We start from the raw sequence: 288358 nt of genomic DNA on the forward strand, positions 1-288358 counted from the left end.
AAATGAACACAGTAATCTAGTGTTTGATAAACCAAAGACTCCCAGCTATCTGAGCAAGCACTAGCTAAAAAATCCTGGAGAATCAGCCAAGATCCTAATTGAGACAACTAATAAATAGCTTTAGAAAAATAGGAGGCTATAAAATAAATTCTTAAAAATAAAATTAAAATAAAAAATAAATAAAATTATTTAAAAATTACTACATAATAACTAAACATAAGGAAGAATAACAGAAAGGGAAAGGCTATTCAAAAAATTATAAAGTGCCTAAAATATTTGGAGATCATTCTAACAAAACACACAAATAACTTGTATAGATTCAAATATGATGTATCCTTGAAAGAAAAGAACAACTTATATAGCTAGTATATTGTTCATTGCTCACAGCTGTGCCAATAGAATAAAAATTATACTTCCAAAGGGAATTTACATTTTTAATTCTATACTAATCAATTAATCAAAAGGATATTTTATGGAACTTGATAAAATAACAAAATTCTTTTAAAAAAAGCATGAGAATATTAAGGGAAATGATGAAAAGTAGAGACAAGGGTAGTGCTTCCAGACCTCAAACTAAATTATACAATAGCAGTAATCAAAACCAATTGGCATTGCCTAAAAAAGAGAGAGGTAGAACAATGGAAAAAAATTAAACAAGGAAGATTCAAAAAGAGTGGAAATAAGCACCTCAATGTCTGATAAACCACAAAATAAATTACTTAGGAAAGAAGTATTTGATAAAAAATGCTGGGAAAATTGGAAAGGAGAAATTAGGCTTAGACTAGCACCTAATAACACATTATACTGTATGTATCCAATGTAAATGATACATTAATATTAAAGACCATACTGTATAAAAATTAGAAGAGAAGCTGATCATATAATCTGTCCCAGCTATGAGTAGGACATGTATTCTTAACCAAACGAGAGAGAGAATTATAAAAGATAAAGCAGATAACTTGGATTACATGACATTGAAAAGCTTCTATTCAAATAAAATCAATATACCTTGCATAAGAAGGGAAAGCAGTAGATTGGGAAAAAATCATTGTTTTCAATTTTTTTAGTAAGGATTTGGTATACAAGATATATAAACAATTAACACACAAATATGTACATATGTATATATCCTATATGTGTGTACATACACATAAATCCTATAATTAATATAGGATTATAAGATATATAGTTATTCCCTACTGTCTAAGTTGTCATGGGATATGAACAAATAGTTCTCAAAGCAAAAACTGAAAATGGTTAACAATTACATGAAAGAATGCTCCGAATCACTAATAACAAAAGAATTACTAATCAAAACATTTCTAAAGTTTCATCTCACATCCTGACAATTGGTAAAGATGATGAAAGATGGGAATAGTTAGTGTTGGAGTGTTTATAGAAAGATAAGCACACTGGTGCATAATTGGTGGAACTGTGAATGAGCATAACTATTTTGGGAAGCAATTTGGAAATATGCAAAGTGACTAAAATGTGCATATCCTTTGAATAAAAGATTTATTATTAGGCTTCTAATCCAAGGAGGCCACTGATAAGTAGAAAGTCCTCATATACACCAAGATATTTATAGCAACACTTTTATAATGTATAGTTTGAAACAAAATAGATACCTATTGATTATGAAATGATTAAACAAGTTTTAGCATATTAATATAATAGAATTTTATTGTATGATGAATGTGACAGATATAGAGAAACATGGAAAGATCTAAATGAACCAAAGCAAAATGAGGTGACCAATGCTGAGAACAGTAAATATAAAGACTATAACAATGAACTAAAAATCCAATGCTACAAAATTATAATTAACAAATATTGTTGAAAGAAGAGATATGAGAAGATATTTCCACCCCACTCTATAGAGGTGGAAGTTACATAAATGTTGCATATTGCACATATTTTCAGACTTTTAAAATTATTTATGTTTATTCTTTTCCTTTTTTTTAAATTTAAAAATACTATTTGAGTATGAAGCAGGCTAGGAATTTAAGTCTTCCTGATTCTACCTAGGTTCTATATAGTTGCCTTTCACAAAAGGATCAGAATAGCTCAGCTCTATCCTAATATTATACAATTGAAGAAGCAAAACTACTATCCCAGATCTGATCTCATTAAGGAAGTAGTAAAGGATTTCACCTTGAAAGTCTCAATTACCTTTGCAGAAAGAAATCCCCCCAAGCAACTACAGGGAACCTGACAGACTTTGGAGCTATGGTAAAAAGATAAATTTTTGCAATGAAGGAAAAAAAGACACCTTAATATGAAGAAGAAAAAACAATAAACTTCAGATCAGACTGAGTGTTGATTGCCTCAACAAGAAGAAATCTCCTAAGTCAAAGTCAAAGTCAAACTGAAAGACTTGAAATGATAAGGAGGAAAAACAAACAAAATTTTAAAACCTAAGGGGAAAAAAAACACACCCTTCATTTTGAAGAAAAGAAGCCTCCTCTCAGGCTGACAATTTATGTTTTGAAAAAGTTTGTGGAAGAAAAGTTCTTGCATTAGACAGAGCATCAGACCTAGAATCAAGAAAACCCAAGTTCAAATTTGGCCTCCAACATTTATTAGCTATGTGAACCTGGTAAAAATAGGAGTAATAATAGCACCCATCTCCCAGAGTTGTTGTGAAGATCAAATGAGATAATAATAATTGTGCCTGGCACATAGTATGTTGTATATAAATGTTAGTTAAAGTTATCATTATTGATTCCTACTTCCTATCGATGAAAAGACCTCAACTAGGTCTCTCCTATCGCAGTAGTTATCTGCAGATTTTTAAATAAAGGACTTTCTTTTCTCATCCAAAGAGCTTTAACTAAAACTGATGACAAGAGAAGAGAATTTTGACCTGTATTGTAAAGGAAAAGATCTAAAGAAAAACTACTGACAAAAAGAAAGGTACTTAACTTGATTCAAACTCCAGAGTAGGTAAAACCACAGCAACAAAAATAAATAAACAAAAAATAAAGACTTTTATTATATCAAGGATAATAGCCAAGATACAGACCTAGGTTTTTAATTTTTTTTAATTTTAAATTAAATTCTATTCTATTTTCTTTTCCCCCAATTACATGTAACAACAGTTTCCAACATTTTTCAAAGAATATAGAGCCTTTAATTCTCTCCCTTCCTCTCTTCCCTCTTACCCCTCAATCCCTCAATGTTGAGCTGGTAAGCAATATTATATAGATTTTATATGTGCAACCATGTAAAACATTTCCCCACATTAACCCTTTTGTGGAAGGAAACTCAAATAGAAAAAAAAATTAAGAAAGTAAAAAAAATTGCTTTGGTCTAGATTTACTCTATCATTTCTTTATAGATTATTCCTATTACTGTGTTCAGTGTTCTCCTGGTTCTTCTTATTTCATTCTGCTTCAGTTCATATAAGACTTTCCAGGTTTTTTTTGAGCTCCACCTACTTGCCATTTTTTACAGTACAACATTCCATTACAATCATATACAATAACTTACTCAGTCATAACCCAATTGATGGGTATTCCCTCACTTCCCAATTCTTTGCCCCGTCCTCCTTCCTGCCAAAAGAGTTGCTTTAAATATTTTTGTACATTTAGGTCCTTCTATTTTTTGCTTTTTAAAAAAAATTTCTTTGGGTTACATACCTAGTAATGGTAATGAAGGATCAAAGGGTAGGTACTGTTTTAAAGCCCTTTGGGTATAGATCCAAATAGTTCTTCAGAACTGTGGAATCAGTTCACATCTCTCCCAATAGGGCACTAGTGTCTCAACTTTCCTGTATCGCCTCCAGTTTTTGCCATTTTCTTTTTCTGTCATAATAGTCAATCTGATTACTGTGGGGCTGTACCTCAGAGCTCTTTTAATTTGCATTTCTTTAATTAGTGGTGATTTAGAGCATTTTTTTGGATGAATATCAGGAGGTTTTTTTTACATTGTCTGAGAACTACCTGATCATATCCTTTAACCATTTATCAACTGGGGAATGACTTGTATTTTTATATGTTCAATTCATTTCTTCATGCATTTGCGAAATGAGGCCTTTATTAGATATTTGTAAATTTTTTTGCATCATTATGTGTATTACTTTCCATCCCATTTACCTCTGTTTAGTTTCTGACCTCCACCCCACGTCCCTGAGTTTATCCTCTTTTCTATAAGCTCCACACCCTTCTCCTATCCCCTTCTCATCCTACTTTCCTATGAGGTAAGAGAGCTTTCTCTATACCTAATTGATTGTGTATGTGCTTCCCTCATTAAACAACTTCTGATGAGAATAAGGTTCATGTGGTTCCCTCACTAAATCCTTCATCTCCCTTTCTCTGCTGTAAAAGCCTCTTTTTTGTGAGGTAATTCAGCCCATTTTATTTTTCTCTTCCAATTTCTCCCAATGCATCCCTTTTTCTCATGTCTTAATTTAATTTAATTTTATATCATATATAAATTTATATCATCTCATGCTTGACCTCTTAACCTATCTATGTATATACATATGTGTATATATATATATATACATATATATATATGTATATATTCTTTGGCATTACAAGAATCATTTTCCCATGTAAAGTTATACACAGTTTAACTTTACTGAATGACTGAATGTCTTTTGATTTCTCTTTCTACAAAAGGTAATTTCAGTCTTGTATTTAAGAATAAAATTTTCTATTCATCTGTGGTCTTTTCATCAGGAATATTTGAAACTCCTTTATTTCATTGAATACCCATTTTTTCCCCTGAAGGATTATACTCAGTTTTGTTGGGTAAGTGATTCTTGGTCAAATCCTTGCTCCTTTGCCCTCTGATATATCATATTCCAGGACTTCTTAGCCTTTAATGTTGAAGCTCCTAAATCTTACCCTTCCTAACTGTGGCTCCATGATATTTGAATTGTATCTTTTTGGCTGCTTACAATATTTTCTCTTTGACCTGGGAGTTCTGAAATTTGGCTATGATATTCCTGGGACATTTCCTTTTGGATTGTCTTTCAGGAGGTGATTGGTAGATTCTTTCAATTTCTATTTTGTTCTCTGGTTCTAGAATTAGGGTAGTTTCCTAGTTCTCTTGAAAGATGATGTCTAAGATTTTTTTTTTTAAATCATGGCTTTCAAGTAATCCAGTAATTCTTAGATTCTTTCTCCTGAACTTATTTTCCAGGTCATTTATTTTTCCAATGAGATAGTTTTTCATACTTTCTTCTATTTTTCCATTATTTTGATTTTGGTTGTTTCTTGATGCCTCATGGAGTCATTAGTTTCCATTTTCCCAATTCTGACTTTTCAGATATGATTTTCTTGAGTTAACTTTTAAACCATCTTATCCACTTTACTAATTCTGTTTTGTAAAGAGCTCTTCAGTGCATTTTTAAAATATCTTTTTCCATCTGGCCAATTCTATTTTATAAGGAGTTCTCTTCATTTCTCTTCATTCAATCTCTCTTGCAAATTGACCCATTTTGTTTTTTAAGGTATTAATTTCTTCAGTATTTTTTGGGCCATCTTTATGAAGCTGTTGATTCTTTTTTCATTCTTTTTCTATATCACTGTAATTTCCCCCCCTAATTTTTCTTCAATCTCTCTTATTTGCTTTTTAAAATTCTTTTTTGAGTTCCTCCTTTAATTCTTTTTAGGCTTAAGAACAATTCCTATTTTTCTTGGAAGCTTTGGATGCAGTAGTATTGGATTTATTATCTTCTGAGTTTGTGTTTTGGTCTTCCCTGTCACTAAAATAACTGTTTATGTTGAGTTTCTTTTTTTGTTGCTTTCTCATGTTCTTTCCTTTTCCTTTTAATTAAAAAACTGTTAAAGTTGGGTTCTTATATCTTTGGTGAACTGTTACAATTAAATTAATATATCTACCCAGTTATTAATTTTTATAAAGTTTATTAGAAAGGGTAGACAATCATAGTTTTAAATCTGTAGGACCTCTGACCACATGTAGCCTAGTGTCCATTAATCTCTTCCTCTCCCTCACCTGTCTCTCCAGCCCCATGTCTGTCCAAGAAGCCCCAATAAGACCTGCCCCCTCTCTTATATTGATGTATAGAATGTAAAGGATGCAAACTCTGGAATTTGGATGGACAGGTTGGCCCTCCAGGAGGGGGAGGGAATTAACTTCCCTGACACAGAACAGAGAACTATTACAAACTTCAGGTTCATTTGAAACTGGTACCTGGTTCTGCATATGGTCAATATGACAAGAGTCTTGCTCCCAGAACCATTAAAGGGACCCCTATATTCTTCTTCTGAGCAATTGTCCAACCTCTCCTTACTATCTGTGACTGGGAGTTCTTTGCTGCTGCTTCAGCCTTGTACAAGGACTCTTGTTTTTGTGGGACCTGCCCTGGCACTGCACTTCAACTCCACCTCAGTACAATAGATCCATTCCACTGGCGTTCTAAGTTGTTTTGTGCAGGAATATTGCATCACTTTTCCTTTTTGTGGGTTGTGCTGCTCCAGAATTCATTCTAAGTCATTATATCATAGTTTTCTGGAGGGTAATTTGGTAGAGATCAGTTAAGGATCTGGACCTTCTTTGCCATCTTGGCCCCACCCAAACAAATTCCCAATTGAACACCAAAATAGAAATTCTGAAACGCAAAGGAGAAATTAATGAAATTGAATTTTTTAAATTGACTTAATAATTCTAGTAAAGCTTTACATTTATCCCTATTGAACTTCATATTAATTTTAATCCAATATCAAGATCCTTTTGGATTCAGACTGCCAGTGTGCTAGCTGTATTTTTCCCGAAAATGCTACCATGTATATAGTTATCCAAATCTGAAAAAATGTTCAATAGCATAGTGCCCTGCCACACAAAGATCACTCCACTGGACATCTCTTCCCAATTTGAAATAGAACCATCAATGACAATTCAATGTGTCAGCAACTAGTTTTAAATCAATTTAACTTATTCAGGATACCATAGTAAATTTAATAGCCTAATGACAAAGCAAAAGGAGTATTGTAATACTAGCTCCCATTTCTAAACCATTTTAAGATTTACAGAGCACTTTTCACACAACTCTATTCCCATTTTACATAAAAAGAAATTGAAACTCAAAAAGGTCAAGTGATGTGCCCACGGTCACTTAGCCAGTATATCGGTATCAGGACTCCTAACCGATGGTCTTCCTACAATAATTTGTTACTTTTGAAATTTATCAGGTGTGGAGTACTCCCTTTACTTACTGAACCACCTGTCTCTGGCCTGGGTGCTCATTAAATTAAATATTAAGGAAATGTGTAACTCCTTCCTTCCCACTCCCTTTTGTAAGGATAATTTAGGGTTGTGACCTAATCTAAATTTGATTTTTGGTCGCCAGGGGATATCCCAAATAAAATACCCCAATCAGTTTGGAAATATATGATGGTTTAATCAATATATAGGGAAGAAATCAAGGAGAAGAGAGAGGGAAAAGGTAGAGGATTTTTCACACCCGGCCTGTGCCAGGCAAGCCATGAGGTCCTTGATGATTAGAGGCTTTCTCTAAGAGGATAGTGTTTGGAAGGTAAAGGAGAGAAAAACCAGCCTAAACTCTGAGAGATCTCAGAGAAGAGCCAAATTAGGTTACTAGGCTTCCTCCAGTATGGTATCAAGGAAAACTCACTGATAAATCTAGACAATAGCAGCTGCCACACCAAGATGCCGACATGCTCAGCAAGCTGCCGCCAGCCACCTTGCCACCAAAAGGCCGGAGAGAGGAAGTGACACGAAATATATAGACGGTTTTACATCACTTTCCTGTGTCTCAGATGTACCAATGATATCTTAGGCTTGACTTAGGACAGCCCAGGGGTCTGTCAGTTGTTTCTGATTTGTCATTTGCTAGCACATGTCTGTCATAGGCCATCCTCTTAAATACTTAATCCTTAAGTATGGGTGTAGACATTCCTGTTTTTGTTAGACTAAATAGGGTAGAATAATCTAAAGTTCACAATTTCCTGATTTTTGTTATACTAAGCAGGGTGGAGTAATCTAAAGTTCACACTTCCATGCTTGGCCTTTCAATGATCTACTGCTCGGTTCTATGCAGAGTTCAAAGAAGAAAGTTAGTGAAAACTTCTTGAAAGAGTTAGATCTTAGAAGATGAACAGGAGAAGGAGAAGAAGACCTAGAAATGTGCGAGGGACCAGGGTGACAGAATCTTAGGGCTGTCTTGTCACAAGGCACATGGAATATCACATGCCTAGTTGGGAGGATCTATAACCTTTGGGGAAATGGCTCAGATTCCTTTCAGTTAACAAGTTTCCTGTCCTCTAAGATCATTTAACCAACTCTGAGAAAGAGCTTGAGGGACTATAAGGTCAAACTGTTGGGAGCTATCTGACTTTTAATATATTTTTATTATATATGAATATATATGAATATGTAATTAATATATACAATTATACATATATATACATAATAATACAATATATACAATAATACAATAATATATGAAGACATAATCCTGTCTTCAAAGATATCAATTTAATATATTTTTAATAATATAAGGAAAAGAAAATTGTTTCAGTATTACTATGGTGATTGTGAATTTACTGGTAAGAAAAGAGATGGATCCCTTAGCTGACTTGATGGCAATCTTGAATTTTTTGAGAGAGAGGGAGAATACACATCTAGGTCCTCCATAAGAGGATAGCCTAGCCTATACCCAGAACCAAATTGGAGTCCAGGGGTGCCATCTCAGGGTAAGGAGGAGCATTAGCAGAAACTGGTGCTTGTGGCCATAAGGGAGCAGGGGATTCTGGTCACAGTTCCAAAGGGGTAAGAGATTGCTTGGAGTTATTCACAGACCAGCGTACAGACAAGGAGAGCATTAAACATACCTTTCCTTACATCCTACCACCTTGTAAGAACTGAAAGCAGATAGATCCCCAGAGCTAGTTCTGAAGGCAGCTGCACAAAGAGTCTGAAGGCTTCAGCATCATCTCAGATCCTAGAACAGGTTGCCTGGAAGAACTATTTAACTGCATATAGATCACCTCGACCAAAGATAAGAAGTGATGACTCTGCCAGAAGTGTCATCATCTGAGCTTGTTATTATCTGACCCTTGTATTCCTTGTGCTGCTCCTATTCAATTTCCACATATCATAAATACCCCACTTTGGACTGCAAAAGATTTGGCATTCACCACTACATAGACTAGATCCAGTCTTCTAAAGGTGATGGGAGGGGCAAGAGTGGAAACCTGTGATTTCTGGTCTTCTCTTCCACATTTTGTTACTCCTTCAGACAGTGTTTCTCCCCCCCCCCCCCTTTCTTTTTTTTTCTTCTCTTTCTTAGGGCTATTTTTCTTACATTAGCTTTTTTTTTTCCACCACGATTGCCAATGTAAAATTTTTCATAATCCTGTCTTCAAAGATATCAAATAAAGGCTCTAAAGCCATTTGATTTGTAAATTCTACATGTACAAATACAATTCTGTATGTATAGGCATAAAATTATATTTCATCGTAATTGGTTTTCTTTGTAATTCTATGGATTTTATGTATTTAAAAAACTATTCCATAGGTTTTTTACCAATGAGGTCTGTGACAGACAAAAAAGAATCTTTGCTCTATCATACTATTGGGATCCAGGGCCTTGCATCAAGAATCTAAATGGGAAGAAAGGGGAAGATGAGGGCAAGGATATTATTCACACACAAGAGATAGGCAAAGTTTCTATACTCTGGATGATTTGAATCCAGAGTGAAGGCTAGAGGCTGAGGTTTCAATAGATCAAAAAAGGGGTGGACCTTTGGGATATTGCCACCAGACATATGATATAATAGGGTCAATATCTACCAGGATATTTCATCAGAAAGGCTAAATTAATTTGTTCTCTAAAAGGTAAGAAAGCTGACTTGATAGACCCAGGAGGCTATGGTTCAAATTGTATCACTATCAATATGACTTCATCATCTCAAGCCTCATCACACTTAATAGGACTTCCCTGTTACCTAAAAGTATAAAAGAGGTCTTCCCTAGTGGAGTCAGACTTGGTGGATGTCTTGATGGATAGCCAGGGGAGTCATCACACTCTGCCCTGTTGACCAGAGGGATTTGGAGATCAAAAGGGTCATGTCTACCTAAGCTAAACTAACTTGCTCCTATGCAAACTTTTCTTTGTTAACTGTGAATGTTTTATTTTATTTTATTCTTTTTGGAATATTTTTGGGTTTAAATTTGGGGGGGGGGTTGGGGTATGTGGGGAATCTATCTGAGCTATCAAGCCCAGCCAGAGCTAGGCTGGTCTATTATAATTCTATCATTGAACTGCTCCAATTGTTAGGTATTTTCCCCCTTAATATAGAGCTCAAATCCAACTTTGCAACTTCCTACTATTGATCTTAGGTCAGTCCTCTGGAGCCAAGAAAAACAAGCCTAATCTCTCTTCCTCAACTTGGCTTAATTTAATTCAACACACCCTTCCTGAGTCCTCTTATGTGTCCATTCCTATGCTTGATTCTACTGGGAAATAGAAGTAGCCCAGGGCTCTCACATCAAGAATCCAAATGGGGAGAGAGGGGAAGATGAGGACAAAAATAGGATTTACGCACCACAGACAGGCAAAGCCTCTGTACTCTGGGTAAATGGAATCCAGAATGAAGACTGAAGGCTGAGATTGTTGATAGATCAAAGAAGGGGAAGCTCAGAATGGGCTGTGGAAATTTTGGGGGAAGGGTCTGTGAAACTGGTCTGGAATGAAAGAGATCCTGAAATCCAGAGCGGATTCCCCACAGGCAGTCTGAGAGTGGCTGATATTTCTTCCTTTAGCTGTGTGCTGACACACCACCCCTCCTAATTCATAGAGTCCAAACCTGGAAAACTAGGCACAGACCTATGGGGGAGTGAAGATGGGGGTTGGGGTAGAGGGGACAGCTGTAAATTTATCCTGGCTGTTGGATGACTTCATTTCATCAATTATAAAGCTGAGGCAGCTGCGGATTGAATATGGAAATCTGAGCTGGGCCCCAGCCACCAGAAAGCCTTATCTCCCTGATACTAAATTGTCAGCTGGCACAAAAGCCCTGGCTCCAGCTCAGGAACTGGCCCCATAGGTCTGTCTGAAGATGGTCCTGGAACCCTTGGCCCTCAGCCCTGGAAATGTTCATGCTTTTTTCTCAGTTCCAGGCTGGCAGTTATTAACATCTTATTTCTAAGTCTTGCTTTGGTGAAGGCGGAGTATGTGTAGGATGGTGTGTTGACATCTGGTGCCCAGAGATGAAAGGTTTACTCTCATAAGCAGAATGAATAGAATCCCAGAGTTTCAGAGATATGAGAGTTCAGAACAATCTCATCTCACTTCCGGATCCAGAAATATCAACCAATATTGTCCTTCATAGGGAACCTCTATTTCAATACCTTCATCAATGGGAAACTCACCAATTCACAAGACAACTCATACTTTTGGAAACAGCTCTGAGAGTTGAAACTATATCTTCCTTATATTAACTCAAGATCAGCTTCTCTCAGGACAACCAGAATAAATCTAATTTCTCTTCATTATGGCAGTCTTTCAAATGCTTCACAGAATCACAGAATATCAGAGATGAAAAAGATCTTAGAGGCTGTCACATCTAATCCAAACCTGATCAGGAAATGTCAACTCATTGCTTTTAAGTTATGTCCTATGGAACCAAATAGAATAAGTCTGTTCTTACTTCACATGAAAATTCCTAGTTTATTTAAAGCTTGTTAGGAGAATCAGATTTACATTCTACCTCTCCAATTCTTCCTTACTATCTGTGTGACTTTGTTTGGGCTATTTAATATAACCTTCCTTGACCTCAATTTCCTCACCTGTAATAAAGAGGGTCAAAATGGTTTCAGAGAACCTGCGAAACTATCAAGTCTCTCCCAAGTCTTCTCTTTTGGAGTTGGCATATTTCTATTATCTGGTCTCCAAATTCTCATGTTCTCAGTTTATGCAAGTAGAACTAAAATGTAGTGCCAAAAGGAAGAAGCAAGGTGGCAGAGAAAATTCAGGGACCCACCTGAGGCCTCCCAAATTCTACTCCAATAACTTTAAAATAATGCTTCAAAGTGAATTCTAGAGGATCAGAAACCACAAAAGGTTGGGTGAAACAATTTTCTACTCCAAGACAACTTAAAAGGTCAGTAGGAAGTTCTGTCCCATCAGGGTGAGAGTGGAGTTCAGTCTAATGCAGGTAGCATCCAGGCAACATGGCAGCAGGCTACACTTCAGAAAGCCAGTCCTGGAGGCAATTAAATTGACAGCAGAAGCTTTTGGAGCTTTCAGCCAACAGATGGCAAGAGGGTTGGCAACAGATTAAAAGATTTACACGGGTCCCATTGATAGTACTGGGTGCAAGATTTTGTTGCTTTGTGCATACATGGACCTAGACTGCAGTCCTGGATTATAGTCCCAGGGCAATGAGGAGCACTAAAACACCAGAACTTGTGGCCACAGGGGATCAGGAACCTTGGTCACAGTTCTAGGGTGGAAATGAATACTTGTGCTCCCTCACAGACCAGAACACAGGCCAGGAGAGTAATAAACACACATCTCCTTAGATCATACCACCTTGGAGGAATTGAAAACTTATAGACATCCAGAACTAGCTCTGAAAATAGATGCACAAAAGACCTAAAGCTTGGGACAGTGTCCCCTCCACCCTGGGAACAAAGCTAAAATTAAATATAAAGTTTTTCTTTTTTCTTTTTTAAACCATTATACTCTGTCTTAGGATCAGTTCTAAGACTGAAGAGCAGCAAGGGTTAGGCAATGGGAGTTAAGTGACTTACCCAGGATCACACAGTTAGGAAGTGTCTGAGACTAGAATTGAACCTAGGACCTCCCATCTTCAGATCTGCCTCTCTAATTACAGTGCTACCTTGCTACCCTGAACATGAAGTTAAAAGTCAAGAAATTGCTTGGAAATAAACAATTCATAACTGATACATCCAAAGCCTCAAAGAAAAATATCAACTGGTCTCAGGCTAATAAGAACTTTGAAAGAGCTAAAAAAGATTGTAAATAGCAAATAAGAGAGATAGAGGAAAAATTGGGGGAAAAAATGAGAGTGATACAAGAAAATGAAAAAAAAAGAGTCAACAGCTTGGTAGTCACAGAAAAATAAATAAAAATAATACCTTAAAAAACAGAATAGACCAAATATTAAAAGAGGAACAAAAGTCCACTGAAGATAATTCTTTAAAATCAGATAGGTTAAATGGAAAAGAGAAACCAAAGATCACCAAAGGAAATAATTCCTCAAAAAATTAGAACAGCGCAAGTGGAGATTACTAACCCCTTGAGACATCAAGAAACAATAAAAAGCAAAAGAATGAAAAAGTAGAAACACAACTGACATGGAAAATAAATTGAGGAGAATTGAGATGAATTATTGGACTACCTGAAAGCAATGATCAAATAAAAGAACTAGACATTACCCTTTCATGAAATTATCAGAGAAAATAACCCCAATATTTTAGAACCAGGGGGTAAAACAGAAAATAGAAAGAATCTACCAATTACCTCCTGAAATAGATCCCCAAATGAAAACTTCCCGGGAATATTATAATTAAATTCCAGTGTTTCTGGGGCAAAGAAAAATTACTTCAAGCAGCCAATCAGGATAAAACAAAATTTAGCAGCTTTTACATTAATGTACTGAACTTCTCAGAATATGATATTCCAGGGGGGAAAGTAGCTATGATTATAACCAAGAATTACAACCCAGCAAAACTAAATACAGGTATTCTTTATGCAACATGACTTTCCCCATCATAGTTTTGCTACACTATTGCCTGATCTGCCAATGGAGGGACAACTATTACATGACTGTGAGACTGTAGTTCAGTTAGCAGGGAGACCTAGACAAAATCTGTCAAACAAATCCCTGGACAATCCTGAATTGATTCTGTTCACTGATGGTTCATCTTACATGCACAATGGAATAAGATTCACAGGGGCTGTGGTAGTAAGTGAATTTGAAACTCTATGGTTTGCTTCATTACCCAGAAACGTGAGTTCTCAGGGGGAAGAATTAATCACGTTAAAACAAGAGAGGTAGAGGAAAAATTGGAAAAAGAAATGAGAATGATACAAGAATACTTGCAAATAGATTTCATCAACATGTCAAAAGCAGGGAAGTTTAAATTCTGTCTGGTAATAGTAGACCAACTTACTAGATGGCCAGAAGCTTTCCCATCTAGCAAGAATACTTCAAGCTTTGTAGTTAAGATCTTGTGGAGAGAAATCATTCAAAGATTTGGTTTGCCAATTAGAATTGATTTGGACAAAGGCTCGTATTTTACAGACTCCATTTTAAAGCAAGTGCATAAAAGTTTGGGAACATCGCCCAAATTTCATGTTCCATACCATCTGCAGAGCTCAGGACAGGTTGAATGTCTTAACAGAGAAATCAAAACAATGGTTGGAAAACTGTACAGAGACACACTTAAAATAGCCAGACATACTACCTCTAGCTTCTTTTTACATATGAACACATCCAAGAGCTGACTTACATATGTCTTCCTATGAAGTACTTTTTGGACATCCACCATTGCAGGTATTATAAGCAAGAGAATGTTAGAGCAAGTTGCAGAGGCATGAGACTGACAGGGAGAGAATTCTAGAATGGGATAGTAAGGGAAAGACAGTTAACTGAGGTTTAGGCACCTTTCTCTGGTTTTGACCTGGAGAGACAGGCTGCTTTTCCTTAGCAGCTGATACTGCCCCATACTACCCTGAATTCCCTATCTTGTCTTGCTATCCTGTTCTGCTTCTCTACTGCCCTGCTTGCTTTGCTGATCAGCTTTATTTACAACAGTTACTGGTGATCCTGAACCATCTGCAGTGATTTTGATACCAGGCCTGGGTCCTTTTGGATCTAGGACCTTCCTTGGGCCCTATCAATCTTAAATAAGACCCTTTCCTTAAAACCAGATAAGGGGAGTTTAGTTGTAGTTTAGTCAAGATCAGGGACTGGGGTTTTAGGCAGTTAGAATTAGAGAAGGGAAAAAATCACTCTGAAGAAATCTCTGCAAAGAGATATTTAGATCTGGGGGTGGTGGTATAGGTTGTTTAAGGTTATCCCAAATTCCCATTTCACCTTTCCTTGTTTAATACATCCAGCATTCTATCCTGCTATTAAGTGGTCTGTGTGTGTCATCTTAGAGTCAGGCTCTGCCTGCACTGGGCTCTATTGGCCTTCCCAAACCTGTTAATCTTCTGATACTGGTCCAAACCTATCCATCTGGTCCCATCCCCTAAATCACCCTCATAATACAGGCAAAACCTTTTAAAACTGTGTTTGTTTCTATGCTACAGGATATGGGTATTTTAATGCAAGGAGGTCCCTTAGACTATGCACTCCATAAGATAAAGCCAGGTGACTCAGTATACATCAAAAACTTTAGCAAAACATCTGCAACACAAAAAAATTGGGTAGGCCCTTTCTTAACTACACCTTCAGGAATTAGGGAATTAGAGAAAGAATCATGGTTCCATTGCTCGCACATGAAAAGGGTTCCAGAAGAAGAACAGATAGCTGAGAGAGTTTCAACAGACAAGATGTCTACAGGCAGAAAGATTGTGGAAAAGGAGAACATTCCAGAAGAAGAAAATTGAAAAGAAAAGACAGTATAGCAGTAACAGAGAGGAGGAAACTGCAGACTGGACAGTGACATGGTAACAGAGACATTTGCACAAGAATCTAACACAGAGGAGAAAGGTAGACTGAAAAATGGACATAAACTATAAGGATTTTTTGTCATTATAACACTGCACACTTTCACTATAGTTACAAACAACACTATATACTACAGCACCCTGGGAGCATGAAGATAGAAGACAGAAGCAGAAGATAGGAGCAGAAGAAGTGATTCTGAAGACCTGGTAAGTATTTTTTACATGCAACATGCACATTTAGGACATTGATCACAAACTGTTGTAAGATCTTACCAGATGATGGTATTCATAACAATAAATAGATACACAGAAATCACCTTGGAATGAAAACTATAATAAATGTACACATTAGCTCCATGAGTTGGAATTTTGTTCTATTATCTAAGTAGCCTTCACCTAGGTCAGTGATGGGCAGCCTTTTGAGTAACCTTGGTGTGTCAAAATTCGCCAAAAAACTGAGCATAATTTGGGTGATTTTGTCACTTCGAGAAACCCCCCCCCCCCAATAATTTTGTGATATTTATAGTTTAAATAATAAAAACATATAATTGTAATATATAACTGTATTTAATAAACCAACAACTAATTATTTACCTGCTTAGTGACTTCTTTGTTCATCTGATAGTTGGTTTCTTTTGTTGGTCTTAATATTATTTAATTTGTGTGGGGTGCCATGAACTAATAAGGTAAGTGAGGGGGAGGGGGAATTCTTTAACTAACCTGCTGTGGAAAGGAAACTAGGAAGGAAGGAAGTGCTAGTCACAAGACCCAATTGCCATTCCCAGTTGCCCCTTCCCCCACCAATTGTCAGTCTTGACAATTTCTTCTCTCTTGATATTCCCACTATTGCTTGTTCCAACACAGTGGCAGAAAGTTCAGAACTTATTTCTAGTTTCCTTTCCACACTGCCTGTTACTGACTTTTTTGTTGCTGAATTTCATTGGCTAATTGAAGGTTGCAAGCAAGCACTACTAACTTCATCTGTCAATCTGTTTCTTTTGTTGGTTTTGATATTAAACGCTGAGAATAAGGTCGCACAAAAGTATGTAGAGAGAAAAATTGTGAGTAAGCCATTTCTATATTTTTCAGGGTGCTAAAAGTGTCTGGTAATCAGTTCCAGGCACTCCTGTGTTGCATGTGGGCCTGAGCTCCACCCAGTCTTCCACAGGCCTGGCCCTGCTCCTCCCCTCCCCAGCCAGCTGGCCTGGGGCACTGAGAGAGCAGCAGCTGCCTGCCTGCGAACACTCCTTCTGTGGGGAGCCCCACACAAACCAGCTGCCTGGCCCCCCACCTGCCGCTTGCCCCTTGCCCTTGTGGCCAGCTAGTGGAGCAGTCCTTCCTCTGTTAGGGGCATGGCCATGGCCATGGCTACATATGCATGGCTCCCCAGGTGGCTCCTGGGCCTGGAGGCACAATGAGCCTGCATGTTGACACGAGTCATTGAAAATGGCTACCTGTGCCAGTGCTGACATGTGTGTCATAGGTTCACCATTATGGACCTAGGTAGATGGGAGTGGGTCAATGGGTGCAAGGGAGAAGAAGGAGTTGGTTAGGGGTCCTCTCCAGTAGGCAGAGGGTGCTGGTTGACAGTTGGGTCTGGATTCAGCCAGGCTTTCTAGATATAAGTAGTCTTGCTCCTCCTCCTCTGATGGGGTTAGGTGGGAAGAACAGGGTGGCTTTCACAGGGGTTATTAAATATCCTTTTGTGCTATAGCAAAGTAAATCTCCCTTTTATCAACTGCCTAATGACCTATTAAATGAAATATTAAGTACAAAAGTGAACCCAAGGTAATTTTGTTACTATCTTGTTAAGCTTTATATATATTATCTATCATTAAAAACTGTAGCAGAGATCACAGACTTCCGGGTAAACATGGCTGCAATCTAGATGCGACTTGCTTCCTCTCCCTAGCTCCGAACGAAATAGACTAGGCAAAAGAGCATAAAAATCACCTTTGGAAGAATGGAGGGACTCTCCAGTACCCCACAGAAATGAAGGTATGTGGGGTTTGAACATTTCCACACTATAAGGAGGAAAAGCTTGCACAAAAACGTGAACTAAACCGCCCATCCCCCCTACCCCCCACCAAACCAGAGTAAGCTATCAGAGCACTCACTGGGACAGCGAGTGAGTGAGGAGCATCTCTGTCTGGGGGGGGGGGGCACACCAGGGTCCTTGGGATCTAAAGACTGTAAGGAAATGACCTCTCAGGGCAGTTTCATGGGAGAATCCTGCGGTGAGCAAAGGGCAGGCCTTGCTGAACACAGGGATGGTTGTGTTGAGCAAAGGGGTGGCCGCGCTCAGCAAAGGGGCGGCCTCGCTGAGCACAGGGGACTGCGCTCTAAGAAACCTCAGATGCTGGGAAGAACCAGTCTGAGGCAACCTAAATTCACAGAAAACCCGCCCATATCACCCAGACCCCAGACCAAAAAGGAAAGGGGAATAAAACCACCAAAGGGATGGCTCACATGGCCCAAAATCAAGCCTCCAGGAAGAAAGGGGGGGGGGAGTGACTATTGAAAACTTTTATGGCGGGGGTACCCAAGGAAAAGAAGAGAATGAGGATGAAATCCAAACAAAATCAGAACATGCCTCCCAAAATGGAAACTATCCACAAGCTCTGGAAGATCTAAAACTGGAGCTTACCCAAAAGATGGAAAAATTTTGGGAAAAAAATGGGAGAAAGAGATCAGCAGTCTGATCACAATTGGAGAAAGAGCTGGAAGCATCTAATAGAAGGGCAGACAAAGCTGAAAATCAAAACCAGTCCCTAACGACCAGAATTAAGCAAATGGAAGACAGTGAGATTACAAAACAGGAAGAATCAATAAAGCAAAGCGAAAAAATTAATGAATTAGAAGAAAACATAAAATATCTCACTGAAAAGGTCACAGACTTGGAAAACAGAGGAAGAAGAGACAACCTCAGAATTATTGATCTCCCCGAAAAACCAGAGATAAACAAAAACCTCAATGCTAATTCTACAGGAGATTATAAAAGAAAATTGCCCACATGTTCTGGAGCAAGGGGGCAAAATAGAAATAGAAAGGGTTCATAGAACACCCTCTATACTAAATCCCCAAAAGACAACCCCCAGGAATGTAATCGCCAAATTCAAGAGCTTCCAAGCTAAGGAGAAAATCCTACAAGAAGCCAAGAAGAGGAGCTTCAGATATAGTGGGGCTCCCATAAGGATCACACAGGAGTTAGGGGCTAACACACTAAGAGACCGCAAAGCATGGAACACGATGTTTAGAAAGGCAAGAGAGCTGGTCTCCAACCAAGAATCAACTACCCAGCAAAACTGACTATATACTTCCAGGGGAAAGTATGGGCATTCAACAAAATAGAAGATTTCCAAGCATTTGCTAAGAAAAGACCAGAACTTAGTGGAAAATTTGGTATCCAATCACAGAAAGCAAGAGAAACATGAAAAGGTAAATATGAAAGAAAGGGAAAAGGAGAAAAATCTTATCTTTTTCTTTAAGTCAAACTCTCTTCTATAAGGACTACATTTACATCAAATTATATATATTAATATGTGGGGAAAATGTATTGTGTAACTCTCAAAAATTGTATGCATCATAAGAGTAGTTAGAAGAATCATGCATAGGGAAAGATTGGGGCATCAAGAACATTTGGTGAAAGGGGGGAAAAGAAAGAAAAGGGGAGGGGGGAATCGTCAATAATACTACGATTTCCTTCAAGAAATGGGGGGGGGGGAACTAAATAGAATAATCTTTCCCATACAAAGATACACATGGGAAGGGGAGGGGAAGAACTCTCATATGAGAAGGAGAGGAAGAGAGCGTGAAGTGGAATTACTTAAACCTTACTCTCAGTGAAATAAAATCTGAGAGGGAAGAACATCTAGATCCACTGGGATCCTGAATTCTATCTTATCCAACAGGGTAAGAAAGAAAGGAAAATCAAGGAGGGGGGGAGGGGAAGGAGTATAAAAAGGGAGGGAAGAAGAAGGGGAAGGGGAAGGGAGCATAAAAAGGGAGAGGCTAGAAAGGGAAGCATATAAAGGGAGGGGACTAGGGGGACTGACCTAAAGTAAATCACTGGTTCAAAGGAGAAGAAGAAAGGTCAGAACTAGGGGAAGATATCAAAATGCCAGGGAATCCACAAGTGACAATCATAACTTTGAATGTGAATGGGATGAACTCACCCATAAAATGTAGACAAATAGCAGATTGGATCAGAACCCCAAACCCTACCATTTGTTGTCTTCAAGAAACACATATGAGGTGGGTTGACACTCACAAGGTTAGAATTAAAGGTTGGAGTAAGACCTTTTGGACCTCAACTGATAGAAAGAAGGCAGGAGTTGCAATCATGATATCTGACAAAGCCAAAGCAAAAATAGACCTGATCAAAAGGGATAGGGAAGGTAAATATATTCTGTTAAAAGGGAGTATAGACAAGGAGGAAATATCACTAGTCAATATGTATGCACCAAATGGCATAGCATCCAAATTTTTAATGGAGAAACTAGGAGAATTGAAGGAGGAAATAGACAGTAAAACCATATTGGTGGCAGACTTGAACAAACCACTATCAAATTTAGATAAATCAAACCAAAAAATAAATAAGAAAGAGGTAAAAGAGGTGAATGAAATCTTAGAAAAATTAGAGTTAGTAGACATATGGAGAAAAATAAATAGGGACAAAAAGGAATATACCTTCTTCTCAGCACCACATGGCACATTCACAAAATAATAGATCATACACTAGGTCACAGAAACATGGCACTCAAATGCAGAAAAGCAGAAATAATAAATGCAACCTTTTCAGATCATAAAGCAATAAAAATATTGATCAGTAAGGGTACATGGAGAGCCAAATCAAAAATTAATTGGAAATTAAGTAATATGATACTCCAAAACCGGTTAGTTAGAGAACAAATCATAGAAACAATTAATAATTTCATTGAGGAAAATGACAATGGTGAGACATCCTTTCAAACCTTATGGGATGCAGCCAAAGCAGTACTTAGAGGAAAATTCATATCCCTGAGTACATATATTAACAAATTAGGGAGGGCAGAGATCAATGAATTGGAAATGCAAATCAAAAAATTTGAGAACAAACAAATTAAAAACCCCCAGAAGAAAACCAAACTAGAGATCCTAGAAATTAAGGGAGAAAGTAATAAAATCAAAAGTGATAGAACTATAGAGATAATAAACAAGACTAAAAGCTAGTACTTTGAAAAATCAGACAAAATAGACAAAGTACTGGTCAATCTAATTAAAAAAAGGAAAGAAGAAAGGCAAATTAACAGCATCAAGGATGAAAAGGGGACCTCACCTCCAACAAAGAGGAAATTAAGGCAATCATTAAATACTACTTTGCCCAACTATATGGCAATAAATATACCAACCTAGGTGATATGGATGAATATTTACAAAAATATAAATTGCCTAGACTAACAGAAGAAGAAATAGATTTCTTAAATAATCCCATATCAGAAAAAGAAATCCAACAGGCCATCAAAGATCTCCCTAAGAAAAAATCCCCAGTGCCTGAAGGATTCACCAGTGAATTCTATCAAACATTCAAAGAACAACTAACCCCAATACTATACAAACTATTTGACATAATAAGCAAAGAGGGAGTTCTACCAAATTCCTTTTATGACACAAACATGGTACTAATTCCAAAGCCAGGCAGGCCAAAAACAGAGAAAGAAAAGTATAGACCAATCTCCCTAATGAATATAGATGCAAAAATCTTAAATAGGATACTAGCAAAAAGACTCCAGCAAGTGATCAGAAGGGTCATCCACCATGATCAAGTAGGATTTATACCAGGGATGCAGGGCTGGTTCAATATTAGGAAAACCATCCACATAATTGACCACATCAACAAGCAAACCAACAAAAATCACATGATTATTTCAATAGATGCAGAAAAAGCCTTCGATAAAATACAACACCCATTCCTATTAAAAAACACTAGAAAGCATAGGAATAGAAGGGTCATTTCTAAAAATAATAAACAGTATATATCTAAAACCATCAGCTAATATCATCTGTAATGGGGATAAACTAAATCCATTCCCATTAAGATCAGGAGTGAAACAAGGATGCCCATTATCACCTCTATTATTTGACAGTGTACTAGAAACACTAGCAGTAGCAATTAGAGAAGAAAAAGAAATTGAAGGCATTAAAATAGGCAAGGAGGAGACCAAGTTATCACTCTTTGCAGATGACATGACGGTCTACTTAAAGAATCCTAGAGATTCAACCAAAAAGCTAATTGAAATAATCAACAACTTTAGCAAAGTTGCAGGATACAAAATAAACCCAAATAAGTCATCAGCATTTCTATATATTTCCAACACAGCTCAGCGGCAAGAACTAGAAAGAAAAATCCCATTCAAAATCACCTTAGACAAAATAAAATACTTAGGAATCTATCTCCCGAGACAAACACAGGAACTTTATGAACACAACTACAAAACACTCTCCACACAACTAAAACTAGACTTGAGCAATTGGAAAAACATTAACTGCTCATGGGTAGGATGAGCCAATAAAATAAATATGACCATCCTACCCAAACTCATCTATCTATTTAGTGCCATACCCATGGAACTTCCAAATATTTTTTTAACTGATCTAGAAAAAAACACAACAAAGTTCATTTGGAAGAATAAAGTATCAAGGATATCCAGGGAAATAATGAAAAAAATACAAAGGATGGGGGCCTTGCAGTCCCAGATCTCAGACTATATTATAAAGAAGCGGTCATCAAAACAATTTGGTACTGGCTAAGAGACAGAAAGGAGGATCAGTGGAATAGTCTCGGGGTAAGTGACCTCAGGAAGACAGTTTATGACAAATCCAAAGACCCCAGCTTTGGGGTCAAAAATCCCTTATTTGAGTAAAACTGCTGGGAAAATTGGAAGACAGGGTGGGAAAGATTAGGTTTAGATCAACACCTCACACCCTAAACCAAGATAAATTCAAAACGTGTGTATGACTTGAACATAAAGAAGGGTACTATAAGAAAATTGGGCGAACACAGAACAGTATACATGTCAGACCTTTGGGAAGGGAAAGGCTTTAAAACCAAGCAAGACTTAGAAATAGTCACAAAATGCAAAATAAATAATCTGGAATACATCAAATTAAAAAGCTTTTGTACAAACAAAACCAATGTAACTAAAATCAGAAGGAAAGCAACAAATTGGGAAACAATCTTCATAAAAACCTCTGACAAAGGTTTAATTACTCAAATTTATAAAGAGCTAAATCAATTGTTCAAAAAATCAAGCCATTCTCCATTTGATAAATGGGCAAGTGACATGAACAGGCAGTTCTCAGCCAAAGAAATCAAAACTATTAATAAGCACATGAAAAAGTGTTCTACATCTCTTATAATCACAGAGATGCAAATCAAAACAACCCTGAGGTATCACCTCACACCTAGCAGATTGGCTAACATGACAGCAAAGGAAAGTAATGAATGCTGGAGGGGATGTGGCAAAGTAGGGACATTAATTCATTGCTGGTGTAGTTGTGAATTGATCCAGCCATTCTGGAGGACAATTTGGAGCTATGCCCAAAGGGTGATAAAAGACTGTCTGCCCTTTGATCCAGCTATAGCACTGCTGGGTTTGTACCCCAAATAGACAATAAGGAAAAAGACTTTTACAAGAATATTCATAGCTGCACTCTTTGTGGTGGCCAAAAATTGGAAAACGGGGGGATGCCCTTCAATTGGGGAATGGCTGAACATATTGTGGTATATGTTGGGGATGGAATACTATTGTGCTCAAAGGAATAATAAAGTGGAGGAATTCCATGGAGACTGGAACAACCTCCAGGAAGTGATGCAGAGCGAAAGGAGCGGAACCAGGAAAACATTGTACACAGAGACTGATACACTGTGGTATAATCGAATATATGGACTTCTCCATTAGTGTCAATGCAATGTCCCTGAACAATCTGCAGGGTTCTAAAAAACACTATCCACAAGCAGAGGACAAATTGTGGGAGTAAAAACACCGAGGAAAAGCAACTGCTTGACTACAGGGGTTAAGGGGATACGACTGAGATTCTAAATGAACACTCTAATGCAAATACCAACAACATGGAAATGGGTTCGAGTCAAGAACACATGTGATACCCAGTGGAATCTTGCGTTGGCTATGGGAGAGGTGGTGGGAAGGGGGTGTGGGGGGGAAAAGAAAATGATCTTTATTTCCAATGAATAATGTTTGGAAATGACCAAATAAAATAATGTTTACAGTGAAAAAAAAAACTGTAGCAGAAGTTTTTTTTTTCTTTTATATAGTCTCCTTTCCTATATCTTTTTGTTTCTTGGAATGTCTGTTGATGACTAAGTTTATAATAAAAAAAAAGAAAATGAATATATCAGAGGAGATCAGAAATTTGTGTATATTTTGCTAAAATTCCTTTAGACCGAGCCATGGATTAAACCACAGGCCTTGGTATCCTTGCAGTGTTTTGATCTCATTCAACTTCCTGAGTGTATAGGCCTCTCAGAGGACTAATTAGCTATTCTGCCTGGCAGACAACAAAACAGAGAGCCAGTCCCCAGCAAGGAGTGCCCTGGGCTATAGGGTTTGAGCAGGTTCCCCTGGAATGGGGCAAGTCCTGACCACAGGCACCCCATGCCTCCTACCCTGGCTCCTTGCTTAGATTCTGAGTGCATAGTCTTGTTTTATTAGAGAAGCAAAGAATCATGGTCCCAGAACCACAAACCAGCAGCCAGAAATAAGACTCAAGAGTTGGAAGGGACTAGGATGCCTTTTGTTTGTTCAATTGATAGCTGAAAAGGAATCCTCTCTACAGAGACCCTAGCAAGTGGCCAACCAGCCACTACCTGAAGAACTCTAGAAGAAAGATAAACCCACTGCCCGCTATTGTTGGGAAGTCTTTGCTTTTATTAAATCAAAATCTGTTGGCAACTTCCACTCAATTGTTAGTTTTGCCTTTTGGAGCCAAGTAGAACCAACTACTTTGTTCTTATCCATGATGGCCTCCTCAGACCCTAAGTGTGTTTTTCAAGCTAAGAATCTGCACTTCCTTCAATCAATTCTCATATGTAGGTTTCTAGGCCTTCCTCTTCCTGGTTACTCTCCTCAAAATGTGGTCTGGCTTGTTAAGATGGCCTTAAGACATGGCAGCAGGAACTCAATACAATATTTCAGATAGTGTTTAATTAGGGAAAAGCACAGGGGTTGCTTATTGTATGCAAGTCCATAGATGAAGTGCTAGAAATAAATACAGCCCCCTTCCCCCATAATTTTTGCCTTCAAGGCCCTTACAATTCCATAGTCTATTCTCCCCCACCCCTTCCCACTTCCCCCTTCCCCTTTTTTTAAACCCTTACCTTCCGTCTTGGAGTCAATACTGTGTATTGGCTCCAAGACAGAAGAGGGGTAAGGGCTAGGCAATGGGGGTAAGTGACTTGCCCAGGGTCACACAGCTGGGAAGTGTCTGAGGCTAGATTTGAACCTAGGACCTCCCATCTCTAGGTCTGGCTCTCAATCCACTGAGCTACCCAGCTGCCCCCTATTTCCCCGCTTCTTTCTGGATACCGTGGCTCTATCAATGAAGTCAGGGTTGCATTGAAATTGAATTAACATTAGTTAACAAGATCTTTTTATATAAATTGTAGTCTAGCTTCAGCTCACCTATCCTTCTGGCTGCTTGCCATTCATTAATTTAACATGCACCATCTAGATCTTCATTCAACTCATTCATGAAAATGTGAAATAGCACAGGGACAAATTCCTTTCCTAATTCAGTGGCATTCTATGTATGTCCTATGACTTTAGGGAAAACTATCCAGAGTTCTTGGAGTGTTGGTCTTGCAGGGAAAACTCCCTAACACTAGGTCCACATATCTTCACATAGGACATATCCATGGGGGAGCATTCTAGATTCTATCCTCCAAATGGACATTGGGTCAATCACAACTATTCTTTACATCTTATAATTCTATGGTCCCAAGTCCACCTGTGAGGGCAGGGCAAATATAAGCTTAAGGTCACAGCGGTCATGATTTGAATCCAGTTTCTTCAATGCCAAATCCAGTGATTTTCATTATACTATACTGCCAACCGCTATCAAATAATACTAGTTAACATCTAGTCCATTTTAAAATTTACAAAGTAATTTCCTAACAACAACCCTGAGAGCTAAATAGTTCAAGTATTAATATTCCCATTTTATAAATATATAAAATGAGACTCAAAAAGTTTAAATTATTTGCCTAAAGTCACATCGTGAGAGGCAGAATTGGAATTAAAACTCAACTCTTCTGACTCAAACATCTAATACTACTCCCACTATAATACATCTCATTCTACTGAAAATTATTAATTTCTGCCTTCCTCTGACAGGGAAAGGCTGGTGTTTAAACTTACTTGTCAGTTCATATGTTGGATTAATCACTGGCAGGTGGTGGAGGCCCCTCAGTGGTTAATTATATGGTCCAACTTCTCCATTTTCCAGATGGGGTTCAGGAAGTGAAGTGACTTGTCTGAGATCATCAACGTGAGATTTGAACCCAGGTTCTGTTTCCAGTGTCAGTGCTATTTCTACTACATCACAAACAGTGCATGAAGCCCTACCAACTGGTTTCCTTTCACTTTAATCAACATTTATTAAGAACTTTCCTTAGAGTCACCCAGACATCTTGACAAGGAATGACTTTCAGGAAATCAAGTAAGATATCTGGCTTGCTCCTTTAAAGTCTTAAGGCAAATCAGTTTCTTGTCTTTCCTTCATCTCAAAATGCTTTGCCTCAGCTTTAATCTTTCCTTTATTCTAATCTCTGAAAAAGAGGAAACACTTCTTCTTGCTAAGGCTAATCCTTTTGTACCCTTGTTCCTAGTCTCTATTTTCTGTCCAGAAGATTGGTCCCATAATTGTCCCCTTTCTCTAATCTTTTTTTTTAAAACTCTTGTCTTCTGTCTTAGAATCAATACTAAGTATTGGTTCCAAGGCAGAAGTGAGGTAAAGACTAGGCAAATGGGGTTGTGGCTTGTCCAGGGGCCACATTTGAACCCAGGACCTCTTATCTCCAGGCCTGGCTTTCTATCCAAAGAGCCACCTAACTGCCCACATCCTCCACCCCTACTAATTTTGAAATCTCTTTCTTACCACTGGCTTTTCTGCTGTCTATTTCTTAACATTTGCAATCTGCCTTCTGACCTTGCCATCTACCTGAAATTACTCTCTTCAAAGTTATCAATGATCCCTATTAGCCAAATCTGATGTCTTTTCCCTGACTCATCTTTCTCTACCTCTCTGCGGCAACTGACCCCTAACCATCTTCTCCTGGATATTGTCTCCTTGTGGTTCTCATGACCCTTCTCTTGGTTCTTCTGTTTTTTGTTTTGTTTCCTTTGGTGGTCCATCTTTCATATCATGCCTCTTGTGGGGTGTAGAATCTTTCCTGAGCCCTCATTTCCTTCTAACAGCTTTCACTTGGTGACCTCCAAAGATCCCAGGGGTTTATCACCTCTATGTAGATGATTCCCAAATGTACATATTTAATTCCAAATGATTCTCCTAAACTTCAGCTGTGTAGCTATAATTGCCTATAGGCTATTTCCAACCGGCTGTCCCTTGGCATTAATATGTCCAAAACTGAACTCATGCCTTCCTAAAAGTTTCTAAAAGTTCTCTAACCTTCCATATTTCTGTCAAGGACACCACGTATATAGTAATCTAAGTTTACGAACTTGCATCAATCCTTAATTTTTCACTCTCTTTCACCCTCCACATTCAATAAATTGACACATCTTGTCATTTCTACCTTTATGATCTATTATTGTATATTCATCCCCTTCTTTCTGTTAACAAAGTCATCCTAGTTTAGTCATTTACCTGTACCTAATTGGTCTACTTCATCTCTCCCCTCACCAATTCATTTTCTACCCAGATGTCAAAGTGATTTTCCTGAAGGGCAAGTCTGTTCCTATTACTTACTCAATTCCAATGGCTCAAATTAATTTTCTTAAAGTACAAGTTTGATGATGTGTTACTCCCCTACTCTAGAAAATTCAGTTGTTCCCTATTGTCTTTAAGATCAAATATAAGTTTCTATTCTTATGATGACATTCTCCTTCTTGTACACTTCATGGTCCAGCCAAAGTGGGGGATATGTTGTCATTTCTCATTGATGCTTTTCTGACCTCAAACTGCATGCATTCTCATCTCACCTCTCCCCTGAGAATGCCTTTGTTCCTTCAAATCTATCCTCAAGTGGCATCTTCCACATGAAGTTAATACCCCTGGTACTAGCCTCCCTGTATTGCCATTTGCTTCTGGTGTATACTTATATGAAGTTGTATCTCTTGTTACAACTTTCCCTTGAAGGAAAGGGCTATTTCCATTCTTTTCTTGTATTCCTAGGCCTCAAAGAGTACCTTGTATATAGGTGTACTTAATGTATAAGGTAGGTCTACGAATTCTTGTTGATTGTGTGATTGAACTTGGTCCAAGGAGAAATAAAAGTATCCACATTCAAAGGAAGAACGGTGGGAATAGAGACAGAGAAGAAAAGCAACTGCTTGATCACATGGGTTGAAGGGGATATGATTGGGGATGTGGACTCTAAATGATCACCCTGGTGCAAATATCAATAATATGGAAATAGGTCTTGATCAATGACACATGTAAAACCCAGCGTAATTGTGGGTTGGCTACGGGAGGGGAAGGAAAAAACATGAATCTTGTAACCATGGAAAAACATTCTAAATTAATTAAATAAAAACTTTCAAAAGTAAAACAAAAAAAACAACAAAGAGAAACAAAAGCTCAGGTAATAGAAGTGAATTGTCCCAAGGCAGACGAGTAGTGCCAAAGCCAGGACTTGTACACAAATGTCCCATCTCCAAGTTCAGATCTCTTCTCATTATATTGTCTCCACTATAGGACTGGATATGACCATATATTTATGGGAATATTTTAAGCCAACAAACTCTAGAACAATACATCCCTGTGGAGGGCCCCGAGGATGTAACACGGCAGCAGTGATTGAAACCAGCACCAGAGTCCAGTCCCCAAAGCCACATATAGAGCTCTCTTTCCAAATGTTATGTTGGCAAAAAACACAAGACATTCAAGTACAAGAATCCCAGACATTGTTATAAAATGTTTTAATAAATAGTTTTTCTGAAAGTTAAGAACCAAACAAAAAGTACTGAACAGAGGATCCTGCACACCACTCCTGGATTTAATGTATACAGTAATTAGTTTCTGAACAATCGTGTTTACGCTGCTCATTGGCTGAGGTGCTCACCATTCAGATAGTTCTCTCCCCTACCCCAACTAATGGCAAGAGAGCACAATGTCTTCCTAGTAATGAAAAAGGAAGCTTTATAGAGTGTGCCCATCTAATAGCAATAAATGGAGGTGGAAACGGAGGTCTTAACCAAACCAAACCAAACCATGCAGGCTTTCTAATGGTGTTCCGGCGCTGTGGGAGCTCTGATTACCGCTGCTGCGTCATGGAACCACCATTAACTAAGCTGTGAACAGAGGAGAAAAGGTCATTGTTCCCTTCATCAGGCCTGTTTTTAAAATGCCAAAAAAGTCCAATAATACCATGTGTAATTAACATTCACAAAGGAACCCAAATCTTTCTCTTTTTCTCTTTCACACACAGACGCATACACACAAACAGAAACACACACACACACACAAACACACACACGTATACATACCATCTGCAGACAGGGTGTCTTGTATGTTTTGGGGAGCCTCAGGTCATTAAAAGTGGGGCAAACAATCATTGCTGGATCTATTTACACATCACTGCTGGGTCACCCTGACCCAATAAGGTCTAATATGAGGCAGGCCTGTCTTAGCCTTAACATCCTCTCCTGCTCATTCCACCCTCTCTGGCTTCCCTTATCCAGGGACCTGGAAAATTCCTGTAAACTGCATCTTCCTGCCTGCAGCATAAATTAAGAAGGAATGATGTGTCATTTTTTTTTAAAGGGAGACTGAAATATTTTAAGTTATTAAATCAAATATACAGAGCGATTCATTTAATATGTACATATGTACAGACGCACATGTTCACAGTCAGAGCAGAAAAGGAGCAGGTAGGGCTGGGCCTGGCCCGAGTTTGCCAGGTGGGTGGACGAAGAGATGGCAGTTTCTGACAGTTGCTATAGAAAAGTTTATCTCAAGGCACTTGTCCCATGCTTCAATACTGCGATCCTAAAGGACTTGAGAGCAAAAAAAGAGGAAGAGACAGAAAGGCCACGTTTTGAACCACAGTTGAAAGACCTCTATAGCTTTGTTCCAGCTATGAAGTGTAAGGCAGATCTGCAGGATTGGGGAAGCAGCCAGCACAGTTGCAAGTGCAGTCATTGAGCCGCCAGGAGCCTGGGGCTCGGGGCATTGGCAAACGGGTCCCACAGGGTCCTCAGTCAGGGGGCTTGGGAGCCACCATTCAATCAGAACAAGGAATAAAAAAGAAAGATTCTGTAAACAGTGTACAATCTCTTATAATAAACTTTACACAAAATAGCGAAAATACAGATACCGTTTTGTTTCTCCTCTGCCACACAGTGTTTTATAACTTTACAAAAATAGCAACTATTAAAGAATACTCAGTTGTTTTTCACCTGATGGTCATTGAATAATTTATACAAGACTAAAGAAACATAGAAAATAAACTTTTTTTACACAAAATAAAGAAACTATAAACATTACATTTGACTCCAGATATGTTGGTTCTTGATACAGAATGGAGAGTTCCCCTTTCACCCCTTGCCTTGCCCCTGCTGAGCCAGGAAGTGGAGGGGACTTTGGCTCCCCAGCTCTTCAGGGCTAATCTTTTCCATCTTCATAGTCATTCACATTCTTGAGAGATCTGTTATCTACTTTGTGGCTTGCTCCTCGATGTGCCCACTTTCCAAGGGGGCTCTCTTTGAGGTCCCCTGGTCCTTTGGTGAGTGGAGGCTTTTGAAGTTTTTGAGAAAGGAACTTTTCTACCTCGATGACCTCTCTCTCTCTCTCTTCCTCCTCCTCTTCCTCTTCTTCTTCCTCTTCCTCATACTCTACATACTCCTCCACCTCATCATGAGTTCTCTTAGGAGGAGAAATAAAGTTTTTGCATTCATAATAAATGTCTTTATTACTGTATGGTTTGTCTATAGGGTTCCTGATGGGGTTTAGGGTAGCCCATTGATTGTTCACACTCTCCTCTCTGGGAATTCGGCTTCTCTCCCTCTCTTTTCTTCTCTTTCGAGTCCACCACACACAGATGATGATACAAGTCAGCCACATGATGCTGAAGACCCCACAGAGGACGGGAACTAGATAATCTGGGCAATAAAGGGAAGAAAAAAACACTTAGAGCAAGATTTGTGGCAATAGGCTAGTACCTTGAAGACACACTAATACTTCTGTTAGGGCCAGAGAATTAGCCCTGAGTAAACCTTTCAATGTCCTTCCTACCACCTGGCCAAGCATCTCCCCCAAATTGGCTCAACACCCTTTTTTATCTAACACTATACTATCCCCACTAAATCTAAATATGTCAGCCTTCCTGGGAGATCACAAAAATATTGAAAGACCCATTTCCTTTATGGGACCCATAGCCTTAGATATATAATATACATATTAACATAACAATAAACATAGTAGTAGAATTAAAGGAGATGGCAACAGTCTTGTTGTAAACTACGATGTGTTGCTATTTGTTTTTTGCAGTAGCCAGGTAAGTGCTATCTTGTTCAAAATTCAAGAGAAGGTAACAGGATTGAAGAAAATCAACCACTTTACAGGATAAAATGGAGAATAAAGTGTTTCTTCAAAAAGTAGAAAAAGGGTCTTAAGCAATAATAATAATAGCTAGTATTTATGTAGAACTTTAATATTAGAAAAACATCTTACAGATGTTTTTTCATTTGATCCTCACAAAAACCCTAGGAGGTAGGTGATGTCATTATTTCCATATCATAGATGAGGAAACTGAAGCAGACAGAGGTCAAAGTGCTTGCCCAGGGTAACACAGTTACTACATGTCTGAGGCTGGATTTGAACTCTAGTCCTGACTCCAGGTCTAGCACTCCATCCTTTGTAACACCTAGCTGACTCTAAGTTTCTAAGATGAAAAAGAAGAAAGAAAATTAGTTGAAAAAGCAGAAAGATATGCTGCACACCATCAGAAAGTTTCATGTAGAAGAATATGGAATGGAGGAGAACATTTAGAGCTAAATAATAAATTGAGACTCAAAAAAAGGAAGCAAGGTCTCTTATGGATGAATCTTGTGCTCCAAAAAAAAAATGCTAATATGCAAGTTTAATCAGAAGAATAACCATGGATTAAGAATGGACTTAAAAATGGTAATTGAAGGCCCCCCCTGATCAGGGAGCTGTTTTTAGATAAGATACCAACTCAACTCTTATTTTGCTTTTTGTCTGTGATACCAGGGTGAATGCTCCTAGCAATGAGAAGAGTAAAAATGGCTAACAGAATTGAAATCCAAGATAAGTAGAGGTATAATGGGATCTAACAATTATTGATGAATTCATTTTATCATGCCACATTAACTCCATTTCCTCTTTTGACAGAGTTGCTAGAATAGAGGAATGCTATAGTCATAGTTTAATCTATATTCAGTTAAAACATTTGACAAAGTTACATAAGTCATAAAGTAGGCAAATTCTTACTAAATTGAATTAAATGCTATTTCTGGTGACAATATGGAAAGAAGTGAGCTAGGTGACAGGATGCCTAAGTAGAGTTCAACTTGCTTGAGTGAAGAGACTGAGTTATCATTAATAATTTGGAAGGAGGCCTATAGTAGAATGATGCCCTTAGGTCTAAGTTATTTAACATTTTTACAAATGACATGGCTAAAGTCACAGAAGGTGTACCTATCAGATTTCTAGATGACATAAAGCTGGGTGTGATAGCTAACATGCTAGATGACAGTTGGATCCAGAAATATATCAATAGTCTAAAAAACACTGGGTCAGCCAAATCCATAAGATGAAATATAATCAAGATAAGTGCAACTTTGAGAAGTGTGACTGGTAGTTCTCCCTAGCATTTTATCTGAAAAGGGTTTGAGGGTTTTATCGGACTATATACATATACTATGAGTCAACAGTATGACATGGAAGTTAAAAAAAATTAATGTTCTCGAATAGAATATGCATTACTAAAAGAGAATGATGACCAGAAGAAAGAAGGTGATAATCCTATTCTATCCATATCTGCACAGAGACAATATCAGGAATACTTTTTTCAGTTCTAGATGGCATATATTAGCCACCCTGAGAAGCTGGATAAACTCCAGAAAGGGATGATCAGAATGGTAATGGTCTCAAGATACCATATGAAAACTGTTTGAAAGATTCAAATGTTTTTATCATGGAGAAAGGGTGTAGGTTGGATGATAGCTATCTTCAAACATCTAAAGGGATTTCATGTAGAAAGGAAACTAGACTGGCTCCAAAAGCAATCAAATTAGAAGCAAGAGGTAGGAGCTGAAGAGAAGCCTATTTGGTGTGAAGAAAAACTTCCTAAAAGGTAAAGCTATCCAAAATTAAAATGGGTTAACTTGGGATGTAGTAGGTTCTCCTTCACATCAGGTCTTCAAAAAAGTAAAGACCTGTCAAACTGGAGGGGATTCTTGGTCATTTGCATGTTGAACTATATGATCTCTTGCATCCTAAATTCTGTTATTCTGTTCCCCCCTTTCAGTAGGTCCCAGAAAACCTCTCAAACCTGAAAGATATTCAAGGTGCGGGGGAAGGTGAGGTTGCTTTTTTTGCTCACCCATTCATGGCAAGCCTGATGTTCATCCTGGGTTCAGCCACAGATCATACCACCTCACCAGCACCCAGAGAATTACTGCCATGTAGGACAGCTACGGAATGTCTGAAAGAAGAGTTCCCAGAAGTACTCTTCCCACCCCCAAACAGACTCACCTGTGGAGGAGTTCCCCATGACCACAGTCTCCACTTTGACCTCAGTAACCGCAAGCAGCACTGTGCTGTTCTCTGGCTTAGTTAGAGCATTGACTATGGTATTTGCAGCATTCTGGATGAGGGTGTTATCTGGCTCATCCTGTGGTGGGCTGAAGGACTGTGAAACAGAGTGAGGATGGCATTTAACCTTCTGATACCAAGAACAGGAATCTGGTGGTGTTTTAAAAAACAAAGTCTCTAACAGCCCATTCAAGCCACATAAGATCTTTACTGTTGGCAGGCTTATTAAAATCTATGATCTTTATTGCCCCCAAATCGGGGCTTATGTTTTTTCTTTTCTTACCAATGATCAAAACAGGCCTGAGGTGAACATGGGAAGGACCTGTTGTCTAATCAATTCTTTTTATAACTAAAGTTTTATAACTGCATCAGAAAATTCTTTAGAAAGCTCTGCAAAATGGGTAGGTGCTTATGCTTGTATTAGCAATGTGACTTGCTATCCCTAATAGAGTTTTGGGTCATCTCTATAAGGACCCGAGGCAGTTGTTACAATTTTAAATCCCCTTGCCATCAAAATGTTTTCTTTGAGATCTGGTATCTTTTTTCCCTTCTTCCTATAAAAGGAGAACTTCCACAGGCCACCAGGCTGCCCCATCTCTTTTGGGAAGAGAAGGATAGCTCTATTGTTTCAGATCTCCAGATAAAAAATAACTTTTTAGGATACCTGAAAGTCTTCACTTCCAGGGCTGACTTAATCATGGTTAGATAGAGGGAGTAGTAGTCAAAGCTGGTGGAACTAGGTATTTATACCAATACCACTTCCATTGTTGTTCTGATGTTAATGCTGCTCTGTGGCACCACTACTTGTATGGTCTCCTGTTAAAAATCTTTATTTCTGATCATTCCTTCTCTCTCATCTCTGATCATCAGCTACTTGAATTCTACCTTTAAAAAATCTCTCTCAATCACAGCTGTATACAAGTTTCTAGCCTTATACGGGTCCCTGTTACCATCCACTTAACCTACTATAATAGCTTTCCTAACAGGTCCCCTTAACTCCACTCTCTCCAATTTCAAATTCACTACTACAGTCAGACCGATCTTCCTCATGCAAAGAACCGATCACATCAGTTTGCTCAAAAATCTTTGGCAGTTTTCAATAATCTATTGAATAAAGGCCATATTCCTTTAAAAAAGCAAAGTGCTCTACTAGCATCACCCTACATTTCAAGCCTGCTTTTGTTTTCTCTTAAACACACTCTTTGAGGAGTTGGCATAATGCAATAAAAAGTTCTGATTTAGAGTCAAAGGATCTGGCTTGAAATTTTAACTCTTCCACTTAACAATGTGTGACCTTGGATGAGTTACTTAATTTCTAAGGGCCACAGATTTCTCATCTGTAAAATGGTGTTATATCAGATAACCTCTACATGTATGATCTTATACTTAAGCCCAAACGGTTTATTCTTAGCTCTTTAAAAACAACCTCTATTTCCCCACCTCTGTGCTTAAGCTTTTTTTTTTTATATACTTGATTCAAGATTCCTCTGTTGAATTCCTATCTATCTGTTTAAACCATACTCAAATGCTGCCTTCTCCAGAAAGCCTTTCCTGACGTTCATTAGTCATGTCCTTTCTCAACCTCATATTGCACTTTAAATTTCTTTGACACAACAATTTAATATTGTATATGTGCTTTCTTCCTCTAGTGGACTATAAACTTCCTGGGAAGGAATATGTCTTATGTAAACTTTACACCTCTTACAGTATAAAGCACAGTAGATAGCAAATAATTCAATATTTATTAACTAAATGCAGAAGCTTCAATTTGATGAGAACATGGACCTCATCTCCTCACCCCACATTCTCTCCACCCTTCCTGACTCCCAGGCAGATAGACCCAGGACTGCTTCAGGAAGCTACTAAAAGCTCCAAAGTCAAGGCAATCGAGTCAGATTTGGGAGGGCCAGGTGTCCTCCATGTCAGCTCTAGTAGCTTCTGCATTATGCCCGCCCTCCAGGTCCCAGGGAACTCACGATGGCAACTTCCACAGCATTCTCTGTGGAGGCTGACAGGTCACACAGCAGAACCAGCAGGCCCTCCCGTGCCGCTGCCCGGGTGGCTGGCAGGTAGCGGATCCCTGAGCAGATGGCTCCCACAGTGGTACCCTGGGGGTCAGAAGAAAAGAGATTTCCATTCTACTAATAGACTTGATTATAAAACAGTCCCCAGGCATCCACAGTAACACATATGCCCTTCCCTCTCTCTGACCACCCAAAGCCTAGGACAAAAACAGATCTGCAGGTGATATTGGGAATCTAGTGTCTCTGAGGATTTGTTATGGATCATAAACTACTTGACAATGAGGCTGGGAGAAGCAGGAATGGAGACACAGTTAGGTTACATGCTGAGAGGTTATTTACTACCTGTGTTCCTTCAGGTAAATTGCTTTTCTTATCTAGGATGGCCAGTTTCCTCTTCTATAAAGGAAGAAGTGTACTGAATGACCTTTAACATTCTTTCTAGCTCCCAAATCCCTTATTCTACTGCTTACTGAACACACCTGGAATAAAGGGGCTCCCACAAGAGCATGCAAGTCTAGATAAATGACTCAATTTCCAAAAGGATATGTTCACATAGAATTTTTCAGAAGCACAAGCAGTTTTTGTAATCCACTTATGCTGGTACAGTCATCTACTTTAGGCTGGGAGCTACTTAAGGAGAGGGAATACGGGCCCTCTTCTCATGTAATAAACACTAATTACCCACTGAATGACCTGCTGCATGGCAGATGTTGGATAAAGCAGGTGCTCATTAAGGGTGAAAGGTGATGTGTCAGGCACAGGAGGGGAGAGAAGTGGAGGCCTGCCATAATACATGGCCTTCTACCCACGTGGAAAGAAAGGCAATGGCTCTACACGAGGCAGAGAAGTTACAGGAAAACAGATTTTGGTTCAATATGAAGAACAAGTTCCTAACAATGAAAAATCAAATTTATCTAGACCACCTAGTTCATTTTTGTTGTGGTTCAGTCGTTTTTCAGTTGTATTCAACTCTTATGACCCCTTTTGGGATTCTGATTTTCTTGGTAAAGATAGTGGAGTTATCTGCCATTTCTCTGGCTCATTTTCCAGATTATGAAACTAAGGTATTCAGGGTTAAGTGGCTTGTCCAGGGTCATACAGGTAATGTGGTTCATTTGAACTCTGGAAGAAGAGTCTTCCTGACTCCAGACCCAGCATTCTATTCACTGTATGACTTAGTTGTTCCTTCATTTTACAGTTGAGGAAGCTGAGACCCTGGGAAGTTAAATGATTTGCCAAGGTCATGTACGCAGTGGACAATCAGAAGCAGGATTTGAACCCAGGCCCTCTGCCAAAACCCTCTCTCTGGATTCCTTAAAGGAGAAGCTGAGGGGGCAGATGGGTGGCTCAGTGGATTGAGAGTCAGGCCTAGAGATGGGAGGTCTTGGGTTCAAATCTGGCCTCAGACACTTCCCAGCTGTGTGACCCTGGACAAATCACTTAACCCCCATTTCCTAGCCCATACCACTCTTCTGCCTTGGAGCCAATACACAGTATTGACTCCAAGATGGAAGGTAAGGGCTTAAAAAAAAAAAAAGGAGAAGCTGAATGAACGTTGACTAGGTATGGTAGTAGCTACCTAAGAAGCAGCCTGTGAAGGCCCTTCCAGTTCTGGGAATGGCAGTTCCATCAGTTGCTGTGGGAGTTTGATGTGCATAAGCAGAGCTAACATTCTGAACACATATTTGGCTGTTACCTGAATGTGTTTTTCCTTTTGAGGGCAAATCAGGATTTATATATGTATATATGATGTATTAGTGATATACATAGTAAGAGAAAGGAACAAGAAGAAAGCAAGTCAGACAATGGAAAGAAACCTAACTTTAGGGAAAGACCTGAATTCAAAAACTGGCTTCTCAGCCAGAGCATGAGCAAATTACTTTCCCATTCTGAGTCTCAATGTAGAATAAGGACAATAATCTTTGTATCCACACTTCCCAGTTATGATAAAAGGGCTCTGTGAACATTCAAGTATCATAGAAATGGGAGCCATTATTTTTCTCATATTGAAAAAGTAGCAAAGTGAAAAATGTTAAGTTGGTTATTTCATTCTTTCCCCAAGCCTTGGAAGAAATTCTCAAATGGAAAAAAAAGTTAGCAATAAAACCAAACTTTCCATTTGCCAACTAGAAGATGAACATAATGCCAGGCTTTTCTCTTGCTAACGATCTCACATATTCTGAGGGCTCAACTAATAAAAGCCATTTGAAATAGGAGGCCCCAAAAGCTAAAGAGTAAATACTAATTGACTATACATACAATACAATACAATTTGACTCTGAGAGAATATGAACACCTGAGGGGATTGGAAAAGTTTAACTCTGAAATAGGTTAGAAAATCCAACCTGGGTCCAAGGAAGGGAGTGGTTATGGTTTACTCAATTCATTTATTTAAATCTTAGAAAGCCTTCCAAAGAAAGAAAGATTACGTTTATTCTGTTTGAACTCAGAGTACAGGATTAGGGGCAATGGGTGGTAGAGAGGAGATTTCAACTTAAAGTAAGGAAAATCTTCTTAATAACCTATCTATCCAAAATGGAAAGTACTGTAATATAACTTAATGAACTCTGTCATTGGAAGCATCCTGGTGAAGAAGGTTGTGATTCTATGAGACTGAAAAAGACCTTAACTGTCTCTTCCCAAGGGCTGCTCAAAACTGGATCAGTTCTAGGTGGGTAGGGTGTCCTCACCTGGGGGACTTTGTCCCGGTTAAAGATGAGTGTGATCTTGGCACAGTTGTTTCCCAGGTGTCCAGAATTAGGCTGACATGGGGTGCTGGGGACAAGAGGTTCCACTGGACTGCACTCCCCCCAGGCCACACAAGGAGGCTGAAGGCATTTGGGATAGGCTCTCTCTAGGCAGTCTTGGCCTCGTGGACACTGATCCTCTGTGTAATCTGGGTGTCTGGGTAATAAACAGGGTTTTCTCCCACACCAAACCTGTAGGGAGGAAACACACACACACACACACACACACACACACACACACACACACACACACACACACACACATCTCTCTCAGTATTGGGGATTTCTTTGGAAGGAAATGCTTACAATAATTCCCAGGTCCTTCTTAGGAGATCTTCTCTTTCTTTCAGTGAGATCTAATGGAATGATGTTTAAATTAAGTGGCTATAGCTAAGAGATCATTATAATAGGACTTAGGTCAGGGATAGGTCTTAAAGACCACTAGTCTAATCTCATTTTACTAAGGTCTAGAGAGATTAAGTCTTGGAGGGTTTCTGAGAGATAGGAACAGGTTTAAATACAAGAACAACTTTGCAAACCTGCTGGACTCCATATGAAGTTGGATTATTTTTCCTTTTCGTTTTGTAGTTCCCTCAAAGGGTTATTGTGAGGGTTCAAATGAAGTAATACACAAAAAAGTAGTTTTCAAATTTTGAAGCTCTTTATGTAGATGGCTAGCTAGCAGGGGTGGTGGTTGGTGGTAGCAATAGTAGTAATAGTATCATATTCATAATAATTGTCCTTATTCAAACATTAGAGTGGACACTTTGCCCTAGACAAGGTTCTGGCCAAAGTATTCTGAGTCTACATTCACTTCAAGTCAATTCTTTAGAGTCCTGGATGGGGTGGGGAGTCTATGACCCTAGGTATTAGCTGAGCTGAAAACTTTATCTATCCAGCAACCTAAGAGACCTGCCCTGCCCTCCAGCCTTCTCTTCTCTTCATCCATCCCAGCACAGTACAGTAGACAGTGGACAGTGGACTGTCCAGGATCTTGAGCTGGGGCCCTTGGTTCAGTCTCAGTACTGTTACAAGTAACTTCTCTGGATATTTTGGAGGGCGGAATGTGATATTTTGTTTGTTAATCTGTGAAATTTTAAAAGGGGACAGTTGTTGGCTATGATATTTGCTAGTTTCATAGTAATGTTTTGCTAACCTGACTGCCTTTTCTTCCCCACAATGATTTTATGGTCCAGGTTGACTCTTCCTATTTTTTCTTACTTTGGGTGTCTCTGGGGTAGTGTCTTGCCTATTTGTATAAGTTGGCAGTATGTGTGCACAGGGTGTGTCCTTTTGTTACAGAAACACACTGGGTTGCAATTGGGTGTTTGGCTGGGAAATGGGATGCTGAAGTGTGAGGAGCGTTTTGTTTTTTTCCCCCAATTCATAATTTCCCATCTTTTGCCTGCAGGCAGGGAAAGTGTACATACTGTATTTATTTACTTTAAATTTGTAAGTTTTGAAGTAGCTTACATTGGTCATAGGGAAGGACAAGTGACTTATTTAAATTTGTATTTGGTATTCATACTTTACAATTTCTGTACTTTAAGATATTGAGATTAAAATTGGTATTACTTTTTGTTTTTAAAAAAAGTAACTTCTCTGCTTTGGGGTTCTTTCCCTCTAACTAAAAAGGGAGGACATTATCCTAGTTAGATCATTTCTAAGAAAGTCTCCATTTCTAGATGTAACCTGTCCCATATAGGTGGTTTCTAAGTCTACTTGCCTCAGAACCTAACAAGGTTTGGCAAAAAGAGCCCAGAATTAGAACTAAAGAGGCCTGGGCTTCAGGCCCAGCCTTATCACTAAACCTTGGACAAGTAACAATCTCTGGGTCATGGTTTTCTTAGCTATAAAAGAGAAGGGAGTGAACTAGGTGATCTCAGTTCCCTCCTCACATTTTCTAAGGCTACGGCCCTATAACAGAGGAATAGGTCTGAGAGCCGCTGCCTATCCAGGGCCCTCCTTACTGTGCTGCAGTCTGTGCGGCCATCCACGCAGTGGCATGTGTTACACTCCTCAGTCCACTTGCTGCCATGTGGGAACGGCATGCCCTGCGACCAGCAGGATTTCCCAAAGCCAATCACTGAGAAGGGAGGAAAACAAATATATACTTATGCTCAACTTAAATGTTTATTAAAAATGTCAGTGAAAAGCAAACTGAAGATCATGCCTTTCTTAATTAATTAAATTAAACCTTAATTCTAGTCAAAGGCCAGCAAAATCATAGTGTAAGAAAGCTGTCCCTTTCAACCTCATACCCACTGTCTCCTGAACCTAGTTCTCTCCAGGGTTATCCATCCCTGGCTTTGTAGTCTGAATAATTACCTTCCTGGCATCTCTGGCCAGCTCTCCCAGGGGGACAGATGCACTGGTACCCATTTATTTCATCCACACATGTGGCCCCATATGCACATGGGGAGGATTGGCATTCATCAATGTCTGCAAGACAAATAAAACAATTCTCATTTCTAGAGCAGTTTACAAATCACTTTTCTCAAAACAATCCTGGAAGGTAGAGGGTGGGAGTTGAGAGAGAGATGGTAAGCAGCGGAAGTATGATGCTCATTTCAGAGATGAACTGGGGTCAGAAAGATGGAATGACTTACCCAAAGGAACAACTGTCCAATCTGAGGCAGAGTCAGAGAGAGTGAATATTATCATCAAGGGAAGTCAGACCCCATGGGCAATCACACAAGACCTAGTCATTTCCCAAGAAAAGTGGGACGACTGATGGGAAGGGTCTGATTCTCATCCTAGAAGCAGTAGAGTTCTGAGGTCAGAAGTCATGGGCCTTCTGTTCTCATACTGCATCACAGTGGGATGTAGCAGAGCCCCGGCAAATAATTGAGAGCCCTGGGCTCTGCCATGGGACCAGAAGCAGTACAACAAGGGAGCAGGAATTAGATTACAATCTAAGGACCCTTCACCTCTCAGGTTTTCTGGACACAGTGAGAGAGAGGCTTTAAAATACATAGCTGACAGGTCTTGTCAGTAGTAACCTGGTCCCTTCTTTTAATAATGCAGGACCTGCCTATCTGAGTCTTTACTCTCTCCTTTTCCATCTAGCCTTGTACTTGCTATTCTCACCAAGGGAAGCAGGATCTCCAACTCCAAGGAGGCTGAGCCCAGCCCTTATCCAAGGTCAACCAGTCCTGAGATTTTGCATGGCTGACACACCAACCCAAGAAAGGAGGGGGAAGCTTGCTGCAAATGAGTGGGTCAGGTAGGGCCTTGTGTGCATATGGGAGCCAGACCATAGCTCCAAGGACATACAGCCTTCTCTAAGGGCCACAGAACATGGGCTGCCTGATACCTTTGTGCCTGAACAACCATTTGTAATCATATCCATCAAGCAGTTTATGGGGCAGTGAAAAGAAAACTGGGAATCGGGATCATAAGATGTAAGCCTAAAGGTACTTTGTTAATAAACATTAGTCAGTAAATATTTATTAAACTCTTGCTATAGGCCAGGAAAAGTATGAAAAGCAAGATACAAAGAAAGTCAAAATGACCTGTTCTTTAGGAGCTTACAGTCTAATTACTGTAATGAGACAAATGAAAGTAACTACAAACAAGAAAGATACAGATAGGATAAGTTGGAAAATATCAACAGAAGGCACTAAAATTAAGGGGGAGGATGAACAAAGACATCCCAGAGGTGGGGTTTTAGGTGGGATTGGAAGGAAGCCAGGGAAGTCAAGAAACAGAGATAAGGAGGAAGAGCATTCAAAGCATGGGGGACAGCCAGTGAAAATGCCCAGAGTTGAGCAAGTGGATGTGTAAGGAACAGGAGGCAGTGTCAGTTAGAAATCATCTACTGCAACTCTCATTTCAGAGAAAAGGAAATAGGCCCAGAGAGAGGAAATTAGTTGTCTTGGGTCACAAAGCAAGATTCTAACCAGATCTCTGGGCTCCAAATCCTATTATAGCACCAAAAGTGCCAGTCCTGGTCTTCTATTAATTTACTATATAACCTGGGACATGACCTTTCTCTCTGGGCCTCAGATTCCTCAGTAAAATGAAAGGACTGGATGAAGGCAGCTCTGGAGTTCCTTCTAATTCTAGCACGCTATAATATATTATATCCTGGACCTTAAGTGAGAATCCCATGACCACCATTTACAAGGTGGTTGTGACTTGTGATTGAGACATTTTTCCAAGTCTGTTTCCTCATCTTAAAAACAGAAATAATAATAATTATCACTAAACCTTAGACAAGTAATAATCTCTGTGTCATGCCTTGCCACTCCACAGAGGTCGGTGTGTAGATCTGGTGAAACTGTTTTGTCAACCATAAAACAAGGCACAAAAGCGAAGACTGATTATATAAATACTCCTTGATCCCTACTGTGAGCAGGTACCATTAAGGAAAGGTACCATATTGCTACATTATTTAGAGATCATTAAGTGCAATTTCATTCTTTTTCAGAGGAATAAAATGAAATCCAGAACAACGAGGTCTAGAGCTTAGTCTAGTCTGTCTTTTTTTTTTAAACCCTTACCTTCCATCTTAGAATCAATACTGTGCATTGGTTCTACGACATAAGAGTGGTAAGGGTTAGGCCATGGGGGTTAAGTGATCAGAGATTAGACTTGTCAAACACTATTATGGAGCAGATTTCAGAGTTGAAAAAGATCTTAAAAGCACCTGGAAAAAGAAATTAAAGCCCAGAAAGGGAAAAGAATAGCCCATTCAGGAAGGGAGTCTTTTTGTCTGTCATCCCTGACCCAGACATGCCATCCCTCTGACTCCCCACATACCCTATTTATGCCTTTGTACTTACTGATTCGGCAGTCAGGGCCAGCAAACCCTGGGGCACAATTACAACGAAACCAATTCACTCCATCAACACAAATGCCTCCATTGTAGCTGCAAAACACAACCCCCAACTCCATAAGCATCAATCCAGTCCTGAGGCAGTAGGACTCCAGGTCTTCCCTCCCAACAATACTTGCTTCTTATCCTGTCCCTCACTTGAAAATTTCTAGTCTCCATTCATTGTTCCTCCAATAGTATTCTTCCTTGGATACTTTTTATAATAAACCACCATGACAGCATTCTTTCTAATTAAGCCTGTGTTAATTAAGCCACATATATTCGTGGGCAGAAGACCCTAGATCTGCTCTGCTGGGGAAACCCTTCCTTGTTCAAGGACAGCTCTTGACTAATGACTCTGGGTTAATTCCCTACCTGTTGGAGGTAGGTATGCTTTCCCCAAAGATCCACCTCCCCAAAGGCCAACCCTAGGATACTCACCATGGGTGAGGGTTGCAGTCATTTGTATCTGAGAGAGAGAGAAAGAGAGAGAGAGAGAGAGAGAGAGAGAGAAAGAGAAAGAGAGAGAGAGAGAGAGAGAGAAAGAGAGAGAGAGAGAGAGAGAAAAGAAGAGAGAAGTGAGAGACTGTTTTGTTTTGTTTTTTAGCAGTGAGGATGCTCAAGCTATGGGACAGAGCAGTCACAAAATACTGACAGATCTTTCTACAAACAATGACTTATATTCAGCAATGGCACCCTGAAATGTAGGAAATTCCTTCCCTCAAGGACCTAAGGGTCTTTGTTAAGGGAAGCCCCTGGCACACTACTCTGGTATACTCAGTGAGAATAAGGAAAACCCCCTAATAAGCAGGACTATTTAAAAGTAGAATGAAATGCTTGTGGTGGAAATGAGCTTCTCCTTAGTTGAGATCTTCAGGTAGATGTTAAATGAACATCTGTTGAGTATGCTGCAGAAGGGATTCTTGTTCAAATACAGAAGACTAAACTATGTCCCCTCTGGGGTCCTTTCAACTAAATGGAGGTAATCTCTACCATGTGCCAGGGCCATAGGATGGATTCTTGCTGTTCCTGGCATTAGTAATTACATTCCAGGGATATTACATTAGTGTCTAGCACCTAAACTAAAGAACAACCCAAGAAAAGAAGTAAAATTCCACCAAAAGGACTGGGGTTTTTGGTTGTGAGAAAATAGGAAAGAGAGATTAGCATAAATCTAGAAGGAAGCGGCCTCTTCTTGATTTGTTTGCCACGAGTTAATGGAATGGTGAAGGAAATGGAAAGTAAAACTAAATCCAGATGGAGGAGTCAGACCTCATAACCTCCACCTCGACCCCCAGAGGCATCTGTCTTCAAATTGAAGAAAGGTATAGATCTTTTATAGAACTCCCCATAAAAGGTACTCATCATCTTTATTATCTGTACCTTGCTCTGTTCCCCTCTGCCCTTCTGAATATATATGCCTTTGCTGGACCACTATCTTTTTATTCTACCAATTCACTGCTTCCATCACCAAAGGGGGAGCAAAGGGCTAGAGATAGTCAAAAAGCCACAACTGGTTCTAGAATCTGGTAAGAGAGCTAGAGGGTACTTCACAGAGAATGATGTCAGATTCTGGGGATATTCATGGAAGTTAGTTAGGATTATGGTGTGTTTTGGGGGACAGAGATAAGGTTTTGAAGAGTCAAAGCCTCTCAATAAATGTGATCCAAATTCTAGGGGAAACAAGGATAATATCCAGACTATCCCTCCCTGGAAAAGAGATTAGGATAGCATCACAAGTCCCATCGGCTTTCCTTTGACTTCATGCAACCAGACTTCAAAGTGTATTGTGGTGAGGGTGGAAAAAAAATCAAAGTTCAATACAACTTAAGTTAGGGGGTTTCCTCCCTAGATGTGGTATGTGCTTTCCTCCTCTATTCAGTGTAGAGACCAAAGTGGTGAAGTGATATGGAGGGAGAAGATATAGGAAAGAGGAACATAAAACAATTTGGACTTACTTTGGGTACATGTGCGGCCTTCCCAACCATCTTTGCAGATGCAGGAAAAGGAATCACCACTACCCACACACGTGCCACCATTCATGCATGGGTTCAGGAGACAGCTGCTATTCTTGGCTATGAGGGAAGAAACATTTCAGTTTCCTGAAAAGGAGGCCACAGGGACCCTCACACCCATCTGATCTGCCCAGCCCTGTCACACTTTATTCCAGATCACAAATAGGGTCAAAGGATTTATAATTAAAAAGGACCTTAAAGATCATTGATCTATTTTACAACTAAGTCTCAGATAAGTCAAGAGATCTGTTCAAGGTCACACATATAATAGTAGAAATAGGATTTCAAACAGGTCCTGACTCCAAATCCATTGCTTTTTCTACCCTGCCACATTTAGAGCAGTAGAACTACTTTCCAGACTTATGCATCCTCTTGGGGTGGGGAATTGATAAGATATGGAGAGAAGACTGTGATTCTTTGGCATATTTACCTGAAAAAAGAGGTAGGGAGACAGTTACAGAGCCCACTCTAAAACCTTGGTTGCCATGGGTTTTCTTTCCATTTCCTCATCTTTAAAATTAAGGAGTTGGACTTTTCTAACTATACACTTTCCAGCTCTAAATATTCCAAGCCTAGGATCTTTGCTGCACCTTAAATCAACTCAGTTAACACAGGGTACATGGCCTCCTTGTGTGCCTGGACCATGGTCAGGTATGGTGGAGTGGGAAGACAAAGAAGGAATAACAAAACCACCATTTTATACATCAATTTTAGATTTGCCATGTAACTTCCTCACAACTACCCTATGAAGTGAGCAGTGCAAACATTATTTTTCCCACTTTGTGGAAGATAGGTCAAGTTGGTTAAGAGGGTTGATAAGTTAATTGCAGGCCCATTGGATCAAGTAAGTTGGGTAGTCAACCAACTAAAAAGCTTCTGAGATGGGATCTGAATCTCCTTATTTTAATTCTAGTGCTCTATCCACCATACTATACTGCTTTAAGAAACTATCTGGGTGTTGCCACACTATCTCCCCCATCTTTTTTTTTTTGGCCTTCATATTTTGGCTGAGGAAATACTGTCATGAGAACATTAAGGAGTTGGACTAGAAAAGTTTAGACTCAATCTAAGGACAGGAATTGGGAAACCCAGGCATAGGCTCCATTAATAGTATGACGTCTAGAAGAGAAGTGACAGTTCCAATGATAGGTTGCTTCAGTCCCTTTTAGCTCTGAGAGTTTGTGCTTCTAGGACCACCTCACAAAGAAACAAGGAAGGAAGGGAGGATATCATTAAAAATTGAATTATATGGTTCAGAATTACTCTCAGAAGGTTATAAGGGAGAGACCAATATAATCTAGAATGATCACGAATGGCTTCCTAAAGCAGGTGGGATTTGAGCAGGACTTTGAGAAAAGCACAGAAGGATTGACTGGATTTAATTTCCACTGAGGGGGTCAGATGAATAAAGTTCAGAGAAGGCAAAAGTCTTCTCAAAGATGTATATAAGATAGAGTGTGAGAAAGATGAGGGGAAAGAAATAGTATAGTACTGTTGAAGGAAAGAGACTTAATGTGATATAGAGCCACCTTGGCATCCAGAAGACCTGGCTCTAAGTCTCTGACACATTTTGGCATATCACTGGTCAGGTAACAACCTCTCAGAGTTTAAGATGATTCTCTGAGATTCTAAGGTGTGGAAGGTTTGCCAATATGCATCAACTGAAGATGTTCCTATATCATCAGTGAAATCAACAGGAAAGAAGGAAGTGAGGGATGGGGGAAGGGAGAAAGGGAGGGAGAAAGAAAGGAAGGAAGGAAGGAAGGAAGGAAGGAAGGAAGGAAGGAAGGAAGGAAGGAAGGAAGGAAGGAAGGAAGGAAGGAAGGAAGGAAGGAAGGAAGGAAGGAAGGAAGGAAGGAAGGAAGGAAGGAAGGAGAAAGAAAGAAAGAAAGAAAGAAAGAAAGAAAGAAAGAAAGAAAGAAAGAAAGAAAGATTTGGGGTGGAGAGATGTGGATTTCAGTTCTGGCTTTGGATAAATCCCTTCCCTTCTATGGGTCCTGGGCCTCAGTTTCCTACTCTACAAAATAAAAGAATTAGGCTTGATCTCTACAGTCTTTACTAACTCTAAATGCTAAAATCAAATAAATAAGAACCTTGAAGCCAAGCTTTCTACCTGCTTATATTGCTCCCCACCAAGGTTTGCCTACTCCATCCCACCCAGGTCCAAGTACCTGTGTTACAGGTGCTGCCCTTCCATTCTGGGGGACATTTGCATTGGAAAGTGTCTCCACTGTCATAGCACGTGCCACCATTGCTGCAGGTGTTAGCATCACACTGGTACTCACCTAGGAACAAACATTAGCTGCTTAGCACCACCATGCCACCAGAGGGCTGCAAACCTGGTCTATGACCTATGAGGCAAGCCCAGAATTTAGCATGGATTTTTCTCTGGATTAGAGGGAGAGATTCCTAATCCATACTTGATTGTTAAAATGGGACCTAGGCTGCATTGAGTCATCCACATCATCTCACACAGTCTCCTTACAAGTGAAGTGATTCTCTGAAGTTGCAGTAAAGACAAGGTGAAATGTCTAGTCTTGTAGTTACCACTAGGTTGGAGGCTCAGGTAAGAACAGGGCCTTATATGAAAACCACAGAGTTTGCGATATCCAGGGTAAAATGAATCTGTGTATGGAACCATGGAAAGCAGAAAGGCTTAAGAATAAAAAAAAGCCATTTGAACAAGCATGTATGTGACCTGTCTTACTTCTATACCCGTTAGTGAGGGCAGGCTACACAGTGACAGAGAATAATTCTAGAGTAGTCGAGGGTGATTTGTAGAAGAGAGAAATGTCTGCTCTAGGAAGATTTAGGATCATGCTATTTTAAGACTTAGTCAGGCATCAGAGGTGGAATTGGAAGGATGAATCTCTAATGTGAAAACAGAACTGTCAGCAAATTTAGAGATAGAGATAAGTGTTTTCTGAAAATGATATCTACATCATTTCTGTGAATTTTAAAGAGATAGTCTGGTCAAAGTACAGACAAATAAATAGTACAGACAGTAAATGGGCTTTCTTTTGGTCTTGGAAGTTAAGAAAGCCACATTTCAGTTATCTCCTGTCACTCAAAGGCAAAGGAAATCAGACACCATTGGTCTGCCTCTAGAATCCATGAAAGGGAACTTCCAAGAAAGGTAAAAGGAAAGCCAATCCTTACACATTTTGATCAAAGTTTATTTTCTAAACTTTGAGATTTAGAAGTTGACCAAGTAGGGAAAATAAGGAACAGGGAAGGAATAAGGTTAAGAAAACTAAACTTACGTGAGTGGCATGTCTTGCCTTTCCAACCATCTCTGCATTCACAGTAGAAATCATTCACTAAGTCAATGCAGTGGCCTCCATTGTGACATGGGTTTGGAAAGCAGTCGTTCAAATCTGGAGGGAGGAGGGTGACAAGTTATGATGCTGTTATTGTTAAAACTAAAGCTATTATTGTTAAAACTATTTTGTGGATTTGTGGCTGGAAGCAGTTTGGTACACCACTGAAACTGTTAATTCTCAGGAGAAGTAGGTATAGGAAATGGGAGGTAGGAAAATAGAAAACATAGATCTAAATTTATATCACTATGCCTAAAAGTAAGCCCTATACTAAAATATCTAATAAACCCTAAAATCTAACTGCTTTCTTTGTAGTTTCTTCTTGCCTGCAAAGCAGGCCTAAATCTGGCCTACTCTGTCTAGTCTTATATTAAACTCCCTAACTATCTTAACTAATTGATGAACATTAAACTGATCATGAACTCCTTAAAGTAATCTATGAAATCAAACTCAAATTCTCTTCACAGAGAAACTGATGCAGCTCTCCTCTTCTGAAGTCAGAGGAGGCAAGGCACTCTGACAGCTTCTGAGACCTCAAGAAACTGAGGAGAAAAGCTCTCTGTAAATAAGACTCTTTCTTAAATTTGTATCTCAAATGTAACTGTCTCAAAAGTCACTATCAGATCTTTTTTGTCTGAGAGAATGACCCAGCAACCCTGCTCCCAAGGAAGTCAGAGAAATTGAAGTGTTTTCTTAACTGCCTTTTCCTCTTTTATAGAGGGTCTCTTAAAGTGATGGAGGGCGAGAGCTATCTGCTCTGCTTCTTAAAGAGACAACAGGAGATTTTACAAAACTCCCAACCTGTCAGATACTGTCTCCTAAAGAAACAGTGGGAGATGAAGAAATTCCTATTAAAAATGCCCACCCTGTGGGCTCATTGCTTATGAGGTACCTGGGGACAGGTGCAGAGAAAGTAAAGGAAGAGATGGGGCTGACAAGCAGAGGAGAATTCTGGGAAGGGAATGAACCAGGAGTAGGCAGAGAGAGGGTGATCTGGTACTGGGTATAGTAGCTACTGATCTTTCCTTGGTGAAGGAGTAGAAATGCAAACATGTCTCATGACAAAATCTGCATGCATCAGGTGCTTAATAAATATGAAATCAGAATTTTAAAATACAATCTAATAATTCACTGCCCTTCTGGTTTGTATTTTTCTTCTGCTAGTTTAAAAAAAGTAAAATTCACTGATATTTTATTTCTATTCTTCCTTTTTTGTATTATTATTATTATGACTTTCACTATAATCCCCAATTCTTCCTATAAAATAAAAGCCCATCATTGTAGCAAAAAAAAAAAGTATATGCAAAATAATTTGGTACACTGGATATGTCTGAAAATGTTTATCTCATTCTATAATCTATCGCTTCTGGGAAGAGAGGTGGGGAAGTATAATTGACAATATTCTGGGATTATAATTGGTCATTTTACTGATCACAGTTCTTTGAAAGCTGTTTTTTCCTCCCAAAATTATAGTCTCTATAAATTGTGCTTCTGGTTCTGCACACCTCAGTTTATACAAATCTTCCCAGTTTCTCTGACTCCATCCTTTTTGTCATTTCTTATTCTATAATAATACTTCATTACATTCAAATGACATAATTTGTTTAGTCATTTCCCATTTGAAAGGCATGTAATTAGGTTCCAGCTCTTTGCTATAATATAAAGTATTACAATACAAACATTTTTGTATTCATCGGTCCCTTCAACTTCTTTTTTGGACCTCTTTAGGGTATAGTCAGGGAAGCTAGATGGTATAATAGTGGACAGAGCATCAGGCCTAGAGACAGGAAGACTTGACTTCAGATGTAACCTCAGATACTTACTAGCTGTGTGACATCGAACAAATTACTTAACCTCTTTGCTTTGGTTTTCTCAAAAATTAGCTGGAGAAGGAAATAGCAAACTACTCCAGTATCTTTGCCAGGAAAACACCAAAATGGGTAGTGGAGTTGGACACAACTGAAATGACTGAACAACAATAAAAAGGGTATATATAGTCTAGTAGTGGAATCACTGGATCAAAGACTATGCATAGTTTAGCAGCAGTTTATGTTAGTAAATAACTAGACTACACATAGTTTAGCAGCTTAATTGCTTTCCAGAAAAGTCGGAGAAGTTCACAATTGCACTAAAAGTGCCAATAATACACCCATCTGCCTTCAAGTGCTCAAAAAACTGCTTTTTCACATATTTGTTATATTTGCCAAAATAGTGGATATGAGATGGAACCTCAAGGTAGTTTTAATATGCATTTCTCTTATTCTCAGAAATTTGAAGCATTTTAATTTGGTTGTTTATAGTTTCTTTTTCTTAAGAAATATCTATTCCTCTCCCTTGACAACTTATTAGGGAATGGCTCTTATTCTTGGATATTTCTATCAATTCCCTATATATGTATATCTTGTATTTTAGATATTTATAGAAAAGATTGCTTCATATATTTTTCCCTAATCATTTTCATTCTGATTTTAACTTCATTGATTTTGTTTGTGCAAAACCTATAAAAAACTTTACATATTCAGAACTACATTTTTTGTCTTCTGTGATTCTTTTTATCCCATATTTGGTCAAGAATTCTTTCCCTAACCAAGGTTGTGTAAGATAGTTCTTTCCCTGACTTTACAGTTTGCTTATGATATGATCTTTTTTTATTTTTAAAATATTTTAAATGCATAAAATAAAATGCAAAAGATTAAAAAGGAATGTAATTATTCAATTGTATTGAAATATAATTTTGAATTTTTTAAAAACTCATGAACCCCTGTTATGAGCCCCTAGCCTAAAACCTAATTTCTGTCAAACTGCTTTCCAGCATTCTCAACTGCTTTTGTTGAAGATCATCTACCCAGTAGTTGATAACTTTGGATTTACTAAACATGCTAACTATGTTCCCTTGTTTCTGTTCTAGTTGATCAACTTTTCTAATATTTGATCAGTACAAAATAGTTTTGGTGATTATTGTTGAGTAATAGCTTGACATCTAACATTTGTCTCTTTCTTTCACCATTATTTCCCTTGAGATTTTTGGGCCTTTGTTCCTCCAATTGAACTTTGCAATTATATTTTCTATTTTAATAAAGAAACCTTTTGGCATTATGTCAATGAAACTGTGAGTTAATTTAGGTAGTACTACATTTTTACTATTTGGCATTTTGGTCTGTCTGTATTTTTGTAAAGAGTGTTTTGTAGTTTTATACCCATATAATTCTCAAGTATGTCTAAGTAGCTGAACTGCTGTTTATTTTATTCATTCTATAGTTGAATAGAACTTATTTTCTTTATTTTGCCGCTGGATTTTATAACTAATATGCAGAAAAGCCAATGATATTTGTGGGTTTATTTTCTATCCTGTTACTTTGCTGAAATTGTTAACTATTTCAAGTTAATTTTTTTCAACTAATTTTTCATTGATTAATCACTAAGGCTAAAAAAATGTCATTTGTTTTTTTAAAAAAGGAATATTTTTATTTCCTCTTGGATATTTGTTCCCTGAATTTCCTTTTCTTGTCTTACTGTCTTAACTTTGTTATATCAAATAATAGTTGTGGCAAAGAGTATCCTTAGTTTTACTACTCATCTTACTGGAAAGGTCTCTAGTATTTCTGCTCTAATGATGATGCTAGTCCTTGGTTTTAGATTAATACTACTTGCTATATTGCAGATAACTGGCCCTGTTCTCAGTCTAGTTCTCCCACATTCATCATCTAGAAGAGATGGGAGATCTCTTTTGATAAAGAGCACTTCATCCCAGCCACCACCATCTACAATTGATGACCAACTGCCACCAGTGAGGCAGGTAAGCTAGCCTATCTGAAATAGCAAGAAATACTTAAGAAGAGACGAGGTTTGTGCCATCAAATCACAAATCATTACCTCCCCTCAGACTCCAGTGGAGTCACATCATGTTCTTGCACCCACAAGTCCCAGTAATAGCATACTCTTTAGACTACTATCTTTGGCTCCAGTCCAGCCCCAACAGTCAGAAATGAGAGGGGGAATTTTTTGGGGGGAAGGGGCTTGCTGCCACCACCATCACAAGCAGAGAGTAATGACCATAAATAGAAAGATGGGACCAAGGGCCCTGGGGACAAGAGCAACCCATAGATTACTGGTTTTGCTTTCAGTCTGTCTCCTATAATCCATGCCTAAGGGAAAAAAATACTCATAGAGATAGAAACTGCAACTGACTACAGCTTCTGTAGCTCCTACCTCTTTAGAAATCATGGTTATAGAAAACCCAGAAAATAAAAGTTCTCAATGCCAAAGTCCTTATTGTTATCAAATGGTTCAAATCAGATAAATTTTTATCAATGGAAATGACACCAAAGAAGCTGTATTGTGATTTCTTTTGCTATAGCACCTAAAGATTGGATCATTCCAATTGCTCTGAAGCTGAAACCTACTACATGTCATCTCCCTCTATGAGAATGTAAGCTCTTTAAAAAGGCACTGTCTTCATTTTCTATTTGCACTTCTAGCACAAAGTAAATACTTATTGGGAGTGCTTGATTTGTTCCTGTTTATAATGTTATTAAAATGGAGTATCATAGGTTTTGTGTATGATATGGTCTGTAATGTTTATAATCTGCCTAATACTGAACTAATCCTAGATTCCTGGTGCCAAACCAACTTGGTCAGAGTATATAATCTCTTCACCAATATTGTATTCAATAATTCTGTACCAATGTCTATTAGGAACAGTGGTCTATAGTTTTTATTTTTCCAGGTTTTTTTTTTGTCTCCTTGGTTGAAATAAGAGGGCCAGATTTGTCTAAGAGAAGGAATTTGGTAGGATCCCTACTTTGCCTATTTTTTGCAAACATTTTATATAATATCGGATTCCATTCTTTCAAGGGTTGATAGAATTCACTCAAATTTAATGCATCATTTTCCCCCTTTCTTTTGCATTCCTGTGTTTTAGTTTCTTCATCTAAGGATGGGTTATTCAAATTCTCTCTTTTTCTATCAATGTGAGCATTTTAATATGTTTATGAATATTTACCACTTATTTTATTCACCAATTTTATTGGAATATCAAAAGAATTTCTAACAATTTCCTTTATTTTCTCATTTGTTGTGAATTCCTTTTGCAATTTGTTTTTTATTAGTTGTTTTTTAAAACTTTTAGTTTTATGTGAAATCTCTTTAAATAAAGTTTCAATATTTCTGACTTTTTGCATTTTTAGTGAGGTTTATGTGTCTTAAAACATGGGTAATACTCTCTTTTGGTCATCACCTGAGATCTCCGATTTTTCTAAAACCCTATTCAGGTATTTTGTCTTATTTATCTTTTTGTTAGATTTGTAGAACAGAAATCTGAAAGGGGGAAAAATGATGTCACAAATATTAGTTTTGTTGCCTATATTTCTGTGTGTATGTATATATGTACATATATATTGGATTGCAATATTTTTTATTGACTTGGAAGCTCTGCATTTTGTCTATGATATTCCTGCATGTTTTTAGTTTGGGGTTGTTGTTGTTGTTTTTGAAAGTGATCAATGGCATCTATTTTCACTTTTTTTTATGGTCCTAAAAGATCTGAGTAGTCTTCACTTATGATTTTGTGAACTCTGGAAGTCAGCGTTGTTTTTATGATCAGAGTTTTCAAAAAAGTCTTTTGATTCTTAAATTCTATCTTCTTAATTTTTTTCCCAATGTTTTCCTATGTTTTTCAGTATTTCCAATATTTTTATTCTTTATTGTTGCTTCATAGAGTTGAGTTCTACTTGATTCATTTTACTTTTCAAGGAATCCATTACTTGGGTACGGTGGTTATTCTGTTTATTCTTGTATGCAAGCCATCTTCTCTTTTAAGGACATTGTGGAATTATACTTTTATTTTGGAATTTCCTTGGGATTCTCAATTTCTACAGTTTATTTGATATCTTCTTCTGTTTACTCATATTTTAGCATCAGTTCTTACACAGCAATTTGGTGCAGTAGTTTATAGCACTCTTGGATGGGTTGAATAAACTTTGTTTGGTCCTCTCCTCTCTATTTTGGATGTCACTGTCACCATCAATTCAGACAAAGTGGCGGCATTAGGTCCCACTTGCTGCCTCAGTGCTGAAATTCTGTCACCATCTTCAGATCTTGGTGCTAACTGAACTCAAGTCTTTTTTCTATTTTCTGAGATGGCACTGAAAGGCCCGAGTGGCATACTGAATATATTACACTGGTTTGGGGCCTCTTGCACAGTTCCCCTGGTGCTGCTGCTTAGATGCTAAATTGGTAATGTATCCTAAGATGGCTCCCAGGGCTAAGGAATACATGGGCAGGCCCTGTGTCTCCCCATAATTATCCATCCACCAATATCCTATCCTTGATTCTGTTCTAACAGGCCAGGGTCAGAATCTGGCTTCAGATCCTTGACCTTCCTTCTACTCAGATAAATGGATAGATTTAGGCCCATTTGTAAAAATGTGTGCTGATGTATCCTGGCATAACTTGTCTCCTTACCTCCACCTGCTTGGCCCATTTACCTATGTTCACAATGGCTTCTCTTATATGGGTCCTGTGCCCAGCTTTGCTGGCTTCTAGCTGGATAATATAAGTTTAAGCTGGCTTTTCTGGCATTACTCTGAAACCTTCTTCACTGGCTCCCATTCTCACCTGAATATGTGCTCACTTCCCTGGTATAAGACATTTCAACCCACTCCTGCTTCTGGTGCATATCTTTTTGTATTTTTTGGCATTGTTCACTGAAGAAGACCTTCTGATTATTTTCAATTTTACTGCCAGTATTTCTGGGAATCTTATTTGTTGAGGTTTAAGTAGAAGAGCTGTATTTCTTTACTGTCTTATACATCACCTTCAAGATCCCTGTCACTGTCCTATTAAATACTATTTTTTTTTAAACCCTTACCTTTCATCTTAGAATCAACACTGTGTTGGTTCCAAGGTAGAAGACTGGTAAGGGCTGGGCAATAGGGTGTTAAGTGACTTGCCCAGGGTCACACATATAGGAAGTATCTGAGGCCAGATTTGAACCCAGGACCTCCCATCTCTGGGCCTAGCTCTCAATTCACTGAGCCACCCAGCTACCCCCTTAAATACTAATCCTTGACCCCAACTGGATTAAATTCACTAATATATTGTTTGGGGGACTGAGTTCTAGGCTTTGAGGCAGAACATCTAGGTTCTACTTGTGGTTCTGCCATTAACTTACTGTGTGACCCTAGGCATATATCTTTCCCTCTGGGGGTCTCAGTTTCCACATTTAAGATATTAGGAAGTTGAATGTTCTCCAGGCTCTATAAAAGAAGTATTCTAAATTTAAACTTTCCTTAGACTTTCTGTATTAGCTATTCTGTGTGAAAAGACAAGGAGATTTATTCACTGCTCCAAGGGAACTACTAATCTTGGGGATGGCCATGACTTGCACACATAGAACAATCAATAAATAAGACAGGTCATGATTCAATTATGTGGTACAAACAATAAGGAAAATAGCAGCTCAAGTAGGGACCAGTGTGGGCTGAGGACATTGAGGAAGCCTTTCTGGAAGAGATGTATGGGTCTTGAGTTGGGCTTTAAAGGAAAGAGAATTTTAATAGAGAAAGGACAGCATAAACAAAAGTATAGATATAGAAATGAGCATGATAGTGGGTATAGAGGAAGAACTTTTTTGAGAAACTAAATGCTTTGGAGCAAATAAATGTCCTAAAAATTAACTCCTAATCTAGTGTTTTCCCTTATACTATGCTGCTTTTAAATCCCTTCCATCTTTAATGTTGTCCTTTGTTTTAAAATCAACACAAAACTGGTGAGCTCAGGAATAGGGAATAGCTAGAAGGGACATTATTGATTAGATAGTCTAACCCCTTCTCATTTTACAGAGGCTGAAAGTGAAACCCAGAGATATTCTCCAATGGGCACACAGGTAAGTAAATAGCAGAGACAGAATATGTGCCTCGGTCCTCTACAGGGAAGGTCACTGATTCTGATAAATCTATCTGACTCCTGAAGTTAAGATGTAGATTATGCTTCTCATTCTTCTCTGTAGCTCTCCTTACTTCTAGGTCTAGGCCGCCAGAACCCCAAGCACAGAGTATGGCAGATAGTTTAGTAAATACTGACAGGTAAAATCACAGACAGGTACAGATTTCATAAACCCAAAGGGCTTTGAAGCTTTCTTCTTAATCAACAACTTATAAAGAGATGGATAGATTACCCCCCTAGTTGGGGGAAAAGGTCTTAGTAGCAATGCAAAAAGGTAATGAAGAAGACAGAGAGAGAAATAAAGGAGTTTAGCCTCCTCCTTCTCCTCTAACCCAAATGCAATCTATACCTAAAATAACACACTAAAGTCACTTAAGAGTTAAACAACCAGAGGTATGGAAAGTTCATTTTGATTATAAGATTAAAAATATACTCAAGAGTTCATGCTCAATGTAGATAACCTCTACTGACAGCCCAGTGCCTAAATTCTGAAATACTTTGATTTCTTCTGAGGACAGAAAGACTTCCACTTCAGATAATAGTAAATGAGGTATGGAAGCATTATTCTTTTATATTTGCTATTTGTATTGATGATATCTATTATTAATATCAAGGATGAAGAAACGACCTGGGGAAGTTACTCCGAGGACTGCATGCTCCCTGAAATCTCTCATTTTGATGAATAGGTCTCGAAAGGTTAAAAATACTTTTCTCACAACACGCTTCTGAGGTGATACAAGCTTATTCCAATTTTACAGATGTAGAAACTGAACCAAAGGAAAAAAGTGACTTACCCAAGGTTGTGCAGCTAGTAAAGGAAGGGACAATTTAATTAAGCCAATTGGCATCAAACTGGGAAGATTAGACTCTTCCTGAGAGCAGGTATGTGGAGAAGCAGGGGTAGAGGGGGTGAGGAAGGATCCCAAGGTCAACTTCTCATCTGGCCCAGGCTTTACTCACTGGTGTCACATAGCTCGCCTTCCCAGCCACTGGGGCAGAAGCATTGGAAGGAGTCAATCTCATCAATACAGGTGCCTCCATTCTGGCATGGCATCCCTAGGCAGTCATTAATATCTATAGAGAGGAAAGAAGCTAGAGCTGAATTACTAGAAGGGCATGGAGAAGGAGGGCTCTCCCCCTGATTTTTTCTTCATTCCCCTGCCCCAACCCACCCCAAGAAGACCTGCTAAGGAGAAAACACACATACACCCCCCCCAATACCGCCCCCACCCTGAGGGATGGCCTGACATACCAGCTTTCTTTCCCACTCAAGTAGAAATGAAGATGGGAATGATATGTGGGCAGTTCCAGTAGCCTTCCCAATACTAGCCAAGTCATCCCTTCAAAATACCCCCGATACAGATTCCAGTCACTGCTGGCAGACACAGAATCCAGACTTGAAGAAGCAGTTTTGGAGGCGGATAAGAGGAAGGGTAGGATACAGATGCTTAGCGTCTGCCATCAATTTCACTGATTCAGGTCGTAAATAAAGACATGAGAATTTCTGGTTTTTTTCTAGGGCCACTAAGGGAGGAAAAAAGGGACAGGGAACTCGGACTCACTCTCATGGCAGTAGGTGCCAGTGAAGCCGCTCTCACAGGTACACGTGAAATTACCCCCGGGCTGGCTGACGCAATGTCCATGGGGCCCACACACGTTGGAAGAGATGAATCGTGTAGTGTTGGTGAACACTTCGATTTCACAGCTGTCTATTACTGGATAGGAGAAAAGGAGTGAGAAAAGGAGGGGAGCAATGGATATGCAGTTCTTAGTTGTCCAGGTTCCTGTCTTTCTGTCTACTTTCCTCACCCCCAAACCAGAGGCAGGAAAAGAGTTAAGTTTAACTGCCATTTTTTTAAACCCTTACCTTCTGTCTTAAAACAATTAATTAATTAGGACAGCAATTAAGGGCTAGGCAATTGGAATTAAGTGATTTGCCCAGGGTCACATAATTATGAGTATTTGAAGTCAGATTTGAACCTCCTGTCTTCAGGCCTCTCCATCCACTGAGCCACCAAACTATCCCTTGACCTTGCCATTTGATGAAAGTAGAAGCCCTAGGGTATGAATATCTCATCTTCTTATTTAACTCTTGGTCAATTTGCTTCCCCAGAGCTAAAGTCAGCTTGTCAACTTACTTGCCAGACAGGGTAGTGGACAAAGTTCTGGCCTAGGAGTCAGGAGGCATGGCTTTGCCATTGACTCAAAGGGACTTTGATTGACTCACTGTACCCAGGCCTTGATTTCCCCACTTGTAAAATGGGGAGATAGCCCTCATTTACAAAGATGTATAAAAACCAAGAGAGGTAAACTAGCTTCATGGTGTATTGTGAAAAGCACTGGACTTGGGGTCACTGGGAGAATTAGTTTTAAGTTCTCATTCTGACCTTTATTGTGTAACCTTTATTATGCTACGTGGCAGTGGACAAATCACTCTGACCTCTCTGAGCCTCATCTGCTTCCTAATTTGTCAATAAGAGATAAACATCCTTACCCTATGTACTTCCCAGGGTTGTTGTGAAGAGTGTTGTTTATAAGCCTTAAAGAGCAAGAGACCTGGGTACCATTATTACTGGTTTAGAAGACAATGCATTTGAAAGCCCTTTAGAAAATGTGAAAACCTGTAGGGATTTGAGGGCCGTTGTAAAAATTCCACAGATTTGATAATGATAGACATAGCTAATACTAATATTACTTATATATAATATAGTATCTTTTTTTTTTTTACCAATTGTTTCTAACATGTTCATAGTATTTCATAGTAGGAGGTGAACCCCTGTTAAACAATGATCTTAAGCAGAATCCCATTTCATTTAAGTGGAACTAAAGTTTCCAAAGCCCATCTATGAGCAGACTAGGGTAGGATTTATAAACTATAGCTGAGAAGGATCCTGTTATAACATTGTTAACAAGCTGCCTTTCCCACCTTTTATTTAATTATTCCATTTATCTTTGTACCTGCTGGGAAGGAGGGAGACTATTGCCTTTAGACCACATGAGGTAACTGCCACTCAAAAAGGGACAGTGACTTTGCCAGAGCCCTTCAGTAAACAGGAGTCAGAGACAGAATTAGGTCACAGGCAACAATGGTTCACCAGTGCCCTGAGCAGACTCCATGTTAGAATGGGAAGAATCCTTGGCTCTTTAGGCTAATATTACTTTATAATAATATAAATAACAATGTAAAGTAAGAGCAGAGCTGGGACTAGAACAGAGTTCTCTTGAGTCAGAGCCTCTCAGAGCACTAGAAACCCTACTTTCCTGTTATTACTATTAAATTGTAATTCGCATCCATGAAAGGATGAGCTCTCAGGCCCATTGCAGTATCAAAGAAACAACTATTCCCATAACGCTTTATGGTTAATAAGGTATTTTCCTCCTAAAAATTCTGTAATGTTAGGTTGTACAAGGACTATCATTCTGACTTTATAGATAAGGAAATTGATGCCCAGGTAAAAGAAGTGATTTGCCCACAATCCTGTAGCAGCTTAAGAATAAGAATGGAGTCAAGTCCAGGTCTCCCAACTCCACATCTAGAGCTCCCCTTAACACTAGGCCTCACACACACCCTCTCCCCTTGTCAGTAACCCTGCCTGCCATGCCACGTCACTGTGGGGCTGGGGGAAATTGAACACCTTTGCAAGAGCCATTCCTACAGTGGTCTTTGGGGTAGGAGCAATTCTTCCCATCGTAGTCTTCGGGACAGGCACAGTAATAATCTCCCTCCAGGCTGTAGCATCGGGCTCCATTCTGGCAGGGGTAAGGCTCACAGAAGTCGATGTCCACCTAGCAGGACAGAGGCCAAGTATGAGCCATTGCTTCCCTGGGGAGATCAGGGGTTCCCAGGCCTACCACAGGAAACAGGGTCATGTCCTATGACCTGGAGATATTTTAACACAGTGATTATATCTTCAATGCCCAAACTTTTCTAAGTCCCCTCTTCTCCAGGTTAAAAGTCTCCACAGGAGGAGGGGCATTTGAAACAACTGAATTCACCCCCTTTCTAACTCAGGGAATCATAGGTGGGGATATAATCAGATGTGTGAAGTATCAGGACATGACTACATTTCTGAGTAAAAAAGGGATCAAGGGCCCATGGGACAAGTTCTACATCTTCCGAGACAAATCCAGAATTACTTTAAGGAAAATCTAAGCCTCAAAAATGTTCCCTTAATTTAAATGACTAACTATGCCCCCTTCACAATACCTGGTAGGAGAACTTGCTAGGGAAGCACAAGCTTTGGCAGAGCAGGAGAGCCTTTGAGGATGGGCTTGGTGATGGGTTGTTTATTTTCATTTAAGGACTAATTCAGATAGGTGTGGCAAAATTCATCACCAATATATTGGCCCATAGGTAATTTTTCTTAGTTACAACTGCTCACAAGAAGAGTCTGGTTAAGGCATGGATAGGTTCTATGCAAATCCCCACCAATAAAATGATAATGTATGGAATGCCAAGTCCAAGGTTCTGGGCAGAGGAGGTACTCGGGCACAGATGGAATCTGAATTAAGTTTTAAGATATTAATTTCCTGGGTCCCTCCTCCCTTACCCTCAACTATCATTCTCACAGGTCTTCATAGCATCCTTCCTTGTTAATATATGTACTGTGCTTGACTGAAGTCTCTGAAGGAGCAAAGTAGTTTTCACTTTCCTTTGACCCTTCCCTGCAATTGATGTTATTAATAGTTGGGCTTGGGAAATGTGTGGTGATGTACACTATAAGCTTGCTTTCCTTGACCTGACACCTGTAATATCTTCCATTTGAAAGAGAGACTCAGGGCCAATAAAAACAGGGTCCACTAAGTCATACATAAGCATCCTTGAGAACTACATACTGACTTAGAAAACTACATGTTAACATTATTTGTTTTATTGTATTTTTATTTTGTTAAATTTTTGCCAATTACATTTTAATCTGGTTCAATAGCACTCAGGAGTGTTGTGGGTCCCATGTTGGATATAACTAACTTAGGAGACTACTGCTTAGAGGGAAAGGATTTTTTGAAGGTAACTCTTTCTCATTCAATCACAAAATCTTAGAATATCAGAGTTGGAAGAGATGTCAGAGAACACCTACCCCAAACTATACTTGAATGAAAATCTCTTGTTCAACTACATTCCAGTCATCCAGTCCCTGACTGAACACTTCCAGTAAGAGAAGGCTTCAGCCTCACCCAAGGCAGCCTCTTCCTCTGCTGGATAGCTTTGCCATCTTGAAAATGTATCTTCATTTGGAGTGGAAGTCTATGTTCTGCTAATAAAGCCACAGGTCCTATTTCTGCCTTCTAAGGCCACTTAGACACAGTCAGTGCTCTCCTTCTATGTGATAGACTTTTGGATACTTTAACATAGTGATTATTCTCTCCATACCTACCCTCTTAGCTTCTATGTTTTCTCTTTTCCAGGTTAAAAATCTTCAGTTCCTTCCGCTAGTCCCAATTTGCCAGTCTCCATTCTTCTCACCATCCTGACTATCCTCCATCTTGTTAATAGACTTATTAAAAGTTGATACCCAAACATAAATACCCTTGATGTGGTCTGACCAGAGCGAAGGAAGTGAGACTAGGATCTCTCTCAGTTTAGATACTAGATCATCAGTGCAGCCTAGTGGAAGTCAGTGGCTTTCACACATCATGCCAGAATATCTTAGAAGGAAACAGCTGTGTTTCTCCAAACAAGTCTGTGGGAGGCCCAGCCCCAAAGCTTCCCAGCCAAATTGACTGAATCATGCAGAGGTGCACTCCCTGACCTTCACAGGGATGGTGTGGTGTTTCCTCTGCCTGCATACAGAGGACAGGGAGTGGGGAGGGGACCGGGAAGGCATCCAGACAACATGTGGACTTTTCATTCACGACAGGAAAGCCCTGCAGGCCACTAGGCTGTGCCGGCTTCAAAAGCTTGTCTGAAATGTCTCTTTCAAAATTGAAACTCATTTTTCTCCTAAGGAGCAGCCACCATTTCTGAAACCTAAATTTAAACAAAACTCAAACTCTAATGCCAAGGAGTCCTCCTAAAGAAGTCATTCATCTTCTCAGAAACAGGCTTTTCCTATTTCTATGCAGAATTTACCATCATGTTCCAGCAAGCAACACCAGAGGCCAAAGGTGATATACATCTGGGCCTTCCTCCAAGGAAGCCCCAGAGAAGTAAAAACATTCCCATTCCATCTGCCAGTATCTAAAGGGAAGAAAAATGACCAAGTATTCCTCTCTATAAGGATCTTTTCTGCTCCCCTCCATCTTTCCCCAGTGTACATAATCTCCAAAAAAGTGAAGTAACATTTAAAAGTTAGCAGTAGTAGATTCCAAGTATTATTCCCTGTTTGCAAACTAGACACCTTGATTTAATCATTAACATGGGATTTTAGAGCTGGAAGGAGTCTCAGAAGAGACCAAGCCTGGTCCCTTCATTTTGTAAGTGAGGAAATTGAGGCACAGTGAGATTAAGGAACTTGTTAGAGCTCTCAGAGATAAGTGGCAGAATTGGGATTCAAACCCAAGTCTTGAGCTCCAAAATCCAGTGTTCTTGCCACTTTTGCCATAATGCATTCTTAAGGAACAGTGCAGGAAACCACACAGTTTAGCAGGGTATTTCCCTGTGTATTTCTAGAGGGTAGTGCTGACCCTAAGGGAAGCATTTTGAGAATCAGGCAAGCTCTCAGATCTCTCCTATCAGACACCTCCACTCATTTCCTTCCAACAGTCGGAGTTTCCCTTTCCAATTTCCACTCGGCGCCGGGCACTGATGAAGGTGGGTGGGGGCAGATTTCCTGTTACAAGGAAAACAGCCAACTAGTTTAGCCCAATTCATTTCAGCCTAGTCTCAAACCTTTAGGTCCCCACACCCATGGTCAACAGTCTATACTAAGAGTCATGCAATGCCAGATCTGGAAAGAGCCTTCAAGGGCCCCTAGCTCAACAGCAATCTTTTTTATGCTATTCGTGACAAGGGGTCATTAAGACCATGCTGACAAAGGTTTAGTGAGAGGGAAGCTTACTAGCTTTCTGAGGTAGCCCAGTCCACTTCTGGAAAGCTTGAACTGTTCAGAAGTTAGTGCACTTAGTGAACTTGTAATTTAAGAACACAGAATCTCAAAGTTGGAATCTGAGCAGAGGCCACCTATCTAGCCCAATTCAATTCCTGAAAAAGAATCCCCTCTATAACACTTCCAATGAGTGCTTGGAAGATCTCCAGTGATGGAAACTTATTACCTTACCACAGCACCCAGTTTTATACTGTTCTGAGAGTTAGAAAGCTTTTTCCTTAAATTGAGCTGAAATGTGCCTCACTCTTCCCCCAAACATGCCTGAGGCAAAACAGCTAGCAGATTCTTAAAAAAAAAAATCAAAACAAACCCTGGGGGCATGATAAGAGAAAACAATATATTAAACAACCTAAGGAGACTTTTCATCACTCACTACCTCCCAAGAAGCCAGATGGCAGCTTTAGTACTCCCATTATGGGGTAACAAAGGCCCTGATGCCTCTTGAGGAAGTAGGGGAGGCTGGATCACAAGCAGGACTTTTGATTCAGAAACAAACATCTCATAATCTTCAGGCCAAGATGAATTAGATTAGAATTAGAAACATATTAGAAATTAAAATTCCATTTTGCTAAACACTCGGCCTCAGCAAAGTCACAAGATATGCTCATATAGAAGAGAGATCTGTACCCACAGATTCCTAAATGAAATAGGATTTACAACAACACACTTGGGTCAGACTTCCCAGGGACTTCTTCACAAAAAGAACCAAAGCTATTCTTTCCAGAGTACTCCAAGGTCCTAGGACTTCCATGATGGCTTGTTTTACTCTAGGCTCTCCCTCCATAGTCCCATAAGCCCACTTGGCAACCATCAGCATTTCTTGGGGAAAGAGAGAGCTATTCACTTACCTCACAGAAGACACCAGAGAAACCCCTGGTGCAGTGGCAGCGGAAGCCATCCACTAAGTCTTCACAGTGTCCCCAGTTCTGACAGGGATTGCTGGCACACTCATTCTTCTCCAGCTCACAGTGCTTGCCTATGAAGCCCCGGGAACAAAGGCACTGATAACCATTCACCTCATCCTGGTTAACACAGGACAGAGAGAATAGGACTCAAATCATCATCATCATCATCATCATCATCCCATTAGATTTATATAGTGCAACCCTTATATCTATCCTATGACAAGTAGGTGATACCACGTGATACTATTATTAATATTATTATTAATACTTTACATTTTACAAAAAAGAAAAAAAAAACTAGGCCTCAGAAAGATAGATGATTTACTATAAAATGCCAGAGTCAGGGCCAGAATGTAGGTCCTAGGATTTAGTGTTAGAAAGGTGAGAAAGAAAATCAAAACCAGCCCCATCATTTTACAGAGAAAGAATCTGAGACCCAGATATTCCAAGTAACTTGCTCAAGGTTACAGATGTAGCTGGCAGGGCCAGAATTCAGAGCCAATTTCTCTGAATAAATCCAATTCCTGGCTTATGAAGGAAAGCAAAGAATATATTTCATTCATCTCTGCACATTTCTGATCCCTAGAGTGCCAAGTGCAGGGCTAGTTTGGTAACTACCACTCAGTAAATCTGACTGTTTGGCTGCAGATCATGGGAAAAAAATTTTGTCAGCCATAAGGTTTCAAACCTTATGGTTTAGGTCAATGGCCCAGAAGGAGAAAAATGAATGAGTTGTAAGTTTAATAGACAATTTTGAGTATAAAACTGAAAAACTTTTGCACAAGCAAAGTAAGTACATTTAAACTCAGAAGAGAATCAGTTACATCATGGGAGATGAGGAGAAATCCTTGCAGCATGTTTCCCTGACAAAGGTGATTAGGGAACTACTTCCCTGTCTGTGAGAACAGGAGCCATTCCCCAATAGAAAAATGACTAAAGAATATGAATAGGTAGTTCTCATGGGAAGAAATATATGCTATTAACAACCACATGAAAAAATACTCCAAATAACTAATGAGAAAAATGAAAATAAAAACATCTTGAGGTTTCACCCTATAAATCTCATATTGGCAAATAAGATGAATAAGGAATGACAATTGTTGGAGGAATCATGGGAAAACAAATACATTAATGCACTGTTAGAGCTGTGAATTTGTCCAGACATTCTGGAAAGCAATTTGGAACTATGCCTGTAGAGTCATTAAAAAGTGCCCTTTGAACTAGAATGACCACTATTAGATATGCAACCCAAAGAATAAAAAACAGGAGGCAAAGAAACTACATGTACAAAAATATTTAGAGCACCACTTTTTGAGGTGTAAACTACAGGGGTACCCACTATTTGGGGATTGGCTGAAGAAATTATGGAATATGATGGTATAAATGGAATATTTTTGTGCCATAAGAATGATGAGGGGACTACATAATGCAATAATTAGTCACAACTCCAAAGGATTGATGATAAAAGCTTGCTACTCATGTCTTTTTTTTTTTAACCCTTTCCTTTCATCTTATTGGATCCAAGCAGAAGTATAGTAAGGGCTAGGCAATGGGGGTTAAATGATTTGCCCAGGGCCACATAGCTAGGAAGCATCCAAGGCCATATCTGAACCTGGGACCTCCTGTCACTAGGCCTGGCTCTCAATCCACTGAGCTTTCTAGCTGCCCCTGTCCTCTTGACTGATGTTATGAGCTAGAGGTCCAGAATTAGTCATGCATTTTCAGAAATGACAAATATAAGGATCTATTTTATGTGACTACAATTATTTGTTAAATAGGAAGGTGTTCTGGAGAGGGACAGGGAGTTTGGGGTGGAAGTTTAACTATAGTTTTGCCAAATAGTTTATTTTTTTATTTTTATTTATTTATTTATTTTTATTTATTTTTAAAGCCCTTACCTTCCATCTTGGAGTCAATACTGTGTATTGGCTCCAAGGCAGAAGAGTGGTAAGGGCTAGGCAATGGGGGTAAGTGACTTGCCCAGGGTCACACAGCTGGGAAGTGTCTGATGCCAGATTTGAACCTAGGACACCTCCCATCTCTAGGCCTGACACTCAATCCACTGAGCTACCCAGCTGCCCCCTAGTTGTTTTTTTTTTTAAAGAATAATATAGGCCCTGAATCCTGAATCACATTATCTTCTCTGCCTAATGTCGAAGACCTAAATTCTGAGATACTCTGATACATTCTAGAGAGAGAAAGGCCTTGGATAAATGTGCCTGGCACAGAGTAGGCACTTAATAAATGCTTATTGAATTGACCTGAAGAGATTGTTACCTTGCATGTGCCTCCATTCTGACACTGCCCCCGGCAATCATTGATATCTAGGAAACAGAAGACAGATTTCACTATCTCTCACAAAAAAGAAGACAGGAGGGGGAAAAAGAAGGGGGAGGGAAGGGGAAGAGGGAAAGGCAGACAGGCAGAAAAGGTTACTTTAGACTAAAGGACATATATTTGGGTCAACTCCTCCTCTATTGGCAATAAATTCAGGTTTCCATGAATACTAGCATCCAGGGAAGAGGCCCAGGTCTAATGTAAATAATAATGATGTATGAATATATTTTGGACTGGACCAGTGATTTGACTGGTAAAAAACAAAAACCAAAAAATAACTCCCTCTAACAATGCAATGGAGTCTTGAAGTGTTGCACCCTGGGGAGGAGAAGGCATTTAAGTACTCATAACTGGCATGTACCAACAGCAGGATTGGAAAGCATAGCCTCCAAGGCCAACTCTCCATACATTGGCCCTCTCATGAAAATAATAATTCATATGATTTTCATAATATTTTTTTAAACCCTTACCTTCCATCTTGGAGTCAATACTGTGTATTGGCTCCAAGGCAGAAGAGTGGTAAAGGCTAGGCAATGGGGGTCAAGTGACTTGCTCAGGGTCACACAGCTGGGAAGTGTCTGAGACCAGATTTGAACCTAGGACCTCCTGTCTCTAGGACTGGCTCTCAATCCACTGAGCTACCCAGCTGCCCCCGATTTTCATAACACTTTAAGCATTTACAAAACACTTTTTTCCTCATACTGATTATGTTGAGGTTAGGAAAGAAAATACCATTACTGATTGATCTCTATTTTGCAGATGGGAAGACAGCCCAGAATGATTAAGTGATTTCTAAATCAGTCACTTTACTATGAAAATCAACTCCACTGACTTTCAGCAGGCACTGGATCAGACTATTAACTCACCTGCCTCTTTGGCTTAAGCTTAGAGATAACTGTATGGAAGAGGAAAAATTCAAAGGATATTCAGTCTAGAAAGTTACCAAGAAGATGAAGGGATGGACATAAACACACCATAAATCCATAAAAGAGTTGGTTCTTTTCAAAGAGGAACCTGAAAAGGGGACTTTTAGGGCAAAGGAAAAAACATCATATTTTTAAACTTCAGGGGAACACCCAGGCTGATTCTATATAAGCAGGGTCAAAAAGGGTCTAGATGACTTTCTTGAGGTCAGAGACTAAAGGGCTTAAGGAAAATGAAGACCATACAGTTTATTCATCAGTCAGGACCCATTCCTGCAAATAAAGTGCTACGGCTTCCTTCCCAGGAGCCTCTAGATGGATAAGTAGAACCTGCAGGACTTCCTTTCCATTCATTTAGCTGAGAGCAGTTTAGAGGATCAAAGGATTTCATCTACTTGAATTCTCTCTTTTTAGAGATGGGAGACAAAGGTCAGGAGTGGGGGTTAGAGGAGAGAAGGGATAGGATGTGTTCAAGGTCATAAGGATACAAGCAGTAGAGCAGGGTCTCAGAGCATATTCTCTCATGTCTTGCAGTCCCGACATTTACCCACAGGACATTAGGGAGACATGTGCCTTCTGAAGAAAAGAGGTCATTCCTCCCCCAGACCCCTGAGGCAATACTAACTGATGTGACAATTCACTCCTTTCCATCCTGGGATGCAGTCACAGTAATATCCACCAATCAGATTTTTGCAAGAAAAAGCATTAAGACAGGGCTTCCCCTCACATTCATTAGCGTCTGTGAAAAAAGACAAAGAGAATAAAGCTCACACCACCAGACACAGGCTTTTACAATCTACCAAAGCAAGATATCTGCTCCTGCAAACCCACCAAAGCCCTCGTGCCCAGTAAGCAAGAGGAAAGAAGAAAAGAGGGATGGGAAACAGGAGACAGTGGCATTGGGGCATACAATGATTAGTCTGGGTTACCACATCCACCAAAGCCTAAGGGAATAATAAGGTGACAGAACAAGAGACAAATGGGGTGAGAGGAAGTGGATAGGGAACATGTGGATTAGTTAATCTTAAAACCCTGTGCTGCTTTCTATGTTTGCTACTTGATTTGCCAATCTGTTCACTACCCCTAAGATCCTTACCCTGAACAGAGGAAAATTAATACTACTCGCAACCCTGGTGAGAGTCAGAAGGCAAGCTGAGGCTCTCAAAGGATAGAACAGAGACACACATACATGTACACAGGGTATACCATATAGAGTCTCAAGCCTTGGCCTAATAAGACTCGGGCAGATAGTATTATGAATCAAATAATAAGTGAATCAGCCTGGAGGGTAAGGCAAGTGGAAGCAGCCAAGGGTCTGTGTCCCTGGGGCTGAGCATACTTCCCAAGGCCCCCAAAACATCTTACCCAGCTGGCACGTTGTGCCCACCCACTGCTGGGGGCAGATGCACTCAAAGGCATTCACCTGGTCAATGCAGGTGCCTCCACGGGCACAGGGATTTGATGCACACTCATCAATATCTGCAAAGAATATTGAGGCAAGAAGAAAAATTCAGAACCTGGGGAACATGCAAAAGTCCTGACCATCAGTCAGAGACGGTATTTGAGGACCCCATTTTAGGCAAAGACCAGTGCCAGTGGTAGGAGTTGAAGAGAAGAGACAAATTTCCCATCTCCCTCCAGCAGAACAGCATTGCTGAGAACAGGTAAAGCCAAAGACAAAGCTTCAAGAATCTACACATTCATACTTTGTCCATTCTTCTTTCTCTTTACAAAGCCAAACTCAGCAGAACTCTTGCCCTGGTCTTAGAATGCCAAGAAGGTTAAACAGCTACCTAAAGGTAAGGACTTTTCCTTTCTCCGGAGTAGCTAAGCACAGAACCATTCCAGGAGGAACAGTAAGACAGGGGTATCTTCCAAGGCTCTGTCCTTGGCCTATTCTATTCTTTCTTTACAATTACACCCATGGCAATCTAATTTACTCATTTAACTATGCAGAGGGCTTCCAGGTCTGAACATCCAGCCTTGACCTATATTCTGAGCTCCAGACCTGAGTTTCCAACTGCCTATCTTAATGTTCCAATGGCATCTAGAACATAACACACTTAAATCCTCCCCTTTAAGCCTGTTCTTCTAAGTTAACAATTTTAATCTATGGCACAACTTTGCTCTCCATGTTTGAAACTCACCTTTGACTCTTCTCTCTTCTTCACCTACATAGCCAGGTTTAACTAGTCCCTTGTAGTCTCCCCACTCCTCCTCTTGCCCTCTTCATTCACTCACACTTCCAGATTAGTCTTACTTATGAATATGTCCCCATTTGCTTAAAATCCTTTAGTGACTTCTTATTGCCTGTAGAGTTCAGTCTTTTTAGCCTGGCATTCAGTTAACAATCAGCCAGTAAACAAGTATTTATTTACTGAGCACTCAACTATGTGCCAGGCACTGTGTTAAGTGCTGGAGATATAAATAAAAGTAAAATTTGTCCCTGTCTTCAAAGAGCTCATATTCCAAAGAGGGAGAACAAATATAAACATAACTAGATACACTCAATAAAGATAAAGAACAGAGGGAAGTTAATCTCAGAAAGATGGCACTAACAGCTGGGAGGACCAAGAAAGATTTCCATCTTCTGGTATAAGTACATTTTTTTCTTTTTATCATCAAACTCTTATTACTACAAAAACAGGCATTTTTCATACATACATACACACACACACACATCCTTTATTGTCCATTAAATGATTTATATTCCCACATAAACTGTGAGTTTCCTAAGGATAGTGAGCCTATCTTAAGCATGTCTTTCCATGACACAAAGGTGTCTTGGTTTATTAATTGACTGCTGAACAAATACACAAACAAATGAACAAGAGCTGATTGCACATCCTTCTGTTGATACTAGCATTCAACCAAAACTTTGTACCTGTACTATCCATTCCTGGAGGAAAAAATAGGCCCTATATATAAGCTGTGAAGTACCTACCAATGGCACAGGTGGGCCCACTCCACCCTGAAGGACAGTGGCACTCGAAACTTGAGAAGACTTCATGGCAGGAACCACCATTGGCACAGGGGTTAGACACACATGCATGTTCCACTGGGGGGAAAAATACCCAAAATTCTTGTGAGCCATTGTCTGTGGCAACATGCCAAGCCAGCAGAGGAGAAAAGGACACCATTCTTAAATTGATGCCTCCCCTTACCCACCCCAACCACATTTCACTATGGTTGAGGTCAGGGCATATGTTTCCAAAGATCAGACTAATTATTTTCTCATTATATCTACCTAACTGCTTTGAGAAGGAGGCAAGAGAGAGGTTACTCTGCCATTTAATAGATGAAGAAATCAAAGCCTGAGGAAGTACAGTGTCTTTCACTATTATTTCACACACTACGATGGTGGCAAAATGGAGACTGGGTCCCAAGTTTCTTGAGTCTCTGCTCAGGGATCTTTTCTCCTGAGCCACACTGATAGCAGTTTCTTAGCAGGGGGGAAAAAGCAACCAAGAGTTCCTTGAGGTCCCACTGTGATGATGCTAGGAAGAAGCCAAGGTATATTAGCAAGAGCATTCATACCAATCTCACAGTTCTTTCCCGAGTAGCCATCAGGGCAGGCACATTGATACTGGTCTGGCTCTGTGTTCATACATGTTCCTCCATTGGTACATGGGTGGTGGCTTCCACAGTAGTTCAGATCTAGAAATACAGAGAGAGGGACTTCTATCACAGTCTCCAAAATTACAGCTCCTATATGAGACTCTGAAAAGAGACCCCAGTAGTTTGACAAAGAACTCTCTCTCTCTCTTCCCTAGACTCTTTCTCTGCAAACTGTCATCTAGCTTTTGCCTAAAGTCCTCTTTTTCCATCTTGATTTTGACTAGTCACTATGGCAAAGATCCATTGGAATGTGTTTGAATCTCATTGGCTTTTGTTCTTTTTCTCCAGACACAGCATAGAAAGGAGCTCCTCTCCTTCTTCCCTAGGGAGGCTGGAGTTGAACAGCAAGTACCTTTGTCACAAAGAAGACCTCCCCAGTTGGTCTCACAGTTACACTTCCAAGGCTCTGTACAGCTCCCATGCAGACAGCCAGGATAAGGGACACACTCATCACAGAACCTTCCCTGCCAGCCGTACTGACACCTAAAACAGAAAGAAAAAGCCTCAGTAAGCTACCATATGGGGAAGGCATTTACCCAATATCCTTCATTCAATACAAATACATGGTGTGTACCCTGGTCCTGGACTAGGTGTGGGACTCAGCTCACAGGCAGAACACCCATCCAGAATGACTGTAAGGGGTACTCATTTTCATGACTTGAGAGCAGTCAGGGGAATGAAGGGAGAACACAGGAGAAGAGAGAGGCTGCTGCCCATCAGGCTCCTTGCCAGGCTACTACTTTCCTTTACAAGGGTGCCTGGCGAGCTACATATCCTGCTATGTGCAAGTCTAGGCTAGGCACTGAGCAAAATAATGATGGAGCTCACTTTTGCTCAGCAAAATTTACAAGTCTCTCTGTGTGATGAAAGTAGAGGATGTATTCTGGACCATATTTTATGGAAGAAGCAATTGAATCTCAAAGAGAAGTGCTTTTGCTTGTGGGCCATATAGTAGCTAAGTAATGGGAAGCTCCTGAGTTCTTCAATTCGCTTTATGACACCATGCTAGCTCTGTTCTGTCTCTGCAAAGACACCTATGATGGAGGTCACACGCTGAAGGATTCCACATTCCAGAAGGGAGAAGGACATTTGAACACATAATGCTGATAGGAGGAAGAATGTGATGAGCAGAATTGTGAGGTGGAGACAAAGGGGAATGGGAAATAGGAAGAGAAGAGCACTTTCATTGTGTGAAAAGAGAGGGTGGAAATCAGAGATGGCTCACTGGTTGGATCCTGAGAAAAGGGAAGAATCTCACTAGATGGAGAGAGGGTTGAACAATCAATTCTCATTGTGGAGGAAGGTGTGAGTAAAGGCCAAGGGGTGAAGGAAGGCAGGAGAGAAATGAGACAAAATGGGTCTAGTATCAAACTGGAATAGAAACTAATCCCTGCATCTGTCAACTGACAGAGAAAACCAGAAATTGCCTTAAGTTGGATATGTCTGGTAAAGAAGCATAGTATATAATTGTTGATAAAGTCAAGAGCTTAAAAAATCAGGATGAGTCCCACCTGTGTGACCCTGAGCAAGTCACTTAACCCCCCACTGCCCAGCCCTTACTTACGCGGTATTGATTCTAAGAAAGAAGGTAAGAATTTTTTTAAAATGAGGACAAGAGTTTAACACTATTGTCTACAGGCAACAGGGCAATAGAATAACATGCTCAGACCTGTGTATCAGGGAGACACTGGCAGAGTGGAGGTGGGATGCATTGGAGGGAAAGAGGCTGAAGACTGGGAGAGTCAGGAGTCTATTATTATAGTCCAGGTGAGAATAGATGAGAGTCTGATCTAGAGTTGAGACTGTGGGAGTGGAATCTGAGAGGCTAGGCAGGAAACAGTGGTCACAGTTTGGCCCCCGCAGCTATGAGATAGCAAGACTGGTTATTTTGAGGTGGGGGGAAGGGCTGGATAGAGAGAGTCAGAAAGACAGCTGTCTTGTCAGTTTCCCCAGAGTTATTTTAGGAGTGAGTCTACTCTATCCACAAAATATCTGGAAGGACAGACACTGGCGTCCTTAGTAAAGTCAGGCACAGAAACACTTCAGAAAGGGGAAGATGAGAAATCAAGGGAAAAAAAAATCTGATTGCCTTCTATATTCCTAAATACATCCTCCAGGGGGGCAGTGGATGAGAGAGAGAGAGGGACTCTATGGCCTGAGCAGTGTGTTAGGATTCCTCTTAGAGCCACTTTTTGTTGAAATATGAGCAATAAAAAAGTCTCTTCCTGCTGCTCCTCAAAGTTGGTCTCCTTGTCCAAGGAAGAGGAACTTGAAATTCTGGTTTGTGCTGCTAGAAAGTAAGAGATTTAATTATTTAGGCAGCAGAATGAATAGAGTCAGGAAGGCTTGAGTTCAAGGTCTTACTGACATATATTAGCTATGCGTCCCTGGGCAAGTCAGTGGTACTGGCACATGCTAAGAATTTAAGTCACAGAATAGGTAGCAATTAGCATTTCGAGAGGAGTTTCTCCTCAAACCTCCAATAGGTTTGGACAAACCAAACCAAAGCAGTCTCATTATAGTGGGATCCTTAGGGGAAAAAACAAAAGATGGAGACACTATATGAGGTTCTACTAGTACTACTACCCTACCCCATACAATTCAGTTAACTAGAGGAAATTTACTTCTACTTTGATCTTTTTTTTTTTACTTCTACTTTGATCTTTTTTTTTTTAATAAATTTTTACCTTCCGTCTTGGAGTCAATACTGTGTATTGGCTCCAAGGCAGAAGAGTGGTAAGGGCTAGGCAATGGGGGTTAAGTGACTTTCCCAGGGTCACACAGCTGGGAAGTGTCTGAGGCCAGATTTGAACCTAGGACCTCCCGTCTCTAGGCCTGGCTCTCAATTCATTGAGCTACCCAACTGCCCCCTACTTTGATCTTTTGATAGGGCCCCTTCTTAACTTTATGGAGCACCAGTCATCCAAGTCGTCTTTTCTTGTGTAATGCTTGATCATAGTGACATCTAGTCAACATGCCTGTCTTCTGGGCCATTTCATATTAAACAGATATGGAAAGAGTTATCTTTTCCAACTATGCACAGAAGGAAAACACTTAATTATATAGAGGAGTTCATTAAAGATAAATGGTTAATTTTGAGTAGATAAAACTGAAAGTTTTCTTTTCCATTTTTTTCTCTGTGAAGATAGGATTAACATGTCTATTTTTAGCTAATCAAATCAAGAACTAACCCTAGTTCACAAGTCACTTCCTAGAGTAAGTGACAACTCCAAAGGCAACTTCCCCGCTTCCCCACCCCTACCCCCACCTTGGGCAGTGCTAGACAAATTGAAAGACTACCATTGGTTTTTGTGAAGAAGGGGGAGTGACAGGAAGTGACATGGAAGAAAGGAGGATAAAAGAGGAAACCAGCATGGTCTAGGGGGATTCCTTTCCTCGTTTCTGGAGAGACTGGTTGCAGAGATTCCTGCTTTGGCTTTGGAGGAATTTGCATTGGTGGAACCCTGGATGAAGACACCACAGGGACTTCTGGCTTGGAGAGATTCCTGCCTTGGTGGCTCTGTGAGGAGACCCTCTCTGCTCATTGGCGCTTTGGTGGGTTGGTTCTGTGGAGAGACTTTTTCTTGGATCCTTGGCTTGCTGGTGAGTGACTCGGACTTCTGTTTGGAGATTGAAACTTTGTTGGGGAGTGAGCTTAATTTCATTGGATCAGCACTAAGGGTAGGCTAGGCAATGCCTTACCTCTTTCCCTCCTACATTTCATACTTCAACTTGTTCTTGTCCTTGTTTATAAATAAAAGCTGCTAACAGTTTTTTCTGGCTTTGGGATAATATTTTGAATATGGCAACCACAACATGAATTTATAACTCTCATTTAGTGAAAATCCCAATTTAACCCTTACACCTCACAAACAAAATCAAGGTAGTTGGAATTAGAAATGAAACAATTAAACAAGGACAAAATTCTTGCAGAAAATTTCTCTGATAAAAGGTCTTTATCTAAGATGACTAGAAAATTGATAGAAATATATAAGAAAAAGAGAGCCAACCTCCAATAGCTGAAGATATGAATATATAACTTACAAAAGAAGGGAGGAAAGCTATCTACAATCATAAAGGAAAAATTCCCCAAATATTAGAGAACAACAAACTAAAACAATTTTATGGGTTTGTATCATACTCAGATTGTCAAAGACAATGAAAGAGAAAAATAACTATTGGAGGGGTTATGAGAGGCTAGGCACACTAATATAGTATTGATGGAATAATGAATTGGTCTAGACATTTTGGAAAACACAATTTGGACTTTATACAAAAAACAATTTGAACTATGTCTTCTGATTGGAAGGTGGAGCAATTAGTTCCAAAAACTCCACTTAAGGAAGGACCTAGGCCTGCCATCTCTTCATTTCCTACCTGACTGCACTCCTTAGATTTCAGGTATCTCCAGGTACTTCCCGTCTTGTCCACTTCAACTTCATTTAGGGCATGGTCTTCTCCCATTAGACCATAAACTCCTTGAGGGCAGGGATTGCCTTTCTTTTTCATATTTGTATTGTAGTACTTTTCAATGCCTGGCACATGGTAGGAAACTTAATAAAATATGCTAATTAAATTGTACCTACCCTTTAAACCAGTGATGCAACTACTATCTACCACAAGAGGCCAAAGATAGAAAGAAATATGTGTACATAAACATTTATTGCAGAATTTATTGTAGCAAACAACTGCAAAGTGGTTGCTCATCAACTGAGAAATGACAGTTTCTGAATATAATATTACACTGTAAGAAAAGATGAAAATGACAGGTTTAGAAAAGCCTGGAAAGATTTATATGAACTGATCATAATGAAAAGGGCATAATCAGAAAGCAATTTATATAATGATTACAATATTGAAAAAAAGAACAACTCTGAAAAGCTCTGATCAATGCATTGATCCATTATGACTCTAGAAGACTGATGAAATATGCTTTCTTCATCTAGGTAAAAAGGAGATAGACTAGATGTACAAAATGAAATATATATGTTCAAATAAATATGTGTATTTTTATGTGTATTTGCTTTAAATAAATTAATAATTACATTTATTTACTACAAAGGAGGGATGATAATGTAAAAAGAAAGTAAAAAGTATCAAATATACTTAATGGATACTAGCATAGCAGTGAGTTTATACAACTCTTAATCCTCATCAACATTATAGGACTGGCAGATATTTTCTAGATTTAAATGTACATGTCTCTAAAGTGGCAAATTGTCCATGTTTCCATAACTATCACACCATTGTAGTGAAAACATCACACTATAGCTTTTTACTTCATCTCATTGTTCTCAGGATAGTCTACTTAATAGTAAAGAAAAGAGTGAACCAAGGAAAAAGAGAGCTAGACAAGATGTCTTCCAGATCTTCTAAGACTTTTTATGAATCCAAAGCTCACACTTACGAGACTAGGTCAGTGGGCAGGGTTAATGTTAGGGTTCTTATTAGCAATAGGTCCATACCACTGACATTATTTTAGATGGATACAATCCCTTCCTAGATGAGGCAATTCCTAGGCTAAATGACAATATTCCAAGAGGCACAAAATGGCCATAGAGAAATCTTTCAGTCTTCCCTTCCCCTGACTGTACCACTTTGGTTCACCTGAATATTCTTCACAGGTCCTGGTTTTCTGATGTTCCAAAAGATATTTTTTCTGTCTTCTCCAGATGCAGAACAAGAAGAAACCTTTGAGGTCCAACTCATGTGTTATTCCCTCCAGGAAGTCAACCTACATTAATCCTCACTAATCTCTTTCCTTCCTCTTCACAGAAAGCACTATCTATGACCACAGATTTCTAGCACTTGATTTATTTTCTGTCCCTTGAATAAATGCTCTGCCTTTGTGAGTCCTTCATTCCAACCATATTATGGGCTCCTTAAATGCCAGGTCTATCGCTCCTTACTATCTAGACTATGAGATCCTAGAAGATAAAACCAGGATCTACTTCTCATTTATCTCCTGTAAATCATGAAGCTTCCTGAGGGCAGGAACAAATTCAGTTTTCTTTTGAGTCCTATAGACTGAGATCTTTAAGGACAGGTCCTGGTTTTATCCATTCTCTATTCAACCCTCCACCCCCCAATTTAGTACATGACTCGGCACAAAAAGTTGGATGGGAACATTTAGTTCAACCTAAACCTCAAAAGGAATTCTTATTAAAATATGCCTAATATAAGTGGTAATTCAGCCTTTTCTTGAATCCCAGTGATGTCTTTACTATCCCACAACCTTCTAAAACCATTCATTCTACTTTTTTATAATTAGGAAAATTTTAATTACATCAAACTTACATTTCTGTCATCATAACTCCAACTTATTCTTCTAGCATTGCCCACAGTCAATTCTAGCCAAATGAGAATACCTGACTTTCTCTATCCTCTTCACATTAGTCATCAACTCCATCTTCCCGCCTGTGTTCAATTCTGACCTTCAGAAATTTTTTTGCCATATTTATGTTTTAACCACTATTCAGTTCCCATTTTATATTTAAAGGAAAAAGTTTGGGGGCTCTTATATGAATGATCTTGCATTCCAACCTATGTTATCTTGGACTGTGTTTATTGTGCCACAGATCAGGGAGCAATCTATTTATCTATCTCCTTGCCCATCACTCTTTGCATTGAATTTTGTTAGTCCTTAGATAAGGTCTGGAGCTGGCAAAGTACTTAATTGAATTCAATGTCCTCATTATAAGCAGGGTTCAGTAAATGGAAGTGACTTAACTAAAGTCACACTAAGGAAAGAAGCAAATATTTGAACCTAACTCCTCTGATTCAAAATCCAGTGCTTTCTCCCACTATACCAGAAGACCCAGCTCTAGATGCCAAAATAGGAAAATGTCATGTTTCTTCATTTATATGTACATAAGAAAAAAGCTTCATTCTTACCCAGGAAAGAGAAGGGAGAAGTAGTGAAATTATAGACCAGTGAGATTCTTCTGGTCAAGGTCCTCTAAGGTCCCTTACAAATCTAAATTTATAATCTGAAAGAAACAAATCATGTCGTTGTACTCCATGAAGCAGGAAGGATGGTAAAAAATGATGAAGAGTAAAATTTGTGAAGCTGGCCACAATAACTAGACTTAAGGTATTAACTTAAAATAGCCAAGAAAGGTTGGATTAGTCTGGAACCTGGTTTTTCTTCACAAATAAAAAGGTACATTAAAGTGGAACAATTTAAAAAATCACTGAAGTGGCAATCATGTTTAGGGCCATGTGTAGGCCTGGAGAATCCATTGCTGAAATTCTGTTTTCAGAATACAATGTGGGCCCTGGAAGGTGTGAGGGGGCCAAAGGTCTCACCTGGGAAGTGTTTATTCCTAAGTCTTCACCATTCCCCCATTCCATAGTTTCCTTCACATACATGTCCATAAGGACACCTGGAGCCAATTCAGACACAATTTTTTCCAACCGGACTAGCACATAGACCCACAAGCTTAGGTCTTCTAGGGCAATCTCTTCATGGTAGAAGGTTTGGTTAGCTAAGGTAAGGGGCTTGTCCAAGATCACAGGGGGTATATAGAGCAGAGACAGGACTCAAACCCTGGGCCTTGGATTACAAAATTAGAACACTGTTATTTTTGTATTGCTCCTTAACACTCAATACAGACCTACACAAAAGTAATCTTTTTCTTGTAACAAACACCTAATTCAGTCTCAAACCAAATTTAACTCTAGTAATTGATGTACTCTCTTGATAAAACACTTTGCCCTTAAATGTTCTGACCATGGAATTGTAAAATGTCCTTGTAAAGGACCTTAGTAATTCCTATCACCTAGAATGTAGTAGTCACTTAATACATGTTTATTGAATGTATGAATGAAAAAGTCCCTTTCTCTAGAAGGAGTCAATCCCACAGGGTGAAGAAAGAAGCCTCTTACTCTGTCAGTAAGAGCAGCCTGGTAAGTAAGATGTGTCGGGGAGTACTATCACAAAACCATAGTACCAGAATTACCTGCCTCCATCAATCAACGCTAGCGTCAAAGAATATGGAAAGGCATGGCTGGGAAACAACGTACAGCTGGTTGTACTTTTTTGGAACCATGCTACCAGATACTCACCTTTGAAGTTGCAGAGAGGCAGATTTCAGCTTAATATAAAGAAATACTTCTTAACAATCAAGAAGGAGAGAAGGAGGGAGGCACAGGCGGCATCTGAAGATTAGCAGGACAAGAAGAAACAAACCTACTCTCTTAGCATGAACTCCCTCTATTCTCTCCCTATAGGAGCACTCAATTTGGCTCCTTTGTCCCACTTCCCCAAATGAAGGAATGCTGGCATACCCACTATAGGGGAAGAGCAAAGTCAAATTCATCAATTTTAAGATGATCTCATTTTAGGAACTTCCTGCTCATGTCTCTTTGCATGGCTTTGAGCACAATGCAGCCATATTCTAGCTTCTTGGGAGTTCAGTTTTCTCCATGGCTAAGCAGATCCTGAATATCCCATTACCTTTGAAATGGAGGTAGGGAGTGGTGATGGAGAGAGAAGCTTAGCTTGAGGTTTGGAGGGGCCAGGTCCTGTTATATGCAGATCAGCATGGCTGGTATGGCACTTTACAGAGCATCTATCTAAGAATCTACTTTATCACAAACCTAACAGATGGTCATCTCTAGCCTCCATGTAGAGACTTTGGAAAAGGGGAACCCAAACTTCTTGAGAAATTCAGTCTTCTTCTGAAATAGCTTTAAATTGTTAGGAAGCTGGTCCCACCCACCACCACCACACCCCCCCGGCCCCTTCTTAAATTGAGCTGAAATCTTCATCTTTCTCATCACTCTTACGACTGCCCTCTTTCCTAAAATCTGGTGCCCAGAACAAGTCACAAACTCTCTCAGTTCATGGTGCCCCTTGTTGTAAAAATAATTTTTTCATGGTGCCCATGGCCCAAAAGAAATACCTTATAAGTTCTGTTTATTAAGCAGTTTGGTCCATACAGTTTAATATGTATTTATGTCTTAACAACTTAGTAGCTATTTGAAAAAATAATAGGCCCTCATTGAAAGAAAATTTTTGTTTCATTACTAAGTAACAAATAAAAGGATGTGTCTTATCTGTTGGTAACACTGCACAACTTCTCAAACACTGAAATCTGGATATCGCTACCCTTCATTACGTTGATTTTCACATGGCACTTAAATAGCTTCACAGATATAAGATCACACAAATGAGAAAATCTGAGAAGTTACTCATATCGCCAAAAACACAAGTAAACAAAAAATGTATTTCAAACATTTGAGAATGTCACTTAGGGAAATAGAGTCTAATATAATGCTGATCAATTATCCTAAATTGAGTTGGATAGATGTTCCAGCATCTATGTTAGACCACATTAGCCTCAAAAAAATTTTAATGACTAATAATGTTCCTGTAAATTTACTGTCCTACCTTAGTGGGCCTTCATATATAACTGCAAGATTCTTTCAGATTGCAGCTCTGATATCTCACTTATGATCTAGCTGTCCTTTCTGGCTTTGTTATCTGAAAAATTGATTAGTTATCTATATCTTTATCCAAAGCAGTGATTAAAATGTTAAATCTCAAAGGTCCCTAGGGTAGTATTTTGGAGACCTCCTTCCATATCAATGTTGATATTGAACTCTTGGAGTCAGCCATCCTACTGGTTCTGAATCTGCCTAACTGTGCTATTGCCTAGCTTAGGCAGTCATCAAACATTTACTAAGTTATTTACAATGCGCCCATATCTTTTCATGAGAATAACATGAAGGGCATTTAAAAAATTTAAGTTAACCACATATATAGTATTCTCCTGAGCTGTTAGTAATGTTCCATTCCTCCAAAAGGAAATGAGATTAGTCTGGTATGAATGAGTCCATAGTGGCTCTTTGTGATCACTGATTCATATTTTTGATGTTGACTAACCATTCTTTTTTTAAATACATTCAAGAATTTTGCCAAGAACCAAAGTTAAGCTCTCTACCCTTTATTCTGAAGATTGAAAGTCAACATTTGCTTTTCTCCAATCGTTAAGTACCTCTCCCATTGTCCATAATCTTTCAAAGATCACTGTACTGTTTCAGTAATCAAACTTGCCAGTAAAATGAATTCATAAACATATTCCATTGCAGTCTTTGTCAATATCAAGCTTTCTTATTAGCTATTTTTGCTCTGGCCTTTTCTGTTCAGATATCATTCTTTTTGGCAAGAATGGAAAAGAGGAAGAGGAAGAAATATAATAAAAATTGAGTAGCTCTGTTTCTGTTCATTGTCAGTTACCATCACCCAAGCAGTGGACCTATTCCTTTCTTTGATTCTCTTTTCATCATGTAGCTTTTAAAAATCTTTGCCATTAGCTTTTAAAAAAAGACTTGCTATGTGTTTTAAAAATATGTTTTAACATCATTTATTCTCCCTCTAATCAATTATGAAAAATTTATTAAACATCCACTGTGCTAAATGCTGAAGGTATACTATGTTAGAATCTGGATTTTTTTGTCCTAATATAATTAATTGCACTTTTAATTTCTTGCTTCATTTATTCCAAGTACTTTGTAATACTTGTGGCAAAGCCATTACATCCTTGCAACTTTATTTGTACTTGTTATAGTTATTTTCTTCTTCTGGGTTTACTTTGGGCTTTTCTTGATCCATGATATTTCTTCATCGTTATCTGTTATCTTCTTAAGTTTCCTCATATCTACAGTCTCCATTCCTTATTTTGGACTGGGTAGTGGTTATTTGCTCCTGACCTGAAGCACTTGATAATGGCTTCTATCTTCCCTGGTCTGCTTCACACAGAGCACTGGAGTATTTTAGCATCTCTACTCAAGCCTATAGCAGCACATCAGGGCATTGCTGAAGAGTTATTTAGGTTGTTTCTTGAGCATAAGCTTGTTTCCTGGGCAGAATCCTTCTTCCAGTGCCCATGGCTTCTGGATATCTTTTTTGCATAGTTTTGTAATTTCTTTACCATTATTCAATGGTAAACCTTTGAGGACACTGATAGAGAATACAGAGGAGAGATGTGCTTCTCTACAATCTTTAATCAGAAACACTTCTTAGACTTTTTGAAGGATGAAGTTATTATTAAAAGTTAAGAAATTAACAGATGTTCACATAACTAAAGCCCACCATTATTGTTTTCCATTCTCATCTCTCTTTCTCCTCTTTTTTTATCTAGGTCATCTATCCAGTAATAATTTTGTCTCTGTTTACGAATGAAGTACTTGCCCTGCTCCTTTCTTTATGATTTCTGAATTGACTCACATAAGCATATCTTCTTAACATATTAACTATTCTGGTACTAACTCCCCAAACCTTTCCCCTGTAAACCTCAAAATTTCCTTAGACTTATAAATGTTGGAAATTTCACCATTGGGATATTTCATAATTGGAAAATTTCTTACTGATAGTCTATTGGAATGGGAACCCCATTGGCATGGGAGGTTCCTTCTCTTCCCTTCTTAAGATTACTTTAGGACAGAAACCCTTTGCTGAACAATGGAAAGGACTTTGACCTATGCTTAAGCATAGAACAGGAATTTCTTTGAGTCTTGATTGATTTTAGAATTGATACAATGGAGATACTTGGAATAAATCTCCACCCTATTCAGTCCTAATAGGATTGAGTAAGGGCTGCAGCCTAGATCAAAATTTAATTATTCCAATCTCTACCATACTCAAGTTAACAGGATTTAGAAAGGGCTGTAGCAAAGGAGTAAAGATTTAATCATTTGAAAATATGACCTTCAACAGACATGTGCAAAAGCCAGAAACCTCTGGGCGGTCCTGGGTTAAGCTAGAGCCTCCATTGGCACAGGGAAATTGATGAAGAGTGATTGGTAGATGGGAGAACGGAGGGGAGGAACTTGGATGGTTTGCTTAAAGATAGGGGGTCTGAAGACTCCAGGGGTTGTTGAGGTTTTGGTCGGTGTGGTTCCTGGGCTCTGTGAAGGCTTGCTCTGAAGGAAGCTGAAGGTGGGGGCCTCTGAGACTGTTTCTCCATTTTGGACACGTGAGTAATAGGGACTGATCTCCTTTTCTTGCCCCAGCTATCTAAGGGCTTGGGCCTTTTGGCCCAGCCTAAACAGAAGGGATATTTAAGCCCTATTCCCTTCTCTCCCTTTTTCTCTCTCTCTATCTCTAATTCCCTTCTTACTCCTATTGTAATTAAACTCCAAAAAAGGCTGACGACTGACTTGAGTTTTTCATTTAGGAATTACATAGCTGATTCCTTGGCGACCTTAAATTAATATATATCAGTCTTTTAAAGTGATTCCCTTGTTACACCCCTGAGCTGTCCCTTTCCTTTTCAATAAATTATACTCATCCAGACATATATTCTAGAATCAATTCCACCAAGACTTAGTGATACCTGTGTGGCCCTTTCCCTTTCTGCATTAGTGTTGTTCACTTCATTTACTTCATGGGCTTAGATGTCCATACATATATTTTAGTCCATTTTTTACTATTGGATCCTTTCTTGAATTTTGTCTCGTATGACTCTTGGAGTAGCTTCGTTATTTCTACAGTATTCACTTTGTTAAACGTAGACCATTTTCTCCTCCTTCACTTTTCAGTTTAAAGTTCTATCCATAAGAGAAGAACTGCAATTAGTTTCACTGGACAAAAGAACTAGAGCAATGAAATCATACATCTTTCAAGTATTAAATAATGGCTCTGGGATATCCATGCTATGACTAGACTGTAAAATCAATGAAGACCAAGATTATCTAAACATTATCTAAATACTGAATTCCTTCCTCTCCACCCTGCCATCACCTAGCACCTTCCCTATATACAGGAAGTAACTAATACTTTGTTTGTGGCACTATCTTGTACTTCTCTTTAGCTGTACTCATTCCTACATATATTAAATAAGTGGGTTAGGATAGATTATGGCTTCCAGAATATAATTCTATGATCCTATATGATTGTGAGATGCTAAAGGATTTATGCCATTAAACCAGAGAGAATGAGAAAGTCCAGAGACCTGGATTTCCCATTATTTGATAGCAAATTGGCTTCATCTTGCTATTAAGTCTCAAAGAACAGCCTCTACCCCAGCACTTAACTGCTGGAATCCAAGTGGAACTGCGCTTGATGTCCAAATTGAGAAGCAAAATGAAACGATGAGGCATTATAATCTAATCTATGCCCTAGCTCTGAGTAGAGGAAATGGGCCTTTAAACTCATTTGTTGACCAGAGTATGAAATTAATGTTCTCTGCTGTTCTTACAATGACCTGTATCCCAGAACTCCCAGATTATGAGCACCAGGAAAAGTTTCCCTCTCACATCCAGTCTTTCCTCCCATTTTTTACTTCTGTCATTGACTCAGAAAGTGGCTATTGTTTTTACCTATGAAGAGAAAAGTGGAGATATCCCAGTAACCTGGAATTGAGACTGGAATTGTTCCTTTAGATCCTCTAGAACATTTAACTCACATCTATCAACATAGCATAGTACAAGATGGGCTATGTTTTCCCCCCACCTCTCTCAATCACAGACAAAACTAGGTTTCATTTCATGACCTAATTCAGTTGCTTTTTAGGGCAAACCTACAGCACAAAAAGCAATGAATATGAAGTGAGACAACTTGTGTTTAAAACCTGGCTCATTTCCTTAACCATGTGTGGCCCTGGGGAAGTCAATGAGGTTTCCTCCTCTCTAAAATGACTGGATTAGACTAAATCAGGTTTTTAATCATTTTTGTGCCATGGACCTCTTTGGAAGGAAGATGAAATCTATGGATCTGCCTTCAGAATGATATTTTAAAATAGAGTTGCAAAAAACCCAATTATACTAAAATAGTTCATCAGTCAATAAGCATTTAAGTACCCACTATGTGCCAAGTATTGTACATATCAAAAAAGGCAAAAAGAACTCTGCTGTCGAGTTCACAGTCTAATGTGTAAAAGGGGAAAATTAAGAAACTGCTATAAATTAAATGATTTTATTTAATCAGAAAGGAATGGGGGGAAAGGATGGAAAATGGAGAGGTAGGTGACTTAGAAAAGTTTTACCCTAATTTATCTTCCCCATTTGGCTACTTGTTCTGTCATAGCTTCCACCAGCACCAACAAGGAAGAAGAAACAGGCCACACGCTTCTTGGTTCACCATTAATATACTCTCCTGGCTCTGCCCTCTGTACTGACGTCAGGGTGCTGGAGACATTTAGGATGATGCCATATGCCTAACCTATGCTGGCGACAGCTGTTTAGTCTGTAGTTAGGGAACGCCAGGCTGCAGTGGATACCAGGAAGCTATTTTTCCTCACACAATTGGAAGAGACAAGTTGCCAACAACTCAATGCAAACAACACGCACACACGCGCGCGCGCGCACACACACACGATAAATTAGGGTAAATTTCAGAGAAAAGATGCTAAGATTAAGGAAAACTAAGAAAAAGCTTCCTACAGAAGGTGGAATATTAGCTGAGACTTGAAGCTGGGGGACCAGGAGGTAGAAAGATAGGAGAGAAAGAACAGCAAGGAGGTTAGTGTCACTAGATCACACAGTATATGGAGGGATGGAAAATATTTTAAAAATTGGAAAGATAGGAAAAAGATAGGTTATGATGAGTTTTAAAAGCTAGGCAGATTTATATTTGATTCTGGAAGTTGACTTTGAATTTGATCTGAATAGGGTAGTGATATGTGTTTTAGGATTTAATTGCTAGCCAAGTGGAAGATGGGTTGGAGTAAGGAGAAACAAAGCAAGGTGAGTCAACCAGAAGTCTACTGGAATAGCCTCTGTGTTAGATAATAAGACCTGTACCAGGGTTGTTTTATTATCATTTTACCTATCAAAAGAAAATCATAGTTAGGAATCCCAGAGTAGATGATCTCGGAGGTCCCTTTCTATCTGAATTCCTACAATTCAAACAACAATTCAAACAACAATTCAAAAACAGCACTACCTAGTGTAGTGCTTGGCACATAGAAAGCACTTAATAAATGTTTACTGATTAGTTCCCTAAAGGAATTGACACCAACATTAATGAACATTGCTAAATCAAAGGATCAACAAGGGTTTATCCTGAAAGCTGGTAAGAAGCAGTAAGAAGTAATGTAACTTACTGACCTCATTAAAAGGGGCTTCAGTAAGTAATCTAATATCAATAACAAAAGGCAAATGTGGTACAGTGAGAAAAATGCTGGACTCCTTGTCTCTCCTTATTTCAATCCATCCTCTACTTGACTATTAAATAGATCTTCCAAAAATAATTATCACCTCCCTATACAGTGAACTCCAGTGGCTCTTTATTATCTCCAGAATCAAATATAAATAACTTCTTCCTATCTTTCCAATCTTTAATATATTGTACATTCCTCCATATACTCTGCAATCCAATAACACTGGCCTCCTTGCTGTTCCTGTTCTCCCATCTCCTGATTGGAGTCAGGAGATCGGTGTTTTAGACCTGGTTCTGACCATTTGCTAAGTAAATCATTTTTGTCAAGTCACCCCTTCTTGGAACTTCAAACCCTTTCTACACATAGGGATAATACTTGCATTGACCTCAAAGGGTTGTGAAGAGTTTTCTAAACATTAAAATACTGTTAAGTGAAAAATAGTATGCACAACCCCTTCACAGAAATGTTCACCAAACAGTGCTGCAGGATTTCAACCACTACTTTACAAGATTCTCAAGTTGGACATCTACTTGGCATGGACAAGCTGCTCCAGTTCAAAAGTTTTCTGTTCCAACACAGGACACATATGGTCATTTCTTTCCTCACAGCCTCTTTCATATATATTCCCTTGTCTCCACTCTCAACAGCTACTATCATAACTTAGCTAGCTTCTCATTACCTCTTACCTGAAGCCATTGCTTCCTGAGTATCCATTTCATCTCTCCCCATTCTAACCCTCCTCACTCTCCGCAGCTGCCTAAGTGAATTTCTAAAGGATGAGACTGACACATGACTTTTTCCATTAAATTCTAGGGGCTTTCTATTACTTCTAGGATCAAATATAAATTCTACTTGGCATTTAATTTATTTTTTTTTGCCATTCCAATTTTCTTACATATCACTTCTCTCCACATACTTGTTCCTTACAAAAATGCTCTGTCTCCCATCTTTCTGTTAAACTGGCTGTCTTTCATGCCAAGAATGTTTTTCCCTTGATTCCCCAACCCTTTGGAAACCAACTTAATTGGTTTCCTTCAAAATAAAGCTAAGATACCACATTTTCCAGAAGACTTTTCTTGGTCTCTGCTGTTGCAAGTATCTTCCACTGTAAGGTTTTCTTCTGTCTATTACATATGTAAATGTTATCTCTTCTGTTAGGATGTAGGCCACTCAATGACAAGGATTATTTTTGGCTTGGTTTTGTATCTTCAGCTCTTAGCTCAATTTCAAGCACAGAATAACTTAATAAATGCTTGCTGATTGATACATGTACATCTCTCAAGTCACCATCAAACACTGAAAGAAATATGTGTCTTAATTGAGAAGTGTCAGGATCTGAATAAGCAGTATTAACTACATTCTTAAAATAGTTTTAGTGCATTGCATTCTTAGAAAAGAAAAACATCGTTCCCCCCAAAAAAGTTTCCTACAACATTAACAGTTTATAGAACTAGTCTATTGTTACCTGTCTGCTACTAAACCTCGAATTTAGAAAACTGAAATCTCTCTGGTTGTAGGCTAAAATCATCCAAATAGTTGCCACTAAAGAGGAACCAGGTAAATGTAACACTTTGCTTTCCCGAAATTTGGTCCGCAAAGTACATTAGTCAGTGTCATGTAGCCATAAGGATATTCCACTCTCGCCTCCACCTCATATCCATGAAAAATTCTCTTCACCTGATGAGACTGGCTACACAATAACAGTCAGACTTTTCAATCTGGTAGTTTTGGTATTAAGATTAAATTAGACATTAATGTTTTCCTCTAAAAAAAGTATTGTCTAATCCACCTCTTATTTTAATGCATTAAAAACAATGAGGTAGGCAAAAAATAAACATAGGTTGTTTGGAATTTCTTTTTTTCTTCTTCTTATGGTAAAACTGTTGTTGCACTTCTAGGTTTAAACAAAAATTAAACCTTTAACTGAGGCAGTGCTAATACTATGACACAACCAAGTTATGGCCAAACACAGAATCATTATAGAAAATGAACAAATTTTTTAAAAAATTGTTTTTAAGTCATCTGCACGTTTTAGGCAAAACCTGGTACACAGAAAAATGACTAAGCTCTTGGCCAGGCCAAAAAAAAAAATCCCAAAGAAACAAAAACAGGACCCTTTTCCCTGTACCCCCACCCACCCACCCTCTGAAACATTCCCCCTCCCCACAAAAAAGTTATCCTAGCCACTGTGTCTTTCACATTTTATAAATATTAACTTCTTAAACCTGCACCTTCCTCTTTATCCACATATTGTCACATTACAAAAAAAAAAGAAATGTCAATCAAATACATTGTTAATGTTACTATATTAAATCTGCTCTCTGCTTCAGCAAGACTGACTGCCTCCACCCTCTTCTGTCCTACCCTCCAGTCAAACTAACAGCATGTTCAAAGTCTCTATCTTTAGACACTTAGAAAACAGAGTTGTTCAAAAACAAGGAATTCTGGAGCTGAAGGAGACACATGTTGCTTTCTAGTGTGATGCCAAATTCCCCACACTTATAGTACCTGATGGTTGTATCTGAACAGCACCAGCTGCACGGCAGCCTTGATTGGTTTTTGAAAGAGAGAGAAGAGAAAAAAAAGAAAAGAGGAAGAGAAAAAGAGAGAACAAAGGAAGAAGAGAAAAAAGAGAAGGAAGAAAAGGAAGAGAAAGAGAACACCCAAACACCAGCGATGCCTGCCCACATTTGCTGCATCATGTCACGTCAGTGCAGGTCTGTGCTCCAGTTGCAAGTAATTCCAAGTTCTGAAGATCTTGAAGACTCTGGGTGATAGTGATAAGTGATAAGAAAATCTGACTTGAAAAAATATACTCTTTTGCCCAAGCTGGCAAGGAAGGGTTTAGGAAAATCTTAGTAGTAAATATATACATACAAAAGGAAATACACATGAATATTTTAGGTGATGAGAAATAGTAGGTGTGAAGCCAGAATTTGGGGGTTTAAGTCCCAACAATATGACGCATACTATGTGTTAAATCTATTAACACATATGTTAAGACTATGGGTTAATTACTACACTTCTTTGGACTTTAGTTTTCTCATCCATGAAAAGAAATATTACTACTTATATGACTTGATTCACAGAGTTTTTATGAGGAAGAGCTTAAAGCACTAATAATTTTAGGTCCCATTTAAATTTTGCTATTGTAGTTCACTGTGTTCAAAATGAACAGCTATGCCATCACTGGCAGCAAAGCAACATTGGGTAAAAATCCTTCCTTTGTAAGTTCTCCAGGAGTAAGATCAAATGATTAGCACAAAGACCAAGTACAAAGAATACACAGCTAGGAATTGCACAAGATCATAGGCCTGGAAAGGACTTTGGAGATCATCTCATTCAATCCCTTGAGTCAGTCAATCACATTTATGAAACACTTTCTATGTGTCAAGCATGGTGCTAGACTCCAAGACTATAGGGTCATAGATTTAGACCAGAAAGGGTCTTAAAAGTCACTAGTCCAGCCATCTAATTTGCAGATGGGCAACTAGGGTTCAGAGACATAAAGGGCCATGCCAAGCACACACAGGTTCTTGTGGATCTCTGGTTCTCTGCCTCCAAATCTAGCACTTTCCATTGTATCACATGGTCCCTCTTATCCTAAAAGAGGATAAAACTAAGGTCTCAAAAGGGTAAGTAAGCAATATGCCATGCTCACCTAGAGACCAAGTAGCAAAGCTTAGATTTTAACCCAGGCCCTCTGACTCTAAGAAAGTGCTCCTTGCTCTAACTAATGTTTTTTTGTCAAAATTCTCACTGGAGGAAGGTTTGTGAATGACCATTTCTCCTTTACAGATAGCTGGAAAGGTAGAGCCTTCATCTGCAGAGGCAGTTAAACCTCTCAAAGGGATTTAACTTACATTTCACACCTAGGACATTCCAAAAAAAAAGACCTTAAAGATGACTAATTTCCTCATCATCTTCAAATTCTTGAACACTTGTGTCTGACCAGGCCTCATTGAGTTCAATTGTTGAATTAAGCAGAGGACATCATTAAGGATATGAACTTGCAGATCAATGAAGTCAATCCTCCCACCAAGAAAAAGAGGGAGGAAAAAGGCCCCAGCACACACTTACCGGCACTCCCCAGGCACAGTGCATCCCCCGTGGAGTAAATTACATCCTTGTTTACATACAGCTGTGAACACAGAGACACAGGGTTGAAGCAGCAGCTATCAGAGGACCTCAACAATGCTAGCCACAAGCCCATCAGAACCATCAGCTGGCAGTCTTGGGCTGCATTCCTAACTTCCAAACATAATCACATTTGAGCAAATCAGAGCTGGATGGAACAAAGTAAGATTCTGTAACCAAGCTATGGATCTATAATTTACCTACAGGTTGATAGTATGTCCCCAGTTTCATAGCATGCTAGAATGCCAGAGCTAAAACAAACCTTAGAGGACACTGAATCCAGTCCTCTCTTTTTACAAAATCAGGGAAACTAATTGTCATGGGGGTATCTGCCACAAATCAGTTGTTATTACCCCTAATACCCCCTAAACCCTTCCTCTTCCCTCCCCTTGTCTTTTCTGGGCTCTTTCCACTATATCACCTATTATACTTCAAGATCTACCACAGACAGAGCCAAGTCCAACATTTCACCTCAACTAGAGTAATGGGAAGAGACATGTGGAAATTTAACGGTGTTATAAAATAGCAGCCAGGATGGCAGATCTAGAACTAGAACTAGCAACTTCTGCCAAATGGACAACAGACAGCTCTCTGTTTCTGTATCTCTATTATCTGGTCAGACATGTGTGGCTACCTGAGAACTAAAATTGCTAAGATAAGAAACAAACTAGTGTTAACCAGAAAAGACAAGTAACTTAAACTGGTTTAAAATTTGACTGCAAAGATTTCTACTGCAGAGAAATATCACCAACAGACAACATTTTGGCATTTTAGTAAAAGCTGGCCTTTGCATATCACTTTAAATGTGCAAAGCAGTGTATATACATATTTCTTTTGAATCTAAAGGTTCTTGGTTGCATTAATGATCAGAATGAGAGTTGCAGCCAGACAATGTTTCTGCCTTCTGCCCTAGCCAAAGCCCATCTAGAGTACTCTGCTCAGGTCCAGACCACAATTTAGGCTAGTCTCAGGCCTCAGGGTGAACATGACAGGGCTATCACAAAGTAGGATTAACCCTTGATATCTGCTTATGTCAACAGGGCCTAGGGTCAATAGAAAGAAGTTTTTGGCCAAAGAAATTAAAAACTTCCAACAAGAAGTTATCTCTTCATCATCAAATTTTTCCCTAGTATGCTGTTTGGATATGTCCTTTCATTCCATCACATTCTATCTTGTAAACTATAAATTCCTTGATAAGAGAAATCACATATCAATAACAACAAATTTTATATAGCACTAACTTGGCCAAAGTACTTTATACATTAACTTACTTGTGCCTCATAAAAATCCTTTGAGGTATACGTCAGGCATTATTACACTCATTTTACTGTTGAAAAAGCTGAGTAACAGAGAGGTGAAGTGACTGCTCATGGTCATGTAGATGGTAAATAATGGAAGTGGGATTTGAATCCAGGTCTACTGGACTTGAAGTCAACCATTTTATGCACTGCATCAAACTGCTTCGGTACAGTTGTTCATCTTTTCATCCCTCAGCTACCCAACTTGCACACTGTATATCTTTGTTGAATTTAACTGCTAGAATTTTCCAAAAATGGAATGGACTGCTTCATAAAGCAGTGAATACCCCATTACTAGAGGTCTTTCAAGTAGACTCTGTATGTAGACTCACTGGAGATACTGTGGAAGAGATTCCTGGATCAGGTTTAGGTTTGAGGTCCCTTTATGGAAAATTCTGATGAGCTGCCCACATGATATGGGGCTCTAGAGCTGTTTAGTATGAGTTGGAAGAGCCTCCAATTTTCCCCAGAATTAGAAGAGCTCTCCATTTATCCCACTAAGCCAGAGTGACTCTTTTATATGGAAAAGGACACATGGATAGCCAATGGCTCCTACTCAATAAGAATCACTAAACCATGACTCTTAAACCAGTCAAAGACCTACAAGGATTCTAGCTTGATCACCTCCCTGACAGGTCACCCACTCAATTGAGCATGTCCAATGATAGGGAATTTGTTACCTTTCAAAATAGCTTAATATGGGAAAGTTGTAATTATTAGGAAATTCATCCTCAAATTAAGCCAAAATCTATACCTCTGTTGACTTGCACTATTTCCTTCAAGTAGCCTTGTAAGATCAAGTAAAACAAGTCTAATCCCTTTTTAATAGGACAGTCCTTAAAATACTTGAGCCAGCAAGCATGTTTGCCCTCACCTTATCTTCATATGATAGAGAACAGGGTACAGTGGAGAAAACACTAGATTTGGAATAAAAAAGACCAGTGAAATTTTGGATGAGATAATTCTAAGGTCTTTCCCTTAAAGCCCTAAAGCTTGAAAGCAGATGAGAAAAACAAAGGTGAAAGTACTTTATAGATGTAAAGCTCTAGGTATATATGCAGAGCTTTTAATGTAGTTTCCAATTCCCCATATATATCACATGTATATATGCATATATATAAGATTCATCTAAAATGTAAACAGATGTAAACACAACACTCCGGATGGGATTTGAGGCAGAAAACAATCTAAAATAGATATTGTTAATAGGGAGAAGGGTTGAATTCCAAGAACCCATGTTAACTCTGTTCCTTTGTCTCCCACCTGAATAGGCTGGTTGATGTTACCTTGCTTACACTCAGGGCCCATCCAACCTTCCATGCAGGCCTTATTGCCATACTGGTCACAGGTGTAGTGGCCTACAAAGTCATCCCTCGGCCTGCAGAACTTGTTACAGGTGCTGCTGTAGTAGTTCTCGTCACACTGCACACGAATCTTCACCTCCAGGTGGGCCACATGGCCACTGAAATGTAAGCTCTTCCAGCGATCCTCAGGATTGATCATTCCTGCATGGGACACCCTTTCAATGAGCAGCTCATCTGTCAGACAAAGAGAGTAGGTTTGAAAGAATCAGAGATGGAAGGAGAAAGGTAGAGCTGATTGTCCTGGGTGATCAAGGAATCCCTTTGCAGATCCAATCCTTCTCTCCTTTCCAATGTGGTTATATGATTAACTCAGCAGTTTATATGTTTCATGTCATCTCTCCCAATAAAACATTAAGGGGGGCAGCTGGGTGGCTCAGTGGATTGTGAGTTAAACCTAGAGATAGGAGGTGCTAGATTCAAATCTGACCTCAGACACTTCCCAGCTGTGTGACCCTGGGTAAATCAGTTAACCCCCAATGCCTAGCCCTTACCACTCTTCTGCCTTAGAACCAATACCCAGTATTGATTCTAAGATGGAAGGTAAGGGTTTAAAAAAACAAAACATTAAGTTCTTTGAGGGCAGAGGCAATTTTTTTTTGCATTTGTATCCCTAACATCTAGAATAATAGTAGTATTTATAGAAAGCTTTAAGGTTTACAAATATTTTATTCTCACAACAACCCTGGGAAAGAGTGCTATTATCCCTATTTTACAGATGAGGAAACTGAGGCAGATATTCAATGACTTACCCAAGGTCATATCACTAGTAAATAAGGCTAGAATTTAACTTGTCTTCCTAGAGATGGTTCAGAATGGTCTGCTGTACCATTTAGTTGCCTCAAGAATATTATATGTTGAGTAAATGCCTATTGACTGAACAAATCTCTATTAAATGCCTATATCTAAAGCCTTGTACCTGGTGATAGGAGAGTTACTCAGCTAGAGAGGACACAGTCCTTGCTCTCATGGAGTTCACAATCTAGAAGGGAGATGAAGGTATGGATGTAGCTAGCCACAATATTGAGTATCACATGACAAGTACTCTAGAGTATATAAAGAGAGAAATGCCAAAGGACAACATCAAGCTATAGAAAGGCCATTACTGAATAAAGATCAGAGTGGCCTTCCTGAAAGAGGTAGTATATGAGTTGGACTATAAAGAAAGAACAAAAATTAAATGGATAGAGCCTGGAGAAAGGCATTCCAAGCAGAGGAAACAGTTTGAGATGAGGCACACAAATGAACACATGCAGGATGTGTTTTAAGGACAGAGAAGCTGTCCAGAGTGACTGACTACAGAGTTCATGGAAATGAGCAAAATGAGAGAAGGTAGAAAGGTGGGGGTGATGTCAGCTTGTGGAGGATCCTAAATGCCAGACACAGAATCCTAAATTAATATGCTATCAAGGATCACCAAAGATTCATATTGGAATAATGATATAACAAAGACTATGCATAAAAATTATTCTGGTAGAAATAAAAAGGGCAGATTGGAATGGGAGAGAGGACATCAAGACCTTTTAGTTTGCCTCCTTTCAGACAGCTATAAAGCCTGGTGCCTAAGTGGAGGCTTCCTCCGGAGGTCCAGAGTTTACTGCTCCAGAGGAAGGCTTTGTTGTCTAGTGTTTGGCAACAGGTGGGGCAGGAAACCAGGCTGAGGGCAACCCAGAGGAAATATTATGGAGTCAGGAGGAAGTGGCTTCCCCTCTGCCAAAAGAGTGGAAAGCCACTATGCCCATACTGTCAAACTCATTTGCTTCTCTCCACTTTCTTCTTGTTAATTTTTTTCTGGTCTTATTTTCCCATCACTTTTACTTCTCAATTCTTCCTTTCTCCCTCTCCTACCCAGAAAGCTGTCCTTCATATAACAAAGAATTAAAAAAAAAAGGACAGAGGGGGACAAGGCAGTTCAGGAAAATGAACCATCACCTTCACTGAGTTTCACAGTATATGCAACTATCCCACATTAAGAGTCATCTACACCTCTGTAATAAGAAAGAGATGCTTGTTATCCGGTCCAAATTTGGTCAATGTAATTAGGTGGCATCTAGTTTTGTTTTTTTAATGATGTTCTTTCCATTTAGACTGTTGTGGTCATTGTGTATATTGATTTTCTCTTTCTGCTTTTACTTTGTAAAACTTTTGTATCAATTCATATAAATTTTCCCATGTCGTGAGTTCAGCATATTCCTTTTCTTAAGATTCTAGTACATTCTCATGCCACAATTTGTTTAGTCAATCCTAAGTCAATGGCTACATTGTTTCTATTTGTTATACTATTAAAAAGTGCTACTTTAAATATTTTACTCCATTATGGACATTTTAAGCCACTTTGTTAGAATAATTCCAAACTGCATTCCAAACTGGAATCTATTTCCAGATTCACTAACACTGTAATAGTGTACGTCTAGCCCCTTCAACATTTTCTCAGTCCCTTCAACATTAAGTTTTCCTATCTTTTGATGATTTTGTAAATGTACTAAGTGTAAAGTTTTACTTTTCAGAATTGTTTTGTTTGCCTTTCTCTTATTAGCAATTTGGAGCAACCCTTCCTATGATGGCTTATAGTTTGCATTCTTCTTTTGAGAACTGTGGGTATTCTTACCAACTGATAACTCGATGCCTTCTCCTTTCAAACCTAATTCATTCAGAGCCAATCTGAGACTGGAAACAAGAACATGAAGGAGAAAAAAGTTCTTTTAGGCTGAGCAATAGGTAATTGTGAATGCATAAGTGCATGTACAACACTGAAAAGTTGTCAGAATCAATTTCTGCAGTGTATTTCATCTTCAGTTAGGTATAGCACTTGAAAGGAGAAAATACATCATTTCTGTTTTAATCTCAGAGCTAAGCACAGGGCTCTGCTTATGGTTACTGTTCAATAAATGTTTGTTTAATCCAATCATAACCCAATCAGTGAATAAACAAATAATGCACCAGTTAATAATCTGAATGTTTTCTAAACAGATATAGCTAGTTGCTGGTTGACTTTTCATTTACTATGCTCTGTGTGTGTGTGTGTGTGTGTGTTTATATAGTTTCAAGCATTTCCTGACCTAGATAGGTTGAGTTTCCTTTTCCTTCCCACTGTCCCTGCACTGTGCAATTTTATTGTTGTTGAAAATGTTCAGTTATAGATCACAGATTTAGATCATTTGGAATTCTCATTTACTCAACCTGGTACATTAGGGCTATTTGTACTTGAGGAAAAATTCACTCTTAATGCAATGATCATGTAATAGAAAAGTAAGAATCACCACACTACCATTTCAGCACCTGGCATAACCTACATGTTCAGAGGACCTTAAGCTGGACAGAACTTTAGAGAATATTCAATCCCAATACCCTCATTTTTTTCAAGTGAGGAGGAGAAGGCCAAGATAAAGATAGACTTACCCAATGCCGCAAAAGAAACATCAGAGCTGTAAGTCCTCTAAGGAACACAAGGAAAGGCTTGACACTCTCAATACTCCCACCTTTAGTGATCCTTAAAGTGTAGACAAACTCTAGGGTTTTTCCTAAACTCTTTCTAAGCTTTTTCACATTCCCAGCCTACTACTTTTGCAGGATATGAGGAATACCCTGAATTTATTCTCTTTGAGTAGAGGAAAGAAAATCTTTAATTCATTCTAAATATATCTCTTTCTAGTTTTAAAAGGGAAACAAAGGTTTAAAAGGGGAAAAAAGGTGTTTCTAGACATGGGTTCTAGAAATGACTGTAGGGGCAACTAGATGGCTCAATGGATAGAGAGCCAGGCTGGAAGATAGGAGAACCTGAGCTCTGAGCTAGCCTCAGATACCTCCTAGTTGTGTGACCCTAGGCAAGTCACTTAACCCCAATTGCAACTTACTTCTCTTATGCCTTTGAATAAGAAGGTAAGAGTTTCCTTTTAAAGAAATACCTGTAAAAACAATTACTTCCCTTCTTTGAGCCTCAACTTCCCCATTTGCAATCCAGCAACATTCTGCACAAATATTTAGTTTAATTAATTAAATGATAATTTAAGCCTTGGAGGCAATAAGGTCTATTTGTTTCCGTCTCTTATTTTAGATGAAAAGTTTTCAATTCAGTCACAATCACTCTGAAAAACTCTTCTTAGGAAAATCTCTAACATTTAGGCAGATGTTGGGCTCTGACTAATTTTACATTTATAATGATCTCTAGCTAACTCCTTGTCTCTCTGTGGTTGAGACAAAATTCAGCTTACTAGAAATGTTTTGGGTAACAAAACAACAGATTACATTATAATTTCTGTGGATACAGGCATGGAGGGTGGAGGATGGGACAAAGAAGTTGAGTAAAGAGCCGACCTTGGATACCTGTAGAGCCAGACTCTCCTTAATATCTCCCTTCTCTGCCACCCCTTAGGACTTCCTTTTCTCCTCAAAAGTATGATGAAATGGCATGCTTGCTTCAATCTCTTCAAAATTAGGTCCTCATAATCTCCTCTTGTTGCTGAACTAAATTCTTCCTTTTATACAAATTGCTTGAGGCATGACCCAGAGTTTTACACAATGGCGTGGATTGATTCCAAGAGGTGTATTAGCCATGTTCATACTCAGCTCTGATTGTCTGGTTCAGTCAGAAAATGTTCTTACCTAAAGTTACTGCTTCTAGAGGGTGGAATAATTAATGGAACCTCATTCTTACAGCAATATGAGGAATTTGTACTATTAGCTACAACATGATAGGGGATCTCTGGGAAGTTACATTCCATTTCTTGACCTCAGTTTCTTCCTCTGTAAAATGAGGCCTACAGGTTCCTTTCTGTTCTACAATAGTGGAAAGAGTCTCAGGGTGGGAATCAGGAAACCTTGGTTCTAGTCCCAGCTCTGCCACCCTGAACATATAATCTCAGTTTAAACTAAAAGACTTTGGAAATTGCTTTCATTTCAAAGAATCTGCCAAGTCCTTGGGGTTTAAAAGACAAGACAAATTTGTTCCTTTCTCTGTCACAGCTTTGAAATTATAGGTTCTGATTAAGGTTCTTTCTAGATCAGAGTCTCATTGTCAGGTCGCTCTTAACACAGGAATTCAATACCAAAATGAGCCACTCAAATAGCAATAAAATCCAGACCCCTTCCCCCCTGACCCCCAAACCAAGAGAAGAGGTTTACAAAATGCAATCAATGAAGGCTTGTTGGAGCTAATGATTTATGTCCTTTCTCTTCTTGGCCTCAAACCTGAAAGGTCTTCACCTAACAAATTCAATCGAAAGATTTAATAAGTGCCTACTGTGTTCCATGAGTCAAGGAGTAGGAATCCCCTCTACAATATCTCTGTAAAATGGTCATCTGGTCTCCATTTAAGCCACCTTTCAGGGAGCAAGTTCCATTTTGGGGTAGCTCTATTAAGAAATTCTTATTTCATACAAAACTGTTTTTCTGTAACTTCCATTGATTGGTCTGCTCAAATACCTCTAATGACTAGGTTTACTCTCTATTAAGTATCATTCAACCTCTGCTTAAACATCAGGAGTCTAAAAAGCCCTAAATTATCAAAAGGCAAGTGTGTTTATATCTAACAGATACTTAAAAGGCAATAATATAACCTCCAGAACTCAGGGAGTACACTTTGATCTCCAGCAAGCCCCTATGAGAAATCATTGAATCTACCCTGCATGTGAAATTTTCCTTTCAAGTTCCTCTTTTTAGTTAACTCCAACTCTAGAAAATGTATACGTAGCCATCTCTCTGTGTTTATCTGCATTCTCCATGGGTTTTGAAGGTAAACACATAATTGGATTTCCTATTATAGATGTTGGAAGACTGATCATGGTCTTCAGAAGTGTGGACCTATTTTTGAAAATGCTTATCTTTGAAAAGGACGATTAGTTTTTTATATTTCTCTAAGAATGTACCATAATTTATGATTCCATGTAGCTTTTGCCTCTATACCTCTCATTTGTTGGTTTTTCTGAAATATAAAGATCTTATGAAGGGTTGAGGTTTTTGACATACTAAATAATAAATTCCTTATTTACACATTTCCATTTCTATGTCTGACTTGAGAAGGAAAGTAACCCTCTATTTGGTTTCTTATTTCAAATTCTCAAGTTGATGTGTGTGCATGTGATATAGCAAAAGATTTGTATCATTTGTTAACTTCCAGGGGAAACTTTTTAAATTTAAATTTTATTTAATTTAATGTCATTTAACATTTTCATCTTTAATTTAATTTTCTAGCCTATAAGGTAAATGTGTTGTGACTATTAACACTGTATAGATAACCTTCCAGCTATAGTGTTCTTTAACTTCCCAATTCTTGATCAAAAAGTGAACTGGTTTTAGTTATGATGGACTTGGTTCTCCCAGTAAGTAAACTGGTGTTCTGGCTATGCAATACTGGCTCTTTCAGGTCATCCATTTAGTGAATTATCTAAATTAGAGGTGTTCATACCTAGGATTCTGTAACACCTTACTTTGATGAGGCAATACAACATAACAGCCTATGGAAGAATATTGAATAAGTAAAGCCTTAGTTCAAATTCAGCCTCTGATGGGGATAATAATATGTCTACAATACCCATATCACAAGACTTAGGAGGCTGAAATTAAGATAATGCATATAAAATGCTTTGCAAACTTAAAAACATTGGGGTAGAATGGTAGGACAGAGCTATACTTCTATGAATTTATGGTGTTCCCAATGAGGACACTCCTTCTACTAAAACAGGTCAGCAACTGCGCTGCTTTCTATAGCTCTAGAAAGTTTCCTGAAGAATTGATAGGTAAAGTGACTTGCCCAAAATTACAAAAGAAGTATATACCAAAGCCCAAACTTGAACCCAAGTCTCTGTGACACTGAGGTCCACTCCTCTCCACATTCTTACTGATCTCTTAGTTACACTGGTCTTCTAGCTATTTCTGGAACAAGACACTCCACCTCTTAGCTCCAGACATTTTTCCAACTGCCCCATCCCCCATGTCTGGAATGCTCGTTCTCATCCACTCCACTTACTGACCTCTCTGATTTCCTTCAAGACTCAACTAAAATCTCATCTTCAATAGGAAGTCTTTCTCAACTCCACTAAATTCTAGCATCTTTCTGTTAATTTTTTTTAATTTATCTAGTATATAGCTTGTTTGTACATATTTGTTTGCACGTTGTCTCCTTTATTAGATTATAAATTCCCTGAAGGCAAGAATGGTCTCTTTTTGTATCCCAGCACTCAGCATAATGCCTGGCACACAGTAAGCCCTTAATATATGGGTAAATTGAGAAGGAACAACTTCTGAGATCAAACAGAACTAGAACTCAGAACTAATAAATGACTAGCTGCTCTAGGATTGAAGAAAAGATTTCCTAATTTCCATTATGATTACCAACATCCATCTCCTACAAGATCAGGACTAGGTATCTAGTGGAGCTCAATAAAGATATGTGAACTGGTTTTTAAACAAGATATTATATACACACATGAGCATATGTGCTACATATTTATATGTGTATACATGCATATATATATATATATACACCATTCTTTCTACTGTGGCATACTCTTTTTCAGTTTTAGCACGATTTTTATCACTAATGATCATTATAGATGCTTGTAGTTCCTATATTACTCTCAGCTGATGAGTATGGCATAGTGAAGTCTACCTTGAAAGCTCAGGACACCTAAGTTTGAGTCCCGCCCCAACACCTACTGGCTGCCTGAATTAGCAAGTCACTTGACCTCTCAATGCTCTAGGACAGTGATGGTGAACTTTTTAGAGACTGAATGCACAACCTGCAATCCTCATGCTGCATGTGAGCCCCCTCTCCCCCACCTTACCCCAGACAGGGAAGGAATGGTGAGCAGAGAAGCAGGTCATGTGCGAAATGTCCTTAGGAATGCATGGAGAGGGAGAAGGGAGCAGCTCCCTCCAGCATGCATGCCATAGGTTCGCCAACACTATTTAGGTAGACTAAATAGCAGATGTGTATTAGGGGGGGTTTCCTTGCCTGGAAGCCCTATATAGTCCTAGATCTGGTTCTTCTCTATCTCTTTTACCCATTATCTTTTGAAATCTATACTCCTCAGAGAAGAAGACAGAGCAAGGATTATTAATTACATTTTACAGGTGTGAGAACAGATTCAAGAAATGGTAATGTGTGGCTGGGGAAAGATTTAATATTGTTTTATTATTATTAATATAATTATTAATAGTTTTTGTATTGGTTTACATTTATATAACAATTTAAGGTTTACAGAGCATTTTCTGCTCAATAATCTGATGGGGTATGTAGTAAAAGTATTATTATCTCCATTTTACACATAATAAAACTGAATCACAGAGAGTTTATATGATTTCCCCACAGACAGCTAGTAAATGTTGGAGCTAAGATTCTTAACTCAAAACCCATTGCCCTTTCCATTTGTGGCATTCTCTCTAAAGCTACCCCAAACTCATGCTCACAAATTGGGTCTCTATGAGAGCCAACTGCCCTGGATTCAAGATCCTCTAGGAGTCTATATGTTTGAAACAACAATTCAGGAGCCCCTTTAATAGTCAATCAATAAACAATAAGTTCAAAGCAAAAACACTTTCTGATATGGTAAATAGGGAGAATAGCTATAAAATAATGCCCCCATAAAACTGCAATATATTCCTCCATCAGTACACATAAGCCAGTAGGAAAAATGGCCACACACACAGATAGGAAATACATGTGGCCAAGGCAGCCTAGAACTCCAGGACTACTGGACCCTGAAATACTTTCTCTTCCTGTAGTTTCATCACACTACTCTTCCCAGGGCTCAGCATTTCTATGGGCAGGTCACTCAGGTGGAATCCACTCTCCACAACTTAATTTCTAACTGCCAGAGTAAGTCTCTCTCCGTACTTGACTCTCTTCCCTACTGCAGAGGTCCTATTCCTCAGGGTTACCTCAACTTTCCTTAAACCTGCTCTCTGTTGGGTAGAGTATCTCCTCTGTAAAGCGCTGTGGTCAATGGGGGTAGGAGAAGTATGGGGAGAGGAGAAAACAGCTGAGGGCAATGAGTGATTTTTCTCCCCAAAGCTGGATTCTTCCTTTGTAGCTCTTTGATGCCAGGGTTATTTCCTCAAAGCTACTTCCTACTTCAACTTCCACTGCTTCCAGTGAAGATTTTGTTTAGATTTTTAAAGGGCCATTAGAGACCAGGTTGCCTTCTAATCCATTGAGTCTGCCTAAGGAACTTCTTAAAACCTTTAGGGGGCAGATGGTGGCTCAGTGGACTGAGAGCCAGTCCTAGAGATGGGAGATCCTGGGTTCAAATGTGACCTCGGATATTCCTAGCAGTGTGACCCTGGGCAAGTCACTTAACCTCCACTGCCTAGCCTTTACCACTCTTCTGCCTTAGAACTAATACATAGTATTGATTCTAAGACAGAGGTCAGGGTTAAATAAAATAAAACACCTCTAAAAGGGGAAATAAAAACTCTTCTAATTCCATCAGGTTTCAGTGAAGGACTTCTTCATGTTACATTTAAGATTTTAATAGTGCTGCAACCTGCTCCCTTTTATTGTGATTTTTACAAGACAGTACACTGGGAATTTAATTGATATGGAGTATCCTAAATAACCCTTTACTAAACTTTCCTCACCTCAGCTAAATATTTGCTAGGCCCAGCAAATCAAAGGAGGCACTTCTGTATATATGTTTATATTCCCAATTATGGACAGCTCTTAGTTAACTTGGATTAGTGTCCTTTCAAGTACCTCATATCTCATAACAGAATTTCTGTTACATTCATGTGGCACTTTCTTACGGAAATGAAAATTAAGTTTTCTCTGACTTCATAGTTGTCATAGTTGATGGGCCTGATGATTACACTTAACTCTTCCCCACTCCCCAAAGACATAGTTATACCAATAGTAATTATCACCTATATTGCTGGTTGCAAAGTGTTCCCTTAACTGAAAAAAAGCAAAAATAAGAAGAAACTTTAGCACCCTACCTAGAAAAGGCTGGTCCCAACAAAGCTTCTAGAAACAACAGAAGAACTGAAGTTGATGGGAAATCAGTTCCTAATGCTCTAGGCAACCTCAAGCTCACCCAAATTGTTTTGTAATTGACCGCATTGACATTTTGAATGCACCTCAGGTGATGATATTTCTTAGAATTAGTGAAAAATCAAACCATTTTCAGTGAAAATTCCTTTTGGTCTCTGTGCAACAAGAAGGGCACCTTAACTTTCTCCAATTACATACTGTGAATTCATCAGGTTGGCTGGTGGAAGTAAATGAATCATCAATAATTAATCCATATCAACTTATCTCACTGAGAACTGTGCTATCCAGGAAATGAATACAAACACTTCCTCCTGCTGCTCTCTAGAATAATGTGTGGGGTGGGGTGGGTTGGGTTGGGGGGGGCAGGGCACACAGGCAGCCTGAAGGTGCAATTTGGGCATGTGATCTCTAAAGTTTCACCAATGCTGCTCTATACCATACTTTCAAAGAATAACTTACTACAGGAACCTCTTGAGCCCTCATCATTGAACCACAACCTCAGTCTGCACAAGACAAAACCCTCAACAACTTTGTGCCTTTAGCTTTGACTCTGCTGAGTTGTGAAGATTGAGAGACAGGAAGCAATCCACTTCCAGCTATTACTTTATAAAGACTAAACTAAATTCATCCTTTCCCAAATCCTAATTTTAGGGTCCTGTCCTAGTCCTGCATCCCTCCTCATAACCCCTGCACTCCCACAAATCACCCTATTAAGAGACTCTCCTACTGGGCATATACTCACCATTTTGAGTGCCGTTATCCCAATCCCAGGCCTCCACTATCAGAGTGAATGAGCGCTGGAAACAAAGAGAGAGAACTAGTTAAATGTAGCTGGTTTGGCTTAGACCCCAGAGATTGATAACTCTAACTTCTACTTCATTCCATCCAATTAATTTCTGACTACATGCTGTGGGCAGAGATCTCATCTGGGGAACATAGAGGTTCCATATGACATAGTGAAAACAACCTTGGATTCAAGAGACTTGCAATGGAAACACCGATTTTTCTAGGGGATGCGACCTAACACAAACTCACTTTCTGTGGACCTTAGTTTCCTCCTTTGTAAAATGAGAATACGTGTACTAGGATTGCTGTGAAGAAACTAATTGTGAAGCCTTATGGATTACTTCTTTACATAATTATATTTTACATAATTACTATTATGAAAACCAGTTCTCATTACTCTGAGAGTTCATAATCTAGGAGGAGAAAAAGAAAATTATGACATAGTATGAGAAAGGACATGAAAGACAGAGTATGAGAAAGGACATGAAATAATTCTGTTGGGATTCAGTGATCACTTATAGCTATGAAAGGGAATAATCAAGGAAGTATTCATGGAAAAGATAACTTTTGCGATATACTTTGGAAGGCAGGACTTTGGCAGATGGGGAATGGAGCAACTTCAGGCAAAGGAAACAGTATGTACAAGAGTGTGGAACAAGAAGGAAGCAGGGTAGATGCAGGGGTGACAAGTGATCTAGTTTGGCTGAGCCAGAAAGTAATAGGAGATGCAGTCAGTGACGCAAGGCAAGACTGTGGAGGGCATGAAATATCATGATCCTGTAGAGAGAGGGGAGCTACTGAAGTTTTCTAAGTACAGATTTGACATGGTCAGAGCTGTATACAAAAGATACCACTTCTATAGCTCAAAGTCTTACAAAATGCTTTCCTCACAATAATTCTGGAATTATTACTCACATTTTATAGCTGAGGAAACAATCTGAGAGAGTAAAGGGCTGGATCATTGTCAGAGAGCTAGTAAGTGTAGAAACCTAGGAGAGAATTTAGGTCTCCTAACTTCAACTCCAAAGTTTGCCATCATATTGAACAAAGATTCACAACTCTCTCCTAGTTCTCGTCCCACCTATGAGACAACTCTTCAGTTTCTTTCCCTTCATCTGGATCATTACCAATAATAGTAGATATATCTTCCAGGACTCCATCTTCATGTATAATCTGTTGCCAAGTCTTTTCACTTTCAACTTCATGATCTCTCTCACATATCCCCCTTTTATCTTCTGACTGTGACCCTGGTGCAACTCATCATCCCTTCATATGGGGACTATTGCAATAGCTAACTGGTTGGTCTCATTCCCTTCTCTCCCCACTCTGATCTATCCTCTTCTCAGTTATCAGAAATCTAAGTAAACACAGATCTGATCATATCACTCCCCTATTCAACAAACTTCAGTGATCCCTTTTGTCTGCAAGATTAAATATAAAATCCTCCAATTGGCATTTAAAATCCCACCCCCTTTCTATTTTTCCAGTACCTAAATCCATAAAAATGAATTGACATTGCAACCAATGGAGGTCTACAAGGGATGACAGTAAGTTCCTATAGGAAATGGGTTTGATAGATTGGATCTATGAGGTCCTCACATGGCTTACCACAAACTATGACTAGATCTTGTTCTCTGGGTGGAACCCAATTTGAATGGTTTTAGATTTTAGCCTATAGACTTTCCTCTTCTCTATCTTCCTCCTCCCTGCCCCAATCTATAAAGGTGTGGACTAATAATTGGAGAATTTGAACAGCAGATAGGAATAGCTGAGGTCTGAGAAAATACAGTTTGGGGATAATGGGACAAGGCATAGAATCAGCCTGTAGGGAGTTGTGAGTATGACTCTTGAAACACAGGATTAATAAGAAAGAAATACATGGCCAGTCTATGGGATAGCTAGTAAACCTGATCCTTCAAGTCCAGCACCAGATCAGTAGGGATCTTCCAACTCCATATAATTATAAGATTACATCCCCTAAAGCTTTTGCCCTATTTGGATCATCCAAAATGTACCCTTTTGGAGAGAAGGAATATAATTTGTTAGGAGTCGTTTTCTGTCCTTTGATAACTTTTACATAGGTAATTTGGGGTGGGCCCAAATGGAAACCCTTAAGAGTTGCCTGAACCACTCCCTATAGTTGACACCAAACAACACAGGATCCCTAGACAGGTGAAAGCTATTTCTTCCCTAGTGATGGCGACTGAAGAAAGCTGAAGGATATCCTTATTCCAGTTTCTCTCACTACAAACCCATTTGACTTATCAGGAAGGCAGAAATATATTATCTGGCAGTTTATGGTAGGCTATAGGAGCAGTTTGGGAAGGAGTCTAATCTATTCTGCCACCTTTTTCCAGGGCTACCTGAACTCTCCCTCCTAATGCTACATTATAGTGGGCAGAAATCTAGAGATTTCCCTTCTCTGAGAACACAAATGTACATCACTACACTGATGACATAATGTTGATTAGAACTTGAGATCACTATAGCTAAAGTCCTAATCATATAGTTTCCCATAAAAGAAACAAGGAATAGGAAACCAATAAAGTTCTAAGGAAATCCAGATGAAAACTATTCAGTCAAATTCCAGGTAATCTAGTGGAGGAGAAATCAGAGGATTCCAGAAACCAGTATAGAACAAACTACTTTCATTCATTCATTCACCTTCCTATAGAGTAAGAAGGAATGCCAGAAACTTATTGGATTCTAAGTTTTGAAGAACTCACATTTGCTATCTGGCTTCTATTATTAAATATAAACAATACATTTAAAATCACACTTGTCCAAGTCCCTTAATGTTAGTTCTCTTCAAAGAAAGAGGTGAAAACTATGCCAGAGACTCAGAGATGCCTTACTTTTTAACAGCCTGGATAAGGCAAAATTGTTACTATATAGCTATTTTGGATGTGTATTAACTTGAAAAAAAAGGGATCTACTAGCAGGCAATAATGATTTTTAGTTCTAGATAAAAATGAGTGAGAGTCCTTCGTTAGCCCTTATGGAAGAAGGGGAGAGCTCCTTCACAGAGGCCTCAAAGGGACAAATATTTGGTTATCATTTCTCTGATGGGACTCCTGGAGTGATGGTGTCCAATGGTGTGATCTAGGGAATACTGAGATCCTAGGACAGGATGCAATTAAAAGCTTTATCTCCTTTTAGCCACAGATGACCTTGATATGTAAAGAATTATTGACTATGCCAGAGATATCAAACTATGCAATAGCTTTGGTGTTTCTAGTACTGTTTTTGCACATTTTCTTCTAATTTTTTTTGCTCAATCCATCAAAGAGTTATTAAAATTCTGTACTATGTATTTATTTTGCTTTTGTTATCTTAATTTAAATTTTCCGTTCTTTTTTTCTCCTAATACATCTTATATTAGATTCCTCCGATCCAGAAAATAGTATTATCTTGTAAGAACCCTGAAGATGTTTAAGTGGTGGAAGGTGTTCTGAATGAGCTTGAGGACTACCACCAAGGAATGGAATGTGGAGACAATATCCTAATCCTGCACCAAAGCTATCCCAGGGACTTGCTTGGCCTGGAGGTTAAGGCTCAAGCTATTCCTCCCTTGATAGCAGAGATACCTATGCATGTGTTGACATGATTTCCTTAATAACCAAATAGCATGAAAAGGCCCACACACATGGAATCTAGAACAGCAATGTTAGACAATGATTATCTGTGAAAACGTGGTTACTCTCAGCAATATAATGATCTAGGACAATCCTGAAAAACTTATGATGGGGAATGCTGTCCACCTTTAAAGCAAGAACTGTTGGAGTTTTCTTTCACATCAGTGTATCTTTGATTTTATTTTGGGGTTTGGGTTATAAATTGTCTCTCCACTTACAGTCTCTCTCCCTTCTCCAAATGATCTGCCATAGGGTTCTCAAATTAATATTTACAAAGCACAGTTCTAATTAGGTAATTCCCTATCTCTTCCAGTATGAAATACAAACCACTCTAAGTAACCTTTAAAGCACTTCAAAATCTGGCTCCAGTCTATTTTTTCTATAGCGTCTGGCCTGATTTCACTTCATTCTTCAATGATGCACTCTACTTTCAAGACAAACTTGTCCACCTGACGTCTCATATCCTGCCTCTTGGAGCTCAGCTCAGGAGTCACCTCCTAGATGAGCTAATATTTCAGATGCTAGTCATCTCCCTTATATCTCTGGGAAATTACCTGTTTAGTAATAAAGTTTGGATTTACTTATCTGTATATGTATTGGTCCTCACCTCTCTATATAAAACCAAGTGGATAAGTGATATGAATGGTTCTCAAAAAACAAATTACAAACAACCATACAAAATAATGCTCCAATAGAAAGAGAAATGGAAATCAAAACCACTCTAAGTAAACCTCAGACTTAGTAAACTGGCAAAGATAATAAGAGATGGGGATAGTTAAAGCTATAAAGTTTGTAAAAAGATAGGAATACCATTGGTGGAGGCAGTGAATTGGTCCAAAAGCTCTGGAAAAGAATTTGGAATTATATCTGAAAAATGACCAAAATGAATATCCTCTTTAAATTAGTAATAAGGTATCACTAGGCATGTATTAAACCCCACAGAAGTCTAAGCTACAGGATAACGAGTCCTAAAAAGAAAAAAAAATACACAAATCAGTAGCCTTTATTAAGAAAACAAAAACAAAAAAAACCTGAAACAAAATAAAGAATTGCTGAACAAAATGCTATCTTAACATAATAGAATACTATTACAAAATAAAAGTGGGATGGATTTGAAGTGATGCAAAGTAGCATGAGAACCAGAATAACAATTTAAGAAAACAAAATTTTGAAGGACTTCAAAATTTTGATTAATGAAGTGATCAATCATGATTCCAGAAAACTGATGATGAAACATGCTTCCACTTACTGGCAGGAAAGATATAAATATGTTTTTGCTTGACAATGTACAATGAATTCCTTTTGAGGGTGAGGGGAAGACATGGAGACTTACAGGGAAACAAATGGCTAGTAACAGTGATGCAAAAAAAAACATCAATGAAACATTTACAAAATACCCAATTGAAAACAGAATGAAGTTAAGAAGACAGAAGAAAAGCTGGGCTGTTTTGTTGCCAGCCTGTTCTATTTAATATCTTTTTTTAAATAGATATAATAGAAGTTCATAGTTTCATATACAATACCTTTTATGTTTTTTATTTTTGCTTATTGAAATACTTGTTTACTGATGCTAAAGATCATAAAAAAGAATTAAAAAAAAGTTTAAATGACTAAAATATTCATATCCATTGACCCAGACATCCAGCTAATTACATTCTCCAAAGGATAAAACTAGAAAGATTTTCACCAAAATAGTTAGTTGCAATTTTCTGTAATAGATATGAAAACAAAGTAGATTTCCATTCTAACTGAAGGATAGCTAAATAAATTGTCTATACATGAATGTAATAAAATTTTATCATAAGAAAATATGAATATCAGAAAATGTGGGAAGATTTATTTAAATTGCTTTTAAAAAGGAGAATAAAAACAGTACACAAAATGGCATAACTTGAAAAGGTAAAAAAGGGAAACAAATGTGTATGTTTGATTCCACAAAAGAGTTGAAAAAACATATTCTACCCTTATATTGTAACGGTGGTGAATTATGAGCAGATAATATTGTAGCAAGACTTGAATTATATATTGAGGAAGATAAGGGATATATTCAGAAATTACTGAGAAGTAAACATAAAAAAAACCACAAAGATAAAATTAGATACAAATGAGTTAAAAAATAAGATTAAATTTAAATAAATAGGCATGATTGATGACATCACAGAACTCAACTCAAGGAAGGAAGATATCATTGTCAAAGACAAATAGAGTGCTAGTGACTTCCATCTTAGGGAAGGGAGAGGAATTATCTGAGAAGGCTAAGCAGTGGATGCTTGCTCTCAGGGCTCTGTTTCTACATCTGATTCTCTTTCTATACTTCTTTCTTTGGGAATCTCATGGATTTAGTTATCATTTCTTTGAAAATATCTCCCAAATTTTATGTCTTTTTGTCCTCAGTCCTCTTCTCTTCTGATCTATTGGTTCCCATGGATTTAATTACCACAGATGATTCTCCAATCTATCCTCCTAATCTTTCTGCTAAACTCAACATGCCCAAAATAGAACTCATTATCCTTCCCTCTAAACCTCCCTCACCTCCTAATCCCCATTATTGTCAAGGTCACCACCATCCTCAACTCTTCATTATAGCTCTCACCCCCCTCCCATATTCAGTCTATTGCCAACATCTGTTGATTTTGCCTTTGCAAAAGTTACCTTTTTTCTTTCCTCTGATACAAACACCAGCCTGATATAAGCTGCTATCGTCTCATGCTTGATTTAGATTACAATATAAATCATTTATATTACAATAGCTGGGTGGAGGGTCTGTCTGCTCCAACTCTTCCCACATTTCAATACATTCTATTCTGCCACCAAAGTGATTTTCTTAAAGTGCAGGTCCAACCATATCAGCCCCTACTCAATAAACTTGACAAATACAACCTCCTTCATTTCACATTTAAGTCCTTTATTAGCTAGCTCCACATATCCACCAGTTTTCATGTAGCTTATTCCTCAATATGTTCTCTTGAATATAGTGAACCTGGACTCCTTGCTATTCCACATTCCATTTCTTAATTCTAGGGTGGTTTTTGTTGGGGGTTTTTCCTGGTTGTGTCCTCATGCTTGGAATTCTTTTCCTCCTCATATTTGCCTCCTCGACCCTGCCCTCCTTCAAGTCATACCTCATATTATACATGGCACCTTTCCTACAACTCTCTCAATTCAGCTGCCTTCTCTCTTTTAATTATTTCCTATTTATTATATATGTATATGTGTTTATGTATGTATCTCTCTTGTTCATATTTATCTTCCCCAGTAGATTATGGATTCCTTGAGAACTGGGACTGCCTTTTGCTTTTCTTGTGTCCTCAGCTCTTAGCACAGTGCCTGGCATATAGTAGATATCTAATAAATGCCCACTGACTGACTCCTAAAATGCAGGCTCCAAATGTCCCAACAACATCTATAATACAACTAATCTATTTCCATGGAAGGCATCATTGTCCTTCCAATTACTTGGGCCAAAATATCTGAACCACACTCGGCTTCTCCCTCTATTTTACCCCTATATCTAATAAGTTGTTACATCTTATGAGAGATATTTTAGGGTTAGAATCAACTTCTCTCTCCTTTCCATCTCCCTTGGGAACCCTTTGCTAATTCCCTTAGCCTTTCCCCAATCTCTGATTTTTAAGTGTCCCTCCTCAAATCATCTTACGTGTGCTTTTCTGTATATATGTTGTATTTTACAGTAGAATGTAAGTTTTCTGAGGACAAGAATAATCTCTCTCTCTCTCCCTCCCCTCCTCTCTCTCTGGCATAGCATTTAATATATACACATTTGCTGAACAGAATTGAGTTTTGAAGTATAGGATATAAGATGGGCAAAGGGCACTTCAAGTTTGAAAAAAGGTCCAGGTATATAAAAGTACCCAAGAGGCAAGAAAAGCTTCTGAGTAGGGAAATGACATGCAAATTAGGAGAGTGACTCCTTACCTAGAGAATGAAAATGAGAGGTAAAGCCTGGTGGCAAGGAGACCAATGATAACTGTCCATTACAGACTTCTGTTAAAGTAGCACATGATGGGACCTAGAGAGCTGGGTTTCCATAAATACTCTGGTGAAGTTCTAGAACTGTACCAGAAGGAACAATGATTAAAAACACACACACACACACACACCCAAAGAGGAAATTGCTAGAAGTAACTCCTCAAAGTCCAGGGCAGTGAAAGAATAGACCAGAAAAGTCTGGAGGCTTTGATTAGAGACAAAGGCAGGAGAGGCAGCCCATGCCTGAACTACACAGCAAGGAATAAGGCTGAATCCTGATTTGGGATCTTACAAAGAAAAAGACAGAGAAGGAAATAAGAGGTCAAAACATGAACGTGGCCAGCTGAGCTCAGAAATTCCAGCAGATGGGGCTGAGTCTTAGCTACCATATCTATGAGAGCAAAGATAGCGGTATCCAAGCTGCAAAAGATATTAGACCAAGCAGAAACTAAGACACCATCTCAGAGTACACAAAGAGCAGAGTGTGGCCCAAGTACTATATATATAAAGAGAGCAAGTCCACAACAAAAAAGTCTTGTGAAACAAAGTACTTGGTCACAGGTAATAGAAAAGTGCCTGAAAGAAATTAAGCCAAATATTAAAAAAGTAAAATAAGACATCTTGAGCAGAAAATAATTTAAGATTAAATGGCTTAGAACAGAAGGTAGAAAACCTTGCAAAAGTAGCAGATATACTGAAAACTCCATTATCCATCAGCAGTTCTCCAAGAATATTCTCCTGGGCACCTTCTGGTCTCTACTCTCCCCACACATTCCTCTTCCTCTGCTACTGCTTTTCAACTGTAAGTTCTGTGAGGGCAAGAACTGTCTCTTTTTCTTATTTATATCCCCAGTGCTTAGTATAATGCCTGATACCTAGTAGGCATTTAATAAATAATTAATGAATTAAATTGAAAAAAACAGAATAAAGTTATCAGAATTCAATAGACATCATGAAATCAGAAATATTTATAACAAAGTGAAGCGTTATTTTTTTTAAGTAGAAGAAAATATCAGAAACAAGTGCCTTGGAAAATGAGTCAAGGAGATATAATTTAAGAAATGTCAAAACTCCATAAAAAAGTGACTAAATATAAAACCTGGTCACTATATTTCAGGAAATCAAAATGAAAATAGAAAAATCCTACTGGTTACTTCCTGAAGAAATCCAAATTGAAGCACCTAAAATGTCAGTCTAGAACTTTGATCAAATCAAAGGAAAAATATTTCAAGTAACTTGAATAAAAGAGTTCAAGTAGCAAGCAGCCTCCAATAGGATTGCCAAGATCAGGCTCATTAATATAAAGGGGAGAAAACACTGGAATATGATAATGCAAAAAGCAAAAGATAAAGATATAAAACAAAAATAACTTACCCTACAAAATAGAGTATAATCTTACAAGGAGAAAAGTAAATTTTAACAGGAGAGACTTTTGAGTATTCCTCATAAAAAAGACTAGAATTGAGTAGAATCTTTGAAATGGCAAACACAAGAGAAACCCAGAAAGGTAAATATATTTGAGCAATAAGAAAGGAATTAATGATGAAAGAGTGTTTATATATTTAATTGGGAGATGTAAAAGAGGAGGGAAATTAAGAGAGAAAGAATGAAGGCTTTCTCTCCTCTCTTACTGATGGAGTGGGGTAAACAAGGTACTGTCTCAACTGGAAGAAATGTATCTTTTCAGAATCCCACTGGCTTCTAGGGACACAGAGTGAATAAAGGAAGACAAAGGAATTGGGGCTGGCTTGGTTCCACAATTTTTATTTTTATGAGAGGAAAGAAAGGAGGGAATAAACTAAAGATAAAGTGCGTGAGAGAAAGCTATTTCTCATAACTGAAACAATTTTCCTCCTGTTTCATCTTTATTTTATTCCTGCCCATTCTTCTCATAATTGAAAAACGCTCAAGAGGGAGACTATACAAATATATCAAGAAGGAATAAGTAGAGAGTATGTCATGAATCATACTCGTATATGAACTGAGCAAAGGAGAATTAAACATACAACCACAAATAATATGATGTAGAAATACATTAAGTTCAGCGGGGTAACTAACAAGCAAAGAAAGAGAAAGAAAGAAATTAAATAAACTTGGGGACGGAACAATCACAAGCAAATTAAACTTTAACTCCAGGGGTTAGATAAGAAAGGAGAGGATGTCAAAAGGATGAAACAGAAATTGTGAGAACCAGTGATAAGAGTCTAGACTAGGAGATGAGAAGAGGTATCAGAGTACTTCAATTATGAATTACTAGTGTTGATCACAATTCCATACATATCAACTTCTCCATCACTGCATGGAGTAGTGTGTGGAGGGAGCAGGGCTGGAAAAGGAGGAAAAATGATAAGAAGATAGGGTTACGGTGAAAATATAATTAAAAAATCAGAACTATGATTCTGAGTAGGATGGAGACAACAATGAAATCAAGGAAGGTAGCATGTAGATTAGAACACACACACACAACAATGTTGTATTTTATCTTTTTTAAATCTTTTTTTAAAAGAGCAATCAGAATATCAGATAAGGCAGTTACAAAAACAGGCATGGTTGATTCTGTTGACTGTTTAATAATATCAAAACTTAATATACATGCATGAAATATTATTGCACTTAAGTATTTAAGAAAAACAAATAGAATTAGACAATTGACAATAAATGTAAGAGTCAGGCACTTCAAAGTACTTCTTTCAGATCTAGAGAAATTAAGAACCTATAGAGAATTTTAGAAAAGTTGTAAGTCCATTAAATGAGAGAAGAAATGAATTTATATACTTCCTTTACAATTTTTTTTTCCATTTTGCATATACTGCTCTATCTGGTTTTAATTCCACAGAACAAGATGCCCCCAGATGGGTATCCCTGCAGTCCCCCACTCTTGATTTCCTGCCTCCTTTTGTGTGTTGTCTCCCCCACCCCCCCCCTTTAGACTATAAATTCCTTAGGAGAGAGATTGTTTTTAATTTATTGTATTCCTACTACTTAGCACAGTGCCTAGCATATAGTAGGTAGTTAATAAATGTGTATTGGTTTTATTGGACTGGAAACTGATCATACGAAAAAACATAACACAATTCATAAATAATGCAAAAAAAAGTAAATGCATTTAATCTCTTTTGCAGAAACATTTTCAACTTCCACACAATAAAAGTTATATTTAAAAGAGCCTTTGAAGAAAGTCTTCAAATTTAAAGAGATTTTTAATAATTAGTTCTAAAGAATTAGTAGAAAACAGAATACATCATAAAAACAATATATAATTTCACCAAAGAAAGTAAAATCAATGAGATAACATACTGAAACTTTGAGAAAGCAGCCAAAGCAATCTTGGGAATAATTTATATTTCTAAACATTTTCAATAATAAGAAAGAAAAAGATCTGATCAGTGAATTGGGCATAAAACTAAAAAAAAACAAACCTGAAAAAGCAACATCAAAAAACCCTAAATAACTCAAAAATAGAATCCCCTATGCAAATGAACTGAATTAATTGACAAATAAAACTAGTAATGGTTCTTTTAAAACTTCACTGAATAAACCAAAAAATAATTAATTTGCCCAAAGAGAGGAAACCCAAACTGCTAACTCAAAATAATAAACTAATAATTACAAAGTGCTTTAAGATTTGAAAAATATTTTCATTTTATTTTCACAACTCTGGGAAGTAGATACTATTATTTCCATTTGGAAGCAGGCAAAACTTAAGTTATTTGCCTAGAATCTCACAGCTAAAAAGTTCTGAGGTTGAATCTGAATTCGGATCTTCCTGACTCCAGTCTAGTACTTTATTCACTTTACTTTATGCACCATGTTGTGTTGTGGTCAATAAAAGATGTGTCAGAAAATAAGGAAAATTATTTAAAACTATTTTGTCCAAATATATGCCAAGAAAACTAATAAAATGATATGTATGCATATTTATAAAATATAAGTATATAACTATAAATTACCAGAAAAGAGAGTGTTAAACAACTTACTCTTAGAAAAAGAAGTTGGATAGACCATAAAGAAAATCCCAAGGAAAAAAATCTATACCCAGAAAAATTTACAGGTGATTTCTACCAAACATTTATAAAGCAAATAACTAATTTTATATAAATTGTCTACAGGAATAGGAAAAGATGGCATCCTATCAAACTCTTTCTACTAGGAAAAATATGGTTCAGATACCTGAATCAAGGAGAGATGTCAAAGAATGAAAATTACAGATCAATACTTCTGAGGAATATTGTGGAAGAAACACTGAAGAAAAAAATGTTAACAAAGAAGCTAAAACAACATATTAAAAATTACACATGATCAGCCCAGATTTTCACAACCAGGAATTCAGGGTTGATTTGCTATTAAGAAAACTATAAACATGGATCAAAGTAATAATAAAACCAATAGGAACCACAAAATTATATCAATAATTACAGAATACATTTTTTCTTAAAATGTCTCTTTAATATGTTAAAAGCATTAGAAAATCAAGTCGACAAGAATTTTTCAATTACTTACTTTGAGTCAGACATTGCTATAGGGATAAAAAGAAAGGTAAATATAGTCCCTGCCCTCAAAGAGTTCATAATCTAATGGAAACAACATGCAAACAACTACTTTCAAACAAGAAATATAAAAGATAACTGCAATATTGGGGAGGGGGGGGGAACCTTAAGGGAAATTGAGAAAAGTCTCTTATAGAAGGTTATAGTTGAGACTTCAAGGAATCCAGGGAAGTCAAGAAGGGGAGAAAAGGAAGGAGAACATTTTAAGGCATGAAGGACAGCCACAGAGCATAAGAATAAATGGATCTTTCCGTATTATAGTAGCATTACCAATTTTAAACTAAGAGTTTTTATTATCTATAATGGAGAAATGCTAAAGGCCATTCCAATAAGGGGAAAGGCAGAGATGTATATTGTTATTATTATTTAATTTTGTTCTAGAAATAACTATAAGACAAGAAAAAGGTTAAGGGAACACAAGTAAAGCAACAAAAATTATCATTTTTTGCAAGTAGTTTACTAAAGAATCCTATTGATTCAAATAAAGAATCAAGAGTAACAATTAACTTCAGCAAAGTAGCAAAATAGAAATTAAATCCACAGAACAGTTTTTCCATATTCGAGAAAGAAAAAGAAATGTCATTTAAAATAACTATAGAATATACAAAATACCTAGAAATCTAGTTATAAAGATAATATAAAGGGAACTATATCAAAACAAATATAGATAAGTATAAGTCACATTTTAAAATTGTCACATTTAAATTTAAAAAAAATTTAATTTCAAAAAAGTTCAAAAAAACTTAAAATAAGTCATAAATTTAACAATATGAGCATTAAAGAAATCTAAATAAGGGTTTGTAAAGGGGATGGTAAAGGGAGATTACACAAGAGTTCAAGAAAGGTTTCTGAAGCTGTGCTCTTGGGAGTACAGACAGGAGTTTGAACAGATAGTACAGATAGTCCATTGGGGCTGGAGACTAAAGCATGTGGAGGAGAATGAAAATGAATTAAAAGATCAGACCATAAAGGATCCTCAATGCCAGTCAAAGGAGACCACCCTGAATATATTGGTCAAATATTTTGTACAAAAGGAGACACATGGTCAGAAAAGTACTTAGAAGGGATGGAAAACATAATCAGGAAGAAGTAAGGAGATCAAAACAATTATCCAACTAGGAAAGAGGGTGATAGATCTGAGAAAAAGAAAATGGACCTGAGGAGGTATGTAAAAGATAACTCCACTTACAGAAAGTACAAAAGGAGACACATGGTCAGAAAAGTACTTAGAAGGGATGGAAAACATAATCAGGAAGAAGTAAGGAGATCAAAACAATTATCCAACTAGGAAAGAGGGTGATAGACCTGAGAAAAAGAAAATGGACCTGAGGAGGTATGTAAAAGATAACTCCACTTACAGAAATAGTGAAATGGGAAACAGGCGTGGGGGATAAAGATAAGCATCTCAGTTTTGAGAATGCTGAATTTGAGGTAAGGACTTGAAATTCAGGTGATAGTAGGCTGCAGCCTAGAAATGTGTTTAGAAGTCTAGTCAAAACTAGAATAGAAAGAAACTGGAAGGTCATCTGCATAAGACTGGTAGTTAAAGCAATGAGTAAATTAAAATGGTAAGGAACAATACAGAGAAGAGAAAGGGATCCAGGAAAGATATGCTCAGGTCACAGAGTTAGAAAGTCAATAAGGAGCCAGCAAGAGAGGCAAAGAAGGGAGTGTTAGAGAGGTTGGAGGAGAACCATGGGTATGGTGGCATTTGAATCCTAGTATGAGGGTATAATAATCACTGTCAAAGGGCAAAAAGGAGGAATGGATAAGTCATAGGAACTATAGTCATAAAGGATTAACCAGTTTCAAAAAAGTTCAGAAGAAATGGGGCGTGCTCAAGTGCCCTAAAGGCAGCAATTCCACCTCTCCACCCTATGGACTGTTGCCAGGTTCTCTGAGTTCATGCTTAAATACATGACTCCTTGATTCACTGATCAAGAGGATACACAGAGAGCTAGTTTCAGGATTAGCTCAAGATAGGTTTTCTGGAGAGGGTTGGCTCAAAAAACTTGGGGGATTCCTGTCTGTGGTTTCACTGTTTTCTTTCTGCACTCACCCCCGGAATAACAGAATTATCCCCATTCTACATATCAAAAAACTGAGATAGGGCAATTCACTAACTTTCGGGACAGTATGGTATTGAAGCAAGATAATACAGTGTAGTAACAATTCTTGCAATGGATTTAACAAGGAAGTCTAGGACTTTACTTCCCTTTCTGACATATATGTATACAAGTCACTTTTACTACCAAAGTAGCATTAAGAAGGTTGTATTAGATGACCTCTAAGGTCCCTTCCAGATGTACATTTGGGGACCTCTATCTCTATTTTCTCTTCTGTAAAATCAGGATAATTTTTACTGTTTACTTGACAGCAATGCGATGAGAAAAGTACTACAAAAAGGTGAGTTACTATTACTATTATTATGATTACTATAACTAATGAGCAAGGTCTAATAAAAACTATCAAGCAATAGGGTAGCCATTAAGTAAGGTCTGCTACACAGCCTAGAAGTTCTTCACAAGGCACAAAAACATGCCCATTTTTCCCCAAAGCCACTCTAAGTAGGGCCCAGGTCACATCTTACTTCCTCTTTTAGGACAGTAGGAGCAGGGAGATAACTTTAAAGTAAAGGTATAGAACCCAGAGCTTGTCCCTGGGAAGGGGAGTTGGTTTGGGGCAGCTAAAATTGAGGAATAACAGAATGTAATGAAACGAAGGCCAAAGTCTAGCATGGTTAAAATAATGGGTCGGTCACAAAGCAAACAGGAACTTCCATAGGTGGGGTCCTGGGTCTGAGATCAAAAGGCAGGAAAGAAATAACTTGAGGCAGCTACTAAGTGACCTCAATCAGAGATCAGAGCCAGCTCCAGTGGGAAAAACTGCAGAAATCTGCAGCTGGAATAAGCTGTCTCAATAGGACCTTAGCACAAGTAATTTTATATGGATATTAAAGAGACCACTCAACAATTAAGTATTCTAGGAACTTGCTATCAGCCAGGTCTGCTCCATGAATCAGGGCAAAGGACTTTGGCTAACAGAAGCTCCTCTTCTACATGAGGAATGACTTTCTGCTTCCTCAGGTTCTTCCTTCTGAACCTGCACACTTGGGTTCCTTACAGCAACCTCTAAGACCTCTCCCTCCTCAGTACTTGCCATTTCTTTTCCTTTCCAATTCTGACTCACAAGTTTGGTTCAACTCTACTCTCAAATCTCTTGCTACATTGTCTTATTGCTACTGGTTCCTTGGCCAACTCCAGTGCTGGATTACTCCCATGACAAAGCTCCTTCTGATCTTACTCCTATGCTGCTGAACAGAGTTGGAATTTAATGGAAAGAACACTGACTAAATCTAGGGGTCCTGGATTCAAATCCCACCTCTACTCAAACTTCAGTGCCTTCCTATATTACCTTTAGAATAATCACAACCTGGCCCTACACTCCCTTTCCAGCCTTATTATACTATTTATTTTCCCAAACTCTAAAGTGAAATCAAACTGACCTATTTGCTGTTCCTTTCACATGACACTTTACTTTTCCATCTCTGTGACTTTGACCTGTCCATTCCCTCTGCCCAGAAAGTACTGCCTCTTCACATGCTTCAAAACTCAGCTCAAGAACCACAGGAAGCCTTTCCTGATCCCACCAATATGTGCTTAGTCATTCACTGGCCAATTAAGCAGCTAACTTTGCAGTACAGAAGAAACACTTCCTACTTACAGTGAGGGTGAGCTCACTTCAAGAAAATTCAATATGCAAGAAACAGTAAGAATTAGATAAGATAATGTTGGAGAGGATGTGGCAAAATGGTGATACTAATGCATTGCTGGTAGATTTGTGAATTGATCCAACCAGTCTGGAAAACAATTTGGAAGTATGCCCAAAGGGCTTTAAAAGAATGCATACCCTTTGATCCAGCCATACCACTGCTGAATTTGTACCCCAAAGAGATAATAAGGTAAAAAACTTGTACAAAAATATTTATAGCTGCTCTCTTTGTGGTGGAAAAAAAATTGGAAAATATGGGGACGGTGTCCATCGATTGGGGAATGGCTGAACAAATTATGGTATATGTTGGTGATGGAATACTATTGTGCTCAAAGTAATAAATAATAAAGTGGAGGAATCTCCTGGGGACTAGAACAACCTCCAGGAAGTGGTGCAGAGAGCAAGGAGCAGAACCAGGAGAACATTGTACACAGAGACTGATACACTATGGCACAATCGAATGTAATGGACTTCTTCTCTGGCAGCAATGCAATGATCCAGGACACTTCTGAGGGACTTAGAAAGAACACTATCCACATCCAGAGAAAGAACTGTGAGAGTAGAAACACAGAAGAAAAACATTTGATTGATCACATGGTTCGATGGGGATATGGTTGGGGATGTAGACTTCAAATGATCATCCTAGTACAAATATTAATAATATGGAAATAGGTCTTAATCGATGATGCATGTGAAACCCAGTTGATAGCTCACTGGCTATGGTGTGGGGGAGGGAGGGAGGAGGGGAAGGAGTATGAATCATGTATCCACGGAAAAATTTTCTAAATTAAATATTTTTTTTTAAAGAATTGGATAAGATAGACTACAATCCCAAGGACAATAGAAAAAAACTATTCCCTCCATTGTTAAGGGGGTTGAGATACAAGCCCCATCACTGTTCATTAATGTTCTGGATATTATGTTTAAATATTAACTAGAAACCTTATTTTCTTGCAAATAAACTGACTTAAATATCCCAGAAATGTATCAAATCAAGATTTCCCCAGATTTATATACATGGGAATAAAACATAAACCCTAGGCTACACCTAGTCCATCTGCCCTAAAAAGGCACATGGGTCTCAAACAGAAATAGTTTACAAAATAAAAATAGGGTGATTATTACAGAAGGGGAACAATAAAAAAAGAGACACTGTAGGCAGGGTCTCCTTTAAAGGGAAGATAGGGTACTGGAAATAACTCTGGACTAGGAGACAGGAGTTCTATATTTTGGGATCAGATCAATTCAACTAACATATATTAAGTGCTTACTACACTCAGGAGCCTGTATTCTGCCCGGGAGATAGAAGAAGGCACAAGAGTCTTGTCCTTGAGCATCCAAACAAATGGTGGATTCAAAAGAGAATGAGATCAGGGTAAAGGAGAGTTCCAGACAAAAGAATAACAAGAAGTTTGAAGACTGGAGCTCACCCTTACCTAAGAAGGAAGCAGGGGCAGTCATACTGAGGAAATATCCCCTGAAAACAGAGATTTCAAAAGTCTGAGATAGAAATGGGGAAACTCTTAACTCAGGGGTCCCCAAATTTTTTACACAGGGGGGCCAGTTCACTGTTCTTCAGAACTCTGGAGGGCCGGACTATTAAAAAAACTATGAACAAATCTGTATACCTCTGTCTGGGATAGTGGAGGCTGCAGCGCTAGCTGTGATGGGCCTGTCACACCTTGCACAGGCCCATTACTGCCACCACTATACAGGGCAGCAGTATACACAGTGCGGAATCACCATCTTCCATTGTACAGCCACATAATCCTTTGCACAGGGCCTTGTTCTCATTCAGTTACTCTCAGAACAAGGTGCCATGCAAAGGATTATGTCATCATTATTGTGGGAGAGTACTCATATAAAATCAAAATCTGGTGTAAATATTGGTGAGAATTGATAGCTCAGAAAAGATCCTGGAAAGCCTTACCCAAGAACTGATTGACCTGAAAATTAAAATGGGCTGGTCAGAAAACAAAGACTCAATAATAACTATAAGAAATAGTAAACAAAATTAAAAGACCAAAAAAGGGAAGAAAATATAATAAATGTACTAAAAAAGAAGTCAAGGAAAAATAATCTAAGAATTATCAGTATCTGAAAATCATGAACAAAAAAGGTGTGGATACAATATTTCAAGAAATTGCAAATGGAAACAGCCCCCAAATTTCAGAACCAGAGGAAAAAGTGAAAATACAAAGAATCTACCATTCATCTACTAAAAGAAAATTCAAAATGAAAATTACAACGAATGTCATAGGCAAAATCCAGTGTTTCCAAGTCAAAGAAAAAATGTAGCAAATAGTCAAAAAAGAAAGAATTCAAGTACCAAGAAGCCACAATAAGGATTATACAAGACTTGGCAGTTGCCCCTGAAAAGGAAAGGTGAAAGACTATTCCTAAAGGCACAGAGAAAAGCTTCTAACCAAGAAACCTATCTGGCAAAATGAAGTATAATCCTGCTAAGGGAAAAAAATTGAATCTTTAACAGATTTCCAAGCATTCTTGGTAAGAAAGTCAAAACTGAAAGAAAAATATAAAAGATACACACACTTCTTTAACTGGAAGGGAATATATAGAGATGAATTGTTTACAAGATAAGAAAAAATGTCTTAGAATCCTGATGTCTTCAAGAAGAATAGTAAAAAATAATAGAGGGCTTGGGGGTAGTTTTGTACTGATGATCCAGGGAGAAGACAAAAAAATGGGAGGGGCATTATATTCGGGGGAAAAAAAAGAAGGAAGATGGAGATGGAAGATCACTACAATAAAATAAAAGTATATAAGATGAAGTGGATATAAAATATATACATTTAATCCACTTTAATTACTAACATGCTTAATTTTTCCTTTCCACATTTTAAAGGCCTTTATATTCTAATACATGCAACTATAAAAACATGAACAAATTTAAAAAACACACACCCAAATTAGCATCATAGTGATTAGACATTCTGAAAATTAATGAAGTAGTAAAAAAGTAACAAATCTTCAAATGACCATTTAATTGATAAATAAAACTAATAAATATTTTAAAAGCTAAAAAAATCAGATTACACAACTTCATTTTTTCAGCTTTTTAAAAAGTGACAAAAATCAAGTTCTTCATATAAAAATGAAATACGAAAACTTAATGACAAGAAAAGAAATAGAAAAAATAATCAGCTTCTAATTTTGGCCAATTACCTGTAAAAAGAACTCATAAATTAGAGAAAACAATTAAAATATACAAAAATATACTCAACCTAACCAAGAAACAAAATACTTAATCCAATATCAGAAAAGGAAATTGAACAAGAAGTGAATTGCCAAAGAATAGCCTCCAAAACGAAATGAATTTACAAGTAGATTCTATCAAATATTTAAAAAACAATTGTTTCCAAAACAGTTAAATATACTGCTTACAAAGGTAACCTCTTGATAACTCTCTATAATACAAATACTGATCTTGAAATCTAATCTAGAGAGACAAAAGCAGAGGAAAAAACCTATGAGAGACCAATGTCCCTAATAAACAATGATACAAAAATTATAAATAAAATATTAGCAAGTAGGCCGCAAAAATGCATTCTATTTAATAGATATATATATATAAAATATAAAATAAAATAAATAAAAAATTTTATCTATTTAAGATAAAATATATTAGATTATATACTATGATCATATGACACGCAAAAGATACCAGAAAGACTTTTGATAAAGTCCAACTGTCATTTCTATTAAAAACCATAGAAATCATAAAAATGGATCTTTCCATAAAGAATAATATCTAAATGCAAGAGCAAATATAAATGCAGTGGAGAAAAGATAGAGACTTTTCCAATGAGATCAAGTGTAAATCAATAATACCCATTATCACTACCACTATTTGGCATGTTCAAAATGCTAGCTAAGCGATAAGAAAAAGAAATCAAGGGAAAGAAGCATAAGGAGCAAGTTGGTAGCTCAGCAGAAGAGTGCCAGGACTAGAGTCAGGAGGACCTTGATTCACATTTGGTTTCAGAAACTTCCTAGCTGTATGGCTCTGGGGAAGTCACTTAACCCCAACTGCCTAGCCCTCACTGCTAGAAAGGAAGGGAAAGCAAAGAGTTGAAAGAAATTTTGCAAATGACATGATTACTTTCTTAGAAAACACTAAATAATCAAACCAAACTCTATTTAAACAATAAAATTAGCAAAGTTGCAGTATATGCAAATCATTACCAACAAAAGCTAATAGGAAGAATTAGAGAAATTAATTAAAAATAACTAAACAAGTATAAAATAATTTGGAGTATTTATACCTAAATATAACCAGGAAATATGTGAATCTACTGTAAAATAGTCTTTGCAAAAATAAAGACAGACCTAAGTAAATGGATAAATATTAAATACTAATAGGTTGTTTGAAGTGTTTTTAAAAACCAACCCAAAATCTGCTACCTAAAATTGATTTAGTCAGTAATATACCAAATTATCAGGAATATTTTGTATTTTATAGAATTAGGAAAAATAATCATGAAAGTGATATGGAAGGGCAAGAGGTTGAGAATATCAAGAGAAATAATGAAAAAAAAATGTATGAAGGAAGCAGGTCTAGTGACACCAAACCTCAAACTTTATTGCTGTTGTTCAATCATGTCCAACTCTTTATGACTCCTTGGACCATACTGTCCATGTGGGTTTTCTTGACAAAGATGCTGGAGTGGTTTGCCATTTCCTCCTCAGTGGATTAAGGCAAATAGAGAATAAATGACTTGCTCAGGGTCACACAGCTAATAAGTGTATGAGGCTGTATTTTGTTATGATAGGAATTTGGTGAGGAAAGAACAAGAGGGAACATATAAAAATTCAGATTTATTATCACAATTTGAACTCAGATATTCTTGATTTCAGGCCTAGCACTCTATGTACTGAGCTACCTAGTTGTCTCAAACTGCACTACAAAGCAGCAATCATTAAAATGATTTGATATTGGTTTAATAAGAGAGGTCAGAGTAAAAAATTAGACACAGAACGTATAGTAAAAGCAAATGAATATAGTAGCATAGTGCTTGATAAAATTAAAGATCCCAGTTCCTGAGGCAAGAACTCACTGTATAACACAATCTGCAATAAACACTTGAAAGCAATCTAGCAGAAACAAGGTAAAGCCCAACATCTCATATTGTATACCAAGATAAGCTCTGATTAAATACATGGCTTATCTATAAAGGGTGATTTCATAATCTAATTAGAAGAGCAAGGAAGAAATTATCTTTCAAATATATGGATAAGGGAAGAGGGGAGGGAGACAACATGAATCATGTAACCATGGAAAAATATTTTTATGAAATAAAATAAAAATTATATTAAAAAGCTCTTAGAAAAATAACTTCCCTTTTAATCTCAATGCTCTTAGATTACAAATCAAACTGTTAAAAGAATGTGATAAAAAAGTTGATATTTGAAAATTATATTTTTAAAAATCTATGGATAAGGGAAGAATTCACGACCAAACAGAAGACAGAAAAGATTCAAGAAGATAAAATGGACAATTCTGATCATATAGTCAACAAGTTCTTACACAAACATTATCAAAACAACTATAACTATCAGGTAAATATAATTAGGGGAAAAAAATCTTTCCAGGGCAGCTAGGTAGTACAGTAGATAGTGGGCCAGATCTGGAGAGATACTTCTGAGTTGTGTGACCCTGGGCAAGCCACAATTAACTTCAAAGCCCTTCTGTCTTAGAACTGATACTAACACAGAAGATAAGGATTTTAAAAAATATATTAATTCTAAGATACATGAGGAATGGATTCAAATTTATAAGAACAATTCAAAGCAGTTTTCGTAGGAAGAAATTTCAGCTGTCAATGAATGTGAAGAAAGTTCCAAAACACTAATAAGTAAAGAAATGAAAAAAATAAAACCCTTACCTTCTGTCTTACGGCAGAAGAGTGGTAAGGGCTAGGCAATGGGGGTCAAGTGACTTGTCTAGGGTCACACAGCTGAGAAGTATCTGAGGCCAGATTTGAACTTAGGATATCCTGTCTCTAGGCCTGGTTCTCAATCCACTGAGCTATCCAGCTGCTCCCAGAAATGAAAATTGAAGCAACTCACATCAATCATATTAGCAAAGATGACATAACACAAAGGAATTGTAGGAAAACAAACATATTTATGTATTGTTGCTGGAACTGTGAAGTGGTCTAGTCATTCTAGAAATCAATAAATAACATATTACAGTAATATTGTAAAGACAAAAAACTCAAGAACTCTGATCAACACACAGATGAACAAGGATTACAAATCACCCATAATTAAATATACTATCTACTCCTAACAGTCAGGATACCCAAGACTGAGAGACAGACACAGAGAAAGAAATAAAGACACAATATAGCCAATTCTTGATTTTTTTTCCCTTGACTGTGTATTTATCACTTTGGATGTTTGTTTGTTTTTTCCTCCTTCCTCTACCAATGGAGTTGGAGAAAATAAAATGTTCACTGAAAAAATTGAATTAAAATTTTTTAAAATTCACATCTTTTCTTCTTGTCTGGTTCTTGTAACGTCCTCAGAAAGTCTTTAAGGGATTTTAAATTCTGTTGGCAGTTGTGTTAGCATACAGGTTATCTATCAGTCCTCAACTGTACTACATGACCACTCCACCTACTTTTTCCAATTATACATTTACTAGGTGAAATTAATACAACTTTTTACTCATGGGTCAACACTGCTATTAGTTAAAACCACCATGCAATTCTTCAACTGTCCTTTACTTCATTTATAATTTCGGTCCTTCGGAAATTGTGTTGCTTCATATGTCACAGACACATCAGAATACTGATATTGGAAAAACAGCACGTGTATGTTAAAATGCTGCATTCTTTCCCAAATACAATCTACCCTGTTCTCTTCTTCCTATTTAAGTCTAGACCCATCTTAGTGCTTGTCCAAGATATATGTACTGGGACAAATGAGCTCCCCATTCAACTCCATGTAATAGTCTATACAACAAGCAATCTTTCTGTGTTTTCAATGCAGACTGTTAGATCAATATCTTTCAAGGGATTGTGGATTTCATTGAAGAGGTTCTACAGGTATGATGTAATCAGTATGTCATCCACAAAAAAGAGACATCTGAGAATCTGCCCATCTCTAAAGAATTTCTTTTCCATTTAAACTTTGTACGTAGCTTCTTCCATGACAATAACAAACACCTTTGGCAAGCAGCCATCTCCCTGTTTCATCCTTCGCTTGATTTTGATAATCAGAAGATGTTTGAACAAAGTTAACGCTATGTTTGCATCAAAGAATCTTATGCTATTTTTACATATATGGCAGTCTCTTTGTTGGAGGAGGTCATCTAATGTTACCTTTTGCTCTAACAGGCCAGCTAAAAAAAAAAAAAACCCAATAGGGGAATCTTGTATCCTCTATACATTTCTGCCAGTTCAAATGATTTGCCAGCAATTCACCATATAAAATCTCATGGAAACCTGCTTTCATTAGATAATATTTTCTTTAGAATATTTTCATTAGATAATATTGATATTGGTATAGATGGTTCTAATAAATATTTTGCATAGATGAAAAAGAAAAATCAGTAGTTATTGATATCCTCTTAATCAATATTTTTGGTAATAACATCAGTGTTTTTTTGTAATTGTTTGGATACAATACTTTCAAAATATTTTTGGCAACAAACATAGATGTTTTTATGCATGTACTAGGCCTGACCCATTTTCATTTCTTTATTAATCATGAACAAAGGGGCCAGCTGGGTGGGTCAGTGTTTTGAGAGCCAGGCCTAGAGATGGGGGGTTCTAGGTTCAAATCTGGCCTCAGACACTTCCTAGTTGTGTGACCCTGGGCAAATCACTTAATCCCCCTTACCCCATTACCTAGCCCTTACTATTCATCTGCCTTGGAATCAATACACAGTATTGATTCTAAGATGGAAGGTAAGGGTTTAAAAAAAATCCTGAACCACATTTTCCAATACATTTTTTCACTGTTTTCCCCTATACTTACCTTCACATTTGAATCACCAAATATCAATGTATATGTTGAGTTGATATGGAGTATCTTGTAAAATTCTTCATTAAATTTCTCTACCTATTCATCCTTTAGAATATTGTTATGTAAGCTACAATTGCCTTCAAGGTGGTCTTTTCCTTCATGTTCTTTAATAGCAGGTAACCAAATTATCCTATGAAATTATATTTCTTTTTGTCTTTGGATACACAACTGTCAACTACTCAAAAAAGAGCATATGAGCCATCCTTTCATTTAGTAACACAATTTCTCTGTCCACTGCTTTAATTTAATTGAAATGATTCAGTTCCTCTAGTTGTAGGTAAATTTTACTGGTTATTGGACAAATCTCACAGTTAGAGAATAGTAAGAATTAAATTAATATTTATCAGTGGTTTAAAAACTGGAAAATTTTTAGCACCCTTCCCTTCCACTTTGTCACTGTACTTATAGAAGCCTCTAAGAAAGGCCACATAGGCCCAAGGGAACATTTTTCTATTTTGATTTGTTTCATGTTTTACATGGTCAGAGAACTCATTACTTAGTGCCTAACAAAAACTGTGTTGTGCTTCTCCATATTCACTTACGCTGATCTTCAGAGAACAGATGTACTCTGTCAGAGGTTTGCACTTAAAGTCTTCCCAAGCCTGAGAGAAACCACCAGAAAGTTCATTCCACTGTCATAGCCTTCCAAGAATCAGAATCACCTCTGCTCCATATTGAAGCTTGGAGTAGGATTTCTGCAGTGAGCACAAACCCTACCAAAAACAGTAATTTCTTTGAGGAAGTCTTAACTGCCAAAATCAACATATCTCCATACCTTTCCCAAGGTTCTATCACTAGCCATATGCTCCTCCTAAAACATATTCCTGGCCCATTTTCCTATTTTAAAACAGAATCACCCCAATCAAATCAGACTCCAGTTCATTCTAGCTTACTCCATGATAATAATAAACTTTTCTAGCATCCTAGCTCAATATTAATTTCTTTTCCATTAGTTTCAAACTTCTGCAACATTTTATCTTTTTTTTAACACCTTCCCAACCAGCTGATCCTTGAAATGGCTCTGGACACAAAGAGGGGTCAGAGATTTCCCCCCTATTTTGCAGTTAGAGTAACTTCCTTTTTGGGACACAATGAGATTCTGGGACCACAGGATTAAAATAATTATCTAGTCTAATACTCTTGTTTTATCATTTTATAGGTAAAATACTTGAAGCTCTGAGAGGTTATGGTCACATTGATATTAAGTAGGAGAACCAGGATGAGGTAGAACTGTGATATTCTTATGAAATATAACTCCAACGAGATGTGAGGGATCACCGTAATTGAATGCAGCAAGATAAATAGTACAATAGCAAAGGCTACATGATGGGACCAAGGGGGCTAAAATAATCTGGAATGGATTTCTCAAAGAGATTGACCTTTAGCAGAAATTTGAAGAATAGGTTAGATTCAAGCAAGTAGAGAAAGGATGGAAGAAATTTCTGGTGACAGGAACTATCTGTGGAAAGGTAGGGAGATGAGAATAAGTATGATATATAGAGGAGACAGTGAAGGAACTGACCATCAGAGACTAGAGGGTATGGACAGAAAAGAAGTATGTAAGAATATAAGACTGGAAGAATGAAGAAGAGAAGAACAGGGTAGGGTCAGAATCTAGAGGACTTCAAATGCCAACCTAATAAGTAGCTCCCAAAGCAATCACTCCACTCTGCTGTAGCAAAGGCAACTAACCGCTAAGAACCATCCAGGAGCTCTTGGGGATAGAGGGTATTCTTATAAAGGGGACATAGGTGAAGTTTCAGCTTCTATAAAGTCAGTCTGTCTCCCAAATCCTGAGTATGATGAGTTGCTGAGGGTGGTATTTCCCTGGGCAGGAAGACTTTCCCAGCACCACTTCAAACCACTCAATAAGTAGGCAGGTACCCAGCCTAACTATGGGAAGGGCTGGTTGTAAATAACAACTCAACTGCATAAGGAGAAACCAGAAAGTACCCGTGGCACTATCCTGTGGCTCCACAGCCCCCAGTATATAGTTCACCTTTGACTGCCAACATCTAAGTATCTGGCAACCATTTCCATTGTCATCAGGCTCACTCCCTGGAGTTAGAGTCAGGACACCAAGGATCACTTTTTAGTCCACACAGACCTAGATAGGTAAGCCCAGGCATTCACATGTCATTGGGGACTGTTAGTTTTGCCATTGTATGTCTAGCACCCTAAAGGGGCTGAAGGTGGGAGAAGGGAGGGACATAGGCTATATTTCAAAGTACATATACAAGACCCAGATCACAGGTTATCCCGACTTATTCTCTGTTCAACCTTCCTAGTCATACTTAAAACATCTTCCCTATCCAGGGCAGTTCAAGCTGAAACAATAAGTGGGATACTCTCCCTTGCCCCCTCAAAGTAATAATAATGGAACCCTAAGAACCAGCCCAGAGTCAGAGTGAGTTCTATGCTAGGGTCTGAATGGATGTGGAGGGGAAATCAGACAAAAACAAAATACTCTCAAGTACTGCAAGGTTTTGTGACTAAGAAGAAGTTACATGTCAATATTTTATTAGCCCTTCTGCTTGAACAGTCAAGCAGCTCCAGGGAAGACATCTGGTGCTGGATACACTGCTACTCAAGACCAGGAGAAAAGAAAATCTAATGGAAAAGATCATGTAAGAAAAGGATAAGAAAAATAATAGGTTTAATAATAAAAATTAATATGTATACGAAGGTAAAGGAACACTAGAAAATCATTTTTGCTGCAATGAAAACCATATACTATAGTATGAAATGAAGAAATCTTAGATGGACAGTGGGGAGATCTGATAATAATTGATTGTGTGAGACCTTTCTACTCTAGTCCTACTTTTCTTTACCTCTAAATTAAGAGAGCTCTAAATTCTACAAAACTATATATATATATATTTTTTTTCTCACTTTAAACATTATTTTATTTAGTCATTTCCAAACATTATTCATTGGAAAAAAAGATCATTTTCTTTTCCTCACCGCCACCCCCCACCTCTCCCATAGCCGACACACAATTCCACTGGGTATCACATGTGTTCTTGATTCGAACCCATTTCCATGTTGTTGGTATTTGCATTAGAGTGTTCATGTAGAGTCTCTCCTCAGTCATATCCCCTTCCCCCCTGTAGTCAAACAGTTGCTTTTCCTCGTTGTTTATAATCCCATAGTTTATCCTCTGTTTGTGGATAGTGTTTTTTAGATCCCTGCAGATTGTTCAGGGACATTGCATTGACACTAATGGAGAAGTCCATTACCTTTGATTGTACCACAGTGTATCAGTCTCTGTGTATAATGTTTTCCTGGTTCTGCTCCTTTCACTCTGCATCACTTCCTGGAGGTTGTTCCAGTTCCCATGGAGTATTCCAACACCAACATATACCACAATTTGTTCAGTCATTCCCCATTTGAAGGGCATCCCCTCATTTTCCAATTTTTGGCCGCCACAAAGAGCACAGCTAAGGATATTCTTTACAAGTCTTTTTACTTATTGTCTATTTGGGGTACAAACCCAGCAGTGCTACAGCTGGATCAAAGGGCAGACAGTACTTTATCACCCTTTGGGCATAGTTCCAAATTGCCCTCCAGAATGGTTGGATCAATTCACAACTCCACCAGCAATGAATTAATGTCCCTACTTTGCCACATCCCCTCCAGCATTCATTACTTTCCTTTGCTGTCATGTTAGCCAATCTTCTAGGTGTGAGGTGATACCTCAGGGTTCTTTTGATTTGCATCTCTCTGATTATAAGAGATGTGGAACACTTTTTCATGTGCTTATTAATACTTTTGATTTCTTTGGCTGAAAACTGCCTGTTCATGTCCCTTTCCCATTTATTGATTGGAGAATGGCTTGATTTTTTGTACAACTGATTTAGCTCTTAGTAAATTTAAGTAATTAAACCTTTGTCAGAGGTTTTTATGAAGATTGTTTCCCAATTTGTTGATTCTCTTATGATTTTAGTTACATTGGTTTTGATTGTACAAAAACATTTTAATTTCATGTATTCCAGATTATTTATTTTGCATTTTGTGACTCTTTCGAAGTCTTGCTTGGTTTTAAAGCCTCTCCCTTCCCAAAGGTCTGACGTATACTATTCTGTGTTCGCCTAATTTTCTTATAGTTTCCTTCTTTATGTTCAAGTCATTCACCCATTTTGAATTTATCTTGGTGTAGGGTGTGAGGTGTTGATCTAAACCTAATCTTTCCCACACTGTCCTCCAATTTTCCCAGCAGTTTTTATGAAATAGTGGAGTTTTGTCCCAAAAGCTGGGATCTTTGGGTTTGTCATATACTGTCTTCCTGAGGTCACTTACCCCGAGTCTATTCCACTGATCCTCCTTTCTGTCTCTTACCTAGTACCAAATTGTTTTGATGACCGCTGCATTATAGTATAGTCTGAGATCTGGGACTGCAAGGCCCCCTTCCTTTGTATTTTTTTTTCATGATTTCCCTGGATATCCTTGATCCTTTGTTCTTCTAAATGAACTTTGTTATGGTTTTTTCTAAGTCAGTAAAAATTTTTTTGGAAGTTCCATGGGTATGGCATTAAATAGATAGATGAGTTTGGGTAGGATGGTCATTTTTATTATATTGGCTCATCCTACCCATGAGCAGTTAATGTTTTTCCAATTGTTCAAGTCTAGTTTTAGTTGTATGGAGAGTGTTTTGTAGTTGGGTTCATAAAGTTCCAGTGTTTGTCTCTGGAGATAGATTCCTAAGTATTTTATTTTGTCTAAGGTAATTTTGAATGGGATTTCTCTTTCTAGTTCTTGCTGCTGTTGGAAATATATAGAAATACTGATGACTTATGTGGGTTTACCTGCAACTTTGCTAATGTTGTTGATTATTGAATCTCTAGGATTCTTTAAGTAAACCATCATGTCATCCTCAAAGAGTGATAACTTGGTCTCCTCATTGCCTATTTTGACGCCTTCAATTCCTTTATCTTCTCTAATTGCTACTGCTAGTGTTTCTAGTACAATGTCAAATAGTAGAGGTGATAATGGGCATCCTTGTTTCACTCCTGATCTTATTGGGAATGCATCTAGTTTATCCCCATTGCAGATGATATTAGCTGATGGTTTTAGATATATACTGTTTATTATTTTTAGGAACGACCGTTCTATTCCTATGCTTTCTAGGGTTTTTAATAGGAATGGGTGTTGTATTTTATCGAAGGCTTTTTCTGCGTCTATTGAAATAATCATGTGATTTTTGTTGGTTTGCTTGTTGATGTGGTCAATTATGTGGATGGTTTTCCTAGTATTGAACCATCCCTGCATCCCTGGTATAAATCCTACTTGATCATGGTGAATGACTCTTCTGATCACTTGTTGGAGTCTTTTTGCTAGTATCCTATTTAAGATTTTTGCATCTATATTCATTAGGGAGATTGGTCTATAATTTTCTTTCTCTGTTTTTGGCCTGCCTGGCTTTGGAATTAGTACCATGTTTGTGTCATGAAAGAAATTTGGTAGAACTCCCTCTTTGCTTATTATGTCAAATAGTTTGTATAGTATTGGGGTTAGTTGTTCTTTGAATGTTTGATAGAATTCACTGGTGAATCCATCAGGCCCTGGGGATTTTTTCTTAGGAAATTCTTTGATGGCCTGTTGGAGTTCTTTTTCTGATATGGGATTACTTAAGAGATCTATTTCGTCTTCTGTTAGTCTAGGCAATTTATATTTTCGTAAATATTCATCCATATCACCTAGGTTGGTATATTTATTGCCATATAGTTGGGCAAAGTAGTTGTTAATGATTGCCTTAATTTCCTCTTCATTGGAGGTGAGGTCCCCCTTTTCATCCTTGATGCTGTTAATTTGCCTTTCTTCTTTCCTCTTTTTAATTAGATTGACCAGTACTTTGTCTATTTTGTCTGTTTTTTCAAAGTACCAGCTTCTAGTCTTGTTTATTAGCTCAATAGTTCTATCACTTTCGATTTTATTACTTTTTCCCTTAATTTTTAGGATCTCTAGTTTGGTTTTCTTCTGGGGTTTTTTAATTTGTTCGTTCTCAAGTTTTTTGATTTGCATTTCCAATTCATTGATCTCTGCCCTCCCTAATTTGTTAATATATGCACTCAGGGATATGAATTTACCTCTAAGTACTGCTTTGGCTGCATCCCATAAGGTTTGAAAGGATGTCTCACCATTGTCATTTTCCTCAATGAAATTATTGTTTCTATGATTTGTTCTCTAACTAACAGGTTTTGGAGTATCATATTATTTAATTTCCAATTAATTTTTGATTTGGCTCTCCATGTACCCTTTCTGATCAATATTTTTATTGCTTTATGATCTGAAAAGGTTGCATTTATTATTTCTGCTTTTCTGCATTTGAGTGCCATGTTTCTGTGACCTAGTGTATGATCTATTTCTGTGAATGTGCCATGTGGTGCTGAGAAGAAGGTGTATTCCTTTTTGTCCCTATTTATTTTTCTCCATATGTCTACTAACTCTAATTTTTCTAAGATTTCATTCACCTCTTTTACCTCTTTCTTATTTATTTTTTGATTTATCTAAATTTGATAATGGTTGGTTCAAGTCTCCCACTAATATGGTTTTACTGTCTATTTCCTCCTTCAATTCTCCTAGTTTCTCCATTAAAAATTTGGATGCTATACCATTTGGTGCATACATGTTGATTAGTGACATTTCCTCCTTGTCTATACTCCCTTTTAACAGAATATATTTACCTTCCCTATCCCTTTTGATCAGGTCTATTTTTGCTTTGGCTTTGTCAGATATCATGATTGCAACTCCTGCCTTCTTTCTATCAGTTGAGGCACAAAAGGTCTTACTCCATCCTTTAATTCTAACCTTGTGAGTGTCAACCCGCCTCATACGTGTTTCTTGAAGACAACAAATGGTAGGGTTTGGGGTTCTAATCCAATCTGCTATTTGTCTACGTTTTATGGGTGAGTTCATCCCATTCATGTTCAAAGTTATGATTGTCACTTGTGGATTCCCTGGAATTTTGATATCATCCCCTAGTTCTGACCTTTCTTCTTTAGCTATCTCCTTTTGAACCAGTGATTTACTTTAGGTCAGTCCCCCTAGTCCCCTCCCTTGATATGCTTCCCTTTCTAGTCCCTCCCTTTTTATGCTCCCTTCCCCTCCCCCCTCCTTGATTTTCCTTTCTTTCTTACCCTGTTGGATAAGATAGAATTCAGGATCCCACTGGATCTAGATGTTCTTCCCTCTCAGATTTTATTTCACTGAGAGTACGGTTTAAGTAATTCCACTTCACGCTCTCTTCCTCTCCTCATGAGAGATCTTCCCCTCCCCTTCCCATGTGTATCTTTGTATGGGAAAGATTATTCTATTTAATCCCCCCTCCCCATTTCTTGAAGTAAATCTTAGTATTATCGACCATTCCCCCCTCTCCTTTTCTTTCTTTTCCCCTCCTTTCACCAACTCTTCTTGATGCCCCAATCTTTCCCTATGCATGATTCTTCTAACTACTCTTATGATGCATACAATTTTTGAGAGTTACACAATACATTTCCCCCACATATTAATATATATAATTTGATGTAAATGTAGTCCTTATAGAAGAGAGTTTGACTTAAAGAAAAAGATAAGATTCATCTCCTTTTCCCTTTCTTTCATATTTACCTTTTCATGTTTCTCTTGCTTTCTGTGATTGGATATCAAATTTTTCACTATGTTCTGGTCTTTTCTTAGCAAATGCTTGGAAATCTTCTATTTTGTTCAATGCCCATACTTTCCCCTGGAAGTATATAGTCAGTTTTGCTGGGTAGTTGATTCTTGGTTGGAGACCCAGCTCTCTTGCCTTTCTAAATATCGTGTTCCATGCTTTGCGGTCTCTTACTGTGTTAGCCGCTAACTCCTGTGTGATCCTTATGGGAGCCCCACTATATCTGAAGCTCCTCTTCTTGGCTTCTTGTAGGATTTTCTCCTTAGCTTGGAAGCTCTTGAATTTGGCGATTACATTCCTGGGGGTTGTCTTTTGGGGATTTAGTATACCCTTTCTATTTCTATTTTACCCCCTTGCTCCAGAACCTGTGGGCAATTTTCTTCTATAATCTCCTGTAGAATAGCATCAAAGTTTTTGTTTATCTCTGGTTTTTCGGGGAGACCAAAAATTCTGAGGTTGTCTCTTCTTCCTCTGTTTTCCAAGTCTGTGACCTTTTCAGTGAGATATTTTATGTTTTCTTCTAATTCATTAATTTTTTGTGTTTGCTTTATTGATTCTTGCTGTTTTGTAATCTCGCTATCTTCCATTTGCTTAATTCCGGTCATTAGGGACTGATTTTGCTTTTCAGGTTTGTCTGCCCTTCTATTAGATGCTTCCAGCTCCTTCTCCAATTGTGAAGTCTTGTCTATCAGACTGCTGATCTCTTTCTCCCATTTTTTTTCCCAAAAGTTTTCCATCTTTTGGGTAAGCTCCAGTTTGAGATCTTCCAGAGCTTGTGGATAGTTTCCATTTTGGGAGGCATGTTCTGATTTTGTTTGGATTTCATCCGCATTCTCTTCTTTTCCTTGGGTACTCCCTCCATAAAAGTTTTCAATAGTCACTACCCCCCCCTTTCTTCTTGGAGACTTGATTTTGGGCTGTGTGAGCCATCCCTTTGGTGGTTTTATTCCACTTTCTTTTTTGGTCTGGGGTCTGGGTGATATGGGCGGGTTTTCTGTGAATTTAGTTGCCTCAGACTAGTTCTTCCCAGTCTCCAAGGTTTCTTAGAGCACGGGCCCCTGTGTTCAGCCCAACTGCCCAGGCGATCAGCAGGGCCCACCCAGGTGCTCAGCACAACCGCCCCGGGGTTCAGCTCCGCAGCCCCCTGTGCTCAGAACAGGATTCTCCTGTGAAACTGCCCTGAGAGGTCGTTTCCTTGCAGTCTTTAGATCTCAAGGACCCTGGTGTGCCCCCTCCCCCCCCCACAGGGATGCTCCTCACTCACTTGCTGTCCCAGTGAATGCTCTGATAGCTTACTCTGGTTTGGTGGGGAAGTGGGGGGGAGGGGCGTCTCAGTTCACATTTTTGTGCGAGCTTTTCCTCTTCATTATAGTGTGCAAATGTTCAAACCCCAAGTACCTTCGTTTCTGTGGGGGTACTGGAGAGTCCCTCCATTCTTCCAAAGGTGATTTTTATGCTCTTTTGAAGTAGTCTATTTCATTTGGTGCCAGGGAGGGGAAGCGAGTTGCGTCTAGATTGCAGCCATGTTTACCCGGAAGTCAAAACTATATATTTACCACTTGGAAAACCACATCTCTCCTTATGATTTAAAATTCTGAACTGTCAATCTTAAAATTTCTCAGACTTGTGAATGTTAAAAATTCTCAGACTCTACCTTAGAACATTTGGTTAAGACCATTCCCCATTTTAAACAATGAAGGTACTTGATCAGGAATGTATGTGAAAACTCTAACATTACTCCACCCATACTTAAGCATACTTTAGGGGAAGATAAAGTTGTGAACTCCTTACTGAACAATGAAAGGTACTTAATTCATACTTATAGTGAAGCAAAAGCCCTTAAGCTAAGCCTATTTTTAGATATAATACAAAAAGGTGCTAAGTACCTATAAAGGACAAATTAATCACTAAAAGGTCAGGCAACTTTCAAACTTGCAAGGGGCAAAGAGGTGTGAACTTACTCAAAAGTTTTAGTCTAGCCAGAGAAGTTGAGAACTAAAGAAGATGTGAATTAAGAATGGTCAGTCCTGTGAAAATGTCTACTGTGATTGGTAGATGTGAGAACTTAGGGGAGGTGACATAGGAGAAAATTCTCTTTAAAAGGAGGTCAGAAAGGCCTCTAAGAAGTCAGCTTGCCAAAGCTGAATTGAAGGGCTTGGTGGCTGAACTTAGTTGAGCTGAGGAGTTGAACTGGTGGTTCTCTCTGAACACTAGAATCTTGCTTGAGACAAATCTTGTGGTGAGTGGATTAAAGACTGACTGATCTCTCTCTTAAGGCTTTGGCCTAGGCTGGCCTAGCCCTTTTCTCATTATTTCCTCTTACTCTCTCTCTCTCTCTCCCTTTCATTAATTCCTTAATTTGTATTAATTAAAATCTCTATAAAACCCAGCTGACTTGGGTATATTTAATATTTCAGAATTTTCCCATGGTGACCACTATATTTTTTATTTGAAACCATATTTTTGCGGTCACAGTTTAAGGCAAACACTCTTTTGACTGTTACAGAACTTAACCAAATAAAATGGGAATTTCCATATACATGGTAGAATAGAAAAAGAAGATTGTACATGAAACTGCAGGTCTCAATTCTGCAAAGCTTGCTTTTCTTTTTAAATATATATGTTCTTGTTTTTAAAAAAAATACACAAGTTCCTTGTCTATGGTTGTTTGTGATTATCCTTTTGTTCTTTTTTCTGCATTTAAAAAAAAAAGAAACTTCAATGATTGTTTCTTCTTTCTTGCTACCCTATCCATATTGCTCTCTTTCCTCCTGACTGGAAGAGAAAGAAAAAGTTTTTTAAACTTAATCATAATCAAGCACAACAAATTCCCACATTGATTGGGTCTGAAAATCTGTCTTATTCTGCAACTTAAGTCTATCACCTAGCAGGATGGGAATTGTATTCCTCCTCACCAATACTATTCTAGAATCATAGTTGGTCCTTGCTCTGATCAAAGTTTTCAAATTTTTCAAAGTAATTAACATTCCTCTTCGAACCTGTCTTTCCTCAAAACATATCTAGGTGGAGTTGATTGAATGTTCAACATTTTCTGCTGTGAGGGGCATCTTATTCACAGGATCATTGAATCCTCAATTTGAAACTGAGACCTAGTCAATACCCTCCATTTTATACAAAAGGAAAACTGAGGCCCAAAGAGGGAAAAGGATCCTGCCTTAGATCATACTTGACAAGTCACTATACAGACTGTTTCAAGAACTCCATAAATAAGAAAAACAATACTTTCTGGGGCAGCACATTCTATTTTTTGACAATTCTAATAAAACTCTTCCTTATATGAAAGAGAAATCTGCCTTTGCAACTTTTATTCATATTCTCTGGGGCCACGAAGAAAAAAAGCACAAAACAACAAAAACAAAAAAATATCCTTCTACATAACCCTTCAGATGCTTGAAGAAACACTTCATGTGCCATCTAGGTCTTTTCCAGAATAGCTACCCTTTTTCTTCAGTCTATCTCTAATAAGAAAAAGGAAGGCAAGGCAAGGAGGGATCATTCTTAATTTTCCAAGAAGTCCTGAGTCACAGAACATTATATACAGTAACAGAAATATTGTTTGAAGAATAACTTGTATATATCCACCTCCAGAGAAAGAACTGATAAACAGAAATAAATAAGATTTATATATTTTTGTTATATACAAACAGAAATAAATAAGATTTATATATTTTTGTACTATAACAAAAATATATAAATCTTATTTATTTCTATACACACACACACACATATATATGTATCTTTTTATGCCTTCTCTAGTGTGGGGAAGGGACATATAAGGGAGATACCTGGAATATTATTGTAAAAAATGAATAAATGTAAAAATTAAAAAAAAAAAGAAGTGTCTGTGTCCCACTGCCTTGTATGGTGACAGAAGAGGATAAATTTGTTCAATTCTCCAACTGATGAATAGATGTCAAAGTAAGCCAACTGATATAGTCTGATAAGATTCTCAGAAAAGCAAGAGGTCAGCCATGGAAAGATTCAACATTTCCCCCAAATAAGTGAAAAAACTAGCACATGGGGTATTTCTCAGCTAATTAAAAACTAAACAGAAAGGGAACTTAGGAAGAAGCAGGTGATTTCCTCCCTATTCCCCCTCCCTTCCTCTCCCCACTCCAGTTTACAGGCTGCTTGCTGCTCTCTCCCAACTCCCACCAGTATCAGATAGCACTCATCCCCTTGGCAGGCTCCTGAGAAAAGTGACACTTTTATGCTGTATATACTCTGGATGTGTCTGGCATGACCTTGCATGGGTCCCTGGCAATCTTGTTACAGTGAAAAAGAGCACAGGGTTTAGTCAGAGGACCTCTATCACTTACTATCTATGTAACTTTGGGCAAGACTTTTCCCTTCTCTTGGCCTCGGTTTCCAAATATATAAAGTGAGAACTGGGTATCTTGTAAGACATCTTCTAGCTCTGTTATTTATGATCCTGTGAAAATCCTAAGACATTCTGGCCTTCCAAAAGAGAATCACCTTTTCTGCCTATAGACCCATTAGGGATGCCCAATCTTTCCAATCATTCCAGGACTTTGAGGTCTGAGGGACCTACCTCAGACCTCATTGCTTTCTAAGATAAAAAAAGAACTCTAGGTCAGAAAGGTGAAACCCAGGCAACAGAGTAAATTCTGAATTCATTTTGCCTCCCTGAGGAACTAACTGAAAAAGGCAATACATAAGTGATCACCACCTACATATAGCAATACGTAAGGCAAGAAATACCAGGAAGGTCTTCCAATTGAGCCACATTGCTATGATGCCTGAAATTCTACTATCAAGCATCTTCCTTCCAAGGTAAGGATACTGCCTCTGAAAGGTCAGGTGAGCAGATGCCTCCTTAGGGGCAGCAAGAGGGCATGATTCATAGACAGAGTCAGGTCTCCTCTGTCACTGGGGCACGTCCAACAAGGACTCTCATGAGGAAAGAAGCATCTTTCCTCTCGGTTCAAAACAGATAATAATATAGCAAAATCTGTCAAAGCAACCCCTCCCCATTCTATGTACCTGATGCCCTACCCAGCTCTTAGCCATTGTCCTTTTGACCCTACCAGGCCACTGACCAGAGCAGGATGTAGCTAGAAGGATCTTGGATAAGGCACTCATTTTACAAAAGGGAAAACAAAGGCCAAGAGCCTTGTGTCCACAGTCTTTCTGTGAACTATCAGAGAAGCAAGGACTAGCACTCAGGTCTAACTCCCAGGGCAGTGTATAATTCCATTCCACCACTCTTCCAACTGGCCCAAAGAAATCTCTTTAGTAAAAAAGCAGGCTTCTAGATCTTATTTTCTTCCAGGCAGCTACTTCTATCCTGAGAGTAAATTGTAAAACTGCATAGGAGGGCAGCTAGATGACTCAGTAGGTGGGCAGCCAGGCCCAGAGATAGAAAGTCCTGGCCTTGGATAATTCCTAGCTATCACTTAACTTCCACTGCCTAGCCCCTTCCTATTCTTCTGCCTTGGAACCAATAAATAGTATTGATTCTAAGATGAAAGGTAAGGGTTAAGAAAAACACTGCATGATTGTATATGATATGAATATAATTTGCGGGTTAATGTGTTGTCTTGCGAATTATTTCTACACAATCTGCATGTTATTTATATATGGTATTTGTCTATGTTGGCAATTGAATGGCACAGTGCCAGATGAGTTCCACATCTGAAGCTGGGAAGACCTACATTTGAATCTGTTCTCAGATACTTATTAGCTATGTGGCTCTGGGCAAGTCACTTAACCCTATTTGCTTTGACCATCTGTAAAATGAGGTAGAGAAGAAATGGAAAACCATTCCCCCCTCTCCACACTCACCTGAGGACATTTCTCACATGACTTGGCCCTCTGCCCAGCAATCCAATGGGAACGCTTCCTCCCTCCCCTGTCTGGGGTAAGGTGGGGGGCTCACATGTGGCATGAGGGTTGCAATTTGGGCACTTGGTCTCTAAAAGTTTCTGCATCACTGGCTAGATACAAGTGAAAAAATGACTAGACAAATACAACAAACAACACCTATCTGTGTCTGCAAACTTCATTAGTCTGAGAGTAGCCTTCTTGAATTTTTTCTTTAGAACATTTGCTATATTGTATTTCCCCACTGATTGATGTCTGCATCTTCAAGTCCTGCCTTATCAGGAAAGGCTTCAAGCATGAGAATAGCGACAAATTGTTCATCTAAATAAGCAGTCCATCTCACCTAAGTTTAGAAAGGCTCACTGCTACGTTGGCTGCAGGGTAGTATGTTTTGGGCATCCATTTATTCCAATATTTAATGTATGAAGTGGCTCAAGTTTACATGGCTTTCAGGGTTCACAAGCCTGTGTGAGTTGATTTCTCTGTCTCAAAACTGTTTTATTCATCTATTCAGTTGTCAAACAAATCTTAAAAGTGCTAGTCTGATCATGTCACTTCCCTAATCAATAAACGCCAATGGCTCTCAACTACCTCCAGGATCAATTATAAAATCTGCTGCCTTGTGAAGCCCTTCATACTCTAGCCTCTTCCTACTTTTCCAATCTTCTTATACTTATGTATTCTGCAGTGCAGTAACCCTAGTCTCCTACCTATTCTTCACACACCATACTCTTATCTCCCTCTCTGGAAATGGTGCCTTGGCTATCCCTTTATGCCTAGAATTCGTTCCCTTTTCCCTCTGCTCCCCGATTCTCAGTCCTTTCTTAATCCCCTTAATACAAGTGCCTTCCTTCTGACACTATCTTGGATAGATCTTGTTTGTACATAGTCATTTGCATATTGTCTCCCTCATCAGACTGGGAATTTCTTGGGAGCAGGTTCTGTTATCTGACTTTCTTTATACTCTAAAGATTTTAGCAAAATGCCTGGCACACAGTAGATGCTTCAATAAATGCTTATGGCCTGGATAAGTTACTTTGTTCACAGCATCCCGGTGAGGTGGATATGTAACGCAAGCATTATCCTCATTTAGTCAGTGAGGAAACAAGACAGCCAGAAGAAGTGATTTGCCCAAGGTTACATAGCAAGATTCAGTCCTGGGACACCACCTAGATATCTGATGTCAGGCCTTTCCACTGCACTAAGTTCAAATGCCAGCAAAGAGTCTAGGATGCTCCATGGTTTTTCTTCTTCTAGCCAAGTACAGATTTCTTAATACAGATAAATATGTATGCCTGGGGGAAATGGGGGGGTTGGTTGATAGTGAAAGCTTGTTTAATGCCCATACATAATTCAAAAGTCCTATTGGATCAAAGGAATTAATGCTGAAAGAGCTCAAAAGTTCCTTCATTTTACCAATGGGAAAACAAACCCAGAATGGGAAAAGAACTTATCTATGCCACACAGGTTATAAGTAAGAGATTCGATGCAAGCCTGGTGTTCTATGGCCCATTTCCTCTTAGAGGAAGCTGGATGGTAAAATACAGCAATGTCAAACAGAGCACATTGTAAGTCACATTGGCATGGCACCCTGTTTCAAGTCAAACAGAAAGCAGGAAAATTTCTTTCCTTCCTTGCATTCTTAATGGTGAGGAAAAGGTGACTCTCAGCATCAGAGAATCAAGATAAGGAAAAACTCCTGAGAGAAATATTCCCCTAGATTTTGAGATGGACACAGATATACATTTTCTAGTTATGCTCTGAGATCATCAGGTTGAATCTAGGACATCTACTTGTCCCCTAAACCATGTCTGGTCATCCCCCGAGTCTTTGGGACACAAAGCATCACTTTAGCCCAGGTCAGATAATAAACATCCCCCACTCCCACTTCTGCCCAACCTCATTCCATTCTAACTCTAACCCTTTCTCTAGCCACAGTAGCTCTCGTTGTCAAAGGGTATATAAAGGGTATATATACCAGAGCACATGGGGGTTGGGAGGAGTGTCCAAACTGCACTGTCCTCCTAGCCAAATTCAACATGAATACCAAATTAACAAATTTCACTTTTTATTTCTAAGCTAAATTAGGGAGTTTCTTGCATTCTTGCAAAAATTTCCTGTCCCAAACCTCAAAGGCCCCCACAACAACATGAGCAACAAGATGGAGGGCTAGAAGTTTTGTCTAATCCTCTTGATCTCTATGATACACCAAAGATGAAACAACTTTGGTCATCTATGGCCTAGGACACCTGGAACCCAAAAGAAGGTCAAAAAGAACACAACCCAGAATCTATGAACTGGCTTTTTAAAAGTCAGCTAGGTGGATGGATTCCTAAGACTGGAGATGGGAGGTCCTAGGTTCAAATATGATTTCAAACATTTCATAGGTGTGTGACCCTAAGAAAGTCACTTAACTCCCATTGCCTATGTAAATTTTAGCAATTAATATCCAATACTCCAAGTATTATATTTAATAATATTTATTAATATTTAACTTGAAGTAAAGGGAAAGTAAAAGGCTAGAGAGAGCTTATCAGCTTTCCATGTGGAAAAGAGGAAGAGGGAGGTGGTAACCACAGCTTAAAACCCATAACGTAAAGGACACATATAAACAGAAAGGGAAAGGGGAATTTGGGGATGAGGAAAGAATGCTGAGAGATGAAATTCAAAGGAGAGAAAATTTCCACTTATACACCTAGCTCTTCCTACTCTTCTACTTTGGAACCAAAATACAATATTGATTCTAAGACAAAAGATAAGGGTTTAAAAAGTCTGGCACCCTTATCTTGGTCAAGGACATGGAGGTAGAGAGCCTCAGTGTATATCTCTCCCTCATCTTGGGTGTCATTCTCTTCTCCCCCCCCCCCACTCCTAGTCTAGGCTGAAGCAGAGCCCAGTGCCCTCTAACGTAATCTCGGATCTCCAAAGGGACCAAATGGGCTGGGGACTCATTTGTGTTCATTCTGCATTCAGATCCTGGTCCTGCACCCCAGCTTCCCCCTTCCAGGGTCCCTGCTGGCTTCCCCTTCCCCCCTCTTCCCATTTCCCTGAGGCACTGTCATCACTCTTGGTCTCAGATCTCAGCTCCTTCCCTTCTGGGCAACCCCCCCCCATACTTAGAGATAGAGGGAGGCCACTAACCAGGGAACTACACACTGGCCTTTTGGGGGTGGGGGTGGGTTAGGCCTTTTATAACATTAATGCCCTGGGTACATTTCACCTCCAACCAAGCCAACTCAAGTGTCCATTTCCTTTTTGCCTCCAGGCATCCAGATACCCCTCATCCACTCCCCCAATATCAGCCTAAAAGTCCCCTTCAAGGTAGAGCTCAGATAGATCTGGTCCCTCCAGAATGGCCTTCCTCCTCACTCCACTCACTTTACTCAATGAATATTCCCTGAATTAAATTGGAGCCCAGTGTACTCCAGAGTGGATTACAGTAATGGCCACCATACATTATAGCTGGGTTTTAGCCTTTAAGTCTGAAAAAGTATTGTTTGAAAGTGTAAAACAGGGTGGATTAGGGACCAGGTAGCTGGCAATAAAAAAGTTCTCTTTTTTCTGCATAATTTTTTGTTTAATTAATTTAGAATATTCTTCCATAGTTATATGAATCATGTTCTTTCCCTCCTCTCCTTCCACCTCCCTCCCATAGCCAATGAGCAATTCCACTGGGTTTTACGTGTATCATTGATGAAGATCTATTTCCATATTATTGATATTTGCACTAGAGTGATTGTTTAGAGTCTACATCCCCATTCATATCCCCATTGACCCATGTGATCAAGCAGTTGTTTTTTAAAAAAGAAATTCTTAAATCAAGTGTTCACAGAGTAAAAACCAACAACAACAAAAAATCCCTGAACTAAGGCTTACTGACTGAGCTTACTTAGAAACTCCTTTCCTCACATTCCAACAGGCTGCACTAACAGACCCAAGGGCATGACACAGGCTTACAACAAAACCCACTCTCATTTCGGTCCCTCCTGTGGAGCGCCATCTTCAGGTTGTGAAACTTCACCCTGGCTACAACAACCTGCTTTAAAAGAGCAAAAGTCTGCCCAAAGTCTGCAAAGTTCTGAATAGCTGGTGATAGGAAAGACAACACTGAAAAGCTCTGAGCTGCCAGTGCCAAGTCAAAGAAGTGAGGAACATAGGGAGTAGGGCAGGTCATCAGGACGAGGCATTGTGTATGTGTGTGTGGGGAAAAGGCTTTGTAGCATTCCACCAAGTCTGAAGAAACAGGTACAGAATGCAGATGGAGTCAATTTTGACCCCCCAAAAGTCCAGAGACCTAGGCTAGTGAGTCAGGGAGGATTGTGAGAAACTTTGAAATCCAAACCCCAAAGAAACCACCATTAGGGAACCAAAAATAGTGGTAAAGTAAATAAGGGGCAGGGAGAATGAAATTAAGAAAGATTCCAGGAAGAATAAAACTCAAATACCTTGAACATAAACTTATTAACAAGAAAAACAGTAACAAAGAAGGAAATATGATATCCAAATATAATAAACATGTTCAGGCATCTATGAATCAATACTGCAAAAAAAAAGGAAAATGATCCAACACTTGATGAGGCAGAAAACGTTGTGGAATTTGAGAACATGGAACCACAATAGATTGTTTCTGAGTTGTTTCAAAGAGAAATGAAATTATGAGAGTAGAATCTGTGGTTTATACAGCAAAAATAAGAAGAGAAAAAATTATATCTGCGATGACAAGCCTCACCAAAGAAAATGAGATGTGAAATGAATATACAGTAAAGATGGACATTTAAAAAAAAGAAAAAAAATAATTTTAAAAAATATGCTTACTATGCAAACAAAAAGACAGCTGTGTGTAGAGACAATCTAAAGATCACAAGTCTCCCAGAAGACAACAGGACATACACTTCAACACCACAATGCAGAACATAATAGAAAAGAACTTTTCAGAACTTCTGAACACAGAAAAAAATGATCCAAATAAAAGAATTCACAGACCTTCTCCAGAAAATTCCCAAGACTGCAAACGTCAAGACAGATTGTGGTTAAATTTCACAAGTCAATTCAGAGACAAGTAATACTAGGGTCTGGAGAAAAACTTTCAAATACAAAGGAAAAGGTATTCAAATAAAACAAGACTATTTTGCATCCACTTGAAAATGTAGGAGGGAAAGGAGTAAGGGTTTCTAAAGAACAATGGAGCTCTGGCTGCTGCCTACTCTGACCATCTTTACCACACAGGAAAAAAAGATGAAGACAGTAATAAAGAAGAGTTTGACAATTTGGGGGGGAAGAAAATCAGAATTGAAGAGATTATTTCCTTCTCTAACATCCCAAACAAGAGAAATATAGGATTGAATAAATGAAGTAAGGTGACACCAACCAGAGAGACTTCTTTCTAAATATAAAAAAAGGAGACAGGGATATAGCTGGAAATCTGATGAAGGCAAAAGTGAAAAGACAGGCAAAGCAATATGAACAGAGTGAATGGATGCTTTTTTTTTTTATGGGAAAGTACAGTGTGGAAGGCACATGAAGGGACGCGGGAAGAAGAGTAAGAGTAGTGAATGATATGCCAGGTCAAATTAAAGGCTAGCAATAAGGGGACAGCTGCCTCTGTCATCTCAGAAAGAAATACACCTACTGGGGAATGGATGAGGAAGAGGGAAATCTTGAAAAAGGAGAGGAGACTTTACTTTGGAGGTGACAGGGTGTTTCACTGAAGAATGCTAGCGCAGACACAGGTATATTTTAAGATGGGGGGAGGTAAAAGGGGAGGGTACAGATTAGTGGCAGGTTGCATGATTAGGTTTGTTGTAGAGAAGGGACCCCATCATAGATTAGTGTCCACTCGGACACCTGAAATAACTATTATTCATAAACTATGGCCCAAAGGAAAGGGAGAGTCCATGAGGAAAGTCCTACAAGGCAACCTAGATGAGAGAATCTAGAATGGATACCCTGGAAGCTTTGATTAACTGAAGAATACAGAAAAAAAGAGACTGGATTATAGGGGTCTATAAATTAAATATATTAAATATATTCTGTCTAGAGTAGACAGAAAGAGAGAATGAATATTAAAAGGAGTAAGAAAATCCTTTTTGTAAAAGGGAGCAAAAAAATAAAAAGAAATTTTAAAAACTAATGAATTTTAAGTACCTAGAGGGGAGGCAAGGAAGGGAATCTACTAAGTACTAAGAAGAAAAAAGAAGATGAAAAAATATATAACCAGATAAAAGCAAGAGAGAAAAAAAAAACTTAATAACCATTTTGGAAAGAAATTTGGAATTATGCAAATACAGTGACTAAAATGTCCATACCTTTTGAATCAAAGACTTCATTACTGGGCTTATGCCCCAAGGAAGTCATCAATAAGAAAAAGTCCCTATAAGTCAAAATCTTTTTAGCAGCATTTTTGTAAGAGCTAAGGCCTGGAAACAAAGCAGATAATTATCAATTGAGGAATGGCTTAACACACTGTGACATGTGAACTGCTGTGCCCTGAGAAATAATATATTCAATAAGTTCAGAAAGATCTATATGAACTGATGCAGACTCAAGTAAGCAGAGCCAAGAAAACAACATACACAGTAAACACAACAATATAAATGGGAAGGACACACTAAAAAAATCAAAAGTACAACAAAATTATAAAGATCAAGTGGGTCTCAAAAGAAGGTATACTGCTATTATGTACTACATATTTTTTCACACTTTCAAAATGTCTGCCTGGTTGTGCTGACTTGGATTTTTTTTTACCCTTTCAAAACAATTTACTATTTGTCATATGAGATAGTTTTCTAGGATGGAGAAGAATACACTGGATAACTATGGTGATGTAATAAACAGAAAATATCAATAAAAACTAACTGAAAAAAATTTTAAACTCAAATAAAACAAAGGCCACTCACTAACCCACGTGTAAGTATCCCATTGGACTGCATGCAGACTTGGTAAACCACATATTAATATTATCTGTGTTTCATTGAATTTTTTATTTATTTTGTTAAAGATTTTCCAATTACGTTTTACTCTAGTTAATCACCACATGTGTTGAGTCATATTTCAACACCCCTGGTACAGCCAATAGAGTGCTGTGTTTGGAGTTAGAAAAAGACTCTAGTTCAAATCCTGGGCTTAGGATACTAGCTATATGACCCTGGGCAAGCCAGTTAACTTGTTTGCCTCAGTTTCCTCATCTGTAAAGTGGTGATAATAATAGCACCTAACTCCTAGGGTTATTGTGAGGATAAAATAAGATGTTTGGAAAGTGTTTTACGAACATCAAAATACTATATAATGCTAGTTGCTGCTGTTGCAGTTATTACCCTACTCCTCCTCATCACCCACCTAATTTTTTTCCACGTGGAAGAGAGACCCCAGATACTCTAGCCTTGTCTTCCAGTCCCAGGAAGGGTATAGAGCTGAGAAAAAGTAACCAATTCTTAAAGCCCTACTCCATTTATCTCTGCCAGCAAGCCAGAGCACCTGGCTAGGCAACACAGCCCCTTCCTCACCTTTCCTTACCTGCCCTTCCAGGGCAGGAGCTTGGAATACCAGGGAAGTTAGATTCAGGGGTGGGTGTGAGGTGAGGACTGCCACAATGATTAGCACATTGCCTTGGGTAATTTGAAAGCAGCATGACTCAGAGACAGAGGGAGTCAACAATTCAATAAATACATTTCATAACTCCTTAACATTTACAAAGTAGTTTCTTCAAAACAGCCGTGTGAGATATTTTGGAGATTCATCGCTAAGAGCAGTAAGCATCATAAGGGAAAAAATACAATCCCTGATGTCCTGGCTGCCACTGGAGCTGTACCGCCAACATTCAGTGAGCCTACAGAAGACTTTAAATGCCAATAATTATTACCATTTGACAGGCTAGCACCTTGCCAAGGACCATTTCTCTAGGAACACCTCTGAGTACAATATATAATGAATAATAATAGCACTCTAAAACAGAACAAAAGGAAACTAAGCCTCAGAAAGGTTAAGAGTCAAGATTCAAATCTGTCTGCAAACCTGTTGCTTTCTCCACTAATCCAGGTGGGCCTCCTCACCAGCCAGGCCCCAAGTTCTGCCAAGGAGACAATGAAGAACAGACCAAAGAACATAGCCTGAAGAGTCAGAAGAAGACAGCAGTTGGCAGTCTGCAAAATGAGGGTGCTAACTGAAACAAATGAAGCTCTCTCATCTCTTTTGCCCTTTAGGATGTAAAACAAATACAATGTTTTCCCCTCAGTAACCCTGAGACGTAGCAAGTGCAAGTATTTTACTCTTATTTTACAGATGAAGAAAAGAGAGAGCTCAAAAACAGGTCCTTGAATGATATTCACCCCCCCACACACCCCCGTTTCTCCAAAAAGAACATTTAAGATAATCATCTCTGCTCTGCCTCTTTGTACAGGGCAGGGTAAGAGTTGAAAAAAATCTACCCGTGCTTTATGACTATCACCTGTCAAGCTGCTCACCTCCCCCTTTTCCAAAGGGCCTCAGAAACTGCTGTCACAGAGAGGCCTTGTCCCTCCCCTCACGGAGTATATCTTGAATGAGAGGCCCAAATGAATTCCTCCCTTGTATTGCCGCCTGACTTACATTAATGCTATCCTGTAATGATTTTATTCCCCAAGTTTCCTTTACTTGACTGAGAATCTGAAAAAGAACACAAATCTCCACCTTTTAATAGCCACCCCCCTCAACTTGCCATGCTCACCCTCCCCCCAATTTTCCCACTTCATCCTAAAGTGAATGTGGATTCTGCTGTCATCCCAGAGGGATGAGGGGGGAAGGAAAGTGGACAGACCACACTGTCTCCCATTCCCAGTTCCCCAACACAATCCTAATGGATCCTCATATTGTGCCAGAAAGCCAGCTTCCTGTTCATGGCATTGCATGCCACAGATAAGAAGTCCTCAAATATGAACTAGATACCTCTAGATAAACCCATACCTTCCTGCCACTTCTGCCCACATATTTATTCTTCTCCAGGTCCCCAGAGAGACCTGGAGTCTCGGGACCAGATTGCTCCTGCAACACATGAAGAGAGAATTTTAAATGGCACCTCCCGAAAATTATACACTAATCTAACAGCTTGCTAATGTCTTCCCATCCTCATGTCCTAATCTCAGAGTTCCAAGAAGGAAAAAAGGAATGACAACTGGCCATCTAGTTTATGTGTCTAACCTCCATGAAGTGCTACCTTATCAGCCAACAAAACCCCAGGATGTAGATTATGAAATCAAAGAGAAATAATGTGAATACTGAAGCTGCAGTCATGATATCTAGGTTGCAAGGCCTACTACTATAGTTGATTTTTACATATTTTCTTGTCTTCTCTGTTAGATTGTGAGCACCCATGAGGGCATTTTGCCTTTCTTTTTTATGCCCAGGGCTTAGCACAATGCCTGGCAAATAGTAGGAGCTTAAAAGATGCTGACTGACTGACAATGCTTTCTCTGCTTAATAATTTTGGGCAAATCATTTACTTTCTCTGAACCTCAGTTTCCTCATCCGTAAAAGAAGGGAGTTGGAACAGATGAGCTCTTGGTTCTAAAAGTCCTGCAAAACCATGAACTTCCTATGAATATCACATAAATGTAAAAACTGGAAAAGACAGAGTCTTAGAGGACAATGGAAAGAGAAGTGTCTTGTAACCAGACTGTAGCATATTTAAAAAGTTGACTTGCATGTGACAAGTGGAATAAAAGACACCAAAGCCGTGTTTGACTAGAAAACTGGATTGTTTAGAAATAAAGAAACAATGAAAGATGAAGTCAGCAAGAGAAACAAGGTCAGTTTGGGGTAGGCTTAGTTTGACATGCCAGTGAGAGAGAGAAAAAGGCACATGGAGATTTAAGTCTGAAAGAGAGAAAGAAATTAATCTCAATATACAGAACTGGAAGTTAGCTAAATAGAAGTAGATGATGTGACTGAAGTTGCCAAAGAAGAAAAGGCAGAAAAGGGAAAAGGCAGTCAGGGATCAATCCTTAGGGAACATCAATTTTAAAAGTTAAGAAGATAAAGAACCAGTAAACAGAGGTGGGTTATAAAGATAAAAAGAGAATCAGGTAATTATGATGGAAATGAAACCAATTAGGAAAGAATATATGAGAGGAGAGAAGGGTGATGGACGCTGGCAAAAGCTAAGAAGAGGTCAGAAATGATTAGGATTTTTTTCAATGGAAAAAAAAAAGTCTTAATTTGGCTCCCCTTAGCTGGGACCTAGTCATTCATCATGCAGAAATCCTTGGAACTTTTACCTCCTTCCTACAAGGAGCTCTGTTAGCAGAGGCTCTAAAACACCTTTACTCTCCAATTCATATACCCACCCTGTCACACCAGTTGCCTACCTTACAACACACACACACACACACACACACACACACACACACACACACACACAAGCCATCCACAGAAAAGATTATCATATTCACTAGATTTGGAGTCCAAAACAATTTAAGTTTGAGATAAGATTTCTACCAATTCCTGGCTGTGTGGCCATCAACAACTCAATTAACTATTTAGAAATAGGTTGGGTTTTTTTAATTTGCAGAATTTAGAATTCAAAATATTCCCACTATATATTGGGAAGAAAACTACAAACCACTCAGAGCCAGCTAAAAGTGAGTTATTATTCTTGTTTATTTTGGTCCAGAGGAGACCAATGATTTAATTTGCATAGTGAACAGACTGTAAGAAAATCCACTGAAGATCAACAACTATTAGAGTCTTAGAATAACTCATTTCAGCCATAATGATGATAACCTAGAAAATGAGAGGCAGCATGTCATAGTTGCTAGAGGTGGCCAAAAACCCAGGAAAATCTGGGGTCTTTCTCCCCCCCTTCCCCCTTGGTGGAGTTGTAGGGACAGATGCCTAATTATAAGTAGCTAAGGGAAAAATCTGTTAATAAGGAAGTGAAGGCAGCAGGTTTGGCCAGCTTTTTCTAGTTTGGCAAAAAAAGGAAAAAAATGATGGAATAACTGGATGGAGTCAAAGAGTAGAAAGAAGACTTTTTAAACACCCCAGGAAAACTAAGGACATTCTCGGGCATCAGAAGTGGCAGAGCTAGACTTTGAACCCAGATTGCCTGATTTAAGTTCTAACACTTTTTCTACATCACAATGAGCTTACAAACTGTAGAATACAAACTCCTGCCTCAAGTAGCCTGGATAATTCAGAAGTGTTTGTTCTTTCTGATTTATATAAAGAAATAACTCAATTCCCTACTTTAACCACCCTATTATTATCTTTTAAACAAAATTAATAATGACACTTTCATTTTATAGCATGCTTTTTAAGCCTTAAAAGACCTTCCTCACCACAACTCTATGAAGTATACCGCACAGGTATTACTATCCCCAGGCTCAACACGTATGGAGAACAAGAAGGATCTTGCAGAAACCTGCCCAAAATGTGTGATGTTTGTCTATGACAGCCAAGTACCTTTCATCAAAGTACAAGGTCTCCCTGATGCAAAGAGAGGCACAGGGTCTCAAGGAATATTTCTCTATTCTACAGACTATCATGCTCAGAACAGTATCCAAGTATACTGTTCCAAGCACTGGAGATAAAAATACAAAGAATGAAAGAATGCAAAATGCTTATATCACAAGATGGAGACAACTGTATGTATATGTACATACCAAATAAATCCAGAAAGAAAAAAGTAAGTATAAAGTTTTGTAACTACAAGATAGTTGAAAGGAGAGCATTCGGTTGAAAGGTTCAGGAAAGGCTTTATATACAAAGTAGTGCTTGAGTTATCTTGAAGTAAAAGATCGAAGGCATAGGGAACAACCAATGCAAAAGTCCAAAGATGAGAGATTAAGTGTTGTGTGAGCAACAGAGAGAAGACCAGTTTGGTAAAACTGCAGAGTGCAGAGAGGTAAATTGAGGGCCAGGCTGTGAAGGGTTGTTTGTTTTTTTAAACCCTTACCTTCCATCTTAGAATCAATAATGTATATATATATTTTTTAATTTGGAAGTTTTTATTTAATTAATTTAGAATTAATTTTTCCATGGTTAACAAGAATCATGTTCTTGCCCTCCCCTCCACCCACCCCCCTCCTGTAGCCGACATGCAATTCCACTGGGTTTTACATGTGTCAAATAATGTGTATTATAAGGCAGAAAATCAGTAACAGCTAGGCAATGGGGGTTTAAGTGACTTGCCCAGGGTCACACAGCTAGAAAGCATCTGAGGACATATTTGAAACTCCTGTCTCTAGACCTGGCTCTTAAGCCACTGAACCACCCAACAGTCTCCTTGTAAAGGGTTTTAAAAGCTAAACAGAAGTTGATATTTTGCTTAGAGGCAATAGAGAAAGACACTAAAATTTATTGGTAGAGGAGTGAAATGGTCAGATCTGAGTAAGGAAAATCATTTTAACAGCAGAATGGGGGATGGACTAAAGCAGGGAGATTTGCAGTGGGGAGTATAGTTGGGAAGCAGCTGCAATAATGTATATATGAGGTGATCAGGTCCTGAATAAAAGTGGTAGTTATGTGACTAGAGAGAAGGGATCAGATGTAAGCCTTGTTGTGGAAGTAGAAAGTCTTCTTTCCACTCTTGACTCCATCCAGTCATAATTTCATCTTTCTTTTTCCTTTTTTTGTCAAACTAGAAAAAGTAGCCTAGTAGTAAGATTTGACAACTGAATGAATAAATACGATAAGGGAAAGTGAAAGGTCAATGGCAAAACTGGAAGACTGAAAAAGGGTAATGCCTTCCCTAGCAATAGGGAAGTTTGGATGAGGTTTGAGGGAAGTAAAGATAAGGAATTTATTTTTAGATATATTGAGTTTGAGATGCTCAATTTGAAATAAAGGACAATGTGGGACTAAGCCTTATAAGAGAGACTGGGGCCAAATATATAGTTCTATGAGTTATCTGCACAGAACCCATGGGAGCTGATGAGGTCACTGAGAGAGAATATTAAAAAAAAAACGAGAAGGGAGCCTAGGACAAAACTTTGGGTCTGTATCTGTATAGAAGTCATTCTATGTTGTGATATGGTTGACAAACCAGCAAAAGAGACTGAGTGGTTAGAAAGGTAGCAAGAGAATCAAAACCTAGAGAGGAGAGTATGATAGTCAATGAGTGGTCAATGCAACCGAAATATGGAAAAGAATGAGTGAGGACTGACTAAAAAAATCAGATTTGGCAATATGGTAGTTTAAGAAATCATTAGTAGCTTTGGAGAAAGCATTTTCAGCCATGAGATGAGGCCAAAAGCCAACTGCAAGGTGTTGAAAGGTGACTGAAAGGAGAGGAAGTATAATAGACAGCTGTTTCTATTAGGATGTCTGAGAAAGGAAGGAAAGAAATAGAATAATAGCTTACGGGTATGGTAGGTTCTAGAAAAGGTTATCTAAGGATAGAGACAACTTTGGCATGTTTGAAGAGAACAGGGAAGAAACCAATAGAAAGACAAGTGAGACAAAAGATTTGAGAAAGACAGGACAACTCATTGAAATCTGCAGTAGAAGACAGGGATGGGATCAAGGGCACAGGAAGAAATTGGGCTTGGCAAAGAGAAGGACCCTCAAACTCTCAAGAGACTGGGGTAAAGGAGAAGAGAATGGGTGATCACACCAAGGGATTTTGAGACGAAGAAAAAGAAAGAGGGAGCTTGAGGGGGAGACTGGCATCCATCCATTCTTATGGTAAAAGAAGAGGTAAAGTGCTCAGCTGAGAAAGAGGGATGGGTAAAATAAAAGACTTGAGAGAGGTTCTGAAAAAAAAGGTTTTGTAAGGAAATGGGAATCAATTAGAAAGGAACAAAAGGACTGGCTTGCTGCAATTGAAGTTGGATTAAGAGAATTTATAACATACCAGGTAAATGCAGTTGTGTGGCTGCCCAAGCTTTAATAAAGCATTAAGGGAGTAGCCCAAGACTGAAGTTTAAGAAGGGATAAGCAGCAGGAGTACAAAGGGGCAAGGGATTCAAGAGTAGAGAACAGGCTGGGTAGCTCAGTGGATTGAGAGTCAGGCTCAGAGATGTCCTGGGTTCAAATTTGACCTCAGACACTTCCTAGCTGTGTGACCCTGGACAAATCACTTAACCCCCATTGCCTAGCTCTTACCACTCTTCTGCCTTGGAACTAATACACAGAAGTGATTCCAAGATGGAAGGGAAGGGTTTAAAAAAAAAAAAGGAGTAGAGAACAGGGCAGTATTGAAATAGTTAGGTTGACAACAGGCAGTGAGATGGGACTTTGAAAGCAGGTATTCTTCAAGACTGGCTCTCAATAATATAGTATAAATATTATAATTATCAGGAGACAAAAATGTTTCTTGAACAAAAGGAGCTGAAAGGGGAATCTTAATCTACTTAAAAGAAACTGGAAGGTAAAAGAACACTGACAGGAGAAAGGCAGTAAGGACCAGAGTGTTTGGAGCTAGAAAATGGGCTGATGGTCTTTCCACAGAGAAGTGATCTGGAGCCTCTGAGGAGGAAGCAGCAACTGGTGCTCCACAGGTGCCACCAGGAGAGAGAACATTCTATCAGGGTCAGATGAAGAAGAAAGGAGTAGTGATGGTTGGTGACTCCCTGCTGAGAGGGAGCCCTAAATGAGGTGCTGCAGGAGATACTTGGTATGGTGCATGAAAAGCACTGGCCTTGCAGTGTTTGAATCCCACCTGACTCAAATGCTTACTAATTGTGTGACTTGGAAAATCACTTAACTTCCCTCATCTTCATTTTAAACTGTAAAATAGATAATAATAGCACGGTGCTGCTATAAGTATCAAATCAGAACATGAGGCTTGTGCTTCGCAAACCTCCAAGGGCTACATACTTTTTAGGCTTTCCTATTTTCAAGGCAGCTATCTGCCAACTTCATAAGAGATGTCTTCCCTCTCCCTAACATGGTACAAGGACTCTCCCAAGACTTTTCAAACTGATGACTATTATCCATTTCTAATGATTCATGTGGAGACACATGCCAGGAATTATGAGAGCAAGACAAGACAAGTAAGAGAGATGATTAGAGAAAGACAGTATGACTGATGTTGTAAGAAGATATTAAGAAGAGAATATCTGAGAATAGGAATTTGGATTTCTGTATCACAATAGAGAATACAGCAACGCTAAGCTCTTGGCTAGATTGATATGCCTACCAAGGTATATTTTAAATTTCTATATTAAATTTTTTAATGTGTGTATGTATATATATGTACATATATACACACACACACACACACACAAATATGTTGTTTTTCAGTCATGTCCAACTCTTTGTGACCTGTGACAATACAGGCCATGGGGTTTTCCAGACAAAGATACTAGATTAGTTTGTCATTTCCTTCTCCAGGGGATTAAGGCAACCAAAGTTAGGTTACACAACCTAACTGGATTTGAACTCAGGTCTTCTGACTCCAGGCCAAGGGCTCTATTCATTGAGCCACCTTGTTGCCTCTAGGGCAAACAGAGGTTAAACGACTTGCCCAGGATCACACTGCTAAGAAGTGTCTGAAGCTGGATTTGGACTCAAGTCTTCCTTGACTCCAGGTCCAATGCCCTGTCCCTGGAGCCATCTAGCTTCATGTATACATACATACAAAATGTATAAACACCTATCTGTCTAGAGTCTTGCTAATCTAATCAATCAACCATCAATATTAAACACCTACTATTTATTGCCAGTCACTGAGAGAACAAATAATAAGAAACATCCCTTGCCTTCAAATTTATTTACTTAGAAGATTATGAATAATGGAATATTAAAGGCCTTCAGATTCCAGATGATACACACAAATGTACACACAAATACCAGAGGGTAGCTGCAATCTAGGAAAATAGTGGCAGAAATGTCAAATATTTGTGAAAAAATCCAGGAATCATAAGAGAGAAATGCGGTGAAGAACATTTGAATGAAGATCAATGAAAATATAAACATGAGCTTTATTGTTGTGGGAGTATTTTGACATCTTGGAGATACTGAAGAAAGAAAGAGTTCAGGAAACTACACAAGACAAGCACTGGGGTCTAACACAGTAATAATGAGAAGTTTCAGTTATTCAAATATCTGCTGGTATACTCTACCAAAAACAGAACTGCTAATGCTTTCTTGGCTCACCTTAATAGCAACTTAATCCTTCAAGATGAGGGAAAATCACAGGGGAAACTTCTGCCACCAATTCTCACCCTGGATGCTCAAGAAGAAATGAAGGGCACCGTCCAAGATAGCAGTCTGACTAACCACTCAGTGTCCATATACTTACTCTTATAAAACCCTGAAATTCTCACTTGACCAAATGATAATCAATAGATCCAATGAGAAACTAGAGTAAGAGAATTCTTCCACCCTAGAAACTGCCCAACAGGTCAGCCAGAAGCCCCTATTGACAGAAAGGTGGGAGTGTTTAAAGTGGGAAGATAACATCCAGGAAGGTACATCCTTAAAGGAAATAAACTTCTGGATGCTAAAGATGGGATTATGGGGGGGGGGGGGGAGGGATAATCACAAAGAAATGGAAGGAAATACAAGGAATGGTTGAACTCTTAATAAATGCAAAAAAAATTCCTTTATTTAGACACTAAACCAAGCTCTTTACAAATATAATCTCATTTGATCCTCACAACTGCCCTCGAAAGTATGTGGCATTATTATCATTTTACAACTAAGGAAACAGTCTCGCAGAAGCAAAGTGATTTGCCCAGGGTCATGAAACTAGTAACTATCTGAGGTCATGTTTGAATTTGGGTCTTCCTGACTTCAGGCTCTGTACTCTTTCAACTGCACCATCTAGCTCTCTCAAAAAGGACAATTTCTGAGCACTCTAGACAGTATGAACTGACCCAGAGAGAAGTGAGTAGAAGTCAGGGGAATAATTTATATAGGGATGGCAACACTGTAAAGAAAAACTTTGAAATGCTTAAGAATTCTTATCAATGCCATAGCTTACCATGTTACCAGAGGATTTTTGATGAAGCAACTCCTGAGTAATGCCTACAAGGTACAGAAAAGGACATACATTTTTGGACATGGCTGCTGTGTAGTTTAATTTTTACTGACTTGTTCATTTGCTACAAGGTTTTAAAAAATTTTTTTCTTCTTTCTCTCCATGGTTATTGGAGAGGGTAATTTTTTAAAAGAGGGTTATTTTAACATTTCTTACATGCACAGGGGAGAGCAGAAGGGAGATGGGAACGAAGCACTGAGAAAAAGGTTTTAAAAGTCACATACATAATTTATAATATACTTTAAAAAATCAAGTGGGATGATAATTCGTGGTTTTGCATAGAATCCTCTTTTTATGTTCTGCTATGTGTATGAAAATGCTCTTTTTTTGGTATAAAATAGTTTGAAATTTTTAAAACTTAAAAAAAAGGGAACCTTGTGTGTAAATGTATGTGGAAGGACAAGTACGTGTTCCCTTTGGAATGATAAAGAAGAAAAGAAAACTAGGCAGAGTTTGACAGGTACCCTAGATTTTAAGAAAAAGATTTCATGAGGTTAATCAAAAGAATAGTAGGCACTCATCCAGACCTGGCTTCCCCTGACCCTCTCTATAAGAGGTTACAAGGATCTTTTCTTTTCCATACTCTGAACTCAGTGACCCTGCAAGAGGAGTCAAAATATTCCTTATTCTTTCTTTCTTATCACTTTAAGACTCTCCCTCTACTTCTGGCAGCAATCTCTTCTCTCTCCTTTTTTAAAAATTAATTTATTTAGTCAATTTAGAACATTATTCCTTGGGTACAAGAATCACATTATTTCCCTCCCTCCCCTCCACCACCCTTCCCCCAGCCAACACAAACTTCACTGGCTATTACTTGTGTCTTTGATCAGAACCTATTTCCATGTTGTTGGTGTTTGCTTTAGGATGTTCATTTAGAGTCTACATCACCAAACATATCCCCTCGACCCATGTATTCAAGCAGTTGTTTTTCTTCTGTGTTTATACTCCCATAGTTTTTCCTCTGAATGTGAATAGTGGTTTTTCTCATGGATTTCTCCAAGTTGTTCAAGATCACTGCATTGTCACTAATGAAGAAGTCTATTCTATTGTACCACAGTGTTTCAGTCTCTGTGTACAATGTTCTCCTGGTTCTGCTCCTCTTACTCTGCATCAATTCCTGGAGGTTATTCCAGTCTCCATGGAATTCCTCTTTATTATTCCTTTGAGCACAATAGTATTCCATCACCAACATATATCACAATTTGTTCAGCCATTCCCCAATTGAAGGGCATCCCCTCATTTTCCAATGTTTTGCCACCACAAAGAGCACAGCTATGAATAGTTTTATACATGTCTTTTTCCTTATTATCTCTTTGGGGTACAAACCCAGCAGTGCTATGGCTGGGTCAAAGGGCAGACACTCTTTTATCGCCCTTTTGGCATAATTCCAAATGACCCTCCAGAATGGTTGGATCAATTCACAACTCCACCAGCAATGCATTAATGTCCGAACTTTGCCACATCCCCTCCAGCATTCATTACTTTCCATTGCTGTCATGTTAGCCAATCTGCTAGGTGTGAGGTGATACCTCAGAGTTGTTTTGATTTGCATCTCTCTGATTATCAGAGATTTAGAGCACTTTTTCATGTGCTTATTAATAGTTTTGATTTCTTTAACTGAAAATTGCCTATTCATGTACCTTGCCCATCTATCAATTGGAGAATGACTCGATTTTTTGTACAATTGGTTTAGTTCTTTGTAAATTTGGGTAATTAAACCTTTGTCAGAGGTTTTTGTTATGAAGATTGTTTCCCAATTTGTTGCTTCCGTTCTAATTTTGGATGCATTTGTTTTGTTTGGTCAAAACCTTTTTAATTTGATGTAATCAAAATTATTAATTTTACATTTTATAATTTTTTCTAGCTCTTGCTTGGTTTTAAAGTCTTTCCCAAAGATCTGGCATGTATACTATTCTGTGTTCACCTAATTTGCTTATAGTTTCCTTCTTTATATTCAGGTCATTCACCCATTCTGTGCTTATCTTGATGTAGGGTGTGAGATGTTGATCTAAACCTAATCTCTCCCATACTGTCTTCCAATTTTCTCAGCAGTTTTTATCAAATAGTGGGTTTTGGTCCCCAAAGCTGGGATCTTTGGGCTTATCATAGACTGTCTTGCCCAAGTCTATCCCACTGATCCTCCTTTCTGTCTCTTAGCCAGTACCAAATTGTTTTGATTAGTATAGTTTGAGATCTAGGACTGTAAGGCCTCCTTCCTTTGCATTTTTTTTTCATGATTTCCCTGGATATCCTTGGTTCTTCCAAATGAACTTTGTTATGGTTTTCTCTAATTCACTAATAAAGTGTTTTGGTAGTTCAATGGGCATGGCACTAAATAAGTAAATTAATTTGGGTAGAATGGTCATTTTTTATTATGTTAGCTAGTCCTACCCATGAGCAGTCAATGTTTTTCCAATTGTTTAGATCTAGTTTTCATTGTGTGGAGAGTGTTTTGTATTCATATAGTTCTTTTTTTTTTTGTATTCATATAGTTCATATAGTTCCTGTGTTTGTCTCAGCAGATAGATTACCAAGTATTTTATATTGTCTAGGGTGATTTTAAATGGAATTTCTCTAATTCTTGCTGCTAAGATGTGTTGGAGATATATAGGAATGCCAATGACTTATGTGGGTTTATTTTGTATACTGCAACTTTGCTAAAGATGATTATTTCAACTAGCTTTTTGGTTGATTCTCTAGGCCTCTCTAAGTAGACCATCATATCATTTGCAAAGAGTGATAGCTTGGTCTCCTCATTGCCCATTTTAATACCTTCAATTTCTTTTTCTTCTCTAATCGCTATAGCTAGTGTTTCTAGTACAATGTTAAATAATAGAGGTGATAATGGGCATCCTTGTTTCACTCCTGATCTTATCAGGAAGGCTTCTAGTTTATCCCCATTGCAGATGATGGTTGCTGATGGTTTTAGATATATACTGTTTATTATTTTTAGGAAAGGCCCTTCTATTCCTATTCTTTCCAGTGTTTTCAATAGGAATGGGTATTGTATTTGGTCAAAGGCTTTTCTGCATCTATTGAGATGATCATGTAATTTTTGTTGGTTTGCTTGTTAATATGGTCAATTATGTAGATGGCTTTCCTAATATTGAATCATCCTTCCATTCCTGGTATGAATTCTACCAGGTCATAGTGAAAAATTCTCGTGATGACTTGCTGGAGTCTTTTTGCTAGTAGCCTATTAAGATTTTTGCATCTATATTCATTAAGGAGATTGGTCTATTGTTTTCGTCCTCTGTTTTTGACCTGCCTGGCTTTGGAATCAGAACCATATTTGTGTCATAAAAGGAATTTGGTAGAACTCCTTCTTTGCTTATTCTGTCAAATACTTTGTATAATATTGGGATTAGTTGTTCTTTGAATGTTTGAGAGAATTCATTTGTGAATCCATCAGACCCTGGGGATTTTTTCTTAGGGAGTTCTTTGATGGCTTGTTCAATTTCTTTTTCTGATATGGGGTTGTTTAGGTAATCTATTTCTTCCTCTGTTAGTCTAGGCAATTTATATTTTTGTAAATATTCATCCATATCACCTACATTGCCATATTTTTTGCCATATAACTGGGCATAATAGTTTTTAATGATTGCCTTAATTTCCTCTTCATTAGAGGTAAAACTTCCTGGCCCGCAAAAAGTTTTAAGGTAGGAAAATAGAAACAGGATAGAAGTTTTGAATCCCGCTAAGGGCGTGAAAGAGCCGACCTTAGAGATGTGAATGAGTCAGTAATCAATTATTAATATTCGGGAGCCACAGCCCTGCTCCGACCACTGGACGTTACTATTTAGGCTATTCCCATCCAATGATCCCAATTTAACACTGCACTGGTCAGAGGATAATACTACCTCAGTAGGAAAGGAGATTAGAAACTAAAGGAGTTAGATAATGCTAGGTATTAGCATTGGAAAAGAGAGAGAGAGAGAGAGACAGGAAGGCCTGACTGAAGGGCCAGACCTCAGGGAAAAAGATAGAGAGGAGAGAGAAAGGGGAGAAGTTGCTCCTTGGCAAACCTGTCGATGTCCTTGAAGTGGGAGGAGCTAGCTGCATCCCTTTCTTTTATTCTCTTTGATATACAAATGAGCTCAATACATATTGATAAGTTACATGATGCCTCGATACATATAGATGAGTTACATAGTGTATTGCCATTGGATAATTGCAAATTATGACAAGGTGAAGGTGGGGTTATTATCCTCGGGTGAGTGAGACAAAGGGAAGCAAGGTTTTGTGCCCTAAGCCACACTGGGAATAGAGTTCATTGCCATGCGCAGAATGGCCATGTGCTCACTCACAATCCTTGTCTCTCCAAAATACCTATGGGCTGGACTGCTACAAGAGGTGAGATAACCAAATTGACAGTATCCAAAATGAAAAGGGTTTTCTTCTTTCCTTTTAATTAGATTGACCAGTACTTTGTCTATTTTTTTAAGTACCAGCTTCTAGTCTTATTTATTAAATCAATAGTTCTTTGACTTTCAATTTTATTGATTTCTTCTTTGACTTTCTAGTTTTTTAATTTGCATGCCTAATTCATTGACCTCTGCCCTCTCTAGTTTGATAATATATGAACTCAAGGATATAAATTTCCCCGAGTACTGCTTTGGCTGCATCCCATAGGTTTTGAAAGGATGTCTCATCATTGTCATTTTCTTCAATGAAAATATTAATTGTTTCTATGATTTGTTCTTTAATCAATTTTGGAAAATCATATTAATTTCCAGTTAATTTTTTATTTGCCTCTCTATGTACCCTTACTAATTATTATTTTCATTGCATTATGATCTGAGAAGGCTGAATTTATTATTTCTGCTCCACTTGTTTGCAATATTTTTATGTCAATACATGGTCAATTTTTGTGAATGTACCATGTGCTGCTGAAAAGAAAGTGTATTCCTTTTTGTCCCTATTTATTTTTCTCCACATATCCACTAACTCTAATTTTTCTAAGATTTCATTCACTTCTCTTACCTCTTTCTTATTTACTTTTTGGTTTGATTTATCTAGTTCTGATAGAAAAACTATACTAGTGGGAGACCTAAACCTTCCTCTATCTATTTCGTCCTTGAGCTCCACTAATTTCTCCTTTAGAAATTTGAATGCTATGCCATTTGGTGCATACATGTTGAGTAATGATATTTCCTCATTGTCTATACTGCCTTTTATTAGGATGTAATTACCATCCCCATTCCTTTTAATTAGATCTATTTTTACTTTGGCTTTGTCAAATATCACGATTGCGACTCCTGCCTTCTTTTTATCAGTTGATGCCCAATAGATTTGGCTCCATCCTCTTACTTTCACCCTATGCATATCTACCTTCCTCATGTGTGTTTCTTGCAGACAGCATATGGTAGGATTTTGGATTCTAATCCACTCTGCTATTCGCTTGCGTTTTATGGGGGAGTTCATTCCATCCACATTCAGAGTTATGATTATCAGCTGTGTATTTCCCAGCATTTTGATTTCTACTCCTAGTCCTGCTTTTTCTTCTTTCACTATTTCCTTCCACATCAATGTTTTGTTTTTTAATCAGTTTCCCACCCTTATTTTGCTTTCCTTTCTACCCCCCTCCTTTCTTATTCCCTCCCTTTCTTTTCTTTACAATCCTTTTAAACTACCCCCACACCCTCTCCCTCCCTTGTACTGCTTCCCTCCCCACCAGTCCATTTGTTACCCTTCTACTTCCCTATAGGGCACAAATCAATTCTCTGCCCTAATGGATTGGATTGTTCTTCCCTCTTTGGGTCAATTTCAGTGCATGTAAGAGTTGAGTATTTCCTATCTCCAACCTCTTTACCCTTCCAGTGTGTTGAAGTTCTCCCCCCTCCTGTCATGTGCTTCTTTGTGACATATAAATTTACCCCCTTCATTTTCTTTTCCCATTTCTTTTAGTCATGACCTCTTTTTATAGCTCCAGTTGTATATAGATATATACATATACATATAAATACATACATATGTATTTATGTGTACATATATCTATATACATATTTATTTTTTGTCATTTCATCCTATACAGTTTGTCACTGTTCCCTCTAAGAGTAGCAATCTCTTCTCTTAAGATCACATTATCCAAATTATCCTGAACCTGGTGGTTGTTATATACTGAACCCAATACAGTCTAGGAGTCCAGTTCTGGGCTCATAGTCTTCCTAACCATCACAACTGCTGCTCTCTACTTAGAAGACTTCACAACATACACACCCATGCTCCCTCAAACACACTGATCTCCCACTTCTATCTCCTTAATTCTGGGGACTTGCCACTACACACAGGTATAGCCATACCTTTGATAATGCCATCACCCACAAGAATTCAATTCTTTTAACTAATCATAATCTATTATTTTATCTCAACTGATGTCTTATTCCTCCTAAAATTGGCCCTCATGCTCACCAAGTCATTCAAACCCCTGACCCTTCTATTCTTTCTTGTGCCATTACTGAGTCTTGTTCAGGCTCCTCTCTTTTTCCTTCCAAATCTCAACCCACTGGTGAATCAGTTCAACTCTACTTTCAAATCTTTCACTCCCTGTCATTGCCCAGTAATACTCATGCCTTGTCTAGTTCTCATCCTGAATTATTCCCACTATCCTCTCCTCACTAATTCCTACGAACATGCTGCTCAACAAAAGTTGATAAAGTTATACAACAGTGTTAACTGGTAAGGAGCCACAGGAATTTACTAAGTAAGGTATGAAATGATCAGACTTGAGTTTTTAGAAAATCTCTTTGGCAACTATATGGAATATACATTGGAGAGGGGGGAATATTTAGGGCAAACAGCCAATTTAAGAGGTGATGATCTTGAATTTCGGTGCTTTTAAGAGTAGAGAGATGTTGTAGAGGTAGAAATGACAAGATTTGGAAATTAATTTGATATATGAAATGAGTTATGTTGTTATTCAATTTCAAATAAGCTCTCACTGAAACAGGACAATCCTTATGTTCCTCCCTAACTGACTCTCTATCCTACTCCCCATAAAGTTATTCTAAGCTTTTCTTCTCTTCTCAAAACTTGCACAAACACTCCTACCTCCACTCTCTCAGCAGAAGACCTCATCTAACCCAACTGAGAAAATGGAGGCCTGACGCTCCTTTTTTCTTTTTCCTAATTTCACAGCTTCTTGGCTTTACCTCCCACTTTTATTTTTTAATCCATTTTCTAACAAAGTGGCCTTTACCACCAAGAGCAACCCTTCCCCTCTCCCTGTACCCTTGATCTCATCCCTTCCCATCTTCTTTGGAAGACTGCCTCTACTATCCTCCCCATTTCTCATTCTCACCTTTCATCTCTCCCCATCTACTGATTCCTTACTTCTTACAGATCCAAATCTCCCTCAGCCTCTAAAAAACAAACTACAATCAATCTAAGCCTGTCTGCTGGCTATTGTCCTATATATTACTCCTTCCCTTCTCAGTTAAACTCTTTGAGAAATCTATCCAACACTCACTGCCTCTGCTTCTTTTCCTCTCACTCCAATCTAAAGCCTCTGCAATCTAGCTTCCAATCTCATCACTCAACCGAACCTGTTTTCTCCAAAGTCACCAACCATTTCTTAATCGTATAATCTAATGGCTTTTCTCAGTCCTTATCCTTCTTGTTCTTTCTGTAGCACATGAATCATCATCTATATCATACTCTCTCTTACTGACTTCACCAGTCAATGGTTTACCTGCCATTTCTATGCAAACAACTCCAAATCACTATTTTCAGCCTTGGTCATTCTCCTCAGCTCCATTCCACATCACCAACTCCCTAATAGAATTCTTCATTGAATAATTCATATTTGGAGAGCTCAAATTCAACATATCCAAAACAAAATTCATTCTCTTTTTCCCCCTCATTCATCCCTTCTAAATTTACCTAGTTCTGTCACATGTACCACCATCTTTCCCAATCACTTAATATGTACCTTCTGTGTCATTCTCACCTGTTATTTCATTTTCCAGTTGAGTCCAATTTTTTATGTCCCTTTTTGGGGCTTTCTTGGTTTGCCATTTCCTTTTCCAGCTCATTTTCCAGATGAAGAAAACGAGGCAAACGGGATTAATAAGTGACTTGCCTGGAGTCATACAGTAAGCTGAAGACTGGATTTCAAATCAAGAAGAATATTCCCGATCCCAGAGCTAGAGCTTTATAAGGCTGTGCCACCAACCTCCCCTATCATTGTTAATTATTCACCTTAGCAAATTAGTAGCCAAGTCTTATTATTTCTATTTCTACAATATCTCTCCCATACACCCCCCCTATATTACCAAAACCACTTTAGTTTAAGATTATCACCTCTTGCCTTTACTATTACAATAGCCTAATTAATTTCTCTGCCTTATATTTCTTCTTCCTCTCCATATCTTTTACTCCTATTCTTCAAATTTCTCATTTGTTATAGCAACTTACAGCTGACTTTCATTTTTATTTCTTCAGAGACTTTCCCTCTACCCTTCACTGACATCCAGTGCCACAGCTGCCAAAGAGATTTTCCTATAACTCAAGTCTAATGCTGTAAAGCCCCCTATTTAGCACAGTAGCTACTATTCTGCCTCTAGGATCAGATATAAGCTCCTTTTTTTTTGTCATTTAAATCTCATCATAGCCTGACCCCTTCCTACCTTTTCAGTCTCTGTACAAGTTACTTCTCATGACACATTCTATCTACGTTCTAGACATGCTGGCCTCTTTGCTGTCCCTCACGATGTTCCATCTCTTATCTACATGTCTCTGCATTGGTTGTCTGCCATGCTTAATATGATCTCACTCCATACTTTTGCCTCTGGGAATCCTCAGTTTCCTTCAAGATTCAGCTTAAGTGCTACCTTCTTTGAAAAGTAAGTACTCCCCAGATGCTTGGACCTTCCCCTACCAGGTTACATTGTATTTGATTTGTATATTTTCCCTCTCATTAGAATGCACTCTTTGAAAGCAATGACTGTTTAGCTTTTACCTCTGTATTCCCAGCAGTAGTGCCTAGCATATGGTAGGCATGTAATATATTCCTGACAGACTGATCCCATGGCCTAAAATTCTATAGAAGATGTTAGTCAATTCAAGAAGGAAGCTATTATAAAGGAAATTCTGAAGACAGAAACAGAAATAATTGTAATAAGCCGAAAAAAAGGGGGTGGGATGGGGTTGGGGAACTGCCTAAAGAAGAATTTAAAAGCCATGTAGAGAAGGTAACTACAGCACTCAAATGGATCTTTAAATTTCAATGGTTTAGTAGATTTGGTAGTTTCCTTCAACAACAAATACTGCAACCCACCCATGCCTGCTCACTCCATGCATTTCTGTTCTCTCAAAACTACATATACTTACAGGAATTCCATCCAACATTCTGGAGACCTTCCTCACTTTCTGCTGACAGTGAGAGGGAACTGGTAGAGTTACTCTGACTGTCTACCTGTCAATTCTTGGCCCATCTTTTATTCCTATCGTATATTTTCCTGATGACATCTTTTACTCCTATTCTTCGAATTTCTCATTTGTTATTTGTTATATAGCAACTTACAGCTGCCAGGCATCTTTCCGTTGCCTTCTATGCGACTTTCATTTTTAATTCTTCAGAGATTTTTCCCTCTACCTTTCACTGACATCCAGCAACACTATGTGTGAAAAGATGGGTGGAGTCATAAAAGAGTTTGGCAATTTTCCCAAGTCAATTCAGTCCATTCTTCTCAGGCTGTTGTTCCACTCCAGCCCCAACTTACATTACTGACTATCCCAAATATGTGTACTGACTAGCAAACTCTATTCAAATGAATATTGTAATGTGGGCAAAAGATAGATTTCATCCAATTGGCCTTTCTTATGTGGATGATCAGGCCAAACTCTTATGTTTCTTCCATGAGGAGCTCTTCCATGTTACAGAGCTCAGGATAATGTCATTTGAAAACTGGATCACCCTCAGTGACTCCCTCTTTAACTCAGATTCTATTCTGGCTATCCTTTATCAGAGGTAGGAAACACCTTTATTGAGCATCTCTCTCCTGTTTTATCCCTCTCCTGATGATTCTTTTCAAAGAAACACTGACAGAATTGTGCTTAGAGAATGGTCTGTGTGCCATTACCTTCTCTATGAATCAAGGATTTGTTTAAGTATATTGTTAAAAAGTACTGATGTTTAATTTATATTTGTTTTAATCTGAACCAATGTGATGATACACCCCTGAAGTCATTAAGAAAGATTATTTCTGTCGTATCTCATAAGATATTTATTTCAATGTATGAATGGGAGATACCATGTTAAAAAAAAAAGTAAGCAAGGTGGCATTTTGCTCCACCAAATAAAAAGATTTTTTTAGAATCAGCAAATAATAAGTACAAGTAGGAGTTTATATTCTTTACATCTTTCAGTCAATTTTAGACTAGTAAAGACATGGTCTTGTTGGTTATTACTTGTGAAAACCTACTTTCCTTCTCCTCAAAAATTATTTGAATTCATGTATAGAAAGATGATTCATGAATTTTTTATAAATGGGAGAGCAGACATATCAGTAATTATGTTCTCTCAGTTGACTGATGTTGGCACATACACTATATTATTTTCAAAGTGATCTTTTTATAAATACTTATCATTAAAGTAATATACAGTGAATAAATATACTATGAAATAATGTTTGTTATTTTTGTTGTTGTTGTTGCTTTTGGGAATAAAAACCAACTCTATCAAGTCCTTTCTTTATCTCTCCAGGGAATATCTGTGTATCATCCTTTCATTTAGCTATAACCTCCTCCTTCTGGTTTTGTTTGTAGCAAGAAAGTAAAAAACAATATAATTCAACTCCTTCAGTATGCCCACTTATTGGTTTTTGAACTAGTTCCTAGTAATCTATACTCCATGGTACTAAAAGAATTTATTGATATAACTGTTGGATCAATGAAAAAAAATGGAGAATGAGAAAGGGCCCCAGGACTACAAATAGACAAAAGGACCAATTTTCAAAAAGGACCAATTTTCAAAAAGGGGGAAGAAGGATCAGGAAGAGGGGAGGGCGACAACATGAATCATGTAACCATGGAAAAACATTTTTTAATAAAATTCAAAATTAATGAAAAAGAAAAGAAAGACACTGAATCTATTCCATATTAAGATCATTAGGAAAGGTGAGACTTAAAGGGAAGGTTGGAGGAAGCATAAGGCAATGGGAAGGACATGGTCACTATTTTAAAGTATCTGTATATAAAACCTAATATAATTTTTAAAAAGTATATAAAAATCCCTACTTAATGGCTGTGGGGTACAGGGAATAAAGTGTTGGATCTGAATTTATGAAGCTATGGATTCAAATATCCCCTTAATCACTTAAAGAAGTCACTTAACTAGTCTGAGGTTCAGTTTCTTCATATTGAAAAACTTGAATGGGTGTATGGAAATCTTACAACACTATATTGTTGTTGTTGTTATTGTTATTATTACTTCAATATCTCACCAGGGCGTGGAAGTGACCTAGGGTTCTGGAAAGGTCAAGACAAATTGTACTGACAGGATGTGAAGCCCACAATAAGTGAGGTATTAGCCTAGACAAACTGCATGCCAGGGAACTGAAAGCCCTAATATATGTGATTGCTGGTCAGCAGAGATTTTTTTTTTTTTAAATAGAGAACAGGAAAGCGGCTCTAAAATAGAGATGAGAAAATGTCTTGACTCTCAGAAGGAGAAAGTGATTCTTTTTACCTTAGGCCAGGAACACTTAGTTTCCGTCAAAATCTAGACCATATTATTAAAGGGAGGGTTTATGAGCACTGAAAAAGGAAAGTGGTGATCACAAAGAGTCTGTGGTTTCATGAAGAACAAGTTGTGTCAGTCTAACCTCATTTCCTTTAATGACAACATGACTAGACTGATAAGATGAAGAACATGTTGTAGACAATATCTAGCTGGATTTCAGGAAAGCATTTGGCTAAGTTCTTAAAATTATTTTTGGTGCGAAACTACAAGAGAGATTTGCACATAGACCAGGTTTTCCTAGGAAAACAGAAAATAGTAGATTGCTGTAAAGGAGTAAAAACACATACACCATAACAATTGTACTACTGGAATTATAGAATTTCATAGTTGGAAGGGACCTCAGCAACTATTTAGACCGACCTATATTCAAATAAGAATCTACAATGTGACCTACTCTTAAATAATTTTATTTCCTCTGATTGAGATCTGGTTGAATAGTCAGAATTACCAGATTGATATCAATCTGGAAGAAAATACCTAAAGAAACAGACGATTTTGCAGTGGGGTAGAGGGGAGAGTTCTGTCTTTGGCCCTCTGCTGCTCCACTGTTTAATATTTTTCTCAATGACTAAGAAAAATGCACAGAAGGCATAATTATCAAATTTATGAAGATAGAGTTGAAAGAGGTAGTAGCTAACATGTTAGATAACCAAATTGTGGTCCCAGAAGATTTCTTCAGGCTAGAATGATGAAGCTAGTCTTATATGGTAATATTTATCTAAAATTTCAAGTTCTACTTTAATAATTTATGGTATAATTATCAGATGATGATTCTAAAAGGTAGTTTAAATTAAAAAAAATAAAGACTTTAAAAGGACTTCAGTCTTAATAAATTTCAATACTGTGACAAAACAGTCTAAAAGTAAATATAATTCCATACTATTTTAAGCTAAGTGTCAAAGACCATAGTGGCATTGAGAATATTATATTCAGTTCTAGGTACCATGTTTTGGGTAGGGCAGTTTTACATTGTAAAATAAGGAACTTAGACTGTATTATATCTAATGTCATTTCTAGCTCTGAATTACATGATCCATTTTAGATGGCTCCTCTCTTTCTCTCTCACCCACCATATCCAGTTTGTTGTAAAAGCTTGTCAATTTCACCTCTGCACTCTCTCTCATATACACCCCATTTCCCCCTTCTCACCCTGATGCTGGGGCAGGTCCTCATCACCTCAAGTATGGATTATTACAACAGCCTGCTTGTGGGTCTGCTTTACTTCAAGTCTCTTCCCATTCCAATCCATCCTCCATTTACCCACGAAAGTGATTTTCCTAAAGCACAAGTTTGAACATATCATCCTTCTACTCAATAAGCTCTAAAAGCTTCCTATTGCCTCCAGGATCAAACACAAAATGCTCTGTTAGGTACTTAAAATCCTTCATAACCTAGTCCCCTGCTACCTTTCTAGTCTTCTTACAACTTACTCCCGAACACATACTCTTTGATCCAGTGACACTGGCCTCTGGGCTGTTCCATGAACTAGATACATATCTTAGCTCTGGGCATTTTCTCTTGCTGTTCCCCCATGTCTAGATTGTTCTGCCTCCTCATTTCTGTCCCCTTTCTTCCTTTTAAGTTCCAAGTAAAATCCCATATTCTACCCCTCTTAATTGTCCTGCTTTCCATCTCTTAGTTATTTCATATTTATCCTAAAAATAGCTTATTTTTATATTTTTGTTTGCTTGTCTCCCCCATTAGAGAGTGAGGTTCTTAGGGGCAGGGATTGTCTTTTGCTCTTTTTGTATCTTTAGTGCTTAGCAGAATACTTGGCACATAGTAGGCATTTAATAAATCTTTATTGACTGATTATGAGCCAGAGTGATTTTACCAGGATTATTACAGCTAGTAAAATCTCGGAGTCAAATCCAGGTCTCTTGATTCCAAGTCACTTACCATCACCCAGCACGCTGTCTCTCAGCGTTTGTTGAGATTACTCTGAAAGTCTGTATTAATTCCAAAGGGAAATCTGCCCACGGCTGCAAGCCAAGAATGAAGTGTCAGAGCTGGTCACCTGGCAGGCTCAAAATGTACAGTGACCTGAATTGCTTAAATTCTTCCAACAATCTAGAATCAGTCAGAGTTAGAAGGGCCCATTAAATCCAACCACTTCATTTTTTCAGATAGGAAACCTGAAGCCCAAAGAGGACGAGTGACTTGCCCAAGGTTACAAAGGAAGTCAGTGGCAGAGCATGAAGTCGAACCCAGGTCTGAGTCCCAGCCTAAGGCTGCAAACACAGTACAGCATCCCTCAACCCAAAGTGCAATAAGAACCTTCCTCTCAACCACAACACACACTACTTTCCCTGCCTAACTTTCCCTCCATTTGCATCATCATATATTCAGCTCCTATAAGACTTACAGGTTAAACTCATATTCCAGCGTCACACATAGGGATTCCAACCAAAGCTAAGCCCTTGAAATGTTACCTGGAAGGATCCATCATCAATCTTTCACCCTACCTTATAGTCACAACCAATTAACAAGACTTAGGTTTGCATTCCATTCCACTTCCTTCCTGTGTGGCTCTACACACATTCCTCCCTCTATCTACATATTAATTTCTTAATCTGCACAATTCTCAAAATTCCCAGTAAGTCCATCAATTTTTATAACTCATTTGGTTCGACTTTAATAATTAAACACAGCGGAGAGATGAGGAAGAAGAGGTGCCAAGGAAGGAAACAAAAGGTCAAGATGAAGTTTCCTCTCCCCCATTCTGAAGCTGGGAATGGTCTCAAAGACAATCTTTACCTCAGCACTGGTAGAACAAGATCTAGAACTAGATCCTTAGGATCTAGTATAGACTTATGCTGACAAGGAACCCAAGTCAAATCCATACTTGACCCTCCATCCTGCCTTCAGGACTACTCTACTCCAAACTCATCAATGGCAGCTAATGACAGAAACACTGCAGCCAGGACTACATTCCTGGGGTTTGGGTCCAAATCTCTGTAGGAAAAAGTCCATTCCCCTGTCTAACAGGATGCCACTGAAAGTGCATAAAACCTAGAGAAGCATTTGTGAACCATAAGTGAAAGTGACCTACTTAAAGGCTTCATTTCATTTATATTCTTTTAAGTCAAATCATTATTTAATAACTTATATGTGTTGTTGTTGGAGTGGTATACATTTTTTCAGTCCTTTGTATTTTGTGGTAGGTTGTGAATTATATCAATGATGAGAAAAATGATGTAAGAAATGATGCACAGAATCCAGCAATCCAGAATTTATTTTTCTCCAAACAGGATGATATATTATATAGATTCTCAAAACTGGAAGAAATCTCAATCAAATGCCTGAACATTTTTGGGTAAGGAGAAATGCATTCTCACTCTGTGATTGGACAGCTCTTCAGATTAGAGAGTTCTCCCATCGATTAGAACTGAAATCTGCCTCTCTGTAAAAAAACCTATCCTACCACCCCTTCCTAATTATTCCTGGTTTCCTTTCTGGGTCCAGGCAGAGAAAATAAAATAATTCTTTGACAACAAAAGTATTTTAAAATGAATGCTTTCTTCAACTGTGCCCCACTCCTCAACCCTTTACTTCCTCCAAGACATTAAGCATTTTCTCACATTACCTGATCTTCTACACTCACAGAATATTTCTGCTGGGACCATATAGAGCAACTCATTCCTTTTAAAGAAGAAAATGAAGCCCAGAGAAAGTATTTGTCCAAAGTCATATATGTAGTGGCACAAGCTAGTATTCAAAACCTCAAGTCATCTATACTTTAAATCAATTGCTCTTTTCACTCCACCACACTTGTTTCAGCCTCTCTGACCATGGTCCAAGGCCACAGCACCTTGCCACAAGGTCATAAGTAGCCTTTTGTTGAGGACATATGTAGATTTCCAAACAGATCTCAACCTTCAGGGCTTGCCACTACATGCCAGGACACAGTCTTGTGGGGCAAACTGTTCTTGGTTGCTCTTAACTCCATAACTTTGCTCACTGTTCTAAATGGGATACCTACTCTAAGCCAAAATTTCCCCATTCTTCAAAGCCTAACTCCCCCTCCTCCAGGAAGTCTTCCTAGACAGGTGCTCAGTCTTCCTCCCTCTCCCCCTCCTATTTTCCTAGGCTAATACAAAAGTATGTATGCTCCTGCACACATACACATACACACACACTCCCTCAACAGAATGCCCAGGCCTAGCCCAGGGTTTAAAGAATGAAATACAAAGGGCTGTTCTCACTTCTAACACCTCCCCCTTAATGGGCATATGTATAAGGACTGTGTTAAGAATATGCAGAGGATTGTGTCCAGAGCTGGAGAATCAAAGTTTAGATAAGACACAGTTCTTTCACTTAAGGAATTCATGGTCTAATAAGTGGAGAAGACATGGACCTAACAGGCAATATGAGCTAAATGCATTACAGAAATTCAAGCAAAGTGTTTTATGAGATCAGGGGTAGGGAGGGGGAGGGTCATCATTTCCACCTCTACGGAGGCCTGCAAATGAGGCTGTCTGAGGTTTTGTTGAAAGAAATGGGAATGTTTAATCTCTTTCCTGAAGGAGGTGGCATTTGAATTAGGCTTTAAAAGATGGGCAGAAATTCAAACATGTGAGCACAAGTATAAACACAGAAGAGCACAGGATAAAGAGAATAAGTAGCCCAGTTTGCTATTCTGCATGGAACACAGAAGAGCAGGTAAATGGCAGTAATACTGTAGGAAACAGTGGCTAAATGGAAGAACACGGTTAAGGGTAAAAATAAATTTTGGATCCACGTTAAATTTGAAGTTCACTTAGAGGAAGATATTGGTGTACTAAGAAAGTTGAAAGAGAAGTCAGAGTTAGAGCTGGAGGTTTAGGAGTCATCTGTGTAGAACTGTAGTCAAGTTCATGGAAGTAAATGAGACTGCCAAAGGGAAGTGTAGAAAAAAAACAAAACTGAGAAGCAGTCTAAGAACAAATCTTTGGGGGAGAGGAAAATGAAGCAGCAAAATTCTGTGAAGACAAATACTAACCCTAGCCAGTCGAGAGCTATATGCTATTAGGAGAAAGCCAGCCCCTTTATATACTTAAACAGATACATATAAGGACTATAAATAACAATTTTAACACAGAAGGGAGTAATAGGAATCGCCACCAAAAACCTGAACTCCATCTTCCCATCTCATGTTTTCAAAGGCCACAGGGACAAGACAAATAGAGCTAAGCACACAAAAAAGAGGGAAGGTAGGGCTAAGGGTAGTAAAAAGAATCCCAGAGCAAAGGAAGAAAGGGGTGTCTGATACTACGAGAGGGGTCCAATTAGGACCTGGAAAGCTAAGAGTTAAATGGTGGGGCGTCTAGGGCCAGAAGGCAAAGAACATTTTCCATAAAATATGACTGGCATTCTAGAGCATTTTATGTGGCTCATAAATTCCATTTCCTCTACAATCCAGCCAATACTGACCTCCTTTTTTCTATAACCCCAGGACTTTTAGAATGTATATACATTCATCATGCTTATAAATGTCTTACACTTAATTCACTCCTCAATCTCAAACTAGGGCATCCACCGATCATTTGAAGGAAATCAGGTCTTTCCAGACTATGAATGCCTTAAGATTGCTTTCTTTACTGTTGTGCTATAAGAAATAAAATGCAAGATGATTTCAAAAAAGCTGGAAATATCTACAGGAACTGATGCAGAGCAAATAAGCAAAACTGAGAGAACATTGTACACAACAACAACAATATTATATGATGATTATCTGTGAAAACTTGGCTACTCTCAGCAATGCAATGATATGGGACAATCCTGAAAGACTTATGAATGTTATCCACCCCCAGAGAAAGAACTGTTGGAATCATCTTTCACATCAGTGTATTTATGGTTTTATTTTAGGATTTGGGTTATATATTGTGTTCTTAGAACACTGAGCAATATGGAAGTATGTTTTGCTTGACAAAAACAAAAATTTTTTAAATATATGGGCAGAGGTAATGAAAAAAAAATTGCTTTTCTTTTGTCTCCAATGATGCGAGAGCACAGAGACCAGGGCAAGATTCTTGTTTTGCTCCCTATTCCCCACCCCATTCTTTAAGCTCTAAAAGGGTAGGAATGGGATCAGTTTCCTCCTTCTGTCTCCCCCAGAGCATACTGAATTAGATATGGTCCCTTGCCTTAGGCAATTCCTAATCTACCAGGATAGGGAAAATCAGATGCACATACAAATTTCAATCATTCTTGTGTTGTAGCCAAAAAAAGAGGCAAAAAGTGCTATAAAATGAAACAAAAATCCTTGATCTAGCCTCTGATTCAGTTCTTTCAGAGCTAAAATAAAAGCAGGGAGGAGCTGAGGAGCTGGAGCTCTAGGTTTCATCCCCAAATTCTGAGATGCTAAGGGTTGGGAAGCAAGTCAGGGCAAAGGAAGGCAAATATCATCATGCTCCTGGCTAACAAGTCAGGAGAGACAGAGACTAAGGAGATATAGAACTGCTGAAAGGAGAGGAGGGAAGAGGGGTGACAGGGTATACCTGGGGCCCCCACACACACATGCCAAACAGACCAAAAAGTATCCAACACAGAAAGTTATGGAAAGAGGGTTACACCCAAGACTTGCACGGGCTAAAAACTAAAAGTAAAGTCACATTATTACTTATTCCACTCTCCCCCTCCCCCCCTGTATTTTACAAATGGGTGAATGCAGGCCATGTGAGAGGAACTATCTGGTCAATTACCTAACTTTACAGTGAGGCCTAGAAAGAGGGAGTGAATCCATCAAGGTTGCATAGCTTTCAAGTATCCAAACTCAGATGTTCTGATTCTGAATCTAGTTTCTTTCCCCCATCCAATGTTGTCTTATGTTATCCAACTCTGAAAATTATGACACCAACTCCTCCATGTTCAATTTCCAGAAGATACAAAGATGTTAGGGGCTCTATCCACAGCCCAACTCTGTACTGCTCACCCACCTCACCTGGTAGAGGCCATATGGAGTCAGGACACCCTGATTCACTTCCTACCTGCTAGCTCCTTGCCAGGTAAATCCCCTGGTTTGGGGTCACTGAAGAACCATGAAGTGAGGTCCTCACAAGGGGGTGGGGGAAAACAGAAGAAAAAAAAGTCCGCCAGCCACATTCCTCTGGCTGCTCCCTTCCCTCTACCTCTGCCAACTATGGGCAAAAAACACATCCTAAGGTAGTGATTTTAAAACATTTTTGGCTTCAACCCAAATGCATCATGCAAGAACAGAATACAGGCTCACAATGCAAGTCTAAACGGGCCTGTAGGGATATTCAGTGCAAGGACTTTTGTTGGTTTTTTTTTTTTACTGCCCTGTTTACAGTAACTGCCTTTAAAGTGGGGGAGGTGTCTGACTTACTAACATTCATTTCATAGGTGACTCTAGCTATTTGGCTCCTGGGATGCAATTTCCCCTAAGGCAGCATTCTGCTTTGCCCCAAACTACTTCGGAAAGAATGGGAGAAGTTCAAGTTATCAGTCTAGAGCCCATCCCAATGGCTAAATCTTTACTTTTTCCCCCCCATAGGGAGTAAGAAGGAGGTTCCTAACCCCTTAGCCAAGCTGGGGGGGGGGGGGCACTTAGTGAAGTAAAAAGAAGTAGAAAGTCATTTGAGATCAAAGGGCCTAGATTTGAATACAGACTGTCCTTCCCACACTAGGGAATGTCCATAGAATGAGGAATTTCTCTAAAGTGGAGTTTCTTCATATGCAAATTAAAGAGCTTTGGGCAGCTCCATAATCCCTTCCATCTCTAAATGTTATGATATCATGATTTCATAATTTCTCTAGAATGTTTTCCCTTCCAGGTATAGGTTCACAAAAATCACAAGTCTTTAGAGAATCCTGGATTCCAGTCCCATGAACAGGGCTCAGATAGCTTTGGCTCTCACTGCAAAGAGGCATCCTGTTGAAATGGGGACATGTGCCCAAACCTGCCTCTGCTGTCCAAACACAAACTATGGAGGATCTGCTCTGAATCTACACCTTGTTCCTCATTCACTTAGGAGTAGCATGGCATGGCCCACCCCTGGACAGTCCCTGCTTACAGGAAGAACTTCTAGTTCTTCTCATGCCACAACTCAAAAATCCCTACGGTGGAGAGCCAAGAATTGCTCACATCTCAGCCTTTATTTTGCAGCTCCAAGTCACTGCATTTCTGAATAAAAGGGATTCTCTTCTGTTTCCTAGGTTCTGTTTCCTAGTACTATCCTAGTAGGATACATCTGTGTCCCTGGAACACAGGCAGACAGGTGCTAGGAAGGCTGGGGACTGAAGAACACCTGGGAGGACAAGGGTTGCTGTTTGCACCTGGTTTGGCTGAGACCTGAGCTAAACTTTAACTAAAGTCTCTGTCTCTGTCTCTCTCTCTCTCATCCTAGTTAAAAAAAAAGAATCAGAACAGGCATATAAAAGAAAACTATGATTCACTAAGACTCCCTTTGCCCTGTCTTTTTGGTGGGGTGAAAGGTGGAGGAGAAGGGTACTGAAACAAGTACTGAATTTACAATCAGAGGATCTGGGTTCAAACTTGACTCTATTTTAAGCATGTAACTTCAGTTCTCTGTAGTTTAGGTCCACTGTTGGTCCAATAATGGATTTGTGTATATCATCTCTAAGGTCTGTCTCCAATTACATCCCATCTCACAAAAATAAACTGGCATCATCAGAAGCCTGAGTTCTACTCACCATGAGACTCTGGGCAAGGCATTAATGTCTCAGAGCTTCATTTTCCTAACCTGTAAAATGGAGCTGATAATCTTTGCACTAAACCCACCACAAAATTGCTATCAGGAAAATTACTTCATAAACCTCAGAGTGCACTATGAGAATGGGAAATTAGGGTTTTCATCATCATCACTTTCCAAGACAGTCCATTTCATTTTGGAACTGAGCTGATAATCTACCTCTTTGGAATATTCCTACATTATTCCTGGTTCTAACATCTAGGGCCAAATCCAGAATAAGTCTTTTCTATGTCAAATGTCTTTAAGTATCTAAAAGGGAACCATATCCTTCCTATGAGATAAGGGGAAGTCCAAGAAGAAGTCACAAGCAGGCAGATCAAAGCTGGCTTTTCTTCTAGGGACAATATTTTGAGCTTCAATGGTTAAATTTAAATTAGGGAGTCCAGAGGCAAACAGGTATCATTTAACTAAGCTATTCCTGAAGCCCCTTCTGTCTGTGTCCTCTAAAGAAATGAAAGGAAAAACTTTCTGTCTCCTCTTCTTCCACCATACATGTTCTTCAATCTTTTCAAAACTCCAGAAGTCAGGGAAGAATCTTTCAGAACCCTGGCTCATCATCTATTCTTCGCAGAAGAAACAAGCTATTAAGCTAGTGGGTTCATGAAAGGCATTTAATCTCAAAAGTCTTCCTCAAAAAAGTCACAATGTTGAGAGACCTCAGATACAGGCCAGTCCAACCCATACCTGAACAAGAATTCCCCAAACTTGTCCTACAGAAACTGCCAATCAATACACAATCCAAACTACCCCATTCTTCTTCTCAAGAGTCTCTTTATTGCCTCCAAGCTAAAAAGCAAAAATTGTTTAGGTATTCAAGGCTCTCCACAGAGTAGCTCCCCTCTTGAACAGCCTCTTTGCCTATACATAATACAATTTCTGCCAGGTAGGGCTCCTGGCTATCCTCATAAATAATTCTTTCTTCATTTCAGCCTCTATATATTCCCTTATTATTAATCACTCTTCTTCTACATGGCATACACCCAAAGTCCTGTTCATTTTTTCCCCCAAGGTCCAAGAAAGTTTCCTTTCCCACCTTCAGCTTCCAGTGAGCTCTCCCTTCTCTGAACAGCTCCTGTACCTTTCTAGAATGTTCCATTTGCCTTTAAGACATGTCATTTATTCTGTTTTAGTTCTGCAAGTCCAGACTCCCATAACTAAGTCCTTTGGTGCTTCAAAAGCAGGGGCTATATGCCTCATTCTTTTTGTATCCCCCCAGTGCTCTGAACAAATATTTGTAAAATGTTAAAGGAATTTCACAAAAATAACTTTGGATTTACTGAGCCTATCTAGTCCATCCCTCCATCTTTAGGCAGAACTATATTAAAATCCAGAGCAGAGAGAAGTCCTTAAACATCTACATTGAAAACATGTCCCAGATTCTAAAAAAGCCTATTATCATACCGTCTAGGTGTGATGTGTTCCTTCTTAGACCAACTAGCATCCATCCCCTCCATCCAAGTTTCTGTTGGTTTTTGGAGCATATAGGACCCATCCCTAGACTTTCATGATTACAAGTGTCCAACCCAAGAGCATCCACAGGGCCACAGAATTTGAGATAGAAGGACCCTCTAGCACCCCTGAGAAGAGCTTGGCAAACCCTCACACAAGAGGTGCTAGTCTTCCCTGAACACTCCACATTACCTATCTACTTTGCTATAGAGGACTTTCAGACCTAATATACTCATAGGAATAGAAAAATATTTCCCACCACACAGAGTTCTGCCCAATGTGGGTATATCCTCCTAGGCTAAGTAAGACATATGCAAGCTTCTTTCGGAGAATCTAGTCCAATCCCTTTCATTTTACAGATAGGAAAATGGACCAAAGAGTAAATGGAACTTTCTAGAATTACAGTTTAAGTAGACAAGTCTAGATTTGAACTTGGCCAGTTCCTCTGACTCTTAATCTGGTGTTCTTTCCACTACACTGTAGTTGTCCCTTGGGATGAAAGCAGCCCCCATGCCTTCCTGCTCTCAAAGGCCAAGGACGCAGCTAATTAGCCTTAACTATGATCTCTGGGGCATTAGGAGTGTAAGGAGAGAGAAGCTTTAGGGAAATTAAAAGCTCCTTCAATCTCAGACCAGGTGGGCCCACTTATCCTTCCCCTATTAAAAAAAAACAACCCACAAAAACCTAAATCTGATCTAAGTACACAGTAGACCATAGGTAACCTGTAGGAACAGAATTTTTCTAGTCTATATTAGCACCATAGAATTTCTCTAGTTTCTTCTCTAGAAGGAACTAGAAACAACAGAACCACAATCTCTGCTCCCCTCTTGAGGTTCTCCCCAAAGGTACTACCCCTTTCTTCCAGAGTCACTTCATTAAACATGGCAGTTGTCAAGTTTGTTGAATATTTATTAAGCGGCTATCATAGGGCTCAGTGGTAAGCCCTTGGCTTCAAGAATTACAGGTAAAAGACCATCCAAGAAATGCAGGGCACTGGCCAGGGGCTGGAAAGCAGTTTCTACCATCATGCCATACAACCAACACCAACCATTATAAGGCAACTGGCACACCTCGCCTGGAATACATTCCCAAATCAGCCCTGGGAGCCAAGTGAGACCACCACTACCCCTCTGTACTAACTCTAAAGGAGCCCAGGGGCCGGGGTATACCTACACCCTCTCCCCTCCCAATACGTACACACTCGAACATGCACATACATGCAAGCAAGCACTCACCCCACACCCCCATCCCCCACACTTCGGGCAAGCACACAGGCTTGAGTGGAGCCCCACCTAGAAGACGCTCCATCCTTAACTGTTCGAGGGAAGGGGCTGCCTTAGTGGCAATTTCCCCAGCAGAGCACTGCGCCCCCACCCAGATGCAAATGTTCTCCCTTCCCATAGGTGCTGGCTCTCCAGCAGTCCCAGAGGGCTGGAAGATTGAGATTGAGCCTGAGCTCTCTGCCCCCAAAAGGACAGAGAGCACTTACCGGCCACGCATACTGGAAGGGGATAATGACCCGGCCCTTCTCTCTGCTGCCCCTGTCCTGGTGACCGCTCCTGCCGTTGTTGCTACCAACGCCCAAGGAAAAAGTATTCCCACCGAGCACGGGCGTGGCTCCGTGGCCGTAGCTGCAGGGCCCCGTCGGGGTTACTTTGGCCTGGTATTCCTTCAGGCAGACACGAACGTATGTGTCACACTCATCTCGGCCGCACTCCCAGCCCGACCCCGTGGGCCGTGTTGTCCGGCTGCTGTCGCAGCAGTCCCCATTCTGGAGCTCCCCGTTCACGTTCTTCACCGAGCTCAGCTGCAGCTCGAAATATCCCATGGGCTGCGCCGCCTAAAAATAAGACACAAAGAGGGGAGGAGAGGGGGAGACCAAACGGTGGGGGCTGGGGCCAGAGGGCGTCCGACGTTCGCTAGGGGCAGCACCCAGCCCCAGCCCTAGCCTCTGCGGCATCTGGGAGGCTTGCAAAGCGCTGGGCCTTTGCAGGTGGCCTCGGAGGAGAGGAGCATTAGGGCGGGGGAGTATAGTGAAATAAGCCAAGAGTGAGGAAAGCAGGCTCGCGACTGGGGAGGGATTGCAGCCGCTCGAGGAAGCCACCGAAGCGGGAGGAGGTAATGCGCAGCTCGGGCTTGGTTCTCCCAAGTCTGCAAACCAGCGCCCTGATTTGGGGAGGGTACACGCGCGCGTGTAACCAGCCCCGGAGCAAACAAGCCCCAGTCAGGGGCACAAATACTTCAAGTCCGCAATACAAAACTGTGGATTAGCCCAAAGCCTGGGCTGTGCGGCGGCCGCCATCCCCAGTGCCCTAAAGCTGCGTCTGGCGGGCTGCCCCGCACGCTCCTGGGCTTTGCAAACAAACAGCAAGGGTGGGTTCTGTTTTTGTTTTTAAAGTCACTGGGGGGAAAACGGGGAAAACCTGGTCAGTCTTGGCCACCCACACCCCTGCCCAGGGGCTGAAGAAAGGTGAAGTGCAAAAAGGCACCCCCTCCACGGGGACCCCCAACTTCGCGCCCCCCCTCCCGGCCCCTCCCAGTAAAAGGCCAGGAAACGCTTAAGGCTGCAAGGGAGAAGACGCCTCAGTTCCTTAGGGTTGGCAGTAGCCCCTGCCCCCTCCTCTCCCCGTGCAATGCGGGGAGGGGGGGGGGGTGAAGCCAAGAAGTCCGCTGGGCCCCTCACCTGAACCCAAATGGTAAGGAAAAGCAGCCCCAGGCGAGTTGCCGCCATCCGCCGGCTTGGCTCCAGCATTGCAGCCGCCACCTTAGCCTCCTCCTTCCTCGCCGCTCTGGGCGCCCGCCTTCTCTGCTGTTGCTGAGGCTGTTGCTATTGCTGCTGCCACTGCAGCCGCAGTCGCCGCAGCAGAACTGGAGCCGCCCGCCGAGCCCGAGCCGCACTTTCAGTCCGGAGCAAGCGCGGAGTTCAGGGCCATGTAACCTCTGCTTCTGTACAGCAGCTCCTGCTCCCCAGCAGCGAGCCGGCGATGGGCTGGGCTCTAGGCGTTATATCCCGCTGTGCTGATCTGTGCGGGTCGCTGCCCGACGCCTCCCAGAGTGCAGAAGGGAGCATTAGCCGCCGTCGCTGTTCTGTTCCTTGCTCAAGCTCTAGCTCCCGGTGCACACTGGCTGCTTGGCTGCAGCATATAGCTTCCAGCCTCTCCCAGTGCGCCCTTACTCCCCCTTCACTGACACCCTACAAGTTCGGGAGCCCAGACTGACAGCTGGTTCACCCATTCCACGCTGCGGCTTGACACCTGCATATTCATGAGAGGGTGGGGCCTTACGCTTGGGCAGCAGGTGGGCGGGCGGGCGGGAGTGAGCAAGGGGCCGGACTGGGCTGGGGGGCTCCAGTCTTCTCTTAAAAGAGCTGCAAAGCGAGAGACAGCCTATCTGTAGACTGGGATGAGGTGGCAGAGGTTCCAAGAGCTACTCGGATCTTTCTTCCCAGGCTGAGACAAGACCAGCCCAGCTCGAGCTGTCTTCAAGCTGTGGGTTGTTGGAATCTTGGTCGAATACTAGATGAGGTTGAAGGGGTTTGGGGAAGGATGGTTGGGGTAAGAGAAGCTCTGGCCTAAGAACAGAATAGAACTTTATGGCGAATCCACCTTCTCCTACATTCTTAGGGGAAAAAAAAGATAGTGTAGTAAACAATGGCCCGGAAGACCTGATTTCAAACCCAACCTCAGACACTTGGTAGTTGTATGGCCCTGGGCAAGTTTTTAAACTTTTGGCTTACCTCAGTTTCCTCCTCTATAAAATGACTATAATAATAGTATCTAATTATCATAAGGATATAAGATGTTTTTAAAGTACTTTGCCACCTTAACGCACTAGTTAATGGATTCTAAGAATGTTTCTACACAGCCTTGTGACCCTGGGCAAGTCACTTGACCCCCATTGCCTAGCCCTTACCACTCTTCTGCCTTGGAGTCAATACACAGTATTGACGTCCAAGACGGAAGGTAAGGGTTTAAAAAAAAAAGAAGAATGTTTCTACACGTATGTAAATAGCATTTTTGTTCTAGAAATCCTACATAAGAGTTTAATATTCTCAGCATGAACACAGATTTAAAGATCTTCTAGGCTAAACATTCTCTCACCACCACTTTAATTATCTTTCCAATCACTACTACCCCACCACTATCATCATCATCATCACTATCATCATCACCACCAACAGCATCATCATCACTATAATCATCATTTCAAGATCATCCTCATCATTTAAATCCACCATCATCAGCACCACTGTTTGTCTCCAAACTACATTTGTATTCATTTATCATGAATTATACCCACCCCAATTCCACTAGACTATGTACTCAATGATTTTTACAGCCTCAACTAAGTTTTGCCTAGAGCCTGGCACAGGGCTCTATATTCATTAGATAGGATAGAGACTAGACCTGTGGTTCCATTGGGTAAATTCCTTTTACCAGTAGTCATAGAGAGTTGCTTAGAGTCATAAAAGATTAAGTAACTTACTTGTCCAGGGGCCACACAGCCTTGAGGGTTTTCCCAACTTTGAGGCTAGCTCTCTATCTACTATATCATGATGGTTCATGTACTTAATATAGATTTTTTACATTTAATTTTATATTTCTTCAACATTAGAAATATCCAATTGATAGTGTGAGATGGGGAAAGGGGAGTAGCTAATCTTGGGAAGTTAGTAAGATTATCCAAATAAAGAAAGCCATTTTTTCAGCTCTGTTGTCCTCTTTCTTTGAGTAAGGAATGCTTCCCCACCAGGATTCTCCACATGGATATTTTTTTTAGTTGGTTCGGCCTATATTTCCATACCTCACTCCCCACATCCATCCCAATCCAAGATCTTGGCTTTGATGGACCCCCAACAGCAGTTTGGTGGAAATTATAGTTGTCCTCCTTGACTTTACAGATCAGGAACAGCCTAAATATCTTTAATTAATTTGTCAATAAGCACTTACTTTGCCTCAGGTACTTGAGATACAAAGGAAAGTATTCCTACCCTCAAGGAGCTTCCATTCCACTGGAAGGAAATAATATGTATGTACATAAGTAAATATGAAACATATGCAAAGTTAAAGAAGGTATAGGAGTCAAATCCTGGTACAGGATTCGGGATCAGTAGTGACCTCATGGGGACTCAAGAGAAAGAACACTATTCACATTCAGAGGAAGAACGGTGGGAGTAGAAACACAGAAGAAAAACAACTGTTTGATCCTATGGGTTGATGGGGATATGATTGGGGATGTAGACTCTAAACAATCACCCTAGTACAAATATCAATACTATGGAAATAGATCTTGATCAATAACACATGTAAAAACCCAGTGGGATTTCATGTTGGCTACGGGAGGGATTGGGGGGGGGGGGAGGGAAAGAACATGAATTTTGTAACCATGGAAAAATATTCTAAATTAATTAAATAAAATCTTCCAAATTAAAGAAATAGAATAAAATAAAATCTTTGAAAGAAAAATAAAAGGAGTGACCTCATATAGGAGATGGCACCTGACCCATGTTTTGAGTGCTATATTTGAGTGCCAGATATGGTCTGACTAGAACAAAAGATAGCAGGATTTATATTTCTCTTGTTATAGACACTTATGCCTCTGTTGCTACTTATTAGACTTCCAAATGATCATCCTCAATTTATTATGAATTACCTATTCTAGATGATCTCTAAGTTCTCTTCTACCTCTCAATTTTGATTCTTCTGTCTTTTCTTGGTATGGCTTAGATCATATGCTATACACAGCCTCATGGGTTCTGATCATCCATGGATCATAGCCCTGGTCCCACATCTCAACCACATCCTACATTGTGCAATTCATACAGGAAAGAGACAAGGGGCTGAACACTAACAAAAAAAAAAAAAAAGACATGTACCAGGCACTGACTGCCAGAGCTATGCCAAAGAAGTATGGGATTAAGTCCAGGAACAGAAGAGAGCAAAGAAGGTATACCTGTATTTTGCTGCTAGTCTAAGACACCAGGGAAGAAATTGATGCTATCCACATAAATTCACCCAAGGCAGAGAAGAAGCATACATTAAGACTTATTCAGGGGGCAGCTGGGTGGCTCAGTGGATTGAGAGTTAGGCCTAAAGAGACAGGAGGTCCTAGGTTCAAATCTGGTCTCAGACACTTCCCAGCTGTGTGACCCTGGGCAAGTCACTTGACCCCCATTGCCTAGCCCTTACCACTCTTCTGCCTTGGAGCCAATACACAGTATTGACTCCAAGACGAAAAGTAAGGGTTTAAAAAAAAAAAGACTTATTCAACTACCTTCAGGACCAATCATTCTACTTTTACCAAGACTTTAATTGATACTTCATCTAGTTTGAGCTATGAATTGAAACAGTGTTTAAGGGCAGATTTTCTGAAATGCTTTGCCTTGTTCTCAAATATGAGTCTTTTCTGTGTTCCTTGAAGTCTTAAATAAACATGTTCTTTGTTGATCAGTCAATAGGCATTTATTAAGCACCTATTATGTGTCAGGCACTATGCTAAGTGTTGGGGATATGAAGGGCAAAAAATAATATCTGCCCTTGAGGCACTCACAATCTAATGACGGAGAAAACATAAGCAAATATATATAAACAAGCTATGTACAGGATAAATAGGAAGTAATCAACATAAGGAAGCACTAAAATTAAGAGGAACTGGGAAAGGCTTCTTGTAGAATATAGGGGGACTTGAAGGAGACCAAGGGAAGTCAGAAGACCTAGATGAACAGGGAAAGCATTCCAAGCATGGGGTCACAATCACTGAAAATGCTTATAGCTGGAGTGGGGGGGTGGGGGAGGGGGCAGCTAGGTAGCTCAGTGGTTTGAAAACTAGACCTAGAATTAGAAGGTCTTAGGTTCAAATCTGTCCTCAGACACTTCCTAGCTGTGTGATTCTGGACAAGTCACTTAACCCCCATTGCCTAGCCCTTACTGCTCTTCTGCCTTAGAACGAATGCATAGTACTGGTTCTAAGAAGGAAGGTAAATATTTAAAAAGAAAGAAAATGCCTGCAGCTGAGGGAATGGAGTATCTAGTCTGGGGATCCTCAAAGAGGCCAGTGTTATTGGAGCAAAGGGAATGAGAGTTATAAAGTGTAAGAAGACTGGATAGATTGTGGGCAGCTGGGTGGTTCAGTGTTTTGAGAGTCAGGCCTAGAATTGGGAGGTCCTAGGCATCAGATATTTCCTAGCTGTGTGACCCTGGCAAATCACTTAACCCCCATTCTAAGACAGAAGGTAAGGGTTTTAAAAAAAAATCCTGGAAAGGGAAGTGGTAATGCAAGGTAATGAAGGTTTTGAGTGCCAAACAGAAGATGGATAATGTCTTTGTTAGTTGGAAGGGGAACTAAAGATCCTTTGAGAGATGAAAGCTAGATTCTAATGTTACCAAGGGACTGCCCTCATTGAGGGGATAACCACCAAAATTATTATTAAAGAACTCCAGGATTCAGCTTGGCCAGCTTGGTCTATCTTGTCCCCAAGATAAAACTTGTTCTGTCTTATCAGAGTTTGAGGCTTAATGGCGAAGTTATACTTTGAGGTAGATCGTAAAAGTAATATTTCTGTGACAGAGGAAAAAACTGATACTCAGAAAGGTAAAGGGACCTACAGCTAGTCAATGTTTAAACCAGTACCAGACTATATAAGCTGTGAGGATATAGTGCCACTCCCACTGATATGTCAGATTCCCAGAACTAGGCTGGCTACATTTCCCCTTCAGGGTCAGAGGGGGTCAGATATATTTCTCTCAAATCATTGACTTCCAGCAGAGAATCAGTTAGCTAGCCTTATGTGTATATATTTGTGTTTGTTTAAGAGGGGGGTATTTACTAAGCTGGTATAGGAACAATTGTTAGGAAATATTCCTCCAAAGTCTTCCACACTTTCCCTCCAGTACATACAAAGTCCTGAAGAAAGTAGGTTCAGGCTCATAGAGCACATCAAACATCAAAGAAAATCTTTTTCTCCCATTCTTGGGGTATTCAAGAAGGTCTTTCATCTTAGATACTGTCTCTCTTCTGAGATGGTCTCCTTGTAGAGCCTTGAATCCAATATGTCAATATGTTCTAGGCTCCCAGTGATGCTATTACCAGCTGCTCTAGAGATGCTGTTTAGGACATTGATGGGAAGATGGAACCACTGCTGTCTAAAATGTATAGTACTAGGACCTTGAGGCCCAGCATTCTCTATAGGCTTCAAAGCTGGCAAGCTTGAGACCTCTCTTATCCACCCTTGTTCCCAGGCAATTGTTTTTCAAAGGGTTCACCTTAAACTCCAATTTCTAAAGTTGTTCCCTTATCAATTCAAATCGTTTACACTAGAATTGAAGAATAGGCAGGAATAGATGAAGCAAAGAGGAGAGAGAAGGGATTTCAAGTAATGAGAGATATAAATGTGTGGCTGAAAACCACAAGTTAAATTCTAAAGAAAGTTAAGAAACTTGTCTGGTTTTAGAATAGAAAAGTCAGGAGGAGCCATTTTGTGGAATTCCTTCGATGAAGGAATAAGAAATGTAGATTTTATCTTATAAATAAATTCTGCTTAGCACCTTTTGGAACAACTTTGCTGGACTTATCTGTACTTTAGGTATTTGCGTTTGTATCAGATCCACCTAACAAAATGTGAGTTTCACAAGTTAGGGGTCCCATTGTATCAACCTTTACCTTCCCTTTCAGTGTCCAGCACAGGCTCTGAATGCATTAGATGCTTAATAAACATGGTTTTAAAAATTGAATTGAATATGGAACAAGACAAGATTTCTTAACCTTTTTTTGTGGTATGGATCCTTTTGGAAGTCTATACTCTCTCAGAATAAAGTTTTTAAATGTGTGCATGAAATAAAATACAAAGAATTACAAATAAAACTAATTATACTGAATTATAGTTATGAAAACATTTAAAAAATAAATAACACACACTTCAAGTTTTAGCATCCCAACAGTAAAGATTTTTGAGAAAATTTGCACATTAGGAAGACAACTTTTGCATCTGGGTGCAAAATTTGAAGGGAGATATACCAGTGACAGGGTGCTTGCTAAAGTATGAGAGTATGAGAGGTGATGAAGTCCTGAACTAGGGTCTGGGCTTTGGTGATAGAAAGAATGGATGAAAACATCTTCTCCAACCCTCATTCAGGCCTTATCCTGAAACAGGATTCATTGATACATTGCAAGAGTTCGTACCATGACTTCAAACCCAACGGCCTATATTATGCTATGCTGTCACTTCACCAAGAGGACTTGGGACTTGATAGATATGGGAAAAGAAGAGATCAACATATCAAAAATGTTTTAAGTCTTTCAAACCTTGGGACTTGGAGTAAAATGCTAATTCTTTTCCTGTGGAATGAAGGACCAACTTTTAGATTCCTGTTCCTTAGTAATTAGTTACAATTCCTTTTAAACACCTAGCACTGCGTCAACATTACTGTGATAGAAAGAGCCCTGAATGCAAGCTTAAGAAACAGATTTGAATCCTAGATTTTCCATGAACTCCTACATTGCCCTGGAGGCACTTGCCTCTCTCTGGACCTCAATTTCCTCATCTCTACAATGAAGATGTTAGAATAACTATCAAACCCTAATCTCCCTCCTGAGCTCTAGTCACATATCTCCAGCTGTTTGTTGGTTATTCTCCATATCCACAGAATATCCACATGGATATTATGCAAGCATCTCAAAACTGACATTTCCAAAAGAGAACTCATTATCTTCCTCCCTAAACTTGCACCTTCATCAAACATCTATAATTCTGTTGTGAGTTCCAGCATCTTTCTAATAATAGAGATCTAAAACCATAGAAGCATCCTTGATCTTCCCTTCTCACTTCATATTGAGTCATCAAGTATTATAGAGTCTATCTGCACATATCCCATCTTTCACTCACACAGCCACCACCCTGGTACAAACCAGAATCACCTTTCACCTGAACTATCACAATAGCCTTCTAATTGTACTCATCCTTCTTCTATCCAGCCTCCAAGAACATTTCTAAATAATTCTCTGAAAGTGTAGGCCTGACTATGTCACTTCCCTGATCAAGAAATCTTAACAAGGCAGATTTAGCTTTGACATAAGGAAAACTTTCCTAATAATTAAAACTATCCAAGGGTTAAATGGGTGAAACTAAAAAGTGATCATTTCTCTATTTCAATTAAAGGGTATCTAACAAAGGCTAGACTAGAGGATTACTTTAAGGTATTGGTATAAAGTTAATATTGACTGGTCTCCCATAACCTGATCTTGTAAAGATAATTTAGCATTGTGACTTAAAATCAAAATTTAATTGGTCACCAGAGAAAATCCCAAGTAATAAAATACCCAAGTCAGCTGGAAATTTATGGTGATTTAATTGATATAGTGGAAAGAGATTAAGAAGAAGGAAGAAGGAAAGGGAGTAGGATCTCTCCTGCCTGGCTAGTGCCAGAAAGAAGACCAGAGGCTCTATAAAGTAAGGAGGAAGGAACCAGCCTGAACTCCAAAAGGACTCAGCCAAGATGTCTGAGCCTGTATCAGCTCAAGGGCAAACTCACTGCCAAACCCAGACAAATAGCTGCCACCACACCAAGATGTCAGAACGCTTAGCACGCTGCCAGCCAGTTGCCTCTCCGGGGAAAGAGGCAGAGAGAGGAAGTGACGTGCCTTATATAGACGGTTTTACGCCACTTTCCTGCATCTCATCTGTCCCAATGATAGCTTAGCTTGACTTAGGACAGCCCAGGGGTTTGCCTGCTGTTTCTGATTTGTCATTTGCTAGCACATGCCCGAACATTCCTGGGTGCTAGACCAAGCAAGATGGAGAGAATCTACAAATCACAGTCTGAAGGTACCAGTTTCACAAATCAAGTATGCAGGACACTGAGTTCTTCAGCAGTAAGTGATTATGGATCCTCCAAAGATATAAACAACATCAATTTTCTATGTCTGAGTAATTTTTGCTAGCTAAAAGATAGTGTAGAATCCAGGATGGATCAGAGGGCATCAAAATTACATACAAAAAATACACATGTACTCCACCAGCAAAAATAACTGAGCTTAACCATTAGCAAATATAATTAGTTAAAATAAGAAACTACCATATGATGGCTATTCTGTGTAACATGGATGTGTAAGCCATGATAGTTACTAACTTCCTCTCCCATTAAGAAGAGTTTGCCTTATTTGTATTTGTAGTATTTGAGACCCAACAGGTTCCTGTTCTCGACTTACATGGACTGAGCTCAGTCTTATGAGAGACTCACTCAGAGAGAAGGAATCTTTTTTTTTTCTTTCTTTTATATAGGCTCATAATGTCCCCACCTAGAAGCATTTCATGAAAACTTCATTTAAAAACTTGGTTTGGGCTCATATCTAGGGTCTTCCCCAAAGGGCTTAACATTAAAAAGTTTCTTAATGTACAAATAGTAGGTATCAGAGGACAGTCATCTTTTCCTCTCTGTTACAGAGGGAATGATTAAAACAGAGAAAAAAATATACAAGCACACATTGACAGATATTGAAAACATGAAATAATAACCCTTATGGGTGGCCCAAAGAAAATTCCCAAGAAATTTATGTGTTTACCCAACTGATTTCATTTTCATGTTATCCTGCACTATCTGAGCAGCCAAATATTCAACAGCTGTATTTTCTGACTTAGCCAGGCTTACATAGCTCATTATCCTACTGGTGTTGGTAATTTCCTCAGAGACAGGTGTAGTTGCAAGCAAGCACCTCCCACTGAGAAACTAGCTTTGGGACCTCTTAGTGACTCTAGACCATACCAGGTCATAAAGTAGTTACCAAAGCTGGAAGCAACTATCTCTCAGAATTTCTATTCAGTCACCTGTGCACAGAGAAGGAAGCATAAAACAGAAGAGTCAGCTAGAAATTTGAGATTCAGTCTCTGCCAAACACATGCATTCTCTTATTCAGTCACTAGAGCTGCTTTTAAGGAAGGGGGAAGAGAGAGAAAGATCTCTTCCCTTCAATCACTAGAAATTCAAGGGAAAGCTGGCAGAGTTCCAGTATTCCCAAAAGGGAGAGGAAATAAAGAGAAGAATTTTTCAACTCTCCTTTTAAAGACGAATAAATAGTCAGTTCTTCCTTACTCACTAATATTTGGGCAGTTAGATAGCACAGTGGATACCTAAAGTCAGGAAGAACTGAATTCAAATGAGGTCTCAGACACTTAGCTATGTGATTCTAGACAAATCATTTAAATCTGTTTGCCTCAGTTTCCTCATCTGTAAAATGAGCTGAAGAGGGAAATGGCAAACCACTCCATTGTTTTTGCCAAGGCAATCCCAAAAGGGGTCATAAAGAGTCAGACAAGATTGAAATGACTACATTGCATTACAACAAAATCTTCTGATACAACCTTAGCCTCATTCATAAGGAGTAAAGGATCACAAGGACCTCTGTTCATGAAAGCCTTTTAGCAAGGAGTCAAAGCATGGATCCATTCCAATGCATGCTGGCTGGGATCAAACGCCATTCCAAAGCACTAATCTCTTTGAGGCTGCTATATTGCCCCAAAGCTCAGATATTTCATCACTAAAATAGAGTACATCTATTCTTAAGTATACTTACCCAGCTCCATAGTGGATTGTTCAGGCCAGCAGAACATTCTTGTTACATGTTATTTTCATATCCTGAGTTATAAGTTGATTTGAAAGTGCCTTTCTTGCTGCTTGCTGAAAGCAAGTATTAAAAAATTTTTTTTTAAACCCTTATCTTCCAGTACTGTGTATTGTCTCCAAGGCTGAAGTGTGGTAAAGGCTAGGCAATGGGGGTCAAGTGACTTGCTCAGGGTCACACAGCTGGGAAGTGTCTGAGGCCAGATTTGAACCTAGGACCTCCTGTCTCTAGGCCTGGCTCTCAATTCACTGAGCTACCCAGCTGCCCCCCCCCCAAGTATTAAAATTAATGCTTTAAGCTTTACAAAAAATGTTTTTAAGACTTGGCTGCTATAACAATTTTGCAAAAAACTTTGCTATCATTGCTAAGAATCTCAACAGTTTCACTCATGGGTACATGATTGATAAGAACAGGAAACTAATGACCAAAAGATTTGGCAATCTCTTCTGAACCCTCCCATACTATTTGGGGTTTAATTATACGTATGAATAGCCTTTCAAGGATTTGGTCAAGTCATTCAACAAACAATCATTAAGTGACTGGTAAGAAATGGGAAATTTTTTTAAAAGGCAAAAATGCTTTCAAAGTACTCAAATTCTACTGGAAATGATAGCACACAGACAACCATATACAAACAAAACACATACAGTATAAATGGGAATATAATCTCTGAGAGAAGGTGCTAATAGAGAGAGGGGCAAGGAAGGAAGAAGTCTACCTCATGCAGAAAGTGGGATTTTGGCTAAATCTTGAAAGAAATCAGGGAATCCAAGAAGTGACTATGAAAAGGGAAAGCATTTCAGGTAGAGGCAACAAACATGGAAAAGGGAATTGATAGGTAGAGAGTGTCATATGAGGAATGTCAAAGAAGCAAATGCAATGGTATTGTAAAGAATGAAGGGGTGGGGGTTAAGAAGACTGAAAATGTAGGAAAGGCTTTAAATGCCAAATGGAGCATTTTCTATTTGTTCCTGAAGGTAATAGGGAGTCACTGGAGTTTACTGAGTAGTGTTAATGAAATAGTCTGATCTGCAATTTAGGAAGAGGAATGGCAACCAAATGAAGCATGAATTCGAGTGAGGAGAGATTTAAGGCAGGGAGACCAAACAGAAGGCAACTGCAATAATCTAGTTGTGAAGTGATAATGGCCTACATCAGGTAGTGGCTATATGAATGGAGAGAAGGGCACATATGTGAGATATTATGAAGATAGAATACTACAAGTCTTTGCAACTGATTGGCCACATGGAATAAATGTGCATGAGTAGTTGAATATGGCACTGAGGTTGTAAACCTGGGTAGCTGGGAGGATAGTGGTGTCCTCAACAATAATAAAGAAGTTTGGAAGAGGAGAAGGTTTGTTGGGAAGGACAATGAATTCAGTTTGGGACATGTTGAGTTTGCTAGACATCTATTTCCAGATATCTAAGAAGTAGCTGGTGATTTGAAATAGACCTCAGGAGAATAGTTAGGGTTGGATATATAGATCTCAGAATCCATCTGGATTGAGATGACCATAGGAACTAATGAGATCACCAAGCAAGATTATATAGCAGAATAACAGGAAAAGGTTCAGAATAGACACTTGGATGATACAATTAGTAGATATGAAGTGGATAAAGATTCAGCAAAAAAGATTGAGAAAGAGGGGAAAGATAGATAGATTAAAAAGGAGAGAACATCTGGAAGGATAGAGCGATCCACAATATCAAAGGTTACAGAGAAGTCATGGAGAATGAAGATTGGAGAAATGATTGGCATTTTTCAACTAAGAAATTATTGATAACTTTGGTGAGAAAAATTTCAGTTGAATGATGAGGTTGGAAGAAGATTTAAATATGAATGAAAAGAGAGGAAAATGGAGTCACTTAGTATAGAAGTCTTTCACATCATCTGTAAAAAAATTTTGTTTTGTTTTGTTTTTTTCCTTTGGCTAAGCTTATTCCTTCAATGTCTATTTTTTGTCTTGTTGCTATAGCTAACATTTGAGGAACTACATAAAATAAGGATATCCCTGCTTTACCTCAAATTTTTGTTACAGACCATTAGCATTTCTCTTCTACAGATGATACTTGGTTTTAGATAAATATTATTGGCTATTTTAATGAAAGGCCCATTTGTTTCTAGGCTTTCCATTTTTTAAACCATAAAAATATTATTTTTGGTCAAAAGTACTTCCTGTATCATCGATATCATCATATAGTTTTCATTATCTTATATGGCCCATTGTATTTATATTTTTCCTGATATAAAATTAGGCCTGCATTCTTGACTTAAATCCCAACCTTGTCATACTACTTCCTCATTACATCCCTCCCTCTCCCTCCCCAAAACAGACAGAAGAAAAACAAAACTTTTGTAACAAATAGATATAATGAAGAAATTTCCACATTGTACCTCAAAATATTTCCCATTCTGAACATTTAGTCTATCATCTCTCTTGTCAGGAGGTAAGTTGCATGCTTCCTCACTGGTCTTCTGAAGTGATGGCTAGTCATTGCATAGATTGGAGTTCTTAGGTCTCTTAAAGCTGTCTTTATAATGTGATTGTCAAGTGTTTGTCTTTACAATATTGTTATTGTCATAAGGCATTTTCTGGTTCTGCTCAGTTCACTCTGTTAGTTCACATAAATCTTCTTGGGTTTCTTTGAAACCATCCTTTTTTATTATTTTTTTTTGTGCAATAATATCTATTACATTCTACCATAATTTGTTCAGTCATTGATAGGCACCCCTTTAGTTTTCAGTTCTTCAGTATTACAAAGAAACTGGGCTGATTTCTTCTTTCATCTGTTTGGAGTATAAGCTGAGTATTGGCATTGTGGAGTTAAAGGATATTTATACATTTTAGTGATTTTGAAGGGATAGTTCTAATTGCTTTACAGGTCCACCAGTAGTGCATCAATGTTTCTATCTTCCTACAGATACTCCAACAATTATTATTTTCATTTTTTCTCATCTTTGCTAACTTGATACATGTGAGGTAAAATCTCAGAATTGTTTTATTTGCATTTGTATTATGAGTAGAAATTAAGAGTTTTTCATATGGTTGTCCTGTCTATTCACATATTTTGACCTTTAAACTATTTAGTATTTGATCTTCTTTTAAATGTAAGATATTTCCCCCACTTAAGCTATTTATATTTATTTGAATCATTTAGGAGCTACTTATAGGAAGCATCTCTGGAAGCTCTGTCTCTATCTCTGTCTGTCTCTGCTTTTGTCCCTCTGACTCTCCCTCAGAATTTCACTCCTCTCACAATCTCATCCTAACTTCATTCCTCACATAGGCATACCTACAGCTGTATCAACATTCTAATAATTAGGAGAGATGCATATAAGATATCCCAATCATGGCTGAAAACTAGGGTCAAATTTTAATCCATTTTTTATATATATTGGATATGAGAGAAGCATTCAGCAAAGATTTCCCCCTCATCCATTTAACTATTTCTCTTCTAATTTGAAATACACAATTTTTTGTTTATGAAAAATTGTTTTAGTTTTACATAATAAATTAAATCTGTTTTATCTCCTGTAATTCTCTCTAGCCCTTGTTTGATTATGAACTCTTCCCCTATTCAGAGTTGCAAATTATTTTTATGATTAATGCTTTAAGATCTTGTACTTCCCACATTTTTTTCATAATTTCTCTTGAAATTCTAAAGAGTAACTTAGTTATTATTTTTTTAGCTGCATAAAGTAACACTTTTGGAGTTTAATTGGCATGATGCTGAAAAGGAAAATTAATTTAGTTATTATTGCCATTTATATTATATTGGTTTGGCCTACCTGTGAGTTAATTAATTAATGTTTCTCTAGTCATTTAAGCCTGCTTTTATTTTGATAGTTGGATAGTTATATTTATATAGTTCTTGTATATGTCCCAGGAGATTCCCAAATATTTTAATTATTCTAGAGTTGTTTTCAATAGAATATGTATATTGATAATATGTAGAAATACTAATAATTTATGTGGAGTTATTTTACATCCTTCAATTTTGATGAAATTATTGTTTCAACTAATTTTTAGTTTATTTTCAGAGGATTCTTTTAGATATACCATTATATTATTTATACAAAGTGTTAATTTCCCCATATTTTATTATGCTTAATTCCTTAGTTTCTTTTTTACCTAGAATTTCTAGAACTATATTAAATAATAGTAGTAGTAGTCTCTCGGTAACCGAGCATGACGATTGTCTTTGTGCGTTTTTTGTGCACAAAGACACTTGTGCATGAAGATTTAAGTGGTAAAGTCTATGCACAGAAATAGTCCCACTCTCTCGGCGTTGGAAGCCTGGGTCCAGTGGCACGAAAAGTCGTTACACCCGGAGACTTCCTCAGCTGCATTGGATGGCCGTGTTGTCCTTTGTGCTCCAACACGCCCTAAGCACTCCACAGTGCCTTGCTGCATCGCCATCTCAGCCGTTGAAACTTCTTATTGGTTTCTTCCGCCTGTTCCACAGAAACAGTCTTCACATGCTGGGTGAGCAAAGCCCTGGTTCACCAGGGGTCGAAGACCCGATGGCAACCCTCACAAGGTTTAGCCAGCTTGTCAAAGCCGTTGCCCGGGGTGTGGCCGCTGCTGCATGCTAGCACCTACTAGGAGCCACAAGTGAGAGCTGGGTGTCAGGTGAGGGTCAGAGGCTGGAGAGCTGCCCTAGGAGGGCACAACAAGCCCTCCATACCCAAGATATTACTCCTCCCTGAGCACCCCATACACCCCACTATATTAAATAAGGTGGTGATAATGGACATCCCTGCTTTATCCTTTATTTTTTAAAGGCCTTCAGTCTTTTCCTATTACAGATAATATTGACTTTGGGATTTGGAGAGCTACTGCTTACCATGTTACTTACAATATTACTAAATGAGATAATATTTGGATAGTGCTTAGCAAGGTGTCCAGCACATAATAGATGCCCTTAAATAAATGCTTATTCTACCCATTCCTATTTTACTCATATTAAGGGAAATCTTATTTTTTTTAGTGTTTTAAACATAAATTGGTATTACATTTTGTCAAAGGCTTTTTTCAGCATTTATTGAAATAATTATACAATTTTAATTACTTTTATTATGTAAGAGGGAAGTGTTCCATTGAAATTTCAGAAAAAGCTGAAGGTCTAGGTCAGTTAAGGAGACACTGAAAAGTAAAGAAAACAGCCTTCAGATAATGCCCTGAGAAGTGCTCAGCAGCCAAGCATTTTGCCTGGTCCAGGGACTGCAGCCTACTCCATCCCATGGAAGATGGGCCCTTGCACTGTCCTCTCACAGGAACAAGCCCAGCTGAGCCTCCATCCCAGGCAGACACCATGATTCAGCAAGCTAGCTCAGCTGAAGAGTAGTATGACTCCTCTGTCATGGACTCTTTGCCCTATAGTGAATATTTTGAGATTACCTGGGAAAAGAAAGAATGCTACTCTGCTACCATGGAAGTGGCAACTAGGTGGCTCAGCAGATAGAACAATTGACTTAGAGTCAGAAAGGCCTGAATTCAAATAGGACCTAAAACACTATATGTGTGACCCTGGGCAAATCACTTAACCCCTGTTTGACTCAATTCACTGGAGATAGAAATGGCAGACCACTCCCCTATCTCTCTTTTTTTTAGGGAAACTGCTATTATTTTATTAATGACAAAAACATCTTTCCTTCTTATATTAGGAAGCTGATATGAATATGTGATGCCTGATACACCAGAGGGAATGTTGGTTTGTGTCAAAGGAGTTCACAATTTTTGTAATTTCAGCAGCATATTTTACTGTCCTAACTACATAGGGTTAGCCTCTCCCCAAATACACAAAGAACTTGCTCCACCCTTTCAAACTATACATGTATAAAGTCACAAATAAGAAGTTATTAATTTTAAAAAGTATACCAAATAAGCTTTCCCCAAATGGTTTTAAACCCCAAATAATTTTAATTTTAAACAAATACCTCACTAGATTCCATTCCTTTTTGGAAATAAATTTACATCTAAGCTGACAGATTTCAATCTAATACAGTTTGGAACAGCCAAGTAATAATTTTTTTCTTTTTTTAATTGAAAAATTGTGTTTAATTAATTTAGAATATTTTTCCATTGTTCCATGATTCATCTTCTTTCCTTTCCCTCCCCTTTACTCCCAGCCCACACATAATTCCACTGCCACTCCCCTATCTTTGCCAAAAAAAAATCCTTGACAGTATTGGTGAGTGATGGTCCATGTAGTTCATGACTGAAGAACAAGCAATTGCTCTGGAGCTGAGTTGCTTTGGCCATGTGTATCCTCTACACATGTGTCTCACCTCTGCGCTTTGTATCTATTCTTCTTCTCGCCATCACTCTGGGGATATTTGTGGGAGAGTATCTCCCTAGTTTTGAGGAAAATCTTTTAGAATTACTGTTTTTTCTATCCTATTTGAGTAGATGTCTTTGCTAAAGAACTAAGACTGAGGTTGATTGTTAAGGGAAAGCAGATCACTGGAGTCTCATTTGCTAATGTTTGAAAAGATACCCATTATGGAGTTATCCCTGGAATAATGAAGATAGTAGCAATAACTGTAAGAGTTAAAATTTAGGGAAACTGAGGCAGGTAGAAATTAGTTTCTCTCTGCAAGGAGTATTATGTTTTTAGAGGTTTATTGAAGATTAAAATATAAAGAAAATAAAAGTAAGGAAAGCACATGGGCCGAGAGGACCATTTGACCTCGCCTACATGATGGGACCGTCTGCTCGAGACCTCAGTAGGTGGAGAACTTCTTTAAATAATAATTTGTGATCTCACCCAGGTGAGAATTCAGTGCGATTACAAAGCATTCTGGGAAGTGAGCAAGGGGAACTTCTGGGGACTGGAGTCCTGGATTCAGGTCTCCATTTTTACATTTCACCGTGTGATCATTTGGAAAAAAAATAATTTTTTCCCCCAAAGGATCATGAAAACATAATCAACTTAAAGATTACAATAATTTGAGGATAAGCAAGAGAACAAAAAAACAAAACCAATAATTGCTGGACGCATTGACAAAAAGCCAGTTAGGGAGCAGTCCCCTTTGGCATGAAAGTATACATACAAAATAAATGTTCAATCAACTATACCCAAAGTTCAATTTGGATTTTTTTGTGCAGCTTGTGATCTGGAGGCATCTTCATGGTGTCTTCTCCAACAGTTCAGTTTCTGGATTCAGGGAAGTTGCATCTTTCTTTACCTAAAATTCTTCTTAAAAGGAATTTAAACTTTGCAATTTAAATAGTGATATTTTTTACATTTCCCCATGTTGTGGGTGATAGAAAAATACAGGACCACTTAGGGTGCATGGCTGAGGTATGAGGTATGTGAACCAATTGGTAAAAGAAATTAAAAACACATCAGAAAAATCCAAATATAAAAGAAAATACTGGATGAAAATATAGACTATCAAAGTCTTATATGTAAAAACTCCAAGTAAAAGAAAAATAAATCTATAACAGGTCCTTGAATCAGGGCCCAATTAAAATGATCGAAGCAATGATGCATTTACCCAGTCAGTAGCCAGGACTACAGAAAGTTACCACAATATGAAAGACAGAAAAGGGACCAGATTATAGGAGCCAAGGTTTGGGGAGACTCATCTGTGAGTATTTTCAGAGTGAGCATGGACACAAGGAAAGCCTATGTCTAACAATGTTAAACACAGTAACCTCAAGTCTTCACACCAGGTTCAAAACCTTTGCATTGGCCTAGAAGTGCATCAATCCATTTTGGATTGGGTTTTCTTTGGCCCTGTGCAATGGCTCTTTTGTTTATATCTTGTCCTGGAATCAGACAGAATTATTAAGTAAAGTCCCATAATTTTTAAAAATAATTAGTCCTTCTGGGGATTCAACCTGCCAGCACCACTGACAGAACTGGATAGATGAACCCTAAAGGAATGTTACAATTATTAATATAGTCTACTAGATTTATAGTTGTGAACCCAGATTCAAAGATCCAATTACATGGGACTTCTTCCTTATCAGTAAAGATTGATTCCTCAGTGCCTAGGTGGGGGGTGGACAGAGTTGTCCAGAGTGGGAGAGAGAAGAAATCTGGTCTCTTCAGGAGGGAGAGCTTCTGAGAGACAGATAAAAACAAAGACAAAGACAAGAGACACACAGAGAGAGATAATGATGATGCATTATGCCAACCTCTCTAGATTGCTGAAACAAAAAAAAAATACTCTGGGAAGAATCTGACATGAAAAGAGGTGGGAGCCTCTAGCTGTGAATTTTAAAACTACTCTACCCTACTCAAACTGTACTTTAGAAGATTTGATTTACCTATTTCCTGATTTGTAATAATGGAGATACTTGGTCTAACAGAATCAGGACTTGGGAACTCTACATTGCTCCACCCTACTTAGTTTAACAAGGTCAGGAATGTCTGCACCCATACTCAAGGATTAAGTATATAAGAAGATACTTACAACAGACATGTGCAGAAACAGCTGACAGACCCCTGGGCTGTCCTAAGTCAAGCTAAGCTATCATTGGTATAGATGAGGCGCAGGAAAGTGACGTAAAACCATCTATATAGGGAACATCACTTCTCTTCACCCTTTTTCCCTTTCTCTGGCTGGCAGCGTGCTAAGCATTCCAAGATCTTGGCATGGTGGCAGCTATTTGTCTGGGTTTTGGCAGTGAGTTTGCCCTTGAGCTTATTCAAATTCATGCATCTTGGCTGAGCCCTCTTGGAGTTCAGGCTGATTCCTTACTCCTTTACTCTCCAAAACCTTACCTTCCTAGAGCCTCTGGTCTTCCTCCTGGCACAAGCCAGGTGGGAGAAATCCTACACCCCTTCCTTCTTTCTTCTTTTTAATTTCTTTCAACTATATTAATTAAATCACCATAAATTTCCAGCTGAGTTGGGTATTTTTTTTTAATTTGGGATATCCATGGCAATCAAATAGTTAATATAGTTTAGGTCACCAGGCTAAATTTATCCTTTACATAGCAAATGCCTATCCCAAACTTATTATACTAAAGACTTTGGGGAATTTCTCCTTGGATGAGATATGGGACATCCCATGGTATATAATTTTTCTTATATTGAATTACACCTGCATTGCTGGTAGAAATCCAAACTGGTCATAGTGTATAATCCTTTAATCATGTTGTTGTAGCCTTCATGCTTATCTTTTATTGAACATTTTAGCCTTAATGTTCTTTAGGGATATTGGTCTACAGCTTTCTTTTTCTGCTTTGTTTCTCCTTGTTTAGATATCAACCATATTTGTATCATGGAATTTGACTGTGGTTGATCAATTCAATATAAGCTTGGAAGAGTTCATCTACTACAGATTAGCCACAAATAGTCCATTAGAACATTTGGAACAGAGACATCTCTAGATTTATACATTTCACTTTTCCTTTATATTTCTATGATTCTACTTTGCTCACATTGCCTGTGGAGCACAATGCCTTTTTTTATGCAGGCACAACACACTGGGTAGTCTAATGCCAACATCTCCCAATGTCTCAAAGCTGTACTGTAGTTTTTAGAGAGACCTTTAGAGGGTCCTTGTGGCACTTCTGATCTCCATGTGAGTGTTTTCCTTGTGCAAATTGTTCTCTGTAAAATATTCTTTTAGGTAAATATGCATTTGACATTTAAGCTATGTGATCAGTCCATCAGAGTTGGACCCTCTGTAGTAGATTTTGAATGCATGGCCATTCAGCTCCAGAAATGACCTGAGTGTCCAATAGCTTATCTTGCCAGATCTTCAAAATCTTCCTAAGATAATTCAAATAGAAGTAGTTCAACTTTCTGGCATGGTGCTTATAGACTGCCCGGTTTCACAGGCATACAACAGTGAAGCCAGCACAACAGCTCTTCAATTTGGTATGTAGCCTAATACCTCTTCTTTTCCATACTTTCTTTTGGAGACTCTCAAACATTTAGCTAGCTCTGGAAATGTGTTTGTCAAACTCATCATCTATGTGACTGTCCCTGAAAAGTATATTGCCATGAACTTAATCATGGCATTAAAAATTTCTTCATATTCTATAATCAATGGTTTCATGAATCAATGGTGTGGTGCTAGCTGGTAGAAAACCTCTGTTTTTTTAACCTTACTAAATATGGCAGAGAAGAGCTATTTTTTAAAATCATAAAAAGTAGCTAGCTAAAAGAAAAATAAAACAAGCATCATGTGCAATGGAAATACATTACCTGTGAGTTCATCAGGATCATGAGTTTTTGCTTTAATAATTGAATTACAGCCATATTTCTTTTTTCTTTTCTTTTTTTAGAACCATTTTATTTTTTTATTTTTTATTTTTTAAAGATTATTTTATTTGGTCATTTTCATACATTATTCATTGGAAACAGAGATCATTGTCTTCCCCCCTCCCAACACCCCTCCCCTAGCCAATGTGGGATTCCACTGGGTATCACATGTGTCCTTGCTCCAAACCCATTTCCTTGTTGTTGGTATTTGCATTAGGGTGCTCTCTTCAACCATGTCCCCTCAACCCCTGTAGTCAAGCAGTTGCCTTTCCTCGGTGTTTTTACTCCCACAATTTGTCCTCTGCTTAAGAATAGTGTTTTTTCTCATAGATCCCTGCAGATTGTTCAGTATCACTGCATTGCCATTAATGGAGAAGTCCATTACGTTCAGTTGTACCACAGTGTCTCAGTCTCTGTGTACAATGTTCTCCTGGTTCTGCTCCTTTCACTCTTCATCACTTCCTGGAGGTTGTTCCAGTCTCCATGGAATTCCTCCACTTTATGAGCACAATACTATTCCATCACCAACATATACCATAATTTGTTCAGCCATTCCCCAATTGAAGGGCATCCCCTCGTTTTCCAATTTTTGGCCACCACAAAGAGCGCAGCTATGAATATTCTTGTACAAGTCTTTTTCCTTATTATCTCTTTGGGGTACAAACCCAGCAGTGCTATGGCTGGATCAAAGGGCAGACAGTCTTTTATCTCCCTTTGGGCATAATTCCAAATTGCCCTCCAGAATGGTTGGATCAATTCACAACTCCACCAGCAATGAATTAGTGTCCCCACTTTGCCACAACCCCTCCAGCATTCATTACTTTTCATTCCTATTATGTTAGCCAATCTGCTAGGTATGAGGTGATACCTCAGAGTTGTTTTGATTTGCATCTCTCTGATTATCAGAGATTTAGAACACTTTTTCATGTGCTTATTAATAGTTTTGATTTCTTTAACTGAAAACTGGCTATTCATGTCCCTTGCCCATTTATCGGATTTTTTGTACAACTGGTTTAGCTCTTTATAAATATGAGTAATTAGACCTTTGTCAGAGGTTTTTGTTCTGAAGATTGTTTCTGAATTTGTTACTCCCCTTCTAATTTTAGTTACATTGGTTTTGTTTGTACAAAACCTTTTTAATTTGATGTAGTCAAAATTATTTATTTTACATTTTGTGACTCTTTCTAAGTCTTGCTTGGTTTTAAAATCTTTCCCTTCCCAAAGGTCTGACATGTATACTATTCTGTGTTCACCTAATTTACTTATAGTTTCCTTCTTTATATTCAAGTCATTCACCTGTTCTGAGTTGATCTTGGTGTGGGGTGTGAGGTGTTATTCCAAACCTATTCTCTCCCACACTGTCTCCCAATTTTCCCAGTAGTTTTTTTTTTTTTTTATCAAATAGTGGATTATTGTCCCAAAAGCTGGGGTCTTTGGGTTTGTCATAGACTGTCTTGCTGAGGTCATTTACCCCAAGTCTATTCCACTGATCCTCCTTTCTGTCTCAGCCAGTACCAAATTGTTTTGATGATCACTACTTTATAGTATAGTTTGAGATCTGGGACTGCAAGTCCTCCTTCCTTTGCATTATTTTTCATGATTTCCCTGGATATCCTTGATCCTTTGTTCTTCCAAATGAACTTTGTTATGTTTTTTTCTAAATCAGTAAATAATTTTTTTGGAAGTCCAATGGTTATGGCACTAAGTAGATACGTTTGGGTGAGATGGTCATTTTTATTATGTTAGTTCGTCCCACCCATGAGCAATCAATGTTTTTCCAATTGTTTAGATCTAGTTTTAATTGTGTGGAGAGTGTTTTGTAGTTGTGTTCATATAGTTCCTGTGTTTGTCTTGGCAGATAGATTCTTAAGTATTTTATATTGTCTCGGGTGACTTTAAATGGAATTTCTCTTTCTAATTCTTGCTGCTGAACTGGGTTGGAGATATATAGAAATGCTGATGACTTATATGGGTTTATTTTGTATCTGGCAACTTTGCTAAAGTTTTTGATTATTTCCACTAGCTTTTTGGTTGATTCTCTAGGATTCTTTAAGCAGACCATCTTATCATCCACAAAGAGTGATAGCTTGGTCTCTTCATTGACAATTTTAATACCTTGAATTTCTTTTTCTTCTCTAATTGCTACTGCTAGTATTTCTAGTACAATGTCAAATAATAGAGGTGATAATGGGCATCCTTGTTTGACTCCTGATCTTATTGGGAAGGCTTCGAGTTTATCCTCATTGCAGATGATGTTTGCTGATGGTTTTAGATAGCGACTGTTTATTATTCTTAGGAAAGGCCCTTCTATTCCTATACTTGCTAGTGTTTTCAATAGGAATGGGTGTTGTATTTTATCAAAGGCTTTTTCTGCATCTATTGAGATAATCATGTGATTTTTGTCCATTTGCTTGTTAATATGATCAATTATGTGGATGGTTTTCCTAATATTGAACCATCTTTGCATTCCTGGTATGAATCCTACCTGATCATAGTGGATAACCCTAGTGATGACTGGCTGGAGTCTTTTTGCTAGCATCCTATTTAAGATTTTTGCATCTATATTCATTAGGGAGATTGGCTTATAGTTTTCTTTCTTTGTTTTTAACCTGCCTGGCTTTGGGATCAGTACCATGTTTGTGTTGTAAAAACAATTTTGTAGAATCCCTTCTTGGCTTATTCTGTCAGATAGTTTGTATAATATTGGGATTAGTTGTTCTTTGAATTTTTGATAGAATTCATTTGTGAATCCATCTGGACCTGGGGATTTTTTCTTAGGGAGTTCTTTGATAGCTTGTTCAATTTCTTTTTCTGATATGGGGTTGTTTAGGTAATTTATTTCTTCTTCTTTTAGTCTAGGCAATTTATATTTTTGTAAGTATTCATCCATATCACCTAGATTGCCATATTTGTTGCCATATAATTGGGCATAGTAGTTTTTAATGATTGCCTTAATTTCCTCTTCATTAGCGGTGAGGTCTCCCTTTTCATCTTGGATACTGTCAATTTGTTTTTTTTCTTTCCTTTTTTAAATTAGACTCACTAGTACTTTGTCTATTTTATTTGTTTTCTCAAAGTACCAGCTTCTAGTCTTATTTATTAAATCAATAGTTCTTTGACTTTCAATTTTATTGATTTCTCCTTTGATTTTTAGGATCTCTAATTTAGTCTTCATCTGAGGATGTTTAATTTATTCACTTTCTAGTTTTTTAATTTTCATGCTTAATTCATTGACCTCTGTACTTCTTAATTTGTTTATATATGAACTCAAGAATATAAATTTCCCCCTGAGTACTGCTTTGGCTGCATCCCATAGGTTTTGAAAGAATGTCTCATGATTGTTATTTTCTTCAATGAAGTTATTAATTGTTTCTACAATTTGTTCTTTAACTAGCCAGTTTTGGAGAATCATATTGTTTAATTTCCAATTAATTTTTGATTTATCTCTCCATGTACCCTTACTAATTATTATTTTCATTGCATTGTGGTCTGAGAAGGCTGCATTTCTTATTTCTTCCATTTTGCACTTGTTTGCAATGATTTTGTGCCCTAATATATGGTCAATTTTTCTGAATGTACCACGTGCTGCTTAAAAGAAGGTGTATTCCTTTTTGTCCCTATTTATTTTTCTCCACATGTCTACTAACTCTAATTTTTCTAAGATTTCAATCGCTTCTCTCACCTCTTTTTAATTTATTTTTTGGTTTGATTTGTCTAGTTCAGATACAGGAAGGTTCAGATCTCCCACTAGTATAGTTTTTCTATCTATTTCATCCTTGAGCTCCTCTAGTTTCTCCTTTAGAAATTTGGATGCTATGCCATTTGGTGCATACATATTGGGTACAGATATTTCTTCATTGTCTATACTGCCTTTTATTAGGATGTAATTCCCATCCCTATCCCTTTTAATCAGATCTATTTTTACTTTGGCTTTGTCAAATATCACTATTGCGACTCCTGCCTTCTTTTTATCAGTTGATGCCCAATAGTTTTGGCTCCATCCTCTTACTTTCACACTATGCATATCTACCTTCCTCATGTGTGTTTCTTGCAGACAGCATATGGTAGGGTTTTGGATTCTATTCCACTCTGCTATTTGCTTGGGTTTTATGGGTGAGTTCATTCCATTCACATTCAGAGTTATGATTACTAGCTGTGTATTTCCCAGCATTTTGATTTCTACTCCTGGTCCTGCCTTTTCTTCTTTCACTATTTCCTTCTACACCAATATATATATATATATATACACACACATATATACACACACACATATATGTATTTATGCATGCATATGTCTATATACCTATTTATGTCTTGTCCTTTCATCCTATACACTTTGTCACTGTTCTTTCTAAGTGTAATTCTTCTAGCTGCCCAGGTGATAGCAACAGTTTATTTTGTTTTGTTTTTTTAATTATTTTATTTGGTCATTTCCAAACATTATTCATTGGAGACCAAGATCATTTTTCTTTTCCTCCCACCACCTCTCCCATAGCCGACACACGATTCCACTGGGTATCACATGTGTTCTTGATTTGAACCCATTTCCATGTTGCTGGTATTTGCATTAGAGTGTTCATTTAGAGTCTCTCTTCAGACATGTCCCTCAACCCCTGTAATCAAGCAGTTGCTTTTCCTCGGTGATTTTACTCCCACAGTTTGTCCTCTGCTTGTGGATAGTGTTATTTCTCCTAGATCCCTGCAGATTGTTCAGGAACATTGCATTGACACTAATGGAGAATTCTATTATGTTCGATTGAACCGCAGTGTATCAGTCTCTGTGTACAATGTTCTTGAGACTTTTGATGGGATTAAGTTCAGCTTAGTTGGGCTACGTTTGCTCTGATTCCAAAACTTCCTGGAAGGCTGGAACAAATATGGAGGATCTCCTCATCTCTGGCCAGGCTGCCAGATCTATGCTCCCTCTCTAGTTCCTTCCCCGCCATCTGTGTTGGACACTCTGAACTTGGCCCTTCAGACCAGCACCTTTTCCTGCCCAGAAGTTCCTGCTGCCGCTGCAGTCTCAGCACTCTGGGTGGGAGGGGAGATGGGTCCTAGGACCTTCCTTCTGTCTTCCCCTTAAACTCAAGTGTTATCAGATTCCGGCTTTTTGGGTGGGCGTACCTTTTGAATTAAGTCCAGCAGGAGGGTTCCTTGGCTCTGTCTTGTTGTTAAGTTTGTTTTTCAGTCCCCTAGGATCATTCAGTTTGTGATCAGTTAGGAAGATTATTCAAAGGTCTGAACTTCTGCTCCTTCTAGGCCACCATCTTGACTCCACCTCTCACATTTCTTTTTTCTGAGAGTGGATTGTTTAATTTTTTTTTTAAGTCTTCTGTTAGTTTGGATGTGTTTCTCTATTTCTTTTGTTCTCAGTAGATACTTTTTTGTTGTTTTTGTTCAGTTGTTTTACTCATGTCTAATGCTTTATGACCCCATTTAGGGTTTTCTTGGCAAAAGGAAAAAAAAAGAATAGTCCACTTTGCCTGAATGCCAAATACAGGCTTACCATTTTATGAAGAACTCATGCAAGGCAAGCACTTACCTGGGTGGGGGGAGGGGTCAGAAGGAGTGATACAAAGACACTCTAAATGTTTCTCTGAACAACTCTGGTATCAACTGTAAAATACGGGAGAAACTGGCACAGGACCACCCAGAATGCCATGCCCAAATCAATGGAGGTGCCATCCTCCATAAGCAAAGCAGAATTGCCACAGCTCAAAAGAAATGTAAGATGTGAAAATTTAGAGATGGTTCCATCCCAAATATTCATATAGGCTATTGATGCCAGATCTGTGGTAGAGCCTTCTGAATTTGCATTGGTCTGTTAGCCACAATTAGAAATGCATTAACCCCAACAGAGAGATGCCATTTTGGTTCTGTTTTCAGTACACAACCAACCAGTATACCTATGTTCACATATTCCCTATAGCATTTGTTATTTTCCTTTTCTGTCATTTTAGCCAATCAGATTGATAGGTGTGAGGCAATGCCTCAGAATTATTTTAATTTGCATTCTTCTAATTACTATTGATATGAAACATTTTTTTCATATGACTATTGGTAGCTTTGATTTCTTCTAATGAAAACTGCCTGTTCATATCCCTGAGCCAATTAGGCAATGGCTCATAATCTGACAAATTTGTCTCACTTCCTTATATATTTGAGAAATGAGATCGTTATCATAGAGACTTGCTGCAAAGCTTTTTTAACCCTATTTTTCTTCTAATTTTAGCTGCATTGGTTTTGTTTGCGCAAAAACATTTTATGTAATCAAAAAAAATTTTTTTTACTTCCTGTAAATTTCTATATTTTTAAATTTGGTCATGAACTTTTCCTCTACCTAGAAATCTAAAAGGCAATTTCTTTTTTTGCTTTACTAATTTGCTTATGATATTTACCCTTTATGTCTAATCCATGTACCCATTCTGAGTTTACCTTGGTATATGATATGAGATGTTTCTGCCAGTTTCTAGTTTCTACTAGACTGCTTTCATAGTGTGTTCTTGCCCCAATAGCTGGAATCATTGGATTTATAAAACACTAAATTACTCTGCTCATTTGGATATATTGTATATCAAATCTGTTCCACTGATCAACTTCTCTATTTCTTACCCCATATCAAACTGTCTTGATGATTACAACTTTGTAGTATAGTTTGAAATCTGGTAATGTTAAGATGCCTTCCTTTCCATTTAAAAAAAATTCTTTGATATGCTAGACATTTTATTCTTTTGAATGAATTAGTTATTATTTTTTCTAGCTCTGTAAAGTAATTCTTCAATGGCTTGGTTAGTATGACCCACAACAAGTAAATTACTTTAAATAGGTAGCATTGTGATTTTTATTATACAACATATGTTATATTATATTTATTATACCGACTTATGAACAATTGATATTTCTCCACTTATTTAGATTTTTCTTTTTTTGTGTGTGAAGTGTATGTAATTCTGCAAATATAATTCCTGTGTGTGTGTGTGTGTGTGTGTGCGTGTGTCTTAGCAGGTTGACTCCCAAATACTTTATACTGTCTGGAATTTCCATTTCTGTATCTTCTTTCTGGCTTTTGTTGGAGATATACAAAAAAGCTGATGATTCGTGTGGCTTTATTTTATATTCTGCAACTCTGCTGAAATTGCTTATTGCATTTTAGGTTTTTTTAGTCAATTCTCTAGGGTTCTTTAAGAAAACCATTATGTCATCTATAAAAAGTGATCATTATGTTTCTTTGTTGTTTATGCTTAGTCTAGCTTCTTTTTTTTCTCTTATTGCTATAGCTGTGTTTCTAGTAAAATATGAATAATAATATTGACAATGAGATCTGTGCTCACCCCAATATTATTGCAAAAGCCTCTTGCTTATTCCATTACAGAGAATGCATGCTCTTGGTTTTAGACAGATACTACTTATTTCTTTAAACAAAATTCTGCTGATTACTATGCTTTCTAGTGTTCGTTTTTTAAACAGGAATGGTTTTTGTATTTTATCAAAAGCCTTTTTTGTATTTTTAAAATAATCATGTGGTTTCTGTAAACCTTAAAATTTCTTAGACTTATAAATGTTGGAAATTTCACCATTGGGAAATTTCATACTTGAAAAATTTCCTACTGATAGTCTATTGGAATGTGAACCCCCCCCCCCCCTCCTTGGCATGGGAAGGTCCTTCTCCTCCCTACTTAAGATTACTTTAGGACAGAAACCTTTTGCTGAACAATGGAAAGGGCTTTGACCTATGCTTAAGCATAGAACAGGAAGTTCTTTGAGTCATGATTGATTTTAGAATTGATACAATAGAGATACTTGGAATGACAGAACCAGGTCTTGGAACTTCCAATCTCCACCCTGCTCAGGGTAACAGGATTTAGGAAGGGCTGCAGCAAAGGATCAAGATTTAATTATTTGAGAATATGACCTTCAACAGACCTGTGCAAAGCCACAGACCTCTGGGCAGTCCTGGGTTAAGCTAGAGCCACCATTGGCACAGGGAAGACATGTACAGTGATTGGTAGATGTCAGAACTGAGGGGAGGGAACTTGGATGGTTTCCTTAAAGATAATGGGGTCTGAGAACTAGGGAGGTTTGGAGAGTTTTTGCTCTGACAGGTTGTGCTCTGAGAAGCTGGCTCTGAAGGAAGCTGGAGGTGGAGGCCCCTGAGACTGTTTCTCCATTTTGGTCACATGAGTGATAGGGACTGATCTTTTTTCTTTGCCTCAGCTATCTAAGGGCTTGGGCCTTTTGGCCCAGCCTAAACAGAGGGGGTATTTAAGCCCTATTCCCTTCTCTCTCTCTCTCTCTCTCTCTCTCTCTCTCTCTCTCTCTCTCTCTCTCTCTCATACCTTTCTTCCTCCTGTTTGTAATTAAACTCCATAAAAGGTTGACTGCTGACTTGAGTATTCATTAAGGAATTACATAGCTGAATTCCTTGGCGACCTTAAATTAATATATATCAGTCTTTTAAAGTGATTTCCTTGTCACATTTCTCTTGTTTTTTATACTGATAAGGTTAGTTGTGCTTATAGTTTTCCTAATTTTGAACCAACCCTGCATTCCTGGCATGAATTCAACCTGGTTTTAATGACATATTTGTAAGATATTGTAATCTTATTGATAGTCATAAGTAAATTGAAAGTAATAAAATTTTTATTAAAATATTTTGCATGAGTAATCATTAGCTTTCCCCCAGTCCTCTCCCCTCTCCTCCCCCCCTTCTGATTCTTCTTCGGTTAGATAGTAAGACCATATTTGTGTCATTGAAGGAATTTGGTAGGATTCTACCTATTTTTTAAACAGATTTTAAATTATTAGAGTAAGATGTTCTTTAAATGCTTAGTAGAACTTGCTTTTAAATTCATCTGGTCCTTGTTTTTTTCCTTAGGGACAACACTTATGCCTTGTTCAATTTCTTTTTCTAAGATAGGATTAAGTATTATATTTCCTCTTCTGTTAATCTGGGTAATTTATATTTTAATAGATATTCATCCATTTCATTTAGATTGCCAGTTTTATTGGCATATAGTTGACAAAATAGCAACTAATAATTGCTTTTATTTTAATTTCATTAGTTATGAATTCACCTTTCTCATTTTTGATATTGGTCATTTTATTTTCTTCTTTTTGAAAAATGAAATTAGCTAATTTTTTTTTCTGTTTTAGTTTAATGGTTTGGGGATTATTTTTTTCCTTTCAATTTTTATTAATCTCTCTGTTGAGTTTCGGATTTCTATTTTGTTGTTTAGTTGGAGATTTTCAATTTATATAGTGTTTTTTTTTTAAACCCTTACTTTCCATCTTGGAATCAATACTGTGTATTGGTTCCAAGGCAGCAGAGTGGTAAGGGGTAGGCAATGGGGGGTCAAGGTCCAGGGTCACACAGCTGGGAGGTGTCTAAATTTATATAGTTTTAAAAATTGCATTCCCAACTCTCTTATATTAATGTAAACATTTAGAGATATAAAACTTTCACTAAGTATTACTTTGGCTACATTCCACAAATGTTGGTGTCACAGTTATCTTTAATGAAATTATTGATTGTTCCTATGCTTTAGCCTTTGATCTGCTCTTCCTTAGGATTAGGTTTTTTTTTCTTTTTTTAAAAAATAATTTATTTAGTCAATTTAGAACATTATTCCTTTGGTACAAGAATCACATTCCCTTCCCCCCCCCCCCTCCACTCACCCTTCCCATAGCCAGCATGCAATTTCATTGGGTATTACATGTATCCTTGATCAGATCCTATTTCCACATTGTTGGTGTTTGCATTAGGATGCTTATTTAGAGTCTACATCCCCAGCCATATCCCTCTACCCATGTATTCAAGCTGTTGTTTTTCTTCTGTTTATACTCCCACAGTTTTTCCTCTGAATGTGGATAGTGTTTTTTTTTTCGTAGATTCTTCCAAGTTGTTCAGGATCACTGCATTGCCACTAATGGAGAAGTCCATTACATTAGATTGTACCACAGTGTATTGGTCTCTGTGTACAATGTTCTCCTGGTTCTGCTCCTCTCACTCTGCATCAATTCCTGGAAGTCATTCCAGTTCCAATGGAATTCCTCCATTTTATTATTCCTTTGAGCACAATAGTATTCCATCACCAACATATACCACAATTTGTTCAGCCATTCACCAATTGAAGGGCATCCCATCAATTTCCAATGTTCTGCCACCACACAGAGCAGAGTTATGAATATTTTTGTCCATGTCTTTTTCCTTATTATCTCTTTGGGGTACAAACCCAGCAGTGGTATGGCTGGATCAAAGGGCAGAAAGTCTTTTAGAGCCCTTTGGGCATAGTTCCAAATTGCCATCCAGAATGGTTGGATCAGTTCACAACTCCACCAGCAGTGCATTAATGTCCCTACTTTGCCACACTCCCTCCAGCATTCATAACTTTCCTTTGCTGTCATGTTAGCTGATCTGCTAGGTGTGAGGTGATACCTCAGAGTTGTTTTGATTTGCATCTCTCTGATTATAAGAGATTTAGAACACTTTTTCATGTGCTTATTAATTGTTTTGATTTCTTTAACTGAAAATTGCCTATTCATGTCCCTTGCCCATTTATCAATTGGAGAATGGCTTGATTTTTTGTACAATTGGTTTAGTTCTTTATAAATTTGGGTAATTAGACCTTTGTAAGAGGTTTTTGGTATGAAGATTGTTTCCCAATTTATTGCTTCCCTTCTAATTTTGGATGCATTAGTTTTGTTTGTACAAAATCTTTTTAATTTGATGTAATCAAAATTATTGATTTTAAATTTTGTGATTTTTTTCTAGCTCTTGCTTGGTTTTAAAGTCTTTCCTTTCCCAGAGATCTGGCATGTATACTATTCTGTGTTCACCTAATTTGCTTATAGTTTCCTTCTTTATATTCCAGTCATTCACCCACTCTGAGTTTATTTTGGTGTATGGTGTGAGATGTTGATCTAAACCTAATCTCTCCCATACTGTCTTCCAATTTTTCCCAGTAGTTTTTATGAAATAGTGTGTTTTGGTCCCAAAAGCTGGGATATTTGGGCTTATCATAGACTGTCTTGCTGAGGTCACTTACCCCAAGTCTGTTCCACTGATCCTCCTTTCTGTCTCTTAGCCAGTACTAAATTGTTTTGATGACCACTGCTTTATAGTATAGTTTGAGATCTGGAACTGCTAGACCTCCTTCCTTCGCATTTTTTTTTTCATGATTTCCCTGGATATCCTTGATCTTTTGTTCTTCCAAATGAACTTTGTTATGTTTTTTTCTATTTCAGTAAAAAAGTGTTTTGGTAGTTCAATGGGTATGGCACTAAATAAGTAAATTAATTTGGGTAGGATGGTCATTTGTATTATGTTAGCTCATCCTACCCATGAGCATTCAATGTTTTTCCAATTGTTTAGATCTAGTTTTAATTGTGTGGAGAGTGTTTTGTAGTTGTGTTTATATAGTTCCTGTGTTTGTCTCAGCAGATAGATTCCCAAGTATTTTATATTGTCTTGGGTGACTTTAAATGGAATTTCTCTTTCTAATTCTTGCTGCTGAGATGTGTTGGAGATATATAGAAATGCTGATGACTTATGTGGGTTTATTTTATATCTGGCAACTTTGCTAAAGTTTTTGATTATTTTAACTAGCTTTTTGGTTGATTCTCTAGGATTCTTTAAGTAGACCATCATATCAGCTAGGTATTTATTTTCTAATTTATTTTTCATCTATGCTTCAAAGGCAAATGAATGCAATTTCATTGTGTAGCAGACAGAAAAAGATGTGTTTGACATTTGTTCATGAGGTTTTTATTCCCTACCTCATGATTAATTTCTGTTTGGCTCTTTGCATAGCTGAGAAATAGTTATATTCCTTCCCATTCTTATTTAGTATTCTCTAGATGTTAATCATAACTAAATTTTCTAAAATTCTATTTACCTCTTTATCTCTTTATTGTTTATTTAATAATTATATTATATATATATCATCATATATATATATAAATTATATTTATCTAGTTCTGAGATGAGTTATTTGAAGTCTCCCACTATTATAACCAGATTCTCTATTTTCTCCTATAACTCATTTAACTTTTCCTTCAAGATTGTGGATGTTATGCCACTTGGTGCTTATATGTTCAGTATTGATTTTACTTCATTGTTTGTGTTAACTTTTAGCAAGTTGTATTTTCTCTGATTATCTTTTTTAAATTAGGTCATTTTTTTGTTTTTTCTTTGTCTGAGATTGCAGTTCCTACCCCCCCCCCCCATCTTTTTACTTCAGCTGAAACATAATCCATTCCATTCTATTCTCTTATTTTAATTCAGCTTATATATTTCTATTTCAAAGGTGTTTCTTCTAAACAATATATTGTTGGATTCTGGTTTTGAATTTATTCTGCTATCCCTTTTCATTTTGTGGGTAAGTTCATACCATTTGCATTTATCTTTCTCTTTCTCTTTTTTTCTTCTGTCCCCTCCTTAAGAATCTGTTTTGCTTCTGCTCATTATTTTTCTAAATCTACTATCATTTTAATTTCCACCCCCTTTCTCTTACCCCATTTCCCTCATACTTTCCTGTAGGGTAAGATGAATTTCTGCACCCAGGTATACATATTTATATATGTATATATGTATGTATGTATGTATATATCCTTTCATCTTTGAATCAGTTTAGATGAAAGTGAGAGTATAAACTCTTCCTAGCATGTCACATATGAATGAAATAATTTCCCCTCTTCTTCTCTCTTCTTCCCTCTTTCGATGCATCTGTCTTTCTCGTCCTTCTAGTCTTCTTTAGAGATCATCCCAACAAAACAGAATCTTACCTAAGCCCTATGTAGATTCTCTTTAACAGTTCTAGTAATAATAAAGTACTGAAGGGTTGCATATATTATCTTCCCTTATACAAATATAAATATTCCAACCTTGTTTAGACCCTTATAATTTCTGACATGTTTACCTTTATATGCTTCTCTTGAGTTCTAATATGCCCTCTGGTTCTAAGACATCTGGGCAGTTTTCCCTTATAATATCTGAAATATGATATCTAGGCTTTTTTTTTGTTTCCTTCATAGATTTTTTTGGTAGTCCAATGAGTGTTAAATGATCTCTCTTTGATGAATTTTCCAGGTCAGTTGTTTTTCTTTTTCTTTTCAAGTTTTTATTAATAGAATTTATTTCCAGGAATAGTCCCTTCTTCCCCTCCCAACACCATCGAAGGCATCATCCATCAAACATAAATGTATATAGAGAGTATATCTTTCATTTTCCCATTTTTTAAAGTTAATTCTCTGGAGGTAAACATTCACAAGTTATTTTTCAAATATTAAATCTATTGCTACTCACTTCACTCTTCATGATCTCATACAGCTCTTTCCAAATCTTTTAAGAAACAAACCTATTCATCATTTTTTATGGCACAATAGTATTCCATCACAAACATCAACATATTTGTTTAGTCATTCCACAATTGATGGATATCCCTTTTATTTCCAGTTCTCTCCCACCCAAAAAGAGCTACTATAAATATTTTGGAACATATAGGTTCTTTTCCTTTTCCTTTGATCTCCTTGGGAAACAAACCAGCAAAAGTAGTGCTCATTCTAAGAGTATACATATTTTTAGAACTTTCTGGGCCTAATTCCAAATTGCTCTCCAAAAAGGTTGGATCAGTTCAATGTTCCAATAGTAGTGTATCAGTGTTCCCATTTTCCACATCCTCTTCAATATCTGTCATTTGTCAGTTTTGACTTTGCTTTATTGTTTCTTGATATCTAGTTAAGTCATTAGCTTCTATTTCATCAATTATACTTTTTAAAGAGTTATTCTCTTCAGTTTTTAAACCTCTTTTGCCAAGTTGTTCATTCTCTTCTTAATTTTTTTTGCATTACTCCAAGTTCTTTTCCCAATTTATTTTCTACAGATCTTTAAATTTTTTAAAATAACTTTAAAAATATCTCTTAGTTAACTATCCTAGGAATTCTCATTGGACTTATGTCTAATCTGAATTCTTCTTTGTGTCTTTACTTGTAGATATTCTCAACTCATTGTCTTCTTCTGGGCTTGTGACTTGAATTTCTATGTCATTGTTAGCCTTCTGGGAGGTTTTGCAGATTTAGAACAACTGAACTGCTGAGTCCTTCTTTGGTGTTGGTTTATTGCCCTGGTCATTCCTTTGCAGGATTGTGTGTAGGGCTACATGTTATAGGGTTAGTCACTGCTCTGCTCCTTAATCTCTTAAATTTGCTGATTCTTCAATTATCTTCCTTTGATCTGTTTTCAAGGTTAATTATTTTTTATTGTAGATACTTTATCTTTTCTTCTATCCTTTTGATCTTTTCACTTTGTTATAATATTTCTTCTTTTTTCATGTAGTTATTGAGTTTTGACTAGTTCATTCTATTTTTCAGGCATCTGCTACCTTTATGTGGTTTCCTATCTTTTGTTTTCCTTCAATTTTGTTGCTCAGAGTTCATTCCTTTTTTTATATCCAGCCTCATTTCTTTCAAGTACTCTTGTAGTTCTTCTATAGCCTAGATACTACTGCTTCTTCTACTGATTGCTTTTTCATTCTGAATGTAGTAGTTAATACCTCTCCTTCCCCCAAAATAATTGTTAGCTTCTGTCTCAGAGTCTTGAGTTATTTTTTGGTATTAGCTTCTTTTTTGTCTTGTTTTCCTTGGCTAGTCCCTGACCAGGAGTTGAATCAGTTTTCTGACAGAACCCAATCAGAAATTGTCAATTATGCTAGAGTTATATGTTCTTCAAATCCAGAGGTGTTTTGCTAACCTATTCTCCTACTAATGCTCCTGTGAATTCTGCCAGGTAGTTGTGCTGCCTCAATAGATGTATTGACTTTGTGTTCTCTGTGGCTCAGGAGGATCCTTTCTGAGCTTCTATATCCCCTGTCTCATATCCACCTAGAGGCTCCACAGAATTTTGATAGTCTTCTTGTGTAGTACTCAAGTAGCTAAAGAAATTTATAGGTCTTTTTTTTTCATTGTTATTTCTGTTGCATTTTAGGACTTTATAAGAGATTTTTAAAAAGATGTTTTTCTCTAGGTCCTTTCATGTTACCATCTTAACTTAATGAGTGATTCGTTGTTTTTTATGTTTTTTTTTGCAAATTTCATAACCATTTATGTCTTTATCCAAGACACTGACAAAAATGTTAAAGAATAAGCAAAAATCCCTGGGATCCTTCACTAAAGACCTCTTGCCATGTTGACAATGAACCATTAAAAACTGCTCATTGATTTCAGTCATTCAACCAGTTTTGATTCTTCCAGTTTTATCCACCAGGAGAGTATGAAATATTTCATCAAAAGCTTTGCTCAAATCTAAGTAAATTATGTCTACAGCATTCCCATTATATACTAATATAGTGATTCTATAAAAAAGCAAATGAGTTTAGCCTGGTTATTGATGGAACCATAATGATCTCTTTAATGACACATTCAAAAATTTTCCAAGGATTTGAAGTCAAGCCCAATGGTATCCTACATTTTTAGGGGCTGTTTTCTTTCCATTTTTAAAAATCATGTGGTACTATTCCAATTTCCCTTGATCTTTCAATTATTATTGAAAGTGCCTCAGCAAATCACATTTGCCTGCTCTTTCTATGCCTAAGGATATAGTTCATCTGAGCCCAGTAAACTGAATTCATCAAAGGCAGTTAGATGCTTTCTTACTATCTATTGCCTTTTATAACTTGAATATCAACTTCCTATTAATTACTTTTGTTAACTTTAGAATAGTTCATATATGCTCTGGGGTATTCTTGTCCCAATTCCTACTCTTCTTGATGAATCAGATCCCAAGAAATGAGTTGTGTATATTCTCCCCATCAAGAGGTAAGAGATAGTGGTGGTACAATAAGTCTTTTTGCTGGGCCCCTTGTAGAGAAATGAGTCCAGGCTGTTCTTGGATCTCAGTGATATAGACATCATAACCAGCTTATCCAGGAGTTCCAGTTATGGCAAAATCAGATATCCCAACATCCTCTGAACCTTTCAGAGTTGGCATGGTCTTTATCTGGTCAAAGTTAGGGTAGAGAGAGAGGGAAGGAAATCTAGGTAAGTTCAAAACTAAGGCCTTCCTCTCTTCCTCCATCCCCTCCAGGTGGTTCCTTCTCAGGAGAGATTAAATAGAACTCCACACTCCCTTTAATTTCTGGAATTTTTTTTCTAGCAAATACAGCTTTTATGTAAGACCCAGGGGGCATAATGAAATCCCTTAGCAAATTGCAACAGATCTCTTGTCTGGTGTCATTTCACTTCATCAAATGGCTTTCAAAGTCTTTCTGCACTTAGTCTTAAGACCTATGATTGATTGGTTAGCTGAGACATGTTCTCATCTAGTTAAGGTATCAAGGTTAAAATGGGGTGGAGTGGTTTCAACCACACCCTTACATAAAAATTGAGCAGTTTCTTCTGTTGTTAGTTATTATTGTCCCATCCAATTCAAGTAAAGGTACTATTTGTTCTTTGATCCTCCTTTTTCTCCAAAATAGTTAAAATATTAAAAAACCAAACAAACCCTTTTTGTTGTCCTTAGCTTCCCTTACCAACTTCTTGTTTATCCTGAACTTTGTCACTATTGGTGGACCACCATTATAGGACCACATATGGTCCTATAATCTACATTAGTCTCTTTAGATGAATTCCATTCCTCTCCTCATTCTGTCTTAGAATTTATTTCTTAAGTGTTTCCTATCCCTCTTTAGTTAACTTTCCTTGGAGCATTTTATTCCATGAGATTCCACTTATCTTTTCTATTTTTGTCTGCTTTCTTAAAATGTGAGACTCATGCCACTTATTTTTTCTTCTTTATCACAAAATCTAGAAAAAGTTGATCATTCTTTACTAGGGCTCCTAAAATTTCTACCCCAGTGACTAGTTCCTCCTTATTAATGAGAATCAGAAATATATTAGAATTTCTCATTATTGGTTCCTCTACCTTTTGAGGGATGAAATTATCACTAAAGTGAATCAAGGTGTTGTTAGATGCTCTGCTTTCATCAGAGAGCAAGCTCTAGCAGATATCTGACTAATTGAGGGTCTTAAAGCCTCTGTACTAGGTTTCTGATCTCTTTCTTAACTTTCTTAGGTATTTCCTCTTTCTTACCCTGGTGGTCTATAATATCCTCCAAATACAAAATCAATTCTACTTCCCATTCCATTAACCTTTACCTGTATACTTTCCACTATGCTTTACCATTTTGATTTTTGGATTTCTTTACATAGGTATAGATTCTTAATATACAATGCTACTTCTTCCCTTTCATCACTTAAAAATATGTATACTCATCTAGTGTCATAGTTCATATCATCAGTCATAGTTTATCTCACAAAATTTTCAGGGATAGCTATGAGATCAAATTTGCCTTTTGTATAAATCTCTGTTTCCCTAATCCCCACCCACCACTCCAAACAGGCTATTTGTGAATAGGAAATTGGGAAGAGGGTTTTACTACTGGCTTTTTTTCTTGGATTGTTTCCTTTGATCTGTTCTTTCAAATAGTGTTCATCTTTTTTTCCCTATGATGTTTAATTTAGAGAATATAGATAGTCTCCTCTCTCTCTCATCCTTTTAAATTTTTTCCCCCTTTAGAATATTTTTCCATGGTTACATGATTCATGATTCCCCTTCTTCCCCACCACACTTCCTTTTCCCCTTCTGGAGCTGACAAGCATTGGGTTATATGTGTATCATTATTCAAAGCCTATTTCCATGTTATTCATATTTGCAGTAGAATGATATTTTAATATAAAAACCCTAATCATATCCATGTTGAGCTACATGATCAATCATATGTTTTTCTTCAGTATTTCTGTTCCCAAAGTTCTTTCTCTGGATGTAGTTAGTATTTCTATAAGTTCCTCTGAATTGTTCTGGGTTATTACATTCAATTGTGCCATAATGTATCAGTATCTGTGTATAGTATTCTACTGGTTCTGCTCCTTTTGCTGTGCATCAATTCCTGGAGCTCTCTCCAGTTCACATGAAATTCTTCTAGTTCATTATTCTTTTTGGCACAAAAACATTCCATCACTCTCAGATACCACAAATTATTCAGCCATTTCCCAACCGATGGGCACCCTTTCATTTTCCATTTTTTTTTGCCCCATAAAGAGCACAGCTTTAAATATTTTTGTACAAGACTTTTTCTTTATTATCTCATTGGGATACCAACAGTGGTATGACTGGGTCAAATGATAGGCAGTCTTTTAAAGCCCTTTGTGCATTGTTCTAAATTGCCATTCAGAATGGTTGGACTAATTTACAACTACCAGCAGTATATTAGTGTCCCAGTTTTGCCACTCCCCCTCCATCATTTATCACTTTCCTTTGCTGCATGTAGTACCTCAGAGTTGTTTTAATTTGCATTTCTCTAATCAGGAGGGATCTAGAATACTTTTTCATGTGCTTATTGATAGTTTTGATTTCATACTGTGAAAACTATCTATTCATGCCCCTTGACCATTTGTCAATTGGGAAATAGCTTGATTTTTTGTAAATTTGACTTAGAGAGTTTTGTTATAAAAATGTTCTCCCAGTTTGTTGCTTTCCTTATAATTTTGGTTACATTGGTTTTATTTGTACGAAACCTTTTTAATTTGATATAATCAAAATAATTCATTTTACATTTTGCAATGTTCTCTATCTCTTGCTTGGTCTTAAATTCCTTACTTTCCCACAGATATGATTGGTATACTATTCTATGTTCACCTAATTTTTTATGATTTCACTCTTTATATTTAAGTCAATTACCCAGTTTTGATTTATCTTGGTATAGCATGTGAGATGTTGATCTAAACCTAATTTTTCCCCATAGTGTTTTGTAATTTTCCCAGCAGTATTTTTTAAATAGTGAGTTCTTGTCCCAAAAGCTGGGGATCCTTTTTAGTTTTTTAAAAAATTCTTTTGCTTTAGATTTCCAAATCATCCAGCAAATACTTACTTTCCAAACTTTGTTAAGTGTATTCAACTCTGGATAAGAATCTGTGTGCCTAAACTTTAAGCCAGGAACCAGATATGCAAATCTTATTCTAAGAATGCTATTTTCTTAATCAGCAATTCCCTTACTAAATTAATTATTCTTTTTTGCCTATATTTTCAATGCACAATCATTAAGAAAATCCAACCTGTAGTCTTCTAGTTTACTTTCTTGAGGCTTCATAATCATTGGCCATACGTATTAGATTCTGTCCAATGCAGCTATTTATGTCCACATTAAACTCCAAGAAGTGCCCAACTTTAACCAATATAGGTACTGGTATTCTTTAGTAGGATGTGGATGCATGCTCCAGGGAGACAACACATTCCCTGATTGTAGCTATTAGGCTGACAATTAGCTTTTTTTAGTATCCCTGAGGGGGGAATATTCTCTTCTTCCTCTGATCCTTAAAGATTTCTTATTATAATTTCTGTGGCTTTACTGTGCTATTCTCTAGGGGAAAAGGAGTTTCTTCCTCCTCAGGGCATTTGGTCCCTCCTTCAGAGAGCCTAAAATATGTTTTAAAAATTCTTATCACATAACTATCCTTTTTCCTTTCCTATATATTTTGTATAACATTTTCTATTCCCTAATATTCTGAGAAGGATCACTTCTCTACTATTCCACTTGAGATCCTATTTTTTCCCATTGAAGCCTGACTTCTCTTTCCTTTAGGAATAGTCCATTTTCTCTAACAATTGGGAATATGGAAAGAAGTTTTTGATGTTCCTTCATCTTTTTCTCCAGAAAAGAGGTTATCCTAGATTGAGACACAGACTGTTATCTGTCATACAAAAAGTTACAACACAAATTAAAATATGACACATCACTGCACAATTTCTCTCTACCAGACAGCAGGGAAACAGAGAGAGACGGGGGAGCTCGTAACCCCCTGGGAGGAACCCTTGGAGCTCCGGGAAGCCACAGCCTCTCCCCCTCAGAGAGCAGGGTCTTCTGAAACAACACCAACCCTCAGGTCTCGCAAAAGGGCCTCGGGAACCGGCTATTTTGAAGGCCACATCCTGAAAACAACCTGACCCAGTCGAGGGGGCACCCAGACAGCAGGGAAACCGAGAGACAGGGGGAGCTTGTAACCCCCTGGCTGGATCCCTCCATCCAAGTCTCAAGTCCCTGCCTCAGGGCACACTCAATTCAACCCAGGGAAAGCTAATCTTCTTACCAGGAGCACTCACCCAGAGCGCCAGGAAGCCGCGGCCCCTCCCCCTCAGAGAGCAGGGCCTTTGGAAACAACAGTAACCCCCAGGGCTGGCAAAAGGACCCCAGGGCCGGCTATTCTGAAGGCCGCACCCTGAAAACAACCTGACCCAGTCGCAGGGGCACGCAGACAGCAGGGAAACAGAGAGAGACAGGGGAGCTTGTAAACCCCTGGTTGGAACCTTACATCCGAATCTCAGTTCAACCCAGGAAAAGCTAATCTTCTTATTAGGAGCCCTCGCCCTGAGCTCAGGGAAGCTGTGGCCTCTCCCCCTCAGAGAGCAAGATCTTTGGAAACAACAGTAACCCCCAGGGCTGGCAAAAGGACCCCAGGGCGAGGGGGCACCCAGACAGCAGGGAAACAGAGAGAGGGGGGGAGCTTGTAACCCCCTGGCTGGATCCTTCCATTGGAATCTCACGAAAAAAAGTCTCTGCCTCAAGGCATACTAAATTCAACCCAGGGAAAGCTAATCTCATTAGGAGCCCTCAGAGCTCCCAGAAGCTGCAGCCCCTCCCCCCCCCCCCGAGTGTAGGTGCTGGCTGGCTAAGGCACAGGAACAAGGGCCAAGCTAGGCTTAGAGCTTGGAAGTAAGGCAACGGAGAAGCATCAGGAGGGTGCCGAGGAGAGGAGGGCAGTAACAGGGACACACCAGCAACTCCTGGCTGCCCAGGAACACAGAACAACAACTGCATAGAATGGACAATCTGCCTAGGGCTAAAACCTCTTAGCACCAGACAGAGATAAGAAAAGCTAATCCCCACCCCCCCCCCACTCAGAGAGAGATGGCAAACTCCACAGAAGCACAAAAGTCCCAAAATTAAAAAAAAAAAAAACAAACAAGAAGAAGGGGGCGACTTTGGACACAGTTTATGGAGCAAAAATACAAAACACAGAGGAGATAGAAGAGGAAACACAAGGAAATGGCCCGAAACCTTCCAAAGGAAATGGCAACACTCCACAAACCCATGAAGAATTTGAATCTGAAATGATCAAAAAGATGGAAGCCTTCTGGGAGGAAAGGTGGGAAATAATGCAAAAGAAATTCACGCATCTACAAAATCAGTTTGACCAAACTGTAAAAGAAAACCAGGCTTTAAAGCAAGAACTAATAAAGCAAAGCCAAAACACCAAGAAATTAGAAGAGAACATAAAATATCTCACTGACAAAGTGACAGATTTGGAAAATAGAGGGAGAAGAGATAATTTAAGAATAATTGGACTTCCAGAAAAGCCAGAAATAAACAGCAAACTTGACATCATAATACAAGAGATAATCAAAGAAAATTGCCCAGAGATTCTAGAACAAGGGGGCAATACAGCCACTGACAGAGCTCACAGAACACCCTCTACACTAAACCCCCAAAAGACAACTCCCAGGAATGTAATTGCCAAATTCCAAAACTCTCAAACAAAAGAAAAAATCCTACAAGAAGCCAGAAAAAGACAATTTAGATATAAAGGAATGCCAATCAGAGTCACACAAGACCTTGCAAGTTCCACTCTGAATGATCGTAAGGCATGGAACATGATCTTCAGAAAGGCAAGAAAGCTGGGTCTTCAACCAAGAATCAGCTACCCAGAAAAACTGACTATATACTTCCAAGGGAAAGTATGGGCATTCAACAAAATAGAAGATTTCCAACTTTTTGCAATGAAAAGACCAGAGCTCTGTGGTGTAACCGTTAAAATTTAGGGGAGATAGGGAGACTGAGGCAGGTAGAAATTAGTTTCTCTCTGCAAGAAGTATTATATTTTTTAGAGGTTTATTAAAGGTTAAAGATTAAAGAATATACAAGTAAGAAACATGTGCCTAGGCCAGAGGCCTAGACAAAATAACCTCACATCATGCAAGAGACCACCTGCTCCAAAACAGAAGTCCGAAAAGAGCCAAGCCCCCTCAAAAGCCTTTGAATCAGCTTAAATACCTTCTCGATCTCGGCCCAGGTGAGATTACAAGGCATTCTGGGGAAGTGGAGCAAAGGCTCATGGGGATTGTAGTCCTGTAATCGAGTCTATTTTTTACATATCCCCGTGTGATCATTTTTGGAAAAATTAATTTTTCCCCAAAAGGATCATAAAAACATAATAAACTTAAAAGATTGTAATAGTGTGAGGATAAGAGAAAAAAGAATAAAACCAATAATTGCTGGACACATTGACAAAAAGCTGTTAGGGGGCAGTCCCCTTTGGCATAAAAGTATACATACAAATAAATGTTCAATCAACCACACCCAAAGTTCAATTTTGTGCAACTTGTGTTCTGGAGGCTTCTTCATGGTGGCTTCTCCAACAGTTCAGTTCTGGATTCAGAGAGGTAGCATCTTCTTTACCTAAAATTCTTCTCAAAAGGAATTTAAACTTTGCAATTTAAATAATGATTTTTTTTTACATTCCCCCATGTTGTGGGTGATTGAAAGATTCAGAATCAGTTAGGGATGCATGGCTGAGGTATGAGGTATATGAATCAATTGGCAAGAGATATTAAAAAGACATCAGAAAATCCAAAAGAAAAGAAAAATTTCTGGATGAAAATATAGACTATCAAAGTCTCATGTGTAAAAATTCCAAGTAGAAGAAAAATAAATCTATAACAAGTCCTTCAATCAGGGCCCAATCAAAATGATCTAAGTAATGATGCATTTACCCAGTCAGTGCCAGGACTACAGAAAGGTACCACACTATGAGAGGCAGAAAAGGGGACCAGATTATAGGAGCCAAGGTTTTGGGGATACTCGTCTGTGAGTATCTTCAGGGTGAGTGTGGATACAAGGAAAGCCTATGTCTTAACACATGTTAAACATAGTAACCTCGAGTCTTCACACTAGGTTCAAGACCTTTGTATTGGCCTAGAAGTGCATCAATCCATCCTAGATTGGGTTTTCTTTGGCTCTGTGCAATGGCTCTTTTGTGTATATCTTGTCCTGGAATCAGACAGAATCATTAAGCAAAGTCCCATAATTTATTTAAATAATTCGTGGCATCATTTTTATAGTCACAAGCCTTTTAGGGCATGTATTAGCAAATGTATCTTAAACTTAAAAATCAAAAGGTTAAAGAAAATCTTAATACTGGTGACATGTGCTTCAAATATAAAAAGGAGAGAAAAAATAATTAAAAAAACTGAAAAAGTATATTGCACATGTAAGAAAAATATAATAATAAAAGAGCTTTAAAAATTCAAAAATTTAGCTTATAACCAATGACACTCTGTGTCAGTTAAGAAAATATAAAATACAAGGCTTTCTCACCAAAAAATGAGATCCATTTCCTCTTTGTATCTGGCCATGATCACTGTGAGTAGAAGGCAAATGAATTGAACAAGGTTAACAATGTTTTCATTTTTAAAAATATAGTAGTACAAATATGTAGATATCAATATCCCCCAAATTCTCAATAGCCCAATTAATTACAATAGCAAACAAACACACTTTCATATTTCACATAAGTTGCTGTATGACATTTTTAAAACCTATGAATTGATGGATATTTGTCACAATTTTTACAAACACAGCAATCTTTCAACCTTGGTAATAAACATATATATTTTTTTAAACAAAGTAAAACTCATCTAGGGTTAAGAACATAATCAAGAAATCTATATATCATTCTGGTGCAAGTAAAGTAGTGAGCTGAAGAGTATAAATAAAGGGGGTGCTCCTTTTGGAGGCTTTTTAAGGGTACAAATGCCCTGAAATTAACTGCCCAACTTCCATTCACATGTGGGAAGGTTGGGGTTTATAAAATGTATTTCACTTCAGCTAATGGGCCTTACCTCATGGTAGGGGCAGGCAAAAATAACCAGATTGTTAAAAAAAATTCCAAAAATCATATTTAAAAAACCCTTAAAATCAAATCATTTGAGGTATTTAGCACATTAAAATCCCAAAGGTTGTTAATACAATTATAACCAGTTCTGAAGTCCATCTATCCTCAGCAAAATAGAAAAAAGCTGTTTTTTCATATATGGGCTTATTCACAATAATATTTGTTCAACACAGTTATAGGGGAAAAACAACAGAATTTTAAAACTCAGTACATTCAAAATAAATTCAATCAACCTTCAGTTCATAGAAAAATAATCAATCCAGTAATATATGAACTTAAAATCACAAAGTTATATCTTAAACAAAACAATGCAATAGAATACAGAGATTTTTTTTTTATAAACCATTGGAGTCTGAAATGCCTTAGAATATAGCCTTTAGTCTCTTCAAAGTTCCTTAGGTTTTGTTTGTTTGTTTGTTTGTTTGTTTTTAATTATCCATATAAATGTCTATTGTCCGAAGGTAGAGTAGTAAAGGCTAGGCTATGAGGTTCAAGGGATCCGTCCAGGGCCCCATAGCTGGGAAGCATTGGAGGCCAGATTTTAACTAGAGACCTCCCGTCTCTGGGCCTGGCTTCCAGTTCGTTGGGCCACCCATTTTCCTCCCCAAAGTTAAAGTTGAATCTTTGGCCTGAGTCTGCTCCCTGACAGGCAGGTAAAATCAATGAAATTGCCAGAAGAGTCAAAAATCCTTTTAAACAGCCCATTGCTTTTTAGGTTTGTGTTTGAAAAGATCTGTTTCTTCTCTCTAGTCTTTTCTCTCTTTCCCCTCTCTGATCCCCCTGTGGTAAATACCCCCATCCACGTGGAGGCTTAGCCTAAGGGAAAATTACCCGGTCTCCTTTCCCTCTAGTCTCTCCCCTCCGCCCACGTGGCCAATACAGTTACCAGCTGGTCGCAATGAGTCCTCAGCAATCTGCTCCAAGGATCTGGGTGATGAGCCGGCTGGGTTGGAGGCCAGATGGGTGAGAGACCGACCACCAGGGTGGGTCGGGCTGGGAGCTGGAGCACAGCTTGGGCACCAGGTGAGAGGCCAGGAGCAGAAGCAGGAGCTGGAGAGGGCTGCAGGCAGGAGCTGATCAAGATGGTTTTCTAAAGAGCATCTCAGAGAACCTTGGCTTTAAAAAAAATTCTCTAGGCTAAAAAAATTTTGAGAAGTTCTCATCCCTTCGTGGTTGCCATCTGTAACCGTTAAAATTTAGGGGAGATGGGGAGACTGAGGCAGGTAGAAATTAGTTTCTCTCTGCAAGAAGTATTATATTTTTTAGAGGTTTATTAAAGGTTAAAGATTAAAGAATATACAAGTAAGAAACATGTGCCTAGGCCAGAGGCCTAGACAAAATAACCTCACATCATGCAAGAGACCACCTGCTCCAAAACAGAAGTCCAAAAAGAGCCAAGCCCCCTCAAAAGCCTTTGAATCAGCTTAAATACCTTCTCGATCTCGGCCCAGGTGAGATTACAAGGCATTCTGGGGAAGTGGAGCAAAGGCTCATGGGGATTGTAGTCCTGTAATCGAGTCTATTTTTTACAGTGGAAAGTTTGATATCGAAAATCAAAGAGCAAGGAATACCTGAAAAGGTAAATATGAAGGAAAGGGAAAAGGAGAAAAATGTTATCTTCTTTTACTCAAACTCTCTTCTATCAGGACTACATTTATATCAATCTATGTATACTAACATGTGGGGGAAATGTAATGTGTAAATAGGGGGAAAAGAAAGACCAAATAGAATAATCGTTCTCACACAAAGATTCATATGGGAAGGGGAGGGGAAGAAAACTCCTATAAGAAGGAGAGGAAGAGAGTTTTTACTTAAACTTTATTCTCAGGGGAATCAACTCTGAGAGGGAAAAACATCCAGATCCATTGGGATCTTGAATTCTATCTTACCCAACAAAGGTAGGGAGAAGGGAAAACCAATGGGGGGAGGGGGGGAGGGAAAACAAAAGGGGAGGGAAAGAGAGGGGGGGAAGGGGAGGGAACAAAAAGGAAGGGACTAAAAAGGGAAACATATCAAGGGAGGGGACAAGGGGGACCAATTTAAAGTAAATCACTGGACTAAAAGGTAGAGTCAAAGAAGAAAAGGTTAGAACCAGGGAAGGATATCAAAATGCCAGGGAGTCCACAAATGACAATCATAACTTTGAATGTGAATGGGATGAACTCACCCATAAAACGTAGACGAATAGCAGAATGGATTAGAATCCAAAACCCTACCATATTTTGTCTTCAAGAAACACACATGAGGTGGGTTGACACCCAAAAGGTCAGAATTAAAGGATGGAGTAAGACCTTCTGGGCCTCAACTGACAGAAAGAAGGCAGGAGTGGTAATCATGATATCTGATAAAGCCAAAGCAAAAATAGACCTGATCAAAAGGGATAGGGAAGGTAATTATATTTTGTTAAAAGGGACTTTAGATAATGAGGAACTATCACTAATCAACATGTATGCACCAAATAATATAGCACCCAAATTTCTAATGGGGACACTAGTAGAATTGAAGGAAGAAATAGACAGTAAAACCATATTAGTGGGAGACTTAAACCAACCATTATCAAATTTAGATAAATCAAACCAAAAAATAAATAAGAAAGATGTGAAAGAAGTGAATGAAATCTTAGAAAAATTGAATTAATAGACATATGGAGAAAAATAAATAGGGATAAAAAGGAATACACCTTCTTCTCAGCACCACAACGCACATTCACAAAAATTGACCATACATTAGGTCACAGAAACATAGCACACAAATGCAGAAAAGCAGAAATAATGAATGCAGCCTTCTCAGATGGAAAACCAAATAAAAAACTAATTGGAAATTAAACAATATGATACTCCAAAATCATTTAGTTAGAGAAGAAATCATAGAAATAATTAATAATTTCATCGAGGAAAATGACAATGGCGAGACATCCTTTCAAACCTTTTGGGATGCAGCCAAAGCGGTAATCAGAGGTAAATTGATATCCCAGGGTGAATATATTAACAAACTAGGGAGAGCAGAGATCAATCAATTGGAAATGCAAATCAAAAAACTCGAAAGCGATCAAATTAAAAACCCTCAGCAGAAAACCAAACTAGAAATCCTAAAAATTAAGGGAGAAATTAATAAAATTGAAAGTGATAGAACTATTGATTTAATAAATAAGACAAGAAGCTGGTACTTTGAAAAAACAAACAAAATAGACAAAGTACTGGTCAATCTAATTAAAAAATGGAAGGAAGAAAAGCAAATTAACAGCATCAAAGATGAAAAGGGGGACAGCACCTCCGATGAAGAGGAAATTAAGGCAATCATTAAAAATTACTTTGCCCAATTATATGGCAATAAATACCCCAATTTAGGTGATATGGATGAATATATACAAAAATACAAACTGCCTAGACGAACAGAAGAAGAAATAGAATTCTTAAATAATCCCATATCAGAAAATGAAATCCAACAGGCCATCAAAGAACTTCCTAAGACAAAATCCCCAGGGCCTGATGGATTCACCAGTGAATTCTATCAAACATTCAGAGAACAGTTAATACCAATACTATACAAACTATTTGACATAATAAGCAAAGAGGGAGTTCTACCAAACTCCTTTTATGACACAAGCATGGTACTGATTCCAAAACCAGGCAGGTCAAAAACAGAGAAAGAAAACTATAGACCAATCTCCCTAATGAATATAGATGCAAAAATCTTAAATAGGATACTAGCAAAAAGACTCCAGCAAGTGATCAGAAGGGTCATCCACCATGATCAAGTGGGATTTATACCAGGGATGCAGGGCTGGTTGAATATTAGGAAAACCATACACATAATTGACCACATCAACAAACAAACCAACAAGAATCACATGATTATCTCAATATAGGCAGAAAAAGCCTTTGATAAAATATAACACCCATTCCTATTAAAAACACTAGAAAGCATAGGAATAGAAGGGTCATTCCTAAAAATAATAAACAGAATATATCTAAAACCATCAGTTAATATCATCTGCAATGGGGATAAACTAGATGCATTCCCAATAAGATCAGGAGTGAAACAAGGATGCCCATTATCACCTCTACTATTTGACATTGTACTAGAAACACTAGCAGTAGCAATCAGAGAAGAAAAAGAAATTGAAGGCATCAAAATAGGCAAGGAGGAGACCAAGCTATCACTCTTTGCAGATGATATTATGGTCTACTTAAAGTATCCTAGAGATTTAACCAAAAAGCTAATTGAAATAACAACTTTAGCAAAGTTGCAGGATACAAAATAACCCCGCATAAGTCATCAGCTTTTCTATATATCTCCAACACAGCTCAGCAGCAAAAACTAGAAAGAGAAATCCCATTCAAAATCACCTTAGACAAAATAAAATACCTAGGAATCTATCTCCCGAGACAAACACAGGAACTATATGAACACAACTACAAAACACTCTCCACACAACTAAAACTAGACTTGAACAATTGGAAAAACATTAACTGCTCATGGGTAGGACGAGCCAATATAATAAAAATGACCATCCTACCCAAACTTATTTATCTATTTAGTGCCATACCCATTGAACTCCCAAAATAGTTCTTTACTGATTTAGAAAAAACCATAACAAAATTTATTTGTAATAACAAAAGATCAAGGATATCCAGGGAAATAAAAAAAAAACACACACATATGATGGGGGCCTTGCAGTCCCAGACCTTAAACTATATTACAAAGCAGCAGTCATCAAAACAATTTGGTACTGGCTAAGAAACAGAAAGGAAGATCAGTGGAATAGACTGGGGGAAAGAGACCTTAGCAAGACAGTATACAATAAACCTAAAGATCCCAGCTTTTGGGACAAAAATCCACTATTCAATAAAAACTGCCGGGAAAATTGGAAGACAGTATGGGAGAGATTAGGAATAGATCAACACCTCACACCCTACACCAAGATAAATTCAAAATGAGTGAATGACTTAAACATAAAGAAGGAAACCATAAGTAAACTGAGTAAACACAGAATAGTATACATGTCAGACCTTTGGGAGTGGAAAGGCTTTAAAACCAAGCAAGACATAGAAAGAATCACAAAATGTAAAATAAATAATAATTGACTACATCAAATTAAAAAGCTTTTGTACAAACAAAACCAATGTAACTAAAATCAGAAGGGAAACAACAAATCGGGAAAAAAATCTTCATAGAAACCTCTGACAAAGGTTTAATTACTCAAATTTATAAAGAGCTAAATCAATTGTACAAAAAATCAAGCCATTCTCCAATTGATAAATGGGCAAGGGACATGGATAGGCAGTTCTCAGATAAAGAAATCAAAACTATTAATAAGCACATAAAGAAGTGTTCTAAATCTCTTATAATCAGAGAGATTCAAATCAAAACAACTCTGAGGTATCACCTCACACCAAGCAGACTGGCTAGCATGATAGCAAAGGAAAGTAATGAATGCTGGAGGGGATGTGGAAAAGTAGGGACATTAATTCGTTGCTGGTGGAGTTGTGAACTGATCCAACCATTCTGGAGGGAAATTTGGAACTATGCCCAAAGGGCGATAAAAGAATGTCTCCCCTTTGATCCAGCCATAGCACTGCTGGGTCTGTACCCCAAAGAGATAATGGACAAAAAGACTTGTACAAAAATATTCATAGTTGTGCTCTTTGTGGTGGCCAAAAACTGGAAAGCAAGGGTATGCCCATCAATTTGGGAATGGCTGAGCAAATTGTGGTATATGTTGGTGATGGAATATTATTGTGCAAAAAGGAATAATAAACTGGAGGAATTCCATGGAGACTGGAACGTCCTCCAGGAAGTGATGCAGAGCAAGAGGAGCAGAACCAGGAGAACATTGTACACAGAGACTAATACACTGTGGTATAATCGAATGTAATGGACTTCTCCATTGGTGGTGGTGTAATGTCCCGGAACAATCTGCAGGGATCTAGGAGAAAAAACACTATCCATATGCAGAGGACAAACTGTGGGAGTGGAAACACCGAGGAAAAGCAACTGCCTGACTAGAGTGGTTGAGGGGACATGACAGAGGAGAGACTCTAAACAAAACTCTAATGCAAATATTGACAACATAGAAATGGGTTTGAATCAAGAACACATGTGACACCCAGTGGAATCACGCGTCAGCTATGGGGTGTGGGGGAGAGGAAAAGAAAAATATCTCTGTCTTTAATGAATAATGCTTGGAAATGATCAAATAAAACATTATTTTAAAAAACCACATAGTACTAGCTAAGAGACAGAAGGGAGGATCAACGGAATAGACTTGGGGTAAATATTCTTAGCAAGATAATGTATGATATATCCCAAGATCTCAGCTTTGGGGACAAAACCCCACTATTTGACAAAAACTGCTAGGAAAATTGGAAAACATTATGGGAGAGATTAGGTTTAGATCAATATCTCATACCCTACACCAAGATAAATTCAGAATGGGTGAATGGCTTGACTATAAAGATGAAAAATATAAGTAAATTAGGTTAACATGGAATAGTATACCTGTCAGGTCCATGGGAAAGGAAAGATTTTAAGACCAATCAAGAGTTAGAGAATATCACAAAATGTAAAATGAATACTTTTGATTACATCAAATTAAAAAGGTTTTGTACAAACAAAACAAATGCAACCAAAATTAGAAGGGGAGCAACAAATTAAGAAAAAACCTTCATAACAAAAACCTCTAATGAAGGTCTAATTACTCAAATGAGATAAATCAATTGTACAAAAAAGTCAAGCCATCCCCCAATTGATAAATGGACAAAGGATATGAATAGGCAATTTTCAGATAAAGAAATCAAAACTATCAATAAATTTCTTATAATTAAGGAAATGTAAATCAACACAACTCTGAGGTACCACCTCACACCTACCAGATTGGCTAACATGACAGCAAAGGAAAGTAATAAATGTTGGAGGGGATGTGGTAAAATTATGATATTGATGCACTTCTGGTGGAGTTGTGAATTGATCCAACCATTCTGGAAGTCAATTTGTATGCTCATAACACTTTAAAAGACTACCTGCCCTTTGATCCAGCCATATCACTGCTGAATTTTTACCCCCAAAGAAATAAAAAGGAAAAACACATGCACAAAAATATTTATAGCTGCACTCTTATTGGTGGCTAAAAATTGGAGAATGAGAGGATGCCCCTTGATTGGGGAATGACTGAACAAATTGTGGTATCTGTTGGTGATGCAATACTATTGTGCTAAAAGGAATAATGACCTGGAGGAATTTCATGTGAACTGGAAGGACCTCCAGGAAGTGATGCAGAGTGAGAGTAGCAGAACCAGGAGAACATTGTACACAGATACTGATACACTGTATCACAATGGAATGTAATGAACTTCTCTACTAGCAGCAATGCAACAACCCAGGACAATTCTTATGATGTATGAGAAAGAACACTATCCATATCCAAAGAAAGGACTGTGGAAGTAGAAACATCAAAGAAAACATTTGCTTGATCACATGGTTCAATGAGAATATGATTGGGGATATAAAATCTAAATGATCACTCTATTGCTAATATTAATAATATGGAAATAGGCCTTGATCAATGATACATGTAAAACTCAATGGAATTGCTTTTTGGCTATGGGAGGGGAAAGAGGAAAAAGGAGAGAAAGAACACAAATTATGTAACCATGGAAAATATTCTAAATTAATCAATTGAATAAATAAATAAAAAGAAACAGAAACATTGTTGACCTTGAGTACAGGTTCTGGTTAGGAGTATGTTACCTGTAGAGAGTACATAGCTCACACATAACTGAAAGGGAGCAGGAAAAGTTCTCAGGGGGATCCATTCTTTAGTACAGAGTATAGGGACCAGTACCCTCTACCAATTGTGTTACCCATTATCTAAACAGGGTGGGACCAAAAGGTGGAGAAGAGTGACTGGTTATTAGTGCTAGCCCAACCTTAACCCTATCTATATACTGTGTAAGGAAGAAATTTGGAAGAAAATAGTAGCTCTGAATCTAGGAGCAGAGCAAATACACAGCTCATAGTGGAAGCCTGCAGTAGAATAATCAGGAGTCCCTGACCAAAAGGGAATCTGTAGTATAGTCATGCTTTACCTGTAAAACCTCCTAAACCTAATAGTGATTGAGTCCATCAACAGCTATTTACTCCAACTCCCAACAAAAGATAAGCCAACAGACTCGAACTAGGCTAGGAATTTTGAAAGCTCAAAGCTGTAGATCAACAAACAGACCTTATCCTAGATTACTTTATTTTGGAAACACTGAAAACTTGCTTAGCTCCAGCTTGAGCTGTGAAAGCAACAGAAGGGTGGAAGAGACAGAACCTCAGGCCAAATATTCCTCTGAGAAGTGTATGTAGTCCAGCCCTAACATCAAGTCCAAAGTCAAGAAGTAGACCAGAAAAAATGAGCAAAGAAAGAATCCCATAATAAAAAAAAAACTATTATGGTGAAAGAAATGGTCATGACTCAAATCCAAAAGAGGAAAATGGATCAAAAATATCTAGAAGCAAAGAAAAAAATGTGGCTTAGACACAAACCCAATCCGAATTATTAGAAGAGTTAATGCTAAAAATTATTATAAAAACAAAACAAGTATGGTGGATTGGTTAAACAAGAGTTGTGTTATATGATTTTGATGGAATACTATAGTGCTATTAGAAATGATGAGGAGGATGGTTAAAAAAAAAACCCTGCATCTTAGAAAGGTATATGTAAACTGATGGGCAGATCTAAGAAAATGTTGTACACAGTAACAGTAATGCTGTAATGATAATCAACTGAGAAAGACTTACTTATTCTGATCATAGTAATTGTAAATGTGAATATAAATGGGATGAGTTCAGCCATAAAATGAAAGTAGATAGTGCAATGGATTAGAAACCAGAATCCAACAATATGTTGTCTATAAGAGACTCTCTTGAAACAGAAAGGCACACATAGAGTTAAAGGGCTAGAGTGACTCTATTATGTCCAAGTTTAAGTGAAAAAGGAGTAGCAATCATGATCTCAGACAAAGTAAAAACAAAACTAGACTTAATTAAAAGAGATAATCAAGGAAACTATATTATGCTAAAAGGTACTACACACAATGAAGTAATATAAAAAATCTATAGCAATTTTCTCTAATAAAGTCCTCATTTCTAAAATATATACTGAATACAGAACTGAGTCATATTTATAAGATCCAATCCCTGATTGGTAAATGGTCAAAGGATACAAAAAGGCAGTTTTCAGAAGAAAAAAAATCAAAGCTAGTTTTGTAGCCATGTGGAAAAAATGTTCTAAATCACCGAGTAGAGAAATTGAAATTAAAATAGTTCTGAGGTACCACCTCACATCTACGAGAAATGAAAAATTCGGAAGGAGATGAACTTTTTCCTTCTTAGGTACACTATATGAACTGTTGGTGGACTGATGGTCCTACTGTTCCAATAATTTGGAACTATGCCAAAAGGATTACAAAACTGTGCTACCCTTTGGCCAGAAATATTGCTACTAGGTCTGTATCCCAAAGAGATCAAAGGGAAAGTACTTATATGAAGAAAAATATGTATCACCATTCCTTTTGTGGTGGTAAAGAAGTAGAATTGGGAGGATGCTCATTAGCTGGAGAATGGTTGAACAAGTTATGTTATGACATATGTTATGACAGAATACTATTGAATCTATATAAGAGGATGCAAAGTGAAATGAGCAAGAGATTGATGATCAACTATGAAAGACTTGGCTCTTCTGATTGGTACAATAATTCAAGACAATTTCAAAGGATTCATGATTTTTAAAAAAACAGCAAAAAACTGTTATCCATCTCTAGAGAGAAGAGATTAATTCTGAGTATAAATTTAAGTATTATTTTCTCAGTTTATTTTCCTTGTCATTTTGACAAAAATAGCTAATATGTGTAAAATTGGACTTGAACTCTGGACTTCAATCCCCACAATTCCTTGCTCCACTTCCTCAGAATGCTTTGTAATCTCACCTGGGCCGAGATTGAGAAGGTATTTAACCTGATTGCAAAAGCTTTTGGCTGCTTTTGGACTTCCGTTTTGGAGCAGAGGCGTCTCTTCCGTGATGTGAGGTTATTTTGTCTAGGCCTCTGGCCTAGGCACATGTTTCTTACTTGTATATTCTTTAATCTCTAACCTTTAATAAACCTCTAAAAATATAATACTCCTTGCAGAAACTAATTTCTACCTGTCTCAGTCTCCCCATATTCCCTAAATTTTAATCTTTACATATGAAAAGGTTTTGCATGATTTCACATGCATTATTGATATCACATTGCTTGCCTTCTCAATGGGTGAGAGAGAGATGTGAGGGAGGACAAGAATTTGAAGCTCAAAATTTTAAAAGAATGTTTAAAATAAATGAATAAATTTTTAACAAGAATCATTGGACCACCTGAAATTCATGACCCAAAAAAGTACTTTGAAATTATATTTCAAGAAATCAGAAAAATGCACAGATCTCTTAAACAGGAGGTAAAGTGGAAGTAAAAAGAACTTACTAGGTACTTCCTGATCCCCAAATTTAAAGTCCCAGTAATGATAAAGCCAAAATCCGGAACTCCCAGGCCAAAGGAAAAAAAATCTTGTCAGCAACCAGAAATAAAGAATTCAAGTGCTGAATAACTAGTCAGGATCACACAAGATTTAGCAGCCACTGGTATAAAGAGGTAGAGCTCTTGTAATAGAATATTCCAGAGGGCAAAAGAGCTATGCTTCCAAAAAAGAATAATTTACCCAGAAAAAATTGAGTACAATCCAACAGGAGGAAAATGCATCTTTTATGAAATAGAGAATTTCCAAGAATTATTTTTTTAAGTTTTTAAAATTTTTTCAATATTTTTCCATGGTTACATGATTCATTTTTTCTCCTTCCCTTCTTCCCTCCCTCCTCCTGGAGCTGACAAGCCATTGCACTGGGTTATACATGTGTTATCACTTGGTACCTACTTTCATATTATTCATTTTCATAATAGCGTAATCTTTTAAAACCAAAATCCCAAATCATATACTAATATAAGCAAGTGATAAATCATATGTTTTTCTTCTGCATTTCTACTCCCACAGTTCTTTCTTTTGATGTAGATAACATTCATTCTCAGAAGTCCCTTGGGGATGTCCTAGATCATTGCATTGCTATTAGTAGCAAAGTTGATTACATTTGATTGTTCCACAATGTTTTAGTTTCTGTGTACCATGTTCTTCTGGTTTTGATCATTTCGATTCGCATAAGTCATAAAAGGTCTTTCCAATTTGTATAGAAATCAAGCAGTTTATTATTCATTACAGCACAATAGTATTCCATCACCACCACATACCACAATTTGTTCAGCCATTCCCCAATTGAGAGACACCCCTCATTTTCCAATTTTTTGCCACCACAAAGAACACAACTATGAATATCCAAGAATTCTTAATGAAAAGAACTGAGTTTAGTAGAAAATGTGACATACAAACATAGGAGTCAAGGAAGCATAAAAGGTAAGCATATGATAAGCAATCATAAGGGATTAACAAGGATAAACTGTTTGTATTCTTATATGGGAATATGATACACATATCCCCTCAGAACAATTATCATCAGTTCAATCATTTCAGTCATGCCCCACTCTTTGTGACCATTTGGGATTTCCTTTGCAAAGAAACTAGAGTGGTTTGCCATTTCCATCTCCAGATCATTTTACAGATGAAGAAACTGAGGTAAACAGGATTAACTGACTTGCCTAGGATCATACAACCAGGAGGTATCTGAGACAAGATTTGAATTCAGTTCTTCCTGACTTTAGGCCTGGAGTTCTATTTACTGCATCACCCAGCTTCCCCACAAGGGTCACAGAAGGAAGATCTGGGAATTATTCTGTTAAATTTTGATGATCTTAGAAGAAGAACAAAAAAAGTGGACAGAGGAATACATTGGGTGTTGGGAAAGGGGAGAGGGAGATTGGGGGAAGTTATCTTATAACAGGGATATACAAGTAGAAGATTATACAATAAAGATGTGGGAGCTGGGATAGGAGTAGAAAACACTTGAATCTCTTGAAGGAAAAGAGATATTTTGACAACAATGTCTGGGAATAGACTTTTTTAAAATAAAGATTTATTTTCTATTTTACCAATTACATGTAATAAATTTCCACATAAGTTTTCTGAAATTATATATTTAAATGGTCTCCCTTTCTCCCTTCCCTCCCACTAAAGCTGACAAGTAATTCTATCTGGGTTATACATTTTTATCATGAAAAACATTTCCATATTGTTCATTTTTGTAAGTGACTCATCTTTTAAAACCAAAACCTCCAAATAAAACCTCAAATAAATTAAAGTGAAAAATCATATGCTTTGGTCTGCATTCTAACTCCAATAGTTCTTTCTCTGGAGGTGGATAGCATTTATTGTCATAAGTCCCTCAGATTTGTCCTGGATCATTGTATTGCTGAGAGTAGGTAAGTCTATCACAGTTGATCATTCTACAATATTGCTGTTACTGTGTACAATATTTTCCTGGTTCTTCTTATTTCATTCTGCATCAGTTCATGTAGGTTTTTCTAGCTCTTTCTGAAATTAGCCTGTTCATCATTCCTTATAGCACAATAATATTAGAATAGAATTGTTAAAAAATAAATAATTTTTTATTTAATTTTCAAAAGATATTTTTTCATGTTTACATGATTCATTTCCTTTCCCTCCCTTCTTCCCTCCCTACTCCCAGAGCCAACAAGCAATTCCACTGGGTTGTACAAATGTTGTCACTTAATATTTATTTCCATATTATTCATTTTTGCTATAGGGTGATTTTTAAGGCCTAAACCCCAAATTACATACCCATATATACATGTGAGAAGTGATGTCATATGTTTTGTTTTTGCATTTCTTTTTCCATAGTTCTTTCTCTCAATGTGGATAGCATTCTTTTACATAAGTTCTTCAGGAGTGTCTTGGCTTGTTGCATTGCTACACTTAGCAAAGTCCATTACATTGGATTGTTCAACAATGTTTTACTTCCTGTGTACAATATTCTTCTGGTTCTGGTCATTTCACTCTGCATCAGTTCATTGAGGTTCTCCCAGTTCATATGGAAAGCTTCCAGATCATCAATCCTTACAGCACAATAGTATTCCATCACCAACATATGCCACAATTTGTTCAGCCATTCCTCAATCAAGGGACACCCCCATATCTTCCAATTTTTTTGCCACCATAGAGGGCATGCCTATGAATACTTTTGTACAAGAATTTTTCCTTATTATCTCTTTGGGGTACAAACCCAGCAGTGGTATGACTGTATCAAAGGGTGGGCATTCTTTTAAATTTCTTTGTGCACATGGGACTAGAATTCTTAACCAAAAAATGATTACATAGATAATAAAATTAAGCAGTTTTTGCTCAATTTTGGAAAATAATGAGTATGAATACTATATATATATATATATATAAGTATATATAAGTTGCATACAAAACAAATACAAGTTAATTGGTTAGGAAGGCTTGAAGATCTTGGGGAAATCAGAAAGGCTTAATGTAGTGGCACTTGAGTTGAGCTTTGAAGGAAATTATGGATTATAATGGGCAAAAGTGAGAAGGGAATACAATCCAGGCTTGGAATAGCTGGAGTATTTTTCAGCATAAAGACAGATACGGGAGATAGAATGTTTTATATGAGCAATAATAGTAAGGACAATTTGACTGGACTACAAAATGGATGAAGGAAAATAATTTACAAGACTGAAAAGGTAGGTAGAAGCCAGGTTAAAAAAGTTTATAAATGTGCAACAGGAACCTTGAGGCAACAGAGAATAGGGAAAATTTTGTGTAGAAGAATACCATGTTCAAACCTTTACTTTAGGAAAAGTATTTGGATACTATAGAGGATAGACTGGAAGCAAAGAGAACAATAAGGAGACTATTGTAATAGTTTTTGGGCTAGAGGTGATGGTAGTCTAAACAACAGTGGTGACCATGTGAGCAGAAAAAAAAGGGAAGATGGGAGAGAAGTTATAGAAGTCAAAACAATAAAATTTGGTGATCAATTCATTATACAGGATAAGGGAGAGTGAGGAGATGAAAACCCTGAATTTGCAAACCTTGATTAACTAGGAAATAAAGCTAGATAGTTGTCCTTTAAAGAAATAAGAAAGTTCAGAAAAAGTACTGGATTTGGGGACATGTTGAATTTGAAATACCAAAGGGACACTAATTTCAAAATATCCAATTGGCAGTTGATGATATGGGTGTAGAGCTCTGGAGGATGATTGGAATATATTTTAGAGTCATCTGTTTAGAGAGTTATGGTCACTGAAGAAAGTATAAGGAGAGAAGAGAAAGGAAACAGGCCCAAGACATAGCCATGACTATATACCCAAAGTTGAGACTATAAGGAATGATTCAGAAAAAAAGACTAAGGAGAATTAAATTAGTCAGAAGAAAATCAATGCAGGTAAGGCAAGAAAGGCACTTCCAATTGGTTTAAAAAATCTTTACATTATACATCTCTATCTGATATCCATAGAGAGTTAACACAATATATGATCTTAAGTCATTCTGGAATGGATAAGTGGTCAAAAAAATAAGAAAAAACAGTTCTTAAAAGATGAACTTAAAATTATAAGTTACAATAAATATAGCTCTTAGCTGAGATATCAATTGATAGGCTCATGCCTATCATTTAACTGACTCCATAATAGAGATTTGAGAGGAACAAGGGATGGTATGATTTTTTAGTTAATTTTCAAGAACTCCAGACAAGGGATTTGCTAAGAAATTTATTATATGGGGCAAACACAAGATGGTGGATTAGTAGAAAGCTACCTTAAGTTGTTGAAAGATTATACAACTGCCAGTCTGTGAAATAGCTCCTTTGAAGCCACAAAAAGACAGTATATCAATTATCCTGTGCCACATAAGGGACTTTTTCTAGCCCTTTGTTGTTTAAAAAAGCCACTGTGAAATAAATTGGCTCCAAGAAAGTATTCAATTATCATCTCTATGTCTATGATTCTTAAATCTCTTTATCTAGTTCTAACCTCTTTCTTAACCTCCAGACTCTCATTTCCAACTATCTAGTCAACGTCTTAAATGCAACATGTCTGAAACTGAACTGATTAGCTTTCTCCTCCAATCCTTCTTGTTTGTCTATGTCAGGCTTGTAATTTAGGTGTCATCTTTCACTCCTCTGTCTCTCCCTTCCCATTATCCAATCTCTTGCCAAATTCTGTAGACTTAACTTTGTTACATCTTCCATTCATGAGCTCTCCTCTCCTCTAGCACTGCCAGCACTGTGGTAGAAGTCCTTTAGACTTTGCAATAGACTGCTAATTAGTTTCACTGCCACTACCAAGTTGTTCTTCCTAAATTGTAGATCTGACCATGTCACTCCCCACCCCACTTCCCCTAATTCAATGAAATCCAATGATTCTTTAATACTTCCAGGATCAAATATAAAATCCTTTATTTGGCATTCTAAATCCCTTACAACCTGCCACCCTCCTATCTTTCCAGTCTTCTTACACCTTAATTCCATACCTAAAGTCCATAATACAGGAACGCTGACCTCCTTGCTATCCTTTGAACATGATGCACTATCTCTTGCCTTTGTGCATTTTCACTGACTGTCCCCCATGCTTTGAAAGCTCTTCCTTCTCACCTCTGCCTCCTGGCTTTCTTGACTTCTTTCATTTCCCACTAAAATCCTGCCTTCTAAAGGACACCTTTCCTGATTATCCTTAATGCTGGTGCTAGTGTCTTTCCTATAATTTCTCCTGTATTTATCTCGTTTGCACATAATTATTTGTATTTGTCTCCTCTATTAGAATGGGAGTTCCTTGAGAGCAGGGACCGTCTGGTTTTTTTTCTTTGTATCCCTAGCACTTGGCACAGTGTCTGTCATATACTAGCACTCGATAAATGTTTGTTGATAAGTTGATCCTACTCAAAATAAATCAGATTCCTTTAAGTGCCTTTATAAGTACCAACTCCCAGGAAATCATTGGTGATCAGCTTCCTGAAATTCTCCATGGAAACTGAAATATTTCAATGGACCTTTTGGGGATTCTTTAGAATAATAAGAAGGTCCTTATTCCTGAGTGGGATTGAAAGACCTTAAGAAAAGCCTCAGGGATTGAAAGTCCCAACTGATTTAAGGTTTAATGTCACAGTACAGTTTTTCTAGCATCTCCATAGTCAGGATATTGATCATCTCCTGCAACTCTATTTTTCAGGAACTACAACCAAAATTCCTTATGGGACAAGGTATCCATGGGAGGTAACAGACACTGCATCTCCTTCTGTCATCCCAAGTTCACTTACTTGAGTCAAACATCACTCACTAGCTGCTCCATATGCCATTGTATGATTGTGTGGTAGAGTAGGTCTATAGTTAATACACTGCAATATACTCGGGGAAGGCACTGCTCAAAAAGTAGTATATATATATATATATACTACTATATATATATATATACTACTATATATATGGGACTATGGAAGGGCAACATAGATGGAATCTACCAAAACCATCTCTTCTTTGGGTATAGATATTTTAGTTCCTTTAATTGTATAATCCAAGTTGCTTTCCAAAATGTTTGTACCATTTCACAGCTCCACCAACAATACATTATTGTGCCTATCATTCCACAACCTCCTCCAACATTGACTAATGACTTTTTAAAAATTATTTTAGCCAATTTGCAGGGTATGAGGTAAAAAAGATCAGAGTTATTTTGATTTACATTTTTCTTCTTTATTTCACTTAGAGCATCTTTTCATGTGGATTTGAATACTTTTATAATTCTTGTAATAACTGTATATTCATATCCTTTAATCACTTATATGTTGGGAAATGATTATTGATCTTATATGTGTTGTTTGTTAATTGTTTATATGTCTTAGATACCAAAATTATCAGAGAAATTTGGCGCAAAAATATTTTCCTCATTCAACTGTTTTCTATTTTACATGTATTTAACATGTATTTATTTAACATTTAACAATTCCCAAATATTTTTTGTATATTTAGAAGAGATTTCCCTTTCTATTACTGCTTCTTGGATTTTGTTATGTTAAATGTAGCATCAATTTCATGTAATCAAAGTTATCTATTTGTCTCCATCATTTGTTTAAGAATATATCTTCTACTTGTATCTGTGAAAGCTATCTGATCTGCTTCTCTTCTAATTTTAATAGTATATTATTTAATATTAAAGATGAAAGTTCATTTAGAATATATTTTGAAATATGGTATAAGATGTTGATCTAAACCTAATTTTTTCCAAATTATTTTGCTGTGTGCTCAGAAGTTTTTTAAAGTTCTTTTCCCTTAATTTATTTTTTCCCATTTTTATAAAATACTGGGTTATTGAGTTTGCTTGTTTCTAATTCTCCCTTGCCAAGTCTATTGAACTGATCTTTCTATTTTTTATAAACAAGTAGCATTTGTTTGGATATTAGTTACTTAGAATGACTGCTGCTTTATTCTGTAGTTTGAGGAGTGGAAATGCTATTTTTCCTTTGTCATTACCTGTTTTCATCATTTCCCTTGGTCTTCTAGATATTTGTTTTTTTCCAAATGAATTTATTATTATTTTATCATGTTCTATAAGGTATAACTGGTAATTAATAATTTAGTTGGCATAGCATTAAAATACAAATTAAATTTGGTAGGTGGTATCATTTTATTATGTTGGCCAATTCTTTATTTCTTTAGGAACATTCTTTATTTCTTAAGGAACATTTTGTAAATGAATCTATACAAGTTTTTTGTATGCTTTGATAGGCAATCCCCAAATATTTTACTTATATTTGAAATGGGATTTCCCTTTCTATTACTGCTTTCTTGGATTTTGTGATAATGTAGAAATATAGTTGGTCTTTGAGGAGTTTTTATGTACCCTACAACTTTGCTGAAGCTATTAACTATCTCAATTAATATCTTTGCTAAGATTTTCCAAGTATATAATCATATAGTCAACAAAAAGGAGTAGTTTCATCTCTTTTTTATCTTTATGTCTTTAATTCCTTTCTCTAATCTTATAACTGTTGCTAACATTTCCAAAAATTATGCCAAATAATAATATAGTGGATGCTTTTGCTTTAACTCCCATATTTATTGGAAAAGGGAAAAATTACCATTCCATATAATGCTTGCTTTGGTTTTAGATAAAAGCTTTTCATAATGTTAAAAAAGGTCCCTCTTTGCCTATACTTTGGAGTGTGTAGCATAATCATGAAACATGTTTTGTCAAAGGCTTTTTCTCCATTTATTGAGATAATCATATGGTTTGGAATATCTTGATTTTCATATTATTATGTTAGTTGTAAATTATATTGCATCCCTGAAATAACTTAGCCATGATGAAAAATTTCTTGAATAAATCACTGTAGTCTGTTTGACAAGATTTTATTTAAAGTTTTTGAGTCAATATTCCTTATTGATCCTATTGATTCTAAGCCATAATTTTCCTCCTGTACTTTGTCTTTCCTGGTGTGTATTTGTCTCATAAAAGAATTCTGATGGGGTGAATGGTTTTTTAAATAACATTTTTTCCTTCAATTATATGTAAAAACAATTTTTAACTTAATTTTTTTAATTTGAGCCAAATTTTCCCCTTTCCTCTTTCCCTGCCACCTCCCTGAGATGGCAAGTAATCTGATATAGATTTTCCATGTGTAGTCATATAAAACATTTTTCCATATTAGTCATTTTTGTAGAAGAGAACTTGAGCTAAAAAAGAAAGAAAGTGAAATATAGTATGTTTTGATCTGCATTCAGACTCCATCAGTTCTTTTTTTGGAGGCATATGGCATTTTACATCATGAGTCCTTGGAAATTGTCTTAGGTTACTGTATTGCTAAGAATATCTAGATCATTCACTTGTTCCTCATAAAATTACAATGTTACAATGTTTTCCTGGTTTTGCTCACTTGTTTCTATATCAATTCATGTAGGTCTTTTTAGGTTTTTCTGAAATAATTTTTCTCATTTCTTATTACATAATAGTATTCCATTATAATCATATACCACAACTTGTTCAGCCATTGATAGGATGCTTTCACAGTTTTTGAGAATAATTTGTGGTATATGGATACTAATTATCCTCTAAAAGTTTGTTAGTTATGAAATATTTATTTTGATTTTCTAATTTTTCTAGACTACTTAACAATAGACAGGGACTATTCACCCTTGAGTTATCCTTATCTTGTATGTCCACTTCCTCAAGTACTTATACAAGCTAATTCCATGGTGCAGGCAAATAGAATCTACTTCTTTGAAAGGAAGCTAGGTAGCCACAGGATGACAACCTGCCATATCCATTTATTTAACTTCTAAATGTTCTACCTTTCCTCTCAAGCACAGTTGTGAGGTCATTGCAATCTGGTTCTGTCCATGAACTCTAGGCTGGTTTAGTGGATATGTCTAGGGAATGGATAGATATGAAGTTTTTGGAGACTACCTAAGTTGAACCAAACAAACAAACAAACAAATTTAGAAAGGATCAAAGATATAGCACTAGCTTGGGCAGATATAGACTTCTTCATCTAGACCTGTTGTCAAAAGGATGCTGTAGAGTATGCTGTAGAATACCCATCAAGTCTGAAACAGCTTGTTTATACAGTAGATAATGCTCTGTGCTTGGAATCAGGAATACCTTAATTCAAATATAGCCTCAAATAGTTAGTGGCTATGCTATTTCAGATAGATTATTTAAATTCTGTTTGTCTCAGTTTCTTCAAATGTAAAATTAATAATAATAGCACCTTCCTTGCAGGGATATTTTAAAGATTAAATGAGATATTTGTAAAGTACATAGCTCAGTGCTTGGCATTTAGATAATGCTAAATAAATTATTGGTCACTTCCCACTTCCTTTCAGGGGGTACGACTCCTATTATATAGACTTTTTATACTTTGAGTGGCCTGGAAGCTGAGTTAATGGCTGGAGTCTTAGACCTTTGTTGATATTACTTCTTCCACCCTTGGGTTCAAATCTAACCTCTGACCCAACCTCTGTCTGTGTAACACTAGGTAAACTGTTATTTGTCCTTAATTTGTGAAAAAGACCAGTGAAATCATGGATAGGTAATATCTTGAATTAGATTTAAGTGAGGCAGAGTTGCACAAAGTCATCAGCTTCACTTCTCTTCTAGTCATTTAAATAAAATAGTAAAACAACAGTTAGGTTTACTGGAGATGGCCTAGGATATAGTAGATGACTTTGGTGTCTTTGATATCTGGTCAAATTCCTAGTACTCTACAGCACCTGCTTCAGCCATCTTCATGGCCACGAGAACAAGTTGTCCTCATCTGCCTATTTCACTGGGAGAAGTCTTTACCTGCTTGGGATATCCTCCTGATGACCCTCAAACTAGCTAAGCCTATCTGCCAAGTCTGTGTTTACTGGGGTAGGGCCCTTGCACATGCTACAGAATTTTCAAGCTACCTGTGAGAGCTGGGTGACAGGTGGACACCAAAGGTGGATAAGCTCTGAAAAGAGCTCAACAAGCCCTCACACTGGAGGTACTAGTCCTCCCTGAACACCTCATATATCTAAGCAAATTACTTAGCCTCTAAATGCCCACAGGCAATTCTCTAAGGTTATAAATTGTAGAAGTGTTATTTATCTACCTGCCTTGGTAGAGGGCATTTTATCATCAGGAGTTCCCTATATCAATGAAACTGTAAGTCTAGAGCAAAAATAATCACAAAAATATGCCCCCCTGATGGAATAGTATGAATCTCCAGGCATATCATTTAAGGATAGCCTCCTAGACCTTTATGTATCTCAGTTTTATTAATGGCCCCCTCACTACCTCAGGACTAACCCTGAAATTCTATTTATTAGTACATCCCTTCCTTTGGGAAAGTGTTTTCCCCTTGATACCATATAGAGTTTTGTCTAGGAGATCAATGACACCTTGTTTACTCTTCAGTATAAATTGCTTTATCCTTAACTTCGCTGCAGCTTTGAGCAAAAATGTTTTAATATAGACAATTAAGTCCCTTCTCTCTCTTGGCCACTGTTTTCCCTTCAGTAAATGAGAGTGTTTAGATGCTCTATAGATGAGAAGAAGAAGGAAGAAGGCTCTACATCAGGCAAGTTTTCCCTTTGCTCTCTCACTGGGACTCTTTATCCCTACACACTTTTCCTGTTCATTATCTAAACCTATATCATCCAAGTCAGCTAGGTACTTATTACCTGTGGAGTGGGCAACTCAGATGTCCAGTGATGGACTTTCTGCTAGATGGCATAGTGGATAGAGGATTGCATTTGAGTTCATGTCCTGTATTAGGCACTTATCAGCAGTGTGGCACTGAACAAATTATTAAACCTCACCTTAATTTCTTTATCTGTAAAAAAGAAATTATAATAGAATTTTCTTTGTGAGGTTATTATTTGTCAGAATAAAATGAGATAATCTATTTAAATGCTTTTTCAACCCATGTTTATAAATAAATTCTGTTATTATTGACTCTAGCTCCTATCCCTTACTTTGCCTCATTGAAGCTAGAGATGGAGGCTGGCTGCTCCTTTCTGAACTTGTTTCAGAGCCAACTGGGTGGGAAAGGCTTGCTTCTACAAAGGTAGAAAAAAAGGAAACCACACCCTCTGGGGCAAAATATAAACTATATGTCTTTAAACAATCAGCCACAGGTTCCCTTATTAGGCTGGGAGGTTGCTTATGAGTATGGAACCTGACCCAGTGTCTGGCTAATGTTTGAGCTCAGCTTGAAGCCCTGTTCCTGACCCCTATTTTTCCCCACCCACTTAATACCAGGTTCCCATCCCTGGCCATCATGTATACATTCCTTCCTCCCTATCTCACTGTCTTAAAGATTATCACAGGATAACTAGAGGGAATTTTAAAGATAATCTAGTATAACCCACTCATTTTCTAGAAGACGACAATGAAGTCGAGAGAAATGAAAAGATTTGCTGTAGGTAACAGATGGATCAAGAACTTAAAGTTGAATGGGACCTTTGTGGTTATGTCATTTCATACTCTTAATGAAGGTCAAGTAGATGACTTCCTACCAGTCTTGTACTTCAGACCCTTCCTATTATACCTTGGTTATCAGATTATTGACCACTCATCCCTGTACAACTTTTCTGGTTTCTGGGACCTTAGGGCATCTCAATCTCCATTCCCTGTTACATACATGTATCTTTTATCTGTTCCATCAGTTTCTAGACTGCACTTAGTACCCCCCCCCCAATATTTGACCACAATTAAGACAAGTGAGTATGTATTTTTCCTCTTAACATAACCTATATTCTCCTATTTTCATGCCTCTTTTTGTGGCATTCCCTGTGCCTGGAATTTTCCTTTTTCTTTTCCTTCTATATTCTTCATATGTAAAACCCTCTCTGACCAGAGATAAGATCTGAGTTCAATCCAGAGTTCCAATACTTACAAACTATGTGATCTTGAGAAAGTCACTTAAATTCTGAGTTTCCATTTTATTATCTGTTTTTAAAAAAGCAATAGGTTAGTGGCATTTATACTCCCTTTATCGCAGGGTACATAGGGGTATGTGAGTATTCAAGGAGTCCTGGCACCTCTGATATGACGGCTTGCTGAGCCCTTTGCAGAGATGTTCCTCTACCTTTGCTGTCCACCTGGCACTTTACTACAGCTCCAGGAAGCTGAAGCACGTGTAGCAATCATACTCTAGCAAACCATCCCAGCAGACAGGCTGAAACAGGTTGAGAGCAACCGATGGGCAAAAACATGTCAGGGAATTAGGGGGTACCTACTCCAAACCTGTGAAGACTTCCCCCAGGGGAATGTACAGATGAGAACAATTTGTTCCAACAACCATGAAGGAGACTGAAGCAGGCACTATATAGTGCTTAGAGCTTGGTCAAAAATCAAAACTTTCAAGGTCATCCACTGCATCTAGATCATTGCCAGTTGTCCTGACTTCTTCTTGCCACTGGATTTAAATGACTCTGTTAGAGAAACTGAGGTTAATGGCTTTATGCAACTTTGTCTCACTAAAATCCAATTCATAGTAAGTGAAGACATCTCACCCATTAGTGAGGTAATTAATTGGTCCTCTTTGGAAACAAAGGACAAACAATGATAACATCACAGGGTATGAAATCTTGTACATAGTAGGCATATAAGAAATTCTAGTGGATTATTTGTCAGGGCTAAAAAGCACTGACTCCTTATGAGTTGGATTTTTTATGCTCTGGTCCCAGTAGTATAAAACTCAAATAAAAGTGAGTACCACTAAACCACATACAAAGATCCCAACAGCTGCATATTAACTTATTAACATTATCTATGTCCTATTTTTTGTTATATATTTATCAATTATATTTTAATCTGGTTTTGTACTACCCAGGAGTATTGGAGCTACAATGAAGTTGCTGCAGGGTGTTTTAACACCTCTGCTCATCAGGAAGCTGTATCAATATCTCACATATTGTATTCCAACCCTCACCAGCCAGGTTTTAGGCATAGTTTTTCTGACTTATATGTAAAATTTGGCCCAGCCTCCATTGGTGGTGTTTTAGAAGAAACTAACCCATCCTATAGTATCTTAGTATATTCTGTTTCTATCACAACATTCATTCTCAGTCCCTCTCCTGCTGTGGTTTCTGGATATTTTGTCATATTGAAAAAATTATCTGTTGTGAAGCCCAGATGAAATGGAGACCATAATGGGATAAAACAGAGGTTCTTAACGTGAAGTCTTTAAACCCAAGGGGTATATAGATAAGTTTTAGAAGGTTCATGAAATTGGATAGGAAAAATTAATTATCTTTATTTCAATATAATTAGTTTACTTTATAATTCAAATGTATTTTACTTAACCCACTCAAAAACATTTTGGCAAGAAGGGGATCTATAAGTTCTATCAGATTTCCGAAAGGAACTCATGACCAACAAGATTAAGATTACACTTGGGATGGAGAATTTAGAACTGTTCTGTGTAGCTTTAGAGAAGAACTAGGTAGAAGCTACAAAAGGCAATTTTCAATCTGTTATAAAGAAAAATATTCTAACAGGAGGGTATTAGAATGAACTGCTGCTTCTAAAGATGCTGTTTCCCATTACTGGAGGTATATAGTAGAGGGGACTCCAGTAAAAGTAGAGGAGCCAGTAGGAGCATAAGCAAGAACTAGACAAGGCAATAAAATATATGAGAAAGGAGAGTACACTTTCAGTAGAGATCATCAAAGTAGACTTCGTGGAGGAGCTTGTACCTCCTTTTTTGGTGTTACCTGGCTATGAAGAGGACGTATACTTTTGTTTAAGTAGGAAATATCTGAAGGAGAATGGGAAAGAGCTAGTAGTACACTTTGGGTCAAATGTAGAGTGAATGAAGAGTTGCATTATAAAATTCAGCTATAAAGCTAGATTGGTTTATCTTTGATCCATGGACAATAGAGAGTTAATGAAGGTTTTTGAGTAGGGAAGTAACTTGGTCAGTCTTGTGAATTAGGAAGACCAATTTAGCAGCTATTCAAATGATGAATTGGAAGGGGAGAAAGATTAGAGCAGAGATTCTTAACTTGGGGTCCAGGGATAGATTTCAGGGAACTGGAATAGGAAAAAAATAAATGTTTATTTTTACTAACTTTCAACCAAAATTTAGCATTTCTTTTGGTTACAAATGCATACAATGAACCCTTCTAGTTCTTAGGCTTTATCAGACTGTCATGGGAGTCCATGGTACAAAGAGTGTCAAGAATTAAAGGATGGAACAACTAGCTAGAAAATTCAAAACATCATTCCATTCAGTCTAGAAATAGGTAGTTTACTTTCATTCAAATTTATAATTTTGTCTTACTATATTCCTTCTAAATCTGTATATTCTCTGTCCCTTGTAATTAAACCCTAGAAAATGGATTCTGAAAACCTGGAACATGTGGTAGGATGGAGATAAACATAGTTAGAAATTGTGTATATATAGAAGATCCCTAAACCTAGGAAGCCAAGTAGGCTCAAGCACCTAGAAGGTCAAGGTGCTTGTGGCCTTGGATTGGGGGTCAAGGATTTGGGAAATTTAGAAAGTCCTGAAAGTAGGCTTGTGACCAAACTTGTGACTAAAAGTGAAAGTTCTCTGGAGTTGCACTAAGTTGGTACCTCAGATCTTCCTTTCTTGTCTCCCTGTGACTGTGACCTTCCTGATTGCACAGGGCCTGATTTTGTTTTTCTCTGTCTCTCCTAGACAACTTGAAGGTAGAACCTGGACCTCATATTATTCTTATTTCCTCAGGTGAATGACCTCAGGTCATCAGGTAAATGACCATAGATCTGGGCACTCAGAGGGGTTTAATGAGAATGAATGGATGGGCTGAGCAAAGGGTACATAGGTGTGGATCACTTTATGAGACGCCTGACTAAAGAGCTCCTGAATCACTGTATGGGGCTCATGGAAGGCACTAAAGAGTACCAGTTGTCTGGACTAGATCTAAATATAGCCTGGGCCTGGCCTGAGCCTGTTTGAGTCTCTGGTTACAACTTCCCCCCTGCTCAGTCCACCTGCTCCCTTACAGCAAATGGAGATGAATCAATGCCTTTTCCATTAGGCTCTGACTGCCTCTGGACAATGACACTGGCCATATATCCATGTATTCTTTTCTGCTTGCTCCATTATCCTTAGAAAAGAGCAATGCTCTCTCCATTATAGGACCTAGATCCAAATCCTGCCTCAGATACCTTTTTTTTTTACCTGTATGATCTTGGTTGACTTGCTTAAACTCTCTGGGTCTCAGTTTCCTTATCTATAAAATGAGGGAGTTGGGGTAGATGACCTTGTAGGTCCCTTCCTGCTTCCTGCTCTAAATCTGTGTTGTGGGATCCTATGACTGTGATCCATACATACCCTGTAATCCCAAACCTACTGAGTTCATGACCCCCAGGTTATTCTAGTCAGAACTAGGTAAGAGGGTGGGGGGAAGGCACTGTAGAAGAGATCTGCAACTGATGGCCTAAGAATTGAAACTAGAATGCTAAACCTGGAAGGGTCAAGGGACTTAAGAGATCATCTGTCTCATCCCCTTTGTTATATGTAGTTTCCCTTCTGTGTTACTCCCCTAGACTTGCATTTGCACTGGAAGATTGGGTATGAGAGCAGTCATTTAACTGCTACCTCAGGATAGAGGGGTAACATTATGGGTAACTAACCTCAAGTCCCTACCAATGCGCTTTCATTTAGCTGGTGAACTAATTTAGCTTTTGGAAAAGGCATTTACTCAAATGACATAGCAATAACAAGAATTACAAAGCATTTCTCTCAGAAACTTTGGGTCATTTTTCCACAACGATGGTCTGGGAGTAGGGGTTGGTAGGGGAAGAGAAACCACTCAAAAGGTAGCAAGGCACACATGCAAGGAATACACATGGCCAAGGCCACTCACAACTTTGGAACAGCAGAATGTCAATGTTGTTTCTTTCTTCGAAGAGTCCTTATTAAGTTCATGTGAGGTGAGAAATTGGCATCAGTGAAGAAGTCACTGGACCCTTGAATGGAGTGATAATGATCTGTTATTGGGGTGGTATATACATCGAGCTCAGCTATTTATCTAGGTCTTTTACTGGACTAGGCTCCTGGCAAACTAGGTCAAAGAGGTATCTTTGCCCCTGTGATGTTGCTACTGGCCTGAGTCAGGAAAGTCTCTCTACTGATGGACTTGTCCTGCATAAGCTGGTCCAAGCAGACCGCTCAGCCCCTGGGTTCTTCCCAGGGTGCTGTTTCTCTGTAAGATAGGTCCAATCTGCTTGACTTCCTGGCCTCACTCTGAAAAGCAGTTTAAAGTCTCTACCACCTCCAGCTTCTGACTTGGATAAGTATGAACTGTTCTTTTTGTCTAAAGTGTTATCATGCCCTTTTCTGCTGGAGTGCTAAGTTTCCAATTGCCTCCTTTTATAACTCGAGAAATTAAGAACCAAATAGAGGTAGATTCATTCAGTCAGTCAAAGCAGGCTAGAACTTAAGTCTTCTACTTGGTAGTACAGGGATAGTTTTCCCTGTACCACAGAATTTAGGGTCCCACATTCCAAATACCCATACTCTTAACATCCCTAAATGATAGAGCCAGTGTTGATGGCAGATTTTTAAGGAGTTTTTTTCATGTTCTGTAGCCATAAAATCTGACAGAAGAAAGATCATAGACACCAAGAGCAGTTTTGTTCAATCATATCTTTGCTCAGAGTAGCTGACCAGTATGAAAACAATGTGTTGCACTAGGAAAAAGCCTTTTCTAGGAGCCAGAACATTGGTTTTGAAGCTTCCTCGAACCCGCGAGAAGCCTCAAGATAGGAAGATAGAGGAAGGATAGAAGTTCTGTATTCCGTGAGGGGGATGGCGGAGTCAAACTAGAGATATGAGGTGGCAGGAATGGGTCAGAAATCCAGGCCTTATTAATTATCAAGGAGCCACAGCAAAAACTCCGATCAGTGGATTATTCAGAAGGCTTATACCCGTCCAGTGATCCAAATTTAATACCACACAGGTCAGAGACATGATAGAGAAAGGAGAGTGCCTGGCCGAAGGCCAGGTCCCCCAGGTGGGAGAGGTAGATAAGGAAAGGAATCAAAGATGCAAGCTCCAGCAAAGACGGGCATCAGTGAGAGCTGAGATCCAAGTGAAAGAGAGGGGCGGAGCTTGCTGTGGCTCAGTATTTAATCTCTTTGATATGCAAATATACACAATACATAGGGATGATTATCATTGGTCAATGACAAGGTATAGGTGTGGTTTCTCTTAGCCAGGTGAGCACAAAGAAACCTGTTTTCCCGCCTAACCTGGGGGAAGCTGGGGTCAAGGGTCAGAGGCTTTCCTAGCCATGCACAAGACTGAGCATGCTCAAGACTGAGCATGCTCAAGACTGAGCATGCTCTCTTCTAAGACAATTTGTACATACTAACTGTTTCCCTTGCCCATAGCTAGGGGTGGACTGCTACAGGTTTCTAGTCTGGGCTCTGTGTGGTCAGCAGTACTGTGTTACAATTATTCTTTTAAATTAGCTTTCTTGATTAGGGCCCAGGTGTGAAAGGCAAATGATCATTTCCTGAAAGAAAAGAAACCAGTCCTCCCAAGACCATTATCTTGTAAGGACGTCTATCATATATATCTTTCTTTGTATCTACCCCAGCATCCAGTCCAGAGCTTTGTATAAACTTTGATAAATTTAATGCAATGATCCAGAACAATTCTGAGAGACTTATGAGGAAGACACTCACAGCTAGAGAAAGAATTGTTGGAGTAGAAATGCAGAAGGAAACATGATTTATCATTTGTTTATATGGGTATGTGAATTTTTTTTCAACCCTTTCCTTCCATCTTTGAATCGATACTGTGATACTGTGTAAGTCAGAACTAGGTAAGAGGGTGGGGGGAAGGCACTGTAGAAGAGATCTGCAATTGATGGCCTAAGAATTAAAACTATAATCATAGAATGCTAAACCTGGAAGGGTCAAGGGACTTAAGAGATCATTTGTCTCATCCCCTTTTTTATATGTAGTTTCTCTTCTGTGTTACTCCACTAGACTTACCTTCTAGTTCAACCGCCCTGAGTGGTTAAAGGATTTTCTTTTTTTTTTTTTAAACCCTTGCCTTCCGTCTTGCAGTCAATACTGTGTATTGGCTCCAAGGCAAAAGAGTGGTAAGGGCTAGGCAATGGGGATTAAGTGACTTACCCAGGGTCACACAACTAGGAAATGACTGAATTCAGATTTGAACCCAGGACCTCCTGTCTCTAGGCCTGGCTCTCAATCCACTGAGCCACTTACCTGCCCCCTGGGGTTTTGGCTTAAAAAATTACTCTATTACAAAAATGAATAATATAGAAATAGGTTTTTCAATAATGATACACTATTATTGTATAATATTAGTATTGTATAATAACCCAGTGGAATTGCTTGTCAACTCCTGGATGGGGGAGGGAAGAGGGGAGGGAGACAACATGAATTATGTAACCATAGGGAAAAAAATAAAACCAAGCAAACAAAAAATTTAGATAAATTTGCTATCTCCTAGGTATGGGTTTTCTCCTCTCTTAAAGATTATATACTCCCTTCATCCTATATGACTGTGGTCCACATTTTCCTATAAATGCCCCAAAGAAGGTCTATCCCCAGGGTGCTTGTGGTCTGGCTTTAGTTAGTTTAATCCAGTTGGCCCATATAGCATTCATGTTACCTTCCCTTTCTGCCTGAATATCCACCACCTCCCTTTCTGTTTGTAAACATTCTCAATTGTGCCTTTTATACTACTGCTTGCATGTGTTAGTTATCACATACTGCAGCAGCTTATTTATAGTCATTATATTTTTCCTTTCATCTGCAAGCTGGCATTCCATAGTAGTAACAACAAATATTTGTTGAATTTAGTTGTATTGGGTCAGATGCCTCTTTTTATGACTCAGATAATCCTTATAGAATGCAACCTCCAAAAATCACAGTAGTTGTTTTAATATGATCCAGGAGGACTCAAGAGGCCTTGATGGATGGATGGGGTGGATTTTTATAAACAGAAGTGAGTGAATGGAGATCATAGGATCACAGATTTATAGAAGGAAGGAATCTTAAAAGTTATTATTCCAGCCCCTTCATTTTACAAATGAGGAACTGAGGCTTAGGAAGTTTGTGACTTGACTTGAGTCACTTAAGTAGTAAATGAAAATCTAACAAATAAAATCCAGGATTCAAGCCAAGGCCTTCTGACTCCTAATTCAATGTTCTTTTCACTATATCAGTCTATACAGTGTAAATAAGGAGGAGGGATGGATTAAACAACTTGGCATAAGTATAGGGTAGAAGAAAGTAGTGGGAGTTAGGCATCAGATTGTGGCAGGCCTTGAATACTAGATTAATGACTTTTTAAGCCAGTGATTCTAAGGAAAGATTACAGTTGAGTGAATATTTAAAGTGTCAATTAAAATATTATTTAGGAATTATTTGTAGCTTTCTGTTATCTGAAACTCTTGTCCCCTACCCTCAAAATACATGTCCACTAGTCACCACCAACTCAGTTTTTGATGGTCATATCAGCTTCAGACCTGATTAAATAGGAGAGAGTGGCAGAGGCAAGGACTTCTAGCTTCCAATCCCCTCATCCAGTATCCCAATTTCCTTAACTAGCACCAAAGATATAATTGTTAGAAAGAAAACACTGAAATAGGGCCCTCACAGACTATAGCCATTGAACCTAGAACCAGCGATTGCTGTGCCCTCTCCATCTCTGGTACTGCTACTGGTCCCAGAGAAGATGTGGAGATTCTTTTGAGAACTAAGTTTGGGATAAAATAGACTAGACTGTCACAGTGAAGAGGACCTTAGAGATCATATAATTTCAGAGCTGGAATGAACTGGGTAGATCATCACATTCCTTAACCTTGCCATTATAAATACTCTGATCCCATTCTTCCATTTTACAGAGAGGAACTAGAAGGTACACTAAAAGGATGGAGTTTGTCTAATGTTACTCAGATAATTAGTAGCATAGTTGAAATGGGAATTCAAATTCCAGCTCCCAAAGCAGTGTTCTTTCCATTGTATCACAGCAGCATTAATCTACAGCATCTAATCAGACAATAATAGCATTTTAGAATTATGGAGCCTCAGAGGCCATTTTCTACAACATTATGAGTAAATATCCAGATTTCACTTGAAAGCCTCCGATCAGGGGACCCTATTAACTCTTTAAGCTGTCCATACCATTTTGGATTAGCGCTAGCTCTTGGGAAGCTTTTTTTCTGAGATAAATTCTAAATTTACCTTTCTGTACTTTCTAGGTATTGATCCTGGTTATTTCCTCTAGACTTATTTTTTTTTCCCCAAGGTCACACAGCAAGTTAGTGTCTGTTTATTAAAATCTTTCCCATCTAGTGTTTATTTCTTCTTTCTTATTCTATTATTCTGCTTCTCTGAAAAGAATAGCAGGCATGTGGAAGGGGGTTGGGGAATGTGGAAGCTGGGGCTCAACACCCAGGACACCCCAGTCTTCCATGGCTCAGCCCCTGCCTCTCAGGTTAGGTCAGGGATCAGGAGGGAAGGCTCCTCAGGATAGAAACAGCTTTCTCCTGGCTCCAAGTCTTTGTGGAACTGGTGACCAGGGTCCATCAGAAATAGCAGAGCCCTCCAATTCAGATTTACTGGGGTTCTCTACCTTCAGGGCAGGCCAGAGGAATAGAATTCTCTGGGATTTATGTGCAGCAATTGAGGGCAAATCCAGGTAAGGGCAGAGGAATAACCAGAGGGGATAACTTACAATGGTCCCAGGGGCTGAAAGGCTGAGACCTTCCCCCTACACACACATACACACAGAGACCAGTGACACAGCTGGGAGTGCCTCTTATCGTCGGGGAGGACCATGGAGCTTGAACAAGGAGTTAAGAGGTAAGGCTAGGAATTTCCCTGTTGACTTTTGGGAACCATGGGAAATTTTTGACTTTGCTAGAATTCCATGTTGAATCACTCCCATAGATGGTAAGATCCTTCAAAGTAATCTAGTCTATCCCATTTTATAGATGGCGAAAGTCCCTCTTTGCTACACACAATGCTGACTTCCTTTTAAAAAGTCTTGCTGGAGATGAGTGGGCATTACCTTCCTCTTCCTCAACAAATTTCTATAGAAATTGGGCTCAAAATGTGTCAAATTTCTCAAGTAGTAGAACTAATGGAGGGATGAGGGAGGGGAGGAGGAGGAATACTCTCACAGCAAGAGACAGATTTAACTTCCCCACTCTGTGATTAGAGCAGGGATGGGCAGAAATTGAACCCTAGAAGTGGCCTTAATTCCCATTCTGAGTTCTAGTTTGGTAATGAGTTCCCACTGTGGCATTCACCAACCAAATGGTTCTCTCCCTTCTAGGTCCTGCTTTCACCAAGGATGGGGTATGGGTGGGTAGACACTGCATGGGGACTCTGAGTCTGACTGTAGCCATGAACATAAGCCATCCATGGGGAGGTTTCTGAAGGATAAAACTGTCTCCTGGCTTCTCATCTTTCTTGGACTTCTGACTATCTGAGGGCAGCCATAGATCCAAAGGAGAGGTTATCTGGTTGGTGAGGAGAAACAGGAGTGACCAAGGAGGGAGGGAATGAGAGTTGCCATCCTGGGCTTCAATAACTGAGTGTGCTGGGGCTGGAATGTGGCAGGGGAGGGCTGGGTTATGGATGACTTGGACTGGAATTCTATTCTGGGGCAGGAGAGAAGAGATTTGTTTCTGTTGTTAGTATGTGTCTGTTTTTCTCTGTGTCAGTCTTTCAGTAAATTAGCCTGTATGCCTCTGTGTTGTCCTGCAAATCTCTGTCCCATCTAAAAATGTCGTTGTTTCTGAGTGTTCCTAATTGTATGTCTCTTAGCATCTTTGTGTATCTGTATCAGAGTATCCGTCTCATCTTTCTAGTCTCTCTCAGGCCAATGTTTTGGCTTAGTGTATCTGTGTTGCTCTCTCTCTCATCCAGTGTCTGCCTCTGTATTTGTTTCAGCGTATCCTCTCTTTCTCTGAAAAGGGTCTATGTGTCTATATTTGTCCCTTTGTGTGTATATGTGTGTGTGTGTGTGTGTGTGTGTGTTTGTGTCCATCTCTATAGGTGTATAGGTGCCCCAAGGGCGAACCTAGCCTGATGGTCTTGGCCAGGTAGTAAGAGTGGGTGGAGGGCCCCTCGGAAAAGGTGTCCAGCAGGCTCAGACAAGTGTATTTGCACTTGTGGATGTATTACCCAGTGACGTAGCCGATGATGAAGATGACCCAGAACAGAACAATTCTGCCTACCACCTTCATAGTGATGCCCAGCTTCCCAGTGCATAGTTTGTTGTAGACTGGTTCACAGCCCGAGCTCTCTGGGGTCAACACATTCATGCTGACCTCATCCTGGCTGTTGTTCCATCGGCTGTACTGGACGGCGCTCTCCTGGGGTTCCATCTTTCCAAGGTGGGAGTGAGTGAGAAAGGGCCAGCCTTACAGCTAGATGAAGACGCTGAGTCTTCTCCTTCTTAGGAGACAGTGTTGGGTGCGAAGGGGCTGCGCGCTCTCTGTCTTTCCGATTGTCTGTCTCAGTCGCTCTCACCTGAGACTCTCCCCCCCCCCCCCCCACGTGGCCCAAGAGATGGATTGGAGGAAGATTCCTCTGGGGTGTCTCTGGCCTTCGGCAGAAGTGGCTTGGGGGTTTCTTGGGAGGCCACCAGCTCAGCTCTGCTCTGCTCAGCTCTGCTTGCTGGACTGCCTTCCTCTAGACGTATGAAAAGAAATTTAATTACTCTTTCACATGATAACCCTTTAAATACTGTATCATACACTTGTAAGCCATCTCTTCTCCAGGCTAACCATTTGCAGTTCCTTCAACCAATCTATATGAATTTGAGATGCTCCATCATCGATCAATCATCTTTGGTGCCTTCTTCTAAGCACTCTCCAACTTGTCAATGTCCTTTCTAAAATGAGGTCCACGGAATTAAGGTAATAGTACAGATATTATCTGATCATGGCACAATACATTGGATCCATCATCTTCTGGTTACTAGATGCTATTTCTCTTAAAGAAACCCAATATTACAAAAACTTTCTTGGCTGATATGTTACACAGTTGACAGTGCACTTGCAGTCTACTAAAAGATGTAGGCCATTTTAAAAATGAATTACTGACAGCCATACTTCCTTCGTTGTATACTTCTGAGGCTGAATTTTAGAGACTTGAAGTATAAAATTTTTATACCCAATAATTTTCATTTTCTTAGATATAGTACCATAAGCTAATCTGTCAAGATCTTTTTGGATCTGAGCTCTATCATATACTTTGTTGAATATTCTTTCCAATTACCTGTACACTTTTAAAAAATCCATATCTTCCCTTTTAGAATCAATACTGTGTATCCGTTCCAAGGTAGAAGAGCAGTAAGGGATAGGCAATGGGGGTTAAATGACTTGCCCAGGGCCTCACAGCTAGGAAGTGTCTGAGGCCAGATTTGTACCCCAAACCTCCCTTCTTTAGGCCTGGCTCTAAATCTACTGAGCCACCTAGATTGCCTCCTTACTTACAAATTTGATAAACATTGCTATTTCTGACTTATCCAAGTCATTGCTAAAAAGCACAAAGCTAAGGGCAGACATCTAGGGTTCTCCATTAGAGACTTCCATTTAAACCACTTCCAGAGGCAGGAAGACCTGAATTAAAATATGACCTCCTACTCTTATGTGGATAATAATAGGACCTTCCTTTCAGGCTTGTGGTGAGGATCAAATGAAATAATATTGTGTTGTCTTTTTTTTAAACAAGTGCTTAGCATGATACTTGGCACATAGAAAGTGTTATACAAATGATTACTCCCCCTTTGTCTCCATACTGCTCTTTGGGTGAGGTCATGCAACCACTTCCAAATCTACCTAACTGTATTATTGTCAAACCCATATCTCTACATCTTTTTTCATAAGAATAGACTGAGACTATGCATATACTCTACATAGTTTATAAAAGCAAATTAAAACCATCGCCTTCCCTTAATCTATCCCAATGAAAAAGAAAGTCACACTAATCCTATGAGACCTGTTCTTGATGAAGCCATGCTTATTCTTTGCAATTACTACTTCCTTTTCTATATGTTTGATCTGTTTGCATTCTAGAATTTTGCCAATAAGCAAAATCCCCTTCACTGACTGATAGCTTGCTAATTCCACTCTTACCTTTTTAAAATAAAATTGGTACATTTTTCTCTTCTCCAAACAGTCAAGGACTAAGAACTTAGCACAGTTTTTGGTACTTAATAAATGACTGTTGAGTGTAATGTTCCTCCCATCCTCCATAATTGTTTAAAAATAAATGACAATGACTTAGCAACTACAGCTACCAATTCTTTCAGGAACCAAAGATATATTTCATTGGGGGCAAGTGCCTGAACTAATCAACAGAAGCTAAATGGACTTTTATTATCTCCTTACTTATTTGGGGTATCAGTTTCCTAATACCTATTTTTGTTATGTCTTCTTTAGTCTAAAGATCCTTGATGGAAGAAGAAAAACATAAAGTAAGCTGACCAGCAATACTTTTTATTTGTTGTTTATTATCCTCATGTCATCTCCTTTGAGTAGGGGTCCTATCCATTTTAATCTCATTTTCCCCAAGTAAAGTTATTTTGGAGGAATTCTGGGCTAAGATGGTTACAGAATAGAAGCAAGGGACTTATCCTCACAACTGACTGATGTAAAGCACCTCAAAAAGGACAAAAATCAAAATCAGATGAGTGAAGGGTCTCTACCATAGGGTGCAGCCTTGAAGGTAGGTAGAGTTTGGGCGTATTCATGCTATAAGGGGGTAAAATTATACCTCCCAAAACACAAGCTAATCACCCCTCTCCCATACCATCTACTGTGCCAGAGTCAAAATGAGTGCTAGAGAAATTTCTAGGTTCTTGGGGGGGGCAGGCTGAGGGCACCACAGACTTACCCTGAGGGGAGCAATACTTGGGACCCGAGGCTGAGGAACATGAAGCTTGGGTGCAGAGATAGGGCAGAGAGGGACTGCCCACAGAAGATGTGGTGGAGACTGGAAAAATAGCCTCAGGGGAAAAACCACTCTGTAGCTCAATACATAGAGATCTGCCTGACCTCCTCACTCAGACTTCTGGCTGGGTAGGGAAGAAACTAATATAGCAATGTCCACCAACACCCAAGAACTACAATCTACAACAACAACAACAACAAAAGAAGAAAGAAAGAAAGAAAGAAAGAAAGAAAGAAAGAAAAGAAAGAAAGAAAGAAAGAAAGAAAGAAAGAAAGAAAGAAAGAAAGAAAGAAAGAAAGAAAGAAAGAAAGAAAGAAAGAAAGAAAGAAAGAAAGAAAGAAAGAAAGAAAGAAAGAAAGAAAGAGAGAAAGGGAGAGAAAGAGAGAAAGAGAGAAAGAGAGAAAGGGGAGAAAGAGAGAAAGAGAGAAAGAAAGAAAGAAAGAAAGAAAAAGAGAGAGAGAGAGAAAGAAAGAAAGAGAGAAAGAAAGAGAGAGAAAGAAAGAAAGAAAGAGAGAGAAAGAAAGAAAGAAAGAAAGAAAGAAAGAAAGAAAGAAAGAAAGAAAGAAAGAAAGAAAGAAAGAAAGAAAGAAAGAAAGAAAGAAAGAAAGAAAGAAAGAAAGAAAGAAAGAAAGAAAGAAAGAAAGAAAGAAAGAAAGAAAGAAGGAAGGAAGGAAGGAAGGAAGGAAGGAAGGAAGGAAGGAAGGAAGGAAGGAAGGAAGGAAGGAAGGAAGGAAGGAAAGAAAGAAAGAAAGAAAGAAAGAAAGAAAGAAAGAAAGAAAGAAAGAAAGAAAGAAAGAAAGAAAGAAAGAAAGAAAGAAAGAAAGAAAGAAAGAAAGAAAGAAAGAAAGAAAGAAAGAAAGAAAGAAAGAAAGAGCCCCTGACATTGGATAACTCCTATGGAGAAAAACAGCAGAGTACAGAAATGACAGTAAAGAACAACAAATAAGAAAATACACCCAAACTTAAAAAAAAAAAAGGTAATTGATCACAAACTCTCGATGAACTCAAAAAGGAATTCATGAACCAAGTAAGAAAGATAGAAGAAACTTGACAAGAAAAGTGTGAAATAGAAATGCAGGTAATTCAAAATGAAAATAACTGTTAAAAAGACAGACTCTCCCATTTGGAAAAAGAAGTCCAGAAATTACATAAAGTGATAAACAAATTGGAGACCAGAATTGACCTGCTGGAAGCCATGAAAAGCAGGATAGAACAAGCCAAAAAGGAAAATAAAAAGATCATAGCTGAAAACCAGTCTTTAATGACTAGAATTGGGCAAGTAGAAGCTAATGATCTCACAAGTGTGGAAAGGAAAACTTTGTCAAGTTCTGAACTTTCTGCCACTGAGTTGGAACCAAGAGCAGGTGGAATGTTAAAGAGAAGATAATGACAAGACTGACAATTGGTAGGGGAAGGGGCAACTGGGAGTGGCAGTTGGTCTTGTGACTAGCACTTCTTTCCTGGTCCTGAAACTTGGAGGAGCTCTTTCCCTGTCTCTGGATAGAAGTGCCTCTATTTTCCTGAATTTCCCAACTGTGTCTTCTCCCTGCATTCCTGTGATCGTGTCATCGACAAAAGGACTTAAGGGAAGCAGTTTGAACTGTAAGGCCAGTCTTTAGGGGTGTCAGTCTGAAGAGACAGGACAACTTAGTTCTGAAGGTCAGAACTTTTCTTCCTCTCGCTGTCTGCTGCTAAGACTTTTGAAATTAAGAAAGCTAGCACAGATTTGCATAGACAGGAATAACAGAAACCCTCCATCAGTCTGTGAGGCCTGGCCTCAGTTCTAAAGCTGAGAGAGACTCAAACCTCATCTAGGGACATTCCTCTTCCCTGATACCTCCACAATCCAAACTTGTTGTGAAAATTTATCTTTATTTGAATATCGTAATCAGATAAGAGGACTAATATTTCAGGGGACATAGAGGGAGCTGAACCTCAGGACAACCAGTCAACTAGAAACAGTCCTTATTGGACTCCTGTAAGATTACTAAGTCTGGGGGGAAGCTTGTCCCTCAGGAGGGTCCATGCTTACCTGCTCTGGGGCATCTTCAGCATCAACCCATAGAGAAGACATCCCCTCAGGCTATCATAAGTGGCCCATTTCTTGGGAACCCCATTTTTTCAAAATAGCCTCTTGTCAGGGGACATCTCTCTCCTTTTGCCTCACCAGCAGCCATATTCCCTCTCTCCCTTCAACTCCTCCATTCCCTGCACAAATCCTTCCATATCCCCTGTTATTCAATACCACTCATTTCCCTCATAAATATTACACAAGACAGCAAGAATTAATAAAGCAAAGTCTTCTCAATGATGATGAATCTGGAGAACAGATCTAAGAGAGTCAATTTGAGAATCATTAGTCTACCAGAAAACCTGGGAAAAAAATAGAGGCCTTGACATCATACAAAAGAAATTATCCAAGAGAACTGCCCTGACATTCTTGAACAAGAGGACAAAATAGACACTGAAAGAGTCCATAGATAACTCTCTACATTAAATCCTCAAAAGACAACCCCTAGGAATGTAATTGTCAAATTCAAGAATTTCTAAGCTAAGCAGAAAATATTGCAAGAAGCTAGAAAGAGATAATTCATATATCAAGAGCACCAATCAGGATTGCACTGGATCTAGCAGCCTCCACACTAAAGGACCACAAGGCTTGCAATATGATATTCAGAAGGGCAAGAGAATTGGGTCTACAACCAAGGATCACCTACCCATAAAAATTGACTATATACTTCCAGGAGAAAGTACGGGCATTTAACAAAATAGAGAATTTCCAAGTATTCCTAAAGAAAAGATCAGAACTAAATGGAAATTTTGATGTCCAAATCCAAAATTCAAGAGAAACATGAAAAGGTAAACAAGAAAGAGGGAGAAAAAGTCTTTTTTAAGGGCTTCAGTAAGATGAAATTGTTTACATTCCTATATGGAAAAATGATATTTGTAATTCTCAAAAATGTTTTCACTGTTTTCACTATAATAATAGATAGAAGAATTATTCAAAGGTAGAGGCTGGGGTATTAAGTGGTTTAAGATGATATTCTTAAATATTCTTAAAAGGGGTGGGTGGGAATAGAAGATGAAACCAAGAGAAACTGGAAGGAAGAATAAAAATAGGATAATTTATACCACATAAAGAGGTGCAAGGGGGAGGGGGGAAGAATACTATTATAAGAAGGAGAAGAAGAGAGTGGTAATACTTAAATTTTACTCACAATGTAATCAATTATGAGAGGGAAGAATATCTAGATCCACTGGGGTATAGAATTCTATCTTACCCTACAGGGAAGTTGAGAGGGGAAACCAAAGAGGGAGGGGGATTAGTAAAAGGGAGGGAGTTGGGAATTTAAAAGACCTTAAAAAATTAGATGGCAATAAGAAGGGAGGGGGTAGGAAGTAAAATAAAATGAAGGTGGGGAATAGGGAGACTGATTAAAAGCATAACACTTGTGTAGAAGGAAATAGTGAAAGAAGAAAGGGAAATACTAGGGGAGAAAATCAAAATGTTGGGAGAAACACAGGTGGAAATCATAACTCTGAATGTGAATGGGATGAACTCACCCATAAAATGGAAGCAGATAGAAGAGTGGATTAGAGACCAAAATCCTACCATATGCTGTCTACAAGAAACACACATGAGGCAGGTTGGCACATATAAGGTAAAGGTAAGAGGCTAGTACAAAATTTATTGGGTATCAACTGAGGAAAAGAAGACAGATTTACAATCATGATATCTAACAAAGCCAAAGTAAAAATAGATCTGATTAAAAGAGATATGGAAGGTAATTACATCCTGATAAAAGGCAGTATAGACAATGAAGACATATCAGTACTCATTATGTATACACCAAATGGTATAGCATCCAGATTTTTAAAGAAGAAACTATTGAAGCTTAAGGAATAAATAGATAGTAAAACTATACTAGTGGAGGATCTGAACCTTCTTCTATCTGATTTAGATAAATCAAACCAAAAAATAAATAAGAAAGAGGTAAGAGATGTAAATGAAATCTTAGAAAAATTAGGGTTAATAGATATATGGAGAAGAATAAATAGGGACAAAAAGGAATATACCTTCTTTTCAGAAGTACATGATATACTTACAAAGATTGACCATGTACTAGGGCATAAAAACATTGCAAACAAATGCAAAAGTGCAGAAAAAATAAATGCAACCTTTCCAGATCATAATGCAATAAAAATTATAATTAGTAAGGGTACACAGAGAGGCAAATCAAAAATTAATTGGAAATTAAATAATATGCTTCTCCAAAATTGGTTGGTTAAAGAATAAATCATAGAAACAATTAATAATTTCATTGAAGAGAATGACAATGAGGAAACATCATATCAAAATCTATGGGATGCAGTCAAAGCAGTACTCAGGGGAAAATTTATATCCCTGAGTGCATATATCAACAAATCAGAGAGGGTCAATGAATTGGGCATGCAAATTAAAAAAAAATTAGAAAGAGAACAAATTAAAAATCACCAGATTTTTTTTTCTAAATTAGAAATTCTAAAAAATCAAAGGGAAACTAATGAAATTGAAAGCAAAAGAACTATAGAACTAATAAATAAGGCTAGGAGCTGGTACTTTGAAAAAACAAATAAAATAGACAAGTACTGGTTAATCTCATTTAAAAAAGGAAAGAAGAAAATCAAATTAATAGTATCAAAGATGAAAAAAGTGACCTCATCTCCAGTCAAGAGGAAATTAAGGTAATTATTAAGAACTATTTTGCCCAATTGTATGGCAATAAATATGGAAATCTGGGGGCTATGGATGAATATTTACAAAAATATAAATTATCTAGATTAACAGAAGAGGAAATAAAATACTTAAATAATACCATAGCAGAAAAAAAATTGAACAAGCCATCAAAGAACTCCCTAAGAAAAAATCCCCAGGGCCTGATGGATTCACAAGTGAATTCTATCAAACATTCAAAGAACAGCTAATCCCAATACTATACAAACTATTTGACAAAATAAGCAAAGAAGGAGTTTTACTAAATTCCTTTAATGACACAAATATGTTACTGATTGCAAATCCAGGAAGAACAAAAACAGAGAAAGAAAACTATAGACCAATCTCCTTAATGAACGCAGATGCAAAATCTTAAATAGAATACTAGCAAAAAGACTCCAGCAAGTTATCACAAGGATTATTTACTATGATCAGGCGAGGTTTATACCAGGAATGCAAGTTGGGTTTAATATTAGGAAAACCTTCCACATAATCAACCATATCAACAACCAAACCAACAGAAATCACATGATTATCTCAATAGATGCAGAAAAAGCCTTTGACAAAATACAACACTCATTCCCATTGAAAACATTAGAAAGTAAAGGAATAGATGGACCCTTCCTCAAAATAATAAACAGTATATATCTAAAACCATCAGCAAGTATCATCTGCAATAGGGACAAGTTAGAAGTCTTCCCAATAAGATCAGGAATGAAGCAAGGATGCCCATTATCACCTCTATTATTTAACATTGTACTAGAAACACTGGCAGTAGCAATTAGAGAAGAAAAATAAATGGAAATTATTAAAATAGGCAACGAGGAGACTAAACTATCACTCTTTTCAGATGATATGAGCAGAACCAGGAAAACACTGTACACAGAGACTGTGTACAGTTTCACTGTGGCACAATTGAATATAATGAACTTCTCTACTAGCAGCAATTCTGAGGGACTTATGAGAAAGAATACTATCCACATTCAGAGGTAGAACTGTGGGAGTAGAAACAGAGAAGGAAGACAACTACTTGGTCACATGGGTCAATGGGGATATGATTGGGGATATAGACTCTAAATTATTATCCTAGTGCAAATATCAATGGTATGGAAATGGGTCTTGATCAATGACACATGTAAAATCCCAGAGGAATAGTGCATCAGCTACAGGAGGGAGGTTGGGGGAGGGCAGGGAAAGACATGAATCTTGTAACCATAGAAAAATATTCTAAATTAATTAATTAAGCAAAATTAAAAAAAAATATGGTACTGGCTAAGAGACAGAAGAGAGGATCAGTGGAATAGACTTGAGGTAAATGCCCTCAGCAAGATAGCATGTGATAAAACCAAAGATCTCAGCTTTTGGGACAAGAACCCACTGTTTGACAAAGACTGCTGGGAAAATTGGAAAATGGTATGGGAGAGATTAGGTCTAGATCAACATCTCACACCCTATATCAAGATAAATGCAGAATGGGTAAATGACCTAAATATTTTAAAGAAGGAAACTATAAGTAAATTAGGTGAATATAGAATAGTATACTTGTCAGATCTATGGTAAAGAAAAGAATTGAAGACCAAGCAAGAAATAGAGAATATCACAAAATGTAAAATGAATAATTTTGATTACATTAAATTAAAAAGGTTTTGTACAAACTGTAGGAATAAAAGCTTGGCACAGGAAGAGACCATTTGGAATGTTGCAAGCAAGGACAGGAGTGTGACAGTTGGAAGGAACAAAGAGGCTTGTGGGAAATAAAGCAAATGAGGGGGTCTTTGCTCTCTGGACTTTGAGAGACATTAGAGTTGAAGGGGATTACCTTAGCTTCCCCTTGTACTGGGGGACAAGAAAGTATTCCTGAATTCACCTGAAAATCAATCAAAGGAGCAGAGTGACTATCTGCTGGTGAGGGTTGTTCAACCCCAAAACCTCACAGGGGTCACCCCGAAGACCTATCCCAACCTGTGCCTTCCCAAGAAAGACACTAATGACCTGACTTTAGTTTAGTCTGGTAGATAGTTTAGAGGAAAGGAAGAACACAGAAGCCATAGCTGTTTCACTGGGATGAGCAGAAAAGACACAAACTGCCAGGGTGTCTCTTAGGGTCACCTAATCCCTCCTTCCTAGCCTCCCTGTTCTTGATTAATAAACCACCCTTTCTGAGAAAACACAGTCAGATTAAGGCTATCTTTAAGAGAAAAGAAAAAGAGTAAAAGGGGAGAAGGAATGAACTGAACTGGGAAAGGTTTTCTAATAAACTTTGGTCAAAGTCAAAATCCAGAACTGATCATCATTTAGTCTTTCCCAGCAGGACTGTGCCCAGAGGTGGTTTTCTTGGGTTCCAGGCCTTTGCAAAGCCCTGAAAAAAGTCTATTCCTCATCCCACAGAAGCGTCTTGTCTGGGCATCGGTCTCTGTCTATCCCTGATTAAATATGATCACAGGGATAGCCCTCTTGAATCCTTTAGTGGGGGGAGGGGAGAGCTAAATAGATTCTAACACATCACTCACCATCTCTCTCTCTCTCTCTCTTTCTCTCTCTCTCTCTTTCTCTCTCTCTCTCACACACACACACATACACACATACTATCCCTTTATTCCCTTTAAGTCCCCCCTTCCACTGTTATCAACATAACAAAACAAAACCAGTGCAACCAAAATTAGAAGGGAAGCAACTGATTGGGAAAAAAAATCTTTATAATAAAAACCTCTGACAAAGATCTAATTTCTCAAATACATAAGGAACTGAATCAATTGTACAAAAAATCAAGCCATTCTCCAATTGTGAAATGGGCAAGGGGCACAAAATAGGCAGTTTTCAGATAAAGAAATTAAAACTATCAATAAGCACATGAAAAAGTGTTCTAAATCTCTTATAATTAGAGAAATGCAAATCCAAACAACCCTGAGATACCACACCACACCTAGCAGATTGGAGAGGATGTGGCAAAATGGGGACACTAATGCTTTGCTGGTAGAGTTGTGAACTGATCCAACCATTCTGGAAGGTAATTTGAAACTATGCCTAAAGGGTTTTAAATGACTGCCTGCTTTTTGATCCAGCCATACCACTGCTAGGTTTGTACCCCAAAGAGATAATAAGGAAAAATACATGTACAGAATATTTATAGCCTCTCTCTTTGTGGTGGCAAAATATTGGAAAATGAGGGGGTGTCCATTGTTTGGGGAATGGCTGAGCAAATTGTGGTATCTGTTGGTCATGGAATACTAATGTGTTGAAAGGAATAATGAACTGGAGAAATTCCATGTGAACTAGAATGATCTCCAGGAATTGATGCAGAGTGAAAGGAGCATAACCAGGAGAATGTTGTACATAGAGCCTGAAACACTATGGCACAATTGAACATAATGGACTTCTCTACTAGCAGCAATGCAATGATCCAGGGTAATTCTGAGGGACTTATGAGAAAGATTGCTGTCCACATCCAGAGAAAGAACTGTGGGAGTAGAAATACAGGAAAAAAAACCAATTCCTTGATCTCATGGTTCAATGAGAATATGCTTGGGAATATAGATTCTAAATGATCACTCTACTGCAAATATTAATAATATGGAAATAGGTCTTGATTGATGATGCCTCTGAAACTCAGTTGAGTTGCTCATTAGCTATGGGGTGGGGAAGGTAAGAGAGGGGGAAGGAATATGAATCATGTAACCATGGAAAAATATTCTAAATTAAATAAATAATAAATGAATTTTTTTTAAAAAGCTGATTGTGCTGCTCACTAAAGTGAAATGAATGAAGAGGTTACTCCTGAAAATGCCCTGGCATAATCCTCAGGCTACCTAGTTGTTATCTTTCTTTACCACTTGCCAGTATCCACTATGTGGCCTAAAAGATTTTGCAAGGGCAACATCAGGTCCCAGAACTGAAAAAAGAAAAAGACCTGGAAGCTGGTGGAGATCACCTGTGGTTACACTTAACGGTAATTTTCCCTTGCCTTGTTCACATGCTCTCTAGGAAAAAACAAGTGATTGAAAAAAAGAAATTGTTACTGCTGAGGTCAATTGGTATATTTCAAATTTTCTTTCAACAATGCAACAGTATTTTCATATCTATCATAGGTGCATGGCGTGTAATGTTGAAAAGCTAGCCCAAACAAGGAGAGCAGCATAGCCCTCTACCTGGGGATTCTTTATTACCATTCAAATTGATTTTATTCAGAAAACTAAATGGCTTAATTAAAAATATGTTCTTGTTATTGTGTGTATATTTTCTCAATATTCTACTGTTAAAGTTTTCTCTGTGACTCTTCCAAAAAGATTATCGAGAGATTGTACTAAAATTTGAGATTACATCCATAATGATCAAGGGATCCATTTCACAAGAGGTTTGTAAGATTCTACAAATTCAATAGCATTTTCTCTGCTCTTATCATCCTCAATCATCAGGAGCAGTAGAGAAATGTTAGTTCTCTAAAGGATATTCTAGGAACATTCTAAAAAATCAGCTAAATGAAGATATGCATGGCCTTTAGGAGCATGAGATCTGTTCCAAATAGTAAAACTAGCTTTAATATATATGAGGGAAGGTTCAGGAGAACTTTGGCATTCTATCCCTTTATTCCTTCTCCTTCTCTTCATCTGACTAATAATATTATGGTGAATTATGGTTACACATGAATGAACATTCATAGGTTCTTTCCACAAAAGCAATGACAAAAACTCCTAATGGACTACACCACTTCTACAATCTGGTAGATACACATGAGATCATTTTGCCCACCATGATGTGATAATATATACTTAAGTCCCAAGAGGAACCCAGCCACTTTATAGTGAATTCTCCTGAAATAATGCTAGATATTTTGAATGACTATGGAATGGTATAAAATGGAAAATCTGTGGCATCTCTGTCTTTACTAAGCAGTTGGAATCACCTCAAAGCAGAAAGTACCTTACCTGGAAGAAAATTATTTCCAGCCATTAAAAAGCTATAATGAAGAAGCATTAAAATAATATCTACTTTATAACTATGGTCAAAGAAAATTATACCATCTGCAGGCCAGGTAATCAACAAAATGTTCATCTTAATTTCAACCAATCCTTGAACTGGACCAGTCAACCCTAAACTGATTTGCTAACCTTTCGGTTGATACACAAGATATTAAAGAATTAGACATTCAAATATATGTTTTGCTAAATATATACATTTGGTGAAAATCACCTTCATCTTCATTCATCACACAGTCTCTTTTTATTCCTCTCACAATTATAATCTGCCATATTCAAGGAAATATCCAACTGTATTATGACATTGGTATAAAGCTTTTACATTTCTTTATCTTACTATTTTGTTTCATTTACCATATTAAAATAAAATGCAGAGAGCACCATATTTACAATGACCCAACCAGAGTGATGCATTTTGCTACCGATCACATATAACACAAAAACCAGGAAAAGAAGGGCAAAAGAGAAATGGCAATTCATAGACAAAAGACTGTGCTTGAGAAAAAATTGGGTTCCCACACAGAGTCTATGCCCAAGCATCACTGCAAGAGCACTGCTGTGTCACACAGTGTTAAGATAGGAATTTACCTCAATGCCTTAAGCTGAAACCCTTTTGTAACTTATCAAAATCCTAACTAGTTTTTGAATATAAGTTAAAGTTCAAGAAAGCACTCTGGTCTTCCTGAAGACAGAATGAGGGAAGTGACTAGACAAGGGCCGGAGCCACTTGTAAGTGATGGTTTGGGTTGTGCAATGGTAGTAAGTTTGGAAGATGTATTTTTAGGATTAGTAGTTTTTTAAAATTTATTTAGGGGGAATATTAGTAGTTTGGGGCTATACTGCTGCCACAGCTATGGAGGAGTACCCTGAAACTTGAATTGGTAATATTGTGGCTTTTAGTATATTATTATTTGTTTTATTTATAGAATTAATATGATATTTTATGTCTGGAGATGTTTAAATTGGTACTAATATTGAACTGATTGATTTTGCTGTAGTGAGTTGTACTGGACAGGATTTTAGCAGTGTATCATTGTTATATTGATGTGGTGGATGAGCTTTAGCCTTGCTAGGATGAATTCTATTTATTACTATTTATGTTGTGTTAGAAATTGTTCATGGATATAGATGAAATAAATATTAGAATAAATATAATTGAAATAAAAAGGATATAAACTATGTTTTAATAAGGCCTTTTTGTATCGTAATGATGATGTTGAAGAATGGATATTAGTTTGGCCTTTAGGTCCTTTTTTCATATCAGTTTAAATAGATTAGTATGGTAGCAATATATTGACCTGCAAATAGATTTATTACAGTGTAAGTTCGATGGATAATATAAATAAAATACCCTAATATATTTGAGAAGTTAGTAGTATGGTTTGTTGAGTTTATGAGTTTATTAGTGAAAGAATTAAGTTCTATTCCGATTATAAGGCCTAAAATGGTAATTATTAGGGCTGATAATTTGATTGTGGTTGGTATGGTTATGGTAATTGATGATGTTGGTGGAATATAGGCTGTTAGAAATCCTGCAAAAATGCTTCCTATGGCTAATCGTATGATGGGATTAATTAGGTTTGGGTTGATTTCATTAATGGGTGGAATAAATGTGAATTGTGGATTGTCTAGTAGAACATAATAAATGATTCGTAGGCTATAGATGGTGGTAAGAGAGGTGGCAATGAGTGTTATTATTAGGGCTCATGAATTTGTGTATGATGTATTTATAGCTTCAATGATTGAGTCTTTTGAGTAGAAGCCTGCTAGGAATGGAGTACCTTATTAGGGCTAGGCTGCCTATTATTAATGCAAATGATGTAATAGGTATAGTATTAAATAAGTCACCTATTTTTCAGATGTCTTGTTCATCATTTAGGCTATGAATGATTGATCCTGAGCATAGAAATAGTATAGTTTTGAAAATGGTATGTGTGCAAATATGTAGGAAGGCTAGATGAGGTTGATTTAATCCTACAGTTACCATCATTAAACCTAATTAACTGGAGGTTGAGAATGCTATGATTTTTTAAATATCATTTTGTGTAATTGCACAAATTGCTGTAAATAGTGTTGTTATTGTTCCTAGACATAGGGTAATTGTTAGGATTGTTCGATTGTTTCCCATTATTGGGTGAAATCGGATTAGTAAGAAAATGCTAGCTACAACTATAGTGCTTGAGTGTAGTAGGGCTGATACAGGAATTGGACCCTCTATTGATAAAGGAAGTAATGGACAAAGGCCAAATTGAGCTGATTTTCCAGTTGTGATAGATATAAGAGCAAGGGGATCTCGATTTCTGATTCTCATTTTGGAGAAGAGCTCCTTGAGGAGCTCCTCTGAGGGGCTCTGTCCCTCTGGGGTAGGAGCTCTGGAGGCTCTTGAGAGAGGCCCTTTGAAACAATCTCTGGCTAGAAGACTCTTTGAGGAAGGACACTGGCCTGGTGTTACTCGAATCCTTGTTTAGTCAGACCTTGTGGTGAGTGTTAAAAAACTGACTGATTTCTCTTTTAAGACTCAGGTCTAGGCCATAGTGGCTTGAGGCCCTTCATACTTATTCCTTTCTTACTCTCTCTCTCTTTCTTTGATTACTCATTGTATTGTTAATTAAAAATCTCGATAAAACCCAATTGACTTGGGTATTTGAATAATTGGGAATATTTCCCTGGTGACCACCTTATATTTGATTTTAAAACCCAAGACACTGTAGTGAAACATATTTCTGCAGTCAATTTTACTCACCCTCTCTTATATCTATCACAATTTATATCTTCCACTATTTTAATCACTACAGTTTAAGACCTCAACCATTTTAAATCTCACAGTTTATGGCGACCTTACGAAGTTGGTGAGAAACCCTCAAAAGATTTCTGTGAAATCTCTTTCCTTTATCTCTTTGCATTATTACTTATCTATCAGTCAGTTTTGTTTTCTGTTTTATCTTGACTTCAATTTACAGCTGCAAGAACGGGTGAGTAAAAAACCTTTTTGATTCTCCTTAAAATTAAGCCGTTTTAGATCTTAGCAACAGGGCCCTATGGTCCTGGCTAGCAATTGCCTAAATTAGGATTAGAAAAACCTGGGAAAACTTTTTGGCCTTGCCCTGCTTCCCACGTTTTTACTTTAGAAATATGGAGTCACAGACAGTTCAGACACACAGTTCAGAACTTAGTTAACAACTGGAGTTTCAGTAAATACTTTGTTCTTTTCTTAGTACAAGCATTGATCTGCAGCTTACTTAGCAGCTGGCTTATCAGCCCCATGACCAATCTTATAAATACAGAATTCCTTGTCTCTCTGAAAGGGCTCATCACATGGAACTTATGGCAAAATCTAATCAACATACTACTTTCCCTTGAGTTTTTGATTGTTGTAATTTTAATATTGTATTTCCTTGAAGAACTCAATTCTCAGTCAAACCAACCAATTGCTCCCTCTCATATTCAACAAATGGAAAAACTAAATACTAGACAGGACCTTATAGAGGAAGGTCAGGGAGAGATTGTAACTTTTATAAGAAGCATTAACAGAGAGTTAAGAACAATATCAGAATCTCTGTCCCACCCTGCTATGGAAAATAACCCTCTTAACGAACCCACCCCTCCCCCTGCCCCCTTGGCCTCAGAAAACTCTAACTCTAATCAATCAACTCTGAGTACACACCCAACGCATGCTTCCGACCCAACACAATCAACTCTAAGTACACACCGTACCTCTGAATTTTCTGGCACGATGGGACAACAACAAACCCTTCCTTTTAATGTGCCCAACTCTTCTATGTTTCAGACTTACCCAAGTGAAAATGGAGCAAGAAACCTAGAAACAGGAGTACCAAATAATTCAGATAGTTTATTTCCTTTAAGGGAAGTACCCACTTTTAATAATAATGGAAACTTGATATCTGTAAGACATCATACACCTTTTACCCCTGAGGATTTAAAAAAATTGAAGGAAGATATGCCATCATTTGAGGACAAACCAATATTAATCATAAAAAAATTAGAGAACATATTCAGAACTTTTGACCCCACTTGGTTGGATGTTGAGAATATATTAGAAGAATTATTAACAAAGAGAGAGAAAAATAATATCATCTCTCTGGCTAATCAAAAAGGAGGTAGAAGAGGACATTATTGGCCAACTGAAGATCCACATTGGAACCCCAATGTTGAATTAGATTACACAAAACTAAACCAGGCCAGAGAAGCATTATTGACAGCCATGAGAGCTTGCTCTGATAGACCTGAAAAATGGTCAAAATTTGAAAAAACCCGACAACATATTGATGAAACACCCTCCCAGTTTATGGACAGACTTATTGACGTAGGGAATACATATATGGACCTTGATTTATCCAGAGAAAGAGACATTAGACAAATACGTAGGCAATTTGTTAAGAATTGTTGTTCAGTGGTAAAAGACTACTTTAGAACTAGTGTTACAAGGGAATCACTTTAAAAGACTGATATATATTGATTTAAGGTCGCCAAGGAATCAGCAATGTAATTCCTAAATGAAAACTTAAGTCAGCCGTCAATCTTTTATGGAGTTTAATTACAATAGGAGGAAGTAATTAGAGAGAGAGAGAGAGAAAAGGGAGAGAAGGAAATAGGGCTTAAATACCCCTTCTGTTTAGGCTGGGCCAAAAGGCCCAAGCCCTTAGATAGCTGGGGCAAAGAAAGGAGATCAGTCCCTATTACGTGACCAAAATGGAGAAACAGTCTCAGGGGCCCCCACCTCCAGCTTCCTTCAGCGCAAGCTTCTCAGAGCCCACACGAACCACACCGACCAACTACTCAACCCCATCCTCCAGTCTTCAGACCCTCTTATCTTTCAGGAACCCATCCAAGTTCCTCCCCTCAGTTCTCCCATCTACCAATCACTGTTCATCAATTTCCCTGTGCCAATGGAGGCTCTAGCTTAACCCAGGACCGCCCAGAGGTTTCTGGCTTTTGCACATGTCTGTTGAAGGTCATATTTTCAAATGATTAAATCTTTGCTCCTTTGCTACAGCCCTTTCTAAATCCTGTTAACCTGAGTAGGGTAGAGATTGGAATAATTAAATTTTGATCTAGGCTGCAGCCCTTACTCAATCCTGTTAGGACTGAATAGGGTGGAGATTTATTCCAAGTATCTCCATTGTATCAATTCTAAAATCAAATCATGACTCAAAGAAATTCCTGTTCTATGCTTAAGCATAGGTCAAAGTCCTTTCCATTGTTCAGCAAAAGGTTTCTGTCCTAAAGTAATCTTAAGAAGGGAAGAGAAGGAACCTCCCATGCCAATCGGGTTCCCATTCCAATAGACTATCAGTAAGAAATTTTCCAAGTATGAAATATCCCAATGGTGAAATTTCCAACATTTATAAGTCTAAGGAATTTTGAGGTTTACACTAGCTGTCCTAATTGGGACTCTATGGACCTCGATGAATTAAGGAGAGTAGCAACCTATGTTTATAAAGGTCGTGTAAAAAGACCTGAGGAAGATGATACATCAGTGGAAGATTTAAAGAAAGAAATTGAAATGTTAAAGAGACAATTGAAAAATAAGGGAGAAACTATAGCCCCATTGAGGGAATTCACAAATAAATCAATAACTTGCCACTTCTGTGAGAAGAAGGGTCACAAAATGATGGAATGTAGAACCTTTCTTAAGATGATTGGAAGGAATATGCAGTTTAATAATAGCTTTAGAAATAACTATAGAAATGATGATAATGGTCATAGAAACCAGAATTTTAGAAATTCTAGAAATTATAATGATGATTATGGAAATAACTATAATGAACATAGAAATAAGAACTTTAGAAACCGGAATTATAGAAATAGGAAATGGGAAAATAATGACAATGCTTCAAATGAAGAAAATGATAATACTCAACAACAATATATAAGAAATGGAGCTTGTCCAAAAAATAGTCGAGGTGCCCTTCAGGGGGGTGCCCAAGGAATATCCCAAACACAATGATGGCGTCTGGGGGGGGGCTGGGGCACAGGAATCAGAGGATACAACCTTTGATTTTCCGGACCCTGATGTCCTACTACCCATTGTCCCTATCCACTGCCCTCCCCATATTAATGAACCCCATGTTACCTTAAAGGTGGGTAACACTTATTATGATTGTCTATTAGACACTGGAGCTACCAGATCTGTACTGAAGAATGTCCCAGATTTAAATTGTTATTCCGTTGATTCACAAAGTGTAATGGGAGTATCAGGAATACCCCAAAGAGTTGAAAAACTTGCCCCTAGAATGGTGTCTGTAGGACCCCTAAAGGTACAACATTCCTTTCTTTTAATGCCTGACTCCCCTTTAAATTTGCTGGAGAGAGACCTTCTATGCAAACTCAGAGCCACAATAACTTGTTCACCAGATGTTTCTTTATCATTGGAAGTACCAGAGGAATCTTTAAATTTACTCCCTGTACTTCTCTTGGAAAATCAGGAGGCAAAAGAGCCTTCCACTTTTGAAATACCTAAGGATATACCAGAGTCTCTTTGGGCCACATCTTCTTCCGATGTAGGCTTACTTAAATCTGCTATTCCTGTGCAGATAAAAACTAAATCTAGCCCACCTCCTTCCATCCCTCAGTATCCCCTCTCAAAGGAGGCAATTGAGGGTATTACACCAGTTATTAACTCATTAATAGAACAGGGAATAATAATCCCTTGCAAATCTGAATACAACACGCCCATCCTGCCAGTTAAAAAACCAAAAAGAGGGCCTGATGGCAAGCACCTCTATAGATTCGTACAGGATCTGAGGGCAGTGAATAATCACATTATAAAGAGACACTCCATAGTTTCTAACATACATACTATTATTTCCTCTATTCCTAGCACAGCTACATACTTTACAATAGTAGACTTGTGTTCAGCCTTCTTTTCCATACCTATACATGAGAACTTCAGGTATATTTTTGCTTTTACCTGGAAGGTCTCACAATATTCATGGAGTTGGCTGTCACAGGGTTATGTGGAAAGTCCGAGTTTATTTGAGCAAATTTTGAGCCAAGACACAGACAATATAACATTTAAAAATAGTAAATTAATCAAATATGTAGATGATCTACTCTTGGCTTCAACAGACGCAAAAACATGTCAAGAAGATAGCAAACACCTTCTTTTGGAATTGTACAAAAGAGGACATAAAATCTCGAAGGATAAAGTTCAGTGGTGTCTCCAAAAAGTAGAATATTTGGGATTCATCCTGACTGCAGGTGCTCATTATATTTCTCCAAAACAAATTGAGAATATTCAAAATTTAAGCACTCCTACTACTAAGAAATAGTTGAGAGTAATTTTAGGAGCAACAGGGTTTTGCAGACAATGGATTCCTTGCTATGGGGAAATTACTAAACTCCTTATAGCATTAACAAAGGATTCGGTTCCTGAACCCCTCAAATTAGAGCCTGAACACTTGTCAGCTCTATCAGATCTAAAAAAAGGCTATCATGTCTGCCCCTGCTCTAGGCATCCCAGATTACAACAAGCCATCCACTTTGTATGTGCATGAGTGAAGAGGAGTAGCTTCTGGCATGTTAACTCAGACTTTGGGACCTTCTCAGCACCCAATTGCTTATTATTCTGCTAAATTGGACCCAATAGCAGCAGGAGCACCACCATGTCTTAGAGGAGTAGCTGCTACAGCCTTACTAGTAAGAAAAACTGTTGATTTAGTATTGGGATGTCCATTAACAATAATGTGCCCACTTGAGGTAGAAGCATTATTGATAAAACATAGAACACAGGCATTCTCAGATCAGAGAATTACAAGATATGAAATAACCTTATTAAATAGTGAAAACATTACCTTAAAACATTGTACTACTCTTAACCCTGCCACCTTACTTCCAGACTTACCTACTTCAGGAGAACCATTACACAATTGTGAAACATTAGTGTCCATGGCAGAAAAGCCTTGAGATAATCTCTTGGACACTCCCTTAGACAATGCAGATCTGATTTTATTTACTGATGGTTCCTCTTTTATGAGGGATGGCATACGTTACACTGGAGCTGCCGTAGTCTCAGAATTTGTCAGCTTCACTACCTTCTAACATTAGCTCTCAAGGATCAGAACTCATAGCTCTGAAGCAAGCTTGTATAATTGCCAAGGATAAAAAGGCAACAATTTATACAGATTCTAGATATGCTTTTGGCATTTGTCACTCAGTCAGGATGCTATGGCTCCAGAGAGGATTTTTAACCTCAGCTGGAAAATCCATAGCTAATGCAGAAATTATTAATGAAGTTCTTTCTGCTTTCAAACTGCCTGAAGGCCTAGCTGTAGTTCATTGCTCTGCCCATACAGGTGGCTCTGACCCTGTCTCTAGAGGAAATGACCGAGCAGATGCCACTGCAAAACTAGCAGCCATAGAAGGACCTGGATTAATTTTAACATTAACAACTTCTGATGATTTAAATTTATCACTTTCCTATAATGAAAAGGAAGTGAAAAAATGGAAACAAAAATTTAAAGCAAAACAGATTAATGGAGTGTGGGTGTCATCTGAAGGAAAACCCCTGCTCCCTAGAAGTTTCTATAACCAAATTTGCCAATCTATTCATAAAAATGGTCATTTTGGCACCCAGGGCATCGTGGACTCTGTCAAGAGAGTATGGATAGCCCCTGGTATAACTACTATAGCCTCTAAAGTATGTTCAGCCTGCTCTACCTGCCAGGCATATAACCAACATACATTTCATTGAAAAGCCTTTGGTGGATGTCCTCTGGCTTACACACCTTTTGAACATCTACAGATAGATTTCATAAAGATGCCAAAGGCTGGACGTTATAAATTTTGTCTAGTAATTGTAGATCAACTAACCAGATGGCCGGAAGCATTTCCTGCGACCTGAGCCATGGTGGATTTTGTTGCAAAGATACTTTTAAAGGAAATTATTCCTCGTTTTGGCCTGCCAGCACGTATTGATTCTGATAGGGGGAGTCATTTTACTGATTCTGTTCTAAATCAGATATATTCTTGTTTGGGAATAACTCCCAAATTTCATGTTCCATATCATCCCCAGAGCTCAGGCCAAGTAGAGAGGATGAACAAAGAACTTAAAACTATGATTGGCAAATTATGCACTGAGACCCATTTAAAATGGCCTGAAATTCTCCCTCTGGCCCTATTTTACCTTAGAAGCAGGCCTAGAGGAGACTTACATATTTCACCATTTGAGATGCTTTTTGGACATCCGCCTATACAGGCTAAACCTTTTTCTCCTGCATATATCTCACTATTAGGGGGAGATATTACTATTGCTTCCTGTATACAGGAATTACAGCACAAACTACGTGAACTTCATGCATCTGGAGCTGCAGTACAAGCTGGACCACTAGACTTTTCTCTGCATGACCTGAATACAGGAGATAAAGTTTACATTAAGAATTTCAAGCGTACTGGAGCAACTCAGCCTTGTGGGAAGGATTATTCCAAATATTGTTAACTACTCCAACATCCATAAAGATTGGAGAAAAGGACTCTTGGATTCATTGCTCACATGTGAAGAAAGCATCGTCTGCTGAGACTGATTGACTGTATGCTATCATATGAATTGGAGATAATAATCCATAGACAAATGGATGCTATTTTTCAAGAACACGTTGAATTACTGATTTTTTCCTTATTTTTATTATTTCTTTTCTTTATTTTTATTAGAATATTTGATTTTTCTCATTTTTGTACTGAAGGTACACATAATTAATATTAATTTTTTTCCTGCAGTAATAGAAGTTAATATATATTCTTGCTATAATATCAATATATACCTAAAAGCTGTAAACTATGGGAACCTGCCATTTATTGATAAAATATTATAGGACTGTGATTAATGTTTGTATCTGATTCCAGAAATTGGGATGAAAATAAGGAGCACAGATTTAACCTGAATAGTGCCAAAAAGAGCACACATGAAATACTAATGTGAGACTCGAGGTTGTGACGCTTGACATATGTTAAGTCTTAGGACTTCCTTGTATCTACACTCTTTACGAAGTACTCATACAAGTACAAAGCTTGACTATCATGCTGGCTCCCTATATTCCTGAGAATGACAAAAAAAAATCAGATGAGGGAATGATGCTTCCCTATCAAAATAGAATTCTAATTCTTTTCTTCTTATATTATGGCAACTTCCTGTAGTCTTGGCTGCAAAAGGCTAAATGACATATTACTGCATTTTTTCCTACAGACTTGTGGGATAGAAATTACTTTATATTGGACCTATACAAGGTCCTATTTTGAATTTTTCCTTATGCTTTTGATTATTTTTCTCTTCTTTTGATAATTGACTCATACATCCCCATAACTCAACATTGCATTCTGAGTTGAACTGAATGTTTTTTTTTAATTTTATAGTATTTTATTTGATCATTTCCATGCATTATTCATTAAAGACAAAGATCATTTTCTTTTCCTCCCTCCCACTCCCCATAGCCGACGCGTGATTCCACTGGGTATCACATGTGTTCTTGATTCGAACCCGTTGCCATGTTGTTAATATTTGCATTAGAGTGTTCGTTTAGAGTCTCTCCTCTGTCATGTCCCCTCAACCACTCTAGTCAGGCAGTTGCTTTTCCTCGGTGTTTCTACTCCCTCAGTTTGTCCTCTGCTTATGGATAGTGTTTTTTCTCCTAGATCCCTGCAGATTATTCAGGGACATTACACTGCCACTAATGGAGAAGTCCATTATGTTCGATTATATCACAGTGTGTTTGTCTCTGTGTACAATGTTCTCCTGGTTCTGCTCCTCTCGCTCTGCATCACTTCCTGGAGGTCGTTCCAATCTCCATGGAATTCCTCCACTTTATTATTCCTTTTTGCACAATAATATTCCATCACCAACATATACCACAATTTGTTCAGCCATTCCCCAATTGATGGGCATCCCCTCATTTTCCAATTTTTGGCCACCACAAAGAGCGCAGCTATTAATATTTTTGTACAAGTCTTTTTGGCCATTATCTCTTTGGGGTACAGACCCAGCAGTGCTATGGCTGGATCAAAGGGGAGACATTCTTTTATCACCCTTTAGGCATAGTTCCAAATTGCCCTCCAGAATGGTTGGATCAGTTCATAACTCCACCAGCAATGAATTAAAGTCCCTACTTTGCCACATCCCCTCCAGCATTCATTACTTTCCATAACTGTCATGTTAGCCAATCTGCTAGGTGTGAGGTGATACCTCAGAGTTGTTTTGATTTGCATCTCTCTGATTATAAGAGATTTAGAACTCTTCTTCATGTGCTTATTAATAGTTTTGATTTCTTTATCTGAAAACTGCCTATCCATGTCCCTTGCCCATTTATCAATTGGGGAATGGCTTGATTTTTTCTACAATTGATTTAGCTCTTTATAAATTTGAATAATTAAACCTTTGACAGAGGTTTTTATGAAGATTTTTTCCCAATTTGTTGTTTTCCTTCTGATTTTAGTTACATTGGTTTTGTTTGTACAAAAGCCTTTTAATTTGATGTAGTCGAAATTATTTATTTTACATTTTGTGATTCTTTCTATGTCTTGCTTGGTTTTAAAGTCTTTCCCCTCCCAAAGGTCTGACATGTATACTATTCTGTGTTTACCCAATTTACTTATGGTTTCCTTCTTTATGTTTAAGTCTTTCAGCCATTTTGAATTTATCTTGGTGTAGGGTGTGAGGTGTTGATCTATTCCTAGTATTTCCCACACTGTCTTCCAATTTTCCCAGCATTTTTTATTGAATAGTGGATTTTTGTCCCAAGACCTGGGATCTTTGGGTTTATCGTATACAGTCTTGCTGAGGTCACTTGCCCCCAGGCTATTCCCTGATCCTCCTTTCTGTCTCTTAGCCAGTACCAAATTGTTTTGATGACTGCTGCTTTGTAATATAGTTTGAGGTCTGGGACTGCTAGGCCCCCCTCATTTGTGTTTTTTTTCCTTGATCTTTTGTTATTCCAAATGAACTTTGTTATGGTTTTTTCCAAATCAGTAAAGAAATTTTTTGGGAGTTCCATGGGTATGGCACTAAATAGATAAATAAGTTTGGGTAGGATGGTCACTTTTCTTATATTGGCTCGTCCTACCCATGAGCAGTTAATGTTTTTCCAATTGCTCAAGTCTAGTTTTAATTGTGTGGCGAGTGTTTTGTAGTTATGTTCATATAGTTCCTGTGTTTGTCTCGGGAGGTAGATTCCTAGGTATTTTATTTTGTCTAAGGTGATTTTGAATGGGATTTCTCTTTCTAGTTTTTGCTGCTGAGCTGTGTTGGAATTATATAGAAATGCTGATGGCTTATGTGGGTTTATTTTGTATCCTGCAACTTTGCTAAAGTTGTTGATTATTTCAATTAGCTTTTTGGTTGAATCTCTAGGATTCTTTAAGTAGACCATCATGTCATCTGCAAAGAGTGATAACTTGGTCTCCTCCTTGCCTATTTTGATGCCTTCAATTTCTTTTTCTTCTCTAATTGCTACTGCTAGTGTTTCTACTACAATGTCAAATCCTTGTTTCACTCCTGATCTTACTGGGAATGCATCTAGTTTATCCCCATTGCAAATGATATTAGCTCATGGTTTTAGATATACACTGTTTATTATTTTTAGGAATGACTCTTCTATTCCTATGCTTTCTAGTGTTTTTAATAGGAATGAGTATTGTATTTTATCAAAGGCTTTTTCTGCATCTATTGAGATAATCATATGATTTCTGTTGGTTTAGTTGTTGATATGGTCAATTATGTGGATGGCTTTACTAATATTGAACCAGCCCTGCATTCCTGGTATAAATCCTACTTGATCATGGTGGATGACCCTTCTGATCACTTGCTGGAGTCTTTTTGCTAGTATCCTATTTAAGATTTTTGCATCTATATTCATTAGGGAGATTGGTCTATAGTTTTCTTTCTCTGTTTTTGACCTGCCTGGTTTTGGAATCAGTACCATGTTTGTGTCATAAAAGGAGTTTGGTAGAACTCCCTCTTTGCTTATTATGTCAAATAGTTTGTATAGTATTGGGATTAACTGTTCTCTGAATGTTTGATAGAATTCAATTGTGAATCCATCAGGCCCTGGGGATTTTTTCTTAGGAAGTTCTTTGATGGCCTGTTGGATTTCATTCTCTGATATGGAATTATTTAAGAATTCTATTTCCTCTTCTGTTAGTCTAGGCAGTTTGTATGTTTGTATATATTCATCCATATCACTTAAATTGGTATATTTATTGCCATATAATTGGGCAAAGTAATTTTTAATGATTGTCTTAATTTCCTCTTCATCAGAGGTGATGTCCCCCTTTTCATCTTTGATGCTGTTAATTTGCTTTTCTTCCTTCCTTTTTTAAATTAGATTGAACAGTACTTTGTCTATTTTGTTTGTTTTTTCAAAGTACCAGCTTCTTGTCTTATTTATTAAATCAATAGTTCTATCACTTTCGATTTTATTAATTTCTCCCTTAATTTTTAGGATTTCTAGTTTGGTTTTCTGCTGGGGGTTTTTAATTTGCTCACTTTCGAGTTTTTTTATTTGCATTTCCAATTGATTGATCTCTGCTCTCCCTAGTTTGTTAATATATGCACTCAGGGTTATGAATTTACCTCTAATTACTGCTTTGGCTGCATCCTAAAAGGTTTGAAAGGATGTCTCGCCATTGTCATTTTCCTCGATGAAATTATTAATTGTTTCTATGATTTCTTCTCTAACTAAAAGATTTTGGAGTATCATATTGTTTAGTTTCCAATTAGTTTTTTATTTGGTTTTCCATGTACAATTACTGATCATTATTTTTATTTCCTTGTGGTCTGAAAAGGCTGCATTTATTATTTCTGCTTTTCTACATTTGTGTGCCATGTTTCTGTGACCTAATGTATGGTCAATTTTTGTGAATGTGCGTTGTGGTGCTGAGAAGAAGGTGTATTCCTTTTTATCCCTATTTATTTTTCTCCATATGTCTATTAATTCTAATTTTTCTAAGATTTCATTTACTTTTTTTACCTCTTTCTTATTTATTTTTTGATTTGATTTATTTAAATTTGATAATGGTTGGTTCAAGTCTCCCACTAGTATGGTTTTACTGTCTATTTCTTCCTTCAATTCTCCTAGTTTCTCCATTACAAATTTGGGTGCTATATTATTTGGTGCATATATGTTGATTAGTGATATTTCCTCATTATCTAAAGTCCCTTTCAACAAAATATAATTACCTTCCCTATCCCTTTTGATCAGGTCTATTTTTGCTTTGGCTTTATCAGATATCATGATTGCCACTCCTGCCTTCTTTCTGTCAGTTGAGGCCCAGAAGGTCTTACTCCATCCTTTAATTCTGACCTTGTGGGTGTCTACCCGCCTCAGGTGTGTTTCCTGGAGACAACATATGGTAGGGTTTTGCATTCTAATCCATTCTTTTATTCGTCTACGTTTTATGGGTGAGTTCATCCCATTCACGTTCACTGTTATGACTGTCATTTGTGGACTCCCTGGCATTTTGATATCCTTCCCTAATTCTAACCTTTCTTCTTCAGCTCTACCTTTTAGTCCAGTGATTTACTTTAAATCAGTCCCCTTTGTATTTCCCTTTCTACCCCCTCCCTTTTTATTCCCTCCCTTATTTTCCCCTGTAGTCTTTTTAAAAATCCCCCGCCCTCCCTCCCTTGTACTGCTTCCCTCCCCACCAGTCTGTTTTTTACCCTTCTATTCCCCTATAGGGCGCAAATCTATTCTCTTCCCCAATGGATTGGATTGTTCTTCCCTCTTTGGGTCAGTTTCAAAGTACATAAGAGTTGAGTATTTCCTATCTCCAACCTCTTTACCCTTCCAGTGAATCCCCCCCCCTCCCGCCATGAGCTTCTTTGTGACATATAAATTTACCCCCATTTGTTTCTTTTCCTATTTCTTTTAGTCATAACCTCTTTTGTTTTTTAGCTTTAGTCATGTATATATATATACATACATACACATGTATATGTATTTATGCATGCATATATCTATATACCTATTTATGTCTTGTCCTTTCATTCTATACAGTTTGTCACTGTTCCCTCTGAGTGTAGGTCTTCTAGCTGCTTAGGTGATAGCAACAGTTTTTAAAAGTTGCCAATGACCTCTTTTCTTATAGGGATACATATCATTTTAACTTATTGAGTCTCTTAAAAAAAACCTTTTTTGTTGTTGTAGTTTTTCCCCTCTTTTTTAATTACCTTTTGATGATTCTCTTGAGTTCTGTGGTTGGACTTCAAATTTTCTGTTCAGGTCTGGTCTTTTATTTAAACTGAATGTTTTTTAATACTTACTTTAGGGGGGATTTCATTTTAATTTAAAATCTAAGAATTTTTGAATTTTGAATTTTTTGTTTGAGATTGTATTTTTATAAAAATCCAAGAATTTTGATTTTTTGTTTAAGATTGTACTTTTATAAAAAATTCAAGATTTGATTTTGTTCGAGAAATGATCTTCAAGAAAGAAGCTTGAAACTTTTATATCCAGAGAATGAACCATTGCAGAAAGATCCTGAAAACTTACACTTCATCAAGAAGATCAAGAATGAACTTTGTATATAATTGATTGAACTGAACTTTGATTGAACATTTATTGTAAATGTACACATTCATGCCAAAAGGGACTGCCCCTAATTTGGCTTTCTGTCAATGCGCCTAGGAAAACATTGGTTTTGCTTTCTTTTCTTTTCTTTTCTTTTCTTTTCTTTTCTTTTCTTTTCTTTTCTTTTCTTTTCTTTTCTTTTCTTTTCTTTTCTTTTCTTTTCTTTTCTTTTCTTTTCTTTTCTTTTCTTTTCATTTCCTCTCTCACTATTCTAATTTCTCTTAGAAAATTGAATATCGTGTATATCTATAGTTAGAAGTGCATTTTGAATTACAAAATTGATTATGTTAATTGTTCAATGGGGAGACTAGTCTCCCATGATCATCAGGGAGGATTATAAACCTCAAAATTTCTCAGAC

General features: G+C 38.1%; 2 protein-coding genes and 2 long non-coding RNA genes across 6 annotated transcripts; 2 read left to right on the top strand and 2 right to left on the bottom strand.

Annotated features, from left to right (window-relative positions):
- Nucleotides 1-28780: 28780 nt before the first annotated feature.
- On the bottom strand, nucleotides 28781-183884 carry JAG2 (jagged canonical Notch ligand 2). 2 transcript variants are annotated; one of them, XM_001368356.5, is made up of 26 exons: nucleotides 183085-183884; nucleotides 181891-182241; nucleotides 103984-104038; nucleotides 93182-93433; nucleotides 90541-90601; nucleotides 71706-71836; nucleotides 71273-71392; nucleotides 70680-70793; nucleotides 69101-69214; nucleotides 68361-68474; nucleotides 66753-66799; nucleotides 64419-64592; nucleotides 60160-60310; nucleotides 58087-58239; nucleotides 57485-57598; nucleotides 48524-48637; nucleotides 47432-47545; nucleotides 45204-45320; nucleotides 43687-43714; nucleotides 43214-43299; nucleotides 40755-40868; nucleotides 40397-40512; nucleotides 38370-38618; nucleotides 35632-35763; nucleotides 33596-33752; nucleotides 28781-30978 (listed from the first exon to the last, which is right to left on the bottom strand). In XM_001368356.5, exons 1-26 carry the CDS (start codon nucleotides 183151-183153, stop codon nucleotides 30482-30484), a joined length of 3744 nt encoding a protein of 1247 aa, XP_001368393.2. In that variant the 5' UTR covers nucleotides 183154-183884; the 3' UTR covers nucleotides 28781-30481. The 2 variants fall into 2 exon arrangements, with proteins under 2 accessions (XP_001368393.2, XP_007473376.1); XM_007473314.3 differs by lacking the exon at nucleotides 68361-68474.
- Nucleotides 47590-53577, top strand: LOC130456340 (uncharacterized). Its single transcript, XR_008915036.1, has 3 exons — nucleotides 47590-47826; nucleotides 52242-52376; nucleotides 52938-53577. It is a non-coding gene; the product is annotated as an uncharacterized LOC130456340 (long non-coding RNA).
- LOC103097674 (uncharacterized) lies at nucleotides 71764-77219 on the top strand. Of its 2 annotated transcripts, XR_008915035.1 has the most exons (3): nucleotides 71783-72658; nucleotides 74671-74956; nucleotides 77026-77219. It is a non-coding gene; the product is annotated as an uncharacterized LOC103097674 (long non-coding RNA). The 2 variants fall into 2 exon arrangements; XR_001626010.2 differs by having other exon boundaries at nucleotides 71764-74956.
- A 74853-nt stretch (nucleotides 183885-258737) lies between the features above and the next one.
- Nucleotides 258738-262900, bottom strand: LOC130456341 (small integral membrane protein 1-like). The gene has a single exon (XM_056811074.1). The coding sequence runs from the start codon at nucleotides 260121-260123 to the stop codon at nucleotides 259917-259919; it is 207 nt and encodes a 68-aa protein (XP_056667052.1). The 5' UTR covers nucleotides 260124-262900; the 3' UTR covers nucleotides 258738-259916.
- Between the last annotated feature and the right edge of the window lie 25458 nt (nucleotides 262901-288358).

Source organism: Monodelphis domestica, chromosome 1 (genome assembly GCF_027887165.1).
Source record: "Monodelphis domestica isolate mMonDom1 chromosome 1, mMonDom1.pri, whole genome shotgun sequence".
Classification (NCBI taxonomy): Eukaryota; Metazoa; Chordata; class Mammalia; order Didelphimorphia; family Didelphidae; genus Monodelphis; species Monodelphis domestica.

Coding starts and splice junctions, on each gene's coding strand:
- JAG2 (XM_001368356.5), bottom strand. CDS start 183,153: ATGCTGGAGCCAAGCCGGCGGATGGCGGCAACTCGCCTGGGGCTGCTT. Junction 71,837..90,540: donor ACTGTGCCTGGGGAGTGCCG/GTAAGTGTGTGC, acceptor TTTCTGTTTTAG/GTGTCAGTACGGCTGGCAGG. Junction 40,869..43,213: donor TGGCCCTGACTGCCGAATCA/GTAAGTACAAAG, acceptor TTTGTCTTGCAG/ACATTGATGAATGCCAATCC.
- LOC130456341 (XM_056811074.1), bottom strand. CDS start 260,123: ATGGAACCCCAGGAGAGCGCCGTCCAGTACAGCCGATGGAACAACAGC.